We start from the raw sequence: 288,358 nt of genomic DNA on the forward strand, positions 1-288,358 counted from the left end.
TGCTCCTTTGTTACGTTCTCCATGTCCTGGACTGTCTCCTTGTTCCCCTCTTCTTCCTCCAGGATCTTGAAGCTGTTGTGTCTTGTATGTTTGTCCTCATTTACCTTCTTGTGTGGACGTTTCCCCCTTTCCCTTTGCTCCCGACCTTGGTGAAACCTTCGTGATCTCTCTCCACAATGGTCTTTGGTTACTTTCCCTATTGATTGTGGGGTAGTCTCTATATAAATGCCCATGTTCATGGCATTTGCGGCACCTAAATGGTATGTGCTCATAGTCCACAGTCTACACCCATTCTTCATCATATACTTCTAAAATTATCGCTTCCGAAAGGGCTCCAGATAGATCCATTTCCACACATATTCAGGCAAAGGAGGTATACCTTCCTTTCAGAGTTGCCTCTGAGATCTTTAGAAAATACCCCAGAATGTTACCTATGGTTTTCAAAAGTTCTGGTAACCAATAATCCAAAGGAAGGGAGTATAATCTGATCCAAACCGGTATTGATGTGAATGTTTCACGTTCCGAAACAAAGTTCACCATCCATGGCTGCATGTAGACTCCTGCCGCAACATAGAAATAGGGCTTCCCTTCAAACACTCTATCTTTGTCCTCTAGGCTTGTGAACACCATTGTGAAAAAGCCCTTAGAACCCAGATGTAAATGTATTTCTTCCTTTGGCTTCCAATGGCTCCTTATCCAGACGTGTAACGCCCTCTCTATCGGCCATAACCCCATGAACTTGCATATGATTGCATGTTCCGTCATATGATTCCTATGTGCTTGTATCGCTAGGTCACTCGATACGACCCGGGGGATAATGCCTGACTTGGGTTTGTAGACCCCAGTTGTCCTTATGGAAGCTGGTCTTTCACTGTTAACTCCATTCTCATTTGCTTTGCTTGTTTCTTGTTGATTCCCTTCCTGATCCTGTTGTCTGCTTCTTCCAGATATCCCCTAACTTCGTGCTTCTGAAATTTTCTCCAGAGGTTTTTAGAAATGCTTCTTTCCCACGTCCTTCCTTCCTTCTATGAATGTGTAACTGTAGGTGGGAGCAACACTCCCCCTGCGCTCCCCGCCATAGTATCCTGAATCCAAAACCCTATCTTCAGCTCCAACCCTAGCTTCCTCGAGCAATATCCTATGAGTATTCAAATTCAACTATAAAGTGCTATGAATGTTCAACTTCAACTATAAAGTTAACACGATAATTCAATGGGTAAATTCTTTGGCAAATTCAACTATAAAGTCAATGAAGGTGGATTGAATAAATTCTTTGGCAAATTCAACTATAAAGTTAACATTGAGATAATTCAATGAAGGTGGATTGAATCACAAGGGAGCTCCTACACGCGCTACCATTGAGAAATAGTTCGATATTTCCAATAAGTTGCTTTTGTTGAACTCGACGTGAAATGGCCTGGAAACTGGTGTGGTGGCACAAAACAAATTTTGATAAGAAACATTGAGATCAATGAAGGTGGATTGAATCAGAAGGGAGCTCTTACACGGGCTACCATCGAGAAATAGTTCGATATTTCCAATAAGTTGCTTTTGTTGAACTCGATGTGAAATAGCCTGGAAAATGGTGTGGTGGCACAAAATAAATTTTGATAAGAAATGCGGTGAGCGTGGATCGAACACGCGACCTTCAGATCTTCAGTCTGACGCTCTCCCAACTGAGCTATCCCCGCATGAATATTAACAAAACAGGTCAGGTTTAATAATTTCTGTTTGCTTTAAGTGGCTTTATAGTGGTCTCTTTTTGCTCCAATCTCATGCTTAACAGGCCTTTATTGTTATCTAATGAAGATAACCTTTTAACGAAAAATTTATCACCGTCGCCTTCAATCAGTGAACATTCAGCAATCCTGACAATAAAAATATTAGCTCCTCTAGTGTTGAAAGTGAGATTTGAACTCGCGTCATTTTGGATGGGCGCCTTTGTCCTTCTGCAAATGAAATTTCTTGAGTTTCTGTCATAAAATTAAATAAATTAATGAACTATATTGCTTGGTTTAAAATCCCTCAGCAATTAAAACATTTATGTCATAAATGCAGAAAATAAATCTCGTAAATATTACCGTTAATATGGGAAGAATGATCTACTTAACAGGGAATGCTCTTATCATAATGGTGTGAGACTGACCTAATTCCCAATCTTTCTTTCTCACCATTTTAAAATCTCTTCACTTCATTTCTGTTTCGGTTGGTATATGTGTTTTCTTTTAAATATCTATATCAAATTTATAAAGTGTATAATGAAATCAATGTTATATTTTGAAGCAAAGAAAAAATTATTTTAAATACTTGTTAGTGATTTTAGGTTGGCCTAGTTTATTTGTTATGTGGTAGTTTACCTAGTCTTTAAATTTGTCTGGGAAATTATGGAAATGTTGGCAAGATTTTGATAAAATCTGGCAAGAATTTTTGTAAATTTAAGTCACAATTGTCAAACTTCAAGATTTTTGGTGCCCAAGAGGTTTTTGATGGCATTGAATCTATTTCCACTATTAAAAACTCGATTCAAACATTTTTACTCTCAGATTTTTTTTGTCGGATTCCTAACCCTCCAGACAAATTTAAAAATTGGGTAGACGAGGTCATTTGTTATTAATTATATATTAGTGTAGATGTTTAAGTAATTTGTTTTTCCATTCAGCATTGAAATTAATTCCAACTCAAACTCAACTCAACATTGAAAAAAAAAAAAATTATTAAGATAAATCATAAAAGAAACATACAATCACAACCAATAATATAACACAAATAAAAACATATAAACATACAAAAATAAATAAATAAAGGATGTGAGAGAAGGCATGGAATAAATATGGAATCAAAATGTTAACCGTTCTGTGTTAAGATCCAATCTCGAGACTCTAGTTTATTTAGTTTAATAAATAAAATCAAATAAGTTAGTAGTTACATAATTAAATAACTTATTGAAATTGACTTAGTTAACAGACATAACTATTCAATTAGAATATTTTAGTTTTGAGTATTAAAATCCAATCTCGACACTCTAGTTTATTTAATTTAATAAGTAAAATCAAATAAGTTAGTAGTTACATAATTAAATAACTTATTTAAATTAAGTTAGTTAATAAACATAATTATTCAATTAGAATACTTTAGTTTTAATGTTTCATAATGAAATTCAGTATCAATATATCAACTCTAATGTAATTAATTAAAAACGGTTAAGATAAACCATAAAAAAAAATATACAATCACAACCAATAATATAACACAAATAAAAACATATAAACGTACAAAAATAAATAAAGGAGGTGAGAGAAGGCCTGTAATAAATATGGAATCCAAAGGTGAAGTCTTTTGTCTTAAGATCGGTTTTGTATTAAGATCCAATCTCGAGACTCTAATTTATTTAGTTTAATAAGTGAAATAAAATAAGTTAGTAGTTACATAATTAAATAATTTATTAAAGTTGGATTAGTCATTAAGTATAATTATTCAATTAGAATATTTATTTTTTATGTCTTATAATCAAATTGAGTAACTAAATATCAAGTCTAATGTAATTCACTTAACATGTATACAAAAATAAATTGATTACGATCTCAATATTTATTAAATAACAAATTTCACCAAAATGATCATTCATCAATATGGTTGCATATTATATCTATGCATCACATATTAGTTGCATTTCATGTCAAATCCATACACCACATATTACAATAGTTGGTTCATAACTAAAGGGCTTTCCATTTTAGTGGAGGAAGGTTTAATTGGGCCATTCCATTAAAAAAGTGTGTGAAGTTGACATGGGTTATTTGCTTGTGTCAACCGTGCCTTAACATGTAAGGCTTCATTACAATTGTGTGACATTGTATTAAGGTTTTTGTCATATACTTAATATAAAAAACCACAAAACATAAGCAATATTCATATAAATTTAAGTGCATAAAAGTAAATACAAATGACGATTAGATTAAATATAAAGAATATAACCATTGTATTAATGATTTAAAAAGAGAAAGCAACAATAGGCCTCTTTGCAGGTAACTTCCTTTGAGTAGAGCTCTAATATAATATTGACCATTGAAAAAACATTATATAGACTTATAACTCTATAATTAGTTTATTGCTAGCAAAACCATGACTACTTGTGGTCCAATCATTAATGAGTACCAACCACATAGTATGACCTATTTAACAAATATGACTCTTTTATATGAAATAATTACACACTATTATATAATAGGCCTTATTCTAAGAAGATGGCCTCTTGCAATAATTAACTAACTATTATGTACACCAAGATAGTGAGGTTAGGGTAGGATCCTAACATGTCACCCCCTACAAAAGTAGTCACATTGTCCTTAAGGTTGGATGCTAGAAATAGTTATAAATTTGATCTTGGTTCCCAAGTGGCATCTTCAATCTCATCTTTGAACCAAGTATCTTAGTGAACCACTTGCATTTCTCAGGGGATATAACCTTCGCTCTAGAAAATAATTAAAACTATAATAATGCGTCTTGCTCTGAGAGCACTACCCAATGAGATACAAGAACCAAGTATCAATTGTATGAAGGATGGCCATCATCTCTTTCTCATAGGTGGACTTGGCCAAATTTCTATCATATAATTGTTTATTGGCAAATGGAAAGAGACACCCTTCTTGCATTAGTAGAGCTCTAAGACCTCTACGAAAAGCACATTCCAAGACAAAAGTCTTAGTAAAATTAAGCACAAATAAGACAAGAGTAGTACAAATGGTGTCATTTAAATATGAAAAGGCTCATTGAATAACCTCATTCCAAGTAACGACATTTTTTTTAGCAGTCCTAATTAAGAGTGCTACAATTTGTCCATACTTTGCAAATGTCTCATAGTTGGTCATAAGTCCTAAGAAACCTTGTAAGATTTCCAAGGAATTGGGGTGTGGCAAATCTTGCATAGCTTCAATTTTATTAGATCCATGTGCACCTTGTCCTTACTAATAATGTGACCCAAGTATTCAACCTTTAAAGCATCAAAAGTGCAATGGAAACATTTAATTGGTTGTCCTAAAGGATTTGCAAGGCTTTCTCAACATGGTCCACACTTGGTTCCAAATTTTGCAACAAATCAAAATATCACTAAAGAATACAAGAACAAAATTACACAAGAAGGGAAAAAAAATCTTGTTCGTGGGGCTCTGAAAGAGGGATGAAGCATTGCAAGCCCAAAGGGAATCACTAAAAACTCATAATGGTCTTCATGTGTACAAAAATTAGTCTTGGGAATGTACACCTTCTTCATTTATATTTGGTGGTATCCTAAGCAAAGGTCTAATGTAGTGAAATGTGGCTCATCCAAAAGATCATAAAAAATTGATATGGGAAATTTGTCTTTCATGGTCAACTTACTGAAAGCATGGAAATCAGGTTATATGTGTGAATTTTCTTCTTTCTTCAATACCATGACCTTAGGTGATGAATTAGTATGCATTAAGAGAATAATATTTTCAATTTTAGCTTTTTGTGTAGAAGGGTGCCTATAAGGATGTGCATTACAACATTGACTACTTGGAAATAGGGAGATAAGATGATCATGCTCACCACATGAAGGGGTAAGCCATAAGGTGTTTCAAATTCCTGTTGATGTTTGGTTAGGACCAATTGCAAATAAGGGTGAATATCCTATGAGGTTCACCTATAACTTGGCATTGAGTTGGGAAATAATGCATGAGTGCCCTTTTTTCAAGAGCTTCTCCATATTATCAACATCAATAATTTTAGGGAAGATGGACATAAGCCCTATAGTGTATGTTGATGACAATTTTCCTTAATGAGGCTCACATATAATTCTTTGAGACCTATGGTACTATAGGAACTAAAGTGCATAACCATTATGCATTGATCACTACATTACAACCTCCCATGTCAATGGAAAGCATGTGAGATTTGTGTGGATATTATCCCATTTGAAGTTCCACATCCTCACACTTATCACCACATAGCATCATACCTCCATTAAATATCATCATTTGATTATGAATCACATTTACATAAAAATTGGTTTCTTTTGCAACTCTTCTATGAATAAAATTGTGGGTGTTGTTGTTATCTATCAAAACAATGTCATATTGGTGCTTAAAATATCCAATCAACTTTACGGTCTGTGGGGTTTAAATTTGAATAAATAATAGAGTCAAATTTAAGGTTCATCACAAGGAGAAATTATGGCATTTTCTTCATGAATAGGAGGGGTGGTTTCTACAAAATTTAGCTTTGGAGTGTCATTTTCCATAATATATTCAAGGTCTTAGTCGGATGCATCCATTTCAAACATTTTAAGTTTACATTTATTCCTTTTAGAATACCTCACATCATAGTTATAACAAAGATTGAGGAGTTTTTTTTCTAAAACTTATACTTGGTTCAACTTTTGGATTCAGAAGGGATAAGAGGTGGATGGGGTTTTTGTAGATATCATAAAGGGGTATGAGTGGGGAATAAACAAGGCTTTTTGGTTTGAGTATTGACCAACATTTAGGATTTTCTAGTGGATTAAGACACCTCCAACCAAGTCATTGGGTCAACCATTGAGAGTTGAGTTATAATTTCCTTCTTTAAACCAATGATAAAACATTCTTTAAAAAAAAAGTGCTGGTCATGTTGTTTTGTATATTTCCATTTGGTCAAAGGTTGCTATACAATTTTCCACAATGCTAATTTGGTGTAACTTGATCAAATCACCCAAAAAATGAGTGTTTGTTTTAAAGTATGCATATACAACTTTGACAAACTAGTTTCAGGCAATGCACACCCTATATGATTTCTTATGCTATTACTTCTATTGGAAATGCTTTCTATCCAAGTATAACACTCCCATTCTAAGTATCATCAAGTTATTAGCTATACATTAGAGGGAGAAGCAATGCTCCATTTGGGTAACACACATGGTTGGGTAAGAACCATCAAAGTTATTTAGATCTAATTTATGGTTTTTTGCCTCATCTAGTTATCCGAAAAATGTATATGATGTAATGCACATTAGAGACATTTTGAGGTTCAAAATGGGCCTCTTAAGGAATATTATAAAATAATAGTGGAAATAATAAAATAAGATTAGATTACCTCATCAAGTTTTGGAATGAAAAAGGAAAAAACTACTTTTTCAACTTATCTCCCTACAATTTTACTCAAAGTTCAAGTGGGAGCACCTACTGGATGAAGAATTTAATTTTGCATCCAAGGAGTACCCATGTTGCACACTTCCGAATGACCCTACTACACAAAAAATGCTAAATACATGAAAATTGTGATTGCAATCACATTTTTTCATGTATTTCACATTTTTCGTGTAGTAGGGTCCATTGAAAGTATGCAACATGGGTACTCCTTGGATGATAAATTAATTTATGCGTCCAATGGGTGCTCCCACTCGAATTTGAGTAAAATCGTAAGGAGATAAGTTGAAAATACGGGATGAAAAAAGTAGTTTTTTATTTTTTTTATCTTTTACGTTTTAACTCCAAAGATGGTGAATCATCCCACATGGATGACATCATCATATTGAATCTTATTAGTTCTTATAAAGTTTATTTTTATTGTACATTTTTATTTTGAGACCCATTTTTTACCTCAAAATTTCTCTAATGTGACATATTTAGAGGATTCCTTGCTAAATAAAGAGAATAGATTGTACCCATATCCATACTACCCAATTCTTTGGTATACAATCCTAATTTCCTTTATTAGTATTCTTGATGAATTATAGAAATAGGATGGCCAAGAGGCTCACATAATATTAGTTTCATGTGCACCTAAAGGACTTCCAATATACCCAAGGGCACAAGGATGATCAAATCCATAGGTAGGCTCTATTTGATGTGATAGTGACTCCAAAAGGTATTAATAGAGGTTACAACAATGTCCAACAAGGTGAATACACTTGTATTAATTATGTGTATTCTCCCCCAATGCAAATTTACCCACTAAATCATAGAGCTATAGGTTTAAATATGAAGGGACATGTCTCTAGCATATATATATATATATATATATATATATATATATATATATATATATATATATATATATATATATATATATATATATAATTTTCCTATGTAGTTCACGGACCTCGGAGATCGGTGACCACTATAGACTCTATGAAATATTTGTTCCAGGCATATCCACCCAAAGAGATCACTTACTGCCAGCTCAACCATGGAGCTTGACCCTGAGGGTGTCGAGAAAATTGAGCCCATGACCTCTCAATATCAAAGGTGCTTTAACAATGGGGACTAAACCAATGGAGCTAACCCTCAAGGATATGTGTGTGTGTGTGTGTGCATGTTGACTCCAGAAAGAGATTTAACCAATAAAAACAACAAAACATGAATAATATTAACATAAATATAAGTGAAAAAGAAAATACAAAGAGACAATAAGATTAAACTTATAGATATAACCTTTATAGTGTTAATTCTAAAAAAGAAGCAACGTTCATGATCCTCTTAGAGGAGGAAGCCTCCTTTCTACAGAGATCCAATACAATCGAAATCCTTAACAAAACATTACATAAATTTCTATCTCTATAAAGAGTTTCTTATTAAAAAAATCCTAAATATCTATAGCTTCGTCATTAATGAATACCAACCACCTAATGGACATTTTCTAATAAGGATGACCCTTAGTGAAGAAGTAGTTTTTGGAGAAAACTGTGTGATAAGGAGTTGAAACAACCAACATTTTGGGTGAACACTTCACCCATCATCAAGGACAAGAAGCAAAAATCGTAGGTGAAGAGGAAGATAGACCTACCAATTTATAAACAGAGTATTGAGAAAGAGACATTTGGTAGAAACACTGAGAAGGTGGAGGGTGTGAATTGATATCTCATGCAATGAGTATTTTCTCTTTTGTTTTACTATGTTAATGAGCAACTGAGTTAAGCATTGCGAGATAACTTATGTAGATTGTGAGCAATATATGAAGGCATATAAATATAAAGCATATCAATGGATCAACAAGCACATCATCACATATGAACACCAAATATTAGGTGGAAAACCCAACATGGAAAAACTATCATTGTTGTTGTCTTTGTCTTCTTCTTACTATCATATAGAAAATATTTTATTACATCTTGCACTAGCACAAACTCTTACCAGTGCACATGCTCCTACCTGTTGGAGGCTAACACCTCCTCTTGTTTCTCTAGCTACCACTGGAATGAAGCCACCACCCACGTGATCAAATTTATCGGCCACCACCAAGAGGAAGCTACCATTCCCTTACTAAAGACTTCAACCCTAAGACCCTTTAGATTCAAACACTATTTTTGTAGGCCATGTTTCATCAAATTTTCAAATTGGGCCCACATATATCATTCTTCTCAATCATTGAATATAAAGATATCAAAACCTCTCTATAATAAATCTTTGATGAACAAAAAATTATGCTCAATAGGTCATTAAACCCTAGCTCGTCAATAATGTCAAATGCCAAGCCATACTCTTTGCTAAAAAAAATAAATTAATCTCATCTATCATCAACATACTCTTTAAAGCATCCCCTGATGATCAACAACAAAGCAACTCTGAATAATTTAAAATGTCCTATGTAGCAAATACAATCTCTGTATGCAAAACATAACTACCATGCATATAAATTAGCATATCACAGATCTCTCATAACTCTTCCATTAGCTCAATACAATCATCATCACACTTATCTCAATCTCAGTCACAAAAACTCAAACATAATAACTCAATGCATCTCAACAAGACATGTAACCATACAAAATTGCCCCTGCGGTAAGCACCTTAGCATGCAAACCTTGCAACATCTCTTTCATGCACTCAAACATACATGAAAACCTCAAGCATAATTATACTCAACATGGAAACTTATCAAAGGTTATGCAACAACATTACATACATCAAATTCATTGGCAAACTCTATCCATATAAGACAACAATCTCTGGATGCAAAACTATGTCATATAGAACCTTTGCTCAAAGATTTGGTCTTTGCACACAATGATATCTACAAGACAACACTATGCATAAAAATTGATTCATAAAAAACCGTGGATATTCCACTAGATAGTTTGTCACAACAGATCTGATAATATCATATTTCTACACTATTACAGTTTTATTTAATTTCTAGATCTATAAACTTAATTGTAATTAGTGCATGCATGTAAAAGTAAATCAAGAAAAAAAGTAGAGAACGACAAAATAAGCTCATACACACATAATACACTAGATATTCTCTTTGGGAAATCCTTTCGAGAGAAAACCCAACTGGAAGATGAGGTTGTTTCACTCTCTTTCTCTGTCTGGAAATATGGCTGTAGATAGAAAGAAGTAATGTTGGTGGCCTGTGGACTGCTACAGTGCACATATCCTCTCTTTGTGCTCTACGTCATATCTCTCATGGCTATCTTTTCTCAACTATGTAACAAAATGGTCATGAAAGAATGGAATGCCTCTTCATCCTAGTGGCCCGATTATAACATAACCTGATAGCCTACTAGTGGTTAATTTTGACTACATCAACTTTTAACTAGAGTTACAAAATATACTCTTCTAGGGTATTTTACATCAAAACACATGGCTATCCCATTTTCCATGAATAATTGGGGATGACTATTGGGCCTTAGTTTTGGTCTTATTTTTGCTCTAAGAAACTTACTAATCCATCTATTTGCCATCCATTTTCCCTTCATTCATCCCATTTTGATGTATATTTGATATCCATTTAGGTATTTAATTTTAATTTTTCAATTTCTAAAGTTTTTATGAAAGTTTGGTTTTAAGTGCAAAATTGGCAGATTCAGAAATTCTCGTAATATCTCTATGGTTGATATGGTTGCAGGACACTTGGGCATGAATTGAATGTATGGATGGACAACTGGGGAATTAGGACTAAGCCAGCTATGCTTAGCTCAAACAGAACAAGCTTTATTAGGCCCATTTAGTGCTAGTCAATCATGACTAGTCATTCAGAAATCCCATAGAAATAGGACAGTTTTGAGATTCTTTGGGATTGGTCATATCTCTTGGGATGGGAGTAATGAATTCGACTTAGATAGATGGATAAGATTAGATGGGTTTGTTTGAGTGAATATAGATCAGTTTGTTTCATGAGACTTCTTATTTAAGAGCCAAGACTTTGATGGCTTATGTATTGACTTATTATACTTTTATGCTGAGACACTTTTGGATTGGAGAGTTAATTTGAAGACTTGTGTTATTATTATTTTGCTGATCAATGCTATGGATGTGTGACTGAATTTGAGCTTCTGATATCACTTCTCAAGTGTGCAAAGCAAGGGTGGAGGGCCCCCATTCCAAGCTAAGTACACTTCCTTGTTAACTAGTTTTATTTCTTGTAATCTGGTTATTGTAGAACTGGTTTTTCAAAGCTTTACTTCAGATTTCTTTATGGTTAATGTATGGTGATTGATTTCATTAGATCTTATATTATTCATCACTTTATTAAGTTGGAAAAACAAGTGTTCAAGTTGAGCACCCCTTCTACTAATATGATGAATTGAAACTAGTTTCCTTTGATTGCATGCAAGTAGTTTCTTTATGTGGTTTTGGTATTGAGATGAATGAATTATGATGAAACACATTATGTGTCTCTTAAGTTATGAGCCTTCTTTCATTTATAATTTGCCCATCTTAAGTTCTTGGTTTTAATCTCTGATTCATTAAGTGGTAATTGAGGCAAAAGTGGACTTCTTGAGTCAAGAACCATTTCAATATTTTTCCTCTTTTCAAACTAATTGAATTAGAGTTGTAGGATGTATTGCTTTAAGTTTTTGAATAACTTATCTTTCAAGGTTTGATTACATCTGATCTTCACATATAGTGAACTTGCCTCAAAGCATAAACAACCCGGATTGATAAGAAATATTTGTGTTAATTTCGGTAAACAAATTAGCTCAACATTTTGGCGTCATTGCTGGGGAGGCAAATATCGACATAGTCAATACAAAGATAAATTTCAAAGTTCTCTAAAAAAAAAACAAAAACATTAGTTACATTCCTTTTTAGTTATGTTTCTTTATGCCTAGATATAGAGATCCTCAAGGTAGATTTGTTAAAAACCCCCACAAATAGAGATAGGATCATCAAACACCCTAGTTACTGGTAATCCAATAATTGAGGAATTGGCAGAAAAACAAAGAACTGGACAAAGATTAACTTTGATTGAGAGGCAAACTTTGTTAGCTTGGGAAGCAAAACAAAAACAACCCTCAATTTCAGGAAAACAAAAAGAAATTATCAAAGAAAAACAACCTGTCTTTCCATCCATAAATCCACCTGTCTTTCAACAACCTGAATCTCCACTCAAAATTGAAACAACTAAACCAATGGCAGAAGAGGGACATGGATCTGCTATTTTCACTCCTGAACAATGAATTGAGTATGAAAGACAACAAAGAGAATGGAGAAGAAAGAGAGAGGAGGAGGCAAAACAAGAAAATGATAGGAAGATAGAAAATGATCGGAAAAGACAAGAAGATGGTCATGATCAAGAGGCTACCTTTGGCTTTCCAATAGTAGACACAAGTGCAATATTAGGAGAAGAGGTGAAAATGAAAAATATTCCACCTTATGTATTGCAAAATTTTTATGGAATGTCAACAGAAGATCCTGATGATTTTATGTTTGAATTTGATATTCTATGTAGAACATATGGATACACTGATGATATTCATAAACTTCGTCTTTTCCCTGCTACATTAAAAGCAGCGGCTTTAAAATGGTTCATGGGTTTAGGAGAACAAACAATAGCTTCTTGGGATGATATGAGATCGGTCTTCCTTAAAAAATATCAAGCTTATTGTAGATCTAGAGATTCAAAGGAAGATGTTTTCAGAATGACACAACAAGAAGATGAAAGTTTAGAAGAATATTTGGAAAGATTTGTATATAATCTACAAAAATCTAAACAGCACTCTCTAAATCAAGAAACCATTCGAACAATCTTTCTCAAGGGTGTAAGGGATGAATACCTTGACATTTTGAATGTGATGGGTAAAGGAGACATTTCAAACCTACCATTCGAAGAAATTTTTGAGTTATGTCAAAAATATTCTAGAGGAAGATCAAAAACCGGAAAGAGAGAAGCAAGTTCAAAAGTAGCAAAGTCAGCTGCAGGAGGGATAACAAGAGCAGAAATAGGAAGCTTATTGGAAAACTTCAAAACAGACCTCTTAAGTACATTAGGAACACAAGTAGATGTTCTAAAGGCAAATAAGAAGAAAGAAGAACAAGAACAAGCTCTAGCAATCTTTTGTTCCAAATGTAGAAAGAAACATCCATTGAGAGAATGTCCTTTGGATAGTATTCAGGTATGTGGTCTTTGTACAGAAAATCATTCCACAGAAAACTGTCTAAGATTAAAAGAATTACAAATGAACTCAATGGAAGAAGTGCCAGGCATAGAAGGTTTTTATTATGTAGCACCACAAAGGCCATGGCAACCTAGGATGCCTCAAAAAAATCAGCAACAATTCCCTCAACAAAATTACCTCTATCCACCTCAAAATATTTGGACCCCTCCAATGCCATGGCAAGCTTGGCCTCTACAAAAATATCCACAACAACCTGCACAAGGTTGGAGAGGATATGGTTATGGAAACCATCCACCTCAACAGTATCAACAACAATACCAGCAACAATACCAACAGCCATTTGCATATCCACAATATTCACAGTCCATACCATTTCAGCAACAAAATTCTGCATATCCACAATCCATCCCATTTCCACAGCATAATCCACCACCATTGTTGACTCAACCACAACAGTTACAGCTACCCACAAATCAACCCAGACCAACTCAATTACCAGCCCAACCAATGGCAAATCCGAATAATAAGGCGGACAAATCTGCATATACTATAGAGGAAGCAGCATGTTTTCCCACATATTCTATTCTTCCTCTTAATGATGTCCATCTAAGGTCTGGAAAAATGCTTAAAAAGGACTCTCCTCCAATCATAGAAGAACCAACTGAACAAGGAGAATCACCTAAAACATCACAAACTAAGATACAAATTCAAAAAGGAAAAACCATTACAACTCAAACACCACCTTATCCTGAAAGGTTAGTGGAACAACAAAGAGAAATGACCCTTCCTGAATTTGATATTTTAGATGTGTTAAAAAATGTTTATGTAAAAATTCCTTTGTTGAACACAATTAAAGAAATACCAATATATGCTAAAACAATAAAGGAATTGTGCATTAAGAAAACAGGGAAAAAGAAGAAGGATCCTACTACAATCCAAGTCATTGGTAAACTAGCAAGCCTCATGTCTACACAAACCATTGTAGAGAAATATATTGATCCTGGTATCCCTATGGTTACTATATCAATAAATAATTTCTCAGTACCAAACACATTAATAGATTTGGGAGCAGCTATAAATGTAATGACAATGGAGACAATGAAAACTCTGCATTTAAACAACATTAGATCAACTTCTACAATTTTAGAACTAGCAGACAGATCTAAAGTTGTTCCGGAAGGAATATTAGAAGATATCATAGTCTCTTTGGATTCATGGGAGTATCCTATTGACTTCCTTATCTTGCAACCAAAAACAAATTTGGGAGGACATCCTCTAATCTTAGGCAGACCATGGTTAGCTACCGCTGATGCCTTTATAGGATGCAGATCAGGAAGCATGATTATTTCACATGGAGATGAAAGGAAACACATTGCTCTTTATTCACCTGCACAATCAGCTTCTTTAGAATCAGTACTTGAAACTCAAGAAAAACAGCAAACTAAATAAGTTTTAAGTATAAATCAATTCTTTTACTTTAGAGAAGGAGAAGAGAATGAAGACTTAATGGATCTTTTCATTTCAAAACCAAGTATTTCAGAGCAGCTTAGAGAGGTTCAATACGAAGCTGCAAGTAATATTTTGAATCAATGCTTTCAGGAAACTTGTATTGTTCAAACTTTGCGGAATTCTTTTATAGACATCTTTCCTGTAAACACAATCTCCAATCCAACAATAAAAACAATTGAGGTATATCCTGGAAAACATTTGAACATTGGAAACCAGTTGCAATCAGCACAAGAACAAGAGGTAATTGCATTATTAGAGAAATATTCAAAAGCTTTTGCTTGGGATTATACTGACATGCAAGGAATCCATCCCAGCACATGTATCCACCACATCTATACAGATGATCAACTCAAACCTGTAAGGCAACCTCAAAGACGAATGAATCCCATGATGAAAGAAATAGTGAAAGAGGAACTGCAAAAATTGTTAAATGTTGGATTCATCTATCCTATTTCAGATAGTCAATGGGTTTCTCCATTGGTAATAGTACCAAAGAAAAATGGAAAGTGGAGGGTATGTGTGGACTATCGGGAACTAAACAAAGCCACATTAAAAGATCATTTTCCCCTACCATTCATTGACCAAGTGTTAGACTCATTAGCTGGAAAGAAATTTTTCTCCTTCTTGGATGGGTTTAGCGGGTACAACAAGATTAGAATAGAAATAGAAGACCAAGACAAGACAACATTCACTTGCCCATGGGGAACCTATGCATATAATGTTTTTCCATTTGGTTTATGCAATGCACCTGCAACCTTTCAACGAGCAGTGCTTGCAATATTTGCTGATCTAATTCACAAATGTGTAGAGGTTTATATCGATGACTTCACAGTTTATGGAAACACATATAATGATTGCCTCAACAACCTTGAGAAAGTCTTGAAACGATGCATTGAAACAAATTTGTCATTGAGCAATGAGAAATGCTATATGATGTTGACAGAAGGAATAGTTCTGGGACACCATATTTCCGCTTCAGGAATTAAGGTGGATCCAGCAAAAATCCAAGTCCTAGTTAACTTAATGCCTCCTACAACACAAAAAGAGGTAAGAAGTTTCTTGGGCTATGCAGGCTACTATAGACGATTCATTGAAAACTTTAGTAAAATAGCCCAACCTCTGTTCAAACTATTAGCAAAAGATATTGAATTTCACTGGACAAATGATTGTCAAAATGCATTTCAAATTCTAAAAGAAAAATTATCAGTTGCACCCATTCTCCGTGGGCCCAACTGGTCTTTGCCATTTCATATATTAACTGATGCATTTGATACCGCGATAGGTGCCTCTCTTGGGCAGGAATAGAACCTGTTCAATCATGCAATATACTTTATAAGCAAGAATTTAACACCTGCAGAATTGAACTATACAGTCACAGAAAAAGAAATGTTAGCCGTAATACATGCAGTAAACAAATTCAGGCACTATATAACAGGTGACCAAGTTTTTATTCATACAAATCATTAAGCAATCAAATACTTGATGAATAAACCCATCACCAATGGGAGAATAACAAGATGGTTATTGTTATTGCAATAATTTAATATTACAATACAAGACCGGCCAGGCAAAGAAAATCAAGTGGCTGACTTTTTGTCCTACATACATTCACCCAACGATCCAAATCCAGTTGTGGATAACTTTCCAGACGAACACTTGTTTGCAATAACAGTAAAAAAACCATGGTTTGCAGACATTGAAAATTATTTATCTTTTGGAAAGTTTCCAACACAACTCTCTAAAAAGCAGAAACGACAAATTGTTAGAGAAAGTTCTAGGTATAGTTGGGTAAATGGTGATTTATTTTATACTGGTTCAGATTTGATGATTAGAAAATGTGTGCGAGAAGATGAAATACTAGACATCCTGAAAGCATGTCATGATGAACCATGTGGTGGTCATTTTGCAGACAAACGAACATCATACAAGGTGCTGCAATTGGGCTATTACTGGCCATCCATCTTCAGAGACTCCAAGGCATATGTCAAGAAATGTGACAGTTGCCAAAGAACAGGGAGACCAATCATATCAGATGAGATGCCGCTCAAGCCACAGGTCCTCATAGAACCATTTGAGCAATGGCCGCTTGATTTTGTTGGACCTATTAATCCACCATCAAATGGAAAAAGGTACACCCTAGTATGTACAAATTATGTCACCAAATGGGTGGAGGCCAAAGCAGTAACCAGAGCAACAGAAGATACAGTGGTCACCTTTCTCTTTGAAGAAATCTTTGTAAGATACGGAGTACCCAGACAAATTGTAACAGATCAAGGAGCATAGTTTACATCAAAGCTGGTACGGGATCTAACAGAGAAATACAAGATCAAACACAGGAAGTCTACACCATATCACCCTCAAGCAAATGGGCAGGTTGAATCAACAAATAAAGTCCTAGAAAAGATCATGACTAAAACAGTACAACTGAACAGAAGAGATTGGTATGAAAAATTAAAAGATACACTATGGGCCTACAGAATCACATGGAAGAATACAACTGCTTTTAGTCCATACCAGTTGGTATATGGAAAAGAGGCCTTATTGCCTATAGAGTTTCAGATACACATATACAAACTGGCAGCTGAACTAGGACTAGACCTGTCTGAAGCACAACAATAGCGGATCATGGAATTGAATCGATTAGATGAGCATCGTCAGCAAGCCATAGAACATACCACATTGGTGCAACAACAAAGAATGAAGTGGCATGACAGATATATCAAAACTAAGACATTTCACAAGGGAGACTGGGCATTACTTTTTGACTCCAAATTCAAAGACTTCAAAGCAAAGTTCACAACACATTGGCTAGGCCCATATGAAATCGAAGAAATCTTTGACAATGGAGCAGTAAAGATCAGGACAATCGACCAGGACTCCACCTCATTTGTAGTAAATGGACATAGGCTCAAAGTTTATAACAGGCCTATCAGTAAGGAAGCATTTATGAAACAACTGGTAGAGGATACAGAACTGGAAATCATGGCACACCAGGCTCAGCCATCTTCCAGTCTTGTAGCAGAATAATATATATATATATATATATAGATATAGATATAATACAAATACAAATAAAAAAAAAAGAATAAAAATATATATATATATATATATATATATATATATATATAGATATAGATATATATATATATATATAAATAAATAAATAAATTGTTTTCTAGTGAAAACCAGGAAACTGGCACCAAGCAAACACAAATTCATAGGGGAAAACCAGGGCAACTTGGACTCTATGAATTCCTTATTCTTGTTCTACTGTTCTCACATAAATTCAATGCAGGAAATTCTCCACAGACAACTGACTTGAGGAAAAGTCAAATCTTAAGCAAGGGGGAGAATTGCACAAGTATAGATGGAACTTGTATTGTCAACAGAGGGACCTGAAAATATCAAAACAACATGTACATATTCCATAAGCATTGAAGAGGGACCTGAATCAAGAAAGCATTGCAGAGGGACCTGAATCAAGAAATCATTACAGAGGGACCTGAAGGACCTGAAAATGTCAAAACAACATGTACATATTCCATAAGCATTGCAGAGGGACCTGAATCAAGAAATCATTGCAGATGGACCTGAATCAAGAAATCATTACAGAGGGACCTGAACAACAATTCAAGAACCAAAGCATGAAGAACAAGGAGCAGCAATAAAGTTTACTTTTCAATCCATCTACAACATTTGATCAACTGATTTCATCCCACTTGTACAGACATCATCCAGGGGAGTATATGTATAGTCATTTTGTGCTTGAAAATTCAAATTTTTCTTAGAAATTTTTAGTCTTTGTTAAGTTGAAATTAGTACCTGAAGATATTCATTATCATTCCATACCCTATATTCCCTATACATACCCTATAACCCTTACACATCATATTCCATTTCATATCCATAAATATCTTTTACCCATTTCATGTTCATTAACCCGTAAGTATTTTTCTTTAGAAGCATAAAAAGACCAAACTAGGACAACTTTTCAACCTGCACATACAACTCAATGATTAGTAATGGTGATAATTTTAAATATGACCCAAGATGGTCATTTTAAAATTATAAAGATGTGCATATAACCAAATAAGTAATGCACTATATGTAAAGAACATGCACTATATGTAAATCTATATATGCCATATGAAAAACAAACAAATATGTAAATGCAATATATGCGCTATAGTCAAAATGGTTGAATGAAATAATATGCATATATAATAAACTTTGATATAAGGTAAGGAAATATGCATATAGCGCATAGCATAAGGAGAAGATCGCGTGCAATACAAAGTCAAATCTATGTCAAATACGTGGCAGCAGGGTATTGCATATTGGCTAAAGGTTAGTTGCACATCGCCCAAAATCATTGCATACGTGAATGAGTGCCAAGCAAGGTTATAAGCACACGACAGTTTATATGATGTGCGGAAATCATATAGCATGCAGCTAAGGTAGAGCATCCAAATCAACGACATCACACAATGAGTAAAACGACAATCCAAATCAGCACATCACACAACGCAGGCCAGCACACAGGTACGGGGTAAACACCGTGGCATGGCGACCATTTCCCATTGGACTGTGCGCTGTGTAGGGAGTTATGTGCATACGTTCAAACTGAAAACATAATTCGGCCATCCTCATGACACAGTCGGGCGACTGGTCAACAGGACAACCATATCAACCATACGTTGAAGCGCCAATAAAAATAGTGCACAGTACACCCATGAAACGGTCATGAACTGACCGATGGTTCTTGCACTGTTCAAAACTAATTCTTCATCGCCGAATAGCTCAGAACGATTGTGTTTGAGAGCTGCAAGCTAGTAAAAGGGAAACTGAAGCGGGTTTGTGAGGATATAAGAAGGAAATTGTCCCGAACATAACGCCGAGTGATCACTGAACTTTCGGGATCTATTCAGGTAACGGTATGGTTTGTTTAGTTCGGAAACTATGGGATGTGATTGTATACTACCTGTGATTAATGATCAATGCTCCTGCTCTTACCACCAGTCAGCTGAACGAAGCTACAGGGATTCGGAGCGCCATTTAACACTCCTCAGCGCTCGTTGACAGCCAGGTAAAACGTCGAAACCACGCATTAACTCCAGCAGTAACAACCTTAAGGTCGGTTGACAGCAGTTAATAAACATGAAGCTTGGCGATAAGATTCACCGCGTATATCATGGCATAAAACACTAGGAAACAGCGCAGCAATTTAGTTCAACCTTGTTGCATGTATAACACGTTAGTGGTATGGGCTCGCATGTGGAGTTTTGTAAAGCAAAACAGAGTGCATTTTTGCAAACCAAAACAAAGTCTATAAAACAAAGGAGACAGAGTCTAGTTGCTAGTGCCGAGGATGTGATCATTATTGTGATATGCTTGTTTTTGTTGCGCACTGTTGGTTGACTTCATTATTTATATGACTGATATATCACATGCCTTTGAATGGAAACGGCCTGTAAGGCGAACAAACATGAAGGATGTGTCTTTGTTCTGGAACCTTTTGCCAATATGTGTCTTTGTTTTGGTTAATAAAATGGGTTGAAATGTTATAGTGAAGTTTGAGTAGGCCGAGCCATTTAAAGTGCTGTGTAATGTTTAGTTTTTTTAGGAGGTCGAGCGCTGTTGATTGCCAGAGAGAGTAAAGGCCGAGCCATTTAAAATCCATTTTATTTAAATGTGCTATTTGGTTTTTCAATTTTTTTTTTTTTTAGGCCGAGCGCTGTTGATTTTCAAGATTTTAGATAAACAGGCCGAGAGCATTTTGGTGATTTTCAAGTTTTTATATTGGAGGCCGAGAGCCATTTGAGAATGCACTGTTAGTTTTTAAGAGCTTGTATATACACAGTAAATACACTGTTTGTTTTTAATGACTGTATATACATAGTAAACGTGCTACTTGATTTTGGTGATAGTATACACAGTGCAGAGTGATAGGCATACATGGAACAATATAAGAATAATGCCTAAACAAATACATTAGAAAACTAAGGACCCTTTATGGAAAAGTTGTTTTCATATGTATTTTGTTTACCAGAATAGAGTTTAGCATATTGACAAGGATATACAGGTGTTTGATTGCTTGAACAGGGATTTAAAACAGTGCTGCTGCAGAGAAAGGGTAAACAGAGGCTAAGGAAATCGAATTCAAATTGTTGTGAAGAAGCAGGTAAGCTTCTCTACTTTCAGAATTTCATTTTGGAAAGAACAATAGTCATAAATTATTATTGTCAAGATGAAATTAGTAACAGCAGAAGCATATATCAACTGGCTTTCAGAAACAATGTCAGCCAGAGTAGAGCCAAAATTTCAGATAGAGAGCTGGAGGAAGGAAACTATAGAAAAACTTTACCAAGCAGGACTGATAGGCTTTTTACAAAAATTCGATGGCCACTCTGAAGAAATAACCAGGGACTTCATAAACAATTACAATCAGGACCAGACATGGGTAGGAGATGTTATTATTCCTGTGACTCAGGAATACCTTTCCCAAGCTTTAAATCTACCAATGATAGGTGAAAAATATTACAAAGGCCTGCACTTCAAGGAGAAAGCATGGATTTTCTTTCTTGAGAAGAACCGGAAAGGGACTTTTGATAAAACAAAGGGGATACCAAGGGAATGGTTCAATGAACCATGGGGTGAGTTGGTTCTGGTCATCCAGAAGTTTTTGACTTGTGATAGAGGATATAGTGTTGCCCACCTATATCATGTCCGACTTCTACAACATATTAAGGGAGAGGATAGGATTAACTTGCCATATTTCCTATTTAGGAGCCTCTTGAGAATGATTGAAACAATGAGACATGAACACAGGCCCAAAGCAAGACAGATTTACCACCAGGGATTGATCAAAATCCTAGTTGAATATCAAGTGAGGTCACAAGGCATAGTATGGAGGGAGTTCATGTCTAAAAATCAGTTTACTGAACAGATTAATGAAGTACAGGATAAAATAGAGCAGGAAAACAGAGGATTGATGAGTTCACCCTTGTATCCCAGAACAAGAGCTAAACAGCAAAATAACATGGCCATGCAGGAAAATGAAACATCTGTTATGTCTATTCCTAGAAGATTTAGGAATAAAAGTCCCATTGACTTAGAAAAGGAAGTAGATACATATTCTCCAAGAAAACAGGAAGAAAATGACATTGCACAAGAAGTATTTGAGAGGGATTCTTCATATGATGATGCAGCAGCAGCATCACTAATCAAAACAACACAAGATTTTGAAAAAGAAATCAATTTGGGAAGAATCAGGGACTTAACTGACCAATTAGAAATTAGTAAAATCCTGGAAAAACAATTAAAAGAGGAAAACAAGGCAAGTAAGAAGGATAATACTAAGTTGGTCAAGGCAAATGAAAAGCTAAATGAAGAGCTAGGGAGACTAAAATGGAAAAATGATCTACTTTCTAAGCAAGCATTTAAATGGTTAAAGGAAAAGAATATGTGGCAGGCAAAGTATGAAAAACAGAAGGTAAAAGCAGCTTTGTTCAGGGAAAGACATGACTCAGGTTTGGATTGTTTGGTCAGGGCAGCACAACAGGAAGCATCTACAGGTACAACATCTACTACAGAGAGAAGAAGATCAAAGAGGAGTAAGCAAGCATGGGGACATGCTTGATGATAAGCAAGGGAGAGATGTTGGGCCTTAGTTTTGGTCTTATTTTTGCTCTAAGAAACTTACTAATCCATCTATTTGCCATCCATTTTCCCTTCATTCATCCCATTTTGATGTATATTTGATATCCATTTAGGTATTTAATTTTAATTTTTCAATTTCTAAAGTTTTTATGAAAGTTTGGTTTTAAGTGAAAAATTGGCAGATTCAGAAATTCTCGTAATAGCTCTATGGTTGATATGGTTGCAGGACACTTGGGCACGAATTGAATGTATGTATGGACAGCTTGGGAACTAGGACTAAGCCAGCTATGCTTAGCTCGAACAGAACAAGCTTTATTAGACCCATTTAGTGCTAGTCAATCATGACCAGTCATTCAAAAATCCCATAGAAATAGGGCAGTTTTGAGATTTTATGGGATTGATCATATCTCTTGGGATGGGAGTAATGAATTCAACTTAGATAGATGGATAAGAGTAGATGGGTTTGTTTGAGTGAATATAGATCAGTTTGTTTCATGAGACTTCTTATTTAAGAGCCAAGACTTTGATGGCTTATGTATTGACTTATTATACTTTTATGTTGAGACACTTTTGGATTGGAGAGTTAATTTGAAGACTTGTGTTATTATTATTTTGCTGATCAATGCTATGGATGTGTGACTAAATTTGAGCTTCTGATATCACTTCTCAAGTGTGCAAAGCAAGGGTGGAGGACCCCCATTCCAAGCTAAGTACACTTCCTTGTTAACTAGTTTTATTTCTTGTAATCTGGTTATTGTAGAACTGGTTTTTCAAAGCTTTACTTCAGGTTGCTTTATGGTTAATGTATGGTGATTGATTTCTTTAGATCTTATATTATTCATCACTTTATTAAGTTGGAAAAACAAGTGTTCAAGTTGAGCACCCCTTCTACTAATATGATGAATTGAAACTAGTTTCCTCTGATTGCATGCATGTAGTTTCTTTATGTGGTTTTGGTATTGAGATGAATGAATTATGATGAAACACATTATGTGTCTCTTAAGTTAGGAGCCTTCTTTCATTTATAATTTGTCCATATTAAGTTCTTGGTTTTAATCTCTGATTCATTAAGTGGTAATTGAGGCAAAAGTGGACTTCTTGAGTCAAGAACCATTTCAATATTTTTCCTCTTTTCAAACTAATTGAATTAGAGTTGTAGGATGTATTTCTTTAAGTTTTTGAATAACTTATCTTTCAAGGTTTGATTACATCTGATCTTCACATATAGTGAACTTGCCTCAAAGCATAAACAACCTGGATTGATAAGAAATATTTGTGTTAATTTCGGTAAACAAATTAGCTCAACAATGACGCGGCATCCTCCCGAACTATAGGTGTGAAAACAGGAAGGTTAACTTCTTGGTGGCATAACTTTTGCATACAAACTCTACTTGATGTGATTCTTGTGCCGTTGGAAAGCTCTCTGTGTGTATAATAGAATGAAAAGGTGTTGCACTTAAGAGACAAATTTTTACCCCAAAATTTCATTTGATGCCTCAAAACGCTCCCGGAAGGTTTTAGACCTTGTTTCTCCAAATTGGGTCTTGCCGGTAAAAATGGTCCCGTGAGCTGATTCCTCCACTTTTTCCATTCCAAATGCATCAATATGGATGAAAAAAAATGTACTGGTTGAATTCGGATCACACCTCCCCATTTTGGGAGGATTTTGGTCCCCAAAAGCTTTTAGTAAATGAGGTGAGGAATTTTTTCCTCCACCTTCTCTCTGGTGTACCATTTAGCTTTTCCTGGAAGTTGTCCCTTCAACCCAATCTACCAAAGGTCTTGTTACCCTTGTCTTGTAGTTTTGTACCTCTTTTGAAAAACGGTATCTTCTATCAACTCTACCTAAGCATTTGGTGCCAAATCCTCCACAAAAGGTAGGACCTGTTCCTCTTCCTAATATAGCATCTAAGGCTCATAGAGTTTCAAATTCTCCGCATTTACAACCGAGTAAATGCGCTTATATGGTGGTAAAATGAGTTGATAGGCATTATCACCGACCTTTTCCAATATCTCAAAGGGACCATACCTTAGAGACTTTATTTTCTTACCAGGCCCTTACAGCCTCTCTTCGTTCAACTGTAGCCATATTTTGTCTCCCATCTTGAATGATTTCTCTATTCTGTGTTGATCATGCCTAACCTTATACTTCACCTGTGACTTCTGTATTGTTTCGTGTACCTATATATGGATCTCCCTAATCTTCTCTATAAATTTCATATTTTGTCTCCCATCTTGAATGATTTCTCTATTCTGTGTTGATCATGCCTAACCTTATACTTCACCTGTGACTTCTGTAGTGTTTTGTGTACCTATATATGGATCTCCCTGATCTTCTCTATAAATTTTTCAGCCCTCAAAGAATCCCTTGTAATGTCTTGCTTCACTCCTCCTTGTTGCCCATATGCAATATCCAAAGGTGAAGGTGGAAAATATCCAAAACAAGTTTCAAATGGGGACTTTCTTATAGAGGTGTGGACCACTCTGTTACAAGAATGTTGTATATATATCAGGTTTTCATCCCAAGTCTTCGGATGCTTCTGGTTGTAACCCCTCAGAAGTTGCACCAAAGTCCTGTTGACTACTTCTGTTTGCCCATATGTCCATGGATGGAATGTTGTAGATCTCTTCAACTTCGTGTCCATCTTCTCCCACAATGTAGTCTAGAATGCACTAAGAAATATTATATCCCTGTCTAAAATGATGCTCTTTGGTATCCCAAAGTGTACACAGACTTGTCCAAAGAACAAGTTTGTGGAATCTTGTACGCTGATGGTATTTTTATAGGGCATCAGAACACACATCTTTCTAAACTTGTCAACTACCACGAATAGGTAGTCATGTCCCTTCCTGGTTGTCGGTAAACCTCTGACAAAGTCCATGGAAATGTTTTCCCAAGGACGAGTAGGTATAGGTAAGGGATTATACAAACCATGTTTCATATTTCCAGGCTTTTTGGTACAACAAGTCATGTATCCTCTTATGAACCTAGCTACTTGTTCTTGCATCTTGGGCCAATACACATACCTCTGCAAGTTATCCATGATCTCCCCTACACCAAAGTGCCCTGCAACCTTGGAGGTGTGAGCCTCTCTAATCAATTTCAAATGCTCACCTTTAGGAACACATAGCTTATCCAGCCTATAGAGTAACCCACCATGGAGATGATAGTCAACGATGTTGTCACCATCGTGCATATGACTCTGACTCTGCAACTATTGATAAACCTCCTTGAAGTCCTCATCTTCTGAATATTCCTCTATGTATGCATCATGGGTGAATGACTCCATGTGCATAAGAGTCCCCAAAGTTGTAATCTTTGATGTGGGTGGATTTGAAATCATATTGGCCAACTTGTTTGTGCTGCCCTTCTTATACTTGATCACCAAATCAAACTGCTGTAAAAAGCCCACCCACTTGTAGTGCTTGGTTTGATGTAGCTCATTCTGGGCCTGTAAGTACTATAATGGCTGGTGACCTATGTGGATTATTCTATCCTTTCCCATTAGATAGTTCTTCCACTTCTTCACAGCTTTCACCATGGCATAGAACTCCTTATTGTAGGTAGGGTAGTTAAGAACTACCCCATGAAATACTTCAGAATGGTAGCAAACATGCCTTCCTCCTTGCATCAAGACAACTACCATACCATACCAACTCACATTTGTCTCCACTTGAAAGGGTTGTTGCAAGTTTGGTAATGCCATAATTGGTGCTTCACTGATCTTCTTCTTTAACCCATTGAAAGCCTTCTACTGCCCTTTTCCCCATTGGAAACTCTTGCCACTTGATGTTATGGCGTGGAGCGGTGTTGCTATTGCTGAAAATGAGGCTATGAATTTCCTCAGGTATTGTGCTGCTCCAATGAAACTCCTAACATCAGTAAAATTAGTAGGCACTGGCCATTTCATGATGGCCTCCATCTTGGAAGGGTTTATCTTCAATTCTCCTCCCCCAATCACATATCCCAAATAAACCAAGGACTGCTTCATAAACTCGCACTTCTTGAGATTTGCTAGCAGCTAGTGCTTCTTCAATGTTTCCAGCACCTGTGTCAAATGTGAAATATGCTCCTCCAAGGTAGCACTATATACCAATATATCATCCATATAGACAATAACAAATGAATCTATAAAATGGTGTAGTACATCATTCATTAATCTCATAAATGTAGTTGGTGCATTACATAGGCGAAATGACATAACTAACCACATATACAAACCTTGCCTAGTTTTTAAGGTAGTCTTCCATGTATCTTCTTCTTTGAATCGAACTTGGTGATATCCAGACTTCAAGTCCAGCTTGGTGAAATACTTTGCTTGCTGCAACTGATCTAGAAAATCATTTATCCTGGGCAAGGGGTATCTGTTCTTGAGCGTGATTTTATTCAACGCCCTGTAATCTATACACATCCGCCAAGTCCCATCCTTATATGGCATAATGATGATGGGTGAACCACATGGTGATGTAATAGATTGAATGGCACCATGTTCCAACAGTTGCTGCAACTATTTCTTCACCTCCTTAGAAGCGTCTTGTTGCTCCTTTTTCTTCAATCCACTTTATTACGATCTTTTCAAGCCTATGTTCTCTAGTTATTGTGCTTATACACAAGCCTCATCCACCATTTTGGGCTTGAACACCATCACTTGCATATGCAGATGGCGGTGCAGACCCCCCAAATACTTGAGGAGTATGTCTACGTTCTTTGGAGAGATACCCAGCATTATATCCATCTTTCTGAATTCTCTGGTATAATCCTACACACTTTGGCCCGACTTTTGCCTGAAGTAATGCCACCGGATCCATTGGTATTCCACATACCCAATGGTATAAAATTGTAAGTTAATGAGGGTTTTGAAATCTTCCCACTTTGTAATTGGAGGTTCTTGTTCCAACCTCAGGGTTGTCGTGCATCTCTGTAATGTTCCTAAACAAGAATTTAAGTGATAAACCAATTAAACAAATAGTGCAACAATGGAAAATTAAAAACATTTAGCAAACATCCATGAAACACTGTAATACTATAACTGCTAAGCCATATATTACGAAATATGAGAGCATGAGTACAATATATAAATGGATTAGTTCACCTGGGCTTCTCTCAAGGACAAGCTGGACCAAACCCAGGTGGTAGAATAGCTGGAAAGATGGTTGTTCAGCTGCTGCTCTACTATGCTCTGAGTTGTCCTAGTAAATTGACGATCTGCTGATTTCGGCCTACTGGAAAGTGCCAAAAAACTACCTAGAAAAACCCAAAAGGTAATTTCTCTAATTTTGACTTTGGATTTTTGACCCCTTAGGAGCTGCTCTCTAGCTACATCTACTGACTTTCAGCCTGTAGGAAAGTGCCCAAAAAAATCTTCCCTTTTAGCCTTAGACCCCTTGGATAAAACCCAAAAGGGAATTTCTCTGATTTTGACTTTTGGATTTTTGGCCTTTTGGGCGCTGCTCTCCAACTACATCTACTGACTTTCGGCCTGTTGGAAATTGCCCAAATGTTGCCTATAAAATTATGGCCTTTTAGGATTAGAATCCTTGGACAAAACCCAGAAAGGAATTTCTCTGATTTTGACTTTGGATTTTCAGCCTTTTGGGAGCTGCCCTCCAACTACATCTGCTGACTTTCGGCCTGTTGAAAAGTGCCCAAAACCTGCCCAAAAAATTCTTCCCTTTTAGCCTTAGACTCCTTGGACAAAACCCAGAAAAAATCAGAAGGAAATTTCTTTGATTTTGACTTTGGATTTTCAGCCTCTTGGGTGGCTAAATCAACCTCCAAAAAACATGCATTCCCTTCCTCTGCGTGGTTGGTTGAGCTATGAATTACTGTTGGATACTCCTGCATTCTCTATGGAACAACCGCCCTAGGGCAAGCACAAATGGTCCCCCGAAGTAGAGGTTAAATCCTCCCTACGGAAGTGGTGGGCTCCAGTATTGTAGCAATAATGCTACAACTCCTGGAACTCCCTTCTTTAATTTTATCAACCCGATAGTTCGTAACAAACTTGGAAGCGGCGGTGTTGTATGCACAAGTACTAGCTCTTGCCGCAGCTGTCACTTGGTCAGCTGGCACAAGTCCACTGGGAGCTTAAGTCAACTTCTATGAGCTCTTAGAAGAAGCTTTTTAATTGATGGATGAAAGCTAACTCAAAGGAAGCTAATCTAATTGCAAAAAGAAACTGAAGGCCAAAAAGAAACGCAAACCCTAGCAAACCCTAATTCTACCAGCTGGTCCTACTGACACAAAGGAGAGCATGCAAACTTCTGAAAGAGATGCCATTACTTCTATGAAGGTAAAATGCATGTGTCTAAGTTATCACTATCTGAAGAAAACATCTTTTTGTATTTTTGTTTAAGTTATTAGAATTATCATGCATGTGCTTTTAACTGGCTTTTCACTGTGCAGGGATGGATCAAGGAGGAGGAATGCTTGGAAAAGGTTGGGATGGTACAGAGAGGGTCTAAGGGATCCCTAACATTCTTTCCGAGAGTTTCACAAAGTCTAGATGCTATGCAACCGAGGTTATGGACTTCTACAAGAAGTCTGCAGGGGTTTCTACAGGAAGTTCTGTAATTCTTCTACAGGATGTTTCGTGATTGGGTTTTTGACTGATAGGTGAGTGGGAGAGAATGCATGAATGGGTAGGGAGGTAGGGTAGTGGACTGGAATGAGCCAATGACTGAGGGATGAGGTGATGAGAGGGTGTGGAAGTCTAGCTTGCATCAAAGAAGGTTTAGGCAATGGAAAGGCAAGAAGGTAGGGTTACGTGGCAAAAGAGCAGATGGGAGATGAGGAAACAGACTTGGTGATGGAGGAGCTGATCTGGATGAGGCTCAGATGAATGAGGAGGTGATGAAGGTGCCCTGCATAGTGTTTACCTGATCAAACCAACTACGTCTTGCATACAATCTAAATATTAGATGATCTATCTAATAGTTTAATGAGATCAGTGAACAACAACCTTATTCATGACAAGAATCACGTACAGCATGTGAACAAAACATTATCAAAGAGATATAAACACATGACTAACCCCTACCAATCCATCCTAAACATAAAAAGCTACTTCAACCATCAAAAGAAACCTAAGTAACAAAGCACGAATTAAATCTAAAGAGCAGATTTTATTTTAAGAATGCAGCGAACACACATAAAGATAAACAAGGGAGGTACTGGGCGCTTGAGATGGGCCCAACCCCAAGAGCTACAGCCTCGCAAGAGAGATTTAGAGCTGGTGCAAAGCTGGATTCATCTTTATTAATCAAGAATGAAGAGTTACATCAAAACTGTCCACAAGGAGAGCTTGAGAATGAGCTGAGAGCAAAGCTAGTCTATTGCCTACAAATCGAATTACAAAATGACTACAACAAGGCTATGAAATGACTAACTACTAGCTACTATCTACTGGCTAACTAGCTAACATCCACTGGCTACACTGGCTAACCCCAAATGAGGCCCTAAGCCTTCTTATTTATACAATTTGAGGACCCAACAGTCCTCCTAAAATTTAGGGACTCGGCTGCCCAAAACTTGGAGTTAACAACAGTCCTACTTGACTTGCTTGGCTGCCCTTGTGTTGATTGATTCGGTGGCCCTTGAACTCCGAGCTAATGGTGGAGAATTCGAGGCAAGGGCCCATAAATGAAGGGGACACCTTCCTACAAATCCTCTAGCTTGTCTTCCCACGAATTTGGCTGCCAAGTGCTCATTAAGACCTTCAATTTTGTCTCCAAATTGACCAAAAAGGCTACACAAAGCACCCATTAGACTTGTTGGCATAATGACTAACCAAATTCACTCTATTAGCATAAAAATAATCAAAAACATGCAATAAACCAATGAGAATGGTGGATTAAGTCAAATTAGGAGGTTGAATGAGCCCAAATAATTGTACATTTTTGGGGCTCATCATCACCCCCCTACTGAAAGTGTTGCTCATCCTCTGAGCAACCAATCTCTCTCCTCGTCTTTGATGGCCCTGGTGGCTTCTTTGGCTAACATCTCGGCTGATTTCTCCTTTGGCTTCCCTCTTTTCAAACTTCCTGTAGAAACAGTTCTCTGTCTTCCTGTAGAAACAGTCTGCTAACTTCCTGTAGAAACAGTCTGCTAACAGTTCTCTGTCTTCCTGTAGAAACAGTCGGCACTGTCTTAGCCTGCTTGGCTGAGGGTGCTTTTCCTTTCAGCTTGGTTGTGGCAGCCTTCGTCTTCTCGCCCTTCTGCTCTTCTTCCTCACTGTCTGCTGCTTTTCTTAGTGAATCCTCAGCCTTGTTATGAGTGCACAAGTATATGCAATCATATGGAAGAAATGGTGCCCTTGGCATTCCCTAAAACCTGCAACGTGAGGGCACTCGTATGTCTTGTAACAAGAAAGTTGGTTAAATCCACAAGATAAGCCATGGTCATGTTTCCAAGCAACATGAATATGATAAAGGTGTTTCCTTTCCTTATGCTTTGGCTTTGATACAAACAATTGGCACTGGCTTCTTTAACTGTGCACAACTAATCAATTTTCCCCTATTTGCCTCATGTTGACTAGATTCTGCATAATCAGTTGTAGATCTCCACCACACCTCTTCCATATCTGATGGGTTATGTTTCATATGTTTCTTTTCATCCAGATCACTAAGCATATGAATGCCCGACAAGGAATCCTTCAATGCTGAAAAAAAATCAGAGATCCTTCCTCTCTTCTCTCATGTTCATTAGAAACACCAACTTCTTTAAATTCGTATTGAGCTACACTCTGGCCATCTGGCATACCTGATATATAATCTTCAACCCGTTTCGTGCCCTCTGTATTATCAAGTTCTGCATAAATGTTTGACATATGTTCCTTGAGTTGTGAAAGAGAAATTTGTTTCTCCTTACCTTTATCTTGTTTAAGAGGAAACCTTATGTCCAAGAGCTGGTACGTTTCCTTCTGGACCTCAGTCAAGTGTGTAGGAATGATTTCCTCATGCGTCACTTTAGGGAAACTTATCTCCATATGCTGCTGACTTTTCTTCTAAATAATAGTTGGATGTGAAGGGCTAGTTTCTTTACATACCACTTTTGGAATGGCGGAATTAAAATGCTGTTTCGGAAGCTGCATTTCTGATCCAGTATGGCTGACATTGTGAATTTCATTTTGATGAGCATGAATGCTCTCTTTACGCACTTTTTCGGTGTGTGCAAATTTTGTGTCCCTTTCAAAAGCACAGCTTTAATGGGCTCCTTTGCATCTTTCTCCTCTTGAGTATTTACAGTGGCATTTTCCTTTAAACACCCATCATCATTTCCAGGCCCACTCTGATCGGCACCAACATTGTTTGCCTTCCCTACATAATCTTCCAAAAGGCAGTAGTAGAAATTATTTTCCTCTGAGGTGCAGAAACAAGCTTCATTGGGTCACCAGGATGTCCGAGTCCTCTGCAGCAGTTATTGATGGGAGAGTTCCATGAGTAGTGAGCACTAATGCTCCGTGAATCAGAATCCCTGACCCTGTCGAGTTTATGATTACTATGGCTCCTTTGTTGGACAATACACTTTCTCTTATTTTCTCTGAACAATCAGGCTCTGCACACAGGTACCCACAAAAGCAGGATGCATTGCTCAAGAAACTCATAAGGGAAGCCTTTGACTGCTTGCTCCCAGTGTCTAGTGATTACCAAAAGAGCCGAAGATTTTCTGATTAGTTTCTGATTTTAAACCCTTTTATCTCTGCTCCATAAATATATATATTTACTGCACACAAGAAGACAACAATAACTGAACAGAATTCATCTGCGTGTGATGGAATTGACACACAAGGATTCCATTGCATTCATGGTCACTACCAGTAAGGGATGACATGAATATTACTCAGTTTTGACACTTTCATGAAAGAAAATGCAGGGCTTCATTCTCTTCTGGATAATGGGAATGATCAAATAACAATTTTCACGAGTACACCAGCAAGGAGATTTTGATCAGAAGCTGGAAAGGTAAAACTTGCATGGGCAGTATCAGGTTCCTCCCGCTCCAAATCATAAAGCTTTGGAATAGCATTTGCAGCACACCTTCTCACATAAGGAGAAGGATCTATAGCACATTTCTTAAGAGCCATTGAAACCAGAGGTGCCACACCATGAAAACGGATTCCAGACATTGCACGAAGAGTCCATGCACGCAACAACACGGATTCCAGACATTGCTATGGAGCTTGTTACAGCTGCAAGGATGATGATAAACTAGAAACAATAGCTGTGAGAGTTCGATTGGATGTTTATGAAGATTTTTGTTAATGAAGGGTGAGCTGGCCAACTACACGTTGGCCCCATGCAAACTGTTGTGCTATCATGAACTGCAGTGGTTAACTATTTGTTCTCTGCTTGAAATCTCATCCATCAGTTGCACTGGAGTTTAGACTACCCACACTGTCTGTGTTTTTTTTAAATTTCACGTGCATGACTATCCACGCATGCTGCGTGATTTGCTCGTGAGTGCTAGAGAACTGGACGTCAAGTTAACCTTCCTATATTCGTGGCTTAATTTCACCATTCCATTCGTTCATGCAATGCTTAGACTAGATTCATGCAATAGATGAACAAGGTTTAGTCACGTACCTAAAGTCAAACGACTGCTTGTGAAGCTTTTTGCTGCTGCATGCTCATGTTCTGCTGCTGCATGCTTGGATCCTTTGGTTGCATGAGGGCTTGGCTGCTGATTTTTGATTGCTTTTCCTTGTGCAGGTGTCCTCTGACCAGATCTAAGCTGCATGCATTTGTTTCCACGTTCAGATCTGCATGTTCAAGCTGCTGCTGCTGCAATGTCACAGAACCAGAACTTGTTTTCGCCATTTCTCCCAAACGGTAAAGCGGATTCATCTGAAACTTGTTGAGCATGTTTCTATCATCATGATGCATCTCCCATAGCAAAATCATGATCAATGGATGCACGGATTTCGAGAAAAATGGAAAATGGCTGAAGATTTCAGAGATCGATTTCTCGGAAACCATGCATCGGAACTGGCTGAAACTGCTTGGGTAGGCTACTATCACCCATGTGAATCTCCCCATGAAACAGGTTTTGAAACGGATGCACGGATATGGAGAAAATGCAAAAATGGCTGATGGTGATGGAGGCTGATTTCTTGGAAACCGTGCACCGGAATTGCATGGAACTGCTCAGGCATGTTTCCATAAACCTTGTACAATTCCCCATAAAAGGGTTTTTCAAATGGATGCATGGTTCTCAAGTTATGGCAAAAACAAATTTTGTTCTATGTCTTTTTGCTTCAAGGCTTTTTGCAAGTGGTTGCATGGAAGGAAAAACTGAGCTTGGGCTGTGATGCAGGTATGGAGATGATGGAGGAGGAGTTGGAAGATTGCAGGAGGACTTTTGAACCCTTGAGGAAGCTACCATGTTCGCCAAACCGCCTTTTTGAAATCCATGTCTAGTTTCCCACAATTTCTACAGGAACTTCCTGTAGAAGCATAATGAAGAAGCACAAGGAGGTGGAAAAGATGATGGAAAAGGGTGAGGAATGGGAACATGGATGCTTGCAGGCATAACCAATGGATTCCAAGCTTTAGATCCCCTTCCAACATCGAACCTGGCTCGCTTGAAGGTTCTACAGGATGTTTCCTGTAGAAATATAGAACCTCCTCTAGAAGGCACAAAAACTCCTTTGTCTTTGTTTTGAGTGATCCTCCTGACCTGCAATGTCATTGCTGCAACCTGAAATTATTCAATGGAAATTAGATTTATTTTTCTTTTTCTTTTTCTCTTTTTTTTTTGAAAAACAACTAGGGCGCCTCATGGAGGTTTTCACCCTAATTGCCTTCCCTGGGTGCCTCCAAGGGAGGTTTTCACCCAGAGATCTTATTCTCTTTTCTCTTCTTTTTTTCAACCCATTGACCGCCTCATTGAGGTTTTGAATCAATGAGCCAATCTAAGGCGCCTCCGAGGAGGTTTTCACCTTAGATTTCTATTTTCCTCTTTTTTCATTTTTTTCTTTTTTTTTTTTTCTCTTTTTTTTCTTTTTTTTTTTCTTTTTTCTACCCTACCCTACTTGAAAAACAAAATTGTTCTCAAGTATAAGAATACTTCCAATGGAGCCATGTGCACATCGAGATTAGAGACAAAATGATGTGGAGGCTCAAAATGCATGCTTGGACAAGTATCCAGATCTCAGAGACCAAATGATCTGGCGTTGAAGGGATCAAACAAAGCTGAGGAAGAAAGTACTGCTGCAACTTAGTGACCTTCTGAAACCATATCTCAATATAGCTTTGATATCCTTGGTTCTTTTGCTGATCTGGATCATTCTTCATGTCACCTTCTATCATGACCTTCTGATCTTCCTCTTTTTGTTGATCTTTCTCTTGAATACATGGAGGATTTGATGGTAACCATGAGGGAACTCTCTCGATCTCTGATTCCGATCTCTTCTCTTCATCAAGTGCAGCCCATGGTTCTTTGATCTCCTCTTTGGAATCTTCTTTTTCCTTTGGTCCTTCAATGTTGTCAATATAATCTCTGTTTTGCAACACTCTTCCTGAGCTTTGGTGAACATCATTGAGCTCAAAAGGAGTCATTTGCACATGTTGTGCCTCAGCTTTGCAATTGGGTTGAGCTACTCCATTGTATGGCTTTGGAAATGGTACGGGTAGTTGAGTGGAGGTGTGAAATTGAGATGGAGATGGATGGCATTGTGGTTGGGTAGGCATTTGGGGTTGCCTTGGTGGAGGAGGAGGCGATGGTTGTGGATGAGCAGGTGGTGGAGGAAAATAAGCAGGAGGAGTGTTGTATTGGGGCCTCCACCCCTGATGAGGTGCATTCCACTGAGGTTGTGGCTGAGCATAAGAGTGAAATGAATGAGCAGCTGGTTGGGCATAATATGGATCTGTGAAGGAACAAGGAGGAGGTGTGAACCAGGAAGGATGAGTAGGGGGACACCAAGAAGGCATGAAAGTGGCTTGATAGGGGTCATAATAGGTCTCAGATGTCCCTTGCAGTTCCTGCTGATAAGATCTAGGTTCATGTGGCCTCCTTTGGTTCATATAATGGAGTGGTTCAGTGGCTCCTTTGGCTCTCTGATATGCAACTTTAAGTCCAGGCAAGGAAGGGCACTGATTTGTAGGATGGTATTCTTCACAGATGAAACACACTTCTAGAGAGTGCATTGGACATTCGTTCCTAGGATGCTTTCTAGTGCACCTAGGACAAAAAATGGCCAAAGCCCTCTTGGCTTCTTCTTGCTTCTTTTGGATCCGCAAGGTATCCAGTTGCATGGCAAGAAACTGCTTCATATCACTCTTGAAATCTTCCAGCTGATTTGCAAATTCGTGTTGGGACAAGGTACTGCTCCCAACATTCTTGCTTGTAGCCATTTGCTCCAGAGGAATGGTTTCTTCTTCTTCTTCCCTAGAGGTTCTTTAAATATGTCTTGCTATCCACCTAAGGGTTCTTTAATCACAACCATCGAAGAAGAGAGAGAAGGTTGGCTGTGTGAAGCAGTGGGGGTGTTGTGCAATCATTTTCTAACTTATCTCTACTCCTACAAGGCATGAAATGAAATCTTTTTGGTTGATTTTTGTTTTTTTCTACTTCTACTTGCAAAACTGAAATAGACTGGACTGCAACTAACTATCTTGCTAAAATGAAAATGCGGAATTGAAATGAAAGCAGGAGAGGACTAATCTATTTTTCTCAAATGAAATGCTAGGCTACGCTTGCGAAATTGAAATGCTAATCTACGCTTGCAGAAATGAAATTACGGAATTGAAATGCTAATCTATGAAAGCAGGAAATGTCTATGCTACTTTTGCAGAATGGAAATGAAATAAACTACTTGGCAGAAGGCGAGAGTAGGAAAATAGAAGAAAAGCAACAATTACTAATACTCTGACGCTTCTCCGGCAACGGCGCAAAAAATATGGTGGGCTCCAGTATTGTAGCAATAATGCTACAACTCCTGGAACTCCCTTCTTTAATTTTATCAACCCGGTAGTTCGTAACAAACTTGGAAGCGGCGGTGTTGTATGCACAAGTACTAGCTCTTGCCGCAGCTGTCACTTGGTCAGCTGGCACAAGTCCACTGGGAGCTTAAGCCAACTTCTATGAGCTCTTAGAAGAAGCTTTTTAATTGATGGATGAAAGCTAACTTGAAGGAAGCTAATCTAATTGCAAAAAGAAACTGAAGGCAAAAAAGAAACGCAAACCCTAGCAAACCCTAATTCTACCAGCTGGTCCTACTGACGCAAAGGAGAGCATGCAAACTTCTGAAAGAGATGCCATTACTTCTATGAAGGTAAAATGCATGTGTCTAAGTTATCACTATCTGAAGAAAACATCTTTTTGTATTTTTGTTTAAGTTATTAGAATTATCATGCATGTGCTTTTAACTGGCTTTTCACTGTGCAGGGATGGATCAAGGAGGAGGAATGCTTGGAAAAGGTTGGGATGGTACAGAGAGGGTCTAAGAGATCCCTAACATTCTTTCTGAGAGTTTCACAAAGTCTGGATGCTATGCAACCGAGGTTATGGACTTCTACAGGAAGTCTGCAGGGGTTTCTACAGGAAGTTCTGTAATTCTTCTACAGGATGTTTCGTGATTGGGTTTTTGACTGATAGGTGAGTGGGAGAGAATGCATGAATGGGTAGGGAGGTAGGGTAGGGGCTTGAAATGACCCAATGACTGAGGGATGAGGTGATGAGAGGGTGTGGAAGTCTAGCTTGCATCAAAGAAGGTTTAGGCAATGGAAAGGCAAGAAGGTAGGGTTACGTGGAAAAAGAGCAGATGGGAGATGAGGAAACAGACTTGGTGATGGAGGAGCTGATCTGGATGAGGCTCAGATGAACGAGGAGGTGATGAAGGTGCCCTGCATAGTGTTTACCTGATCAAACGAACTACGTCTTGCATACAATCTAAATATTAGATGATCTATCTAACAGTTTAATGAGATCAGTGAACAACAACCTTATTCATGACAAGAATCACGTACAACATGTGAACAAAACATTATCAAAGAGATATAAACGCATGACTAACCCCTACCAATCCATCCTAAACATAAAAAGCTACTTCAACCATCAAAAGCAACCTAAGTAACAAAGCACGAATTAAATCTAAAGAGCAGATTTTATTTTAGGAATGCAGCGAACACACATAAAGATAAACAAGGGAGGTACTGGGCGCTTGAGATGGGCCCAACCCCAAGAGCTACAGCCTCCCAAGAGAGATTTAGAGCTGGTGCAAAGCTGGATTCATCTTTATTAATCAAGAATGAAGAGTTACATCAAAACTGTCCACAAGGAGAGCTTGAGAATGAGCTGAGAGAAAAGCTAGTCTATTGCCTACAAATCGAATTACAAAATGACTACAACAAGGCTATGAAATGACTAACTACTAGCTACTATCTACTGGCTAACTAGCTAACATCCACTGGCTACACTGGCTAACCCCAAATGAGGCCCTAAGCCTTCTTATTTATACAATTTGAGGACCCAATAGTCCTCCTAAAATTTAGGGTCTCGGCTGCCCAAAACTTGGAGTTAACAGCAGTCCTACTTGACTTGCTTGGCTGCCCTTGTGTTGATTGATTCGGTGGCCCTTGAACTCCGAGCTAATGGTGGAGAATTCGAGGCAAGGGCCCATAAATGAAGGGGACACCTTCCTACAAATCCTCTAGCTTGTCTTCCCACGAATTTGGCTGCCAAGTGCTCATTAAGACCTTCAATTTTGTCTCCAAATTGACCAAAAAGGCTACACAAAGCACCCATTAGACTTGTTGGCATAATGACTAACCAAATTCACTCTATTAGCATAAAAATAATCAAAAACATGCAATAAACCAATGAGAATGGTGGATTAAGTCAAATTAGGAGGTTGAATGAGCCCAAATAATTGTACATTTTTGGGGCTCATCAGGAAGAATCGTGGTTAAACAACCAGTAGACTCGTTAAGCAGCAAAGTGTACAAGAGTGAATTTGTTTGTCAAATATTCAGAATGAATACAAAATGAGAGCTGATCTCTCTTTATAACTCCTTGGCCCTCGTTAGTCTCATGTGGGCTCCTCCATCCACCCATTCAATTTTCCCTCCAAGCATATCGAAGGGATAATTTGAACTCCTATGTGGGTGGCCCCCACATTCCACTAGTAGCTAAATAAAGACAATTTGGCCCCTAAGTCCCTAAGTTGAAATTATGGGTCTCTCTTCCTTAGTAAAAAATGTGCAAAATTGTGTAGGAGAACCCTGTTACTAATGTGTTTGAGAGGGGACACGACAGTCCTCCTCTCCCAAATTTTGCTTGCCCTCAAGCAACCTCAAAGCTGGGTGCTCCAAAATATTCTCACCCTCCCAGGTGGCATCCTCATCTGGCAAGTTCTTCGAATGCACCAAACATCGCTTGTTCTCAAGCAATGCCTGGAAAAACACCCTCTCTCACTGTGGACCCCCACTATCACTGCAACTTCACCAGGGTCCCAAATGTGCCATTGGATCGTCCCTGATCATTTTACTATCCTATAATGAAGGAGTCCCTTAATACCAGGATGCCAAGCCAACCTGATCAACATGAAGCCCCCTTGCTCCACTCACTATCCTACCAAATATGGGAATTAGAACCCCTGTGTCTCACCAATAAGTAGAGCACCCCGACAATGTAAAACTATGCCCAAATCCTCATGAAGTTGCTCTACCAAATAGTCCATCTCATGCACTACAAGAGTAAACTCTTGAAGATGCAATCCAATCCTGGTGAAATTGAACCCTCGTCTACCTGAGCCTCCCCTGATCTCCTCCTGTCAATCACCTTGCCACACCGGTGAAGTTACCCACACCATCAATGAATCACTAAAACCAAATGGAAGATTTGCATGACCCTCCCCTGTAGAAACCAACTCACCTCTACGGGTAGTTGAACTGCTCAGCCCTATTATGCCAAAATCCCCTAGCCATCGCAAAAGGAACCTATCCTGCTGACATCGTGACACTTTGATCATGAATAACTGCCTAGCATGATCATACCAGAGCCTCCTCTCCCATAACTCTCAGCCATAATCTATGCTATGATCGAGGCTAGGTCAATCTTGCCAAAGTGACTCAATAGTGCGAGCCTCTATCATTCCATGGCTAGCCCAAAGCCTTAGCAACAATCTACCTTGTCCTATAGAGAGGAATTCAGTGATTGCTCATGTGTCAGCCTGTGAATGAATCAGTCTGCTTTTTACCCTGACCATGCTCACTGAGGAGTGGAATATCCCACCAATCCATTGGATCCCTGGATCCCATAACCATACTGGAGGTCCACAAACCCCAATCCTCTTTGTCTGTCGCTGTGATATGCTGCTAGTTGTTGGGATCCTTTTGTGCCCCGTCTTTGCCTCCTGCAGGTATCCGATAGGTAGGCAACGAGCATCAAAAAACTATGCCACAAATATCTGGTTGTTCTGTGCCTGCCAAATCACAAAGTGAGATTTGATATCCCGGCTCCTGATGATGTGCTAGGGTACTGCCAGAAGCCTAGGAATCATCTTGCCAACAAGGACTACTATCCTCTGCACCTCATGCTTCCCTAACGCCCCAAGCTATCCAACTGAAAAAGCACCATGTAACTCCCTCTTGGTCACCTCCCCAAGTGTGAACCTAGGGGTGGAACATATGCTACCTTGACAATCAACGATGCCATCCCTAAGTTTGTAACTGCCAACTTGTGCACCTACCAAGTGTCTCAACTCGAGAGTCTCCTCCAGGCCCATGACACGTGGTGTCTCATCCAAGTGCCTAGGGTGAGTCCCCCTTGCCCTACTACCTGAATGGAGAGTGTCAAAGTGAAACAACCAAACTCTCTGCGATTGTAAGCAACATTAGAGGATCATGGGTGGGTATGTCCCAAAGATTATGATCAAGAGTCTGTCGGAATGCTCAAGAGTAATCCTATGGACGACCCTCTCTCCGCCTCAGATCTGTTGATAACTCCCTTAAGGCACTACCTCCACTAAACATGGTGTCCCCGAATGCTCGACAATGTCCTCATCGATCCTAGATGAGTTGCGTCCAATGGTACACCTACTATCCTTGTCCATAAGTCTCCCTAGAGGCAAAGCTCCAAGAGCCCGTTGCACCGCATCATGTGTCACTGCATACCACCAAGTACCACTGCACTCCATGAAATGCCACTGTATACCTCAACCTATCCCTGTACACTACTGGATAACCCCGACTATGGTTATACCATCTTGTACCCTCCTATGTCCTGCTTGTGTCACTGCAACTCTCACTCCCTGCACGTCCTCAATGCGATGTGAGTCACTCCTCCTACCCCATAGTGTAAACCGTCATGCTATGGTATACCACCATGTATCTCCATGCTCCTCTGCAGACCACTACTCCTCACTACATAGCCCTGCACACCACTGGGTGCTATGGCCTAGAATTGGGTTTGTATGCATCAGGCCACATCCCTCTATATAACATTGAATGTTATGACCTCACTTTGTGTAGTCTTGTGTACCACTGCCTACTATCATACCACCCTATAACATATGGTATCATGCATGTGCCAAAGTGTCTGCCACTCTGATAGTGACCCCACCATGACATACGTCATGTCCCCTCGTCCATTCTGGTAGACCTGAGCACCCTAACTCCACTACTGCTAGGGGAATATCTATGTTGTGTTGATCATCTGTGACCCCTGAGTCCTAAACCTCAATGGGAGAACATCGTCTCCATACAATATTTGGTCTGGTGGCCTACCCATGCCACCTCCTCGAACCAACTCCTGCCAGAGAATGTTAATCATCCTACGCCCCCATGTGCAACCAACATGCCAAAACAACCAATGGATTCTTCTCACAAACCACCTGGCCACTAGCATCAAATGGAGCTCCCCTAAGGAATGCATGTGCTCAGGCATGGGGTTGACTACCTCATCAATGCCATAGCCATCCCACATGTCCGATATCGGATAGGAAGCCCTGCTTGGATCCCAATGCCAACTTGGGCCTCCAACACCCTCAATGTTTGAGAGCTCCCACTGAGCTTTGCTTCGAACTACGACCATCTCCATGAGTCTAGCCCACTCCACCGGGTACCAACTTAGAATCTCTCACCATCCAACCCCAAGAGAGGGATAAAATGCACAAACTCTAACGCATAGAACAAGTCTGACATATGAATGTTGCATCATGTGAAACTCTGACCATCTCCTCCCACTACCTAGGTCAACACATGAGATCTGACTAGGTATCTCTATCTCTCTCTCTCCAATGGGCAAAGGTGACTTAACAGTGCTGCTAACCTAGTCATCCCCTTTGGTATGTCTAGACAACTCCACCTCTCTCAATCCAATGCGTAAGGATGGGTTGATAATGCTGTAGATCTTGTCAATGTGCCTCTGAAATGAATTGTGCTGAAATCCCAACGTGTGGTCTCTATGCTGCCCCTCATCACTGGCTAGCCCAAAGGATGGTTGCACATCCTCCTCCATCACGGGCTTGACATGATCCTTTGAGTGTTCCTCCATAGACAAGCCAATATGCATCATATGCTCACCAGTTAGTTGTAGGTGATTGTCATCTGGAAACTCTGTCATAGATGTGGAGGCCTCTGTACCTATCGGCTCCTCAACAACGGTGGAGTTGTCTTCCGACACCTCACCAACCTATGGTGCATTGTTATCACCTGAGAACTCAGTCACAACCCTAAATACCTCATCAATGGATGTATGCTCAACTATCTCTTTGCCAACCATGGCCCCTTCAACGACTCTTTCATCTTTTTTCTTAATACTTCTCATCATCCCTGCAAAATCCCACTGAATCTCCATTGGTTTGTGCATACCCCTTAGTTCACATAATTCCCAAAAAGAGAGGGAAACTTGAATGTCATGACCCAATGATTGGTATGCCGTCTAGTTTTCCCCCAATAACTCCACATCTGTTGCAATCATGTCTAGATTCCCAACTAAGGAATGAATCATCATTTGTTGTATCCTCGCCACCTCATTCCAGGTGACTGCCATGTTGTTTGATTCTAATCTTTCCCACAGACTGAGCCAAGATTATGGCTTTGATACCATTGTAATGTTCCCAAATAGGAATTTAAGTGATAAACCAATTAAATAAATAGTGCAATAGTGGAAAATTAAAAACATTTTGCAAACACCCATGAAACACTATAATACTAGAACCGTTGAGCCATATATTATGAAATATGAGAGCATGAGTACAATATATAAATGGAGTAGTGCACCAGGGTTTGTCTCAATGACAAGATGGACCAAACCTAGGTGGTAGAATAGCTAGAAATATGGTTGTTAAGTTGCTGCTCTACTATGCTCTGTGCTGTCCTAGTAAACTGTTGATCTACTGACTTCAGCCTGCTAGAAAGTGCCCAAAAACTACCCAAAAAATTATGCCTTTTTAGCCTTAGACTCCTTGGACAAAACCCAGAAAAAACCAGAACGGAATTTGATCCAGGTGGATGTTGGTGACCACCTGCCTATCCCACTTGAACCCCCACAACTATTTCTTTCAGTTTTTCAGTTTCCTTATTTGTAGCACAATTTACTATTTTTGGCAGTTTTTTGGGTTCTGAACTTCCAGAGCTGTTTTGAGGCCCTAAATGATGTTTTTTGGGAAAACTAGGACCAACATGGTTTCATGAACCAATGTGGCTCATCCCAAAGTTGTAGTCCTCGAATAGATGTTTCTAACGAGGTATTGTGCGCGTCAAACGAAGATCGTATGCCAAAGTTACAATCCCGGGAAGTTGATGTACCAATTTACCCAAAACAAGGCCCATAGTTTGGCGCTTCATCTCCTAGGGTTAGGGTTTTGGATGTTTATGTTTTTACATTGTGTCTCAACAATAAATAGGCCTTCAAGCCTCATTGTAAGACAATTCAGAAGCATGTAGCCACCACATCTCTTCTCAGAGATAAACTACCATCACCCTAGCTGGTTTATTTCCATTTATGTTTATAAGCTTATTTTAGCATTTTAAATTAATGAAATGAAGTATTATTTCTATTGCATCTCTATATTTATGGTTATATTTGTAATTTGTTGCGTTCTTGTTTAAATACGGATCAGTGGTATCAAAGCGGTCTGCTCTTTCTTTGTTTTTCTTTGCATGTCCCCAACAAGGTCAGGGTATAAGGAGTTAGGGCTTGATCTAGTTGAACCTTTGCAAGATCAGCCTCGCAAACACCAATGACCTCCCATGGCGGATGAAAAGAAAGACGAGGGGGCAAGAGATCCTATCAAAATATTGCTCAAAGAAGCCCTTGAGCGACAAAGGAACACGATGATGAACAAATTTGCCCAAATCCTTCAGCGGTTGCCTAGGGGCAACACATCTACTTCCAGCAGCTACTCTGGAAGTGACACACCCTTTAAGGTACAAGTTAACTTTGACATTCCCATATTTGAGGGTTATATAGATGTAGATGCTATAGATAAATGGTTAAATCTGCTACAAGGGTATTTTTCTATTCATGATTTTTCCGGCTAGGAAAAGATTACTTTCGCTCTTCTCAAAGCCACCCCACACGTCAAGGACTGGTGGGAACACTAGTGCGAGCAGAGGGATGAAAGTACAGCCTCACTTTTTTCAGCCACACCCACTTGGAATTCATTCTAGAATGCCATCAAGGAGCAGTATTACCCTATTAGAAGCTATGAGGATAAATACATAAAGTGGACCATGCTGCGGCAAGGAAGGCACCAAGATTTGTCGGAGTTCACAAATATTTTTCATACCCTTTGCACAAAGTTGGGTATCAAGGATTCTGAGCTGCATTTGGTACTCAAATACCACGACTGCCTACACAGGTACATCCAGGACAATATGGAGTTCCTGAAGATCTCCTCGCTCAGCACGGCGTACCGATACCCTGTTAAGATCGAGCAAAAGTTTAAACAAAAGAAGCAAGACTTTGGATCAGCGAATCCAAAGAACAAAGCACAAAGCCAAGGTAGGGTGACCCAAGACAACCCGTCGAAGCCGCAAGAAAAGAACAACACCACGAAGTCAAAGAAGGACAAAGGGTTCCTCCATGCAACAGAATCAGGTGGATACGGTCATGAAAGAAGACAGGGACATCTTCTCCTCACCCACAGGGGTACCGTTGCACTGTCAAGTCAAGCATTCGTTCGATCTGACTTCCGGAGCACCTCTACCCAATGGGCCGATCTATCGCCACTCCATTGTGGAAAATGCCAAGTAGAAGCAGCGACATGATCAGCATCAAGTACCACACAAGTTTCGAGTGGGTGACGAAGTTTGGTTGAATCTGCAGAAAGAATGCGTTACAAGAGCCCATCAGAAGCTCAGACCACTCTGATATGATCCTTACATCATTACCAAGGTTGTGGAAACAATGCTTTGGAGCATGGTATTCCCCCATTCCTTCGCTTGCACCGAGTGTTCAATGTGGACCACCCTCGACCATGCTTCCCACCATTACTAGACATAGCAGAGGTTGCAGAACAACTCACTAGGGACCAAGTTCAGCAGAAGTTTCCTCATCTCATGGAGGAACTCAATGTAATGGGGACCATTTCTTCTTAAGGGGGGAGGAATGATCTAGTATATTTTGGTGGCCACCCACCTATCCCACCTATACCCCCACAATTGTTTCTTTCAGTTTTTCAGTTTCCTTATTTGTAGCACAATTTACTATTTTTGGCAGTTTTTCGTGTCCTAAACTTTTGGAGCCATTTTGAGGCCCTAAACGACATTTTTTGGAAAACTGAGAGCAACATGGGTCCATGGACCAATGTAGTTCATCCCAAAGTTGTAGTCCTCGGATAGATGTTTCTAACAAGGTATTGTGCGTGCCAAACGAAAATCATATGCCAAAGTTACGACCCCGGGAAGTTGATGTACCAATTTACCCAAAACGGGGCCCATAGTTTGGTGCTTCATCCTTAGGGTTAGGGTTTTGGATGTTTAGGGTTTTCCATTGTTTCTCAACAATAAATAGGCCTTCGAGCCTCATTGTAAGACAGTTCAGGGGCATGTAGCCGCCACATCTCTTCTCAGAGATAAGCTACCATCGCCCTAGCTGGTTTATTTCCATTTCTGTTTGTAAACTTATTTCAACATTTTATATTAATGAAATGAAGTATTATTTCTACTGCATCTCTGTATTTATGGTTATATCTGTAATTTGTTGCATTCTTGTTTAAATCTGGATCGGAATTTCTCTGATTTTGACTTTGGATTTTTAGCCTCTTGGGAGTTGCTCTCCAACTACATCTGCTGACTTTTGGCCTGCTATAAAGTGCCCAAAAACTACTCAGAAAATTCCATCTATTTAACCTTAGACTCCTTGGACAAAACCCAGGAAAACCCAGAGGGAATTTCTCTGATTTTGAATTTGGATTTTTGGCCTTTTGGGGGCTGCTCTCTAGCTACATCAGTTGAATTTCGGCATGCTGGAAAGTGCCCAAAAAATTCTTCCCTTTTAGCCTTAGATTCCTTGGAAAAAACCCAGAAGGGAATTTCTCTGATTTTGACTTTGGATTTGGGCCTGTTGGGTGGCTAAATCAACCTATGCGTGTTTCTGGCCGCCTAGAAAACACGCAGCCCCTTCCTCTGTGTGGTTGGCTGAGCTGTGAATCGCTGCTAGAAACTGCTACAATCTCTATGGAACAACCTCCCTAGGGCGGGCACGGATGGTCCCCCGAAGTGGAGGTTGAATCTTCCCTGTGGAAGACTCATGGCTAAACAACCAGTAGACTCACTAAGCAACAGAGCATACAAGAGTGAGTTTGTTTGTCAAATATTCAGAATGAATAGAAAATAAGAGTTGATCTCTCTTTATAACTCCTTGGCCCCCTTTAGCCTCATGTGGGCCCCTCCATCCACCCATTCGATTTTCCCTCCAAGCATATCAAATGGCTAATTCGAACTCCTATGTGGGTGGCCCCCACATTCCACTAGTAGCTAAATAAAGTTGATTTGGCCCCTAAGTCCCTAAGTAGAAATTGTGGGGCCTTCTTCCTTAGTAAAAAATGTGCAAAATTGTGTAGAAGCACCCTGTTACTAATGTGTTTGAAAAGGGACATGACAATCTCTCCCACCAAGTTAGTGCATGGCCCTCCAATTTCAGCCATGCGAATGAGATCTTCTGCCCTTCCTCGATTTGATGGACACTGAAATAAAATTCTAGTTGTTGCAACCAGTGTTTCAGCTTCAAAGCATCGATCTTGTCGTGGTATGGCTTTATATCAACTTTTTCTTCCACTTTAAATATGGATTGGTTCACGACACTCGAACTGGGTTGATCTTTTCTGGGTTCTTTCTTCGGCTGGTTATCTGTGTCTTCCTGATCTCCTAATCCCCCTTATGATTTTTCCTTTGCATTTGAACCCCCTTCTTCTCCAAATATCCCCAGCTTATTGCTTAGGGCTGCCATGAGGAGGTTTACATTGCGGTTTATATCTGCGACTTGTTCTTCTAGCCGCGAAAAACTCACCTTTGTAGGATCATGAGGTTCGTTTACGGATTCATCGCCCATTATTAGGGTTTTACGATTTTCATCTTCGCCGATCTAGATCCATGCAATCTCCACAAAATACCCAAAGAAACCTACTCTGTCTGTAAACTGCCGTGGATATTCCACTAGACAGTTTGTCACAACAGATCTGATAATATTATATTAAAAATCCTAGATTCTACACTATTACTATTTTATTTAATTTCTAGATCTGTAAAATTAACTGTAATTAGTGCATGCATGTAAAAGTAAATCAAACAGAAAATTAGAGAATGAAAAAATAAGCTCACACACACATAATACACTAGATATGCTCTCTTGGGAACTCTTTGAGGAGAAAACCCAGCTAGAAGGTGAGGTCACTTCACTCTCTTTCTCTGTCTGGAAATATGGTTGCAAATACAAAGAAGTAATGTTTGTGGCTCGTGGGAATCTATAGTGCATAGAATCTCTCTGTGTGCTCTACCTCCTATCTCTCTTGGCTACCTTTTCTCAACTATGGAAAAAAAATGCCCTCGAAAGAATGAAATGCCTCTACCTCCTAGTGGCCTCGTTATAACACAACCTAATAGCCTACTAGTGGTTAATTTTGACTACATCAACTCTTAACTAGAGTTACAAAATACACTACTATAGAATATTTTACATCAAAAACACATGGCTAGCCCCTTTTCCATGAATAATGGGGGCTGATGCGACATCCTCCTGAACTATCCGTGTGAAAACAAGAAGGTCAAGGTCTAAGTGGAATAACTTTTACATATAGACTCTGATTGACGTGATTCTTGTGCCATTGGAAAGCTCTCTGTGTGTAGAATATCATGAAAAGGTGTTGCACATAAGCTACAAATATTTACCTTAAAAAAACTTCATTTGATGCCTCAAAACATTCCTGGAAGGTTTCAAACCCCGTTTTGCCAAACTGGGTCCTACCGATAAAAAATAGTCCCGTGAGTTGATTCCTCCACTTTTCCACTTCAAATGCATCGAGATGGATGAAAAACAATATAATGATCCAATTCGAATAAAAAAACACTACCAAACCTCTCTCATAGATATTTTCATACATAATACTTTGTCAAATAAGCTGCTAGCAAAGCATTGATCTCAAATCATCATGCATAAAAATCTCAATCTTTGTCATCAATCCTGCATACAACCTATGAAAATACAAGAATAAACATCAATTCATTAGCAAACTTTGTCATGGAAGAACCTATGCCATTATTCCCGTGCACCACAATCTATGTTGTATCATCTAAACCTCTGCACTTAATGGGAACAATACCCTCTGCCCTTTTTCACTATGCATTTCAGCCTCAAAGAACAATCAACATTGTGAAGTCTATTCACAAAATGGCTTCAATCCTGCATATATTTCACATCAAATTCATTGACAAATTCTATTATAGAAAAACCTCTAGAATGATCTCTGTATTGTGCATTACAACCCTTGTAACAAGCATATCAATACACAATATTTATCAACCAAATACATATTCAATAGATCAAATATATAGTGAGAATCAATTAGATACAAGTCTCTGCAAAACCCTCCATCCACTGTGTAATACAAGTGCAAAAATTCAAAAATAAATTACTAGAGTGCACATATAGATCTAGGCATAGACAAGCAAGTGATCTCCTCTGCACAAGTGTCTGACAATGCTTGAATACAGTGATTACAAGTAAACTGAATTCATAGGAAAGCAAAAAACAAAACCTCTGTCTAAGTCCCTAATCTTTGTGAACAATCTCCAAGCATACTCTACATTATGCAATGAAACATTACTTTTTATGCGCAATTTTTCATCTATTGTCACTGGTCTTTAGATGTGCATTCTTTCCATGTGCACAATGAATCTAGATCAACCTTGTATCTCATTTCCTCAACATCCATTAGTCACTACAAAAAATATGTTAGAACAAAAATGTCTTGCATCGCTACATATATATTTACCATTGCATTGGATCTACAAACTAGCTCTCATTTCAAACTATATTGGAGTCAAATTATAACATACTGGAGGCAAGCAAGTCACTTTTATTTTTCCAATCACAATAGATCAATCAACATGCATCATGTTGGGTCAGAACATGAAAAAAATAGAGGCACGATAATTGTTAAGCAATTCTCCTCTAATCATAATCCAGATATTTCGATGGCACCCTTCATATTACATTTCCATCCCAGATCCATACTTTCAGATCCCTTGCACCCTGGTGCAATCACTCGTTCAGAAAACAACTAATAAAGAATGCACACATAGCTAATCGAACTCCTTGGGTATTTATAGATATTTTCCTTAAGATTACCATGGCAAAACACAAGGATATTTTTATGGTAATATTGACTGTATCAAATGAATGTTAGTCATCCTTGTGCACATGAATTCCTTAGGCAATTCAATGTTTTTTCCCATGGTTTTCTCAATCTATTCACGCTGTAACATGCCCTTTATTCTCAGGAACTATGCCATAACGTGCTTCTCAAACTCTACATCTTGCATTATAAAACACTATGTTTACTTAGATAACCATGTTACCAAGATCCTCTCCCAAAAACTCTATCAAACTACTTTAGCACTTCACCAGGCATCTAGAGAGCCTCTTCTATAGGCATCAAGCCATCATCATAATGCTCTAGCTTGCTAGATACATCTGCATCCTCCTGCGACTCTACTGCCAATCACCAAGAGTGTGATATGACCCAAGGTTACATAGTGTAACAAGATCACGATCCAAGTTGACATCAAGGCCAATACACTAGCCATAATGCTAACAACATTAGGAAATTATTTAATTAAACCAATAAATGGTCAATTGAATACATGAAGGGGAATATTAATTGAAACAGTCTTTATTGTTGAAAGAATAACTTCGGCGTAAATCACATGTAGATAGACATTTGTCGACGCGTTTCGAACCAACAAGTGTGGTTCATCGTCAGGACAAGTTGAAGAAACAGATCCAGCTTAGCATGTTAAATAGTCTGAGCAGAGACTCCAACGGCTAAATCAACCAACGACTAATTTTGACCTTAGGACCCAGGTCAAATTATTATTCATTAATTTAATATTATTATTATTTTTAATATTAATACATAAAATATTTTTAATGGTTAGTTTTAAAAATTAATTAATTAATTTATTAATAATTATATATATATATATATATATATATATATATATATATATATATCTATATATATATATATATATATGAGGTTGTTAAGATAAAAGTTAGGATTAAAAAATAAATAAAATACTTTTAGTGGTTAGTTTAAGAAGATAATTTACTTATTTATTAAAATAAATAAGTAAATTATCTTCTTAAACTAACCACTAAAAGTATTTTATTTATTTTTTAATCCTAACTTTTATCTTAAAAACCTAATATTATAACTTTTATATATATATAGATATATATATATATATATATATAGATATATATATATATATATATATATATATATATATATATATATATATATATATATTAATAAATTAATTAATTAAATTTTAAAACTAACCATTAAAAATATTTTATGTATTAATATTAAAAATAATAATAATATTAAATTAATGAATAATAATTTGACCTGGGTCCTAAGGTCAAAATTAGCCGTTGGTTGATTTAGCTGTTGGAGTCTCTGCTCAGACTATTTAACATGCTAAGCTGTATCTGTTTCTTCAACTTGTCCTGACGATGAACCACACTTGTTGGTTCGAAACGCGTCGACAGATGTCTGTCTACATATGATTTACGCCGAAGTTATTCTTTCAACTATTATGGATCACAGAAGCCTCAATTCAACTATAGTTTTTATTGTTCCAAAAAAAAAATTAATAATATTATTATTCCAAAAAATATTTAATAATAATAATAATAATCTTAAAATATTTAGAAAAAATATTAATTTTTGAAAATAATAATGATATTATTGTTAATAATAATAATAATAATGCTATAACACCACCATTATTATTATTATTATTATTATTGTAATTATTAATTAATTCTACTAACATTATTAATGCTAAGGTTATAGAGAAAGAACCAGAGGAATTAATAATTGTTATTCTAATTATATTATTATTCAAAATATTGATTAGTAATATTAAGTAATAAAATATTATTAAGACCATAGTTGAAAAGAGAAAAATAAAAAGAAAGAGGTAAGGGAACCATGTAAAGAAATAAGAAAGGGAAGAAAACAAGAAGGGAGAAGAAAATGAGGAGGGAAACCTTTAAAAGTGAAAAGGGAGGAGGAAAAGGAATAGGTCAAGGGTGAGTAGAGTGAGAGGAATTTTTATGAGAGAGATAGCAGATAAAGGGATGTTATGACTGACTAAGCTTAAATATATCTTTTCGGTTAAAATTGTTAGGGTTCTTTTCGATTTCGATGGCTTCTCTGATGACACAGGCAATGTGGAAGGGAACAAAGACAATAATTCTAGCTTTGTCAAAGCAAATGAGATGCTTGGTACTATGAGAGTGTTCGACAATAGTTGATTTTGAGACTTGGTTATGGATATTTTCAGCCATGTGCTCTTTGATACGAGCCTTAAAGGATCTTCTTGTTTGGCCTATGTAAGATTTTCCAAAAGAACAAGAGATTTCATAGACTCCAGGGGCAAGCCCGTCAGACAACTCTCCTGTCAGACTTGTCTTTAGCAATCCCAAAGAGTTGTCTGAGGATGGTCTGGGGTTTGAAAGAGGTTTGAATATTCTTTTTTCGTAGGATCTTGACAATATGGTTAGTAACACCTTAAGTGTAAGGAAGGATTATTTTTATTAAGGAGAAAGACGAAAGATAACCCTTTTACATGAAATAACTACCCACTATATAACATGCCTTATTCTAACAACATGACCTTATACATTGTTAACTAACTCATAAATATTCTAAAATAGAAAAATTAAAATAAAATCTTAATAATTTTTTTACTCTATTTATAAAAGATGGTGCAACAAATGATATATGCATGCCATCTAAAAATGATCTAAATGACAAATTAAAATTATCACTTTGAAAATATTAAAAAAAAAAAAACTAGATTTAACCATGGTTAACACACAATGTTAATTACATTTAACACAAGTATCACATGAGAGATTGGGTAGGGCAATCTAAAAATTGAACTCAATACCTTTTCACACCCTAAGCAAGCAATAATCATATCACTAAACCAAATCACCTTGTGGACATTACTCTTCGACCTTAACGATTGTGGAATATATGATCCAAATGAATGGAAAAATAAAATTACCTTAAACATGTTTAGAAGTGAGATTTGAATTGACATTCTGATTTAAAAATTGTAACGTAAAACAATGAGAAATGAAAAAATTGGGTACTACTAGTGGGAATTAAACTTTGTCTTTAATATACTATTTACACTTGAGTATAATTTCTTATAGCATATTAAACTAGCAGTTGCACAGAGAGGTGAAAAGGAACGTCGAAAGGAGAAGTGGGGAAAGTAGAAGGCAATAATGAAGAACAATATATGAACAATGAAATACAATAAAAAATTGTCTTTTTATGTATGTTCTAAGGAATGTAGAAAGAGGTTAAATTAAGAAGAAAGTTACACAAATATAAACGTCACAGAACAATGACAATCCTTGCAGGCACAAAGTATATAGCAATGAGATTACAATAGATTACAAAATTCAAAATACAAATTTAATTTTGGTCTAAGATACACTTCCTAGAAGTATTTATATTATAAGACACTTAGAACATCAACATGAGTTAACTACGCTAAGGCATTTGAATCTGAGACTACAATCTATATGTGTTCCTTTGAGCCTTCAGGAGTTGTTCCTGCCATAGGGGGTATGGTAAGGTGTTGCTCTATTATGTCAAATATGTGGTCCAAGTCTCTCAAATGGTGATGAAGTTGCTCTAAAGAAAGGACACCCTCTGGGTGTTGCTACCGATCCATTAGTGTGGGTCCCAATAAGAATTTCATGTGCCAATAAAGGTTGATAGTTTGCATGTATTGGTTGAAATGACCCATGGGCTTCCTTGTGTCTGGGATTCAATCACCCATTCTACCAATACCTTTGTATTTGAGAGAGGATTTCTATGCATGGAAGCTTCTCCCTTAGCTCGTGTAGTCTCTTCTTGGACAAGGCCTAGCATCAGGTCCCAATATCATCCAATGAAACCCTCCAAATGATAATGCATGCATGTGTGCCCCTTTTGGGCTCGTTCTTGATAATAAGTTGTCCCCCTCCAAACCTACGTCTGTTGGCGTGACATTGAGGCGAGATAAAGATGTTTGACAATTGATAATGTAGATAACCATTACTCATTATGAATTGATTTTTTATTATTTATTAAAACTATATCATTAGGTACCCTTTAGTAATCCATAATGAGTAGTGTTTTACTCCTACTATATATATATATATATATATATATATATAATTATGACCTATACTTAAGAGTATAGTGTTGAATTTGAAATGAATGATATATGTACATCTAAGCACATTTTTTTCCATTGTTTTTCCTAACATGTTAGGTAGGATATTTGAATCAAATTGTCATTTAATTTAATTTAATATAAATATTAGTGTATAAAAAAAATAGCTTATGATATCGTACAAAGTAGGTTAGTTAAAATATTCTCAGCAATTGGAATTCGAAATAATAACGCCATTCACTTCTATTAGAATCTATGGATTATTATATCAAAGTAATGAGTTGTATTTACAACAACATTAGATATGATTGTAATTCTAATGGATTATTAAATCAAACCTAAGAGTTTTATTCACAAAAACATTACATATGATTTTGATTATAGTAATAATTGTATCTTTGAGTTATATTTTTTATTAATTAACTAATTATATATAGAATGACAAAGTTAATGATATTCAAATAAACAACCAAATCCGAGACGAATTCAAATATGCAACACCTGAAAATCGCAAAAAATAAATTCCAGGTGAAAATGAACTTCATGTGTTGGATTGGGGTTCGCTCGGTGTTGATTACATGACTATGGGGAGGATGGATATGTGGCGAGATCATCAGGATTCTTCGTGTGACTAACAAGATTGAGCATGACAACCCTCACATCGCATATCTCTGTCAGGTCTATGCATTCGAAAAAACTCATAGACTAGACCCTACATCCAACTGCAAAGGTGTTCACCAGTTCAAGACAACTCTCTTGCAAAGAATCAAAAGGGATGTTGAGCCAACTTTTCAAGAAGGAAGCATAAAAGTGGTGCAAGAGAAATGTAGAACATTTATCGGCAATACCATGAGAACTATGTTAAGGCGCTTGATGATGTGGTTGATCAGGCTGATCGAGCTCAACTAGCAAAAGCATACCAAATTGTTGCAGTATTGTACTGAAGGCAGTCACCTAGACAAAGTCTACTGAAGTTGCTCTAGAGAGTATGTACTCTGGTAAAGATGTTGAGAAAAAAACAGAGTTGTATGTGCCCTATAATATTCTTCCTCTTGATCTCGCTGGTGCACATCAAGCCATCATGCAGCTTCTTGAGATTAAAGTTGCAGTAGCAGCTATACGTAACATTTGTGGCCTTCCATGGCCTGAACATCATCAGAAAACAGGTGCAAAGCAAGATCTGCTTGAAAGGCTCCAAGCTATGTTTGGATTTCAGAAAGGCAATGTGGCCAATCAAAGGGAGCACTTAATTTTGTTGTTTGCAAATGTTCACATAAGGCAAATTCCCAAGTCAGAGCCATTATCAAAGTTGGATGACAGAAACCAGAAACCTCATGCCCAAAGTTGCCATGGGGACCAACTAGTGACTTGTTCGTGATAGTTGTGCCAAGCTCCACAAAGAAAAGTATTGAAACCCATACACAAATGAAATCCATTTTTCATTCATAATTTTTCAATTCTGAATTTCTATTATTTAAAATATAGTATATTAAAAAATAGTTAATATAGAACTCACATTTCCTATTTTAAAAAATATTCATTAAAATTTAAATAAAATATAATAAAGAATAAAAAAAATTAAAAACATCAAATAATTAGTACACTTATTAGAAATACTATTCCTCATCTTAATTGAAAAAGACAATAATTATCACACTTAACACTAAATAAAAATAAATACAATTTTTAAATATGACAAAAGAAATATACGAGATAGACCAAACACATTACACTCTTTGAAATGTTGAAATCTCACTGCACCGCCTTAACCAACCAATTATTGGCTTTGAAAAAATTATTGTCCACATGTACTGGCATAGTGTACCAAATGCATATCCATACATTGGATGCACCAACTATTCAACCACTTCATTTTACACAACACCACATGTGTTTCTTGGTCTGTAGACAAAAGGTCTGTGAGCTTTCCAGAGTGTTGAAAACCATGGAAAGATAACTTTAATTCAACCAAACAAGATCTCACAAGCCTTTCATGCTTCGTTAAAAATTCTCAATAAGGAAATTATTGTTAGGGTTCCTGAATGAAATTTAAGCCCTTATGCTACCAATATCAAAGTTGGATGACAGAGCACTAAATTTGGTCATGAAAAAGTTGTTCACAAATTAGAAGCAGTGGTGCAAATATTTTTTGCTAAAGCAGTCTCTAGTTGCCTACTATACAACAGGAAGTGCAACAACGTAAACTTTTATATATGGGACTTTATCTTCTTATTTGGGGAGCAACTGCAAATCTATGGTTTATGCCTCTTTATCACACCTCTTTAAAAAAAATTACTCAACTATATCATTATTAAAAAAAATATCTCTAACTAATTTACTGAAAAATAACAATGACTATAACTAATCCATTACAAAACAATTAATACTATATTAAATTTAAATGTCTTTTACATTAAACCATATATATTTCATACTATATTAAATTTAAATGTATTTTACATTAAACCATATATATTTCATTTTGTTGCTGATGCATAATATTTACCATTTAAAAAAGTTTTATTATCAAAATAAAATTTTAAATAAAGGAATAATTCTAACCACTGAGGCATGTTCAACAACTTTTAACTTTTGGTAATATTTTAAAAAACAAGAACAACGTATTTAGATGTTCAACAACCTATAAAATTGAACTTTATAATAATCATACGGTGTCTGAAAGCCTTGTTCAATGGGATGAATATTTTAGAAAGGCTTAGTCTACTCATGCTACCTTTTGGCTTTCCTGGCAACCAATTTTTTTAAATTCTCAAGCAGTACGTTGACTAGCTCCCTAGCTGCCTTTTCCATCCACCGTCTCTGTTTAGCTCCATCCACTCTCCACACGCTCCAATAGTACTCAAACTCTAGCTCCCCCGTAATTCAAACTCCCTCCCCTGTCTTACAACATTATGGCGTGTTTGCATTCAGGGGAGATTGCATTTAGTGGAGAAACATTCAAACTTCATTGGCATTCTTAGCAGTTATGGGTTTTTCATGTACACAAGCTCTCTGAAACTTAGTTCTATAGCAAATGGTAACAATAGGAATACTACTACTCTTTCCCCTAAATTTTCTGCATGACCCGCTTCATATCATCTACAGAAGGAGTCGAGAAATGAAACATCCAGACATGATTTTGAAAGAGGAAATAAGAATTTTATTGTTCAAGGTTTGGAAATTGTGAAAAATGTCAGTGAGGTTGTGCAATTTGGGGACTGTGATTTTTCTATAGGCTCATGGGTGTGGGACTATTCCTATTCCCTATATCAGTCTCACAACTACCCTTTTCTTGATGGAGGATTTCAGTGCCAGAAGAATGGCATGCCAGATAGTGATTACTTGCAATGGAGATGGTAGCCTTCTTACTACGATCTCCCAATATATATAATGAATTTTCCTTTACATGTTAATTTCATTATGTTTGTAAAATTCAGAACTCTAGATGACATGTCTGCTTTAGTGCAAAGCTTTTGTTTTCCCTCAATCTAAAATCTGAGTGCCAAATCTTGAAGATGTTTTTCTATCACACTAAAGTGGTGGAGTGTATAGGTTATCAATCGTCCCTTTATAGAGATTGTTTCAACCAATTTTTAATAATTTAATTTTGGTGGATCATAACAACACTTTGTTTTCACCAATTTTATTAACTGCGAAGGAACACATGGATTTTATCAGATTTGACATGTTGGAGGACCCATTGAACCCATGTCTTCATTGCTCTCTAAGTGAGTTTCTGTTAGAAATTGTAATTTACTCCTGCATGCCAGAGTTGGCTAAATTTAGGAGAGTCAGTTAACTGAGCCAAGTCGAGTGAGTGTGAGTTAAGTTATAGTTAATTACGACTGTATGACTCAAAATAAATCAAACATGAATCAACATGACTCAACTATGCCTGCTAGGCTTACAATAGTAATTGACTCAATTATCATCAAACATGCTTGTTGGTCTATGTCTTAGCTAGGCTTAAAATGTCTCAAAACTTTGAAAGTTTTGCATTTTCTTTTTCTCTGCTTCCAGATTCTATATCCTTGAAACTACTTCATTATTAGTTTCACTTTCTTACTTTAGGATCCATATATCTTTACTTGTTGTTGCTACAATTTTTCTTTGACTTGTCTTGAATTTGATCTGACTTGGTCTTCTACAACTTCCTCTTCAAGGATTTGTCCAACTATGGATTGTTGCCACAACATTGCATCTTCAAACTATCTTTTTTGCTCTTCTTCTTACGCTTCATATTCCTAACTTTATTTCTGCCATAGTTCTTAATAACATAATCTTATCTCTTATTGACCCCATTGTTGAAAAATGGCTTTAATGCTTATTCATTGTCTTCATAAACATCCATGTCCTTTCCTGCATCATGTTCTTCATATTCTCTTTTCATTGGACTGTTATAATGTTTACCTGCACACTCAAAATCAACATAAACGATATCTTCTTTATGCTCTTCAGTGAGAGCTTCCTTCTCTACCTCTTCCTTCTCTGCTTCTTAACAAATCTGTGTTGCTGCAAACATGTTGACTTTCGCTTGGCCTCTTGAAACCAATGGGCTTCTCTCACAAAATAATAACATATCAATGAGAGATTTCAGTTGCATCATGTGCAACCACTCATTACCAGTTAATGGTTCTTCATCAAATTTAACATCAACATAATTTTCATCCATTCTATTATGGGATATTCGAGCATGCATGTACTCATTAACACTTTCAACTTCATAAACTTCATCAGCTGCAGCTGGATGCACCAATGCACATCTCACTTTGTATTCATCATCCACATGTGTTTTGTCACAGTGGGATTCACCATCATCTAGATCATCCACATTATAGTGGATTCTTTGAGCATTTATATGCTCTTGCTTTGCTTCGTACACAGAGGCTTCAACTTCTCTCTTTGCAATCCTTGTTGCATCTTCTTCATCCATATGCATTATGCATAATGGGTTTAACTTTTATAGTTTTCATGACCATCATCCACTTTTGAGTGAAATTCTCCAAGATTTTTTGTCCTCTCAGAGTCCTGCTTATCTACTCTCATATCTGCGACTGACTCAACAAATTGTGACACATCTTGTTGTTGCATGTCACTCCCCCTTGCACCAAATTCTTCTTCCAAGATCTTCCATGCTTCCTTGGAAGTTGTAGTTTTTGCTACCTTGCACATAATTGTTTCATCCATTGTTTGTTGAATGAAATTCAAAGCTAGGGCATCATTAAACATAGGAGGTGGTAGCAGATCCACGCTACACCAATCAACCTCGATTTATTCTTTGTCTTATGCTAGGCTTCTCAGTTCCTCAGTGGCGACCTGAACCTGTTTGAACACGTAAACAATCTCTGCCTCTTCTTTTCGATTCATTTTCTTATTCTTCTTTAGTCGCACTTTGCGACCCATGCTTGTTGTAATTCCTTTTCTTATAGTTTTTTTGCTGATTGCATGAGGCAACTTTCCATATCACCCACAAAAAAAAATATATATATGATATTTAATATGCACCTATAAAAAGCATAATCTTCACCCAAAAATTATCATACTTGACAAAACACCAAAAAAATTTATAATAAACCTTTACAAGCTCTCAAACTCTTGCTCAAATAAAAAAACCTTTAATTTTATATATATAATCCTTTTAAAAACCTCCTTTCAGAAATATTTATAAAGCCGTGACCTCAAAACACAAACTTTATTAAAAACACTTCTTAAAACACCTTTAATATACTTTCATGACATGAAGAAAGGCCCTTTTAATTTAAAAAGAAATACTCTCTCAAAATATTAAAGCCAAAGCCTTTTTAATAATCAAAACTCCTTTATATTAAATCCAAAGCCCTTTTAATATTCAAAACTCCTTTATATTAGCCTCACAATATATATAACCCATCTCAATGTATGAAATCATGAAAAACAAGCTTTAATGGAAACCTTTTCAACGGTTTGACTTGACTTATGGAGAGCCTCAGTACTAACGCTGTCAGCGACCGGGAATTATATCTAACGTTCCCAATGGAGGAGGGAACCCGCGTGCCTACAAACGACAGTAACTTTGCGACCTGTAACACTGCTCGTTGCTGAGACATGTGTTATAGAAATAGTAATTATTCTTGCATGTGGAGCTCGTTGCTGAGACATGTGTTATAGAAATAGTAATTATTCTTGCATGTGGCATGTGTTATAGAAATAGTAATTATTCTTGCATGTGGAGCTGCTTAAATATAGAGAGTCGGTTAATTAAGTGATTGAGCATTGAGTGTTTGAGTATTGAGTCAAGTTGAGTTAACTGATGGAATGTGTGATTGACAGGAAATTAGCTAGTCGAAAAATTTAAATATTCTTCACTGCGTTCATTGTAATTATCATGCTTTGTGATTAATAAAAAAGCAAAAACTCAAGTTTTGTGTGTAAATTTATATTTTGTTTCTTCTTCTTTTCCAATAAATTGATATCAGAACAAGGTTACACAGAGTGAAGAAAAACAGATTAACAGCAATCCGTGTGAGAAGAAAAATATATTTATTCTCATCGTGTTTGATCATTAACGCATCCTACTGTATATTGGGGCGTTCAGGCTCACGAGAGAGCCGCATTAATCGTGGTTGAATTACACTGATCTGCATGCACGCGCTTTCCGTGAAGCGTGGATCTCCGGATCTCCTGTTCGTATAGAGTGTTAATCACATGCAAGAGGCGAAAGCTTCTAAAATTGTGAAGTCAAGTTTTAAAGTCAAGATCATGTGGTTTATATACTCGAGGTTTTAAAGTCAAGATCACGTGGTTTATATACGGAGAGGTTTTATAAGATTCGAAAGTATTTTTTTTAAATGTTACGTGGAATTATTAAGTGGGATTTTTTATTTTATGGTGAAGCATAAAAGATTAATTTTAGATTGATTTTATAAAAGGTTTCATAATAAAGTTTTTTGTTTTTTTTGTTTTTTGTTTTTTTTGTAAGTTTTTTTGAAAAGGTTTTTGAAAAAGTGCGTTTTATTTTTTTTGTCCATGGTTTGCATTCTTTAAATGAAGAAGGTTGGAATGAAAACAATGCAAAATTTGAATTAACATTCAAATCATCATAAATATCTTTCAAATTTCTCATCTTTCTCTTACTATTGTTTGAGTCATCCTCAGATTGATTGTTGGGAGAATCTTGATCCGTTAATCTGCTTGAACATCCATGCTGCTTTGAAAATATTGGATTCCTTGTTGGTGTGTCTCTATTTGGTGTCTTCACCTGTGATTCTTGTTGCTCATTTTCTGCTACATCATCTTCTTCCATCAGTGGCGCTTGTGCATCAACTGTTTTGTCTACAGTTCCATTCCATGACTCTTGTTCCTTGAACACAACATCTCTGCTAATTATGGTCTTCTTTGTGATAGGGTTATACAATTTGTAAGCTTTTGATTGCTCACTATAACCAGTGAATATGCATTTTTCACTTTTATCATCCAATTTGCCTCTTCGCTCCTTAGGCACATGTGCATAAGCTACACATCCAAATACTCTGAGATGAGATACACTGCAAGACATACCTGACCATGCTTGTTCTGGTACTCTGTTCATCACACTCTTTGTAGGAGATCTGTTGATCACATAAATAGCACATGCAACTGCTTCTGCCCAATACTCATTAGACAAGTTTCTTCCTTTCAACATGCTTCTTACCATGTTCATAATTGTCTTGTTCTTTCTCTCTGCTACACCATTCTGTTGCGGTGTGTACCTAGTTGTAAATTGTCTTCTGATCCCATGTTGTTTGCAGTAATCATGGAATGCCTTTGAGTCATATTCTCCACCACGATCTAACCTCAATACCTTGATCTGTCGATCACTTTGGTTCTCTACTAAGGCTTTGAATTCTTTGAACTTTGCAAAAGTTTCAGACTTCTGCTTCAAGAAGTAAACCCAAGTCTTTTTGTTGTAGTCATCAATGAAAGTGAGGAAGTAACAACTTCCACCAATCAACTATGTCATCTTAGGTCCACACAAGTCTGTGTGCACTAGCTCAAGAGGTTGTTTTGCTTTTTATGCAACTCCCTTTGGAAAACTTTCACGGTGTTGCTTTCCCAAGATGCAACAATCACAAGTGCTAGCAAGTTCTTTGATGGGAGGTAATCCTCTGACCATCTGTTTTAAATGTTGCAACAATCTTAAACCAGAAAAGTGCAAGTGTCCAAATCAAAAGTGCCATAACCAATAATCATCAGAACATGCAACTGTAAAAGAAATCACCTGACCACTATAATTCAAAATTAGAGGAAAGCTTCTGTTCCTCGTCAGCTTCTTGCTTGGGGGCTTGTCATATATAACACATTCTTGACCTTGAAAGATAACTCAGTATCCTTTTTGTGTCAATTAACCAACACTTAACAAATTATTTTTAACACTAGGGACATAATATACCTCTGAGATTGTCTTCCGCTCCCCCTGCTTGGTCAGAATGTTGACCACTCCTTTGCCATCTACTTCCATAGTCTTGTCAGTCCCCAAATTTATGTCTGTTTTCTCAGATTGATCGAAATTTGCAACCAAATCCTTGTTGCTTGTCATGTGGTTACTATAACCACTGTCTAACAACCACACAATAGCAGAAGGTTCATGCATGGTATGACAAGCTAGGAACATGGATTTAGTACTCTCTATAGTGATATTAGCTCTATGGTTCCCTTGATCAGCTATCTTCTTCCTGCAATCACGAGTGTAGTGACCAAATTTATTACAATAATAACATCTCACCTTTGATTTGTCAACCCTTTGATTATTGTTGAAGCTTTTGTAGTTGCTTCCACTTTCATGTTCATGCTCTTCTTGGCCATCTCTCTGACCACCATATCTTCCACTTCGTCCTCTGCCTCTCGATTTACTTTTGCTTCGACCTTTGTCTCTTGAAATAGAAACCTGAATTTTGAAAAAACTTCGTGGATTGATTTCATAAAAAAAATTGAATTTTAGTCACCTTATAAACACTTTCATTTTTTTTTCCCATAGTCGGCTTTAAACTTGCACATCTTAACCATGAAACTTGCCGTCGGAAATTTTGGTTAACTTCTCGACCACCGATTAAACCTTTGACTTTTCACGCAAGTTTTCAATTGGTGATCGGTAACGCGGATGGTTTTCTCTAGACGTGATTCTTTGTCGATGGTGGCTGGACCTTTCTTACAGCTCGATGCTCGTGGTGGCTTTGTGCTCTCAGCGACTCTCCAACGTGATTTATCACTCATGCAGTGCAGTTATGAAGGATGAGGCTGCATATTTTTTGACCTCGGCTCTGAGAAAGAGCAAATAAATGCTCAAGGACTCCATTGTAACGTGGATGATACAGATGATGGTGAATCTCACTGTGATGAGACACATGTGGATGGTGAATGCAAAGTTATATGTGAATTGGTGAATCCAGCGGCAACTGATGTATTTGGTGAAGTTGAAATTGTTAATGAGCACATGCATGCTTGGATATCCCACCATAGTGTGGATGAACATTATGTTGATGATATGTGTGGTTTATTTTTTGAAACAGGGATTAATTGTGACAATATGGTAAACACCATGTTTGATGAAGCATTGAAGGGTGAAGTTGCTACTATAGCAGCAAGAAATGACACAGTTGGAACTTCTCATGGAGCAGTATGTCATCTAGCAGCAATTGATGATCAAGAACAGGATAAAGTGATTGAAGAGTTTTTTATTAAAATATCCACTAACATAAAAGTGGAAGACAACCTCCATGCAGTTGAAAATAAGGCAGATGTAGAGCAGGAATCTCTCACTAAAGAGAGTCATATTAAAGATGTTTTTAACATTGTTTTTGAAGTTACGGGTGTTTAGAATAGCATGGGCGAAGAAGTTGAAAGAAAGGTTGTTAATAAATTTGATGCATATGTGAAGCTCATTGAAGAATGGATTCAGAAACCAATTGAACAAATTGATGAGAGTGTTATAGAAGCGGTTGGAATAAAAGAATTGAATGAAATGGTGAATATTGATCTTGAGTGTGCAGATTACAGGAAAAAAGCAGCAGTAACTGATGATGAAAGTGGAAAGAATGATATGAAAGACAAAAATGAATGCATTGAAACCATTTTTGAATATGCAATGTTATGGCATCAGTCCATAGTTGAACGAATATTTGAAGAGGAAAGTGTAGAAGACATGATCCAATTGTTTTTCAGAACAAGTTCAAAACAGGTCAAAGAAAAATTGCAGCAACAGCAAGTAAAGAAATATGGAGCCTACAACAAGAAAGCTCAACAGAGAATGAAGCAATTTCAAGGATATAGAATCTGGAAACAAAGAAAAAAGAAAATGAAAAATTATAAAATTCTTGAGTCATTGTAAGCCTAGCTGAGACATAGACCAGCAGACATGTTTGAGTGATAGTTGAGTCATACGGTCGTAATTAAGGGGGAGTGTTAGAAATAGTAATTACTCCTGCATGTGGAGCTAGCTAAATATAGAGAGTCAATTAACTGAGTGATTGAGGATTAAGTGTTTAAGTGTTGAGTCAAGTCAGGTTAAGTGATAAACGACTTTGAGTGTGTGATTGCATGTGGTTGCATGTCAAGATATTTTAGGCAGTTAGCTAGTCGAAAAGGTTTAAATACCCTTCACCGGGTTCATTGTAATCGTCATGCTTTGTGATCAATGGAAGAGTAGCAACTCATGTTTTCTGTATGAATTTATGTTTTGTTTCCTCTTCCCTTCCAACAGCATGTTATAACACGCTCTATGCAAATCTCTTGGATACACAGGGTATTTTAATTTTCCAGCTAGCAGTGTCTAGCATTGCAACCCTCTCTCTATTCACATGATTTCGATAAGTTATATCTTCTCTGCTGCACAGTGGCAAAAAACAAACTTTCGACTCTCGTTATGACTTAACGCTCGCATGATGTGGCTCTACAAGTTGCATCGTTTCTTCTCTAAAAAAGCCAAAGGCCAAAAAGAAGTACATATCCTCTTATTGCATTTTCATAGTTCCGCCAGTGTATTGCATTACATCTCCATTATCTGAAAGATGTGAAAATCCATGGCATCGACTTTAAGCGTGGTTCGAACCTCAGGAGGAGCTCCTATAGGCGGGCGGTCCTAGAAAACCAAAAAATGTGACCTGTAATATTCTATTGTACAATTACGATCTTCAATTTCGAATGACATAAATTCCTTGTGCTTTGTGATGGGATTTCCATGGGCTTCTCAAGTCCAAGTCTTGTTTGGAATTGCTCTAGCTAGTATCCCCCATAAACACCACATGATCTTTTTGAATCCTCTCAAGAAAAGTGTTTGCATTGAACCTGAAGTTCAATTCAAACAAGATATTAAATATATTTGATGAATGTTGAGAAGAAAATGAGCTCAGAAATACATGCACAAACAAACCAGTGATTTCAAACTTACAAAGACACAACATTTATCAACATTATATATGGGTGTTCACCGTCTTTGCTCATTGAGAAATTTCAAAGGAGGTGGCAGCGCAACAGGAGCTCATTTCCTCTTTCAAAATCATGTCTGGATGTTTCATTTCTTGGCTCCTTCTGCAGATGATATGAAGTGGGTCATGAAAAAAATTTAGGGGAAAGAGTAGTGGTATTATTATTGTTACCATCTTCTATAGAACTGAGTTTCAGAGGGCTTATGTACATAAAAGCCCATCAAGAATTGTTGAGATGCCAAAATATAGAACCAACAGTTGAACCACTACAATGGCAGAGAGCCAAGATATTGTCGCATTTCGAAAAATACAACAGATTCTCATTGTGGATGCAACAAGAATCCTGGAGGGCTTCCTCTGGAATTCAAGTGAAAAAACTTAGAGTTTAACATGCCTTGTCCTACTCAACAGTTAGTCTGTTGTGCTTTCTTGTTCTCTTGGAATAATTGGGGATTGGGTACCTGTATTATGATGGTGTAGCTGAATCAAAATGCCAATGAAATTTGAATGTTTCTCCCTGAATGCAGTCTCCCCTGAATGCAAACACACCATAATGTTGCAAGTTGCAAGATAGTAGAGGGAGTTTGAATTGTACAGTGAGTTTGTTGGATTTAGTGTAGCTGGAGCACATGGAGGGTGGCATGCATTAACGAAACGAAGAGTTGAGGATAGAGCTAAACAGAGACGGAGACTTGGACTAGATGAAAACGGAGATGGAGGCCGGTAGAGGGCCAGGGATGTGGTTAACGTGCTGGACGAGAATTTTAAAAAATTTATTGTGGGGAAAGCCAAAATGTAGCATCAGTACATGAATGATGGAAAGATTTGGTCAATCAGAAGGTACACCAAGCCAGCAAGTGCACGAACCTCCACTCCACTTTGTCCACTAAACTTGTTCCATATGGTAGGTTTTTCCTCCACTCCACTTTGTCCACTAAACTTGTTCCACATGGCAGGTTTTTTATTTGACTAAATGACGAAAATAAAGGCTTCGGATTGGCTAAGGTGAATAGTGTTTACTCACCCCAAATCTGCAAAAAAACCACTTTTCGTCATATATATATATATATATATATATATATATATATATATATATATAGATATATATATATATATATATATAGATATATATATAGATATATATAATTTTGAAATAAAATTATATTGATGTTTTTATTTTTATATTTAAAAATATATATTTAAAAATTTTAATTATTTTTATTAGCATTATAAATATTATAGTAATTATTAGGATGGAAGATAGTAATTATTAATCAAAATACTAAATTATTTAAAGGAAAAGGAAAAATATAAAAAAATCATTCTTGTAAATATTTTTAATTTAATTTAATTAATTATTTTTTTATTTTTTTAATCTAAATGGATAAGTTTTTATATTAATATCAAATTGGTTATATTAATATCAAATTAGAAGTGAATATTGTTATGAGCTTTTTTATCAACATCAAATTGGTTATATTAACATCAAACTAGAAGTGGATATTGGATATTGTGACATTTCGTAAAGGAACCACTAAAATACAAAAATAAAAAATAAAAAATAAAAAAATATAACCAGGAGTGGATATTGTGATGTTTTGTAAAGGAATCACTAAAATATTTCATTTGAAACCAACATGAATTGAATACAAATCTTTCTTTTCTAGGGCATTGTCTAACCATTATACATTTTGGAGTTTTTGGTCAAAATCCACCAATTTTTTTGGTCAAATATTGATCTTTGTTATTTGAAATGGGTTTTTGATTGCATATATGGATTCAACACCCTAGAAAACCATTGGGGCACTCGAATTGTGGAGATTTTACAACTCAAACTTGTGATTCCAACAAATCTTTGTTGGATTTTTGGGAAAAATAGACTAGAAAATATGTTAGAAATCCTTCCAAAATGTATAATAGATAGACTACAACCTTTTTGGCATCAAAAGCACTACCGTTGTGAAATAAATACCTTCCTAGTTGTATGTTCCATGTGTCCATATCCTTTCTCCCACTTCGGCTTTACACTTTGTACTCACACATATATTTATTAGAGTTGTAAAGGACCACCCTGCAAACATGCAACATATAATAGAACAATTTTTTTGGGAATAAAGTAGTAGCATTAACAAAATACAAAGAGTAAATGCGGCTAACATAGTCGAATATATGATTTTCGAGCAAGGGTATGTTGCTTCTTATAACCAAAGTGATATAGTTCTGGAACCAAGACTAAAAACATAACCTTGATGTTTCTAATTATCAAGGTTGCTAGTCCAATAGAAATCCATGAAACCAATCAACAAAGGAGTCCCCACTAAACTATAATATCTCAAATTGCATTATAATCAAGATATAATGAAGTATACTCTTTTATACTTTCTAATGGATCTCTCAGGGTATTTGCATACATCAAACAACAAGACCAACATCAAAGGAAATATCAAGACTAACATGAGTCAAATAGAAAATACTACCAACTCTTTAACAACATATAACATACACTTCAATGTAGTATATGTGGTAGGAAGTTTGACTCCAAATTCGAAGAGAGATGAGGATGGTTTATAATATTCCATGTGACAATGGGGAACAAGGTCATATACAATGGTTGGGAAAGGGAAATTCCATCTTGGATTGCAAGACATGGAGCCCAATAAAATAATGCATTTCATTGTTTTCCTTTAAGGCTAAGTTTCACATAGATTAAAAATTTGGAGTCACTACCAATGAGGATAATATCATCAACATAGAGAACAAGTATTATGAAATAGTTACACACTTTCTTGGTATAGATATTGGGGTTAAATGACATCTAGAAAAGTTAGTGTCAATAAAAAAACTATCCATTTTAGGATACCAAGCATTCACAACTTGTATAAAGTCCATAGATTTCTCAAGGTGAGAAACAAGGATGGGGCCAATTTAAACATAGTTAGGAGGTTGTTTCATGATTTTTTTTTCCATAAGTCCCGATACACAAGTTGACTCCATTGATGTACCTCCCATTTATATAATGTGGCAAGGGTTACAAAAAGGCATGCAAGATTTATTTTGGTTACATGGGCAAAGGTTCCAGTATAGCCAATTTCTTTTACCTAAGAAAACTGTTGGTAGTTTCTAACTGTATGCCTCTCAACAATTCCATCTAAGCATACTTAATGTTATACACTGATGTATTACTTGTTTTCATCCTTTTGGAAGAGGGATAATATCTCAACTATCATTCACCATTAAGTATAATATTCTTCATTCATTGTTCCTTCATGAAATGAATGACTAGAGGATTTTGCAATTTCTTTGACCATGGAATCTTTGAAATTTAAGACAAAAGGAAGAGGCTTGTTGGAACTATGAATTTCTATAATATTAATTTGAGGGGTTATCACAAGATCATCAACTACGTCTCGTGTCGTACATACCCATTTAGGAAGTTGTGGTGATTGTTAATTAAAGGAGAGTAAGCAAGCATATGTGGACTTTTATCCTCACTATCACCATTCAATGAAAAAAATAGAATAGACATGCAAATAGAGAGATATCTATGTCAAACTTGACATCTCTCCTAATAACAAATTGATTTGAATGAGGTAGACGACATCTATAACCTTTTATATATTTAAACTATCCAACAAAAATGCACTTCTAACTCTTAGGTTATAATGCCTTCCTTTTCTCATCAGGAATGTGAGCCCATGCTTGATTACCAAACATACAAAAGTGGACTGCATTTAACTTAATGTTACTCCATGTTTTTTTCTTGTGTTATATTTCAAATTCTTTATGGGAGGACAATTACCTGTGTAATTTACATAATTAATGACTTCCACCCAAAGATGAGGACCTAATCAACTAGATTGAGACATAGAGTTTGTAATTTCTTTTAATGTGTAATTCTTTTTCTCAACAACACCATTTTTTATGGTGTATATTGAATGGTATGTTGTATCTAAATGACTTGTGCAATGTGGTAAGCTATACATTTGTTGTTAACATAGTCACCAACATTTTCCATTCTTAACTTCTAAAATTGATGTCTATATTGTTTTTCTACAAGAGCCTTGTAGGCCAAAAATATGTCAAAAGCTTCATTCTTAAGTTTTAAGAAATAGACCCAAGTTCATTTTGAGAAATTTTCAATGAAAGTTAAGAAGTATTTGAACCCATAGAATGAAGTAGAAGGAAGCAAAACACATAAATTTGTGAACAAGTTGCAAGGGGACTGAGGCATGCTAAGAAGCATGTTCGTCAAAATTGTATTCATAATGTTTGTCTAGAACACAATGAGAACAAACACCATTTTTTCAAGAAATAAGAGAAAACTAGGCACCATCTTTTAACATCACAAGAATTTTGATGTAAAAAATGAGCCTTAGAAAAAATATACCATCAAAATCAACTTTAAGAGAACCAATAAGATTTAAGATGATAATGCCAACCATACGGGTAAATATTTTTGGATGGAAAGTAAGAAAACTTATTCTTTTAATCATATTCAGAGTTATCTCCGTGTAGGCTTACTAAAATTTCAAGTGTAGGAATTCATTGGACGCAAAATTTAATAATGTAGCCAATGGGCACCCAGTGTGCATAGTTTTGATAGATCCATAGTGAGATAAACTAGATATACATGGCCACTATATTTTTTTATTTTACATCCAATGAGTACCTAGTTTACATACTTTTGATAGACCCACAATGAGATAAAATAGAAATACATAGAAAACATTTACTCAAATAAGCACAAATTTTCATGTATTTCCAATTTTTTTCACTATGGTTTATCAAAAATATGTATATTGGGTACTTGTTGGATGCAAAAATTAATTAGACAACCAACAAGTGCCTACCTTTAAAATTTGAGCAAACCCACAAGGACATAAGTCAAAAATACAACTAAAAAATAGTTTTTTTCTTTATTTGAAAATTCATCACTCTTATTTAATTATTTTAACTATTATTTTATTAATTTCCTTAAGAGGTCCATTTTACACCATAAATTTCCCCTAATGTTACGTAGTTGCTATAATAAACAATAGTTTAGATGACCAAATTGTTTATGCCAAAGTTTGTTCCTGTTGACACTAAGAGTAATAAAAGTTAATGGAAGAGATGATAACCAAAAGTTTTCAAATTTGTACAACTTTATAATATTGTCAATGAATCTTGTTGCTAGGGCATGCTTAAAATATTTTAAATCTTTGATTACTAATTGATGAAGTGAAAATTCCACTACTCTATCTTCTCCATAATGAGTTGTTTGATAACCAATAGCAAGTTGTATGTGTAGGTTTCAACCATGTATAATTAATTGTTGCAAATAGATTCTTTAATAAAATAGAAAAGATGCAATGGAAAACATGCACATTATTACAAAGATTTTACCCTGAAAACCCAAATTGGGAAACCAACAAAATTTCTCAATATTTTTTTGTAATATATATATATATATATATATATATATAATATCATGTGACATTCATAAACTTCCAATCCATTTACAATGTATTAGAATACAACAATAGTTACCTAACCGAAATTACAAACACATGGACAAAACCACAATATGCCATCAAACCACTAAATGTGAAAACCATTTGATGAAAACTTCCAAAAATGAATGCAAAAAAATGGCAAAAAAAAATGGGGGTGCTACCCCCGAACCCTATTGTAGGGGGTTTCCAGCCCCTTATGACACCCTTGTTGAGCTCAACGTAACATACGACGCATGAGGATATTTGTGCAAAGAATATAACACATACCTAACATTGTACCACTTCTTGTTCCATTTGTACATAGGGGTTTACAAGAGTACATGATAAATAATCCAGGGCAGTAAATGTTCATTGTATCTCTACAACAAAGGAACTTCTTAGTGCTCATAGATTTTATTAATGAATCTACAACATTCTTCGAAGTGTCTACTTCACCAACATCGCCTTCTTTTCTTCAACTATATCTCTCACAAAGCGATACTAAACATAAATATGCTTTGTCTTAAAATGATACATTAGGTTCTTCGCTAGAAATATTGCACTCTGACTATCACAATCTATCCTCACAACTTGTTGCACCAACCCAGTACTTGAAAACATTCTATGCAACCATGTTCGTTCCTTACTTGCATTAGTGGCTACCATGTATTCAACTTATGTATTGAGAGTGCCACTACAAGTTATCTCTTTCTCATCCAGCTGATTTCTCCTCTAAATAGGTTAAACACATGCCCACTTGTAGATATTCTACGATCCAAATCTCTAGCCTAGTCTGTTTCAACAAAGTTATGTATGTCCAACACTCTATCCATATTTGGTCATCCTTGGTAGCACAATTCGTAGCCGGTTGTGCGATCCAAATACCAAAAAAATCTCTTTATTGTTGTCCAATGCTCCTTCCCTGGTTTTGATATATGCCTACTCAACACTCTCACTACATGTGAAATGTTCGGTCTAGTTTAGATCATTGCAGAAATAAAACTTCTAATTGCATTAGCATGTGGAACATGAGACATGTCCTCTTCCTCTTCCCATGCCTTGGGACGTTGCATGAATGGAGGAGGGATCATAGAATAATCAAGGCTAAAATACAAGAACATCTCCTCACTAATTGGTTCATGAAGTCCCTTTTGCCAAGCATTTTAAAAAATGTAGCCTTGTCAACAACATGTATAAAAGGGAAAGTAATCTATAAGGCCCAACATCTAGACCTAATCTAAAATTAGTCATAGATGGTGTATCATATAAAACCCAATGTTCCTAGATTTGATTATGAGAAAGAGGATTCCAACACCCTATGTTTATGGTGTCATAACATTTGTTGGAAATATAGTAGTTTGTTAAGTTGCGAGTCAAATGGGATAGGTGTCCCTTTATAGTAACTATACAAATGTTGCATATTAAGTTCAAGCTACCTCAACCCAAATGACAACCAACAACTTAGGGCTAAAAATAAAGTTGACAAAAAATACTAATAAAAATTGAAAACAAGGAGTTGATCCAACAAATAATTGTATTAATAAAAATAATGTGGGAAAAAAGAACAAAAGGAAGATTAAGTTGCCTTCTGAGTTGTGCAACGATGATAATTAGAAGAACCAATGCCCCAAGATGGAGGAAGCTTAGAGATTACTCACTCAATGTGCTACCCAACTACAACAATGTGCAGTCCTCCAAAATCCATTTCCTCCCAAGTAGCAATAGTTGGTTGTCGATAACTCTGCTTCTTTGCAAGGGGACAATCAAGGTGACCCTCTGCAAGAAGGTAATTAATCAAATATTAATATTTGTGTGTAAACAATATGTCCATATTCAAATTTGAGCTCATATTTACAATGCTCCTTAGATTGGATTGAGTGAGAAGGAAGATCCTTAGGCTCTACCTTTTGGAACCAAAATTAGTTGAATCCGAACCAAAATTAATAAATATAGGTTAAAAACTTATATGAGAAACAAATCCTTAGGCACATCTAACTCAACTTCAATATAACATCACATTATGTTAAAAATTTCGCTTCACAAAATTCAAATGAATAATGCAACTCAATCATGTTAATAAACATAAAGAAGTAGTCTACAATTGCATCAAACTTTTCATATTTTTTAAGTAATTATATGACTTTCAAATGTTAAGTGTGAAGCCAAATTCACGCAGGATTCTAGATCCTTCTAGATCAGATCTTTCTAGATCTCCAGGATTCTAGATCTTTCTACACCGCCATTAATTTCTAGATCATTCTAGATCTCCATCTGAATCACATACAGGATTCTAGATCCTTCTTCTACCTCTATAAATTTGTAATTTCTATGGCCAAGGAAAGCAAGCCAAGTCCCAAGCCTGTTATGTAATGCAAAGTGATTTCTATTCTCCAGTGATTGTTTTATCTATTCTGCTATTTCTAATTGAGTAATCTTGTTGTTTCTCCATTTGTCTGTCTCTGAAATTATTCTTTGCTATTGCCGTTTAAGTCTCTGAGTATAGATCTGCTGTGTGTTATGTATGATTTGGTCTAACAACTGGTATCGGAGCTAGGGTCAATTATCCACTGTGCAAGCCACTTAGTGCCATTGCCTTACTCTGGCAGCGTTTGTTAAAACGTTGGTTGTTACCCCTGGAGCTGTTGAAGGATTTGTCCAGGAAATAGCTGAGGAACGCTGGAACTAAAAGACAGTTGCTGCAAGAAAAACAAGGTTGTGGATCTATGTTGAAACATGTTGTTGGAGTTTGAAATGTGGAGATCCATGGAGTTTGGAGTTGAAACGTGGTGTTCGTAAGTTTTTTTACATCAAGCTTGCACGTATACGTCAAGTTTTTTCTCAAACCAACATATGTATGTGTGAAATGTGAAAATGTTAAAACATTATATATGTTTTTATATTTATTATGAAACATATATAATTATATGTTGGAATTTTGAAAAGTATATTTTAAAAAGGAGCAGGAATTTTGAAAAGGGTATTTTAAAAGGAGGAAGGTCATTATTACTAAATTTTAAAGAGTAATAATTAAAGTTTTATTTTTAAGTGGAGTTTGTGTCTTTTGGGGCGTGAATTTGATTGAAAATGGAGACAACAGTTACAGATATGGAGAAGTTGAGCGGGGCTAATTTTGCCCTATGGAAATCACAGATGAGGATATACTAATTTTAAAGGACCAGTATTTGCCAATTGAGGGCACAACAAAGAAACCCTTATCGATGAAAAATGAAAAGTGGAATAAGCTAGATAGAAAGGTGATTGCAACAATCTGCCGATATTTAGCAAAGAATGTTTATTTCAATGTGTCTAGAGAAAAGATAGCAAAAGGATTATGGAAGTTTGTGTGGTTTGGGGCGTGAATTTGATTGAAAATGGAGACAACAGTTACAGATATGGAGAAGTTGAGCGGGGCTAATTTTGCCCTATGGAAATCACAGATGAGGATATACTAATTTTAAAGGACCAGTATTTGCCAATTGAGGGCACAACAAAGAAACCCTTATCGATGAAAAATGAAAAGTGGAATAAGCTAGATAGAAAGGTGATTGCAACAATCTGCCAATATTTAGCAAAGAATGTTTATTTCAATGTGTCTAGAGAAAAGATAGCAAAAGGATTATGGAAGAAGCTCCATGATCTATATGAGAAGAACACGACATCAAACAAAGTGTTCTTGATGAAAAAGCTTTATAATCTCAAAATGAAGGAGGGTGCTTCAGTGGCTGAGCACGTGAATGCATTTAATATTATTACTAATCAACTTGCCTCTGTTAAAATCATTTTAGATGATGAAATTAGAACTATTTTGCTAATGTGTTCTATGCCAGACAGCTGGGAAAATTTAATTGTAGCTATGAGCACTTCAACAATTACAGGGACCCTAAATTTTGATGATGTCAGCAACAATTTAATGAATGAGGAGCTGCTACGCAAGTCAACTGTGGAAAACCAGGGAGGAGAGGATCTAGCTCTAGTTGATCATGGTAGGAGAATGGATCGAGGCCGACAAGAGTGATCAAGATCGAGAGGCCGATCAAAATCAAGGAGAGGCAGGATCATCTACTTTCATTGTGGCAAACCCGGGCACATGAAGAAAGAATGTCAATTCTGGAAGAAAGGACAAAAGGATCAGAGACCATCTAGTACAAATCACAAGTCATCCAGCACAAATGAAGGTGAGACTACTACTGTAGCCACAGATGGTGATGTGTTGTTTACTGTTTCAGTAGAGGATGCATGTGTATATACATCTAGCAGTAGCTTTAATTGGATCCTTGACTCTGGGGCATCTCACCATGTAACCCCATGCAAAGATAGTTTTGTTTCATATAATCCTGGTGATTATGGTAGAGTGCATTTGGGGAATAATCATTTTTGCAGTATTGTTGGAGTGGGAGATGTCCAGATCAAGATGAAAGATGGACAAGATATATTGTTGAAACAGGTCAGGCATGTACCGGAAATGTGCATGAGTTTAATCTCTATGGGACGACTAGATGATGAAGGCTATTCGACAAGCTTTGGAAAAGGAGGCTGGAAAATTAGCAAAGAAGGCCTTGTTTGTAGGTTGAAGAAGAGTCTCTATGGCTTGAAACATGCACCTCGACAATGGTACAAGAAATTTGATTCATTCATGTTGGAACGTGGTTTTCAGAGGTTGGAAGCTGACCATTGTGTCTATATCAAGAGGTATGATCAAGGAAAGTATATCATATTATTGTTATATGTGGATGACATGTTGATTGTTGGGCATGATAAGAATAAGATCAATAGGTTGGAGAAAGATTTGGGTAGCAAATTTGCAATGAAGGATTTGGGACCAGCACAACAGATATTGGGCATGTGGATTATGCGTGATAGGAAAAACAAAAGGTTGTGGCTGTCACAAGAAAAATATATCACGAAGGTGCTTGACAGGTTTAATATGAAGAATGCCAAGCTAGTTGGTACACCCCTTGTAGCCCACTTCAAGCTGAGTACTGAATTATGTCCTAGTAATGACAAAGAGAAAGAAGAAATGAGCAAGATTCCTTATGCTTCAGTAGTTGGAAGTTTGATGTATGCCGTGGTATGCACACGACCAGACATTGCATATTCAGTGGGAGTAGTGAGTAGGTTCCTTGCCGATCCAGGAAAACAACATTGGCAAGCAGTAAAATGGATTTTGAAGTATCTCAAGGGTACTAGTCATTATTGTTTATGTTTTGGTCATGATGAGACTGTGCTTGAAGGATTTACAGATGTGGATATGGCTGGAGATATGGATACCAGAAAGTCCACTACAGGTTATTTGTATACATTTGCAGGTGCAGTAGTATCTTGGTTGTCAAGGCTACAAAGAATAGTAGCCCTCTCTACAACAGACGTAGAGTACATAGCTGCAACAAAATCTTGTAAAGAGATGTTGTGGATGCAGCGATTCCTAGGAGAGATAGGAATAAAGCAGGACAAGTATGTGTTATATTGTGATAGTCAGAGTGCCATTCACTTGGCAAAAACCCAACATTTCATTAAAAAACCAAGCACATTGACTTAAGGTACCATTGGATCTGGCATGTGTTGGAGGAAGAACAGTTGTCCTTGGAAAAGATCCATATAGATAGGAACCCTGCTAATATGCTCACTAAGATTCTACCACGAAATAAACATGAGTTATGTAGAGGCATGGTAGGACTCGGTGTGACTTGATTCATATTTGGCTTCAAGTGGGAGATTTTTTTTTTTTTAGTAAACAGACACATCGTTAGATTTAAGCACATGCCACGAAACACATGGGGAGCGTTGGATTATCCTTCTACACCGCCATTAACGAGGAGTGCAACATCAAAGAAATATAAGTTTATTTTCCCTCTTGTAAGAGGTTAAATTGCAACCAAAGATGATATACACTTTTATGCATGGGATTAAAATTTAAATGTTATTAGAGAGCACATGACTCTACTGGTGGTAACCTCAATGATGAACATAAGACATACTTGCATTCTTGTATATATTAGCTAGGCTGAAAGTACATTTTTGTCTTGAAGTAAGACTTAAAATTGGTGCAATTAACTAAGAGTTTATCTTTCTCCAATACAAAAAACAAGTTAATGTTCCAAGAGACATTTAGCAAAATTGAATCCATTCTCACTTGTGAACTCTCTCTTATGAACTCCCAACACGTCATTTCAAGAAACGTGATTTTCCTTAAATAACATTAAAACATTCATTACCAATAAAACATTAAAATAATATTTTTTTCTTATTTATTTATAAATTATAATTAGTAATCATTATCTTCCCAATAAGTAAAACAATAAAATGTAAAATGTTTTTCCCAGCACTAAAAATAAATAACATATATAACATAATTTTTTTTTCCCAGCACTAAAAATAAATAACATATATAACATAAATTTTTCCTTTCTGATATTTATAAATAAATAACCTATATTTGTCGTTTCTTAATTTTTCTAATAATCGTGAAATAACATCCTTTACCCTTTACACGGAATATTACATACCGTTCACCTTTAAATTAAATATTACAATACGAAAAAGTAACAGAAAATTCCATTAAATTGAATCCGACCAGACGCGCAACCAGTAGAAATAACATGTTTCCTTCAAACAATAAAGAAATAATAAATTATAATTATTTTCCAAATAACAAAAAATTAAAATACATCTCTCCAAATGAACCTGACGTGAATCGAACACGCAACCTTCTGATCTGGAGTCAGACGCGCTACCATTGCGCCACAAATCCACCCAGAAACAATATTAGTTTGGTACTTATTTTCTCTCTTTACGTAATCGACGCGCCAACACTCCTGCCGCACAACATTTAGTTTTGTAAACCACCCGTCGACCAAGCTGGAAAAACAAATTTTAAGAAAAATAAATTCGGTGAGCGTAGATCGAAAGCGCAACTTTCAAATCTTCACTAAATTCTAACCAATAATAATGGCAGCGGTAGTCCCTGCCGTATAGATATAGAAAACACTTACATAAGATATTGCTCGGTTGGAAATTTATAATAAAAATTAAATAAAAATATAACAAATTTAGATAGCTAGTGTTTTATGTAGTTTAGTTTAATTATTGAATTTTAAAAAATATGAATCAATCGACACATTTGAATAAGGATAAGGATTACATTGTAGATATTTTGGCCTAGTTTAAAATAAATTAAAAAATAAAACTTTTATAGGGGGTGATTGAGAAAGAGGTAATCATAATAATGGGCAATATAAAAATCTTAGTTTTAAATATTATGTGCGTAAGTTTGATTGTATTAATTTTTAGTTAATCATCATTTTTAAGTTTGTTGTTTTATAATTAATATTATTTTGACCAAGTTATTTTATAAAATCACAAAGTTTTCGAAGTAGAACAATCATAATGTAAAACTATGATGTTGTTAAATTGAAACATTTTATACTTGTATTTAATGTGGTAAAACCAAGTGTCTTGCATAGTCACACAAAGGTCTAAGTTGGATCATCTAGATGTTAGTTATAATGTACCAATACACTCATCATATTATTTTTAAATGTTATTATTAATAGTATATGTAATGAAAGGGATAGTCACTTATGTTAGGGCCTTATTCAATACATAGAAAATGATACTAGAGACTATTATGAAGATTTTGTTAAAACCGTTGTGTCTTCTCTTTTGAATATGACACGCTATGATTTATTTAAATGTTATTTTTTAATATAAAAAATTAAAATTTTAAATTTATTTGGTGAAAAAATTTAGTAAATAAAAATAATGTGATTTTTTTAACATGCTATATTATAATCATGGGAAATTTAGGTTTATACTTATTTTAAAATGTAAGAATATTAGTCTCTCAAATAATAAAAAAATATTGAATATCGACGCTCTAGGCATTTTATATTTGTTAACATATTAACTATTTTTAAGGAGACCCCGGATGCGGGTGTCGAGTCGAGAAGTACAGGCACGCCACATGCAGCGCATGGGCTGCCTCGTGTAATGGAGGCCGTCGTATGGCAATTAAGCCACCCAAGTTGACAATGCATTCAATGAAGAAGAGGCGGGGTAGATGGAGGAGCAGGGCGGCATTAATGTGCACCTGCAACGAGAATTTGGGGGAAAATATCACAGGTTTGATGGCTCGTTCAAGGCATATTGGCCTGAGGAAAGTTGGCGGTCGTGGAAGCATAGCAAGCTCCGGCCAAGCACCGTTTCATTCCCCTGCAGCCTGGAGAATTGTCTTGGTGGCCATTCTGGTTGCTGGGTTGGGAGGAGATGGCAATTTGATGCTTTGCAGCATCAAGTCTGGAAAAGAAAATGTTGGCTCTCAAGCGAAGGTAGCCAAGGGGAAAGCTGGACATCTGAGAGTGAATTGGAAGGAAACTGCTGCTGCTACCAATTCCAGGTTCACCATCGAGTATACAGAGGTAGCTTTAGACTTACAATGGCTAAACTTCGCGAACGACAGCCATGCAGAAGAGGCCCATCTAGAGGGTCCTCCTCAAGATCACCTGCAGCAGATGAGCACCACCACTGCTGCTGCTGCTACTGTCACAGGAGAGCTAGAGCAACCCCGCTTCCCATTCGACAATATGTGGAGGTTGGGGGTTCCTGTGAAAGGAAAACAGAGCTCCCGGCTTTCGGTTCCGTGGTTTTCACCTTGCCAAGCACCGAGGATAATGCAGGCGTTAACGCCCACATCTCCATCATGTTTACAAAAATTCCAGATGAAGAACATCTCCAGGACCCGCAGGAAAAACAACTGGAAGACTCGGGCAGAGAGATCAGTCTTGGAAAAGAACACTCGTCTGTGGAAAAGAACGCTGCTGAGGTGCTTCCAGCGTCTGTTGTTGGAAGCAAGGGGGAATCAAGTCTGCAAGACCGCTTCCCTCCGATGGGGCCACCTCCTCCAAGTGTGGAAGAAGATACATGGCGGAAAATGTGGGAAGGGCGCGCGGAAGGTGACGGGTGGGCTTATGTCGTGGAAGATCCGAGCCTGGCTGAGGCGGCAGATGCATACTTCGCGTCCATCCAGCCATCTTCAGTTCGTCCCCAAGATTGAAGCTGTGGCGGGTAACGCCTTGATTTTGTCTTTTGGTCCTCTGGCTTTTGCTTCCTCTGTCTCAGTCTTTTGGCATTCGCTTCTTACTTCTTGGTCCTGGTTAATTCTGAGTCTTTGGTCATGTCTATGGTCTTGCCTCATCATTGGGAAGTCGAATTGGATAGCTGACATCAGTAACACAGTCACGCTTACATTTGTCAGATATAGAGGTCAGACTATCTCTGCTGCTAGCCCCTGCGTGGGCAATCATGTGTCTAGTTTATTGTCTTGAGAGTTTGGTTCGTTGCTGCCCCTGTATGGGTTTTTTGTTTTCATGGATAATTCAGTTTGGTTTTGGAGAAGCTGCCCCTGCGAGGGAGCTATAAGGTTTACAGTCAGGAGTCCCAGGGCTACTCTTCAGGCTCTGGAAGGCATGTCATGCAGTTTGTAATCTTTTTGTACATATAATATTACTTAGATAGTTTTTACAGAGAAAAAAAAAACTATTTTTAAGGAGAAATAATATATTAATATGAAAAAAGAAACAATGTCCTCATAACATCAAATTTAGTCAATGTAATATTTAAAATTATGATTAAACAACATATAAATATGTGTACCATTATAATTTACCTCTTTTATTCATAATTAATTATTTTAATTAAAAAAACATTAAAATAATAAAAACTCTAAACAAATTAAATATAAATATTTAATAACATATTAATTATCATGTTAAAAAAATAAAAAATAAATGTAACACATCAATTCAAGTAAATGACTACAAACAGAAACATAAAATATCCTAGATTCCCTCGAAAGTTACATTAAGACAACATTTTATTTAAAATGATGCAAAATCGATTTAGTCAAGACTCATAGATGTGTTCATTGACTTGATTGGTTTGTTTCCCTGTTCATTAACTTGTGGACGTATCTCAACATGGTGGGCATTACTACATTATAACCTTTAGTGGGTTTGTTATGCAGTGCAGGGTGAAGTAGTTGGTCAACATGTTGGAGAACCAATTACACAGTGGATAATCTGTTATATTGTCTCAACACAATGAACACTTCATACAGGTGTTAGTATTCGTCCAGTTAGTATACATCGAATAGTTCATATGGGTGTTAGCCTTGCTAAGGCACATAGTGGGGCACATCTAATTGCATAGTCTAATGCGGTTGCTCGGAAAGTTATAGAAATTCTGGGTATATTTGGAGAAAATTTGGCAAAGATTTTTGTAAATCCAAGTTATAGTTGTTAAACTTTAAAATTTAAGTGTTCTAAACATTTTTGATGGTGCTGAATCCATTTCCACCATCAAAAACACGATTCAAACACTATCTCTACAAGATTTTTTGAATTTCCGGCCACTTTTGGTCGTCCGGCCAATTCCTCTGCCTCGTTAGAACATAATTACATAATAAGACTCCATGACAAAGAACCAATAAGAATTAAAAACATTATAATTAAAATATTAAAAAAATAAAGCTTTTTTGTTAGTAATAAAAACTTTGCATATTGTTGGTTTAATATTCAGTCAACCTTGGCTTAATAGCAGGGTCAACGCATTATCGAAAGCGTTATACCCTACTGCCGCAGGGATAATAAGTAAATCCAGCAGCAATTTATTGGAATCTCAAGTTTGATAGCTAGTTTCTGCACAATCAAAGCGTCCCAAAGGTTTTTCAGGGTGCTGAATCCAAATATGCAGTTAAAAAACCATTTTAACTCCAACAAATCAAGATTTAACCTCAATTTCTTCCGCTAGATTTAGTCATCAAAATCTCTAAAAAATCGTATTATAGACAACTCCATAAGTTACCATGTAAATTAATATTCAATTACTTTGTAATGGTCTCACAGATTTAATTACTTTGTAATAGTGTCAAACAAATTTAATTACTTTGTAATAGTGTCAAAGATATGATAGGCATCCATATTACATTTATGAGACATGGCGACATGCATGCATTACACGTGCAAGTATATTAGCCCGAGAGCAACTCAATATCGTTTGTGTATTCTGATTTGCAGAGAATATGACCTTTCATTTCACACTTGGAGTTGGTGTTAAATTTCAAAGTCATCGTAGTGTCGATCCCATGCATTTCAACTTCGATCGTTACATAGATTCACTCTCTGCTTATGCAGAAGATCTTCTGGCCATTTTAGATGAGCTTATAGTTGACAAGAATGTGCACATATGTCATTCAGTTTATGGAATGGTGGGTTGTCTTGCCTCCATCTTTAGAACATAATTGTTTGAAAGATTAATCTACAGAACATTAAATACCATACAATTTTCTCTACTGTTTCTGTATCTATGTCCTTACACGTTGTTGTTGTTTCTTCAGGTATTTAAATGATGAGTCGTATGACGGAGGATCTGAGCATGGAGACATCGATGGAATTTTTAGTGCAATAAAGTCCAACTATTCAACATGGGTTTCATGCTTCATTCCTCTGCTCATTGGCGTTGATAAGCCCGCTCTGGTGAAGGAGTTTAGTAGAAAAATGATGAATATGAAGCCTGAAATCACACTTGTAGTTGCCAAAAGCATTTTCTAGAGTGATGTGAGAAGCATCTTATGCGATGTGAAGATCCTGTGTAGCATCATCAAGACTAGGAAGGACATGGAAGTTCCATTGAGCGTCTCATATTACATGCAAAGAAAACTTGGGGGGAAGTGTTAGTTTTACTTTGTGGGTTTTCCTAATTACTTTAAACCCTAACCAAGATCTACTCCTTTGTAAGAAATTAAAATTAATGCACAGCGGAACTTACTTTCCATCTTCAAAGGCTCCTGGTCTTGACTTGAGTTATTGGCTCTTGAATCCTTCCAAGAACTTGCAATCCTTTTCTCTGGCTATCCTAAATGACAGAGTATCTAGTCTTCAATGGAGCAGACAATTTTTCTGAGTTGATTGCAAGCCTTGGAGACTCAGCCCCTTTATAGCAGTGCAAAACCCCAATCCTAGGGCAGCCGAAATTTAGCTGAAACAAGTCTGTCAAGAAATCCGAAATTTCGGATTTCATCAGATTTTGAAATCGGGAACTTTCCAGAAAAACTGAAATCAATCATAATAGATTCTGATTTCCTTATTCAGCTCAAATTTATTACTGCAATTATTTTAATCAACTATAATCGGTCCATTAACAATTATAATTGTTTAACATTATTCTATATGTATTTGTATCCAAATCCTTATTTAAATACGTATAATGCCATGACTTAATTAATCACATTATTTTGGCATATTTTAATCATTACAAAAATGTAATTTTGCTGACAGTATTTGATATCATAATCATAATGCACGTATGTCCAACTTAATTATTGTAATTAGACGTCTCTAAATCCAACAATCTCCCACATGGACAAGTGCAACCTTTTGATTATATATCCTTAACTTTATTGCATGCAACTTTTCTGTCTTTACTTATCGTATTTCTTAAACAATTCTGTCCATCAATTATGCTAACAAAGGACTTAAGCGGCATTTATCACATTTATTCGCAACTAAACTGACATAAATCACGCTGCCAACATAACTGAATGACATGAATCTGATTTGGACATATAGTTTAGAAATTACACGCAAGTGTGATTAGACGTGCCTATTTCTAATTGAGTCACCTTTACTTTACTGTATGAGGCCAAAAATTTAAACTTTAAAGAAAGAAATAATGAAACTGAAACTGAATGCAACTTGTATATATCATCAAAATTGTTTACAATTGCATTACATAGAACATCAAAAACAGAACTTAAAACATATTCAGACTCCCACATTTTCTAATTATCCTAAACAGATATTACACCCATACAAGCAACATGTTGGTGAAACTTCTTGGGTGGTAATCCTTTAGTAAGAGGATCCGCAATCATGGAGTCTGTACCTATGTGTTTTATACATAATTCATTATTCTGCACTCTCTCTTTTACAACCAAAAACTTAATGTCAATGTACTTCGACTTTGACGAACTTCGGTTGTTCGTTGCGTATAACACTGCTGAATTGTTGTCACATAATAATTTGAGTGGTTTCTGAATAGAATCCACAATTTTCAGACTTGTGACGAAGTTCTTCAGCCATACGCCATGATTAGATGCTTCAAAACATGCAACAAATTCAGCTGCCATAGTGGAGGAGGCTACCAATGACTGTTTAGCGCTCTTCCATGACACAGCACCACCTGCCATCATAAAGATGTATCCTGATGTTGACTTCATGCTGTCGACACATCCTCCAAAATCAGAATCGGTATATCCAATGACCTCGAGCTGTTCCGATCTCCGATACGTGAGCATATAGTCCCTTGTTCTCTTTAGGTATCTCAACACTCGCTTGGCTGCCTTCCAGTGTTCCATACCTGGGTTACTCAAATATCTCCCTAGCATTCCGGTAATGAACGCAATATCCGGACGCGTGCATACTTGTGCATACATGATGCTACCCACGGCTGAGGCATAGGGAATATTTTTCATGAGGTTTTTATCTAAGTCAGTTTGGGGACATTGTTTCAGACTAAAATTATCTCCTTTTGATATAGGGGTATCTCCTGGTTTGCTGTTTTGCATGCCAAATCTCGTTAGAATCTTATCGATATAGTTCCTCTGGGATAACCTCAGAATACCTTGAGATCTATCTCTAAGTATTTCAATCCCTAGAACAAATGATGCATCACCAAGATCTTTCATTTCAAAGTTCTTAAATAAAAAATTCTTAGTTTGATGCAACATGTCCTTATCGTTACTGGCAAGCAATATGTCATCTACATATAAAACCAAGAAAATAAATTTACTCCCACAGAACTTAAGGTATATACATTCATCTACTATGTTAGACTCAAAACCAAATGAGCTAATAACTTGGTGAAACTTATAATACCATTGTCGAGATGCTTGTTTTAGCCCATAGATAGATTTCTTAGGTCTGCAAACCATAGACCCTGCATCACCTGATACAAAGTTTTCTGGCTGCTTCATATAGATCGTTTCATCAATGTCACCATTGAGAAACGCCGTCTTTACATCCATCTGATGAAGTTCTAAATCATAATGTGCTACAAGCGCCAATATAATCCTTAAAGAGTCTTTCGATGAAACTGGAGAGAAAGTCTCTTTATAATCAATGCCTTCTTTCTGTGTGAAACCTTTCGCAACAAGACGTGCCTTGTATTTTTCAACATTGCCTTTAGAATCCCGCTTAGTCTTAAATATCCATTTGCAACCAACGGGTTTCTTGTCTTTAGGCAACGGAACGATATCCCAAACGTCATTGTCATACATAGATTTCATCTCTTCATTCATGGCATTAATCCACATTTGAGAGTTAGAGCTTTCCACAGCTTGTTTGATATTAACAGGATCATTTTCAAACATGTCAATGTCAAACTCATGTTCTTGAAGATATGCATAATCCTTTGATTGTGTAGATCTTTTCTCTCTAGTAGATCTCCTAATTGGCACAGGCTCTAGATTTTCTTGAGGTTCATTTACAACTTGATCTTCAACAGGAGGAAGAACATCATTACCAACTTCTGAATCTCCCACAGGCCCTAGGCCATCAACATTTGTCATGTCAATGTGAGGGTTTGGGTTGGGTTCAGGTCCATTTGTGTTCTCTATTCCATGTTGAGTTTCTAACTGAGTTGTTTGGGATGATGAAGTTTGCACATTGTCAAAAGATGTATTTCTAAACGCAATCGGAATTTGAACAAAACTAGGACTTTGGTCCATAGTCTCATTCGCATTCGTCTCTTCTTCTTCAAAAATACTATCTTTTGTCATATCTCCCCCCACAAACTCATTATCCTCAAAAATTTTTGCACTTCCTGACTCAAAAACTGTATGTTCTGTTGGATTATAGAATTTGAACCCCCTAGATCGTTCAGAATAGCCTATAAAGTAACAACTAACGGTTCTTTCGTCCAGTTTCTTTTTGCTTAGCTTATAAGGCCTAGCTTCACATGGACATCCCCAAACTCTCAAATGATTCAAGCTAGGCTTGCGCCCAACCCATAACTCGTAAGGGGTCTTGTTAGCTGCTTTAGTAGGCACTCTATTAAGTATGTATGCTGCAGTCTTTAAGGCTTCTCCCCACAAATTCTCAGGTAGAGTTGTACGAGCAATCATACTTCTCACCATGTCTTTAAGGGTGCGATTTCGTCGCTCAGCAACACCATTCATTGCAGGCGAACCTGGCAACGTATACTGAGGCACAATTCCGCATTCCTCTAAGTATTTTGCAAAGGGACCTTGACGCTGTTCTCCTGATCCATCATAACGATCGTAGTATTCACCACCACGATCAGAACAAATGGACTTTATACGTTTGTTAAGTTGTAACTCAACTTCCGTTTTGAACTTTATGAACACGTCTAATGCTTCCGCCTTTTCTTTTATTAAGTAAATATGACCATATCTTGAATAATCATCTATGAATGTGATAAAGTAATGGTCACCATTTCTTGTAGCCTTTGGAAAAGGACCACAGATATCCGTATGAATCAATTCTAAGACATCATTACACCTTTTTGCATCATACTTACGTTTATTAGTTTGTTTTCCCTTTATACAATTTACACAATCACTTAAGTTTGTAAAATCTAAAGGTTGGAGAATATCATTAGACACAAGACGTTCTATCCTTTTCATAGAGATATGTCATAATCGCTTGTGCCATAATGTTACAGATTTCTCGCAAGTTAATTTACGTTTTCTATTATCTATATGCAGTGCCTCTGAATGTGAAGTGTCTATATCTAGAAAATAAAGATTATCATAAGAAGACAGGATACCAGAAGCAAGAAGCTTAGAATCTTGACACAAACTGAAATTTCCATTACCAAATGAACATACATAACCATTTTTGTCCAAATAAGATACAGAAATTAGGTTCCTTCTGAAAGATGGAACCACTAAAGCATCAAAACTTAAATAAAATCCTGTCTTACATAATAATCTAAATTTTCCTATGCTTTCCACTTCTACTTTGTTGCCATTTCCTACGTAAACGTAGCGCTCTGCCTCACTTGGCTTGCGATGGCTTAGGCAACCCTGCATCGACATACTGATGTTAGTCGTTGCACCTGAATCTATCCACCAAGTATATCTAGATACAGAACTTAAATTAACTTCAGAACAAACTAAAGCAAGAGACATACCTTTCTTTGCCAACCATGCATGATAGTTGGTGCAGAATTTCTTTGTATGTCCTGGCGCTTTGCAGAAAAAGCAGTTCTTTTCTTCTGCTTTCGCAGAAGTATCTTCCTTCTTGCTTTTCTGCGCGGCATTGTTTGCAGTTACCTTGGTAGGTCCCTTTTCCTTGGCAGTAAACTTGCGCTTCTTGCCTTTACCCTTAGGATTAGATGTTACTACATGAGCACTTTCTCCCTTAGTCATTTTCTGTCTCTCTTCCTCCTGCACCAACTGAGCCTCAAACTCAGGTAGTGTCCACGTCTCTTTTTGACAATTATAAGTCATCTTGAATTGACTAAAGTTAGACGGGAGAGACAGAAAAATGAACTCAATGAGAACCTCATCAGAGATGTCATAATTATGCCCTTTCAAGGCACGTTGCAGTCTTGTCATCTCAATAACATGCTCTCTAACCCCTTCTTTTCCCTTGTATTTTATTGTTGCCAACTTCACAAAGAGTGTACTAACATCAGTCTTTTTACTCTTTGTGAATTTTTCTTCAAGGGCCTTAAGGTATTCAATAGCGCCTGTCTCTGTATCAGGTATGATGCCTCGAAAAGTCTCATGGATCGTTTGCTTCATCACCATTATGCACATGCGATCTGAATGCTCCCATCTAGCAATATCAACCTTCTCTTGAGGAGTTACCTCACTCTCTTTATTAGGCTTGGGGCGATCAAATCTCAGTGCTGTGTCCAATTGCATGATCCCTAAGACTAATTTCAGCTTTTCCTCCCACTGTTTGAAATTGTTCCCCATGAGGGGCTTAATCTGACTTAGACTTGACATTATGTTTGGATCTGAAAAATTCAAGAACAAGGAAATAATTTAGATACGATGCGTCACGATTTGATCCTTAATCATAATTCTAAAATCTATCTAAAGGCATGTGTAAAACTATTTGCTCAATTAAAACTTTAGCCAAAACACCATTCAGTAATGAAACACCTTTGGGTGCAATCATTACCTTCAGGCACTTTGGTGTAGTGAATAAAGTACAAACATGTCAATCTACCTTTGGGTCAGACTAACATATCCATGAACTAACGACCAGGCCAGTCAACGGGGGGAGGAGGATCACATACGGATCGCTTATGTTCCAAGCTCCCGATGCTTTTCTAGACATCGCTAGTCCATGTGTGTTGCAACTTATTTTTATACACTACCCTTATGCACCAAACAACTTAGCAGGCGCCAACCCTCCTTTGGGAAAGCTAACACCCACGTCCATTGCCAGCACGTTATTTCAACTTGTCATGAGTCATCCTTGCAATCGTCTTACAGAGAGCGGTTCGTTTGCGAACATCAATGCTTGACTCATGCGAAAACAACACATGTATACCAAAAAAAAAAACGTCTTTAGTTAGATTCCAAAATTATGTCTAAAACCTAATCTAGGACGTACCTATAGAATCTACTCGTCCTATATAGAATACAGTATCTTATAACACTTTTAAATTTAATATGTCAACTATATTCATCAAAATAATTATTAGGTTTTAGTAAAACTTTAGCAGTTTCTACAATGATTACCTTTTAGAAATGCTTCAATAATTTATTTAGAGAATACTAAATAATTTATTTAGAGAATACTAAATAATTTTATGGTTGCCATGATTAGCATCATTGTGATAAAATCCGAATTTAGTATTATATCAATAATTAACGTTAATACAAATTTTATGCCATAATTAGCATTATTGTGATAAAATCCGAATTTGGTATTATATCAGTAATTAACGTTAATACAAATTTTTATGCCATAATTAGCATTATTGCGATCAATTTAGAATTCAGTATTATACCCTTTAATTGGTGTTAATACCAATTTTAAATAATATCTAAATCCTAATAATTAGCCTAAATATACAACGTTTTGTTTTCAGTAATTGAAAAATGCGTAGTCAAACTATCAGACTATTCCAGTGGATTGAAAAATAGATAACAACTTATGCCGATTTTTTTTAACGATGACTATAACTTCTTGTATATTCAGGTTAATGGAAGATCTCACAATTACAGCGCCATATAATTACTTATTACAGTACTTTATGTTCATTAACTAAAAAAAAATAGAGAAATTTAAACCTGACGATCAACCGATTGTGAATTCGGATCATCGGCATGCTCAGCCTCAAAGCCGAGTAGTACAAACTTTCTCCAAAAACAATAGAGACTACCTCGCCCTTAGGTCCATCAGACCGGGTCAGATCTCGAATTGAGGAAAAAACAGAAATTTTAAGGATCGAAAAATATGACGGGAGAGACAGTTCTTACATAAGGGTGCTCTGATACCAATTGTTGGTTTTACTTTGTGGGTTTTCCTAATTACTTTAAACCCTAACCAAGATCTACTCCTTTGTAAGAAATTAAAATTAATGCACAGCGGAACTTACTTTCCATCTTCAAAGGCTCCTGGTCTTGACTTGAGTTATTGGCTCTTGAATCCTTCCAAGAACTTGCAATCCTTTTCTCTGGCTATCCTAAATGACAGAGTATCTAGTCTTCAATGGAGCAGACAATTTTTCTGAGTTGATTGCAAGCCTTGGAGACTCAGCCCCTTTATAGCAGTGCAAAACCCCAATCCTAGGGCAGCCGAAATTTAGCTGAAACAAGTCTGTCAAGAAATCCGAAATTTCGGATTTCATCAGATTTTGAAATCGGGAACTTTCCAGAAAAACTGAAATCAATCAGAATAGATTCTGATTTCCTTATTCAGCTCAAATTTATTACTGCAATTATTTTAATCAACTATAATCGGTCCATTAACAATTATAATTGTTTAACATTATTCTATATGTATTTGTATCCAAATCCTTATTTAAATACGTATAATGCCATGACTTAATTAATCACATTATTTTGGCATATTTTAATCATTACAAAAATGTAATCTTGCTGACAGTATTTGATATCATAATCATAATGCACGTATGTCCAACTTAATTATTGTAATTAGACGTCTCTAAATCCAACAAGAAGAAGAATTCAGTGCACATAGTTCAGACAGATGGCCATCTGCCACAGCTAACAACATCTAATGCGCTAGCAAATTTGTTTACATAGATTCTTGCAAGGTCCTGAATACACAAACGATATTGAATTAAATGAGGTTGCATTTCTATTGTCACTAAGATTTTGACCACCCTACAATTCATGTCAGCGAAGTATCCGTACATGTGCTAGGATCAAAACTTCAATTTGCATAGCCATTTAGGTGGAGTTCTACCATACTTCAGTCAGATTGTCGGAGTTTACAGTCCGAGTTCACAATTCTACCATATTTGTAAGTGCTCATATATCTTTCTATTCATAATCGTTGTTCATCTATTAGAATTTGTGTTATGTTTCAAGTTTTTGGCTTAAAAAATAATTATGGCAAACATTGAAATATGAGGTTATTGATGCTTGTGCTATTTACAGTTTTATCCTTCATCTGTAATTTAATTTAATATTACGAGTAAATGATATGGTTTCTCTGATTTTACTGAACTTGACAGAGGTATTGGAGGTATTAGAAGCATTAGCATAATTATTATATTATTCTGTGCAACATCGACACATTGGGTTTATGCTTTGTTTCTCATGGGTTTCTGTGGTATTTGTTTACATTTTATATCTCTGGAGTAAAGCTGAAAAATATCAGTTAGCTCAAGACAAAGATAATAGATCTTACATAAAGAACAACATAAGATAACAAAAAAAAATAGAGTTGGGTTCTAAACAAAACAATGATGAGGACTATGCAATTTAAAGTCCAGTGCAATTGGTAATATTACAACTATGCCAGGCATAACAACTCAGGTGATACACTATGTCAAGGATAAACATTTAGAGGTATTTTTTCCCTCTACTCTTTCGTAGTGAAAACCTAGGTATATATTTGCAATTGGTGTAAAATGAAATAAATAATAGAAGTATAGGAACATTTAGAACTTGCCGGAGAAAAAGGGAGAAAATGCACAAAAACAATACAAACAATTGAATACATTGAATTATATTTACAGAGAAACATTCAAAACACATAAATTTAGGGAGAAAGAAAATGTATAGATTAATCACAAAATTATATTTGTAGACAAACATTCAGAGCTCAAAAATTTATGGAGAAAATTAGGGAGAAAATGTATAGTTATTATTGAATAATAAAGCACAATCTTACCCACTGGTGTTTTCCATTTTTGATGCAGTTCGCAAATGAGTACCCAAAAAGAAGCAACACCTCCATGAACCATAGCACATTCGTAAGATTGTGAGATCTATAGGCAGAATTCCACAACCTAATTCAATGGACAAAGAAGCATCTTGGTTTTTTCAGGTTTGTTGTATAGATGCCCGACGCTCGTTGTTGCCCTTCACTATCTCAAACCTACCCATTTAAGAATGATAGGAAGCAATTTCACTTCCTTCAAATGAAGAAGAAGTTGAATGCAGCTTGCCACGAAGCTGTGGGTTGGCGGTGACTTTACATATGCGGTTTCTTGGATATGATATGTATTATGTGGCTTTATATATGTGGTTTCTTGGATATGATATGTATTATGCATTGCATGGGAGAGAGCAAAACATTAAATGTTTCCTAAGTAATGCTAAATTGAAACTAGCATTAAAATGCATTGAACTTAAGTTTAAAACTTATTATGCTAAGTTTTAATAAAATCATACACTTGTTTTCTCTGAAATAAGAAGTTGAATTTGAAACACTGGATAAAATATTGGTCGATCAGATATTTATGTTAAACCATTGCTTAAAACATTGAATAAGGTGGTTGGTCAAAGCACATTAATGTTGGGTCAAGGCCTATCGACCGCTATAGTCCCTACGCTATCAAAGGCAAGGACTAATAAGAGTGTTTCAAGAAGACAAGTCTTTGGCCATAAAAATTACTAACCCTGACCTTCGTTAAGGAACATTTAACAATTCTAACAATAACAATATGAGATACTATAATGTGGAAAGTGGCATTTCAACTCACGCCACTTCGAACAAGAACCTTAAAACTTGGCACCCTCACCATTGCCCTGCAAATGAAACTTGACATTTTATCAAAAAACAAAATAAATTAGCTAACAAGTATATCCGAAAATGATCAGATTGTCTGAATTTTGAGATTTTGAGTTTGTTATATCGAAAAAACTTACTAAATAATGCTATGCTATGGCTATAATGGTGTGATGTAAGATTGGTTGTTTTCACCATGATTGTGTGAGAGTTTTAAAATTTGAACTCAAAATTTAATAAAAATTTGTTGGAAACACAAATCCTTTAGGGTTACATGAATTTGGCACATTCACTTGAGGGGAAGGTGAAAACATCGAAACAATGGAATAACCCCGCAATGCACCAACTTCAATGTACTCTAAATAACGTTGTCCCAGAAGATCATGGAGGTATTTAATGTTGATACAGTCATCCTCTTTTAACTTATCAGCTATGGACTGCTATGCATCTAGCTCTCATATCCTACATTTTGTGGAGAAATTTTGCATTGCTCTAAAAACAAAGTAATCTATTAAACAAAATTGTATCAAGTTCTCATTTTTTTAGAGTTGCAATTTTGAAAAGTGTTGATTTTTTGGGGGCTTATCTTTGACACTTTAAATCTTTTTGATATATATCTATATATATATATATATATATATATATATATATTTTTTTTTTTTTTTTTTTTTTTTTTTTTTTTTTTCAATCGTTGGTGTTTTTCATGCGAATTTTGAAAATAACATCAACCATTTTTTTGGGCATATTTTTAACACTTTAAATTTTCTTATGTCCTAAGTATGCACAATTTTTTTTTAAATGTGGATTATTTAACCATTTTTCAAGTTGCCTTATTCCTCTTCTTATTTTTCACCCTAAGATTTTTGTTTTTAAGGGTTTTCCAAACTTGTGTTTTTTGTTTTTCTTGGAAATAGTTTTTTAAATGATTTTATTTTTTATTTTTATGCCAATTCTAAAAAAAATAATTTAATTAATATTTTCAAGTTAATTTTTTTACATATATTTATATATCGTTAAATAATACTCTAATGCACATAAAATAATTGTCACTAAAAAATAATAATTTTAAACACTCCACAAAAGATATACATTTTGCATATAGATGTAATTAAAAAATGAGTATTTCGGAGCATTTTCATTAAAAATGACATGTTAAATAAACGATTTTTATAAAAAATTGAATTAAAAATATTAGAAAAATAACAATTTTTTCTGAAATTTGAATGAATTTTATATCCAAAGATAATGGCATTTAAAGTTTTTTTGTTTTTTTTTTTTTTTTCAAACAAAAATTATTCATATTAAGACATACAATTAAAAAAAAACTAAAATTAAGAGAAAACATAAAAAAAAAATTAAATAAATAAAAATGAAATATATATATATATATATATATATATATATATATATATATATATATATATTAAAAGAACTAAAATTAAAAAAAACTCATAAAAAAAACCCTCCCTAGATGGTGGAGGGCCGATTCCCAACCTCTGCAGTCGAGAGTTAAGGGCGGTGATTTTTTTATTTTTTTATTTTTAAATTTTAATTTTTTATATAATGATGATGATGATGATGGTGGTTAACATCCACTGATGGTTAATGTTTTTTTATAATTATTTTAATTTAATTTTATATTATTTTAACAATTATTTTTAAAAATTTTAATTTGTTATAAGTGTTTTTGTTTATTTTGTTTTTATTTATTTTATTTTTAAATTATTTTTAATTCGTTTTAATGTTTTTTTAATATATATTTTTAGTCATTTTTTTTTTGGTAAGCTGTGGCAGGACTCTCCGATTTACATGTCCATTATGTACCCCTCTACGGGGGAGGGTAGCCCAAGATTTGAACCCAAGACTTCCGGTTCGGTGAGACTTCATTTCCACGGCCCTTGCCGCTTGAGCTACCCCATGTGGACATATTTTTAGTCATTTTTAACTTAATATTTATTACGATTTAAATAAATTTTTATTTTTTAAAATTGTTTTTAATTTGTTTGTTTTTTGATTTTTGATTTTTTTTAAATATCCATTTTGCTTTTATTTAATTGTTTTTAATTTTAAGTTTTACTTTTATGTTGAATTTTTAAATTTTTTCCCTAAATTGTGTTTTTGGGAAATAATTTTTATCTTTCCTCCTCCTCCTCCTCCTTCTTCCCTCTTTTCTTTTTTCTTCTAATTTTTATATTTTATTTAATGAATTAATATGGTTTTTTAAGACAATTTTTCTTTTTGATTTTTGTTTTGTGTGTTTTTTATATATTTTTTTGTGTTTGATTTCTTTTGGATAATTTTTTTATTTTTATTTTTTATGTTTTAATATAGTTTTTTATTTATTAGTTAAAGTTTTTAAAACTTTTTTTATTTTTTTTGTGTTTGTTTTATTTTGAATTTTTGTTTTGTTTTTTTATTTTTCATTTTTTTTTAATTTATTATTTTGTTTTATTTTATTTTATTTTCTGCAGAGTTTGTGTCGATTATTGACTAGCGACCTGATGTTATTATGTGTTATTTTGATAGTTGATTTTAAAGTTTTCATTATAATGGATCAAGTTTTTCCTTACAATGTATCAATTTCACTGTTGATTTTTAAGATTTCATTTCAATGAGCCCAGTTCGCCTACATTGCATGTCAATTTGATGGTTGATTTTTAACTTTTTGTTGCAATGTGTCAAGTTGTCTTAGGTTAATATTTTAAAATAACTATACTTTTAACATTTAAAAAAAAATACTTTTGGTATAATGACTCTTGCATTAAGTGTTCATTTTTAAAGTTTTTTTTAGTCATATCATTTTTCCATAATGCCATGGTTGAAATATATTGAAAACCTAAGACTTTTTATAGTCATGATATTTGGTTTTAATTCCATGGTTGAAAATTTGTCAAAATTTTAAGGTTTTTTTTTAGTCATGATGTTTTTATCTTTAATGCTATAGTTGAAAACAATTGTAAATATTTTATCTTCAACATTATGACTGAAAATTGTTGGAATTTTAAGACTTTTCAAAGACATAATCTTTTATCTTTAATGTCACGCCTACAAATTGTAGGAGTTTTAAGTTTTTCAGAGTCATGATATTTTGTCTTTAATGTCATTGATAAAAAATGTTGAAAATTTACCTCAAAAAAAAAAAAAACATTATTCCAACATCAACACTTATTTTGAGGTTACAGCGCCTATTTCATAAGTTACTTTGTTTGAATCATGAGTTTTGAGCATATCCACAAAAGATACTTAGTTGTATAAAAGTTTTAAGTGACTCTGAATGTTCTGGGGATTACAACCATGTGTCTGCGATTCTACATACCCTTGAATTATTTGGTGGTACCTTAGATGAACACCCTTGAACTTAACTCGATTGCGGATTCCTGAAATATTTCAGAATTCGACAGATATGGGCAAGGTCAATTGTTTAACCTCGCCTATGTCTGTTGGATCCATAATCGAGTTAAGGATGCCCAATTAACACACACATTTGTTTTTGCATGTGCTTGTTTGACTATTCAGATCAAAAAATTTATTTCATGTGATTGTGTTTTAATAACTTAACAACTACTTGGTGGAAGCTGTTGAAAATGCAACAAAAAAATCTTGATTTAATTTTGTCCTTGAATTAAATTAGGAATAAAATTGTAATTCCACATCACAAGACAACTTGTATGAGTTAACTAAGTTAATTTGACTTAGTTGGCTTAGTTAATTCGAGTTGAAGGTCTAACTTGAGTCATGTAGAGTGGATCCTACTTTATAGGATCCCTGGTTGAGTTTATTTTGGATTGTAATTAATTAATTCAATTTAACTGAGTTAAAGTCAGTTAAAATAGTTCCAACTGATGGAGGAACTAGCAGGAGGTCAGACAGTGAGGTCACTCATAAATAACTCATGCATGTTAGATCTGAGAGTTACTTAGTTGAGACTGGAGTTCAAGGACAATGTATTATCAATTGTATAATCATCCAAATTGTACAAGTGGTGCATGCAGTAAGAGGAAGGCCTATGAGGATTACGTAATTCATATTGAGGAATTTCCCTAAATAATAGGGGGCTAATTCCCAAGGAAACAACGCAAGGAAGTAGGGACTCGGGCAAGCCAAAATTTGGTTAAGTATTGGCCGGGGCTTGTCTAGGAAGGAGTGAGATAGATAGAGATAGTGTAGAGGTTGCTCGAGCTTGAGCAAAGCATTGTAATCTTCTAATATTTTTTGACTAATGCAATATACAGATAGCAGGGGTTTTTGGCTGTGAATTTCCCTAGGAAATCATTGTTTAATGTGTTGATTGAATTCTTTCTTTTGTATGCTTCATGATTTCATGATTGTTTAATTATTTCTCCTGATGAGTAGAGTAGATTCAATTCAATTGTTTTAGTAAATCAAAATTAGCAGTTTGAATCTACAAGGAATTTCTACAGAAGCCATGTTTTCCTCCCAAATTTTGCTCTACTGTCATAAGTGTATGTTCGACGCACGACATTTCTCTGTGGAGAAGAATTTTAGTAAATATTTGAGTGGTTATTTTGTTTATTTTTGTGATAATATAAGGCCTTCCCGCAAGGTCCTCAACTTAGTAAAATTCACACATAATTTCAAAACATAAAAAAATCGCATATTTACAACACAATATTTTTTTTTACAATAGCATATATAACAAACATGTAATAGAATTGGTTTACTACAATTTACATAATTTAAGCAATAACAAGTAGAATACCTGGTTATGGTGGCTCTGTTGTGGCACTACAATTGTGACCAACCGACTGAATATATGGCCTTGCCAACTAGAAAGTCTATCCAATTCCCTAACCTAGGGAACTTCCACAGGTTCCCTAACCCTCTAAGCCTAAGTCCAACTATAGGTGTAATGTGTCTGAAATCAATCTCCCACTCTCCATCTCACTCCAAAGCCTTTTCTCTAATTTATTTATCCAAAACCTTGATAAGAATTCTCCCCCAAAATGCAAATTCTCCACTTCGTCAAGTTCCCCATGAAAATGATAAGCCCCCCCTTTCCAAAACTCATCTCGCACTTATGCCTCCCCTCGAGTAAATTCCACCCACTCCCATTATGTCACCAAATCCACCTCCCCCCCTCCCGTCAATGTCCTCGAGCCCCTCCCACTTTTCTCTTATCCTCGAATTAATTCAAGGGTACCACCATGTTAGGTCCTCGAAAGGATAAATAATTAAATTATCTCTCTCTCTCTCTCTCTCTCTCTCTCTCTCTCTCTATATATATATATATATATATATATATGTATATATATATATATATGTATATGTATATGTATATGTATGTATATATGTGTATGTATATATATATATATATATATATATATATATATATATATATATATATATATATATCTATATATATATATATATATATATATATATATATATATATGGGTGAAATCATGGAGTTGTGTTACACTTTTTGGCGAGAGAAGGAGTTTGGGTGGAAAAAAAATGGCTCGATCGAGCCATGTTTTTCAAAGTTCCCACCAATAAAACCTAGCCATGGAATTAAAAAAGTGGCTCAATCGAACCTTAAAGCTATATCTAGCCTTAAAGATAGATATAACTATAAGCTAAAACTAGACTTAAAGCTAGATCAAGCTTTAAAGCTAGATAGATCCTTTATTTAACGACGGCAAGGGTTTGATCAAGGGTTTCTTAAACACTCGATCGAGGTATTTAAATTTTGAAATCAAGCACTCGATCGAGTGTTTTAAGCGCTTGATCGAGCCTCTTAAGTCCTAAAATCCATAATTTCAGCACCCCTTTTGCAAAATTTCCTGCAACACCATTTTGTACCCTAGCGGACTTAGGGATAAATTTTTCCTTAAGTGGTAGAGTTGATCACGTTGGATTCATGAAGGAATCCTCTATCCAATGGCATATGAATTTGACATTTTCGAATTCATATGATATTTTTCATCTAATTTCTTTTAAACATAATGCTTGAAATTTTTTTGAACTATTTTAAAGAGGTTGAATAAAAAATCAATATCATAAAATATACACAACGAAAAAATTTCAAAAAATACCACTATCTTCGTTTATGAGTCCTCTTCAAAAGGGTACTTTTGTTTTTTCAATTTATTTAAATAGTTGAAAAAAACCTTATGTGAACACATGTATCTGCAAAATGCAATTGAAATATTACTTCGCCAACTTCGAAAAATAATAAAAAATATATTTTTGCATAAAAAATATATTTTTAATATGAAAAACTTAGTTCTCTTTGTGTAGATCATATATATATATATATATATATATATATATATATATATATATGTATGTATGTATGTATTACACATTTTAGACTAAGTTATGCTACGTGAACACACACATACCTCTTAAGATGTGTGAAAATTTGCAAGGACAAGCATTTCATTTAATGGAAAATTGACATATTATATGACACTAAATATTTTTGCAAAAAATATCATTAGGACAAAAACATAATTCTCCACAATTTGTTTTTTTACTCCAAATCAAAATTCATAGTGCTTATATGAATTTTGAGGGCTTCAATTCAATAAAAGAGGAAAAACTTGAAATTTCATTGCCACATTTGGCCCAAAAGTGTAACCCATCTTCATGCTTTCACCCATATATATATAGATATAGATTGCGACTAAAAGAATCGACAACTAGGCCGGTTTCATACTAGTGTGACACGAGGTTGATTCTGACTAGTACCACTACAACCCCTAGGTGCCTATGTATGCCCCTTCTGCAGACATAATTGGATCATGGTGATTTGAACTTCGAACAACCTCGTACATAATACTTCATTTCCATGGCCATTGCTAATTAAGTTTCCCCCAAGGGGCTAATAAAAATAATAAAATATTTATATTTTGTTATGTCATACAACCTTATTTTTGACACGAACCTTATCTATTTAAATATTAAATAATCATGTTAAGACATAATTTATTAATTATAATTCAAGATTAATGGTGAAGTAAGCACTAATCAATCTTAAATGTTATTAATCATCTATAGGATACATGATACTAGTAGTATTCGTACAAGGTCTGGGTATGTACCTAGCATATAGATACTTTATACGTATACTAATAACACTTATAAGAGTCAGTCATTGAAGTCAATCATTTAGCAGGCAGGATAATAACTTAATCTAAGGTGATAAGATCATGATGCAGACACTACGAATAATTCTCATTGGTAGTCATTTTCTTGATATTTTGCACTAGCTTTAGGGGTTAATACTTTGAGGTGACCTCACAAATGTGCCACAAATTGTGGCCATTCTTCTTAGTGTTGGTACCATGTGCCTCAATCATGACCGCGACCTTCACAAAATGTGTTGGAGATGTTTGAGGAAATCGAAGGAAATCCTTCTTAAGTTTCACTCATTGGAAGATCCGTAAATAGTGTGTGTACCATATATTTGAATCAAACTCTCAATCTATCAACTTTTGGCATCATATTTGGTCTTTTAAAGGAAAGGTGAAAATTATAGAGCTTTTTCCTTGGATGAGTATATAAATATGAAAAAGTATATGGATATAATATGCTATATTTTGTCAACATTTGAAAAAATTGCTAAGTCATTGATGGTAGTATCCTTATCCCTTCTTGTAATCACAGTGGTATTGTTGACATTTTTTTGTCTAGAAGTTCCATATTCTATTTTTTAGTTCAAGGATTTTACTAAATCAATGTCACATTGATTTTGAAGATCAATTCAACTCGAGAAGGTTTATAACATTCATATTTTTTTTGTACTTTTTATTACAGGTGCATTTTTGGTGGAATATGACACCCTTCATTTGTTGAGCTTGAGTTGTTAAAATAACGGCCAAAATTGTTGATTTATTAGAGTTATGGAGCACTCTAATGTTTCCTATTGATGACAACACAGTCAAACCTAGTAAAGCCACTCACTAGTATTAAAATTTGTTTACAACATGCACATGAGAAGATTGAGTTTATGCTGCTTGAATCTCAACTCCAACAAGATGAACTACAACAAAAGAATCAACATTCTAAATTGGTTTTTTTTGGAAAAAACCTTCGTTTGAGATTGATTCCCATCAACAGCCAACACTTTATCAGATTAGTGAAGCCGCTTCAAGAGTAGATTCACATGAAGATCCAGAGGTTCCACTTTCACTTCTCAAGCCCATCATTAGACCTTGGGAAGAAATTATCAATAATAATCATAGAACTAGTCATGGATATGACAAGGGCATGACCTTTCACATTCCATACTACTCCAGAGAAATCTAGTTTTAACGTGTTGGATTTATTTAGGACAACTCATCTTATCTGACTCCTCTTCCACACCCACTTTAGATTGTTAAATGCTAACATTGTGATTAGGTCGTCCACATGAAATATTAATGTTTTTATCTTCACCCTTGTCAGCATTTTGGAAAAAAAACTCATCATTCAGATAGATGTTCTATACATAAGACTCCTGCAAGATCAAAGATTGACCTTGGTTGGATTGCTTCTTGGCAATGGTCTTCAACAACCAAGAAGATATATTAGTCATACCTTAAAGTTCATTCTCAAGTATTGACATGTCTTGCAGTGAATATATCTTCATATTATCACCTTGTATCTTATAGGGGGGAATTGATGGTAAACTACTCATTTCAAATTTATATCAACCTATCTCGAGCCATAACCTGAACCAAACCTATAGCCAAAGCCTAGAGCTAGAGTCAGGTAGTGCTAGAGTTAAAATTGTAGACAGAGTTAGAGTTGTAGCTAGAGTTAGAGTCATGTTCCATGAGTATGACTTAGTTAGTGGCTATCCTTGAACCACCACATGTAGAATACTTTGAATTATATTACACATATCATCAATTTGTCATCATATTTAAACTATCTTTAGGGAGAACTTATACTTTGTAGAAGACTTCAACTTCTAGCTAGATTTAGAATTGTTCTAGGATCTGCTTTAGGCTAAATTCCAGAGTTAGTAGAAGACTTCAAATTCTTCTATCTCATTGGTTTGTGGTCTTCCTTGAATCATCAAATTCAAATAACACATCAAACATTTGCTTCCATACAATTTTTTTTATTTTAGCTCTCTTCTTGAACTCATATACACCCCTTCAAATTAAATGGGAAATGCTGGAAACATAATCCTTTGGGGTTATGTGAATTTGACACATTCACTTGAGTGGAAGGAAAAAGCCTCAAGTGAAGGCCAATAATCATGAGAATCCCAAGAGACCTTTTGGAAGATGAAAACCAAGGGTCAGTGAAATTTTATTAATGTGTATCATATGAATGAGAATGCATCTCACTTTTTATCTAATTCTGGTTTATTATTTTTGTGTGAGTTCAACAAAACTAAATCCCATACAAATCAACCAATTAATCTACACTCCACTCCATTTACTTATACGTCCTCCATTTTTAATCCAACTACCCTCATTTGAAACTAAACTTTGTTATAGAGATTTGTCATACTACCAAGTGGTATAAGCAATCCATTTTTGGATGTTCTTAAGGAAAAATAATTTGGCTTAGATAATATAATAGAGTTTGTTTTGTCCAACATCATTTTCCAGATGAATTTCAATCTTACTTTCTCACAATTTTAAAATTTCTTTTCTTTAACACCATCCATGTGTTTTATTTATTTATTTATAATAATTAGTATTAAATTTGTGGAAAGTATAATAAAATCAATGTTACATTATAAAGATGATTACAATAAATTTTAAATATTTTTTAGTGGTTGCATGTTAATTTGGACCTTTTGTTAATAATTACATGTTACTTTGGATATGTGGATAAGTTTCTCTTCTATCCAATAATGGGATTGGCCTCAACCTAGGCTTAGCCTAACATTGAATTTATTTATTTATTTTTTTAATATGAACCATAAAAAATATGTAATCATAACCAATAGCATAACACAAATAAAAACAGATAAACATACAAATAACATAGAGAATGTGAGATAAGGAATGTAATAAGTATGGAATCAAAAGATCCACCATTTTGTATTAAGATCTAGTCTCCAAACTTTGTAATAATTTAAGAGACAACCCACTAGTTTATGTAGTGAAATCAAATAAGTTAGTAGTTACATGATTATATAACTTATTGAAGTTGAGTTAGTCAATAGGCATGACTGGTCAATTTGAATACCTTAGTTTTGATATCTCTTAATGAAATTAGCTAACCATATACCAATTTTCTAATGTAATTCACTTAACATGTACACAAGAGTATGTTGACTATAATCTCAATATCTATTACAATCTAACAAGTTCACCAAAAGCGATCATTCTATCAATGTGATAACATATTATGTTTTGGTATTGTTAGTGCCTAAATCTACCTCAAGCTGAGAAAGGTAGGATCTAGGGTAACATCAAACCACGCTTAACCTGGTAGCTAGCCCTACCAGGTCGGGAGAGGGCTCTCTCCTCGTCAATCTCAATGAAAATTTATCAAGGAAGGCTTGAGATGACTAATGTAAAGACTAATTTTAGGCTAGGTATATGTTCAGAAGAGTTTTGATTGAATTTGATGATGTTTTGTTGGCTCAAATGTGAAAGGCAGATTTGGGTCCGGGGAATGAGGCTCAGTTTTGCAGAGATCTCTATGGGGCGAGGTAGGCAAATGGTTTGGTACTTCAAATTGAGTGAGATGGAGAGCTTTTAGACTGGTGAGGAGTTGAAGAGGGCATGAAAGTCTCAGGGATCCTCTTCAAACAGCTGAAAACATAAATAACTAAATAAACCCTAGGTAGAGCACTACAAATCAATGAATCCTACCTTTATCCTTGTTTGATTTAGTTAAGATGAAGCAAAGAGAGATGATGGCATACATAAAACACATGTAAACTTACAATTACATAAGGAGACACAATACCAAAGCAAGATGCCACAAGAATCCCATAAAGTGCTGCAAACCCTGGTCTATTCCTTTGCCAAACTACTGAAATGAGTATACAATGAAGCTCCAAGCTTTCCCAAAAGTCCAACCCTTGCCAATGACTGAAAAATTACAAGATATAGGCAACCAAAAACTCATCCTAGCCTCTAGGGGTCGAGCTCATAAGTTTAGGAGCTGTTCCAACAAAATCTAAACTGAGAACTAAAAGGTAGGCAGTGGAACAACTTGCCTCTAAAAACTAGGGAACTGATTCATTCAGTTGCAAACTACCTTTTGATGGATGAATCTACCTCTATGAGTGAAAATTTAGCATAATTACATCAAAATCCATCAAGTCACATTAAATTACATCATGAGTTTGACTATTAGAAAGAGAAAATTCAAATTGTGAAGAAACTAGGCGAAAAACAGAGTTTTTTGGCCAAAATGAGCAAATTTCCTCCTATGTGTTGCGCTAATTTCCCTATGCGTAGTGCCGTTTTGCAGCTCATTTTAGAGGCCTTCCTAGTGTCTAAATTTGCTCCAAGTGGGCCTGTTGGAAAGATATTCCTATCTACTTTCTAGAACAAGTGGAATTTCTGAATTTGGCCTCCATTTTCCCCTCCAAAACTGAGTTCTCCCAACGTTGCTTCCTGTGTGTCCAAAAAGGGGCAGAAAGGTCATTTTTGAGGTGTTTTTGACCTTTTTGGAAGCTCAAAACCTGTCAAAATTTCTTGGCCATTTGTGGGCATTCATATTTTTCCATGAAAAATCCAGAAATGCTGAGTTTTCCTCAAAAGGAGGTCCCTAGCAAAAGCGCGCGCCAGGTGGCGCAGCGCATCAGGCAGAAAAACCTGTTTTTTAGGCCAAAAATTTCAAAATTGCAAAAAGTGTCCCAAATTTCTTGAAATTTGGGCTAAGTGTCCTTCATCAAGTGTTGTGTTGGGCCAAGGAAGCCTTAGCCAAGATCTAAAGTCTATCTTGCTCTTTTCGCTTCCTCGATGCCTTCTTCAACTTGGCCTTCAAAATCCTGATTCTTGCTTTGCACACCTTGTTTCTCACCAAGTAATGATGGGCCATGTGCCTCAACATAGTTTTCTCTCTGTTGGCCTTCTCTAGCATATTTTCCAAGTGGATATTTGCCCTCTCAAGCCAAGATTCATGATCAGCATTGATTTCTTGTTCAAGTGGTGTGAGCTTGACTTTCCTCCTCTTGGCAGCTTGCCAGTTTTCTCGTATGTTTTGTAGCTCCATAATGGTTTGCTGATCCTCTAGTTGTTTGTTTCTTTGCTCCAGATATTTGATTATCCACTTGGCTCTTTCTAGGTTGAGAGACAAATCATGAATGTCCACTTGTTGCTCCTGAATGATCTCCTTGAGCTTTGAGCTTTGTGAGCCCAAATCGATGTCATCATCTTGAATAAGAATGAAATCTGTCTCCTACCCTCCTGAAGGCCCCTCATCATGTAATGGCTGCTTTCCCTTGTCCTGTACCTGCTCTGCTGATGGAGGAAATGAGACCCCTTCCACCTTGGGTGGAGATAATACTCGTTTTGCCGCTGCAAACAACCTTCTAGTGCCCTTTTGATAGGTGACAAACACTGGCACACTAGTGGTTTATGTCTCATGAATCTCTTGCTGATGTGAAGGTCCTCCTATCTCATGAAAAACTGCTGGGGGTACTTGAGGACCTATGAAGACCTCATGTGAAATGAAATCCTCCCATGAGATGTTCTGTAAACCAAGCTGATGCAAGACCACAATTTTGATTAGTGCAAAATGATATATACTATTATACTGCTGCTGAGGAGGCTTCCTATGCACTAAGGTGGTCATCTTCTCAATGTTTTGGCAAATAAAATAGGGGAGATTCATCATTCTCACCCTAGTGAAGTGCATCAACAATCTGATGTGATAGGCATATAGGCGAGAAAACCGGCCCTCACAGCTGAAATATTTAATTATGAGTTTCATCAAGGGAGCATATGTGTCCTTCAGATATCTAAAGGGAAAAACTCTACTAAGATGCCTCTGATAACCAGCCTTGATGTAAGGCTCATAATTCTCTCTATCAATCTGCTACCTTTTATTCCACTGCTCACCAACATTTGGAATGCCAGTTGCTTGAGAAATAGTCTCGGGTGTCAAGGTGAATGTCACACCTGCCAAAGTGACTTGACCATTATGAAGATGGAGCACAAACAATCTGGCCAACTCATGATGGTACTGGACTCTCTCTGCCATCTCACAGAACTGATAACAAGATTGGTGTTGAAAGCATGTGACAGCAAGAGGACAGGCCAACATCTCGGCAAGTGAAGTAGGCTCTTCTCGTATATGTTTACCACCCTTGTGAGGTCTCCTTGGTGCATGCATTTCTCTAGAAGAATCACTGAGTGTCTCCTCATTTCGATCATAGGAAGGATCTGACTCCATGTTTGCCAATGTTTGAGTTTTCTTTGATGAGTATGAAGAGATTTATGGTGTCTTTAGGTTTTTGCTGTCAAGGATGAGAATGTATGAGGGACTGTGGAGGGAAAGTGTATGAGGGGTTTTGGGAATGTTGTTGACAGGATTTTTGGGAATAGAAGGGTTTAGGGAACAATATTTAAGCTTTGGGGCAGCAGTTAGGGTTTGGGAATTTTTAACTAGGGTTTGGGATAGTGGGATTAGGGATTTAGAATTAGTAAACTTAGGGATATGGGGATTGGGGGAATGGGTTGATGAAAATGTAATGAGAGGGAGAAAATGAATGAGGGAATGAAAGAGTGAGGGAGTGAGAAATTTTGTGGAGTTAGCAGCAAAAAACACAAGTTGTAAACCCTATGCAATTGTTTTTGACAAAAATTGCAAGGAGGTAGGGTTTCAAGTTTTTCTCATTAAATCACCATAAACACCAAGAGAAACTCATTCACTAATCATGGAGGAATGTTTGACTTACTTGAACAACTAAAGATTGAGCAAATTTGGCAGTTTGGGAGGTGGTTGTGAATGAAATCGGCTTCCAAACCCTGTGCGCCACGCCACAAACCCAGTGCACTGCGCCACTTCAATGCACCATGCCTGTGTAATTTTTACACTGAAGAGTGCGGCCCAATGCGCCGTGCCAGATGGATGCGCCGCGCCCACGACCCAATGCGTCGTGCCCCTGAAATTTGCCAAAGTTGCTGCGATTTTGCTCTTTGGCTTCAACACGACCTTTCTCTTGTTCACTCTTTCTCCTTTAGATGCAAATGAACTCTTTAAACATAACAAATGGTTTATATACAAAGGATTTTAATTTTTCACTTATAAAAACCCACTTTGTAATGTTTGCCTTTGACTTGCTTTTAAAACTCTGTTTTTGGGTAGTTTGCTTTATTTTTGCCTTTGATGAACTGAATGCTTTGACTTTTTGTTTGCCTTGCAGGTGATGGAGTTGCAGAGGCTTGGCAAGGTGACCAGGGTTGCCACTGAGGTTATTACATATGAAAAAAATGAAATTACATCAAATTTATACATGAAAACATAAAAAACTCTGTTTTTCCTCAAAACAGGGTTTTGAGGAAAAATCAATCACTGAGCATGTGATTATGGAAATTATTGTTGTTGAAACTTTATTTGACCTCCTCATGCACCTGTTGACCATTATTGAGAATTTTGAAGACCTTATTGACGAAACCCTAGACCTAATGAGACCTAAAACCCTAAAAATGACTTTTGCAGATTTAAAGACAAAAATTGACTGCAGATGATCTAGATGAATGAAAATGGGCCAACACATGAGGGAAAATGTATAATAAGCCACTACCATCAGATGATCCATGACCCTAATGGAATGCAGCTGATCGGGTGAGACACCTAACATGCAATGCAACAAGAGAATTTGATCACTGACGGAGGGATGAAGATACTGACACTAACAGGTATCATAGATTAGTTTCATTTCATGTCAAACCCATAAACCCTAGATTACCATTACTAGGCCATAACTAAAGGGCTTTCCATTTTAGTGGAGGAAGGTTTAATTGGGCCCTTCCATCAAATAAGTGTGTGGACTTGAGATGGGAATTTCCTTGTGTCAATAATGCCTTAGCGTGTAAGGCTTTATTACAATTGTGTGACACTATGGTAAGGTTTTTTCATGTACTTAACCAACAAAAACAATAGAACATGAATAATAATCATAAAAATATAGGTGCACAAAAGTAAATACAAGTGACAATTATATCAAACATAAAGAATATAACCCTTGTAATAATAATTTAAAAAGAGAGGGAATCAATGGGCCTCTTCGAGGGGGTGACTTCCTTTGAACATAGCTCTCATATAATATCGATCATTGGTGAAAATTTATATAGAGTTATAACTCTTTGACTAAGTAGGCATGCTATGAAACTTCTAATCTAATCCATGAAAACTCGAGTAACTAAGTAAGGCATATATGGATGTGATAAGGCACACAAGGGAGCATATTTGGAAAGGTGATCAACTAACACCATGATGACCAATTTGTTGCTAGATTTTAGAAGGCCCACTATGAAATATGAGGAAATGTTAGTCCAAATAGTGGTTGGTATTAACCATGGTTGTAATTCCCTTGGAGGTTGTACTATCTCACCACTATTACTCTAACAAGCATCAAATTCAACTACAAAATTATGTGTTCCTTTTTTCATGCCTTCCCAATAGAAAAAGTGCTAAGCTCATTCATAGCTTTTCTGAAAGCTAGAGTGACCTATAATAGGTGATGAATGCAACTCTTCTAACACCCTTTGTTTTAGAGAAACATTTAGTATTAGATAAATGCACATTTTATACTGCACAATATCCTACTAATAAGTATAGCGCTTGGGGGTATTGAGGTCCTCTTAAATTCCTTAAATGAGTTGAACCATGGTGCCATTTGATAAATATTTTTGTCAGGTCTCAACAATAAATTCTAGTAGAGGTAAGTGTAAAGAAAAGAGACATACGTCCTCCTCATATTTCCTTGACAAAGCATCAATTACCACATTCTCTTTACCTTTCTTATATACAATATCACATTCATGTCCAAGCATCTTAGTGAACCACTTGTGTTGCTTGGGGGATGACAACCTTTCTTCTAAAAAATACTTCAAACTATAATAATCCATCTTTATTTGAAATCACTACCCAATGAGATATAAGAACCAAGTATCAACTGCATGAAGGATGGCCATAATCTCTTTCTCATAAGTGGAATTGACCAAATTGATATCATACAAGCATTTACTGGAAAATGGTAAGGGGCACCCTTCTTGCATAGTAGATCTCCAAGACCTCTATCGGAAGTGCAACATTCCAACATAAAAATATCAGTGAAATTAGGCACAACTAAGACAAGAGTATTCCACATGGTATACTTTGAAGATGAAAAGGCTTGCTCAATAGCCACATTCCATACAAAGGCATTCTTTTTTAGGGTACTACAATTTTCCCATACTTTGTAAACTTCTTCTAGTGGGTCATGGGTCCTACGAAACCTTGTAAGATCTCAAGGACTTTGGATGTGGCTAATATTAAATAGTCTCAATTTTCTTGGGATCCATGTTCACCTTGTCCTTACTAACAATGTCACCCAAATATTAAACCTTTAAAACACCAAAAGTGTAATTGGAACATTTAAGGATTAATTGGTTGTCTTAAAGGAGTTGCAAAGCTTTCTCAACATGCTCCACACATGGTTCCCATTTTTTTCTACAAATCAAAATATAATTAAAGAATACAAGAGAATAATTGCAAAATAAGGGCCAAAAATTCTTGCTCGTGAGGCTTGAAAGATGAATGAAGCATTGCAAAACCAAAAGCGCATCACTGAAAACTCATAAGAGCCTTCATGTGTACAAAAAGTAGTCTTATAAATGTATAACTTCTTCATTCATATTTGGTGGTATCCTAAGCAAAGGTCCATTTGGTGAAATGAATCTCATCCAAAAGATCATCAATAATTGTGATGGGAAATTTGTCTTTCATGGTCAGCTTACTCAGAACATGGAAATGAGGTTACATGTGTGATTTTTTCTTTCTTTCTTCAAGACTGTGACCTTGGGTGATGCACTAGGTTGGTATGCAAAGAATAATCCTTTCAATTTTAGGTTTTTTTGTAAAATGGTGCCTACAAACATGTGCATTACATCATTGACTACTTGGAATCAAGGAGATATGATGATCATGCTCATCACATGGAGGTAAGCTATAATGTGTTTCAAATGATTGTTGATGGTTGGTCAGGACCAATTGCAAATTAAGTTAAATATCTAATGTGGGGGTTAACCATAACATGACATTTCGTTGGGAAATAATGCATGAGTGGCTTTTGTTCAAGAACTTTTACACATGATCAACATAGTTTTAGGGAAGCCAAACATAATCCCCTTGACTATATGTTGATGACAATTGTCTTAATGATTCTCATGTATAATTAATTGAAATCCATGCTAATAGGACCTAAAGTGAAAAACTATTATGCAACAATAACCTTTTTATGCTTAATGTATCCAATCAACAACTTTAGGGTCGAGGGAGCCGAAATTTTGGATAAATCATAAAGGAAAATTCAAGTTCCTTCACAAGAAGGATCTATGGAATTTTCTTCATAAGAAGAGGGGTTGGTTCTACAAGTTACCAACTTAATGAGAATTCTATTGAGTTCTTGATTTTTTAGAGGTCATATCAAATCACTATTTTCATGCCGATTTTGAAAAGTGTTGATGCAACATCAACATATTTTTGGAGAAACATATTTTTGACACTTTAAATTTTCTTATGTATTAAGTATGGATATTTTTTTCTAAATGTTGGTGATTTTCATGCCAATTTTGAAAAGTGTTGATGCAACATCAACCTTTTTTTTGGGGCGGGGGGGCATATTTTGGACACTATAATTTTTTTTATTTTTTTTTATTTTTATTTAATTATTTAATTATTTATTTATTTTTATGTATTAAGTATGAACATTTATTTTAAATCTTGGTGATTTTCATGCTGATTTTGAAAAACATTGATGTAGTGACAACCCTTTTTTTGGGACATATTTTTGACACTTTAAATTTTATTATGTCTTAAGTGTGCATTTTTCTTTTTAATGTTGGTTATTTAACCATTTTTCAAGTTGTCTTCCTCTTTTTCTTTTTTCTTGTTGAGATGTTTTTTTTTTAAGTGTTTTTCAAGTTTGTGTTTTTTGTAATAATTTTTTTTTGCAGAGTTAAAAATTTAATAAAGTTAAGATTTTGAAGTTATGATTTTTTTTTATATATTTATGTATCACTAATTAATACTCCAACACACATAAAATAATTGTCACTAAAAAAAATTAAACACTTGACAAAAAAATACACATTTTGCACATAGATATAATTTAAAAAATACACATTCTGTGACCTTTTTGCTAAAACAACATGCCAAATACAGGATTTTTATGGAAAGATGATAATAGCAAAAAACATTGAACATAAAAGTTGAAAAAATGACAAATTTTATGTAACTTTTAAGAACTTTATGTCCAAAGATGATAATATTTTCTGTGATTTTTCCAAAAATAATTATTCACATAAAATTTTATGTAAACTAACAAAAAGAAGTTTAAAAAAATAAAAAATGATATTACGAATTTCTGGAATATTGTGTGGTATCGTTAAGATGTCCAACATTTCGGGTGACTTCACCCATCTTTAGAGATAGAAAGCTCAAAACATGATACAAAGAGCATCAAACCAGAAATAATTATATAATTAGGTAAAAGAAATGACTGTTAGAAAAGTGAATGTTACAGAAAGATAAATAATTAAAATTAAAATTAAAATTAATAATAATAATTATTATTGAAAGGAACGTAAAAATTTAATATAATTAATCAAAGGAATTATAAAATAATTGTGGCAAGGGACACATTAATGAAATTAGACAAATTAATTTCACTACTAGAAGGTTAATGTATAAATTAATATTATTACTAGAGGGGGATTATAATAAATTAAATTAGAGTAATTTTTTTTATTAGATTAGAACAAGCGAAAAGATAGGGTAATTGGAAAATATATTAAAGAGAAAAGGGGGGAATATATATCTATATATATATATATATATATATATATATATATATATATATATATATATATATAGAATTTAGAATAAAGTAAATTAGGGGCAAGTTGGATCAAGAAAAATTAATAAAAAGAAGGAATTTAATGTTTAATAATTTACAACCTCCGATGTCAATGGAAATTACCTTTTGGTGCTTAATTTATCAAATCAACTTTAGGGTCTATTGAGCAGAAATTTTGGATAAATCATGGAGGAAGATTCAAGTTTCCTCACAAGGAGGATCTGTGGCATTTTCTTCATGAAGAGGAGGGGCGATTTGCACTAAATTTGGTTTAGGAGTGTTATATTCATTAATATCTTCATAGGTCTTGGTGGAATGCATCCATTTCAAACATTTTATGTTCTTTACATTTATTCCCTTTGAAATAGCTTGCATCATAGTTATAGAAAATATCAAGGCATTACTATTCTATAACTTATTCTTGGTTCAACTTTTGGATTCACAAGAGATAAGAGGTGGATGGGTTATTGTAGATGCCAAAGAAGGGTAGGAATAGGAATAAATTGGGGGTTTTGGTTTGGGTATGGGCCAATGCCTAGGCTTCTCTAGTGCATTAATACACCTTCGACCAATTTGTTAGGACAATCATCAAGATTTGAGTCCAAATCTCCTCCTTTAGACCAATAATAAAAAATTCTTGAAAAAACATGTTGGTCATGTTGTTTGTGTATATTTCAAATTGGTCAACATACCCAAATAACGAGTGCTTGTTTCAAAGCATGCATAATGGTGTTAACAAGCTAGGTCCGGGCATTGTACACTCAAAAGGATTTCTTATGTCATTACCACCATTTTCAATGCTTCCAATCCAAGTATAACACTCCCACTCTAAGTTTCATAAGGTTGTTAGCTACACATTGGAGGAAGAAGTAGAGCTCCATTTTGGTAACCCACTTGGTTGGTCAAAACCATAAAAGTTGTTTAGCTCTAACATAGGGTATCTATGACACATATGGTTATATGAAAAAGGTGATCAAATATGATGCATTCCATTGTTGGAGGATTCCTCATTAACTAAAGAGATAAGATTGTACCCTTATCCATGCTACTTAATTATTTTGTATGCAAGAGTAATATCCCGTATTGTTATTCTTGATGTATTACAACAATAAGATGGCTAAAAGGTTCATGTAAGCTTAGTTTCAAGTGCACCTAAAGGACTTCTAATAATTGAGAGCACGAGGAAGATCAAATCCATAGGTAGATTCCATCTTTTGTGACACTACTTGAAAAGGTACCAATAGAGGTTACAAAAATGTCCAACCATGTGACTCCACTCGTATTCACTATGTGTATTCTTTCCAAATGCCAATTTACCTTCTAAATAATTAGCCTGTAGGTTTAAAGATGACGAGACACGTCTCTAGCACTTTTTTTTTTAAATTCAAGTGCATGCTGGCTTATGAAATATCTCTAATACCACTTGTCATGTATTTTCCAACAAAAACACTAGCATATGAACAATATTCCTAATAGTATAGATGAAAAAAGAAAATGTAAGAGAAAATGAGATTAAATCCACAAATATAACCCTTATATTGCTAAGTGTAAAGGAGAGAGTGAAGTTCACAAGCCTCTTAAAGGAGGAAACCTCCTCTAAGAAGAGCTCCAATACAATAGAAATCCTTAACAAAACATGACACAACCTTCTAGCTCTATAAATATTTTTTTATTGGCAAAACCTTGACTATTTTTCATCTCATCATTAATGAGCACGAACCACCAAATAGGCATTATCTAATAAAGATGACCCTTTTACATGAAGTAACTACCCACTATCTAATAGACATTATTCAAAGAATATGGCCTTGTACAATATTGACTAACTCTTAAATACCTCAAAATGGAAAAAAAATAGGTAAAGTTCTAACATTTATTTTAACTATACTTGTAAAATATGATGCAATAACTATTACATGTGTTATATAGAAACGACTTCTAATTTAATTTAACCTTTATAATGACAAAATTTAAAATAAAATTTTTAATTATATAAAAAAATATTCTAAGATAAGAATTATTCTAACGCATGAGTTGAACTCAATACCTCTCACACCCCAAGAAAAAATAATACCTCTAATTCAAATACTCCAATGTAGACATTATTGTTTAGCCTAAATTGTTGTGGAATTTTTTTGGTGATTTAATAATTTTATATATAATGTGTATGGAAAAATGAAACTACTTCTAATACTTTAAAAAAAAGTATAATTATAATAAAGTATTAAGAAAATAAAGTTAATATTAGAAGTAAGATTTTATCCTCATTTAGCCTTGAGGGTTAGCTCAATTGGTCGAATCCTCATTGTTAAAGAACCTTTGCTATTGAAAGGTCACATGTTCAATTATCTCGACACTCTCAGGGTCATGCTCCATGGTTGATGATCCAAGTGGCTCTAGAAAGACTCAAAAATCAAGGTCTTCATATTTTGTTGAAACCAAGACCAAAATGTAGATCTCATCATCTTGATTTCATCGGCATAGATGACACTCAAATCCAACTTCATATGTGCATGATATTGGCAGTCAAGGTTCTAGTACTTTTGTCGCCAACTAAATTTGGAAGGCTCACTAAGTTTGTAAGACCAGATAAATCTGGTGGAACTTGCCAAAGTTGGCAACACTAACCAAGCAACAATTTGACACTACATGGTGGCTGAAACTGGTCAATTTGTCACCTGTTTAATTTGTCCAATAACCATTAAAACTTAGCTGACGATTTTTGAATTGTTTGGTTTAAAAAAAAAGTGAAAAAATGGGGTGCTGGGTTTCCACCCCCACCAACCCCTCCCACTATTATATATAAAAAAAATATTTAAAATTAGGGGGCACTAAAATGGTGGACCCACCACCTGAACCCCACCATATGTAATGGCTGACAAATTCGGGATTTGGGGGGATCAAATTTGCACGATCGTTTGGCCGACTCGCTAATTAGGTGGCCCCATAACCATAAATAACAACACCAACCCTTGGCACCCATATATAAAACATATTAAAATTGGGGGGTTGTTGGCTGCGTGGGGCTTGACCCAGGTTCAACGTTAGTTAGCCAAACAAATCCCTACACTATTGGCCCTTCGGCATTAGCCCGCGGAGTGCAAACTGAAGTCTCACCCGAAGCAGTATGGGGGGATGCTGGAACCAAGTTTTTGCACCCTGAGAGGGTCGTGATGTCGGCTTATTCCTTCTATTCTTGCTTTCACGTAGGTTGTTAAGTTCGAGGGCTCAGTTTGTCTAGCACTTTATTCCGCCCTTCAGTGCCTCCATGAAGGGGTACGATTGACCTTCATGCAGCCCTAACCTATGGTTCAGGTACTTTTGCATTACTATGACAATGTATTGTACGAGTTCCCAAGTTATCTTTAAGTGTTTTATTTATCTTACTAAACAATCATAGTTAGCACCGCATAAACATATATTCTTACTTGTGTTCCATTAACCAACGTAATTACATACATTCACGCATCACATAAGATTTGTAAATGAAATCCATACACAATATGACAACATGCATTAATAGGAAACAAAGACACATAATTTGTAGAATGATTTTCTTTATTGATATCTTTAGATGATTACAGAATCTATCTGCCCTATGCACACAGCTGCAGGGGTCTGCACACTCAGTTGTGGAGTTCCACCCTAGGCCTCTGCGCACTTAGCTACAGAGCCTCTACCTACGTTAAGACCCGAAACTTAGACTTCTCTAAAGACTTCCTTCTTATCCCTCAAGACTTATTACTTCTAAAGCTACTTAGATCTTACTTACTTAGCTATTTTTATACAATCCCATGGTTTGCGGACCATGGGTAGATCTTTACAGCTGACTTTACAATTTACAAAATAAGGGCAGAAAACCCTTTAGGACTCATGACACCTTCGTGCTCTGCGAACACAATATGCCGAGACTTTATAAAATTATTGCAAAACTTGACCCAAAACATGGGCTTTTAGCCCCAAAACTGTCCTTGGGGGATCCCATTCCTAGCAGGCCCCCAACACAAACATCGTGACTCACCCTTGAGTCACTCTATGTGCGCAGAGATCTTAGCACGAAGACCTCCCAGCTCGACCTATATGATCGCAACCTTAGCAGCACACTGTGTGGCCGCCTGCTTCATGTCTTCAACCATCTACTCGGTCACTACTCCTGAATAGTCGACCTGAAGCTTTTGCTGAGTTGCTTGCAGAGTCGCAAGCTTTCCTTCAATAGAGGCTATGACCATGTAAGCCTCATCCATCCAGGGCTTCAGTCGCTTCTTCAGCACTGCCTCCTTGTGCTGTGCTGCATCTACCTGCTCTTTTAGCTGCTTGGCCTCCTGCAACCTTGCCAGTCTCTGTGTGAGCGCGACTGTTCACGCTGTGCCTTTGACCTCATCATAGTTCTCGCGCTTCTGTCTCCAGTCGTTGTAGATTAGGGTCCTCCTGCAGGCTCATCAGGACCTCAAACAATTGCTCAAAAAGTTGGGTGCAGTCCACTACTACACTATTGATCACCGCTATCAGTTCTGTGACAGCGGTTACACGCTGCTCCTTTACTTTTGGCGAAGTTGAAGGCTGGGCCTTCAACTACAATTTGGTAATCTGAAGGTTCAACTCTAGCTGAACCCTAGCCATCTTTGTGCGAGAGACACGCACCACTGTAGCCAGCTTCCAGACGCACACCTCGACCGGTTGTTCCTTAGGAATGGCCAACTCTGGGACCATTTGGCATGCCTCCTCCACAACCTGAATTATACACTTGTTTTGGTTGGCCACCTCGGTCATGGCGGTGATGGCAGAGTCCCGCTGTAGTGCCATATTCTCATTTTTAATCTATTGCTCGCCAATCACCTGTAGGGCGTGGTGCTCACGGGCCCTCAGCTCCACAATTAGTCCATCCTGTAATAGGTGCAGTGCCTCACTAGGGAGCGCTTCTAGATTCAACCCTACTCCCTTGAGGGTGTTGACAGTGGGCCTATCAACTTCATTCTCCATGGTTAGTGCTCCATCAGGAAGCAATATTACGCTGGAGACCTTTGCGTTCAGCATCTCGGCAACTTCTGAAGTATCGATAGCAAGGCTAGTGGACATTGTGACAACCTGTGATGCGCGGGTCTGTAGCTCCGATAGACTTGTTTGGATAGCCCCCAATACTAGTTGCTGCTACTGCTCAAACTGTTGTAGGACCTCCGCGGTGACATCTCGCACCGTGTCCCTAATGTCGTGCAAGTTGCCCCCTATGAGGGTGATTGGGTCCAACGATGTCTTAATGGCCTTGGAATTCTTCCTTGACCCTCCTTTCTCTTATTCCCTGGGATGCTTGATGTAGGCAGACGTCACCTGTGGGTCTGTGTCATGCTACCCTGTCTGCTCGTCCATCTCTTCCTCTGTCTCAAGTGAAGGTGACCTCATGCCTTTGTCAAAGCCCCACTCTGTTCCACCTGTTTACTTCTCTGTCTGTTCAGCGGCATTGCGCTCTGTTTGGGCCTTGTCAGCAGCCTCCTTCTTTCTCTTTTCAGCTAGCCACGTCATCTTGAGCTTGGCCTCCTCCTTCTTGCGTTGCGGGGCGGACTTGCTCCCTCCCACCGCCAATTCTGCTATAGTGCACCATTCTGCCGACCAGCGACCAAGACTACATCGATGGCATCATCCATTGCCAGGTAATGCAAGTCATACCATGTCTGTGCAGGGTCCTTCTGCGCCCTGATGGAAACATGGTGAAAATTTTCCTTAAACTCCGCGTAGCCCTGCAAGTTGGCAAACACCGTAGGTGACAACCACGGTTTCCAATTGATGGCCATGTAGATGTTCATCTCCATCAAGATCAAGAAGATCTTGTTGTCCTTAATACGATGCGCATATTTGGTCACCCACAGTGAAGTGTGCTTCGCTGCTTCTAGTAGGTCTGATGCGACCGAAGGGAATTAACTATCCTCTGGCAGCTCCCATGCTACCAGCATAATAGATAGCAAGAGCCACATGTAGTGGAACGTCTTGCTGAGCTCCTATGCCTCACGACAATTCGCAAGGAACTCACTGCAAAGATAGTCCTCCCAATTGAACTAGACTCCTTCAAGGCACTGGGCTGCTAGCGGGATGACAGGCGTCGGCACCTCATTGGCGCGACACTTCCTCATCACCTTCCTTGCCAAAATCTATGTAGCCACCTTTACAACAGGGTCACTGATGCTTGATATGGCATATCCACACGGATTCTTCACCAGGTTAAACTTCTCCTTCATGGCCTCCGCAAGGGCCTTCTCACCACCTTTTCCGCCAAACATCGTCGCTGAATTTTCTCTTGTGTAGGGAAACCGCGTGATTCTATGGATCAATCTGTCAGTGATGGGTATTGGCTCCTCTAGCCACAGACACCCATCATGCACCAAGCATAGCACCTGCTTGATGACCAATACTGTAATCACAGTGTGCGGTTGTAGTGCGACACCCATAGCAGGTTGAGCAGACCTGCCTTGTCTACTCCTCTGAGCCACCTTCATAGCTCTAATGCGATCATATCGGTGGTTGTATCGATAATGTGGCACATCAGTTGCTCGGTTGCCAAGTGTGGGAAATTCTCATGGTCAGCCAAGTCCCAGTCTTTGAGTTTTAACAGAGGAAACTGCGCTAAGCGCGGTCCTTCAAAAATAATCTCATCCGGCAATAGAGGGGTTTGCAAGGGGACCTTGCTCTCACCGATATCTTTCGGTACCTTGGTCTTGCCTTTGCGTGGAGGGACATACTTAGGAAACCAAGTGATAGGGTCAGCACCCTGGAGTTCAACTTCCTCCACGTCTATTCCCACGTCCTCATCATCCATCGGGATGTCTTCGATTTCTTCATCCTTCGATTCCAGATTGATGGCTTTTCCATTTTCCTGTGCGGCGGGCTTGTCCTTTTGTGGGTTTCTTCTTGGTGATGCACGCACCGGTATTGTAGGCTACTTTCCCTTCTTATCCTTCGTGTTATCCTTGGTTGGGGTGGGATTTGGTCTCGGCATCCTTGGTGATTTGGGGACTTCTGCTAATACTTCAGGAAACTTTGGAGCAACTTCTTCTTCCTCCCTAACCACTTCTGACATATCCTCCTTGGCAGTCACTGCTTCAGTGTCCATAGTTATTGCAGGTGTTGACATAATGCTATTCAACAGTGCTTATGTCGTCTCCAGTAATTTCTCAAACGTTGAACTCACTATCAGAGCCTCGAAGAATTCATGGTTCATGTGCGCCTGAGAGCTCAACAACTCAATTCTCAAAATGCCAAGTGTTCTTGGTTGGGAAGCCACCCATAATTTATAGCGAATTTTGAATTCAAATCCGACCGTTCCCCCCACATTCGGTTCATTAATGCCAAATTGGTGGCAGATTTTCAAGGATCTGACCCATAAATTTCATCTTAAATGTCGACTGCCCGGTCCATTTGGACACATTTCTACCGTCAAATCATGAACAATGACTTTAATGGTCACTTTCTAGCTGACTTGCATGATTTCTCCCTGGGTAGTGCAGTCCCGTTCGTGCTGTCACAAACCCTGTGACACTTCCTTACTTCACACAATCCCCCAATTGCACAGCTCCCAAACCTGGGCAGTGTAGTTTATAGTCCCGCGCCTCCTTTTAGCTGCCTAGAGTGCTAAGATTATGCTACCTTCATATAGTCACATGGCTGGACCACCAGTGTATGGCTTCAATCGACTACCATTCACCTTTCCTGGGAAGGGATCTCCATTCAATTTGACCAACTAAACTGCTCCTCCGTCAGTAATCTCCTTAATGACATAGGGCCCTAACCAGTGCATTTTGAATTTCCCTGGAAATTTATCAAACTTGCTGTCATATAAAAAAACCAGGTCATTTAACTTAAATGTGCACATCTTAATGTGCCAATCATGCCATGCTTTTTCGTGCTACTTTTGGACCTGTTGGTGAAATGCAACTAGAAATATTTCTTCCTCAAGCTCAGCCAGCTACGCGAGCCTTTCTTCCAGGGCTCAACGATCCGTCACACTTGTAAGTGCCGTTATGAATAGACTAGGCACAATGTTTTCCATGGGCATCACTGCTTCAACACCATAGATAGGTCTAAAGGGTGTTTGTCCCATCAACTTTTTGCATGTCGTCCGATAGGCCCATAGTATTGCGGGTATGCACAGGTCCCAATCACTTTGTTGAGCGTTGCAAACCTTGGTCAGCACGTTCTCCAACACTTTATTGAATGCTTCCACTATTCTGTTAGCGTGTGGGTGATAAGGCGTGCTCTTCTGGTGATATACCTGAAATTCCTTCGTCAGCGTGCTGACAGTCTCATTCAAAAAGTGTGTACTGTGATCACTCATCAAAATATTTGGACACCCAAATCGCATCAGTACATACTCAAAGAGGAACTTTGCAATAGTCACACCTGTGCAATTCTTCATAGGTTGTGCCTTCGCCCATAGATTCAAATACTCCGTCATAGTGATAATGTACTTCGCTCCCGTCTTCTTCCCTTGGGGCTGAATGGGTCCTAAAAAATCTATCACCCATTTGTCAAAGGGTTGTAACTTCATATGTGGATTCAGAGGCAGCTCATCCCTCCGTGATGGCCTGCTAGTCCTTTGACAAACATCACATACTTTGTAGTACGTTTTTGAATCCTGATGGAGGGTTGGCCATCACAACCCTGTGCATAGAATCTTTTGCGGGGTTGCTCTCCCTGCATAATGTCCTCCTGCAATGCCCCCATGAGCATCCACGAGGATTCTACTTTCAAACTCTGGTACATATCGTTGCAATATTTCATCGGACCTCATTTTGTACATATGTCTGGCCATGACAGAAAAATCTGTCGCGCTCATCACTAACTCCTTCTTCTGCTAGATGGTGTAACCTTCCGGGGCATTTCCTGTCGTTAGGAAGTGTATGATATCTTCAAGATGACCATCCGCGACGTGCACTGCAAATAGCTGCATGTCAGGAAATCCCTCCTCCAAATTAGTGGGCTCTTCCCCTTTTTCAATGCGCAAGCGATGGTCTGGTCCCGTGTTCACTCATCCAGGTTTCACAATAACTTCAAAATCATACTCTTGGAACAATAACAACCACTTGCAGATTCTCCCCCACACCCCCCCAACACAGGCTTATTGACCAGGTATTTTAACGTGAAATGATCCGTATACATATTAAAGTGGCCACCCAGCAAATAGTGTCTAAACTTCTGGAGCGCATATACCATGGCTAACCCTTCGCGCTCGGTGGTGGAATAGTTCTTCTCCACCTTGGATAACCTTCTACTTGCAAATGTTATAGGATGGTCCAAGTCTCCTCCACCAGCCTGTGTCAGTACTGCTCCCAGCGCTATACATGACGCGTCGACATGTACATGAAACTCCTTCTTCCAATCCGGGAAGACTAAAATCGGCGTGGTGACCATCTTTTCTTTCAATACATCCAAGCTTTTCTTATAGTCCTTGTTCCAGAAAAATGTGACATCCTTTTTCAACAACTTCTCCATAGGCGCGGTGATCTGGGAATAGCCTTTGATAAACTTTTTGTAATATCCAGTATGTCCTAGGGTAGTGCACAATTGTTTCACACTCCTCAGCACTTCTAAGTTAAGTATCACCGTGATCTTCGCGGGATCTACCATCAGTCCCTATCTACAAACCACATGACCCAACAGAGTCCCAAAAGGAACACAAAACAGGCATTTCTTTAGATTGAGCGTGATTTGGTATCTTCGACAGGTATCTAGCATCAGGCGAAAACTTTCTATGTGGCGTTTCACCAGCCCAAACACAGTCCAATCATCAAAGTACACCTCAAGGAACTTATGAATAAATTCCTTGAACTCCGTAATGACTATGTGCGAAAAAATCGCAGGTGCATTCTTCAATTCGAAAGACATTATAGTGTACTAAAAGTACACCCACTCAGTTGTGAAGGTCGTCTTGCTCTTATCCTCCGACATGATTTTTATCTCATGGTACCCAAAGAACCCATCAGTGAAGGAATATGCTTCCTGGCCACCTACATTGTCCAACACTTCATCAATGAACGGAGTCGGGAAAGGATCATGTACACAAGCGTCATTCAACTTCCTGAGATCTACGCATATCCTTATTTCATCCTTCTACTTCTTTTCCTGTACCACCATTGGGATTACCCAATCAGATTCTTCTACGGGCTCAATGATGCCTGCCGTGAGCATCTTGTCTAGCTCTAAGTGAACCTTCTCCTTATACTTTGGATTGAGACGGTAAGGTCTTTGCTTAACTGGCTTCACATCGGGCTTCAATGTGATCTTGATAACACCCAGGTCTCCTATTATCCCTTTTAGATCTGTAAACATGGTGGGGAACAAATCTTGGTATTCACGGAGAAATTCAGCGACCTTATCCATCGTCACGTTATCCCAGTAATCTCCAATCTTCGCAAATTTGGGCTATGCCTCCGTACCAATATTTCCATGTTTCATTTTTTGTGGCACGGTTATATCGGGATTCTCAATCTGCAGCACCTCAACCTCATGGTGACCTTTTGTTTTAGGGATGTTAATCTTTCGCGGATCCTCATATTCTTCTTCAACGGTTACGTTATAGCATTCCAGCGTGTGGGTCAACTGAGTAGTCCAATCAGGTTGAATCAGGTCCAAAGGATCCTGCGGTATCCTAAATATTACTGCTTTCACTTCTTCTAGCACCTCGTCAATACAGTAAAACCCATCTTCAAAGTTGAATGTCATTATGAATCCTTTGCGCAGAATATCCCATTCACCTATGGCATGGTGGAGCTCTGTTTCTAAGTACTAGTTCATCGTGATAACATCAAAGGTGTAATAGAACAAGTGCACCCATTTAGGTTGGGGCTTCGCTCCATAAGCCTCGGCCCATTTGGCTAAGTGTGCACATGGATCGTCCTTCCTGACATATTTGTCTGTCATTCATACCTTTAGCTTCCCAAAGCATGTTCTCATCATCCTGCTACACTCGTGCCAATCATCAAAGCTACCCTTGCGCGTACCCCACCACCTTGCGGGCGTAGTGCATAGTACCCAGTCCAAAGTCTAGAAGCGCTGCTTCTTTAGTACCTCCCTCTCAAATGCATCAAAAAATATATCTACATCATTCAGGCCATCATAAGTGGGAGGATTTCTTACCTCTGACGACACACAACGCAGTGACTGGGTCATCATGTTACACCTTAGCGTGGTTACTTCATGTAACTAATTCTGCCAGTGCTCCAATTCTTCATCAAATTCCAAGGTGCATGAACTCTCGCGATCCCATGTAATTCGTCCATTCATTGTTGTTTTCACCCAATCTTGGTCTCGTATTGTTATCTTATATATACAACCCAAATTGTGATCGCTCTCATAATCACGGACTAGTTCATTATAGTGTGATCCTTCAACAGGATCTAAGGGTACTATTATGCAAAGTGATTTCTTTCCAAATATCATCTTTCACTTCTTTAGGCTGACCACCCCGTTCATATCAGTAGCCCGATCAATGCCAAGGAGTGCGGGGTAGGGGTTGCTGTCAGCCAAAATTTCTATTACTTCAAAGTCAGCCAACGTGCTTGTGCCTTCAATATCCATAGTCACCCCTTGTAGCCGCCCTATGGGGATGATCGTTTGCTAATTTTCCATCCTTAACTGAATCGTAGACCACTGCAGCGTGGGTCTTCCCATCTGTTCCCAAGTCTGCTTTGGTAGGAGGTTCACAACTGACCCCAGATCCAAAATAAGCTGATCCATTTCATACTCTCCTATCTTCTTGGTTAGTCTCATCTCTCAGCCTGTCCTTGTTTTATGCTTACCAATCTTTCGTACCACATGCAGTTCACCTGGAGTGTTTCTGGTGCATCTATTTATAAGCTCTTGTAAGCTCTTCATGGCCTTGCTATCGCATAGCAGCTTCATGCAGGTCTCTAGAAAGGTTTTAAGCATAGAAGGGTCCATCTCCTGATCTAGCTTATCCTTGCTCCCTGAGGTGGAGGCCTCAGCAAAGCTCTTCTTTGCTTCCATGAATGTTTCACATGCACGCACCAAATCAAAGTCAGCCTCATTTGTCGGGGCTTTGCGAACCCATGCGCTATCTTCAGGCTGTTTCCCCTTATCATCCCCTATTGCAATTCCACTTCGGAGCACTATATTCACATTTGGATCCTCTTTGCGAGGATCAGACCTCATCATCTATAGGTTCTAAGTTGATTGTGGTGGTAGTGCCCCTTTGTCACGTATCCTTTCTATCAACATAGGATAGTTCTCTGTTTCATGATCAAACATAGTGCAATATTTGCACTGCAGATGCGTTGGGTTAGTGAAATCATGGGCGTAGTGTCCTAGTCCTCCGCAATTGTAGCAGATTAGTTGTCCCCAACCTCTGCTAGGTCCCCCTTCGCCTCGGCCTCGTCCGCACCCTTGAAAGCCTGTTCGCGCCATCCCCGCACTCTAGTTAGGGGGCCGCGTTTCTGCCTGGACCCTATAGGCAGGTGTTCTATCCATCATCAATTCATAACTTCTACAGTTGTGCTCATCATGCCCTACCGACCTACAAAAGTTGTAGAATAGTTGTTGTAGTGTTTGTACAAACTTCTGTAGCAAATGATAGTTATCTGTTGTATGTTTTCCTTCTACTTAACATACAGCACACCACAACGCAGGCCCCGTGCTCGGTCCTGCTTGAGCTTCTGGCCTCAAAGCCATCTATCCTCCTCCTGCAATATAGTTCGCAAAGACTAGGCAATGGTCTTTTTCATGCCCATGACCTTTACATTTCAGGCACCATACCTCTTCGCGCACCTCCGGTCGAACTGTTCTATCCTGCTTCAAACTTTGCATTTCAAGGCAAAGATTTTGAAGCTGCGCATGGATCTGCTGAACCCCCAAATTCAAATCATGCATCGGTGTTTTATTCAGTCTCATTGCAATCTCCAAGGCTTCTGCCCGAGTCGTTATCTTTTGTTATGACAGTGCAACCCTTAGGTGTGGCGGGAGTGAAGCCACAAACCACTCATGGTGCTATCCATCTGTTAAGTTCATATTAGATTTGAGGATTTTACATTTCAACCTCTTATCTAATTCGCAAGGTGTCTTTCCTAGTTTCATCATGATTTCCTTGAACCCCACAATCGATTGTGCCTCGGATTTAGGCCTACTGAATTCTTTATTCAGCACGGTCTGGATGTCCACCATCCCAACGTTTGGGTTATCGTTAGAGTACTTGATGTACTAGGTTAGCGCACAATCCTGTAAAGCACTAACTAGTGTTTCCTTCTTCATGTGATCATCTGTAACGCCTTGAGCTTCCCATACAGCTTTCATAACAAACCAAAACTAGTCCGGATCCTCATTTCCCAAGCCTTTAAACAGAGGTAGCTTCACTGAATTTGCCATGTTGAAATGCGATGGAGGTGGTGGTGGTATGGGTGAAGTTGCAGGTGATTGTGGTGATGTTGGAGGTGGTGTGGGTGGAGATGGAAGTCACGAGAATCCTTGTCTTATTAACTGAATTTCACTTCACGGAGAAGCCTGCGCTACTCCCTCTTCATCACCTAGTGAAGGTGAAATCAATGGACTATATTCAGGACCCTTTCTCCCTCTGTTCCTGTAAGTCCTTCCACTTCACGTAGCTTTGAACTTCAAGGTAGTTGCATAACTAGTTTTTCGCACAATAACATCTTAATCCAGGTATTCAAAGACATCAAGTACGTACCTCGCGAATCGTTGAAAAAGCGTCACTCCGCCTTGCTGTAGCTAACTGAGGTATCGACTGTGAATTTAGTCACAAATTCTCCTATGATGTGATCGATCCAATGATTGACAATAGGGGCGATCTTATCCTCCAAGACTTCCAGTCTCTGTACTAACTCCGGGGTCCAAACAATAGGACCGTCAAGTCTCCACCTTCCTTGGCTATCTGCTAACTTCACGATCCATTCGTATAGCTTAACCAGAAAGGAACAGAAAAAGATATCAGGGATTTCTGTATATAGGTACCTGTCCAACCACTGTTCCTTTGTTAGTCATGGATTTTTGTTCTCCTACACCGCGAATTCATGGATCTTCCTATCGAACCAGTCTCCGATCTCTTTCTTAGTTAGATTCCAGTGATATGACATCACACATCTCTTATGAAGATTCCAGTCCTAGCAACGGAACCATTTTTTAGGTGCATGGGGCCTGACCTAGGTTCAACACTAGTTAGCCAAAAAAATCCCTACACTACTGGCCCTTTTTGCATCATCTCACGGAGCGCAGACTGAAGTCTCACACGAAGCAATATGGGGGGATGCTGGAACCAAGTTTCCACACCCTAAGATGGTCGTGATGTTGGCTTATTCCTTCTATTCTGACTTTTGCACAAGTCGTTACATTCGAGGGCTCAATCTGTCTAGCCCTTTATTCCGCCCTTCTGTACCTCCACGAAGGGGTATGATCGACCTTCACGCAGCCCTAACTTGCGGTTTAGGTACTTTCGCATTGCTATGACATCATATTGTACGAGTTCCCAAGTTATCTTTAAGTGTTTTATTTATCTTACTAAATAGCCACAGTTAGCACCGTGTAAACAAATATTATTACTTGCATTCCATTAACCAACGTAATTACATACATTCACACATCACATAAGCATTATAAATGAAATCTGTACACAATATGACAAGATGCATTAACAGGAAATAAAGACATAGAATTTGTAGAATTCTTTTCTTTATTGATATCTTCAGATGATTACAGACTCTATCTGCCCTGCGCACATAGCTGCAGGGTTCTGTGCACTTAGTTGTGGACTTCCACCCTAGGCCTATGTGCACTCAGCTGCAGAGCCTCTACTTACACTAAGACCCAAAACTTAGACTTCTTTAAAGACTTCCTTCTTATCCCTCAAGACTTCTTACTTCTAAAGCTAGTTAGAGATTACTTATTTAGCTCTTTTTATACAATCCCATGGTCCGCGAACCATGGGTATATCTTTACAGTTGACTTTACACTTTACAAAATAAGGGTGGATAACCCTTTATGACTCATGACACCTTTGCACTCCGCAACCACAAAATGTAGAGACTTTACAACGTTATTACAAAACTTGACCCAAAACATGGGCTTTTAGCCCCAAAACTGTCCTTGGGGGATCCTGTTCCCAATAGGGGTTCTGCCATTGGCAGACCTTTCGAGCCAAAGGCCATATATTAATAGTGGACCAATGAGGTTTGAACCTGTTAGCACTCCTTAGTTTTCCCAAGGCTGAGAAAGGAAACCAAAGAGGTAACCTCAGACCAACTTTGGACTTGGCTGCTAGCCCTACCAAATCAGAGAGGGCTCTCTCTAAATCAACCTCACAGCCAATGGAAGTCATTGGATAACACTAGGGTTTTAGGCTAGTTATCAGCTCAGTAGTGTTTTGATTAGGGTTTTGTTGGATATGATGCAATAGGTTTAGGAACCAAGCCAAATAGATCAAAATATTAGTTGAAGTCATTTAAATGAAGTAAGATAGATGTAATCAAGAACATAAATGGATATGTCATAGTAGTATCATGATGAGGAAATCAAATAGAAGGAACTAAGTGAGCATACATGCATGAATTCACTTGTTTGGAAGATAAAAACACTTAAATGATAATCTCAAACAAAATAGAGCATTTCTGGCACTGAATTCTGTTTAAAACTTAAGAGATTAACATGAGCATAAATATGGATATAGAAACATCTAGCAATAAAATACATAAGTATAACTGAAGAAAACAATGTCACTAACCACAACACATGAATCACAGAAAAATAGTTGCAACAATATATTAATTCTGCCAAAAAACCAAGTACACCTATTCCAAAATGCCAAAGACTCAAGTATCCAACCTTTTGCACTCTGAAATTCATGAAATATATATTATTATCTCATCTTTGGACTAAGGGATTTGATCTCAACCATCTCCCTAAATATAGAAACAATTGCATTAAATTTGACACTCCTTGCTAGGAATAGGGACCGAATTTCTGAAAATAGGGGTCAAATATTAACTCGTATCTCTTGAATCATGACATCTATTACAAAACTGAAGGCGGTTTTTGTATATTAGTTTGTGGTTGAGAGAAACCTCTCTCCTTTGTTTCAGATTAATCTCCATATCCTCGGAATATGTGCCACAAAAGCACGACTAAAACAGGAAATCATTAATATTTAAATATGTAAAACTAGGCTGTAAAGTTCTAGTCAAATATTCCAATCCATGATACTTGTGAAGAAATGGAAAGAGGTTTTTTATATTTGGCTCATTCTTGACAAAAACCTCCTTTGGTTTCTCAAAATTACTTTCCATATATTATAAAAGCGCGTAAAAAATTAATGACTAAAATAGTATAACAAATTCAAAATTTGATTTCTTGAACATAAGCGAATAAATTAAAGGTGGTTTTTGTTCCTTCATCTGTGATTGACAAAAACCTCTTTCAATTTTGTAAAATTCATGTCCATTACTTCTGAGACGGATTTTGAAGTAAAACTATCCATGTGTGCAACAAATGACCTCAAAAGACCCATGAGATTTTCTGATGATACTTTTGATGATGACCATGACCTTAGGCTTGTGATGAGAGTAGAATATACATTATACATTTAGAAATTGACTCAAGACCCTTTTCCAACCAAGAGAGATGTCAAATTTAATTTGAAAATATTATAATTTGACCTAAGACTATAACCAATAGTGAAAAGAGTAATTTTGATCACTGTGACTATAAGACTCTAACATTGGCTCCAATGGGGATGACAACTCCCTAGGAGGTGTCAAGAACACCGTAGACCAAGTAGCCTTGTTCATTGGGCAATGGAGTCACTATAGCTACAATCTTCAAACTGACTCAAATTAAACTAAAAACTGAACTATACCATCAACTGCAAACCCTACTGGAAATTGACACTGAAAAAGATGCTCAGAATTTTGAGCTTATTCATCACACCTTACCTACTCTAACTGATCCATAAGCGATCTGATCAAGTGAATTTGAATATCTAGTGTAACCAATCAAGTACGTGGCTACTTGAATGATGCTTGTATTCAACTCCACAAGACATAAAGAAAGATTTAGAATATGACAACTCAAAATGATACCTGAGTCCAAAACCTGTGTTGGTGAATAAAACAAACTCCACTTTTTCTCATGATTGAAAAGGACAACCCATGGGATCTTGAAAATCATGAAACATTACCTCTTGTTGATCAGAAAAAAGAAGGGAGATGCTTTCAAATATAATGGTTGATTGTTCTTCTTCATTTGGTTGATCCTTCTTAAATGGAAATGCAACAATGTGATCTTCCATACCATCCAGATCAGAGACAAGATTTGTATGTTCTTGCAGATCTTCAATTGAGGTAGCCAAATCAGCGTCAACACAAATATCTACAAGTTGATTTTCATGTATATCAAAAAAGAATTGTCTAGGATTTGAAAAAATTCTATATCTTGATCATTTGAAGGTTGCTGAACATGTTCATCAAACTCATGACAACAAACCTGTTGTACATTGTTTTGACCTCAATGGATAAATCTTGACTCTCTAGAGTTTCTATACAAGCAAAATTCTGATCTGCACATATTTCCTCCTGAATTAAAAACTCAGAAGAGGAAAGGAATGAAGGGTAGCTAGAAAGAACATCTTTATATATATCTTGATCGCTTGAATATTGGCAACACTGCTACAAATTATTATCAACTTCATATGATGGAAGATCACTATCATCTTTTGAATAATTTTTCTCAAGTTCGTTGTCATCCAGGGTAGAATCCATGATCTTCTCATGGTGGTGAAAAGGGTTTTCATTCAAAGCATCCAAGAGTTCATCATCCATAAACTCTTCATCGCCATAAGCACTTTCCAAATCTTGAATAAAATTCTCAAAGTGATCACAAAAATCCTCAATCAAAAGCAAAGAAGGATAAGCTTCTCTATACTTCTCAAAAAATACTGAGTGAAAATATTTGAGAGAATAAATACAAGCAGGAGGCAATATTTCATACCAAAACCATGCTATTTCTTCTAATGTGATCATGAACATCTTCATTAAACAATCTTCATGAAAATTAATCCTCAGCTTACGCACATGCATATGAAATCTTATTAAATGAAGTGTAGCATCATCACCTTTTCCATCTCTGAATTTTGGCAAGTATGTTTGCCAATCTACCTGAGGCATACGATTTGGAAAGCCTGGAACATGATCTCGATGCATAGGAGCATACCTTCTGGATTGAGAACTCATTTCGATTTCTGGATCCTGCTGCCAGTGGAGTCTTTGAATCAAGTTGGAGTCGCCAGGTGAATGTTTCAACCTTCATATGTGTCTGACCACTGTCCACCATTAGCAAATCAGATCTAAAATTTGATGATATTTCCCGCGATATATGAAACTGTTCGCTCCCTGGAAATGATGCCAAAATGTTAGCACTCCTTAGTTTTCCCAAGGCTGAGAAATGAAACCAAAGAGGTAACCTCAGAACAGCTTTGGACTTGGCAGCTAACCCTTCCAAATCAGAGAGGGCTCTCTCTAAATCAATGTCACAACCAATGGAAGTGATTGGAGAATACTAGGGTTTTAGGCTAGTTATCAACTCAGTAGGGTTTTGATTAGGGTTTTGTTGGATATGAAGCAATAAGTTTAGGAACCAGGCCAAATAGATCAAAAGATAAGTTGCAGTCATTTAAATGAAGCAATATAGATATAATCAAGGACATAAATGGATATGTTGTAGTAGTATCGTGATGAGGAAATCCGATATAAGGAACTAAGTGAGCATACATGCATGAATTCACTTGTTTGGAAGATAAAAACACTTAAATGATAATCTCAAACAAAATAGAGCATTTCTGGCACTGAATTCTGTTTAAAACTTAAGAGATTAACATGAGAAGAAATATGGATAGCTGCTAGAAACATCTAAAAATAAAATGCATAAGAATAACTGAAGAAAACAATGTCACTGACCACAACACATGAATCCCAGAAAAATAGCTGCAACAATATATTAATTCTGCCAAAAAATCAAGTACACCAGTTCCAAAATGTCAGAGCTTCAAGTATCCAACCTTTTGCACTCTGAAATTCATGAAATATATACAATTAGCTCATCCCTGGACTAAGGGAGTCGAGCTCAACCATCTCCCTAAAGATAGAAACAATTGCATTAAATTTGGCACTCCTTGCTAGGAATAAGGACCAAATTTCTGAAAATAGGGGTCAAATATTAACTCGTATCTCTTGAATCATGAAATCTATTACAAAACTGAAGGAGGTTTTTGTAGATTATCTTTTTTTAAGAGAAACCTCTCTCAGATTTCAGGATTCATCTTCATATCTTCAAAATATGTGCCTCAAAATCATGACTAAAATAGGAAATCATTAAATGTTTAAATCTGTAAAACTAAGTTGTAAAGATCCAATCAAATATTCCGATTCATGACACCTGTGAAGAAAATGAAAGATTTTTTTGATATTTGGCTCGTTCTTGACAAAAACCTCCTTGGGTTTCTCAAAATTCCTTTCTAGCCATTAGAAAAGTGTGCCAAAAAACAATGACAAAAACAGTAAAACAAATTAAAAATTTGGTTTTTTGAACATAAGCCTCAAATCGCGCTGCATATCTCCCAAATCATAACACCTTTTCATAAACTGAAGGAGGTTTTTGTTCTATGGTCTGTGATTGACAAAATTGTCTTTCACATTTTTAAAATTCATGTCCATCACTTCAGAAACGAATTTTGAAAAAAACTTGTCCCTCTGTGCAGCAAATGACCTCAAAAGACCCATGAGATTTTCTGATGATACTTTTGATGATGACCATGACCTTAGGTTTGTGATGAGAGTAGCATATACATTATACATTTAGACATTGACTCAAGACCCTTTTCCAACCAAGAGAGATGTCAAATTTAATTTGAAAATATTATAATTTGACCTAAGACTATAACCAATAATGAAAAGAGTAATTTTGATCATTGTGACTATAAGACTCTAACAGAACCTGTGCCGGTCGGGTTGCCGGCCCACCCGCCGACATTCCATTCAAACAGGACCCCCAAAATAATATGATTGCCAAATGATACACTATAACAAATAAAAATGCACCCAACGGAGGGAGTCACAGGCTTTAACCTCGGGTGGGCCTTGTAAGAATCGAGTCTATAATCAACGACTCAACAGACCTATGTTTGAAAACTCCATAGGTGGTGTTGTATACAAATCAAAATTTCCATTTGACTAGACTTAATGGAGCATGTGCATAACCAAGAGAAGAGGAGGAACCATGCACAGAGGGGGCATGACTTTCGAGAGAATATTAGAGGGAAAGTTTCGTCAGTGAATATTCCAAGGAATATTCTTTATGGAGAATTTTTTAGGAATCTAAAAGATTCCCTAGGGGTGAATTTTAATGGTGTCAGAAATATGTTGATTTTATACTCATTTGAACTGGTTTTTCACCAGGAATCTGATGAGGCAGTCCATTCTTCGTCTGAGCAACAAATTTTTTGCTTATGTCCAAAGGAGAATCTTATGAGGAATCTAAAAGATTCCCATGGAGCCCATATTTGACCGTGACAGAAAGGGGTCATTTTCATACTTAAATTTCATGGTTTTTCATAAGAAACACGATGGAACATGTCTTTTATTCATCCAAGTAGCTAATTTTTAGGCCATCCCCAGACTTGGAGGTATAAGGTTTATCTTTTCCATGTGTTCATTTGATTTTGCTGAGATCATGATCTAAATTTGAGATCCATGTATGCCACATTACGTGAGAGATTTTTTCTTGTTATGCTAAAGATAACATCTTATGAGTGAGAGTTATTTGTAGAAGAATGTCTCTTGTGAGAGGCATGCTACTCTATATAAAGAGTTTCATCCTTGTATTGACAAAGATTGCATCATGTACTCATCATTCATTTGTAGAGACTAATGAAGCGACCTCCCCACTCTTGACACCAGGCCTAGAGAAGTAGTCCACACTAGATGAAAATTGTTATCATTTGTGTGTTTATGATTGCTTCTTATTTGTTACTTGTTTCATGTTGATGGTTTGATGAAGAGTTGTTTAAACATTCACACTGCTCATGATTTCACATGCAAATATGCATAAGTAAAAGGTCTTGTATAATGGATATTTTTATTCAAAATCATTCACGAAAATTTCCGGGTCAAGGGTTATTAGAGTGGTTTGACCTTTTTTCCAGGGATTGTGAATGTTATCATGGGCGAGATTGAACATGTAACAATAAGGGAAATGGAGAAGAACCAAGATCTATATAAGGAATTCTATTGGATGTTAAACATGGTAGATATATTGTTTGTAGATTATGAGGAGAAAGTGGCAAAATGGGAAAAAGAAAAAGAGAGAGTAGAGGATGATGCTCCATCCCCATCCTTGGGTGAATATTCTTCTTCTTTGTCTTCTTCTCATCATTCAAATGAAGAGATTGTTAGGTCCCTATAATACTAGTGATTCCCCCATTACTATTGTCATTATAGCCCTTATTGTTATTATTGTGCCCCTATTGTCCCCATATTGTTATTAGTGTGCGCCATAGAAACCCACTATTGTTATTGTTGTGCCCTTATGTTATTACTGTTATGTCAGCTTGATTATATTGTGACCCCTTAGACTCCTATATATAGAAGGGAGGTTTAGTCATTTGTATCATCCAAGAATTGTTCATTTGTGTAATGTAAAGGAGGTTACCCCCTCAAGACGCTTAATTATAAGGTGTTGATCTATCTTTTCTATCTTTTTGTGAGCTGGTTTCATAACATTGGTATCAGAGCTTTGGATTCTAGGGTTTCGCTGCTCCAAACAGACTCCCGAATTACATTCCAAATAGGTGACCTGGGGAAAATCGTCATAAATTTTGTTAAGAGCATCAGATTGAAATTTCATAAGAAGTTTCAGCAAGAGGACGACCTGTAGTTTTATGTATATCAGTTTCAGGTAATAAGGTCAAAACAGTGACACGTGGAACTTCGTACAAGTTTTCTCTACTAAACTAGTTTATAATCAGGTCACCGTGGGAGATTTGGCATAACTCTTCCTTAGAGAATCCTATATTGATAAGACTTGTGGGGTTAGAAAGAGGACTCGAAGGGCTACTACGGGATGAAATTTTAGATATTCAAGATCCACAGTTACAGAGATACAACTGATTCAATATCGAGCTCTTACAAAGTGAAAAAAAGGTGTGTAGTTTTTTTTTTTAATTTTACATAAGATTGGTTTGAAAAATTAGTCTGAAGGAATTCTAAGGGAATAGTGAATAATTATTAGAAATAATTGATGCCTCGAAGAAAGAAAATGGAAACACCTAGTAAGCAACTTGAAAGCTCTAGCATGACTGTGAAGAAGAGGAAGAAATGCAACATGATATATCAAAATTACATGACCAAGTACAACAAATTTCACTCTCACAAAAGGTAATTGAAGCCAAGATGAATGGCGTGGAAGCTAATATGAATGGCGTGCAAGTTAAGATGGATGGCATGGAAGCTAAGATGGATGGCATGGAAGTTAAGATGAATGGCATGGATGCTAAGATGAATGGCATGGACGCTAAGATGGAAGAATTGAAGATAAATTTGAATAAGTTGCTACAAGAAATGGCTAATAATGGTGAAAGGGTAGTAAAGAAAACTCATGATGAGAACAAAAGAAATGTTAATCATGATTTCATAGACTCTAATGTTGGATTGAAGACCCATCATGTTCCAAAAATCGATATGAGGAAGTTTTATGGCAAGGATCCCGGAACATGGATACTACAGATGGAGCAATTTTTCGATCTCCATAATGTGCAAAACACACAAAAGGTATGTATTGCAACTTTATATTTGGAACCAAATCATTTTGTATGGTATTGGTGGCTTTTCTCTCGTAAACAAATTGTCACTTGGGCAATTTTTATGGAGGAAATGATAGCAGATTATGAGGATACAAAAAGCAACACCTTTTTTAGCCAATTGATTAATCTCAAACAAAAGGGTTCAATGATGGAGAACATTGAGGACTTCCAAAAATTGAACATAAGGGTGAAAGATATTCTAGAGGAGCATAGGTTTGATTTTTTCATAGGGAATTTAAAGGATAATATCCAATATGAGGTTCACCTTTGGGAACCTGATTCATTGGAGAAGGCATTTAGGTTAGCAAGAAAAATGGAAAGCAAAATTATGGCAACCAGGAAGCCTACCAATCACAACTATAAACCAGGAAGCCTACCAATCACAACTATAAAGATGGAAGTGTTTTTGCCCCTAGCCTTCCACAACTTACAAGGTTGACACCACAATAATTGGAAGAAAAAATAGCAAAAGGGATTTGTTACAGTTGTGATAGAAAATACACTAAAGGTCATAAGTGTCCTGAGAAGAAATTATTCTACATAGATTGTGAAGAGGAGGAAGAAAAGGAATAAGAAATGTCAAAAGAAGAGGATATACTATAGGAACAAACCCTAGATAAAGAAGAAATGAATCTGACCACATCTTGTAATGCGTTGGATGGAATTACCACTCCTCAAACTATCAATATAGAAGGACATATCAAGAAGAAAAAGGTAATAGTGTTGATTGATTCGGGAAGTACCCATAATTTTATTCATTGTAAGATAGCCAAGGAATTGAATTGCTTCCTATATCTAGCACTAGAGTGTCAAGTGATGGTTGCGAGTGGAGGAACCATAAATTTCTTTGGAAAGTTCCATAATATCAAGCTATCCATGGGAGAATATGTATAGAATAGCCCAAGGCTTTCCACTCCAATGGGTGGTGCTGATGTTGTACTAGGAGCCCAATGGCTACAATCCTTGGGTACAATAGCTTTTTATTTTCAAGAACTTTTCATGAAATTTTGTGCGGAAGGAAAGGAAGTTGAATTAAGGGGTATTGCAGGGAAACCAGGAAAGCTAATCAGCTCTAACAATATGACAAAGCTTCTAAATAAGGAACAATGAGGCATAATTTCACAATTATGTTCGCTAGAGGTTCCCACATTGAAATCATCTATTTTTCTAGATCTTCAAAAAGTCTTGGACAATAATTCTAAGGTATTGGAGACTCCCAAAGGCCTCCCACCTATTCGTGATCATGATCATGATATTCATTTGATTCTAGGAATTGTTCCTCCAAACATCAGGTCGTACAGATATCCCTATGCCCAAAAGAGTGAAATTGAACGTATGGTTGTAGAAATGCTAGAGGCTGGTATAATTAAACATAGTCAAAGTTCTTTCTCTGCTCCAGTAGTATTGGTGTACAAGAAGGATGGATCATGGAGCATGTGTCCGAATTATAGGGAGCTCAACAAGCTCACTATTAAATATAAATTTCCCATTCCTGTCATTGATGAATTATTGGATGAATTGCATGGATCAATTTACTTCACCATGTTCGATATTCGTTCAGGATATCATCAAATCAGAATGAAGACTGAAGACATTTCAGAAACAACATTTAGAACTCATGAGGGTCATTATGAATTTTTGATCATGCCTTTTGGCCTTACTAATGCACCTTCTACATTTCAAGGTTTGGTGAATTCCATTTTCAAACCCTTCCTTAGAAAATTTGTGTTATTATTTCTTGATGATATACTAATCTACAACAAGTCTTGGAAGGATCATGTTCAACATGTTGACAGGGTGCTCAAACTATTGGAGGAGAAACAATTATATGCAAAAAACTCCAAATGTTTCTTTGGAGTACAAGAGGTGGAATATCTGGGTCATATTGTATCTTATGAAGGTGTTAAGGTAGACCCTAGCAAAATTAAATCCATTAAGGAAAGGAAAATCCCAACATCCATAAAGCATTTGCAAAGATTTATTGGGTTGACAGGGTATTATCGCAAGTTTGTTAAGAATTATGGGAGAATAGCAGCACCTCTAACAACATTATTGAAGAAAGATGCATTTTCATGGAATCCAGAAGCAACAGAGGCCTTTGAACATATTAAAGAGGAAATGTGCCAAGCACTGGTCTTAGCTACACCGAACTTCACAAAAACCTTTATTGTGGAATGTGATGCTTCAAGAAATGGAATTGGTGTTGTTTTAATGCAAGATGAAAGATCCATTGCTTTTGAAAGTCATCCAATCAAAGTAAAGTATTTACACAAAGCTATTTATGAGAAGGAAATGTTGGAAATACTACATGCACTTAAGAAATGGCGACCCTACCTAATGGGAAGACACTTCAAGGTAAAAACGGATCATGATAGTCTTAAATGCTTTTTAGAACAAATATTATCCTCTGAAGAGCAACAAAAATGGGTCACAAAGATGTTGGGTTATGACTTTTAAATCATCTACAGAAAAGGGAAGCAAAATGTTGTGGCAGATGCACTCTCAAGAAAGGATCAGGATGTGGAAGCATTGTTGTGCACCATTTCTATTATCCAACCAGATTGGATAAACGAAGCAAGGCATGAATGGAAGAATGACGAAGAAGTGTGGGCACTCATTCAAAAGTTACAACAAGATCCCAGTACATATGATACATTTAGTTGGAAAAGTGATTCGTTATGGTACAAAGATCCCTTATACCTATGTAAGAATTCCCAACTCAAACAAAATATTCTTATGGAATTGCACACTTCTCCCTTAGGAGGTCACTCAGGATTTTTAAAAACTTACCACAGGGTTAAGAATGATCTTTTTTGGGATGGCCTTAAATCAGATATTCAAAATTTTGTGGCAGAATGTTTGGTTTGCTAACAAAATAAAGTTGAAACAATTAATGCCCCAGGCCTATTACAATCTTTATCCATTCCAAGCCAACGTTGGGAGGAGGTTTCAATGGATTTTATCACAGGTTTACCCAAGTCTGAAGGAGAGAGTGTCATCATGGTGGTAGTTGACAGACAAACCAAGTATGCACACTTTTGTGCATTATCGCATCCATTTAAAGCCAATATAGTTTCTACTACATTTATGGAAACAATTCAAAAGCTACATGGAAACCCAAAGATTATTGTAAGCGACAAAGATCCCATTTTCACTAGAAATTTTTGGACATAATTATTTTCTTGTCTCGGTACTCAGTTAGCTCATAGTTCATCTTATCATCCTTAATCTGATGGGCAAACTGAGATAGTAAACAAATGTTTGGAAGGATATCTTCGTTGCTTTGTATCTGATAAACAGACACAATGGGTTAAATGGTTGCCTCTGGTTGAATGGTGGTATAACACTTCCTTCCATACTACAGCAAAAATGACCCCATTTATGGCACTTTATGGATATCATCCACCATCCATCACATCATATTTAAGAGAAAATTCAAAGGTTCAAGCAGTGGAACATCACATCGGGAATCGACAACAAGTTCTCCAACTCTTAAAGGATAACCTCATGTTGGCGCAGAATAGAATGAAACAATAGGCAGATCAACATTGTAGGGAAAGAAGTTTTGATGTAGGTGACTGGGTATTCCTACGGCTACAACCATATAAATAAATGTCCCTCAAGAAAGCTAAGAAGGATAATAAATTATCACCAAAGTATTATGGTCCGTACAAGGTGTTGCAAAAGATTGGTACTATGACATACAAATTGGAGCTTCATGTAGCTTCCTGAGTGCACCCAGTTTTCCATGTTTCATGTTTAAATAAGGTTATAGGTGACAATCTCCCAATGCAAACAATATTTCCATAACTTGACGAGGAAGGAACAATCATATTGGAACTAGAAGCAGTCATAGAAACAAGAACTCGACAACTACGAAATCGATCAATTTCTGAGTATATCATCAAGCGGAAGAACTTATCTGCTAAAGAATCCACATGGGAGGATGAGAATTTTATACAGAAGCATCCAAAACTACTCAATCATTGAGGACAATGCTTTTTGGAAGGAGAGGGGCATGTTAGGTCCCTATAATACTAGTGATTCCCCCATTACTATTGTCATTGTAGCCCTTATTGTTATTATTGTGCTCCTATTGTCCCCATATTGTTATTAGTGTGCCCCATAGAAACCCACTATTGCTATTGTTGTGCCCTTATGCTATTACTGTTATGTTGGCTTGATTATATTGTGACCCCTCAGACTACTATATATAAAAGGGAGGTTTAGTCATTTGTATCATCCAAGAATTGTTCATTTGTGTAATGTAAAGGAGGTTGCCTCCTCGAAGAGGCTGAATTCTAAGGCGTTTATATATCTTTTCTATCTTTTTGTGAGCTGGTTTCATAACAAGGATCAACAAGATCCTTCAAGCAGAGAATGATGAATTGAGGATAATTCTACAACAAGAAGAAGAGGACAAGCAGAGATTGTAGTGTCAATTATGAGCCATGGAAGAGGCATTAGAAAAGTTGAAGTGCAATGAAGGCTTATCAAAGGCATCATCACCTGCTTCAAAATCAACATTTGACGTAAAAAATGTTGGTAGTACATCAATTTCATTTTCACATAATGATGATGATTTGGGTTTTTTTGAAAATCAAACTATAGGCATCGGTTCGATATTGATGAAGAAGATGGGATATCAAGGAAAGGTCCTAGGTGTTAAAGTAATAGGCATTGTGAATCCCATCCAAGTGAAGGAATTGCCTCGATTTCCAGGATTGGGGTACATTGAAGGAGAGTGCTCGAAGGTAGTAGAAGCAAGGGGTTCTGCAGATAAAGAATCCAAGCCAATGTCAAAACCAACAAGGAAAGAGGATGTTGAGAGCACACCAAAATCTTCCTATGATAGTGAGCATTGTAGAGGAGGAGCAAAGGCAAGTACTTCATGTCAAAGCTACACTAGAGACAACCAAGCAAGGTATAAAAGGTCTCTATATTTTAATGTTCCTTTTGATTACAAGCAAATTGATAATGATGAGAAAAACTTATGGCATAAAAAACCATGTACTTTTTGTGGCTTGTATAACCATGTTGTTTCCAAGTGTTGGAAAAGAATGACAGTGAGGAAGAGGACAAGACATGAAGACTCTTCTCCACATCAGGGTAGGAAAAAGTTCAGGAAAGTCTGGAGGAAGAAGAATTTTTGCAGCCATTGTAACAAGAGTGGACAAAAAAGATCCACATATTGGGAGCTCCATCCAAACCAACAACCAAAGGGGAACAAAAAAGAACTTGTGATGAAACTAGTCAATGAAGTTGATCAACAAGAGAAGCAACTATGGGAACAAGACCTATTAACCTGGTTGGGTAATAAATGGGGATTTATAAGTAGTTAACCTTGGCCACATTTTGTAAATCACATGTTGAGATATATTTGTAAAAGTGGTGAAGTGTTTGCCACCACATATGAAAACAACATAGTGAAATGGTTTCCGATGTAAAATTGGCCAAAGAGTGTGTTAAAAAGTCTTGGCATATATGGGGTTTTCTTGGGTCATGTCTTTTCTTGTAAAAGAACATGTATTTTGCAAGTTGTACTATAGGTTTGCATAGAATATAGGTGTTGTTTCATCACTTATGGCTCTGAAGTACAAAGGTGAAAGAGAAGAAAGTGTGGCCTGTTAGGGCACTTGTTGTGCATATGAGGGAGTACAACATATTACATATTTTTTTTTTATGTTTTTGGAGGAACAAAAGCTCCTCGGTGGGGAGGAATGATCTAGGTGGCTCCAAAAAGGCTCAAAAATAAAAATATTCGGATTTTGTCAAAATTAGGACCAAAACATAGAGCTCATTATCCTTATTCCAACGATGAATAAAAACTCAAATCTGACTTCATAAGTCCATGATATTGGTAGTCAATTGTTACCTGTTTAATTTGTCCAGTAACCCTTAAAAATTTGTCAATGGTTTTTGAATTGTTTGGTTAAAACAATAAAATTAAAAAAATTAAAAATGGGGTGGCACGTTTTGTAGAAATTTTGAATAATATGACACTTATTCATATAGATTATCCCGATTATACACTATTGCGGAACACATGCACAATACATAATATCCTATACGTTGATCATCAATTTAGCAGCATCAAAAACAATGAAACATCAATCACATGCACACATTAACACAATATGTAACTCGGGGAAAGCTTACAACTGAAAACCCCACACTATCTATATATTAATGATTGAGAACATGTAACAATACATAGTACAATACTCCTCTCAAGTATCCAACACTATCTCCACCTGTTACACACAAAACTAGCTCAGATCCGAACAAGTCACAGGTTCAAATCTCCTCCGCTGCTTTGCCTGCCTCTATTGCACAATACCAAGTGAAAATAACCCACACTGAAAATCACGTGAGCACAGGCTATATCACTGGGCATATACTGGGCAATCCTCATGGGCATACTCAATCCATTGATTGTGCAAGATCTCATGCACAACTATAGTCACAACTAATAGCAATCTCAACCTCTAACACCTGTCTCCACTAAACTGTACATGCACTGAGTTAACTGATGTATTCTTCAGTTGCTTTATGAGTTAATAATTAGTGAATTAATTTAATCAATTAATTCACATCACTCATCACTAGTCTATTTTCAGTTAGACTAATTACAACTAGTTTAACCAAGTCAAACTGAACACAACTCCATCAACTCCACAATCAACTCCACCAAACTCAACTGCTTGAGTTCTAACTGAAGTCCTACATGCAATAGCTCAACTGACCCACAAGAATAGCGTATTTCCTTCTGACAACTTAATGTGCCACATCTATAGCTCAAACTGAAGTGCTCCAAGAGGATAAGATAATGTTTATAGTCTAAATATTATTATGAGACAATAATATTTGACTTTTCTATTTTTAGCCTGGCAGTCTAAAAATGGACTTTGATCACACCGCTGTGAACCAGAAATAGAAGTCCATCTATTTTTCCCAACATGACAAATCATCCATAAACAACATACTGCAACTCATAGACCATGATCCATATGTCTAAAAATAGACATAGTCTAAAAATAGACTTTGCGCCATAATTTGCCCGCGGGCCCACTTAGTGAAGGCGACTCCTTTCCACTAAGCTCCATCATCTTGTTGCATTCTCAACACTCCCTCTCAACAAGATATGGATTATCAGAAACCCCTATCCTGCCTCGGTGGTATTCGAATTTGCTCCTGGTGAGCACCTTCGTCAAGATATCAGCGTCCCGATCCTCCGTTGGAATGTATGAAAGTAACATGATTCTCTGGTGCACACAATCTCTGATATGATGGTACCTGATGTCAATGTGCTTAGATCTATCATGAAATACAGGATTAGCCGAGAGTTTAATGCAACTCTGGTTATCGCAATAAATCACAGTAGGCTCCAAGTAAGAACCGAACAAACCGACCAGGATCTTCCTCATCCATATAGCCTCGCATGCAGCCAAACTTGCTGCCATATACTCGGCCTCTACTGAAATGAGTGCCATAGATCTCTGCTTCCTGCTGTACCAAGAAACTGCTATCGACATGACACTGAAGACCCCTCCTGATGTGCTCTTTCTGTCTATTGGGCTCCCTGCCCAATCTGCATCTGTGAAGCCACATAGCTTCACCTCATCCTCCTGTCTGTACCACAATCCATATCCCGATGTGCCTCTCAAATAACGCAATACATGCTTGCCTGCCTTCTAGAAGAGCTTGGTTGGCTTAACCATAGCTTGTGAAAGCTGGTTAACAGCATAGCATATATCGAGTCGTGTATTGACCAGATACATAAGCGACCCCACCAACTGTCGATAAATAGTGGCATCCACTTCTTCTACCAAAGTGTCATCCTCCTTCCTCCAACCTCCAGGAAGAGGAGTATCAACCGGCTTGCAGCCATGCATGGTTGAACTTCTCCAGTATCTCCCGAGCATACTTACCCTGAGAAACAAATAGTCCATCACTACGCTGCCAAATTTCCAATCCCAGGAAATAATGAAGGAGGCCCAAGTCCTTCATCTCAAACTCCTTAGCAAGATCATCCTTGCATGAAAGTATCAATAGCACATCACCTGTTAGAATCAAATCATCTACATAAAGTACAATGATAAGCAACTTACCCTCCACCACAATCTGGTATAGGTTAGGATCCACCTCACTCTTGGAGAATCCAAGTCCGGTGAAATAGCTGTCTATCCGTGTGTACCAAGCACGTGGTGCTTGTTTCAACCCTTACAGCGCTCTCTTGAGCCTGCACACATGCGACTCGCTGCTGAAGATCTCAAAACCTTCAGGCTGCTCAATTTACACCTCCTCCTCAATGACTCCGTTGAGGAACGCAGTCTTCACATCCATCTGATGAATGTGCCATCCCATCAACGCTGAGAGAGCAAGAATCGTCCGTATGGAAGAATACATTGCGACAGGTGCAAAGGTCTCCTCATAATCGATCCCCTCTATCTGTGAAAAGCCTCGGGCAACAAATCTTGCCTTGTACTTCTCCACACTCCCACAGCTGCCTGCTTAACTTTGTAGATCCATCTCGAACCCACCACTGATTTCCCTTCCGGTCTAGGAACAATCTCCCATGCACTGTTTCTGACAATCGAATCATACTCTTCCACCATGGCGTCTACCCATGCAGGATCCTCCACAACTTCCTCGAAAGAGGATGGCTCAGTCAAACACATTTGCTCATAAGAGCCATGTATCCAGTGTACCGATCAGGTGACTGTCTCTGCATGCATTGGGTTGTAGGTGGTCCTACAACTTTCTATGCATAATGAGCCAGTCGCTCAGCTTCTGTCAAGCTCTTTCTCCCTCTGATGGTTGGCACTGCATGAATGGTCTCTTCCACTCCATGAACCTCGTCCTGTGGCTGATCCATGTCTTGAAGCTCATCCTTAGGAACTAATAGCTCCTCATCTGCATGCAAGTGTGGCTCCCTCTCAAGCGAACACTTCATGGCTTTCTCCTCCTGAAATTTTATATCCCGTCGCACAACAGTCTTACCACTGTCTGGAAAATACACACGATAGTTGTGGGGCGTACCAGTGTACCCAAAAAATATCCCAACCTCTGCGGTCAGCTCCAACTTCTTCCTGGCATCCTTCGTCACATGCATGTAAACGTTAGCACCAAAAATCCTCAAATGAGAAAGATTAGGCTTCTTTCCAGAATAAGCTTCCTCGGGTGTACTCATGCCAAGTATCATGTGAGGACAACGGTTCTGCACATATGCTTCAGTATTGCATGCTTCTGCCCACAAGTGAATGGGTAGGCCCTGATCATGCAACATCGCCCGTGCAGCACCCACGATCGTTCTGTTCTTCCGCTCAACAACCCCGTTCTACTGTGGGTTATGGGGAGCTATGAGCTCTCTTCAAATCCCTTCTGCACTGCAGAAATCCTTGAACTCACCAGAGATGTATTCACCACCATTATCGCTCCTAAGAGCCTTCACCTTCTTCCCCGACTCCTTCTCGACCAGTGCTTTGAACTCACAGAACTTTGAGTATGTCTCGCTCTTCTTCTGCATGAAGAAGATCCAACACTTACGAGAGAAATCATCAACAAAGATCACATAATACTAAGAATCCGTTAAAGAAGGTTGCTAAGAAGGCAGTGCTTGCCGTTAAATCCATTAGCTCATTGAGTTACCTACACCATAAACTCATTGAAAGCAACCCTATCACGCCTAGAATATATGGTCTCCCCAAGATTCACAAGGATGGCGCTCCCTTGAGGCCTATTGTCAACACCATTGGTGGTCCCACCTACCTTCTTGCTAAGTTCCTTGCGTTAAAGCTTAAGCCCTTGGTTGGTCGTTCGGAGTCCTTCATAAAGGACTCGGCTTCCTACATTAAGGATCTCAAGGGAATTAAGCTTGACCCTGGGGACATTCTTGTCAGTTTTGATGTTGTTTCCCTCTTCACTTGCATCCCTATTAGTGAGGCCATGGAGGTGATCAACCGCCTAACAGATCCTGACACTGCCAAGTTAGTTGAGATCTGTCTCACCTCTACGTTTTTCTGTTTTGAGGGAGAGTTCTTTGAGCAAACATGCGGGGTTGCCATGGGCTCACCCCTTTCCCCTGTTGTTGCTAATATTTTCATGGAAGATTTTGAGTCCAAGGCTCTAAACTCTTCCAGGCTCCTGCCGAAGCTTTGGAAAAGATATGTGGATGACACCAATGTTATCTGGCCTCACGGCCAAGAGGAATTAAATCTCTTCTTCATTCATCTCAATAATCAATCCTCTACCATTAAGTTCACCATGGAGCAAGAGGTCGATGGTTGCCTTCCGTTCCTCGATATTCTTATTTCTAAGTGTTGACACCTAATCCGAAACGGATGAGGTGAAGTCGGACAGTCATCTAGAAGATGAACTGATCCGTTTTATATTTGTATAAATAAAGTGCTGGCTAATGAATATAACAATCAATCCTTCTTGTTTTCTCTCGTTCAATTGCTGGAGTTACCCTGGCCTGACATGGTATCAGAGCACAGGTCCCAAAATTGGTTGTAACTCCTGGTCTGTTCTGTCCTGAACGCCTCAGGACTGACACTGCCCTCTCATGAGACTGCGCCCTCTGTCCTGACATGGAGACTGCGTCCTCTGTCCGTGGAAATGGTATACGTTGATGCGTTTTCGCTGTTAGGTAAAACCTATCTCACTGTTAGGTAAATGGTATCGCTGGTGTCTGCCTTTGTTATGACTGTGTTACGCTGCGTCATTGCTCTTTTGAAGTCTGCGCTGCTTTTTTCATGGAACTATGGTATCGGTTTTTAATGGTGCGGAAGGTTATCATTTTTAATGGTGCGGAAGGTGTATTGAATGTTGCATACAGTTCTGAATGGTGGTATTGAAGATTGAGACTGAGTTTTTTATATAGACTGCATTGTATGCGCATTTTTAAAATGACTGTGGACTGCGTTCGATACCTTTGTGCTAGCTATTATATGCGCATTTTTAAATGACAGTGGACTGCGTTTTTTGTAAAGATTTTTGGTGGCTGCATTCTTAGTTTAATGGAGACTGCGTGTTTATGAAGACTGAAGAAATCATTGTGCATAAGGCTGTGACAGCAGTAAACGATCCAGCTAAGTTTCGATACGATATGAAGTCATCCGCTTAATGCATAAATAATGTTTCCGAAGGAAATAGGTATAATGATCTTGTTTTGGTTCTTGGTGTGCTATTTCTGAGGATAAATCGGAGCCTGAAACAGCAGATATTGTTCAAAGTAAGGTGCCAAACTGTTAAAAGAAAAAAAAAACCAGCATGCTCTTGTTTCCTCTGCTGTTTGTTGATGCTTTTCGATTTTGATATAATCCAGGAGAGGTGATTTTGATTAGGATCACTAAATCAATGCCATGCAAATGTTGTTTCTTCCTACGTTGGTCATGGCTTTCAAAATGGTCAAAATGGGGATGTTTGAGCATATTGTAGAACGGATTTAGAAAGGCATCTACAACCCTTGAAAGATCAGTTGTACCAGCACCATATTTCAGATTCAATTTTCCTTTTCTTTTCTTTGGCCGTGGTTTATGATAATGAAACGCCAGAGTTATTTATATTGAAAGCAAACTAAGTCGAGGCTGTGGTGTGGTGCCTGAATAACCCGTTTGTAATGTGCTAGCAGCAGAGTTTATAGTATACCTGGAGCAGAGTTTTTTGTTAAACAAATACAAATGCCTTGAACAGTTTTTGCATTAATATATATATTGAGCAGTGATATATATTTGAGCGCCCTCTTTTTGAACAGTGATATATGTTGAGCAGTGGTATGTGATATATGTTGAGCAGTTTTTTTTCTTAAAAACATAATATTATGGAAGTGATGGTGATATAAGAAATGCACATAATATTATGGAAGTGATGGTGATATAAGAAATGCTCATGATATGCTGATGATAAGTTAGAAGAAAATAATGCATAAGGCTATCATATAAGGATTTTTTTTTCTCTCAACAGAAGTGTTTTTTGGCAGAGATAATTTTTTTTTACAGAATGCATTCAATCATTTCAATGGTCGGAATAGTTCTCACTGGCAAGGAGAATTATTCTGAATGGTCTCGGATGGTAAAACACACCCTTATCTACAATGAGCTGTGGAAAGGTGTGTGTGTCGGAGAAGAAGACAGAGACCCTGTGCAGCCCACATCAGACAAAGAACTCGCCATTTGGGAAAACAAGAACAGCAAAGCCTTTGCATTGATCGCAGCATCTGTCAATGAGGAAGTAAGTCGTCATATTTCCTGCTATTCCACTGCTTTTGAAGCTATACAAAAGCTGAAAGAACTCTATGATACACATTTTGCACTTGAAGTTGTGCAGCTCATGATTAAACTCTTCACTCTTGAACTGAAAAATAATGATCCTCTTGCTCTTGCATCTGAAATAAAGTCTATAATGCATGATATAAAATCCACTAAGGTTGAGCTGGATATCTCTCTTATTGCCTTTCTCAAAGCACTCTATCCTACCTACTCCAATTATCTTGAGTCTTTACAAGCAAATGGAAACCTTAAAGATATAACCTTTGACTCTCTTGTGAAAAAGTTTGCTGAAAGAGAGAAAGCCTTTGGAAAGAAAACAGTCCCTGAATCTTCTGAAGAGACTGTTTGCCTTGCTCACAAAGAAAAGCATCCTGCTCAAGATTCTGCAAGAGGAAGAGGTGGACGAAGAGGAAGAGGAAGATACTTCAGAGGCAGGGGGGGCAGACATTCTCAAGCAGAAAAGGCAGACCTGCATTGCATTCGCTGCAAACGAAATGGATCACATGATGCTTCTACATGCAAGCTACCATGGGACAAGGTTGAGCAGAGAAGAAATCAGCAGAAAGGTAAAACTGATGACTCAGACAAAGGTAAAGCACCCGAAACTGCACACTATATTGAGGCACAATGTAATATTGGAGTAAATGAAGATTTGTTTAATGCTTCACTTGCTTCTTCGAAAAATGACTGGTTGCTTGATTCAGGAGCAACCTGTCATATGACTCATAGGAGAGATTTCTTTGAAGATTTCACTAACAATGTTGATGGAGCAGTATACTTTGCAGATCAGTCAAAAATCAAGCCATCAGGGCTTGGCACAATCAGGCTTAAACTGCCTGGTCTTCCAGACTTTCTTCTGGATCATGTTCTATATCTCCCACAGCTGAAGAGAAACTTGTTGTCCCTGGTCCACATCCGCCAGCAAGGTCACTCCATTCACATGTTTGATGGCAAGCTTGAGGTAAGAAAGGCATCTGACCACTCACTTGTCGTGAGGGGTATAGAAGAAGAAAGACTCCTTAAACTGCAAGGAACCTCTGCTCATGCACAGCATTTCTCATATATTTCTCATCATGAAGAATGTACACTTCCATCAAGTTTATTATGGCATGCTAGATTTGGGCATTTAAACTATGATAGTCTCCGCTTGTTGAAGAAAAATGGTGTTGCTGGTTTGCCTACAATTCCTAGAAAACATAAACAATGTGATGCTTGCATTCTAGGAAAGCATAGCAAACAGTCTTTTCATGATTCACATTCAAGAGCACATAGGAAGCTTGAACTTATTCATTCAGATTTATGTGGTCCAATGCCTGTTCCTTCTGCAAATGGAAATAAATATATCATGACATTTATTGATGATTACACCAGAATGTGTTGGGTTTACTTATTGAAGAACAAATCTGATGCTTTTCAAACATTTAAGAATTTTCATAAGTGGATTGAAAATGATGCACAATCTCATATTGGGTCTATTCGCACTGATAATGGAAAAGAATATACATCAAATGAATTTGAACACTATCTTCGCCAACATGGGATTAAACATCAAACAACTGTGCCTTATAATCCTCAACATAATGGTGTAGCTGAAAGAATGAACAGAACAATTTTGAATATGGTACGATCTATGCTTTTCTTCAAGAATGTAAAGACAATGTTTTGGGCTGATGCTGTTCTATGTGCTGCATATATAAAGAATAGATGTCCATCTAGTACTATAAGAAACAAGACTCCTTATGAATTGTGGTATGGACATGTTCCTTCGGTAAAACATCTCAGGATATTTGGTTCCACTTGCTATGCTTTAATACCAAAGGTACATAGAAACAAACTTGGTGCAAGAAGTCGTAAGTGTATCTTCCTGGGGTATTCAAACACATCTAAAGCATACCGCCTTTATGATGAAGTAAATAAAAAGTTTGTTTTATCTAGAGATGTCATTTTTCTTGAATCATCCAAATCTGACAATGTTGTTGAGCGGCAACTTGATCGCTTGGATAGATTCACAAAACCGAAATCATTTCAAGAGTTTGATAATCAGATTCCACATCTTGAAGGGGGGATTCCTATACTAGATCAACATGTGGAATCTTCTTCTGAAGAACAATCTCCCCTGCATGACACTCCAACAACGGATGATGCTTTAAGTGATGTAATTGATAGAATTGGGAGACTCAATCTTGATTCAGACCCAACTCAATCAACAGAACAGCCTGGACCATCTCAGAAAGGTCCCCCAAAGTGGCTGACAAAGACACTTGAAAGTGTTCATCCTGATGAAATTGGAAAAACAGGAACCCGAAATTCAAACCGACAAGATGGAGGTGATGTAGATAACTCTAATTCACCTGTTGATATGGATGTTACTTATGATTGTGAATTGAACTTGTCTACAGATTTTGAACCAACTTCCTTCAAAGAAGCTGCTTCTCATGATGAATGGAAAGAAGCAATGCGGAAGGAGTATGATGCCCTCATAAAGAATGGCACTTGGAAGCTGGTTGATCCTCCATTTGGAACCAAACCAATTGGCTGCAAGTGGGTCTACAAGAACAAGTACAAAGCTGATGGCTCACTTGACAAACACAAAGCCAGGCTTGTGGCAAAAGGTTTTGCACAGAAGGAAGGGGTCGATTATGAGGAAACTTTTGCTCCCACAGCAAAATGGGCCACCATCCGGACACTCTTTGCACTAGCTGCTCAGAACGGTTGGAAAGTCCATCAAATGGATGTAAAAACTGCATTCTTGAATGGAGATCTAAAAGAGAATGTTTTTATGTCCCAGCCTGAAGGATTTGCTGTGAAAGGAAATGAACACAAAGTATGCAAACTTGTGAAGTCCTTGTATGGCCTCAAACAAGCACCACGAGCCTGGTATGAAAAACTAACTGAGCATCTTCTGAAACTCAACTTCAATCATTTTGATCTTGATGATGCAACTTTATTTGTCAAGAAAGTTGGCAAAACAGTTGTATATCTTGTGGTATATGTAGATGATCTTTTAATGACAGGGAACAATGAAAGCTATATTGCATCCATAAAGAAAGAATTAGGAAAAATCTTTGAAATGACTGATTTGGGCTATGTTCATTACTATCTTGGCATTGAAGTAACCCAACATCCAAAGTCCATATTTCTTTCTCAAAAGAAATACATTGGAGATTTGTTATACAGATTTGGCATGACAGAGTGCAATCCCCTCTCTACTCCAATGGAACAAAACTTGAAGCTCACATCTACTGAAGGAAAGGAATTTGAGGATGCAACAAAGTATAGACAGCTTGTAGGAAGTCTCATCTACCTCACTACTACCAGACCAGACATTTCATTTGCTATTGGAATCCTCTCCAGGTTTATGCAAAGGCCTTGTGAGGGACATTGGTCTGCTGCAAAAAGAGTTCTAAGGTACTTGAAGGGAACTCAAGACCTTGGAATCAAGTATACACAGGTGGACGACTTCAACTTGATTGGATACTCTGATTCAGACTTCGATGGAGACAAAGAAACTGGGGTATCTACTTCAGGATATGCTATGAGTCTTGGATCAGGAGCTGTCTCCTGGAGATCACGCAAACAATCAGTACCAGCAGATTCCACAACAGAAGCAGAATACGTGGCAGCAGCTGAAGCAACGAAAGAAATTGTGTGGCTCAGGAAAATTCTTGAAGATTTGCAGGTAAAACAAATACAATCAACTCCACTCATGATTGATAACACATCTGCAATAAAGTTGGCCAAGAACCCAAAGTTCCATGATCGTACTAAGCACATCAATACTAAATATCATCTGATCCGACATCATGTTGAGGCCAAAACAATCCATCTTCGTCATTGTTCCACAAACGAGCAAATTGCAGACATCTTCACCAAAGCGCTTGGAAGAGAAAAGCTTGAAAGATTCAGAATGATGCTTGGACTCACCAACATCCCTTCAGATTAAGGGGGGGAATGTTGACACCTAATCCGAAACGGATGAGGTGAAGTCGGACAGTCATCTAGAAGATGAACTGATCCGTTTTATATTTGTATAAATAAAGTGCTGGCTAATGAATATAACAATCAATCCTTCTTGTTTTCTCTCGTTCAATTGCTGGAGTTACCCTGGCCTGACACTAAGAATAGTGATGGTTCCCTCGGCCACAGAGTTTTTCGGAAGAAAACGCATACTAAGCAGTATCTTCATGCCAGTTCCCATCATTTCCTGGCTCAAAAGTTGGGTGTTCTCAATACCCTGGCTACTCGGGCCCTAAGGATCTCGGATAAGGAGAGTTTAGAGAATGAAAAATCCCATCTCCTTGATGTCTTTGTTGAGAACGGTTATAGTAGATTCTTGGGTCAGAGGGCTTTCGTTAAAGCTTCGAAGAATTCGCTTTCTCATCGAGAACCGAAGGAGCGAGTTCCTGGTGTCCTTCTTCCTTATGTTCAGGGGACTACTGATAAGATTGGTAGGATTCTCAGGTCGCATGATGTTCCTGTGACCTTTAGGCCCCTGAACACCATTCGCATGTCCCTCAGATCAGCAAAGGATCCTATCGACCCTAAAGATATGAAAGGTGTGTACTTGATCCCCTGTTCTTGTGGGACCCCCTACATTGGGGAAACTGGTCGCTCCATTAACCAGAGGATTAGTGAGCATGTTGCTGATCTTAAGCATAGGCGTACTAAGTCTTCCGCTTTGGTTGAGCACGCCAAGAAAACCAATCATCATGTTTGTATTGAGGAAGCTAGTGTTATTGCTAAAGTTTCGCACTTCCATCATCGGAAATTTAGGGAGGCGCTTGAAATTGAAAAGAGGCCGTGTAATCTCAATAGAGATGATGGCTGGAAAATCAGTCGATGTTGGGTCCCAACACTCTCGTCTTAATCCTCGTTTTTTTTTTAATAATAATAATAATAAATTAAATTAAATAACAATATAAATAATTAAGTAATTAAAATAAAAATAAAAATAAAAATAAAAATAATATCTTTATTTATTTATTTTTAATTATTATTATTTATTTATTTTATTTTATTGTTATTTCTTTTATTATTATTATTATTATTATTATTATTATTATTATTTATTTTTATTATTTTTATTATTATTATTATTATTATTATTATTTTTATTATTATTATTATTATTATTATTATTATTATTATTTATTTTTATTTTTATTTTTATTTATTTATTTTATTTTATTTTATTTTATTTTATTTTATTTTTATTTCTATTATTATTATTATTATTATTATTATTATTATTATTATTATTATTATTATTATTTTTATTTTTATTATTATTATTTATTTTTATTTTTATTTTATTTTTATTTATTTATTTATTTACTTATAAAGATATATATTTTAACTTGTATTCACAATTAATTTATTCATAGGCGAGGTCCTTTACAACTAATTTCCTTTTAAATAATAATTAACCTATAATTTTTAACTATTTTTAATAACTTTTAACTAACTATTATCACTAATTTAAATTATTTTATTTATTTATTAAGGGATTGGTCCCCTGTATAACTTATCTCTTTTTTTATTATTAAAAAAGTTTTGATCCCGGTCCAATAGTCAATATTAGCGGTTGGTCAAATTAGCCGTTGGAGGCTCTGCTCGGTCTATTTAACATGCTAAGCTAGATCTGTTTCTTCAACTTGTCCTGACGATGAACCACACTGGTTGGTTCGAAACGCGTCGACAAATGATGTCTCATGTGATCTTCGCCGAAAAATATTTTTTGTAAACTCTATGAAATCCTTCAGCCCATTATCATCCAACATTGCCTCCATCTTGTCCTTCCATGCAATATAGTTCAAGCTTCCCTCGAGAGCATACTCCAATCGCAATCCGTTGAAAGACATTGCCATGTTGATACCAAGAAAACACTGCTGCAAATTCGAATTCCACCAGCTCCAAACTCAACTGCTTCTGATCTAAAATTCGTGAGAACAAGGTATTTCTCGTACAGAGATTGACTGTATGGGATTTTACCGGATATCTCACCTTCCAAAGGAAGGATGAATCTAGAGGCTACCTGGCCCGATTACAGACTCTGCCTGAAGAAATAGAATGTAAACACTTTCTGAATAGTAGATCTGATGATCAACAGCTCTGATACCATGTAGAAATTTTGAATAATATGACACTTATTCATAGAGATTATCCCGATTATACACTATTGCGGAATACATGCACAATACATAATCTCCTCTACGTTGATCATCAATTTAGCAGCATCAAAAACAATGAAACATCAATCGCATGCACACATTAACACAGTATGTAACCCGGGGAAAGCTTACAGCTGAAAACCCCACACTATCTGTATATTAATGATTGAGAACATGTAACAATACATAGTAAAATATTCCTCTCAAGTATCCAACACTATCTCCACCTATTACACACAAAACTAGCTCAGATCCGAACAAGTCACAGGTTCAAATCTCCTCCGCTGCTTTGCCTGCCTCTATTGCACAATACCAAGTGAAAATCACCCACACTAAAAATCACGTGAGCACAGGCTATATCACTGGGCATATACTGGGCAATCCTCATGGGCATACTCAATCCATTGATTGTGCAAGATCTCATGCACAACTATAGTCACAACTGATAGCAATCTCAACCTCTAACACCTATCTCCACTGAACTGTACATGCACTGAGTTAACTGATGTATTCTTCAGTTGCTTTATGAGTTAATAATTAGTGAATTAATTTAATCAATTAATTCATATCACTCATCACTAGTCTATTTGCAGTTAGACTAATTACAACTAGTTTAACCAAGTCAAACTGAATACAACTCCATCAACTCCACAATCAACTCCACCAAACTCAACTGCTTGAGTTCTAACTAAAGTCTTGCATGCAATAGCTCAACTGACCCACAAGAAAATCGTATTTCCTTCTGACAGCTGCATGTGCCACATCTGTAGCTCAAATTGAAGTGCTCCAAGAGGATAAGATAATGTTTATAGTCTAAATATTATTATGAGACAATAATATTTGACTTTTCTATTTTTAGCCTGGCAGTCTAAAAATAGACTTTGATCACACTGCGTGAACTAGAAATAGAAGTCCATCTATTTTTCCCAACATGACCAATCATCCATAAAACGCATACTACAACTCATAGACCATGATCCATATGTCTAAAAATAGACATAGTCTAAAAATAGACTTTGCGCCATAATTTGCCTGTGGGCCCACTTAGTGAAGGTGACTCCTTTCCACTAAGCTCCATCATCTTGTTACATTCTCAACACATTTACACCCCCGCCAACCTCTCTCGCTGTTATATATAACACAATATTTAAAATGGGGGTGAGTCACCAAAATGGCATACCTGCCACCCGAAGCCCACTATATGTAATAGTCGATGAATTGGGGGCCAGCGGGGATCGAACCTGCCCAACCTTTTGGTTGGTACGCCAATCAGGCGACCCCATATCCATAAATAACATCGCCAAACCCTGCCACCCATATATAAAATCATATTAAAATTAGGGTGGGCCTCCATTGGCGAGCTCACCGAGCCAACAACCATATATTAATAGTGGACCGACAAGGTTTGATGTAACAACCCCTGGTTGATATTCTATGTAAATAATATAAGACCAAGGTCATGGGATAGGTATTCCAAGCTAAATGTTGGGAAAAACATAGTGATGGGTATCACTGATGATTAATTTATGGCTATGGAAATTGGCAAAGACAAACTGGCATTAATTGGCATTTACTTATGAAAATAATGGAAAATAGGATAAAGGGGAGATGAAAGGTCACATATTTGCACGAGGAGGAAATTTGAGGAAAAATGAAGTAAAATGAAGAAAATAAAGACCTCAATTATAAAAAGGCCTCTTAGGATTAGTTTACAACATTATTTTAGTTTTAAATTTGAGTTCTCTTCTATTCTCTCACTCCCTTATACTCTTGCACATTTAGAGAAATCTTGGAGCATTCTTGGAGGATGCTTGGAGCACTCTAGTTTCATTAGATTGGAGAAAGAAGGCAAAGGAAAGGGAACAGGTGGATCAACAGCTACAATGAGGTTGCTTTGCGGGTAACTGGATGCATGGTATATACATGTGATTATCTTATTATTTTCAGTCATTGACATGGATATTTCTTGGATTGACAATGGTTTTAACCTTGCCTTGCCAATTCCTGGATAACCATGGTGTTGTGGGTTTTTTGCACTTGATTGTTTTTTAGTTGGTGCTCATAATTCCTCATGGTCATGGGTTGGAACAAATGCTTTGGAATCCCTAGAACACCTTGGGTGTAGTTACTAGTTCCTGGAGCTGGGTTGGACAAATGCTCTGGAGCCCTGGAAGGTTGTGGGTTGAGTTACTAGTTCCTGGAGCATTGGACAACTTGGCTAGAGACCGATCTGGTTAATGTAGTGACGTCCGACTATGAGGTGGAATCATTGGTTGAGGGTTGAGGTGGTTTGGCCTCTTGAAGCCCTAGTTTGATTTTGTTTGGTTTATTCCATGAGATCCCACATTCATGCTTGAAATATGGTGTGAGGGTGATTAACTGAAAGAGAGATTTGGTTCAACCCAATCTATGGTTGAGTGATACGTGGAAGTCCCTGACTTGGTTGGTGTTTTAATATGTTAATAAGAGATATTCTTTTCTTGTGATTCATGTATATATGTTAGCAATATGTTGATGGTATTATGGTTGAGTTGCCATGGTTTATATGTTGGTTATTTTCTAATTATATGTTATTCATATGATGTGTATCTTCTATGGATATTGTCATGAATCATTTAGCTATTTATTGGTTGATGATTGTATGGAATAATGAGTGTTGTTGCATCTATGTTGTGAGGAAATGAGGCCTTCTTGGTGATTCTTATATGAATCTCAGACGTTTATGATAAGATATATGCATTCATGAACTGTAGCTTACATGTTTGCCATGTGTTTAACGAGATGTATGTTATGTTCTAGGTATTCTAGGTCAAGTTATGCCTTCAAGTTTGTATGCTTAGCAATTTTGTCATGAAATTGACGATTCTGAGAAGTCTCGGGAAGTTTTGGGTAGTGGCTTGGAGGCTGACCTGGAATTTAGTCTAAGATCTCGAGACCACACCCTCTTAACTAGACAAGTTCGGTCACAACCGCACCTAGACAAGCTTGTGCATGTAGTTAGAGGCCTTGTCATGCATGCAGTTGGGGGTTAAAGTGTGTGAAAAGGAGCCCCAATTCAGGGTTTGGTCACCTGGGGTGGTTCTTTGGCCCTTGAGTGTCCTTGTAGTCCTAAGGAACATTGTAAGTTGTTAGTCAGTGGTTAGTTGTAGGCCGCACTTCCTTAACTGGAGCTAATAGGTCGGGTCATGTCACATTAATTATTCGTCTCATGTTTACCTTGGAAGGCTAGTGAAGTTGGTTAAATGTGGGAGGGGTGGTTAGATATATGGTATTAGATCTCTTGGGTTGAAGCACTTCGATTGGATGGGTGGAATGTGTTCTTCATGCATGCATGTCAGTTATCTATGTGTTCGCTATGCATGGATTGTGATGGTCATTGTTGCAGTAGTGTCGTCATGTAGAGGTTGATGATGCCGATTTTTAGATGATTGATATGTTGATTTCATTATATATACATATGTTGTGCTAATCCACATTCATTTTGCAAACGAGATATCCTCCCATGAACTTCACTGAAGTATGTTTGATTATGTTTATATTTGGTTTATCTGACATGATATGTTGCATGAAGTAGAAGATCAATATGAAAAGAAAAATGGTGGACTAAAATTCATGTGACTCTCCCTATAGATCAGATGAACAACATGGTGATGATTACTCCCTTGGCATAGCATATACATAGAGAGATTTAAAGCAAAGATCAGAAGTTCTAAGGTGGATAATGCAGTATCATTCAGTCACAAGAAAGACTTGCCTGGGCATAGGAAAAGTAAGTGGAAGTTAATGCAATCATCCTTAAAAGTATATCAAATTTATAAAGACAGGGACCACTTAGGATCAGTCATGGACAAGAGTAAAGGACTAATAGTGCATATGGAAATAGGTCTCAATCAGGATATAGGTTTGATAGGCAAGACAAAATCAGAGATGGTAGGTTCTTGGATACACCTACCAGGAGGGGTAATGATCGTGGGCTCTCTTCTAGTTCTGGTTCAGAGAGACAACATCACCATCACCACCACTATCCATATAGGAGTGACTAATAATACTTTCCAGAGAAGTTCAAGAAATAAAAGCCTCCTACAGTTTATGGAGAAATGAAGAAGTGATAATATGTAGAAGCTTGGTTGCTTGGGATTAGTAAGTTTTTTAGAATGCATGATTACTTAAAAAATATGAAAGCCAAGATAACTACTTTCAGTCTTAAAGGAAAATCAAACATTTGGTTGGAAGATGTAGAGAATGTCAAAGGCATTCGAGAAGAGGAGCTAACTTGGAGTGAGTTTTAGAGACCTTTTAGGAAGAAGTATCTATCTAAAAGATACTATGATGATAGGGCAAAGGCGTTCTGTGAGTTGAAGATGGTTTATATGACTGATGAGGTGTATACTAGCAGATTCATGGAGTTGTTGTGATATGTGCCTTATCTTAAGGAGGATAAAGAAAGATTCAGAGATTGGTCAATGGGTTTCCAGTATCATTCAAAGTTTGATAAACCTAGATTGCTAGAGGAAGCCATTAGAAAGTTGAAGAATTGTTATGAGAAATCAAAGCATAAGAATGAGTCTGAGTAGGGTTGGAAAGGAAATGAGAAGAATAAAGGAAAGTGGGCTAAGAAGAGAGGAAAACCTCAGGATATAGATGACAAGGAGAATGCAATACTTTATAATAAATTCAATGCATATGACAAAGGATAGGGATTTCAGCCTGAGGAGAAAAACAAGGGTGAGGGAATGAAGCCTTTGTAGTGTTGTACATGTGGCAAGGATCATCGCAAGAGATATTTTCCATGACATCAAGGTGGAAAACCACATATTTACAGTGCTCGGGAGGCACAAACAGTTGGGGATGTTGGATAGAGTATTCCTTAGATTTCTGCAACATTGGATGATAGGTATGTTGATCATCTAACATCTATTATTGAGATGGAAGGTAAGCTTTGTGATCAAGTTGTTTCTATTTGATTGAACGTGGATCTAATTATAGTTATATTAATCTTGACTTGGTGGATAAGTGTTGCTTGAATAAAAAAGTACAAGCAGAGTCTTGGTTGGTGTAGTTGGCTATAGGTACTAAGAAATATTTCATCATTATGTAAGATCTTGTGCATTTGGGTTGAACGACATGTCTACATCATCACATTTAAATGTGCTTCCTTCGGGAACATACAATATGTTATTGGGTATGGATTGGTTGTACATCCACAAGACTAAGGTGGATAACTTTGATAAGTTTTACATAAGTATTTTTTCATGTCTCCTGTTCACTTCCCATGCCATATCTCGAAGTGCCAAAAAATTGAATACTGTTTAGAATATCCATCATGATATACAACCCAAAACCTACTTGAAGAATCAAGGGAAAGCTGCCCTAAAATCATTCTAGAGAAAGTTTACTTAAAACCTAATTTTTGGCATCAGCGCGTTTTTCTCCACTGCCTACCCGTGCTGATGGTAGGTTGCTCAATTATACACTCGCGCTTCTAGCACGGGTTTCCATAGGAAAACTTGCACTGGACTCCTTTTGGCATGTTTTCCCAAACTAGAGGAGAAGCTTCGCTCACTAGAACCTTCGAGAACAAGGAGTTGGATATTGGTTTTTGTTGACATAGTCGAGCTCTCTCATTTGGGCCTCTTGATATTATCATCATGGGCTTTCCCCTTGAGATGTGGACCTTCCTCCCTCTACCCCCTTCCATTCCCAATGGTTGGTCATTGATTGCTGCATTCCTATGCTGAGATTATTCTTACATGCTTCCCATTTCTAACTTGGAGAAGGAGTGCTTGAAGAGTCTTTGCTTGGACTTGGACATCCACCCAAAGGAAGGCCTCAATATAAAGGAATAGGTTGTATGCTTCCCTTTTCATTTGCTTAATATATACCTCTGATGTTCAATTTCCATAATTGTATAAATATTTATGTGATTAGCTTAATGTTCCTTGATCTGTTAAGTAGTTAATGCTTGATACATGTTATATATGCTCTCGTGTCTTGTATAGTACTTTGATCTTCCTTGCAAGTTTCCGGACATGAAGAATGACTTAGGAGCGAGGCCTAGAGTGAAATATTCAAAGCCATCTCTAGAGAATGAGTGATTAGCATTAGAACGAGGTAGGTTCCTCTTTCTCATTGCATTTGTCAAGCATAAGCTAGGAAAGTGAGTATTAGATTGTTCAGTTTGTTGCTAGACCCACTCATTGGGCTAGAGGGACCACCTCTGTCTGCAAAGGGGATTTCCTTCACAACAAAATGGCGACTCCACTAGGGAAGCTATAGCTTGTTCATCCTCCTTTCTCAATTGATCTCTTGATCAGTTTGACTGACCATCATGTTCTCAGGTAGTTTGGGTTGATTTAGGTTTGCACAATCATTGGATATTGTCTTGGAGTGCTAAGTTTGGAAACATTTGTGAAATTATTTTTATTTTTTTTCTTGTTTCCTTGAACAACACATTTTTGGATCTGATAGTCGTGCTTCTAGTTCACTTTTTCTTAAAACAATCACGATTATCCCCTATTCAGTGCTTGTTTGGCCTTGAAAGCCTCGCTGATCCCTGAGATTGGCAAATTTAGGGTTTCTCTGTCAAACCCTAGTGTGTTTAAGCACTTGAGATCTTGTTCCATCATGTATTCCTACTTTTGGTTGATGTTTTGATTGGTTACCTTGTTGTATTAGCAAATATTTGCTTCTTTGTACTTTCAAGTATATGAGTGAAATTTTATTGATTTTAGGGTTTGTAGGTCGATTGGTTGCCTCTTGTTGCTTGTAGGTGTCTTTGAGTGTCTAGTTTACTGATGAGTAGGTCTGTTCACTTGGTAAAATTAGTTGAAACATTGACTTGCATTGATTTTGGTTTATCTTGTTCAAAGTTGTTTTTCATGTGTTTTAGGTCATCTTGCATTTGAAATCCATCTTTGTCACTTATCAAGCATAGATTACATTTTTTGTTTTGCAAACTAAAATGAACATATTTGATTGTCTATTTGAAAGAGAAAGTGAAAGACATTTCGTTGAAGTGCTTTGAATTTGGTGTTATTTTGACTGATGCCTTGTTGGATTTAGGAGCATTTTGGAATAAAATCTTCATTTTTTCTTTAGTTAAGGCTTAATTGCATATGGACATTTACAAATCAAAGAGCATAATATAAGTAAAAGTGCATTTTAGTGAAATGAATATCATTTTTTTCTTTCAATAGATTACATTCTCATTAGTGAAAAGTGGAAATCATTTTTACTTTTGGCATTGCATTTGGAAGATGAAAGTGAAATTTAGTGGAAAGCATGTTGTTTGATGCATTATTTATTGAAATTTCTTCCCTTGATTAGTCTAGCTTTCATTGAAATGAAAAGTTTTCCTTTTCTCATATAGTTGCATCTTAGGCATTCAGATGACATCGTTTTGATCCTTAAAACCAAAACTTAATTCAAGAAAAAATTTAAAATTTACTGAATTAACCTACGGAGCATTTGGAACTTAACACAAACAATTAGAGGTCTAGGCTAGATATGTGTTCTGATGTCTAAACCTAGCAGTTGTCATTAATTTCCTGCATTATATCCCTGGGGTGAAATCCTGTTCCAGTACAGAAGTATATTGGATGTTCTCTAGTACTCTGGGGTATATTGGAGGCACTCTAGTATGGCAAGCATATCAGAATTGTCTCACTGAACGGTTAGGCATTAGACAATTCTAACTAGGTTGTTATCTTTTAGCCACAAGTAACCGAGTCAGCCACCTTGTAAACGTGATACACCGAACACAACATTCAGGGATATTGGCCATCGTACATTAAGTCCTTGGTTTCAGCTAAGGTATATATTGCGGTTCACGGATACTTGGTAAACCCTCTTTCCTAGATTACCCCTCTTTTATTTTGTTTTGTTAATTTCTAAAATCGATTAATTGACCGCAAAACAACATCCTTCCTGTGGAAATACTCCTTAGTAGATCTTAGGTTGATACTGATGGCAACATTTCTTGAGTTTACCAGTCAAGGAAACCCCTTTAATGGAAATCCTAGTAATTTTCCTTATTTTGGAAATACTGGTGCTCATATGGAAATGTTTCCCCTTCCCGGATTGACCAATGGTATGCCAACTTGGTTATTTTCGGCCTCAGTGATTCCAAGTGTCCAAAATTCTTTTCAACAGAATTCTCCTCCACCTGAACAATATCAACCTCATGTTGATCCTAAAATTGACCCCACACCTTTTTCACCTATTTCTTCACCTCGTTCTTCCTCTTCGCCTGGTGAAAGTTTGGATTTTAGTAACCAAGAAGCTAAGAATAAAAAGAAGAGGACAAAGAAGAAGAAGGAAAATAAGCAAGGGGGTAACCAAGAAACCATTGCTACGGATGCCACTAATGTAGAAAAGTCTTCCAATTAGCCTCGGAAAGTGAAATTCCCTTGCATGTTATGTAAGGGTGACCACCTTCTTCAGAATTGTCCCGATATTCCAAAGGTCTTAGAAGTGTGGTCCATGGGTTCACGTCAACCTTTGTCATTAGCCTCTGGAGATCATGCTCGTGATAAACCTTCAACTAGTAAAGCCCATGGGAAAAATGGAAAAGTTAAATTTCCCTATAAGTTGTGTGAAGGTGATAATCCCATTCACCTTTTTCCTCTTATGGATGAAGCTCCCAAAGAGTTGGAATACCTTACAGATTCTCAACCTCGTCTTTCAGCCGGGTATCGAAAACTTTCCCCTGATACTTCACTAGTTGATCTAGTGATTGAACCAAAGTCATCTTTGGTCAACCCCACTCTCTTTGAAAGTGAGTCTCGAGAGTCCGTTCTTGACCAACCATTGGTTGAGAAAATGGTAGACCTGGATCCACCTTCAGTTAACCGTACCTTTTTGATAGAGATTAAAACTCATACTACTTGGGTTCTTTTGGTTTCCTTAGTTTCGAATGAACTAGAGGGAAATCCTCCTATTCCTGAGGTGCATGAGAGTAGTTCTCTTGTTCCCATGGAGCAAGAGGGAAGCTCTCTTGTTCCTAAGACACCCTTGCCAAGTAGTTTGGTCAATTCTTTTGATTGGAGTCGACTGGCAGGATATCACCTTCCATCTTATGTGCCTTTCCAGATTACAGTACAGTCTTACCATATGGCCGTACCTAGCACAATCATAGATGAGGGCACATCTGTTAGAATTTTGTCCTCAAATGCTTGGAAATATTTAGGTTCTCCTCAACTTGTCCTTGTCACCAAGAATCTGTTAGCTTTTAATAGAGGAACTAGTCAACTGTTAGGGAGCCTTCCTAAGTTTCCTATTACTTTGGGAGGAAAGAATGTCTATGTAGACATGATGGTTGTCCAAGGCTCGTTGGATTTTAATCTACTCCTTGGTCGTGACTATGTTTATGTCATGGGAGCTCTTGTCTCTTCTCTCTTTCATGTGATGTGTTTCCCACATGAAGGAAGCATTGTGATAATTTATCAACTTACATTCATTGGTCCTGAATCAACTCCCAATCAACCATCATCCCTAAATGGTTCTTATATGCAAGCGGTATCACCCCTGCCACAGGTTAATTATGTGGCCACTTGTTCCATGCCCACTTCTACTGATTATCTAGTAGGTGATGTAGTACATTATGTACTGGGGGCATTGCAGACCGATTTTTCATTTGGATCCCTAAACATGTATCCCTTCCAAGTGTTGTTCTCCCTTCCGATGAGAACCTATTGGAAGCCATGGCCTCTTTTTGTATGTGATCAAGTTCTTTGGAGCAGAGTTCTTTGTCTCATGTCAAGCTCGTTAAAAAATGAAACAAGGGCCATGAGGATAGTTCTTTTACTATGTCAAATTCGTTAAAAAATGAAATAGGCTCCCATGAGTATAGTTATTTTACTATGTCAACCTCATTAAAAAATGAAATCGGTCCCTATGAGCATGGTTCCTTTACTTGTGTCAAGATCGGTAAAAAAATGAAACAAAGTATCATGAGAATGGTTTTCTTTCCTGTGTCAAGCTTGTTAAAAAATGAAACAAATCCCCTTCCAATTCGAATCTTTGATTAAATCTCATAAAATCCTAGTCGAGTCTTTCACTTGATCTCGTAAGCAAACCTTCATTCCATCCACCTGTTAGTAAGCAATAGTCTACTTAGGTGAATGAAATGAAGATTGGGGGGCATGTACCTCGAATAGATTCATTATGCTGGGGGCATGCATACTTATCTCAAGCATAGTTTATCCTTGTGTCAAGCTTGTGTAAAAATGATACCAAATCCAAGCATATTTTGTTTCCGTTTCAAGCTTGTTTAAAGATGAAACCAAAATCCAAGCATAGTTTTTTCTCATGTTTCAAGCTTGTGAAAAAATGAAACCATCTTCAAGTATACTCAAGCATAGTTTCTCAATATTGTTTCAAAATGAAACCATTTCCCTTTTTACCTCTCGTGATTGCCTTTTTATCAGCTTATTTTTGCTAGATGAGCCTTGGTTTTTTCCTTTCCGTCATCACCATCTCTTTGGCCAATCATACACTTTCACTTGGTTGTTTTACTCTTGCCAGGGGAACATTTATAATGAGTGGTCCTATTAGCCAGTCTCTTGACCTTTACATGCTTTGAGCAGTTCCATCATCATCGGAACTTGTTGCTATCCTTTTATACCACTCGTTCCTCCGGGAGGAGTCATCTTTAATCTCTTTTCTGACTCTCAAAAAATGAAAAGATTGTCAAGTACTTGTCATTTCTAACTCGTTAAAGAAAATGAAATGAGGCCTACTCAGTATAAGTTTAACCCTTTTCTAGACTGAGATAGACTATTGTACGAAAAAGGAAAACCTTAGTCAAACTTGGCTAGGAGGTTCTCTTGGATATTGTTTTCTACCTTTTCAGGTTCAAGAGATGATTTACAAAAAGGGACTTTTGGAGTTTTATTTTCCGATTCTTTATAAAACTCTCTATTTTGAAAATGCAACAAGATGATGGAGCTTAGTGAAAAGAAGTCACCTTCACTAAGTGGGCCCGCAGGCTATTTTTGACGTAAAGTCTATTTTTAGACTATGTCTATTTTTAGACATATGGATCATGGTCTATGAGTTGCAGGATGCTATTTATGGATGATTGGTAATGTTGGTAAAAATAGATGGACCTCTATTTTTAGACATATGGGCGGAGTCTATTTTTAGACTGCCAGTCAAAAAATAGAACAGTCGAATATTATTAGCTCTTAATAATATTTAGACTATAAACATTATCTTATCCTCTTGCAGCACTTCAGTTCGAGCTACGGATGTGGCACATGCAACTGCCAGAAGGAAATACGCTTTTCCTATAGGTTAGTTGAGCTATTGCATGATGGACTTCAGTTAGAACTCAAGTGATTGAGTTTGGTGGAGTTGATTGAGGAGTTGATGGAGTTGTGTTCAGTTTGACTTAGTTGAACTAGTTGTATTTAGTCTAACTGCCAAATACACTAGTGGTGAGTGATGTGAATTAATTATTAATTAATTCAATAATTATTAACTCATATATCAACTAAAGAATACATCAGTTAACTCAGTGCATGGACAGTTTAGTGGAGACAAGTGTTAGAGGTGGGTGAAAGGGTGAGACTACTATCAGTTGTGACTATAGCTGTGCATGAGATTTGCACAATCATTGATTGAGATTGCCAATGAGGATTGCACAGTACAAGCCAAGGGAATTCGAACTTGGATTAGATATATTCTCAACTTGGATTGTGCAGTAGAGGCAGGCAAACAGCGGAGGAGATTTGAACCCGTGACTTGTTCAGATCTGAGCTAGTTTGTGTGTAGCAGGTGGAGATAGTATTGAGTACTTGTGAGGAGTATTGTACTATGTATTGTTACATGTTCTCTATCATTATAATATATAGATAGTTGGGGGTTTTCAGCTGTATGCTTTCCCCATTACATACTGTGTTGATATGTGTGATTGATGTTTAAATGTGTACATGCGATTGTTTCTTAATTCCGCAAAATGATGATCAATGGTAGAGGAGGTTATGTATTATGCATGCATTCTGCAAATAGTGTATAATCAGGATAATCTCTATGAATAAGTGTTACATTATTCAAAATTTCTACACTTTAAACATGAAAAATATGTCGAGTTTCACCTCCATTGGACTCATAAAACTTAATTGATGCAGGACTTGTCACCATGGCGAGGTCGAGTTCCTCCTTCCTAGGACTCGTAAAACTTACTAGCATGGATTCATCCAAAGGATGAACTTATATTTAAATCATATGCTATCCCCTTCAATATTGCGATAAAAAATTATATGGGGTAATCACCAGAAATGGTGGGGGAAAAAGTGAAAGTAATCATCTCTTATATTTTGTAAAGACAACATGTCGCTCTTCAACATGACACTCATTTGTTACTCATGTCAGGTTTGGGACATCCTCACTTCGTCATTTTCCTTCCTGGGTTTGTGAAATCCATTTTACCTCTCATCTGATCATACCATTCCATCATCATGACCTCTGATCCTATGTTGAGTCAAATGCTACCAAACTCTGGAATCATGTTGTTGATATGTTCAAGAGAAGTCATATCTGAAATTCTTTACCACCTATACACTATTTGACTTTTTGTTCCAGTCCCGAGTCATACTTACACTACATCCTTTGTTTCGTGTCAATGATGTGGGATTCATTATGGCCCTCCTTCGATGGATCACTTCCCATTGACTTCAGCTCATTATCTAGGAAGATGATCTAGAAACTCCCTTCCAGTACCTTAGAGCTTTCATGCCTCAATGGAAAGTTCTTCACATTCGATGACAGGTTTACATCATTGACCTTCGATTGAATGAATTCACGGGTGTTCGACTTCAGTTCCATTATTCACATTTGTGGATTGTACAGATTGTACCTTGAGAGCCATTGTCATTATTAGTAGTTTCTCTCGTTCCTGTTAAAAATTTACATCATTGACCGATAATCAAGTGGTTTTCTGTCATGTTTGACTTCGACACATCTATTCACATGTTAGAATTCATACATTGATCGGGTCGAGACGGAGTGAAAGACACTATATTTTGTCTGATAGAATCCAAGTTGCGTGGAGTTATGAGTCATTCATGATTGTACACATGTTTCCTCTGGATGGATGGGTGCGACCATACCATGAGTCCATATTCATGATCCTTTGTATTCAGATGACTGCGATCATACCAAGGATATTTGAACATGATCCCTTTTATTTGGATGGCTGCATCCATACCAGGGATTCATGTATCATTAGATGCCTATTCCTGTATTGTTAGGAATGATCATCAGAGATTTCATATATGCATATGTATATGCTTGATTTTGCAAGTCTCCTGACGGTGTTGTTATCGTCCTTGCACTAACTTGTAAAGCATCTTAGCCATCACTCCATATTCTTCCTTCATGCTTTAGGGGGCATCTGTTACACAGTATTTTTTCATGTATCATGTTCATTTCCCATGCCATATCTGAGAGTTCCAAAACATTGACTACTGTGTAGAATATCCATCATGATATACAAACAAAAACCTCCCTGGAAAATCAAAGGATAATGGGACCAGTTTCCCAATATAAATTATGATTGTGCTGATGGGGTGATATATGATAGTTCGAAGGAATGTTTAAGATAAAATAACCTAATCTAAACTAATAATCACATGCATATATCCTAGTTTAAACACTATCTAAATATGACTATACCCGGGAATAAAATTGAAATATGCGATCTACAATAATGTCCTAGAGAAATTGGTAATAAAAATCATTCAACTGCAATAAGAAGTGAAATCATTTTAACAATAATCGTTTCGGATAAATAGTTAACTGAAATGATTTTGAAAGATATATCGCATAATAAATTATTCACATATTCAGCATAAAATTATGCCATCAACATACAAAAGTGCAATAATGGTAACCAAGCTTTAAACTTTCATACATAAACAATTTGAAGAATGTTGGGTGTGGAGCCTAATTATCTTCCTTATTTAGAGGTTTTCCCGCATTGGACCCCATTTCATAATGTGGTGGCAACGCCGCCCATAAAATGTACGCCACTAGGGGGATCCAAGGGGAGTGACGACGATTATTTGGAGGCCCCCCCTAGCGGGGGGATCGGGGGCAGTGCCCCGGAAGCTAAAAATAGATGTAAAATTGCCTTGTAAAATGTTGTAATTTTGTAGTCAATCTGGGTCGTTCATTAGGTGGAGATATGACAGTAGAAGTTATGTTTAATTTAGGGTTTTTTGCCCTAGAAGGCAATCCCTCACTATATGAGGGAATTGTATTGCGTCTATGTAGATCTACATTCTGAGTGAGAAAGAGGGAGGAGATTATGTGAGAGCGAAGAGGGAATTACAATAGATCTACTGTAGGTTGTATCTCTTCAGTTTGTTGGATAATATAAAAGGAAAGACTGGCTGTTTCTCCATGGACGTAGCCCAAATTGGGTGAACCACATATATCTATGTCTCTCTTTTTTTATGTGTTTTCTATGTTTGTATTTCTAAAATATATTTTATGTGTTTCATTTCTCTGTAATATATAATTTTCTAACAAAGAAAAAGTTATTGCTTTATATATAATTAAAACAAAATCACAAGATAAAAGTACCATTTGTAATAAGTTCTACTCATGTGTTTCAGCAATATCGACCTACTTCCAATCACTCCAACACCATCTAAGAGTACAGAAGTGCAATTTCAGTAGAATATGCTAGATAAAATGAAAATAAATCATGCTCCATTCATTTCACTAGAACTTCCTCGAAGGGACAGAAGTGTATGTTTTGAAGATTGTTTCTGATAAAATTTTTGGAGCTCTCTGTAAATGCATGAGGGGTTTAAATACTAAATTATAAATCCTAAGAATAGATTATTACAAAAATAGTTGAGGAGGTTTAAACGACCTTCCTCAAATTATGCGAAACAAAACTAAAATAGAAATAAAACATGGTGACTAACTCCTTTGCGTTTTATCCTTGAGATCGCAGATGTCCGTCATTAGTTTGAGCTGTGTCGGTAGGATGATTACAAATTTCAACTGCCCAGTGAACACGACATCGGTCAATGCTGGCACCATTTTCTGCATGGAAGTGGTTAGCCATCACAGGGTCATCCACTCACTGTAAGGTTTAACTAAACATTGCCAGTATGCTTCTGAGTTTAACCTAGTCATTTGCCTAATTGTTTCCTCTTTTTCTTGTGTTGCCTGCCTCCACTATTGTTCGAGCTCTTTGACATTTGGAAGAAAACCTGGCACAATCTCTTCCACCGGGTTCGCATTGCGTAAATTCTCATTGATGTTTTCAATAATACAGTTTGTTGCTGCTGATGTGACCGTTGTTGTATTTTCTGCTTGTCTAAGCTGAGAATCCCATTCTGCAAATAAAATTTCTTTATGTGACTCTTCCAATTTAGGTAAATCGGCCTTTCTCCCATCCTCTAAATTATTCTAGGTGATGAAGTCGGAAACTCTTTTCAAGACTTCATCATATTCAAGTCTTATGTCAACGACTTAACTCATTAACTTGTCACTAGTCTCGCAATAAGGACTCAACTGCGAGATATTCTGGCATAGAATTTCTTTTTGGTGCTTTAGCTGGGAGTTAAGGATGAGTGCTTCATGTTAGGTTCCTATAACAATAGGAGTCATAATTTTTAAATGACTGAGATTAAATATGTAATATGTACATACCTTTGCTTTCTGCAAATGTTTTCCATATTCAAAAAATTAAAAAATGTAAAGAGGGTATGTCCTAAAAGAAAAATCAAAGGACAAAAAGAATAAAAAAAAGTCAAAAAATATGAAAAGATGAACCCCAAGAAAAAAGACCATGAAAGTGTGCAAGTCAAAATGCCACTACTATTTACTTTTGATGCACTATAAAAGATTGTGTGCAGCTTGTCATCCTTGCCACAATCCATGGTAGTCAAAATGTTTAAACTTGGTTATTTCATGCTTTGAATTTCATATTTATAGATAGAGAATAAAATCTGACCAAACTGTTTAATCATGGCAGATAATTAGATTAGGTAGAGTAAATAAAAGGAGCTCAATTATTTAATCTGAGCCCTTGGATGTAATAAGGTTAGACTTAGATAGATTACTCATGTAAAAGAAAAGAAAATGTTTTGATAAGGGTTTGCCAGCTTAAGTGCACCCTAATAAAGAGAAGTAAAAATGGTAGGATGAGTAGGTGGGTAAGTAGAGGAATGGTTGCAGAATTATGATGATTGTTAGATAAAAGCATATTATTCACCTTCATCATCAAAGTTCCAAAGTATGAATGAAAATTGAGCATGTATCAAAGTTCACAAAGTCAAATTGATTAACCTCCCTTACTCATTACATTTTTTTCACTTAACTAATTTCCAAGAAAAGTCCTAAGTACCTAAAATCTTAAGTCAAAGGGGCTCAGAGCATTTCTCTGACTTCTGGAGGGACCGGACCCTCGGCCCAATGACTTATAGATCCGAAAGTACTAAAACTCCCTTCATAAACATTTTCCCCCCTTTAATTCACTCATTTTCCCCTAATAAACCCCTTTCTCTAAGGGTAAAACCTTAGAAAAATGATCATCCCCCATGGAAAAACCCCTTTTCTCAAAAAACCCAAAAACTCTTCAAGCCTAAGTATAATATGTTATGACGATAATAAAATAAAAAACATTACACTTGGCGCTTTCATTTCTCATATTAACTTCTAACTTTATGTATATTAAATCCCAAAAAGAAATAAAACCTTCCCATATAGTTATATAATAAAAACCCTTATATTAATATCCCGCCCTGAAAAGTTTGAAATATAAACTTTATATAAATCCTATCCAAATAAAGGAGATTAATTAACTGATCTGTGGTTAATTAATAATCAAGCCCCGCCAATAAAATCACCCCTGATGCCCTAACCACACCATAATCCTTGATTAAATTAATCCCACGCTCTTAAACCTTCACCGGGCCCATCCATTAACCTCCATTCAAAACTCCCACCCCAACTACCGTGCAATCTCCCCTCCTTAATCTGATGGCTATCAATCATATCGGGTGGCCTCCGAAGGTTGAACTTTACCCGCCTGATATGGGCGATTATACTTTTTCCCCGATGCTACGTGGCTCCCAATGAATGGCATCAAGCGATCTCCCCCCGAAACCACCCTAGCCCAAACGAGGTGTGATTAAAACCCGTTTACCGCCTTCCGCTAGATGACAAAACATCCCATCCCCCATTAACTGCCAAACGTACCTTTCCCCATGTACCCGCCAAATTGGTTGACTTTATGAATAAAACGAAAAAACTCATTGTTTTTGGTTTTATCGTGAAAAAGAGGCTCAGACTCCCATGCAAGCTACAGACTACGTACAACTTCCAACCCATGTTCAACTGCCAACTTTTAGAAGCCGCTGAACTTCCAGTCCACTCTTCGGTCACGTACGCCTCCTGCAAACTGTGCATAGTTGCCCATCAACCCGTTCAGCGCCAAAACCAGGTTTTTACCCAAAATCACTGAGAAGCCCTATTTTGTTCCTGGAACCTGTTACTCAATTGCTTGAATTCTTAATTAATTAGGTGGAAAAATTGCCCAGAAACCCCAAACCTCTCTAAATTGAACCAATTTTCCCCTAATTTACCAGAAAACCCTTTTCCCCATTCTTGAATCCACAAGAACCAAGGATGGTTGCTCCAGTTGCAATCAATGTCCGACCAATTACAACTCCTCATCGGGACTTAGACCATCTCCCTTTGGCAGACAAAGATTTCCAAATTCAAGACACCTCTGTCCATGAATCCCCATTGAAGTTACATTGTAGGTACAGAGACCAGTACTTAAACCACACAGACAAAATAGGTCTTTGGGAATCAAATTTTCCCAAGTACCAATTCCCTAGAGTCCATATCTTCCCTAAAATTGTCCACTATTGCCATATGAACTACAGTCCCAGCCAAAGAGCAGTGATGACCCCTGACCATACTGTATTATTCACCATCACTGCTGAATCCATCAATGAAATGTTGCAGTTACAACCAGGGCAAAACCTAACCCCCATTTCTATTGGAGACCTACTTGACAGATTCCCTAGAATTACCCCCATCAAACTTGCTCAACTATTGCAGACCTTCATTATGGAAGAAAATAACATTCCAAAGGACCCTCCCCCATACATGTGGACCATATTTTCTGAACTTCGTCGAGGCATTATATCAATGATATCTAGTGTTCTAGGTTACACTACCAGTGAGTACATTGATGAAATTATCATAGCCTTCATGTCCATTTACACTCCTGGGAAGCCCCTTGCCATCATGTTTGATTATGCCAAATTCATTGCAGATAAAATGCATGATCAATTCATGAGAATGGACAATGAAAGAATAATTAAGTACTCCTCAGTTTTATATCAGCTTTTCCTATATTATCAAACTGACTAATTCCCATTCACACTTCAAAATATTGATCCCAGAGGTAACCGTAGATCAATAATCCTCTGGACCCCATTGATCCACCAATATGGCTCTCCATATACTTATATAGATTTCATAGATCTTTTGTGCACCCAGTGGCAACCATGTTGTTAGGAAGTCCTCCCCCCAAGATCAGTGCATATATCAGGATAGTCCTACAGTTATCTAAACAACACAAAGTGGGAGATTGGTATTTATACCAAAATCACACTGAAATCAAGGTATATGGTTGTGAATTGGCACCCTACAAACTACGAAGATACCTCCCCATGATATTGTTTGCTCTGGAGTACTACAGGCAAATAATTAATTCAAATGAGGCACATTTTGTAAAGGCCAAGAAGAAAGCTCAACTCAAAATAAAAGACCAACTAGGCCCCTTTATATGAAATAGTAGGGAAGCTGGAAAGGAAGCAGATGAAATTCTTCAAAGGCTTAGACTAAAACAAAGTTTCATATGGAGATATGACCCCTTTGACTTCATTTGCAATAGAAGACAGAAGAACAAATTGTCTCCCTACATCCACTACATAATTCTTGAGATTGAACAATACGCAAACCAAGTAGAATGGGTGGAGAAGACTTTAGTAGATAGGGATAGCACAGAAGTTGTTTTTGATAATGTGTTGATTGATCTAGAAAGGAAACTTGATGAAGATTCCTTTGTACAGGTACCAGGAGAATCCCTATCCCAGAGGGAAACACAAGAACACAATGAGCAACAAACAGAAGAAGGACCTCAAGAGCAAGAAGAGTCAGAGTAGCCAGACATATCAAAAGAGCTGACTCAAACCAGACAACCAGAAACCATTATGAGTACTCCTCCTATAATACAGACTCCTCTAAATGAGGAGAAGAATCCCAAAAGAGATAGGGAGGAGATCTCTCTTTCTGGCAGACTAGTTGCACAAACCTATGTCAAGAGACAAAGGTTGAACCCTTTTTCAGAGCAAGAATTCACAGAGGAAATAGCTAGGGCCACAGGTTCAGAAAGGGCAGAGAGCAGACAGGCCACTCCCTCTGGAGGGACACAAGAACCTTCCACCACACAAATGCTAGAAAGACAATAGAGTGTGGAAGTATCCTCCTTAAGGGCTCCAACTGGACAAGATCAAGACATCATGGAATAATACAAAGAGATAAAGGCCATAAATAAAAGGCTGAAGGCCCAGAGCTATGCACAATACCTTAAAATGGCTCCCACCAATCAGACAAGGCTAATGTCGGCCTTTGATGTAAAAGAAGGTAAGATGCAAATGACTTTCATGAAGCCTACCACACAACAACATAGGTCTATAAAAAATTATTTGAGGACAAATTTTGAGGTGCTGACGAAGGATATACATCCTATCAACCAAAAAAAAATTCACAAGCAGACCGAAGAAATGGCCTATTCCACATTAACCAGCAAGGCCATTGCAGCACATCAACTACAAAATTCGCTGAATAATATATCAGCACAATTCCAGCTAGAAAAGGCCTCTTCACAGGCCAAAGATACCAGGATATGGTCCTTAGAGGACTTAATCATAGAGTTTGGGGATGATCCCAAGGATTTCAAACCTGCAGAAAGGCTAATCAAAAAGAAAAATGATGATATAGTTGCCTTGAAAAAGCATCTTCAAATCCCTCATTTACATCATCCACAAACAGCTGAAGTATTGGAAACCCATAAGGGATAGGAGGAGCTTATGGACTTAGTCCTTAAGTTAAATGAACAATTGAAGGAAATAGAGAAAGAGCTAGACAACTTGATTCAGTCTAAATAGAGTGAGTTGGCCACCACTCCACAGACTGTCATCCCTACAGTCTCTACAATCGTGCCCTCTACATTGGCTACTTCCTTAGCACCAACAGTTCCATTAGCTACAACCATGCCAGTCACAGGTACATCTACAGATAAAACAACTGAATTAGTGAAAGCCATAGAAGAAATGACTATCCAGGCTACAAAGCTTAAAAGGCTTAAAGAAAAAGTGTCAAGCTTAGAAACAGACTGCAAGCTTGCACAAATACAATAAAAGGAAGAAGCTCAGAAGAGTCAAAGAATGGGAGAAAGGATAAAACTCCTTGAAAAAGACTTGACCTTACAACAACAACTAGGACAAATAAAGGAGATGCTTTGGTCCAACATCATTGACTTTTTCAATGATGTTTGGCCATCAATTCAAGTACTTTTTGAGCAAACTGAACTGGTGAAAGTGGCCACCGAAGCAATAGAAAAGACCAAAAGAGATCTGGGAGACCAGCCTGAGCAGGCCAGCCAACTAACAAAATTCTTGAACAATAAGAACACATATCAGTTGGATGAACTAGGCATAGAATATAGAACAGATACCATCTTAGAAATCAAGAAGGTTCTTAGTAAAAGGAACCTTATGCTCAATCTTGAGAAGAAGTGCCAAAGCAGGCAAGCCGATATTGATAGGTTCATGAGAAAGTTTGGAATTTTGAGGGAAAAGGGCCTCCCCAGTCCTATGGTTATTCATGACAAGCTTATGACCCAAGAGGACTACGTTGAAAGACTAAACAAGTTGGCCAATGATCAAGCTAGTACTTCAGGGGTAAAATCTCTGCCCACAGGAAAAGTATTATATGACAATCTGGAAAATATGTTCTTCCTAGAGCACGAAGTAAAGCACCTGTTTTTAAACAGGCCAAATTTTAGAAAGTACACTAAAGCTTATGAGACATATAGAAGGATGCTTAAAGCAAAATTACCTAAAAATGAATGGTGGGTAATGATCTGAATTTGAAACTACTTGTAAATTGTTTGCAAGGTATTCAATTCAGAAATATACATGTTTAAAAGATTTCCATGTCTTACAGAAAGAAAACAAATGAAATCTTCAGCTGTTCATGATCCATTTAAGCATAACAGATTTATTTCCTTTTACTGTTTAACACACTAAAACGAATTTTTTCTGCAAAATAATTCAACCACAGATGCAAAAGAAGTTGATAAAGCAGTTCACCCCTCCTGGGCTACGTCTGCTGGGTCCAAAGCTCCCAAATGGGCTTGTCCTTGTTTTCATTAAATGCTCAAATTTAATATACAACTGAATAGAAGCATCTATAGGTGAAATAGATGGTAAAAATGGATTCATAACACTTGAATCCTTCAGGATTGACTATTGGATCACCTCCAATGGATACCTACAACCCTATACAGTCTTCACAATACTGGGCCCTGGTGGCTCCTAGAACTTTCACGGCTCCAAAACCACTGCAAATGACCTTAGATGGCTGTAAGACCTGCACCAATGGCTTCAAAAGGTCGAAAATACCCAAAAAAAAAAAAAAATCGTCCAAAACTGCCTTTCCTAGCCAAAGTTATGGCCATTTAATGATCCCCTCCAGTTTAGCCTAAAAGAACTCCAGCTAACTTTAGTTAACTCCAGATAGGCCCGCCAAATATGGCGGGTCCGCCAATTTTGGCGCTCCGCCAATTCCTCCGCCAGTCTGACTGCATGTTACGAGTGGTAGTTAGTGCATGTGACCGAGTTCATTATCTGGCAGTTGACCTTGGATTCCGCGCTGGTGGTTAGGGGTTTAGCCCACGGTTCTGGGCCCGAGGTCGCATGGCATGGGGGCTGGCCCCCTTCGGGCCCCACCCAAAGTCATTTTAAACCTTAAATGATGTTTTTTCCGCCATTCTAATAACAACTGTTTCCGTGGCCTAACGGTAAGTCGTTGCATTCTCCTGTGTGATCCGGATTTAAGCAGGAACGCAATAGATTACAGAGATAACCATAAATACAGAGATGTGATAACAATAAAAACAGAGATGCAGCGGAAATAATACTTCATTTCATTAATGGAGAATACTGAAATATGCTTACAAATAGAAATAACCCAGCTAGGGCGATGGTAGCTTATCTCTGAGAAGAGATGTGTCGGCTACATGCCTCTGAACTGTTTCGAACTGTGTTACAATGAGGCTTGAGGGCCTATTTATTGTTGAGAAACAATGGAAAACCCTTCACATTCCAAAACCTAACCCTAGAAGATGAAACGCCAAATTGTGGGCCCCGTTTTTGGGTAAGTTGGTACATCAACTTCCCGAGGTCGTGAATTTGTCGTACTATCTCCGTTTGACGCGCATGATAGCCCGTTGGAAAGATCTCTCCTAGGACTACGACGCAAAAGACAATTTTTAGACAAAAAATTTGATGGCGGTGGATTTCCCAAAAAACGTCGTTTAGGGCCTCAAAACGGCTCCGGAAGTTTAGGACCCGAAAAACTGCTAAAAATAGTAAACTGTGCTATAATTAAGGAAACTGAAAAAACTGAAAGAGACAATTGTGGGGGTCCAAATGGGATAGGTGGGTGGCCACCAACATCCACCTGGATCATTCCTCCCCCCTTAGGAAGCAATGGTCTCCATTGCGTTGAGTTCCTCCCTGAGATGAGGAAACTTCTGCAGAGCTGGGTCTCTGGTGAGCTGTTCTGCAATCTCTGATGTGTCCAGAAATGGTGGGGAGTGTCTAGTCAATTTAACGTCTTAAATTGCTCTACATAAATTATCAATCCGGGTATCGTAAACTGATGAAGTGTGGTGCACCATATGTGCTTAGTTAACCTTTCTCTTACTTCGTTGTTTTATAGTTTATGTTGTTTTTGGGGTTTTGTTCTTGTTGGTTTTCTAAAGTGTTTAATGCAAATGGAAATCCTATTCTAAGGTCTTAAGAATACTTTTAAAGGACAAGTATAGATAAAGATTTCAAGACAAGGCTTATGTCCCTAATGGTAACTTCCAAAACTTAGCACTTCAAAAGAACTTAAAACATGTTATTGATGGAGTTAGTATTTAAACAAAAGTGTAAATATACAACTAGTTCAATCAAAATAAAATGCAATAACCAAACAATGAGCTAGTGACTATGAGACCCAGTATCCTTGCTGCTTCAGCAAAAGGACAAGATGATTCTATCATGTCATTAGTTCAATCAAAATAAAATGCAATAACCAAACAATGAGCTAGTGACTATGAGACCCAGTATCCTTGCTGCTTCAACAAAAGGACAAGATGATTCTATCATGTCATTAGTTCAATCAAAATAAAATGCAATAACCAAACAATGAGCTAGTGACCATGAGACCCAGTATCCTTGCTGCTTCAGCAAAAGGACAAGATGATTCTATCATGTCATTAGTCATTAAAAGGCTATGTGCATCACTAATCTACAATCAACTTGAAAGCAATTTATGTACAGCTAATATACATAAGCACAACAAAATTAAATGCAAAATTAAATGACAACTATACAAGGCAGGGGCCCTCTGCCACCTATGAAATCAAAGCAAAATTGAACACACTTGCATGAATTAAAATTGCATGAATGAAAAATCTAATCTATCAAACTTGAAAGCAATCAAATCAAATCAAAGCAATATTTACAAAATGAAATCTACTCTACCTTACATCCTAATATGCTCCATGACATCTACTTCACATCTCCTTCCATGTTGAGAACATCAAAGCTTTATTCAATTTCTTCAAAAGTACAAAGTACAACAAAGTTCTCCAAAGCTTTCAAAAGCCATCAAGGAAGAACTACAAACTTAAGAACTAGGGACTAAAGACTAACAAATGAAGGAGAGAGATCTCCTATTTATACAAAAAGATGAGAGTCATCTCATTAATGATAGTCCATGAATCTCTCCCTCTACCTCTAGATTCCTAATCAAAATAGGAACTGATAAGACACATGTCTTTTTAGAGTTACAATACAATTAGGAGATGTGACACATATCCTCATGATCCCATGATTCTTTCCAACCAAATTCGAATTTGGCCTTAGAGTGCCACATAAGAGTCTTCTAGAAGTCTCCTTTCAACCTACACATGTCAACAACCTCAACCCATTTGTTAGGTATAAGCATATGCACATTATTTTCTAATGTTTAACCACAAATTCACTTAAAAGGCTTAGAAATAATAAAGATTGGAAAAACATAAAGGTGGCCCAATGATAATGAAAGTGGGATGAATGTGGTGACATAGTAGTGAAAGGGAGGTGATATAATGGACATAATAGTGAAAGTGTAATGGAAATGAATGACATTTTCAAGACTCAACATACCCCCCAACTGAAGCTATTTCATGTCCTCATGCAATATATATTACATTAACTCTTTTGATCCTTGAGCTTTGGCTTAACTTTGCATGATATCATTTGATAACTTCATATTTCTGCAAAGTGTTTCACTTGAATTGCAAAATGGTTGGTTCTTGTGTTACAACCATTTTTTTTTTTTGTTGCCTTCTATTTTGATCTTTGAACTTTGCATAATGATATTTTGATTATTGTTGCAAAGTATATCTTTATTGGATTGCATGATGGTTGGTTCTTGTGTGACAACCATGATTTTGTTTGTATCCAATTTATCCTTTAATCACTTTTTCAAAAGCCATTGTATGCTCATAATAGCAATGTAATAATTAATATATGTTGGAAGTATGTGAGCTCTTGAATATGATATGGACATGGCAAGATATGAATATGAATGTATTCCCCCCCCCCCAACTGATGGTATTGGCAATTTTATGAAATGAGGAAGAGAATTGTTTTTCCAACAATTATTATTCTAGCTTTTTATGGAATTTTATGGTCAAAAGTTAGAAAATGACGTACCTTCACTTACCCTTTGGAATGGATGAGTTGTATGTGTGGTGGCTGAAAAATTCTGATCATATTCTTCTTCAAGTGGCTGAACAAGAGGAGTCATGGATAAAGAGATAAGATGACTTTTTATTGCTTCTACTAAAACTTGATGAATCTGCTCCAAAATGCTGAAAATAATAGCCTTCATATCTTCAAAACTCATTGGCACAATTCCTACTATGTGAAAAAATGTTCTGATGTCGAACATAGTAGGAAATTGTTGGCTTAGTAGCCATTAATGGATGCCACTAGTCAACACGAGAACTCTCACCATTGATGACAATGAGAGTCAAGATGCCCAAACACATCTTGCTAGGTACGAATAAATTTGCTGATGTCGAGTCACCTAGAAGATCTAACAAACAAGGGACATTAATGTATTCCCATTGTTTGTCAGCATGAGAACTTGCCATTAAAACATGCAAGCCTCAAGGTGTTTTTACAAATAATTTAGACTCAAAGGACTATGGACTCAATAATTTGCATTGAAGCAGGGCTTATTTGCAGAATGAAAATGACAAGAAATAGAAGATGAAAATGGAAGACGGCAATGGAGAGTAGAAATGGCAATGGGCAATAAGCATATGAATGAGCCTCTTGCTTTTATTTGTGGGTTATGAATGGACAAAAAGAGATGGAAAGTGTATGTGAATGTAAATGGAAAGTATGGAGTGGAATGAGGTGAATGGTTTATTATGAAGTATGGATGTGATGGATGGATGTGATGGAGACAATAGTATCTGAAAGTTTTTTTTTTTCAAGTGTTTGGATCTGATTTTGTATCAACATATTTCCTCTTTGTTGCTGATCATCCTCTTATGAAACAAATTGGTCTCTTAGAGAGACACCATTCTCTTGTAGTCATTTGTCCTTCCTCCTGGAACCTGCAAAAAAAGCTAATACTTCTTCTGCAATGGAATGTAAGACTATCAAAGGAGAGAGATGGCCAATCTCTCTAGTTATGATATTTACACAAAAAACTAAGAATTTGTATTAGTGAAACAAGTTCTCAAAGGAAAAATCAAAAGAATTTATACCTGATTTGGAATTAGTGCCTCAAGTTGATGTTGCTTCTTTTCAGCAATTTATTTCATTATTTGCCATTTCAAACTCAAATGATGGATTTCTCATTGTGTAGATCTTGTTGAGATCTTTCCAATGGTACTTAAATCATCAAAATCTGATTTTGTATGAAAAAGTTAGGCTGATTTGAACAATGAGGTTTTTCTGGCTGCGGAATTGGAGAACAACTGCGGAATGTGCACAGTTTCTGTAGCTAAAAATCTTGAATAAAAAGTTAGCCATTCATCTTTCATCATCAATCCAAAATTAATCAATACCTTCAGAAAAGTGAGCAAATAACTTATTCATTTTATTGATTCAAAATTATTATTTTTTCTTGGCATGCAGCAACTTAGTGTGGCGACTTTGTGATAACACACAATTTGACTTCCCTTTGATGGGGTCTTTTTCATCAAATTTGATCGAATGAATAGGACACCATCCATGTACTAACATTCCCCCAGCTACCCATGTGACTTGTTTTGCTTGATGACACCTGCAACCTAGAGTTTAACAAAACAGCTGCAGAAAGTTGGGCTAGCTGCGGAAAGTGGCTAAAATAGTCGATCATCAATTTTGAAAAAAAAAAATCATTGTCTGTATGTAGGAACACTGCGAATGGAGCAAAACAGTTTTATTGATGAATTTATAGTTGATGAACAGCCTATAACCATGATCATAACTATTTGGCCCTTTCATAGACTTAAGCCCTTCCGGTTCTGCCCTTAACAACCGACCCATCCTTTACTCTGTTTAAAATTTGTCTGCCTGTGAGGGTTTAACAGAGGTAAGACAGCTGGGTTATGGGGTTTACGAAAAAGACAACAGTGACTGAAAATGTAAACTGGACAATAGGTAGCGGGGGTGAACAAGATTCAGAGACTGTCAGCGGAAAACAGAAGACAGGCAGCCGTGGTGGATTCACGAAATGGGAAGGAGACTAATATGGACAAAGTGGAGATGCAACCGTGCTTCAATAGAATAGTCGAGATATGGAATGAACCCAACAAAACTTTAAAATAAACTGTTGCGGAGGAGGTGTAAACACGTTTATAAAATGGTTGCAGAAATTATGCGGTGGAGAGGAGCCGTAATGAAACTGGTCACTTATCATGATTACGTGGAGTGTAAAAGTGCAGTCAAACATGAGTTAAACCCGAGGATTAATCATGAGGCCGTTATACATCAAGATTGAATGCTAGAAAGGTTCACGCCACGTCTATCAATCGGCTGTGAAGAGCCGTATCCAACCAGTTCATGTAATGGAGAGCCGTCTTGGATTGAAACTGCTGTTTAACGGGTTTTAATGAATTGCAACGGGTGGCATATGGGCAGAGGACGTCGTGGCAAAGGGTGGAAGACGTGGTAGAGGTGGAGTAGGTTCCAGCACATAACCAAATTTGAATTCTCCTTCTTCAGGCATGCGGAATACATCAAACTGTCAGTTAATTAACTCAAATTCCGTTTTTCTTCACGCGGCAGCAAAAAAGAGGCTCCAAAGAACTGAAGATTTATCCCAGACCGCCACAAATTCCTTCAAACGGTTTCTGGGTTATCTAATTGACCCACCTGGAAAAAAAACCCATGTTTTAGTTTTTCTAAATTCGTCTCTGTTTGGTCAAATCGAACGTTTTAAATTTGACATTTTTCAGGTTTTGCGTTTTTCTGAGTTAACATTTTTTTTACTGTTCTGCATTCGGCCCGTGAAATTTTGGAATTAGTGGTAAGACAGTACGCCTTTGTTTGACAGTGGTTGTTTTCACACTGTTGATCCTTATCAGATATCTATGTGGGAGACCGTTTGATGAGTCAGAAGGAGAAGGTCAGGAGGAGCAGGAGCAGACTTTATCTCTGCAACAGTCTCACAGGTTACCCGATCACTTGCCCTCACAATTGGTATATGAATAATGAAATCCTTCTGAGATGAATGTAGTTGCTGATTTGAAGGCATTCATTGAAGACGGAGGGCATCTACAGAAATTTCCAACCCGACCACAGGAAAGGCACACTAATGAAGAATGCACAATTCGAAGAATCGTGAAACTGTTGTGGAGTGTGGGAGTGTAATCATCTATAAGTTGAACCCAAAAAAATAATCATGAGACCGTTTAGGGAGTAAATGTATGATTTATGGAGTAAGGTCGTGGAATGCTAGTTGAGCTATCGAAATAACCATTGCACATAGTGAGCTTTAATGGTTTAATAACTATGCAAAATTGTGCCAGTTATTTGAAAGAATTTCTGCCCATACCTTTAGAATCCTTGTCTTTGTTTGTCCATTAGCCCTTACTCAATTGCTCCTTATTGATGTCTGTAGATGCTCCATGTACATGTCTTCATAGCATATGCTTAGTCATACCTGCATTTTCATTTTATTGCACTAACATCTTGACTGTAAATTTGAAAAACAGAGTGGTGGCTGCGGAAACTGTTTCTGGCTGCGGAAACTGATTCCAGCTGCGGAAACTTGGTACAACAACCACTTAGCTAAATAGAGATAGTTAGGCAATCTGAATGGAAATGATCATGGGGGGAAAAAATCTTTTATTGATGAAATGGATGGCATGGAGTGAAAATGGAAATGAAATGAAGTTTATTTTTTCTCTTTTTTTTTTTTTCTTTTTTTTTTTGAATCAATTGAAGTGATGAAGTTTATTTTGTCTCCTATTTTTTTCTTAACAATTCTTTTTCTGATCCTCCAGATCACACAAAGTGCAGGAGGAGAGCATACTCAAGAATTATTATTTTTCTTTTTTTACTTAACAATCCTTTTTCTGATCCTCTAGATCACACAAAGTGCAAAAGAAGAGCATACTCAAGAATTATTAACTTTTTTTTTTTTTTTTTTTTTTTTTTTTTTTTTTTTTTTTTTTTCAGATGTAAGAAATAAGGTCTCCTAATTACACTTCCCCAGCAACAGCGCCAAAATGTCTAGTCAATTTAACATCTTAAATTGCTTTACATAAATTATCAATCCGGGTATCGTAAACTGATGAAGTGTGGTGCACCATATGTGCTTAGTTAACCTTTCTCTTACTTCGTTGTTTTATAGTTTATGTTGTTTTTGGGGTTTTGTTCTTGTTTGTTTTCTAAAATGTTTAATGCAAATGGAAATCTTATTCTAAGGTCTTAAGAATACTTTTAAAGGACAAGTATAGATAAAGATTTCAAGACAAGGCTTATGTCCCTAATGGTAACTTCCAAAACTTAGCACTTCAAAAGAACTTAAAACATGTTATTGATGGAGTTAGTATTTAAACAAAAGTGTAAATATACAACTAGTTCAATCAAAATAAAATGCAATAACCAAACAATGAGCTAGTGACTATGAGACCCAGTATCCTTGCTGCTTCAGCAAAAGGACAAGATGATTCTATCATGTCATTAGTTCAATCAAAATAAAATGCAATAACCAAACAATGAGCTAGTGACTATGAGACCCAGTATCCTTGCTGCTTCAGCAAAAGGACAAGATGATTCTATCATGTCATTAGTTCAATCAAAATAAAATGCAATAACCGAGCAATGAGCTAGTGACTATGAGACCCAGTATCCTTGCTGCTTCAGCAAAAGGACAAGATGATTATATCATGTCATTAGTCATTAAAAGGCTATGTGCATCACTAATCTACAATCAACTTGAAAGCAATTTATGTACAGCTAATATACATAAGCACAACAAAATTAAATGCAAAATTAAATGACAACTATACAAGGCAGGGGCCCTCTGCCACCTATGAAATCAAAGCAAAATTGAACACACTTGCATGAATTAAAATTGCATGAATGAAAAATATAATCTATCAAACTTGAAAGCAATCAAATCAAATCAAAGCAATATTTACAAAATGAAATCTACTCTACCTTACATTCTACAAAGCAATATTTACAAAATGAAATCTACTCTACCTTACATCCTAATATGCTCCATGACATCTACTTCACATCTCCTTCCATGTTGAGAACATCAAAGCTTTATTCAATTTCTTCAAAAGTACAAAGTACAACAAAGTTCTCCAAAGCTTTCAAAAGCCATCAAGGAAGAACTACAAACTTAAGAACTAGTGACTAAAGACTAACAAATGAAGGAGAGAGATCTCCTATTTATACAAAAATATGAGAGACATCTCATTAATGATAGTCCATGAATCTCTCCCTCTACCTCTAGAGTCCTAATCAAAATAGGAACTGATAAGACACATGTCTTTTTAGAGTTACAATACAATTAGGAGATGTGACACATATCCTCATGATCCCATGATTCTTTCCAACCAAATTCGAATTTGGCCTTAGAGTGCCACATAAGGGTCTTCTAGAAGTCTCCTTTCAACCTACACATGTCAACAACCTCAACCCATTTGTTAGGTATAAGCATATGCACATTATTTTCTAATGTTTAACCACAAATTCACTTAAAAGGCTTAGAAATAATAAAGATTGGAAAAACATAAAGGTGGCCCAATGATAATGAAAGTGGGATGAATGTGGTGACATAGTAGTGAAAGGGAGGTGATATAATGGACATAATAGTGAAAGTGTAATGGAAATGAATGACATTTTCAAGACTCAACAGGGAGCATGGTCGGCGATGGTCTACATTGAACACTCGGTGCAAGCGAAGGAATGGAGGAATGCTGTGCTTCAAAGCATTGTTTCCCGTAGCCTTGTTACTGGTGTAAGGACCATGTCGAAGTGGTCTGAGTTTCTGATGGGTTCTGGTAAGGCGCTCCCTCTGCAAATGTAACCAAACTTTGTCGCCCCCCTGAAACTTGTGTGGTACCCCTCCGGGTAAGGAGAAGTTGTTCCTGTGTTCTGTCACGACTGTATCCCTCTGTTGCTGCTGCTGTGTGGAGGAACCCTTCGCGGGAGTCATGGATGTAGCAACAATCTTCCCCTTACTTTGGGATCGAACCAGGCAGAAAATAAATTTCCTAGTCTGTGAGATGAGCTTGCTGCCTTTCTTAGCAGTGATCAAAGAGGTGGCGGTAGGTGGGGCTACCTCCGGTATCCTGTATAATGAATTATCCAAAGAAATGATGACAGCGCGAGGCCTTGACTCATACACAGCATGTCGCCTCCACAAGTATGGCTGGCCTAATAGTACATCGCAAACATCTAGACGTGTAACATCACACAATACCTCGTCTGTGAAGGGCTTGATGCTGTAGGGAAGGCGGCACTGCTGGCGAACTTTGAGATCTCGTCCTTCGTGAAGCCAACCAATGTTGTACGGCTGTGGGTGTGGTGTAGTTGGTAGGCCCAACTGCTTCACAACCTCTGCTGAAATGAGGTTCTTTTGGCTGCCACTGTCAACAATGAATTGCAGTGGCGAACCCTTCACCCACATCTGTGAGTGGAAAAGACGTTCCCCCTCCTCTGGATCTTCGGACTCATTTTTCTGGATCTTGGCAGTAGCAACAGTGGCGCTTGGATCCGCATCAATGATTTGCTTCCCTTTGTCATTCCCCTTGTCGGGTTCCGACTCAGAGTCTGAACATGCATCTGATTCGGAAGCCTTCAACTCTGCCACCAGCGACTGCTTGGTCCGACACTCACTTGTGTTATGAGTGGGACTCTTGTGGAACTCACACCACTTTCCTGTGTCCTTCTTCGGGTTCGTGGTGTTGTTCTTTTCTTGCGGCTTCGACGGGTTGTCTTGGGTCACCCCGCCTTGGCTTTGTCCTTTGGGCTTTGGATTTGCAGATCCAAAGTCTCGCTTCTTCTGTTTGAACTTTTGCTCGATTTTGACAGCATATCGGTATGCTGTGCCGAGTGAGGAGATGTTCAAGAACTCCATCTCTTCCTGGATGTATCTGTGTAGGCAGCCACGGTATTTGAGTACCAGATGCAGCTCAGAATCTTTGATACCCAATTGTGTGCGAAGGGTATGAAAAATGTTTGTGAACTCCGGCACATCTTGGTCTCGTCCCTGCCGCAGTGTGGTCTATTTGATGTATTTGTCCTCATAGCTTTTGACAGGGTAGTACTGCTCCTTTATGGCATCCCGGAAGTCATTCCAAGTGGTTGCAGCTGAAAACAGTGAGCCTCTACTTTAATACTTCTGTTCGCAGTATGTTTCCCACCAGTCCTTGACGTGGGGGGCTGCTTTGAGAAGAGCGAAAACAATCTTTTCCTGACTTGAAAATTCATGAATAGAAAAATACCCATCTAGCATATTTAACCATTTATCTACGACATCTGCGTCTATTTGACCCTCGAAGATGGGGATTCCAAAATTAACTTGTACCTTAAACGGTGTGGCGTTTCCAGAGTAGCTGTTGGAAGCCGATGCATCGCCTCTGGGTAGCCGCTGAAGGATCTGCGCAAAACTATCCATCATCGCGTTCCTTTGCCGCTCGAGGGCTTCTTCGAGCAAGATTCTGATAGGATCTCCTGCCCCCTCGTCTTTCTTCTCATCCGCCATGGGAGGTCGTCGAGATTTGCGAGGCGGGTCTTGCAAAGGTTCGACCAATTCAAGCCCTAACTCCTTATATCCCGACCTCGTTGGGGACATGCAAAGAAAAACAGAGAAAAAGCAGACCACTCTGATACCACTGATCCGGATTTAAGCAGGAACGCAATATATTACAGAGATAACCATAAATACAGAGATGCAATAACCATAAAAACAGAGATGCAGCGGAAATAATACTTCATTTCATTAATGGAGAATACTGAAATATGCTTACAAATAGAAATAACCCAGCTAGGGCAATGGTAGCTTATCTCTGAGAAGAGATGTGTCGGCTACATGCCTCTGAACTGTTTCGAACTGTGTTACAATGAGGCTCGAGGGCCTATTTATTGTTGAGAAACAATGGAAAACCCTTCACATTCCAAAACCTAACCCTAGAAGATGAAACGCCAAATTGTGGGCCCCGTTTTTGGGTAAGTTGGTACATCAACTTCCCGGGGTCGCGAATTGGTCGTACTATCTCCGTTTGACGCGCATGATAGCCCGTTGGAAAGATCTCTCCGAGGACTACGACGGAAAAGACGATTTTTAAACAGAAAAATCGTTGGCAGTGGATTTCCCAAAAAACGTCGTTTAGGGCCTCAAAACGGCTCCGGAAGTTTAGGACCCGAAAAACTGCTAAAAATAGTAAATTGTGCTATAATTAAGGAAACTGAAAAAATTGAAAGAGACAGTTGTGGGGGTCTAAATGGGATAGGTGGGTGGCGAATTGGTCGTACTATCTCCGTTTGACGCGCATGATAGCCCTTTGGAAAGATCTCTCCGAGGACTACGACGGAAAAGACGATTTTTAAACAGAAAAATCGCTAGCAGTGGATTTCCCAAAAAACGTCGTTTAGGGCCTCAAAACAGCTCCGGAAGTTTAGGACCCGAAAAACTGCTAAAAATAGTAAACTGTGCTATAATTAAGGAAACTGAAAAAATTGAAAGAGACAGTTGTGGGGGTCCAAATGGGATAGGTGGGTGGCCACCAACATCCACCTGGATCACTGTGGGAGGTCATGGGTTCAAACCACGCTTCAACCAAAAATTTTGATAATGCACACATACCTTACTGACGTCATCCTGGGGGCCACGTGGCGGCCTCCGGGCCTACCACATGGCATATTTCTATTGGCTGAGCGAAGGGAATATTCCTTTTTATTTTTATTTTTGAAAAATTAAAATTTCCAATGTTATTGACAAATTCTTCTTTTTGCCATAACTTCCTCATACGGCGACCGTTTTTCAAACTGTTCATGGTGCCAGAATCAGGAAGACGAGCACTTTCCAGTCGTTCCACTTTGAACCAGTTCCGATCACTTTTAATTTTGAGAATTCTACGACACTTAGGACATGAGCACCTGATCACGCCTCCCCATTGGGAAGCTTTTGGACCCCAAAAGCCTTCAACTACCTGTTAAAGAGGTGAGGGTACAGTTCCCTCACTCTGTCCACCTCCATCCACTTTGCCTTGTTCGGTTTGCTGCCTTTGAAACCAACCCAAACATAATCTACACTGCCCCTCCTTAAAGTGCGTGTCCTTTTGTCAAGGATTGTATCTTCTTTCAACTCATCTAAGAATTCTGGTGAGAAATCTTCTATAGATGGCAGCTGAACAACACTTTCATGATCAACAATCAAAGGAGGTTCATACAAACGTAAGTTCTCCACATTGACAACAGAATACATTTGCATGTAGGAAGGCAAATCTAATTGAAAAGCATTATTTCCAACCTTCTTGAGGATTTTGAATGGACCATAACGAATAGGCTTCAGCTTTTTACCTTCTCCTTGCATCCTTTCCTTACTAATGTACAGCCATACCTCGTCCCCTTCTTGAAACTTGTGATCGACTCTATGCTTGTCGTGTCTTTCCTTGTACTTGCCTTGACTCTTCTCAAGCTGTTCTTGAATTTGCTGAATTCTTTCAATGAATGAACGAGCTTTGTCAATGTCACTATGTCCCTCAATGGCGACATCTTTCTCAAGAATGAAATCAAGAGGTGATTTTGGCAAGTAACTAAAACAAGCTTCAAACGGTGAGGTGTTTGTGGAAGAGTGCTTGGACAGTTGTAAGCATGTTGTATGTAGTACAAATGTTCATCCCACAGCTTGGGATGCTTGCTGCAATAACCTCTCAAGAGGTGCACAATGGTTCTGTTCACAACTTCGGTTTGTCCATCTGTTTGCGGATGGAAAGCAGTACTTTTCTTCAACTTTGTGTCCATCATCTCCCATAGGTTGGACCAAAAATTCCCCACAAATCTGGAATCCCTGTCACTAATAATGGAAGTAGGCAAACCAAAGTGAATCCATACATGATGAAAACATAATTCAGCAGTTTGTTCAGTAGTTATAGTTTTCTTACAAGGCATAAGTATACACATTTTGCTGAAACGATCAACTACTACATATAAATAATCATGTTGCTTTCTAGATTTTGGCAAACCTCCTACAAAATCCATAGAGATGCTCTCCCATGGTCTAGAAGGTACCGGCAAAGGAGTATACAAACCAAGCTTCCTATTGCTAGGCTTTCTTATAGCACATAATGAACATCCTCTTATGAACCTTGAAACAGAATCTACCATGCGAGGCCAATAGTAATACCTCTGTAGATGTGCAACTGTTTTGCTTACACCAAAATGGCCAGCAATAAGAGAAGAATGAGCTTCTCTTATGACATTTATCCTCTCCCCCTGTGGTATACACGACTTTCCCAAATGAAACAGAAAATTTTTATGCATGTGATAGTCATTTTCCTCTACATGATTCCCTTTACTCAAGTTAGCATACACATCTTTAAAGTCATCATCAGATGCATATTGTTCTATGTAGCTATCATGTACAATGGAATCATTCTTAAGTAAAGTAACAACACCAATAATAGGCCTTGAAAGCATATCAGCAACCTTATTCAAAGTACCTTTCTTGTACCTTATTACCAAATGGAACTGTTGCAAGAAGCCCATCCATCTGAAGTGTCGTGACTGTTGTAACTTACTTTGTGATTGCAAGTACTGTAAGGGCTGATGGTCAGTATGTATAACAGTTTCTTTGCCCATCAAATAGTGTTTCCACTTTTTGACGCTTTTTACCAACGCATACAACTCCTTATCATATGTAGGATAATTTACAACAGCACCATTAAAAGTTTCAGAATGAAAAGCAATAGGCTTACCATGTTGTAGAAGAACTGCACCCATAGCATAATCACTAGCATCAGTTTGTATCTCAAATGGCTGTCTCAAATCCGGTAATGCAAGGACTGGAGCTGAACTAATCTTCTCTTTCAAAGATTCGAAAGATTTTTGCTGCTTGCCTCCCCATTGGAAAGCATGCTTCACACTTGTCACTGCATGCATAGGAGTTGCTATAGAAGAGAAGTTAGAGATAAACTTCCTCCAATATTGAGCTGCACCCAAAAAACTTCTTACCTCTGTTATGGATTTGGGAGTAGGCCACTTCACAATAGCCTCAATCTTAGCAGGATCAATTCTCAAAGCACCTCCTCCTACTATGTGTCCCAAATAAACCAAAGAAGTCTTTCTAAATTCACACTTTGACATTTTAAGAAATAACTGATTCTTCTTCAAAACATCAAGCACTTTCCTAACATGCATGACATGATCTTCTCTAGACTTGCTGAAAATTAAGATGTCATCTAAGTAGACAATAACGAAATCATCAAGAAAATGACGCAAGACATCATCCATTACCCGCATGAAAGTTGCAGGTGCATTGCACAAACTAAACGACATCACAAACCACTCAAAGAGTCCTTGTTTGGTTTTAAAGGCTGTCTTCCAAATGTCACTTTCTTCAATTCTTACTTGATGATATCCACTGCGCAAGTCTAGCTTAGTGAAATATCGAGCATCTTTCAGCTGGTCTAGCAAATCATCTATCCTTGGGAGTGGGTAACGATTCTTTACCGTTATCTTGTTCAAGGCCCTGAAATCAACACACATACGCCAAGTGCCATCTTTCTTTGGAATCAATACAATCGGTGACCCACATGGCGAAGTACTTGGCCTTATGAAACCCTTGTCCAACAAGTCCTTGATTTGCTTCTTTATTTCAGCATTCTCCATAATAGACATGCGGTACATGCCTATGTTTGGAAGAGGACAATCTGGATGCAAATGGATTTCATGTTGAATCTCCCTCTTAGGAGGCAAACCTGTTGGCTCCTGAAACATCTCATGATATGCATCAACTACATCATATAGATCTGATTTAAGTTTTGGATCACAATTGTCAAATGACTCATGATTCACATCAACCTTGGGCTTAATCATAAGAAGAACAAAATTCTTACTTGAATTGACCAGCCTTTTTACCTGTCCTACATTCACCATCGCTATATTTGTCTTCTTGTGATGAGCTCTAACAATGAACTCCTTGCCATCTTTGAAAAGATGATATTTGTTTTCATGGCGATGAAAGATAACTTTCCTGTCAAACAAGTAAGGACTTCCCAAAACAATTCCTGCTATATCAAAAGGTACCACATCAAGTTCAACTGTGTCAATAAAATGTGCAGTAATTGCAAAGCGCATGTGCACTTTCTTGAAACTTGTAAATTTGCATCCTTGCAAATCCATCCAAGTGGATATGGCTTCGGATGTGGAACGGTCTCAAGTTTAAGCTGCTTGACCAAGTCCTCTGATATAAGGTTTGCTTGTGACCCACTATCAAAAAGTGTGTCAATTTTAGTATGTTTTGAAATCACCCTCACATGAAACAGTTCAATTCTTTCTTCCTCATTAGGAGCTTGTACATGGCAGTTTGAGGTACTAGTGCTGGCTTGAGTTTCAATTTCTTTTCCCTTCAAGTTTTTCAAACCCATGGCTGCAATTTTGGTTTCATCACCTGAATCTTCCCCTAAATCCTGTGTTGTAGATGTAGTAGCAGCAATTTTCTGTTTCCCTTTGGATTTGTTAGATTGAGGTCTTTTTTCAGGATGTAATTTCCAACAGTTTTTCTCCTCATGGCCTGGTTTAGAACAGTGTTTACAGATCACTTTCTCACTCTCCTGTTTGACAAATGCATTCTTTTTGCTCTTTCCCTTGGAGGTTTTCTCTTTGTTTTTCCCCTTGGTGGGCTTGTTTCTACCCTCTTCAAATGTGTTTTTTCCCCTTGCCTCTAAATGGGTAGCTTGGACACAAACCTCGTCCAGGCTAGTAGGGTTAAACATCAAGATGGTGTGCCTAAGGTAGCTATGCAAGCCACCAATGTATTTCAGCAAGGTTTCCTGGGTCTCTAAATCTACCCCTAACAAGAGAGCTCTTCTCCTGAATTCTTGGGTGTAGTCTTGGACACTCTGACCCTTAAGTTGTTTGAAATTTTGCCAATTCATAATGGCTTTCTGCATGTGAGCAAGAGGATAAAACTGTTTTTTAATGGCTAACAGAAATTCAGGCCATGTTAAGGTAACCTTACCAAATTTCTTGATCTCCTCTTTAGTCTTGGCCTCCCACCAGACCAATGCTGCTCCATCCATTCTCAAAGAAGCCAACTGAATCTTTGTGGCATCATCACGCATATTCTGGATCCTCAAGTAAACTTCCAACTGCCTAATCCAGTTGTCAAGCTTTTCTGCATTCACTTCACCATTAAACATAGGTAATTTGAATTTTACATCAAGCTTCAAAAAAGGACTTTTTCCAGAGGATCTATGCTTATGCACAGAAGAAGAAGATGAGGATGAAGAGGAAGAAGGTGACGATGGGGGTGGTGGATCACCATTTCCTCCATGTCCTTTCTTGGAATGATCATCATCCTTCTTACCTCCTGAAGAGTCCTCTCCTTCATGTGGATGTTTGGACCCTTCTCCAGCCAATTTCTCATTTCTTTCTTGGTACAATATCCTCACCATTCCAATGAGGTCCAAGAAAGCCTTTCTGAAGGCTCTTTCTTCTTCTTTTGGATCCATGTCTGCAGGAATTTCTCCTTCATGTGCAGACATTCTTGAAGCTTCTGCTGAGACTCTTGAGGGTGAAATTGAAGGTGGAGGTGATGGCTCTTTGGCCTTCCTTGATTGAGGATTCTCTCATTCTCTAGTCAACTGTCCTTCCCCTCTTTTAAGTTTCAACCTGGTAAGCATCAATACTTGCAAGACAGTTAGAAGATCTTTGCACAAAACCCTGAGCTCTGATACCAACTTGATCTGAATTTGAAACTACTTGTAAATTGTTTGCAAGGTATTCAATTCAGAAATATACATGTTTAAAAGATTTCCATGTCTTACAGAAAGAAAACAAATGAAATCTTCAGCTGTTCATGATCCATTTAAGCATAGCAGATTTATTTCCTTTTACTGTTTAACACACTAAAACGAATTTGTTCTGCAAAATAATTCAACCACAGATGCAAAAGAAGTTGATAAAGCAGTTCACCCCTCCTGGGCTATGTCTGTTGGGTCCAAAGCTCCCAAATGGGCTTGTCCTTGTTTTCATTAAATGCTCAAATTGAATATACAGCTGAATAGAAGCATCTACAGGTGAAATAGATGGTAAAAATGGATTCAAAACACTTGAATCCTTCAGGATTGACTATTGGATCACCTCCAATGGATACCTACAACCCTATACAATCTTCACAATACTGGGCCCTGGTGGCTCCTAGAACTTTCACGGCTCCAAAACCTCTGCAAATGACCTCAGATGGCTGTAAGACCTGCACCAATGGCTTCAGAAGGTTGAAAATACCCAAAATCAAAAAACAATTCGTCCAAAACCGCCTTTCCTAGCCAAAGTTATGGCCATTTAATGATCCCCTCCAGTTTAGCCTAAAAGAACTCCAGCTAACTTTACTTAACTCCAGATAGGCCCGCCAAATATGGCGGGTCCGCCAATTTTGGCACTCTGCCAATTCCTCCGCCAGTCTGACCGCATGTTACGGGTGGCAGTTAGTGCATGTGACCGAGTTCATTATCTGGCAGTTGACCTTGGATTCCGCGCTGGTGGTTAGGGGTTTAGCCCACGGTTCTGGGCCCGAGGTCGCATGGCATGGGGGCTGGCCCCCTTCGGGCCCCGCCCAAAGTCATTTTAAACCTTAAATGATGTTTTTTCCGCCATTCTAATAACAACTGTTTTCGTGGCCTAACGGTAAGTCGTTGCATTCTCCTGTGGGAGGTTGTGGGTTCAAACCACGCTTCAACCAAAAATTTTGATAATGCGCACATACCTTGCTGACGTCATCCTGGGGGCCACGTGGTGGCCTCTGGGCCTGCCACGTTGCAGATTTCTATTGGCTGAGTGAAGGGAATATTCCCTGGAATATTCCTTTTTTAATTTATTTTTTTTGAAAAATTAAAATTTCCAATGTTATTGACAAATTCTTCTTTTTGCCATAACTTCCTCATACGGCGACCGTTTTTCGAACCGTTCACGACGCCAGAATCAGGAGAACGAGAACTTTCTAGTCATTCCACTTTGAACCAGTTCTGAGCACTTTTAATTTTGAGCATTTTACGACACTTAGCACATGAGCACCTGATCACGTAAAATTAACAGATTAACAATAAAGTTACTGCAGTATATCTATATGGAAGCTAGGTAAAACAGGGTCAAAGTGTAGCAGGTAAAGAGTATCAGTAGGTTGAAGACAAAGTAATTCCAACACATAGATATCAGTCAACTGAAAAAGCCAAATTCGAACTACAACAACCAACACAATCACTATAAAAGGGACAACAAGAAGGCAATTTTCCATCTGTCTCTATCTTCATGCTTGAAGATATTTTTAATTTCCTAGAATAAGTCTCAAACTATTATGAGATATTTTGTAATATTTTTTTGTATAGATACTTCATATTTCGAAGTACTTAGGGTGGATTCAGAGACATTTTCATAGACATTTCTTATCAAGTTAAGGAGCTATTGTAATCAATATTGGATTGACTTGCTGGGTTATGGAATAAAGTTAAAGACATTTCACAGGATTCTTGTGCACAGTGGAAATCAAATAAGTATTATCTCTTCATGTTTATTATTGTTTTCTCTTCATGTTTATAAATATTCACATGTGTCTCTACAAAATCTGAATAGTGAACAAGGAATGATATCTCAGAATTAGCTTTAATGCTCTCTGTCTTGACTATTTACTTTCTCATTGTTTTCTGCTAAACTATCTTGGTCTGGGAATTCTTAATTGCTCCCTTACTTCCGTAGTTGCCCCCCACTTTGGTCCATAGTAAAGGATTCTTAGTTTCCCTTTGCTACTGATCATCCTTTTGTTCTTCATCTTGATCCCGGTTTAAGGATTCTTAATTTCCCTTTCACCTTGGTTAGGATTACCTCATCCATTTGAACCTATAGATTTTCCTTTTGTTGTGCTAGCCTACCCTGTGAAATCCTCCTTTAATGATTGATTTGATCCAGTTAAGCCACTCTTAGATTGACTCCATTGCCCAATGGCTTGAAGGTCTTACTCTGTCCATCTTTTCCCAGAATTCCACCACCCAATCAAAATCAAAACCTTCTGAGCATTAAGAGCTAGCCCAATATCCTATCAAAACAAAGTTAAATTACAAAGAGAGAGCCCTCTCTGGACTTTGGTTGGCTAGAACCTGAGTCTAAAAGATTAGGTTTGTGGTTACCTCAGACTATTCCTTCTTTTTATAACTTCTAGGGAAAACCTCTGAGTGATAACATAGTGGCGACTCCGCTGGGGATTTAAACCCTCAGTGTTAATAAACCTTTGAGAAATTTCAAATTTTTATTTCAAGCCTCTTAAAGGGTTTATTATAATTTATTTATAAAATTTCATAAAAAAGCAAATAATTAGAAAAAACTTGAAATCTGGCTTCAAGGAGAACTCATTATACAAGGGCCACCCCTGATCCAAATCCTCACCCTGTGTCTGACAATCCCAACCTTATTTTGAGAATAGCCAGAAGACAAGAAAGTTCAGTAAGCCCAAAATCTTTGATCAAAGTAGATTCCTATCTTGATGAGTGGCTCTTTTAGAAGACCTCCCTTTTGATGAGTCATTTTACCTCTCTATTCAGAACCAAGTCTAAAAGTGCACTTGACGACGTAGTTCTAGATCCATAATTCATTAGAGAGCTTTAGGTCCAAAAAGAAAACTAGTCAATCGATCAGTACCTTCTAAATCTCCCTCAATCATCCCTTACTACTGTTAGGATCCCTGAACTTTCTGAAATAGCTTCAACTTCCTTTAGTTCACCATTATTCCCTCACATTTCTGAAGTTCATTCAACACCTCCATTCATACCTTCACTTCTCCATTAGCCTATCACTACCCATCAAACCCCTGTTACCCCAAATCCCCCTGTTACCTCAACTCCTATTCTCAGTCCTGCCCAACTTAGAGCCATGGCAAATAGATATGCCACTCTTTTGATGCCTAATCCTCAAGGTGTCATGCCACAATACTACCAGAGTAAAATTGTCACATTTGATGGCACTGGATCTTACACAGCACAATAGCACATAAGAAAAATGACAGATTATTTCGAACTGCATGAAATTGACATAGGAGATGTCCAAATGAGAATTTTTTCCCAAACTCTAGCTGGAGAAGTGAGAACATGGTTTAGATCTCTGCCTAATAATAGTATACATAGTTTAGAAGTTTTTTACCATCAATTTTTAAAAAGGTGGGAGAATAAAAAGAACCCTCTTCAAATTTTATCTGAATATGAAAACATCAAGAGGGGACCAAACGAAACCATCCAAGACTACTATACTAGGTTTAACAATGTATATAACGCAATACCTCTTGACCTTAAACCTCCACCTGGCTTAGCTCTGATAAAGTTTCCAGATGGGTTTGACACTAATATGGATTTCCAACTGAGAGAAAGGAATCCCCCAACACTAGAGGAGATGCAGAGTGCAGCAGTAAGTGTAGAAGCTAATCTGCTTGCCAAAAGAGCTAGGGTTAGAAACAAAAGGAGAGTACCCTTAAAAGAGGAAGCTTCACCCTTTGACCAAAAAATGGATGCTTTAGCCAAGGGAATGGAAAAATTGATGGATAGGATGGAAAACTTTGAAAGGAATCCTCACTGGGACAACCAATAGGCACCTACAGTGAGAAATCCAAACTTTAGGAAAAACCAGAACCAAAACATTGGTAATAATGTGCTTGATCATAATATTAGGCCACCTTTCTAAGAAAATTATGCTGAGACTTCCCATCCAGAAAACCCTGAGCAAGACACTCAAATCAATTTAATGGGATTAGATGATGAGGAAACTGTCTTTCTGACTCAAGATGATCAGGAATTACATATGCTTCAGCAATTCCAGACCCGAACAGGAGAATCATTCGATTACAAGAAAGGGTATGATTCTGCTATTTTTGAGGTGCATAAACAGTACAATTTGAGGAGCAGAAAGAATAATGATGTTCTGGACCAAAACAAGAAAGCAACACCTAATTAGCCTAAGAAAATTAAAGCAGCTCTAGTAACAAAAACTCTTCAAATTCTCTCTAGAACAAGTCAGAACCCTCCCAATCCCACCACTGAAGATGTAACCAATGACCAACCTTCTAATGAGCAACCTTCCACTTTAGTTCCCTCCAAGGAAACAGTGGAACAACCTCTAGCAATTGTATTAGAAAATCCATTAAAAAAGACTCCAAACACTGAAAAAGAATAAGAAACTGCTCCAAACTCTGCTGTTAAGATTCCAAATGTTCAAACAGAGAAATCCCCTTTGCCATTCAATTGGGAGCAGAGGTGGCCAAACTAAAGATCTTAGTTCCTTTAACAGAACTGATTAAAAATGAAACCTACAAATCTCAAATAAGCAAATCTTTAAACTTCCTTGAAAATGAAAGCTTTGTTAACTTATTCGATGATCAACTTGAGTTAATTTCCGGTCCTGATGTTAATGGAAAACCAGTGGAAGGAGGGACACCACCCTTCTACATTAGCCTTAACATCCACGATAAAATCCTACATAATGCCATGCTAGACTCTGGGGCTTCACACAATCTTATGCCTAAATCTGTTATGGAAAAGCTAAAGTTGGATATCACTAGGCCTTACAAGGACCTGTTTTCATTTGATTCAAGTCAAGTTAAGTGCCTAGGACTTATAAAAGACCTGTGTGTTTCCCTAGTGCAGTACCCTGCTAAGACTATTCTTATGGACATAGTTGTTACCGATATACCACCTAAATATGGCATGCTATTGTCTAGATCATGGGGTGCTAAACTCCAAGGATCTCTGCAACGCGACATGTCATATGCTACCATATCAGTCTTTGGACATCCTAAAAAACTATATAGAGAGACTCTGATGAAGTATGTAGTGAGTAGCCAGGAGAGACCTCAAAACTTTCCTATATATTCAGTGCATTCTGACATCGATTCTTTCATTCTTTATAATGTTGAAACAAATCAAGAAAATACTTCAAATTGCATTATTTTAGAACCAAAAGAAATTGCAGTAACAAAAGAAAATCAAATTGTCCAAATTCAAGAAATTTCAGATAATAAGATGACCTAGATACCTTAATCAAAGAAGATTTTGTTCCCCCAGATAGTAAGAATTATGAACATGAAATTCTATGGAATCTTGAATTCGATGGGTCAGTGAACAAACTAGGTGCAAGAGCAGGAGTATGGATTTACAACTTAGAAAATGATCATTCAGAGGGTCATGCGTATAGATTGAACTTTAAATTACAAACAACATGGCTGAGTACGAAGCACTTCTTTTAGGCCTCAAATTGGTCAAAAGGTTAGGATCCATAAGAGTCTCTATTATGGGAGATTCTAAGTTGGTAATAAAACAAATCAATGTTGTTTATATGACTAGCAATCCTAGGTTAGGATTTTATAGAGGAACAGTTGGAGAAATACTAAATACCTTTTTAGAAACCAAGCTTGTTGTTATTCCAAGAAAACACAATATGCAAGCTCATAGTTTAGCTATGTTTGCTAGTACTTGTAAGTTACCTTTTAAACCTAACCATCAGTACACTGCTGAGGTTAGGCACAGACCTGCTATTCCTAATAACTTAAATAACTGGCAAGTATTCACAAATGATCAACAAATAAACAATTTTTTAACTTTAGAGGAAGAATTTGTAAATAGCAACATTGATACTGACATGAAATTAGATCCTGATTTTGCAAATAAAATAGAAATTAATAGGTTAGAAGATGAAAAGATAGATAGATTTCATCCCACAAAGTTTACAAAATTAGATATTCAAAACCTAAAGCAAATTGAAATTGATGAGACAATCGACGAAGAAGCTGAAGTCATCAATCTGAAAGACATTTTTTTTCCCAAAGGATTAACTCCTTTAGAGGACTTGTTTGATTCAAACGATGTCCCTTAAAAGCAGAAAATGGAACCCTTAAAATCAAACATTGAGGAATGTAACATAGGCTCTGAAGAAGATCCTAAACTGGTAAAACTTTCAAAATCTTTACCTCCTCATGAAAAGTGAAATACATAGAAATGCTGAAGGAATTCCAAGATGTTTTTACTTGGACTTATGAGGACCTTAAGTCCTATGACACCAGCATAATACAACACATTATTCCCTTAAAATAAAACCAGAAGCCTTTTAGACAAAAGCTTAGAAGGATTAACCCCATTTTATTGCCTTCTATTGAAAATGAAATCAAAGGAATGTACGAAGCCAAGATCATTGCACCAATTATATTCTCTGGTTGGGTTTCTAATTTGGTACCTACAAGAAAGAAAACTGGTGAAATTAGATTGTGTGTTGACCTTCAGAATCTAAATAAAGCTTCACTCAAGGATAACTACCCTCTTCCTAAAATGGATCACATATTATAGAGGGTATTAGGTTATAACCAGATTTTAGTCCACCCAGATGATCAAGGAAAAACTGCATTCGCTACTCCTTGGGGCACTTTCATGTATGTGAGAATGCCTTGTTACACTAAAAAATGTCACCATGACTATTTGCAGTTAGTATGGCTCCATCCACTGTCATACTATCCTCCTTGGCAAGTCTCATGCCTCTTCTCTTCATGTCAAACTTCAAGAAAGAGAGAAAAGTCATTTAAAGTCAATTATCTCTGGTATGCAGTTTCTCTTAGCCTTACCTGTGTGTACGCAACCCAAGTTCACAATACCTGCGTACTTGTACGCTCTGTATGTAAAGGGGTGGGTGCGTACTCCTGTAAAGGTCAAAAGGTGCAAGTTTCACTCCAAAAAAGTTACTTGTGATCATTTCTAGAGCATTCTAGAAGCTTGTTTGACGTGTATGAAGCGCCTCCAGATGGTTCATGTATCCCTACCAAAGAGGAACTTATCCCATCAAGAGGGGAGCTATCCCATCCAAAGAGGGGCTTATCCCATTGATGGTGGACCTGAATAACTTCCTCTAGAGCACTATAAATACAGGCATTGGGCCAAAGGGAGGGGAGGTTGAAAGCTGAACATTCCTAAGGGTAGATGCTGCTGGAATTAGGACTTCCTTGTAGAAGCTTGTGAGGAGAGATTACCATCTTTGCTTGTTTCATTTGGAAGTGGGTGAGCTGATCAGAGTAAAGGAGAACTCTTGTGGACCCTGGGAAGGACCTGCACAACACCAAGGCTCAGGTTGTAATGGTTCCTTTTGTTACCTTTTAATACAAATTAGTCCATTCTTCTCAACAATTTGTTATTTATGAGTTGTTTCATATACTCCTTGGTCTATATGTTAAATATGTTTGATTTTATGTGATATTCAGGTGCTATTTAATCGTTTGATTGTTAGTGAATGCAGGTTTTGAAGGGAAGGAGGAGCTCATCCGGATCAACGAAGCTGGACTACTACAACAGCGTTGGGTTACAGGTAGGATCTAAACACTTGATTTCTCATATTGTAAAGGCATATTTAGTGAAGGATTGCTCTTATTTGTCTTGTTTGTCACTAGAAAGTCTTAGGCTTCTAGGGAGGTCGGTTGTGTCCGCACTAACGATTCTTTCCGTATGACAAAATGGCGACTCCACTGGGGAATCCATGAATGTGTTTGAGTTCTTTTTGATTTGATATTTTGGTCTGAGAAAAATCGCTTGTTTTCTGATTTTTGGCTGTCTAACTGTGTATTTGGGTGGGTTAGCTTAGAGTCAAATTAGATTTTTATTTTTCTTAGCTTTGCCAGAAGTACGCAGCCTCTGAGTTAGGCACAATGCGTACTTGTACGCACTGCGTCTTTGTGCACAGGGCGTACCCGTGCCTGTGTCAACAGATCACCTGCGTACCCCTGTCAAATTTGAGAAAATTTCATTTTTCCTCTTTCTGCTCTTTAGATTTTGTTTTTAATTTGTTTTTACTGCCCAGATCGATTGGTTTACTGTCAGAGATCTTCACCTGAACTTGTCCCGTTAGTGTCGAGGGTTTTGGTGGAATTCATAGGGATTTTGCCTTAGGGTTTGATTTTTAACTGGTCCTGTAGTGACTTTGGCGTTAGAGGTTGTCAAACTTTGGATCTCCTTGGTTTTGATCAATCCTCTTAGGAGTCGGGCCTGTCATAGAAGTCACCCTTGTGAGAGACCTACCTTTGTGTCTTCTCTTTGCGAATCTCGAAAAGTTTGTTTGTTAAAGCCTTGAATTTCATTCTTGAGAAAAAAGAACAAAAAGATTTCGATTTTGTTTTTTGATTAGTTTATGATTCTACATGAACTGATCCTTAGTTGCATTTTGACTGAGTAAAACATTCGGGAATTATCCTTGTAGGCTTTTGTCCTCATTATTTTTTGCTTTTAGGTAAATTTCCTTTTAATTTGCTTTTGAGTGAATTTGATTTGATTGTCTTAGATTTGTTAAATTTGATTTGATAAATAGTTTTACATGCTTTATTAATATAGAAAAAACACAAAAAATTCTTTTGGAAAAAGTTTGCTTTGGTAGCATTTGTAGTCTTTTGGGAGAAAAAGGAAATTTCGTGAAGTAATTAGTGGTCATGAGTTGTATGTTTTGAAAAGATAAAGAGATTGTTTCTTTGATTGTCTTTGCCAAGAAAGTTGTTTTCTATAAAATTTGCATTTTCCAACTCTCTTAGCTAGGAGATTCATTGAAAAAGAAAAGTAGTGTAAATCATCTTAGGTGCATCTTTGTAGTGGTTGCGAGTCGAGTCTACACACCACCAGTTTCATCTCCACTACCTTTTTGTCTTTAAGAAAAACCATAAAATTAACGCTTAAAGTAAAATCAACTTAGTAACTTTTATTTACTAGGGCTCTGAAACACCAATATAGATCAGGCTAGTGTCTTGGAGTAGGAGAGTAATTAACTCTCCAAGACAACAAAACCAAACAAGTAGCTTATCTTGTGATAGAATAAATCCAATTGTTTCATTTGTACTCTGGGAAAGCTCCTCTTAAAGGAGAAGCACGAGCTCGTGTCCGAACCAGTGAGGGGATCAATCCTCCCTCGTTGGGAACGACGCCAGACACGCACGTATTACAAACGGTAAACCTCGGATTAACCATTGTCGAGGAGCCAGGGGTCACTTGTCGGTAAACCTTGGCTTATTGTCAAGGAGCCGGCAAGGGGATTGAGCTTGATACTCTGCCCTTGCATGCTGTTAGAGTGTAGACTGTTCCCCTAGGTGCATTTGTTGCTGGTAACCTTAGTGACCATTATCTTTAGGATTCTACCGAGGCGATGGTGGAGGGAAGATCCCACTGTACCTGGAGCAGACGTCGGCTAGACTCACTTGGATTTTCCGGGGGGTTCACTTCACTCGAGACGGTTAAAGTGGAGGAACTTGTGCCAGTCTATTCATTAAGCAGGTTGCCAGGGTAACTGTTCCACCCGCCACTTCTGTACTGAATCCGGCGATGTTGGGTTTCATCTCCAACTAGCGTTTTTGGTCCGGAAGGCTACTGTTTGTGCTTGGTTTGACGCCCTAGATTCTTTAGGCGTGTGATTCAAATTTGTTTGGTTCTTTAGAGACTTTAGGTGGTTTGCTTTGAGATTTTACTTTGTTTGCATGTGCAGTAGTTAAAAGTCTTTAACTGTGGCTGAATTACCGAGACAGTCCCCTGGATCTCGGGGCAAGTCTCCTGAAGTTGTCACCGTGGCCGATTTGTTGAGGAGGTCTCGTAGACTTCGAGGCCAACCTCCCGAAGAGGTTCCGAGTCATTACGAAGGTTTAAAGGTCCTTGTAACTCCTAGTGGCAGTAAAGTAGGTTCACCTGAAGAAGGAGAATCGTCCTTGGTAGTCCATCCGGTTTACCAAAGTCTAGAAACAGGTTATAATCCCGAAGTTGTTGCAGTTTCTGAGCTTGCTGGTAGTTTTTCATCTACTAGTGATATAGGCGAAGAACCTGAAGTATCTGAACCTGTTACTCCAACTTCTAGTGCACCTGATTCACCTAGGGTAGAAAGAGTCATCACCGAAAATCTTCCTGCTGGTTTGATAGCTATTGAAGAACTTGCTCCAGAGGAAGAATTAGGCGTATCTATCCTTGAAGATCAACCTACTATTGATCTAAGAGAGCGTGAATCTATCTTTTACAGTCCTCCTAGAAGTACTACTTGGTACCTTTCGTTAACCAATTATTTAGACAACTCAGGGATAAGTTTTTCTCCACCTCGAACTCCTTTTCCACCTGGAGGTATTTATACTCCTGTAAATATGTCTGGTCAGTCGTTCGTGTTCACTCAATCTCCTGAATCTTACTTGTACAGCGGTCCTTCTGTTCCCTCCGGGTATCAGTCACTTTCTAGTACTTTTGCGGGAGCATCTCCTCAACCCATTGAACATGGGTTATTAGCTGGAAACAATGGTAATAAATCGTTGGGCGTAGGGGACATTTACATGATGTCAGGTTCAGTTCCCGGTTCTCCACCTCAAGGTGGCCAATTACCGCCTAGGGGGCAGCCTCAATTAACGCCTGGGGGACAACCTCAAGGTACACAAATTGTGTCTGGGGGGCAACCTCAAGGACAGTATGTACCCATAGTACAATACATTCCTCAAGGTCAACCCCAGCCTCAATATGTACCCCAAGGTCAACCTCAGTATCAATATTTACCTCAAGGGTATCAACCTCAAGGTCAAGGTCAACCCCAGTATCAGTATTTACCTCAAGGTTATCAACCTCAAGGTCAATACTCGAGTCAAGGTTATCTACCACCTCAAGGTCAAGCTTATGTTCAAAGTATAGGAAATGTACCTGTCAATTATCAATCTTACCCTCAACCTGGTTACGGATCTCAGTATCCTCAACCTGTTACGGGTCAATACCCCGGAATGATAGTGTGGGATCCATCACAAGGTCAACGTGTGTTGCAGCCAAGTATACAGTTGTTACCTCACACTGGACAACCCGTAGTTTCTGGTTCACCCCAGCAACCGCAACCTGTCCAGTCAAATATTCAAACTTCTGTAACTTCGGTAGTTACTCAGCCGCCAATTGCACCTAGTACTCCATCTCAAACGACTGCTGCAACTACCGCAACATCTACCGCACTTACTTCTGGAGTATCGACAGCTTTGGTTTCTACTGTCTCTGCAACCACTCCTCATACATCTTTACCGTTGTCCAGATCTACGATTCAAACCACGGTCCAGATGCCTGTAGGGAAGCCTGGTTTAAGTACTGTTGTAACAAGTCAACCTCAATTTACCTATCAACAGTACCAGGGACAGTACCAATTCAGCCCTGCTGTCCAACAACCGGTTTACCAGTATCAACCGTATCCTAGGTACACTTATCAACAACCCAGTACGGTCCGGTTAATCCTAGTTTTCCAGGAGGATACAATATCCTGAACGCGATTCCTATTCCTAGTTATCCTGGATATCCTCCTCCTGGAACTGGTATTGTGACCCAGAGTTTTAGAGATCCTAACCGGCAATTACCGTTTATCGCAACTTTGGATTTACCCGACTTGACGCGCCTAATGAACGATCCAACCAATTATCTTCCGTTTTGGCCGCCAATGCCAAATAAGTTGCCCAGTGACATACCCAAGTTCGAAGGTAAGTCTGGAGAGGATCCGTCAAATCATGTGATGACTTACCACCTCTGGTGTGCCTCAAATTCCGTCTCAGATGATTCGATCCGGTTACGTCTTTTCCAGCGTACGCTCATTGGTCTCGCGGCCAAGTGGTACATTGAGTTACCACGGGCCTCTTTTTACAATTTTAGTCAGTTAGCTACCTCGTTCCTAACTCATTTTCAGTTGCCGGTCAGATACGATAACGGTACTGAGTTATTAACTTCATTAAAACAATCGACGTCCACTTATATTTCCGATCATATCCATGAATGGAGACGTCGAAGACGTTTAGTGAAAGCTTTTATCCCGGACCAAATCTTAGCTGAATGGTTTGTAAAATCATTATTATCGAAGATTACTGAAGACGTAGCTAAGGCCAGAGTAGTTACTAAGGAGCAAGTCATTGCTCAAGCCCAGTACCTTGACTTAGTTTACACTTAGTCGGGTACGTTGCACGATAAGATCCCAGATCTTCCTAAGTCGAATCAAATCGTTGCTGCTCCTTCGGGGTCTCATGCTGCTGATGGCATGATTGGTACGGTGAATAATAAAAGTAAGAAGAAATCCTCAAAGAATTCTTCTCCAATAATAACCTTACCAGACTCCCCGATAGGAGAGTCTTCTCCTGAAATTACCGCCGACATTCACGTTGTAGAGTCATCTACGGCTAAATCTAAAAACGGTGGTAAGAAGAAAGGCAAGAAGAAGGATAAAGCAGACAAGGCTCCAAAGGATAAAAAAGAGAAGTCAGAATCTAACGACGAAAAGCGCAAACCTCACTATCCTTGTTTAATTTGTGAAGAAGATCATTTCACAAGAGATTGCCCTCATCGGACAGAGGTTGTGAAAATCGTTAAAGGTTCCCCAACTCCTGCTGTTTTGAAAGATCCATTTCCAAAGCAGGAGAGTAAAATGATATGTTCTTCCTCGAGTGCCAGTGAAGAACCCATATTGATGATGTCTCATGTACGGATTGCGACTCGATCGCAAGATTATGGTAGTAAGAGTCCTGTTGATGGCAAAGAAGCAGAATCTTCTCATTCTAATCCATCAACCTCAGCTCCCGGTTCCGATCCACTACAGATCGAGAAACCTAACCCGAACTTGGTAATCAAACCGCCCGCCAAGGGTATACCTCAAAAGTCTGCTTTCAATCCACATGCGAGAGCAGCTCAGAATTATAACATTGTTGAGGATTTAGCTGTTTCACCCTCAGCAATGTCGGCTTTGGAAGTGCTGCAATCATGCCCAGCACAACAAAAATTACTCTTGTCGGCTATAGGAGTTGTTGATATTCAGGACCCGAATCTGATAATATTTGATCTAGAAAATAGTACACTGCGTCTCCCTCATCAGATGGCTTTCCAGATCCCAGTGATAGTAAAAAACAGGCCAATTCATCGGACTGTAATTGATGAAGGAGCTTCTACGTGTATTATGTCGATTCAGTGTTGGAGATCGTTTGGTTCTCCTTCACTGAACCAATCCCCGACGATTCTTAAGGCCTTTGATGGCCATGGGTTCCATCCGTTTGGCATTCTACAGGATTTGCCTATAGGGGTTGAAGGAAAAACCGTTAGTCTGGATGTGGAGGTGGTTGATGCCCCTCTAGATTACAACCTTCTTTTGGGTCGCAGTTGGTCTTACGCTATGACAGCGGTCGTGTCATCAGTCTTCAGAGTTATAAAGTTTCCACACAAAGGTAAAATCGTGACGATAGACTAGCTGGCTTACTTTTCATCCAACCCAGCCTCTTCAGAGAGTATCCAGCATGTCGGTAAAACGACTATCCCTTACAAGGATGTTGGTGTAGGATTAGTTAAAGATTCCTGTTTACTGGGAACTTTTCCTTTCCCTCCAATCAACGCAGGCCCTTCATTTGCTTTCATTCATATGATTACTTCAGACACTATTATTTACGATGATCCTTGGGTTGTCCCATCCGAATCTGAGATAGACTCATTCGGTGATGCTATGCCTTTGAGTCCATATGAAATTGCTTATGAAGCCGTGCAGTCTTTTACCGACTCGCGTTCAACCCAAATCGACCAAATGAATGTGGTCCGTGAGGAATCACTTTTCACATCGACCTCAGAACGGATAATGTTTCCTAAAGTTGTGTCATCTGACGAACAACTTCGTGAAATCCTAAGTGTAGACGATCTACCATGGGAAGATCTTCATCACAGATCTTCGTTTTTACCTGAGGGTGATGACTTTGAAAATGATTTTTCATCAATTTTTACAGCTGAATATGTCAAGGACGCTCAGAATCCCATGAAACATCCTGATTCAGAGTTGAATTTGGGAAACATTTCCCAAACTATTGCCATTGACATTTCAGTCAAAACCGGAATTATTGAGAACATTCATATAGGTGCCTCGTGTACAGATGACGAAATTCCAACATACAAGGTCCTATTTCAAGAATTTCGCAACGTGTTTGCCTGGTCCTATGAGGAAATGCCAGGAATTGATCCCTCCATTGTTGTTCATGAAATCAAGACCTACCCGGACGCTAAACCCGTTCGGCAACGTCTGCGTCAGATACACCCTAGGAAAGCGGCTGCGATTAAGGCAGAAGTCGAGAAGCTGTTGAAAGCAGGTTTCATTTATCCGATCCTGTTAACAAGGAACAATAAGAATATGCATCGACTATAGGGATATAAATTGTGCTTGTCCAAAAGACAACTATCCTATGCCCTATATCGATCAAATAATTGATGATTGTGCCGGCAGTGAAATATTTTCCTTTATGGACGGTTTTTTCGGTTACAACCAAATCAATATTCTACCTGCCGACCAACCAAAAACGGCTTTCATTTGTCCCTGGGGGACATTTTCTTACTGCAAATTACCTTTTGGACTTAAGAATGCCGGAGCCACTTTCCAACGGGCAATGTCTTACGCGTTTCACGACATCAAGCACATTGTGCAACCGTATCTCGATGATTTGCCTGCTCATTCTTTACATCGAGCTGATCACCTTGTTCACTTACGCGCTATTTTTATGAGGTGTCGGCATTATCGAATTCGGTTGAACCCACACAAATGTGTCTTCTGCATAGAAGTGGGACGATTGCTAGGATTTGTCGTTTCAAAAGCCAGCATCCGCGTCGATCCCTCGAAGGTCGAAGCTATCATCAAATTGCCTCCTCCTTCGAGTTTGCGCCAACTCCAAAGTTTGCAGGGGAAAGCAAACTTTTTACGTCGATTCATTCCTAACTACGCCGAGGTTACAAAGGGTTTCACCTGGTTGTTGAAACAAAACGCTCAATTCTCTTGGGATGAGATAGCTCAGAAATCTTTTGATGCACTTAAGCACGCGTTGACCCATGCACCGTTGCTGCATCCTCCCAACTACAACCAGGACTATTTTTTGTATCTCGCCGCCTCCCACTCCACCATTGGAATGGTCTTAGTTCAGGAAGACGAATTCGGAATGGAACATGTGATATATTATCTTAGTAGGACGTTAAATCCCACTGAGCTAAAATATTCGCATGTGGAGAAATTGGCCCTGGCAGCTGTTCAGGCTGTCCAACGTTTTCGTCATTACATTCTTCTCCGTAAAACTACAGTGATTTCGGATTGCAACCCTATGATCTATATTCTGACTAAACAATTGCTAGGGGGCAAGTACTCCAAATGGATTGTTATCCTGCAGGAGTTCGATTTGGAGTTCGAGAAGTCCAAGTCTAAGAAATCCTTAGTTTTTGCCGAGTTAATGTGTGATTTCCCGCGTGCTGACACAGAAACAGTGGCAGAAGAGCCCATTGCGGACGAATCTTTGTTTCTTATCAGCACTTTAGATCCGTGGTATGGGGATATAATCGTCTATCTCCAAACCCAATCCTTTCGGCCCGAAGCTTCAAAGTCGGAACGTCGGAAAATTCGATTCCAGTCCCAACAGTACAAAATTATTGGAGATACTCTTTATCGTCGTGGGGCGGACTTGGTTTTTCGTCGTTGCTTAAATCATGAAGAGGCAGAAAGGGTTCTGAATGACTGTCATTCTGGAGCATGTGGCGGTCATATGTCTGGGTATGCCACAGCTCAGAAGGTGTTGCGTGCTGGCTATTTCTGGCCGTCCATGTTTAAAGATTGTATCATTGCGGTCCGAAAATGCCACAACTGTCAAGTGTTTGATCGCAAGATGCGTGCACCACCTGCTCCTCTCCACCCTATAATTGTCGTTGGTCCTTTTGCTAAATGGGGTATCGATTTTATTACATGTAACCCTCACTCGGCCGGGGGGCATGCGTATATCATCCTTGCGGTTGATTATTTTACTAAGTGGGCCGAGGCGATGCCTACATTCGAGGCAGATGGCAAGACAGCTGTGATTTTCGTATTCAATCATATTATTGCTAGGTTTGGTGTCCCACAAGCGATAATCACTGACCATGGGCGCCATTTTCGAAACATTATGATGACAGAACTTACAAGCCAGCTCGGTTTGCGTCATGATAGTCCTTATTATCCCCAAGCAAACGGTTTGGTTGAGTCCATTAACAAAGTTCTAGTTATCATGATCCGACGAATCATTGGCATTCATCTGTCGAATTGGCACAACATGTTATTTTCAGCGCTTTGGGCATACCGAACCTCAGTGAAAACATCAACAGGGTTCACTCCTTTCCAACTAGTTTATGTTTTGGAAGCAGTGTTGCCCATTGAATGCGAAATCCCATCACTTCAAATGGCTATTGAATTACTCCCAGCCACTTCCGAATAGGAGAAGCATCTGTTATACTTAGCTAAATTAGATGAGACTCGACGTGATGCTGCTTTGGCAATCGAGACTCACGCAAAAAGGATGAAAGCTCAGTATGATCATAACGTGACCCCTCGTAATTTTTCGGAAGGAGACCTAGTGCTATTATATGATCAAGCTAACGATAAATTAGGTGCTGGAAAATTCGTTCCCATGTGGCATGGGCCCTACATTGTCAAGCGAAAGCTAGCAAAAGGGGCCTATGAGCTGGTAGATTTTGATGGGGACTCTTTGGGTAAGCCCAGAAATGGACTTTACCTAAAGAGGTATTATGCTTAAATGGTGGGTATGGAGATTCAGTTAGGTTATTTAGGTTAATTTTTCTTTCTAGCTGGTGTGTTTTGTTAGTTTAGACAGTGTGCTTAGCTTAGATAGTTTGTTTTTCGTCGTTATTCTGGCTTATCTTGGTTTTACTCTTGATATTGCAGATGTCGATGCCTCTCCAAACGTACATTGGATTTGCTGATGGTGCTTGTCGTAGTACACGGAATATCTCTTCCGCAGCTTGGGTTATCTATTCGCCCTCTGACGAGTTAGTTTCTATGCATGGGGTGAGCCTCGGTGAAACAACAAACAACATTGCAGAATACAGTGCAGTGATTGAATTATTATCTGAATCTATTTCATTTGGGATTCGGAGTTTGATAGTGAGGTTAGATTCTGAACTCGTTGTACTACAGCTTAATAGAGTCTATGCCATTAGAAATCCAGTGTTATTAAGATTGTTTTTGAGGGTGCGTCTCTTGGAACATGAATTTGATTACATTGAATATCAGCATATTCCAAGGTCTTTAAATACATTAGCAGATGCAATGGCATCTCGAATGTTAAATAGACATTTGTAACAATCATAAATGTAAATTTATAAACATTTCATCACACATGTTTAACAAAATAAGCCGGTAATAATGATATATATAGATAGGAGTGTGTCAAAAATATACATCGTCTTCGATCATAGGTTGAAAAACACCTTATGATCGACAAAAATGATAAGTACAAAAAACCAAAAATGTCACATGTGTCTACAAAAAGTGACTAGCCAATCACTGGTGGTGCTCTCTATATGAGACCACTGCCCGTGCTACCCTACACAGGAACCTCTTGAAAGGTCCTGGGACTGCGACCACATAGCGCTGAAGTCGGATAGGAATATCGTCTATAGTCGTCTCTGGTATGTCCGTTGTGAGACGCTCTAGGTCCTGTTCCAGCTCGGCTAAGGTCTCTGCGGCTGCATCCTGTGGGGCTGGTGCTGGTGCAACTGGTACTCTTCTCTCAAAAGCTCGGAGATTGGCCGGACGCCGTGGGCCTACGTCTGCATTTTGAAAAAATTTTGCTGTCAGTTTTGAGACGATATATAAAAAACAAAAAAATAGATAATTTAAAAACTTGTGAAAAATGAAGTACCTCTGTCGTCCCATTGTTCTCCCTGTGGAAGAACCATGTCCGGATCATTGCGAAAATCTACTCCGGCATAAGGAAAATCCTAAATCGCAAAGACCTGGTCCTCCAACCAGTGAAAGTAACCCGCAGGAAATCGGACAACTCCCGCTCCCTCATCAGGATGTCGGGCCATTACCGAAACCCACCGCGTCAACTTAGGCTCCCGAGGAGGCCCAACTAGAACAGTTAGATGCTGGGGGATCAGCATTGGAACTCTCTCTAGGGCAAAGCTCACAACTAAAGGCCCATATCCAAAGGTCTTCAATTGTCCGTTCTTTTCCCTAGTCAGTTGGCCCTTCATATTGGCCAACACAGCATCGCACCAGTTGAAAATGGTGCCTCGGAAGCAATCTATAGCCATCCGCATTTGGGAACCAGTGGCTATGTGCAAAGCGGCAACACCGCAAAGTCTGGTAACTGTAAAGGCAATTACCATAAGTTCAGGTCGGGATATGTATTTGATTTCTATCCCCTTCTCCTGGTTTTGATTGTTGCACCACTCTAGCCGGAGACTAGCAAGGGATTGGCCACCCGGCCTAGTCCCGAATAGAGACAGTTGCTCGCCCCTGTTAGGCAAGCCAGTGAGAAAATATATGTCGGAGGGCTCTATCTCGAGCTGGTGTTCTCAGATGTAAAAACATTGATCCTGAATATTCCACCTTTCAACCAACCACTCTAAGAAGGGCACCTGGGCCCTCATGCCAGGTATGGCCCAGTACTTGTAGAGACCGCATGCCTTTAAAGCATCAATGGAAGGTTGATGACCTATTGCGGTCAAATCGACATCTTTGTGTTCTCTTTCACGCCAATCTAGCATGGTGGGCAATCTACACACCAAAAAACATTGATTAGAATTCATTAAATCAAATTTTGATGGTTAGGTTTTGAGTTTGGGTTTTGAAAATCCGCTTTGCGTGGAGTACGCACCCCGCGTTCAGAAAACAGAGCGTGGGTACGCAGCTGTTCTGAAGGTGGGTTGCGTACTCCGACCATTTTCCCATATACGAAAATGTCGGGGTACGCAGGTCACCCATGGGGCACCTGCGTCCCCCGAAAAGCGGACCCTAAAACCCCAAACCCTCCAAAAAATCAAACTAAAATTTAAAATGGAATTCTAAACGGACGAAATTGAAGAGGAGGATGTTGTGAAATACCTGAAAGAGACGGCGCTCGATTCCGATGGTCGGATTCTCCGCAAAGTCCACAGGAAGTTTCTTGTCAAAAGCCCTTTTCTCACCCTCAACAGTAAAATGGTAAAAATGACATGGTAAAAAGTCTTTTTATAGGTTTTTTGGATAAATGAATGCTAAGTTTGTTTATTTTTCACCATGAAAAGATATTTTTCAATGTATTTTTTGCCCATCTTAAACAGGTATGAGTAATGTGTTGTTTTTGTGCAGGACAAAAGGACTTTAGGGTAAAATCATCATTTTTCACGAACCAAGACATCAGAGTCATCTTTTAAGCCCTTTTCTGACTCCTAAAACATGAAAAGATTGCCGAGCGTTTCTTTTACACTCGTTAAAATGGAATTAAAAGACGGTCCTCTTATAGCCCTTTTCTGACCGTAAAAACAAGAAAAGATTGCCGGATTTTTGTCGTTTCAAATTCGATACTGGAAATAAAACGACATGCCTCTGATCGCTTTTTACTTTTCAGGTCAAAGGCATTAATCATGAAAGTACTCCTTGGTCGCAAGATCAAGCGGTTCTCTCAGGTATTATTTTATACTTTTTCGGGCTTGGGAGACATAAATTTACGAAAAAGTTCACCTTGGAGTCTTCTTTAGTTTTTTCAGACTCTCTAAAATTGAAAAACGCCGAGTTTCTCCTATACTGGACTCGTTAAAATTTCACAGTAAAGGACCTGTTCGATTACAAACAGGAACAGACCACTCCTTCTTAGGGTCCGAATCTAAACTAAGTTGGACTCGTTCGAAGGATGAGCTTATAATCAAGCATATGTTATCCTCCTCAAGCTTGTAAAAAATAAAGAGGTACTTGCCAGAAATGGTGGGGGAAAAGAGAGAAGAATGAACCTATTTGTTATCCTTTGTTACAGAAGAACCTTATCACCACTCTTGAACACGACACATTTCATTCACCTGGGTTGGGAAATCCTTTGCCTTAAAGCTGATAAAACCACTTTGAAAGTCTTCAACCGTTTCTGGGTATTAACTTTGGGTCAATCGTCACCAAGCCATCTGTCGTGTCGTTATGTGTTCAAGAGGTCTCTGCAAATAAACCATTCATATGAAAAATACTTGTCATCCATTTGACCATCCCTGAGTCAGTCCTTACAGCAACATTTCTTCAACTTGAACAATGATTTCGTGTTGTGGGCTTGCCTGCAACGGGTCGCTTTCTATCGACATCAGCACATTATCTAGAAAGATGACTTAGAAATCGTCAGTACCTTGAAGTCTGCATGCATCAATGGCAGGTTTCTCGCCTTTGACGACAGTTTACATCATTGACTTTCGATCAAAGGATTCTGTGACGTGTTCGACATCAACCCATTCATTTACATTTCATGGATTGTACTGGGTACTTTGAGAACCATTGACATCACTGGTGGCCTCTCTCACACTTGTTAACAGTTTACTTCGTCGACTGGTAATCAAGTGGTTTCTACCATGTTCGACATCAACTCATTTATTCGCATGGATAGAATCGTACCAATTCAGGAAGTAGAGATGAAGACCCTGGATCTAGTTTCCACCATCCAGGCTGCGAGGAGTTTTGTATTCATTATATAGTAGACTAAACATAAACAGATGGTTGCGTCCATACTGTGTCTACAAAAGTCTACGATTGTGATGTACTACAAAATCATTCTTGTATCAGAGCAGTAGTTAGATTGTTAGTTAAAGTTTTCAATCTGAGTATGGGAATGCCTACCTCAGCGATGATATCATCTTATATATGTATTTTGTGTTGAATATTTGCAGGTTCTGACCGGGCCCTCCGCAAGATACTCCTTGAAATGATAAAGTACTTCACCCTTCCTAGATCATATAAAACCCTAATCTACTACAGGCTTCGCACTTTAGGGGGCAATCTGTTACACTAAAAAATGTCACCATGACTATTTGCAGTTAGTATGGCTCCATCCACTGTCATACTATCCTCCTTGGCAAGTCTCATGCCTCTGCTCTTCATGTCAAACTTCAAGAAAGAGAGAAAAGTAATTTAAAGTCAATTATCTCTGGTACGCAGTTTCTCTTAGCCTTACCTGTGTGTACGCAACCCAAGTTCACAATACCTGCGTACTTGTACGCTCTGTATGTAAATGGGTGGGTGCGTACTCCTGTAAAGGTCAAAAGGCGCAAGTTTCACTCCAAAAAAGTTACTTGTGGTCATTTCTAGAGCATTCTAGAAGCTTGTTTGACATGTATGAAGCGCCTCCAGATGGTTCATGTATCCCTACCAAAGAGGAACTTATCCCATCAAGAGGGGAGCTATCCCATCCAAAGAGGGGCTTATCCCATTGATGGTGGACCTGAATAACTTCCTCTAGAGCACTATAAATACAGGCATTGGGCCAAAGGGAGGGGAGGTTGAAAGCTGAACATTCCTAAGGGTAGATGTTGCTGGAATTAGAACTTCCTTGTAGAAGCTTGTGAGGAGAGATTACCATCTTTGCTTGTTTCATTTGGAAGTGGGTGAGCTGATCAGAGTAAAGGAGAACTCTTGTGGACCCTGGGAAGGACCTGCACAACACCAAGGCTCAGGTTGTAATGGTTCCTTTTGTTACCTTTTAATACAAATTAGTCCATTCTTCTCAACAATTTTTTATTTATGAGTTGTTTCATATACTCCTTGGTCTATATGTTAAATATGTTTTATTTTATGTGATATTCAGGTGCTATTTAATCGTTTGATTGTTAGTGAATGCAAGTTTCGAAGGGAAGGAGGAGCTCATCCGGATCAACGAAGCTGGACTACTACAACAGCGTTGGGTTACAGGTAGGATCTAAACACTTGATTTCTCATATTGTAAAGGCATATTTAGTGAAGGATTGCTCTTATTTGTCTTGTTTGTCACTAGAAAGTCTTAGGCTTCTAGGGAGGTCGGTTGTGTCCGCACTAACGACTCTTTCCGTATGACATGCCTTTTAGATTAATGAATGCAGGAGCCACCTTTCAGAGAGCTATGGATATAGCTTTTGCAAAGGAAATCCATGACTTCCTGGTCATATACTTAGATGATATCACTGTGTTCTCTAAATCTGATCAACAACACGTAGATCATCTAAGGCAGGTCTTCACCAAGTGTAGGAAGTATGGAATTTCTCTGAATCCTAAAAAATCTCTATTTGGGTTGGAAGAGGGAAAATTACTAGGCCACATAATCTCCAAAGATGGTATCTGGATAGATCTTGCAAGGATTGAAGCCATTTTACAGATACCACATCCAAGGAGCATCAGAGAACTACAAGCCTTTTTAGGTAAAATAAACTTTCTGAGAAGATTTATCTCTAACTTAGCTAAATTAATTAGATTATTAAATAACATGCTGAGGAAAGATTAACTATTAAATGGACACTTGAGGCTAAAAGGTTTTTTGAAGATATAAAGCTAGCCTTAACACAAACACTAGTCCTAATCAGTCCAATGTTTGATAGGGATTTCATCATATTTTCCTTCGCATCAGAACACACCATTGTTGCAGTCTTACTGCAGAAGATTGATTAGGGTTTTGAACAACCAATAGCCTTCTTTAGCAAAGCCCTGAGAGATGCACCTCTAAAGTATTATATAATGGAAAAACAAGCTTTTTCTCTAATCAAATCCATTAAAGATTTCAGAGTTTATATCCTACATTCTCATATAATAGCTTATGTTCCCAATGTTGTAGTCAAAGACATCCTAACACAGGATGGTCCAGATGGGAAAAGAGGGAAATGGATAGCTACTATGTTAGAGTATGACTTAGAAATTAAACCTACAAAATTTATCAAAGGCTAAGGTTTAGCCAAGCTCATGGCTGAATCGAACTGTCAGGCCCTAGACATAAATTTCATTGTAGAATTGGATAATGAAGAGGAGATGGCGACTCCACAGATCAGCCAGGCCCTTACTGACTCACCATGGTATGCTGACATTATATACGTTCTACAAAATCTTCAAGCTCCTCCTGAGTTATCCAGGACTAAAAGTAGCGTTTTAAAAATGAAATCTTTGAAGTTTCGCATAATTGGCAATGCTTTATTTTCGAAAAATCATGAAGGTATCCTGCTTAATTGTTTGTTAAAGGAAGAATCTGATAAAATATTACAAGAGTTTCATGTAGGTGACTATGGGCGACATCTTTACTAGAAAACCACAGTTGACAAAATCTTAAGAGCCGGTTTTTACTGGCCCACTCTATTTTCTAATGTAGAGAAATTTGTAACCTCATGTCACAAATGTCATATTTTTTAAGGAAGGAAAAAACTATTACCATTACCCTTGAAACCAATATCTATTGAAGCACCATTTCAACAGTGGGGTCTTGACTTCATTGATGAAATCCACCCCCCTTCATCTGCCCAACATAAATGGATCTTGACTACTACAGATTATTTTACAAAATGGATAGAAGCTATACCCTCGAGACAAGCCACTAATACTGTCATAATAGGTTTCCTTGAGGACAACATTCTGTCCAGATTCGGTTATCCAACAAAAATCATCACAGACAATGTAGCAGCCTTCAAATCCAAGAGAATGATTGACTTCTATAGCAAATACCATATAACCTTGGGTCACCTCACAGCCTACTATCCTCGAGGAAATGGACTAGCAGAGTCTTCCAACAAGAGCTTAGTAAACATCATCAAAAAATTGTTGGAAGATAACAAGAAAACTTGGAACAAGAAGCTAGTAAGTGCCTTGTGGGCAGATAGACTGACCACAAAGAAATCCATTGGTACCAGCCCTTATCAGCTAGTCTATGGAATGGAGGTTGTTTTCCCATCTTCCTTGGGAACACCAGTGATGAAATTACTCCAAGAAGTGCAGGTTGAGCCAAATAATATTCAAAGGAGAATTAATCAAACAATTCATTTGCAGCAGACCAGGGAGGAAGTTTATATCAGATCCCAAATAGTGTAGGAAAGAATCAAGAAAGCTTTTGACAAAAGGACTAAGGCAGAAGATTTCTATCTAGGAGATAAAGTTTTGAAATGGGACTCAAGAAGGGAAGATAAAGGTAAACATGGGAAGTTTGACTTTCTATGGAAGGGCCCTTATATCATTTATGCTTTTAGGGGTAATAATGCTTTTTTCCTCAAAGAATTGGATGGTGCAGAAGTAGAAGGAGGACCAGTTAATGGTCGAATGCTTAAGCACTACATAGACCCTAGTCACTGATTTCACTAATCACTTATACATCTTCTATATTTCAAAGTTTAAGTGTTAATTGGATGCTAATCTTTGAAGTCGAAGCCCGAAGAGAAGGGCATAAGCTTCAAAAGATTCACCGTCATAAATATCAATAATGCAGTAAGTGAAAGGGAAAAGTCACAGAGTAAAATCACAGTAATTCAGAAGGCCATTGATCTACTAGTTCTTGACATTTCACCAGGAAATTCCATCCCCAAGTGGAGCCATTGTTAGGTTCCTATACCAATACGCATCATAATTTTTGGATGACTGAGATTAAATCTGTAATATGTACATACCTTTGTTTTTTGCAAATGTTTTCCATATTCAAAAAATTAAAAAATGTAAAAAGGGTATGTCCTAAAAGAAAAATCAAAGGACAAAAAGAATAAAAAAGGTCAAAAAAGATGAAAAAATGAACCCCAAGAAAAAAGACCATGAAAGTATGCAAGTCAAAATGCCACTGCTATTTACTTTTGATGTGGTATAAAAGGTTGTGTGCAGCTTGTTATCCTTTCCACAATCCATGGTAGTCAAAATGTTTAAACTTGGCTATTTCATGCTTTCAATTTCATACTTATAGATAGAGAATAAAATCTTACCAAACTGTTTAATCGTGGCAGATAATTAAATTAGGTAGAGTAAATAAAAGGAGCTCAATTATTTAATCTGGGCCCTTGGATGTAATAAGGTTAGACTTAGATAGATTAATCATGTAAAAGAAAAGGAAATGTTTTGATAAGGGTTTGCCATCTTAAGTGCACCCTAATAAAGAGAAGTAAAAATGGTAGGATGAGTAGGTGGGTAAGTAGAGGAATGGTTGCAGAATCATGATGATTGTTAGATAAAAGCATATTATTCACATTTATCATCAAAGTTCCAAAGTATGAATGAAAATCGGCATGTATCAAAGTTCACAAAGTCAAATTGAATAACCTCCCTTACTCATTACATTTTTTTCACTTAACTAATTTCCAAGAAAAGTCCTAAGTACCTCAAATCTTAAAGTCAAAGGGGCTCAGAGAATTTCTCTGACTTCTGGAGGGACCGGACCCTCGGCCCAATGACTCATAGATCTGAAAGTACTAAAACTCCCTTCATAAACATTTTCCCCCCTTCAATTCACTCATTTTCCCCTAATAAACCCCCTTCTCTTAGGGCAAAACCTTAGAAAAATGATCATCCCCCATGGAAAAACCCTTCTTCTCAAAAAAACCAAAAACACTTCAAGCCTAAGTATAATATGTTATGACGATAATAAAATAAAAAACATTACACTTGGCACTTTATTTCTCATATTAACTTCTAACTTTATGTATATTAAATCCCAAAAAGAAATAAAACCTTCTTGTATAGTTATATAATAAAAACCATTATATTAATATTCTGCCCCGAAAAGTTTGAAATATAAACTTTATATAAACTCTATCCAAATAAAGGAGATTAATTAACCGATCTGCGGTTAATTAATAATCAAGCCTCGCAATAAAATCACCCCCGATGCCCTAACCACACCATAATCCTTGATTAAATTAATCATGTGCTCTTAAACCTTTGCCAGGCCCCTCCATTAACCTTCATTCAAAACTCCCACCCCAACTGTCGTGCAATCTCCCCTCTTTAATCTGATGGATATCAATCGTATTAGGCGGCCTCTGAAGGTCGAACTTTACCTGCCTGATATGGGCGGTTTTACTTTTTGCCCCGATGCTACGTGGCACCGGATTAATGGCATTGGGAAACCTCCCCCCAAAACCACCCCAGCCCAAAAGTGGTGCGATTAAAACCCGTTTACTGCCTCCCGCTAGACGAAAAAACATCCCATCCCCCATTAACTGCCAAACGTACCTTTCCCCATGTACCCGCCAAATCGGTTGACTTTACGAATAAAACGAAAAAACTCATTTTTTTTGTTTTATCTTGAAAAAGAGGCTCAGAATCCCATGCAAGCTACAGACTACGTGCAACTGCCAACCCACGTTCAACCACCAACTTTCAGAAGCTGCTGAAATTCCAGTCCACTCTTCAGTCACGTACACCTCCTGCAAACCGTGCATAGTCGCCCATCAACCCGTTCAGTGGCAAAACCAGGTATTTACCCAAAATCACTGAGAAGCCATGTTTCGTTCCTGGAATCTATTACTCAATTGCTTGAATTATTAAGTAATTAGGTGGAAAAATTGCCCAGCAACCCCAAACCTCTCTAAATTGAACCAATTTGCCCCTAATTTACCAGAAAACCCTTTTTCCCCATTCTTGAATCCACAAGAACCAAGGATGGCTGCTCCAGTTGCAATCAATGTCCGACCAATTACAACTCCTCATCAAGACTTAGACCATCTCCCTTTGGCAGACAAAGATTTCCAAATCCAAGACACCTCTGTCCATGAATCCCCATTGAAGTTACATTGTAGGTATAGAGACTAGTACTTAAACCATGTAGACAAAATAGGTCTTTGGGAATCAAATTTTCCCAAGTACCAATTCCCTAGAGTCCATATCTTCCCTGAAATTGTCCACTATTATTATATGAACTATAGTCCCAGCCAAAGAGCAGTGATGACCCCTAACCATACTGTATTATTCACCATCACTGCTAAATCCATCAATGAAATGCTGCAGTTACAACCAGGGCAAAACCTGACCCCCATTTCTATTGGAGACCTACTTGACAGATTCCCTAGAATTACCTCCATCAAACTTGCTCAATTATTCCAAACCTTCATTATGGAAGAAAAATACATTCCAAAGGACCCTCCCCCATACATGTGGACCATATTTTTTGAACTTGGCCGAGGCATTGTATCAATGATATTTAGCGTTCTAGGTTACACTACCAGTGACTATGTTGATGAAATTATCACAGCCTTCATGTCCATTCACACTCCTGGGAAGCCCCCTGCTATCATGTTTGATTATGCCAAATTCATTGCAGATAAAATGCATGATCAATTCATGAGAATGGACAATGAAAGAGTATTTAAGTACTCCTCAGTTTTATATCACCTTTTCCTATATTATCAAGCTGACAAATTCCCATTCACACTTCAAAAGCTTGATACCAGAGGTAACCCTAGATCAGTAATCTTCTGGACCCCATTGATCCACCAATATGGCTCTCCATATACTTATACAGATTTCATAGATCTTTTTGTGCACCCAGTGGCAACCATGTTGTTAGGAAGTCCTCCCCCCAGGATCAGTGCAGATATCAGGAGAGTCCTACAGTTATCTAAACAACACAAAGTGGGAGATTGGTATTTATACCAAAATCACACTGAAATCAGGATATATGGTTGTGAATTGGCACCCTACAAACTACCAAGATACCTCCCCATGAGATTGTTTTCTTTGGAGTACTACAGGAAAATAATTAATTCAGATGAGGTACATTTTGTAAAGGCCAAGAAGAAAGCTCAACTCAGAATAAAAGACCAGCTAGGCCCCTTTATATGCAACAATAGGGAAGCTGGAAAGGAAGCAGATGAAATTCTTCAAAGGCTCAGACTAAAACAAAGTTTCATATGGAGATATGACCCCTTTGACTTCATTTGCAATAGAAGGAAGAAGAACAAATTGTCTCCCTACATCCACCACAGAATTCCTAAGATTGAACAATATGCAAACCAACTGGAATGGGTGGAGAACACTTTAGTAGACAGGGATAGCAACAAACAGAAGAAGGACCTCAAGAGCAAGAAGAGTCAGAGCAGCCAGACATATCAGAAGATCTAACTCAAACCAGACAACCAAAAACCATTATGAGTACTCCTCCTACAATACAGACTCCTCTAAATAAGGAGAAGAATCCCAAAATAGATACGAAGGAGATGTCTCTTTCTGGTAGACCAGTTGCACAAACCTGTGTCAAGAGACAAATGTTGAACCCTTTTTCAGAGCAAGAATTCATAGAGGAAACATCTAGGGCCACAGATTTAGAAAGGGCAGAGAGCAGATAGGCCACTCCATCTGGAGGGACATAAGAACCTTCCACCACACAAATGCTAGAAAGACAACAGAGTGTGGAAGTATCCTTCTTCAGGGCTCCAACTGGCCAAGATCAAGACATCAGGGAAAAATACAAAGAGATAAAGGCTAGAAATGAAAGGCTAAAGGCTCAGAGCTATGCACAATAACTTAAAATGGATCCCACAAATCAGACAAGGCTAATGTCAGCCTTTGATGTAAAAGAAGGTAATACGCAAATGACTTTCATGAAGCCTAACACACAACAGCCTAGTTCTAGGGCAGATTATTTGAATATAGATTTTTGAGGTGCTGGCGAAGGATATACATCCTACCTACCAAATAGAATTACACAAGCAGACCAGAGAAATGGTCTATTCCACATTAACCAGCAAGGCCATTGTAGCACATCAACTACAAAATTCGCTGAATAATATATCAGCACAATTCCAGCTAGAAAAGGCCTCTTCATAGGCCAAAGGTACCAGGATAAACTCCTTAGAGGACTTAATCATAGAGTTGGGGCATGATCCCAAGGATGTCAAAGCTGCAGAAAGGCTAATGAAAAAGAAAAAAGATGATATAGCTCCCTTGAAAAAGCAGCTTAAAATCCCTCATTTACATCATCCCCAAATAGCTGAAGTATTGGAAACCCAGAAGGGACAGGAGGAGCTTATGGACTTAGTCCTTAAGCTAAATGAACAATTAAAGGAAACAGAGAAAGAGCTAGACAACTTGATTCAGTCTAAACAGAGTGAGTTGCCCACCACTCCATAGACTATCATCCCTACTGTCTCTACAACAGTGCCCTTTACATTGGCTGCTTCCTTAGCACCAAAAGTTCCATCAGCTACAACCATGCCTGTCACAGGTACATCTACAAGTGCATGTACATCTACAGACAAAACAATTGAATTAGTGAAAGCCATGGAAGAAATGACTATCCAAGCTAGAGAGCTTAAAAGGCTTAAAGAAAAAGTGTCAATCTTAGAAACAGACTGCAAGCTTGAACAAATACAACAAAAGGAAGAAGCTCAGAAGAGTCAAAGAATGGGAGAAAGGATAAAATTCCTTGAAAAAGAATTGACCTTACAACAACCACTAGGACAAATAACGGAGATGCTCTGGTCCAACATCATTGGCTATGTCAATGCCATCAATTCAAGTAATTTTTTAGCAAACTAAACTGGTGAAAGTGGCCACCGAAGCAATAGAAAAGACCAAAAGAGATCTGGGAGACCAGCCTGAGGAGGCCAACCAACTAATAAAATTATTGAACAACAAGAACAGGTATTAGCTGAATGAACTGGGCATAGAAGATAGAACAAATACCATCTTAGAAATTAAGACGGTTCTTACTAAAAGTAACCTTATGCTCAATCTTGAAAAGAAGTTCCAAAGCATGCAAGCTGATGTTGATAGGTTCATGAGAAAGTTTGGAATTTTGAGGGAAAAGGGCCTCCCCAGTCCTATGGTTATTCATGACAAGTTTATGACCCAAGAAAACTACGTTGAAAGACTTAACAAGTTGGCCAACGATCAAGCTAGTACTTCAGGGGTAAAATCTCTACCCACAGGAAAAGTATTATATGACAATCTAGAAAATTTGTTCTTCCTAGAGGACGAAGTAAAGCACCTATTTGTCAATAGGCCAAATTTTTCCAAGTACACCTAAGCTTTTGAGACATATAGAAGGATGCTTAAAGCAAAATTACCTGAAAATGAATGGTGGGTAAAATTAACAGATTTACTATAAAGTTACTGTAGTAAATCTATATGGCAGCCAGGTAAAACAGGTGAAATAGGGTCAAAGTGTAGCAGGTAAAGAGTATCAGTAGGTTGAAGACATAAAGTAATTCCAGCACATAGATATCAGTCAACTGAAAGAGCCAAATTCAAACTACAACAGCCAGCACAATCTTAATAAAAGGGACAACAAGAAGGCAATTTTCCATCTGTCTCTATCTTCATGCTTGAAGATATTTTTAATTTCCTAGAATAATTCTCAAACTGTTATGAGATATTTTGTAATATTTTTTGTATAAATACTTCATATTTCGAAGTACTTAGTGTGGATTCAAAGAAATTTTTATAGACATTTCTTATCAAGTTAAGGAGTTATTGTAATCAATATTGGATTGACTTGCTAGGTTATGGAATAAAGTTAAAGACATTTCACATGATTCTTTTGCACAGTGGAAATCAAATAAGTATTATCTCTTTATGTTTATTACTGTTATCTATTCATGTTTATAAATATTCACGTGTCTCTATGAAATTTGAATAGTGAATGAGGAATGATATCTTAGAATTAGATTTAATTCTCTCTGTCTTGACTATTTACTTTCTCACTGTTTTCTGCTAAACTATCTTGGTCTGGGAATTCTTAATTGCTCCCTCAATTATGTAGTTCCTCCCCCCCCTTGGTCCATAGTGAAGGATTCTTAGTTGCCCTTTACTACTGATCATCCTTCTGTTATTCATCTTGATCCCGGTTTAAGGATTCTTCATTGCCCTTTGACCCTGGTTAGGATTACCTCATCCATTTGAACCTGTAGATTTGCCTTTTGCTGTGCTAGCTTGCCCTGTGAACTCCTCCTTTAGTGATTGATTTGATCTAGTTAAGCCACTCTTAGATTGACTCCATTGCCCAATGGCTTGAAGGTCTTGCTCTGTCCATCTGTTCCCAAAATTCCACCACCCAATCAAAATCAAAACCTTCTGAGCATTAAGAACTAGCCCAATATCTTATCAAAACAAAGTTAAATTACAAAGAGAGAGCCCTCTATAGACTTCGGTTGGCTAGAACCTGAGTGTAAAAGATTCGGCTTGTGTTTACCTCAGACTATTCATTATTTTTATAACTTCTAGGGAAAACCTCTGAGTGATAACACTTCAATTATAAACTGATCAATTTTTGGACTATCCTTATACTTTATCTGTTATTTCTTGTATTTGTGCTTCCTTTTTAGCTAAGTTGGCTTGATGTTTTATTTACATTTGCTCAAATTCTTGTTGGAGCTTGGCTATTCGCAATTCTTCTTGTTGGTTCGATTTTTCTTTCTCTAACTGTTGTTCCAACAACAGCATTTTATTTTCCTTTTCTCTGAGCAACATTTGTACCTTTGTAGTTTTATCAATAGTCGTTGTAGCATAGGCTCCTGCAAACTGCGATAGTTTAGTAAGGTTCTCAGATGGGTCAATGGGTGAATCTTTCCAGACAATATCCATTGATTCATTATTGGGAGTAGTAGCAACTGTAGCATCCAACTTCCTCTTCTTTCTTTGCCTTTTGACGACAACTTTGTGGGTTGGGCTATAGAACACATCTAAAGGAGGAATCTCCTCAATTCTCAAAACAATTTCAGAGGTAGGAGTGGCAGGAATGTGCTCTACCTCTTGAGTACTTACAGTTTTCTGTACTGTAATTTCTTGAGTTTCTTTGTGTTGTGGAGTCTATAGCTCAGGTGCTTGTCCCTCTGTATGGAGCTTTTTATTAAAATGCTCCCATTCTTTCTCTAAATCAATCACTAGGGATTTTTTTGACTGGGTGGAGGTGGAGTGAATTTCAGCTTGTTTCTTAGCTGAGGTTTTCTCAACTGCTTTTTCTGTAGATCTGGCTGTATCCTTTTCTGACTCCTTACCTTTACTTCCCCCATTCTGTGACTATTGTTCTGAGTGTTCTGATTCCCTGGTAGACTTCTCTTGGGACTCTGCTTCGGAATCATCTTTAGAAGTTTCTTTGGAGCTCTCTTCTAGGCTTACGCTGGGAGTTGGCTCCCTTATTAGTGTAATTGGTCCAATGGGACCTTTAACAATCTCCTTTCTTTGTATTCATGAAAGGATTCAAGCTCTTTTGGGTCAAAAAGTAGTGATGCCATGTGCTTCACATCTGTGAATGTCTCTTTCTGTAGGAAGACATCATCAAATGCATCTTCCTCATGAGTGAATGCCTTCACTTTCACCAGGGTAGTGAAGGCATTGGCAGTGCCATTTGGGTCGTACTGCCTTCCTGGGAATTTAGGTAATTTTAGAGATTTCATGATCTCCACTTCTTTGCATGCATGCCCAAAATCGTGCAGCGCAAATGCTCCACACTGCAATGGAAATGTAGGCCAAATGGCCTTTTTCTGCTCCTTTAATCCTTTGCTCAGCCCACCCTCACTCGCTGTTTGGTAGGCTATCTCTCTAGCCATCAATTTTTCGGGGACATAGTATGGGAGGACATGCGGTGAGGAAATGCTCCCAAATACTCTGATATATGTGAATGTTTCCTCCCCAAACCATCTAGCCATTGGGAGGATATCTACCTCGGCTTCCTTAGAAAACCTAGGGGCATTTTGGTTGTAAACCTGTTTATGGATAGGTAGCATGACTCCATCACAAATTTTGTAAAAATGGGGGTGAAACAGAGACTCCAACATGTCCTTATGATATATATGAATGGGAAGTGGATCCTTCACAGTCCACTTCCATCCCATGATAGTAAATTTTGAATCAAAACAAATTGCATCCATCACATAGGCTCTCATAAAAAAATGGAGGGTAAACACTCGAAGAGATACTCCTTTTCCTCCTATAATCAATTATCGCCTTTGCTAAATTATCATACAAAATTTGGGCCCAAATCATTATGGTTGCATTTATGGCTACATCTATTAATGGCAGCCATTCTGGGGAAAATTTAGTGCTATCGGGCTTGCCAAACATCCTACATAGCATAGTTGTTGCAAAACTATGAGGGGGAGAAATAGATGCAGTAGAGTACATACCCGCTTTGTCCTTTTTGATCTTGCCCTCATTTTTTGACCAGGTCCTCGTGACATCTATTGGGTCCTCATTCTCTTTGGAAAACTTCTCGAGGAACTGTTTGTTGTAGATCGTTTGTGGCTCTGGTAGGTGGTACATAAGCCGTAGGTTGTCTGGCGAAAAATATCCCATAACTTCTTGGCTGCTATTCTTAAATTCTCTGTCTGAGATATCGACCTGATCAATTATCCACTTGACCATATCTGTATAAGGGATTATCTTTGGTCGCGCGGCTATGCGATGCAAAAATGAGCATGTCGTCTCAAAAATGGAGGCATCTGAGGAAACATTACCATCAGTTGTGACCTTTGTTTCCAGAGGTCTTGGTTCCTCTTCTTCTAACAAATCATACATGGTTTCCCATGTAGAGGTTCCTCCTTCTCTGCTGCATGTAGTATTTGTGAATAAAGGAGTCATTTCTGATTTCTCAAACACAATTGCCTTGCCCTTCTTTGCCATTGATCTCAAAGACTCCTTCTGTGGATTTTTCCTGAAAATGGAGAAAACAACAGTTATCGGATATACAGAGATAAGAATGAATGTAAGATGGAATAATACAGATAACTTGAAAAGGTGATAAGAAAGGAGTTTTATTTGAACGCAAGTGAGAAGATATCGTATCACGTTGAACGGATTTTCACACATAAATGCCATTAACCTTTATTAAATTTCCACTAATGGTTCGTTATCTCTTAGCTTTATTGCTCATTAATGTCCGCATCGTAAGTCGGGAAGAAAGCTTCTAGGGTGGTGAGCCTTTAAATTGCAAAAATGTTGATTTTGCGATTTGCGAAGCAATATCGCAGATCACATTATCACATTATGTTTGTATGCTTTCCTTATCATTTCTTTTGTTTGTACGAGATGCAAAATGCAACCCACTTACTATCATCTCCAAAAAATAGCTCATTTTCCAGGTTTTCTCTTGTCAAGCCCTTTTTATTAAGTAACAAACCTAAATACTCGTTTGTGATGTATCTCGAGAGTGGTTTTGGATCTCAATCACATTTCACAATCTCGCCGGATGGTATGTTTGCAGTGTTATTTTTAATGTCTGAAATGTGATGCGATAAGGGAAATTCTGTCATTGCGATTTTGCATCTCACACGTTTTAAGGTAACTCATTAAGGTGTGCCTTCTAAAAATAGCAATATGCGATGCGAGCCTTAGTTTTAATAAGAAATGCCTTAAGACTTAGTTTATATAAGAAACGTACTAGTTTCAAAGTGTTTTAGCGCGGAGTCCTCTTTTTATCGCTTTTCGCTAGATTTGGTGGATTAGCAAGGCTTTCAATTACGCTTGATCGTGAGATATGTGGGAAAGGCAGACATTTACTAGTTTTTTTGAAAAGGTGTTTGATTGATATCTTGTTTTATTCCAAAATTTAATGAGGAAAATGCCTAAACACTAAACTTATTTTTGGAAGTATTTTTTTAAAGTGTTCCCATTTATTAATGTAATATTGACTACTACTATTAAAAAATGGGGGGTTGTTGAATAGCACAACAGGGAGTTAGCATCTTAGGAGGGATATGAAATAAAGGTAAAGGTAGTACTTCAACTTAGAAAATTATTACTGCAAAACACATCACTTTGGTTTCAAAATGGAGGATGATGTCATGGCATGACATATACAAAAGGTGAAATTTACTCTTATAAAGGCCATACACGAATTTATATTTCTCATTCCATTGGCATTGAGAGCTAACACATCAACAAAGATCATCCAATCATGTTCAACACTGAATTGCAACTTCAAAAGGCGTTTTCTACAGTTTGCTATATTTTCACTCCCAGAAGAAGGGATTTCATCTGCAAAGGTTTTCTGGGGCTAGTAAAGGTTTCATCAGCTGATTGATAGGTTAGTTGAAGCTGTTTTCATATTCTTCCATTAGTTGTTTTTCATCGTTTCAGTGGTCCAATCCTCCCACAGTCTCCACGTTGTGTCTTGGTGGATGAAGCTCCATATTTCAAAATTGCAAACAATTACTTAGTTCCTTACCTATCCTACCCTTACTCATACCCAAATACACTCCCCACAACCTTCATTACCCTTCCTCACTCATTTCCCTAACCCCTAGGCCTAATCCTAGTCTCCACGCTGCATTTTTGGCAGTTTTAGGGTTAGGACTGTGTTTAAATTCCCTATAGCAATCCCTTCACTATTTTCATCATTTTTCACCTCGCTAAACTTCCTAACACATCTCTCTACCTCCCCAGTTTTTCTTACCGACATATCTCTTCCCTAACCCCTTCATTCCCTCACCTAAATATACTAATCCCAATCCCCTGCTCCCTCTAAAAAACTTTGTTTTTCCATCTCCATGGTTGGGGTTTTTTCTTTGCAATTCGAACAATGCTCAGGGAGGAAATAAGCCATACAAAAAAGGAGGTCCTTAAAAGGGAAATAAGGCCACCAACTTGCAAAGGTGCATGGCTAGACATTATTAAACTAGAAACAAGGTTTCCCAAATCAGAATTCAAAACTTGAAGCGAAAACTAAGGGAAACCCTAATTCAACAAAACAAGGGGTACACATTTGACTTGTTGGTTGAGGCTTCACTCATTGCTTGAAGAATCATTACCTAGCTCCAAGGAACAAATTTCAAACACTTTGAACAAATTTTGGAATTTTTTGAAGATTTTCGGCATTTTGGAAATTTGACACAGTTTTTGGGCATAAAAGATAGCATGTTCCACGCTATGTTTTTTCTGGAGGCCTCCAAATCACAAAAATTTTTCATTTTTGGATTCCTTATGACCTGAACATTAAAGTTATGTAATTGGATATCCATTTCAACAGCTTTTTCTAGGTCAAAAAGTTAAAAAGGTACCAAAAACACCTTTCTACCATGTTTTTCAGAGGCACTCTATGTTTTTGGAGTAGTTGTGGATGAAATGGTTTTTGGATGTCTAGAAGCAATATTTTGTTATTGAAGATTCTATGGTGTAGTATACATGCATATATTGTTGGCATTATGTTTTCTGGTATGAATGTATGTTACAGATGTTGTACTTGATGGCAACTCCAGTGATAAGGCTCTCAGTTTGTTAAAAATTAAGAAGGACGCAGACTATCGGTTCAGAAAGTGCATCCCCGCAGGTATACCATGCAGAACCCGCATCCAGGGACGCCGACCAGCCGTTCAGGGGGTGCGTCTACCCATTGCACACATTTCAAGGCAGAGAAAAGCACGTGGGGGTTTCTTGTGTGGTATCTAGCCGACGGTTTTGTGTTTCTATGGTGTCGGCTCGTGGTATTGTTCCATGTTTTGGGGAGGAGCTTGCCTATATAAAGCAAAGGTGTTCATTTGGATTGAGTAAGAGTCTTGGGTTGAATATCTTATTTGGTGAGATCTAGTCCAGATCTAAGAGGGCGAATCTTCTAATGGACTGTGATCTCTATGGCGCATGATCAGATCTGTAGATCTGACTGTTTGGGTCTGTTCTAAAGTCTTCATATCATTTACATCTGAAGGGTCGCAGGTTCAGTGAAGGGAAAGTGCGCCGGGACGCTGATACTGTAAAGGGCAAGTGCGCCGGGACGCTGATACTGTAAAGGGTAAGTGCGCCGAGACGCAGTACAGTAGAAAGAGACCTGCGTGGGGACGCAGGGCGATCAAGGTTCAGGTGCGTCTCTGAAGCAGAAGGACGCGGCGCGATAATGTTTTCAGGTGCGTCTCTGTAGCGAAAGACGCGGCGCGATAGTATCTTTGGGTGCGTCCCTGAAGCAACAGAACGCAGAGCAGTCACAGGAACAGTGCATGGGCACGCAGCGGAGCAGAAGGATATCTGCGTGTGGACGCAGAGTAGCAGAAAGTTAACGGCGTCTGGTCGCAGGCCATAGAAAGAAAAACTGCGTCTTTGTTTTAAGATGTTCTGTTGACTGAATTTCTCTGTTGATAAGGTGTTCTGGGTTGTTTCTGTTATTGCTGATCTGATATCTGTAGTGGTCTATATCTGTTATGTACTTGTTGATCATCTGATGCTTTATGAAAAGAAGTAGGGGGTTGTAGCTCCCTTCCAGGAGTAGACTGGAAAACGAGAAAGAGAGAGAGTTGTAGCTCTCTGCAGGTTGCAGCCTGCGTACTGGTAAAGGACTGCACCAGTACAAAGTCATTGTAAAATAAGTTTCTAAATTGAAAGAAGATAGAGACATATTGCAGCAGGTGGTTTTCACCCACATTGGGTTTCCACCTTACATCTTGTGTTCTTTGGTGTGATTATCTGTTTTTCATGCTCATTATTTTATGGTACTGACATGCAAAAATAATTCAAAGATCAAATAAGGAAGATTTATTAAATTGCTTGATAATACTGATTCACCCCCCCTCTCAGTATTATTTTCAACAATTGGTATCAGAGCAGGTCCTTCAGAGAAGCTTGATCGCTTGAAGGTAGATCGTTCATCATGAGCAACTACGAGAAAGAAGCATCAATCAGGCCACCTATTTTTGATGGGACAAATTTCAATTATTGGAAGGTAAGAGTTACTGCATATCTTCAATCTCTTGGTACAGAAGTTTGGAACATTGTAGAAACAGGCTATGCTTTTCCTTCAGCTACTCCTACAGATCCAGCTGAGAAAAAGCAGTATGAAACAAATGCAAAAGCAGTCAGTACTCTATTAGGAAGTATATCCCAAACAGAATTCATGAAGGTCATGCACTTCAAATCAGCAAAAGAGATATGGGACAAAATGATCACTAGCTATGAAGGAGATGAACAGGTAAAACAAGCTAAACTTCAAACTCTCAGGATTCAATATGAGACTCTCAAGATGTATAATGATGAAAGTGTGGCTAATTATTTTCTTCAGGTAGATGAGATTGTTAATTGTATGAAAAATTTGGGTGAAGAAATAAAAGAGACTATAGTAGTTCAAAAGATTCTAAGATCATTATCCCCCAAGTTTGAATCTAAAGTATCTGCAATAGAAGAAAAGGAAAATCTCCGTGTTCTCACTATGTCTCAGCTACATGGAATTCTAACTGCTTATGAAATGAGAAAGGGAGGTCCATCAGACAGAAGGGAAGTTGCTTTTAAGGCATCAGGCAAAGAAGATTACTATGAAGCAAGCCATGTTCCAGAAGAAGAGGAAGAAGAATCAAATTTTGTCAGAAATCTTCAAAGGGGTTCTGGAAGGTTCAGAGGTAAGCTACCTTTCAAATGCTTTGCTTGTGGAAGAGTAGGTCATTATGCTGCAAAATGTCCTTATAAGGATAAAGGAAAAGAACCTGCTAAATGGAACAAGAAACAAAGTGCAAATAAAAAAAGCTACTATACCCATGAAGATAGTGATGGCTTATCAAACAGTGATGAAGATGAACAAGGTAATAAATATAAGCTGTTAATGGCATTTGAAGATGATGATTATGAGGATGCTGTAGATGTGGATAATCTCTATGATGAAATTACTAGACTCAAGAGATGCATAGAAGAAAAGAATGTGATCATTGATACTTTGCAATTTCAAATTGATGAAAAGGAAAAACATCTTGAAAAACTAGAAGGTGAAATTGTTGGTCTCAGAAAAGAAATTGAGAAAACAAAAGCTATTAATCTTAAGTTTGTCAAAGGATCTGAAACTTTGGATGAGATTATCAATGTGAAGCGGTCTCCTCTAAACAAGACAGGTTTGGGCTATAATGGAGAAACTTCTCAAGCATCCACCTCAAAAATTTATCTTGATGCAGCAAGAAGAAATGAGCAAAAGAACAATGAAGATAATCAGGTAAAGCAGGGACGAATTACAAACAGAAACTATCAGGGACAATCCATCTTAAGGGTGAACAAAAGCTACAACCAGCCACAGGTAAAATCTTCTCAGTTTGGTTCAAGAATAGATGAAAATAGAAATTACAATCAGTTGGCTGGTAGATTCAATAACCGCAGAAGCTTCTTCAATGGACAATGCTTTTCTTGCCATAACTTTGGTCACAAAGCAGCTCAATGTGTTGCATATAAAACAATCATGACTAGGGAAGCTCAAAAACAAAGAAGTATGACAGGGATTACAAAAAGGACCTATAACAACTTTTCGGTTCTTGAAAATGAAGTTGAATGTTCTATCTGCAATAATTTTGGTCATGAAGACTCTGAATGCAGGAGCAGGTTTCAGGAGAAAAAGGAACAAGCCACAAGCACCAAAACATGGAAAATAAAGGAACCTCAAACAGAAAGATGTGGGATAGCATTTTATGCAGAAGGACAGGAAAATCTATGGTACATTGACAGTGGATGTTCGAAACATATGACAGGTGATAAAGAAAAACTTGAATCTTATTCTACTTTAGAAAAGGGAAAGAAAGTTTCTTTTGGAAATGATACTCCTGCAACTATAAAAGGAAAAGGTATTGCTCCTTTGAAAGAAAAGGTCAAGGCTGGAAATGTTTTGTATGTTGATGGATTGAAGCATAATCTTCTAAGTGTCAGCCAGATGTGTGATCAAAAAACCGAGGTTATTTTGAGATCGAATGGATGTCTTGTTCGTGATCTTGATACAGGTAAAACAGTACTCAAAGGCAAAAGAACTCCAAATAATCTGTACATATTTGAAGAAGGAGAACAACAATGCTATCTTAGCAAGGATGAAGAGCACTGGTTATGGCATCGAAGGTTGGGACATCTAAGCTTCTCACAAATAAGGAAAGCATGCAAATATCAGGCAGTTCGCGATCTTCCAGATATCAAAATTCCTGACAACACCATATGCAGATCATGTCAGTTTGGAAAACAAACCAGGACTAACTTTCCAGAGAAAGAGGGATCAGCTAGCATGCCTCTTGAGCTAGTACATACAGATACATGTGGCCCATTCAGGAAAAGAACACCTAGAGGAGAGGAATACTTGATATTATTTATTGACGATTTCTCCAGGTTTGTCTGGTTAGGACTTATGAAGCACAAAGATGAAGCATTCGAAAAATTCAAGACCTTCAAAGCCTTGGTTGAAAATGAATCAGGTCACAAAATTAAGTGCCTCAGATCCGACAGAGGTGGGGAATTTACTTCAAATGAATTTTTCGATTTCTGTGATGAACATGGGATAAGGAGAGAATTCTCTACAGCTAGAACTCCTCAGCAAAATGGAGTTGTTGAAAGAATGAACAGAACAATCCAACAAATGGCTCGTGCTATGCTTGATGAATCAGGAACTCCCGCAACTTTCTGGGGTGAAGCTGCACATGCTGCGGTTATTATTCTCAACAAGACAAATGTCCGGGTGAACAGCACTCAAACTCCTCATGAGCTCTGGAGTGGTAAAACTCCTTCGGTAAAGCACTTCAAAATCTTTGGGAGAAAATGCTATATCAAGAACACTGATGAGCAGCTTGGCAAACTTGAACCTAGAGCAGATGAAGGCATTCTTCTTGGCTATTCTCCACATAGCAAAGCATACAAATGCTACAATAAAAGACTTGGCAGAATTGTTGACAGCATTGATGTAGTGGTTGATGAGAAGGGATATATTCCTAGGCAAGTACATCATGAAGATATAGAAGAAGATGAAGGCTACCCTCAAAGACAGAATGATGAAGAAGAAGAACCCCAAGGAGAACCTCAAGAAGAACCAGAGGAGCAGACAAGAATAGAAGAGAAAACTCCATCCAGATATGTTCAGAAGAATCATCCAGAATCTCAGATTGTGGGGCAGAAAGAAGCAGGTGTACAAACAAGAAGAACAGTTGCAGAAACCTCAAGCTATTTGGCATTACTCTCCTCTACTGAACCACAAAATGTGAAAGAAGCATGCAAAGATGAATGTTGGGTGAAAGCAATGGATGAAGAACTTGAGCAAATCGAAAAGAACAACACTTGGGAGCTGGTTCCTAGACCAAAGGATAAGAATGTTATCGGAACAAAATGGGTCTTCAAAAATAAATTGAATGAAAATGGAGAAGTAATTAGAAACAAAGCCAGACTTGTTTGTAAAGGGTATGCGCAGCAAGAAGGAATAGACTTTGAAGAAACTTTTGCTCCTGTTGCAAGACTTGAGGCCATCCGAATGTTCCTTGCTCTCTCAAGTTTTCAAAACTTCAAAGTATTTCAAATGGACGTGAAATCAGCCTTTCTGAATGGAGACTTGGAAGAAGAAGTGTACATTGAACAGCCAGATGGGTTCATTCTTGGAAATGATCCAAATCTTGTATGCCGATTGAAAAAGGCTCTCTATGGTCTCAAACAAGCTCCAAGGGCTTGGTACTACCGGTTGGACAAATATCTTCATCAACAAGGCTTCTCAAAAGGTTCAGCAGATAGCAATCTGTATATAAAAATTGAAAATGACAAATTACTAATACTTGTTGTGTATGTAGATGACATTATTTTTGGCAGCAATGAAGAAGCTATGAGTCAAAGCTTTGCCTCGGTCATGCAGAAAGAATTTGAAATGTCCTTGCTAGGAGAACTGACATATTTCCTTGGTTTGCAAATCCAACAAAAGGAAGGAGGAATCTTTTTATCTCAAACCAAGTATCTCAAGCAGATTTTGAAGAAATATGGCATGGAAGATGCAAAACCAGTATGTACACCCATGGTCACAGGATGTAGTCTTAGTGCAAATGATGAATCTGCAGCAGTACATCAACCAACCTACAGATCTATGATTGGAAGTTTACTATATTTGACAGGTACCCGACCGGACATCATGCATGCAGTTGGAATAGTTGGAAGATTTCAGGCAAATCCGAAGGAGACTCATCTTCAGGCAGTAAAGAGAATTTTCAAATATCTTCAAGGGACTCAAAATTATGGCTTATGGTATCCTAGAGATACAGATCTTACTCTTCATGCTTATACAGATGCAGATTGGGCCGGAAGCGTGGATGACAGGAAAAGCACAAGTGGTGGTGCGTTCTTTATGGGTTCCAGACTGGTATCTTGGTTCAGCAAGAAACAGAGTTCAATTGCCTTGTCTACAGCTGAAGCAGAATATGTTGCTGCTGCATCTTGTTGCACTCAACTCCTTTGGATGATGCATACTTTGCAGGATTTTCAAATCACTTGTACACCACCTATCCCCATCTTATGTGATAACACAAGTGCAATCAGCATCTCAAAGAATCCGGTTATGCATTCAAAAACCAAGCACATACCAATCAAGTACCATTTTCTCCGGGAACAAGTGCTTGAACAGAAAGTCAAGTTGGAGTATGTTCCTTCCAAGGAACAAGTTGCTAATATTCTTACCAAACCATTGCCCAGGGACACGTTTGAATACCTCAGGCAAAAGCTGGGGGTTGTTGATGCATCATCTTGTTGAACTTTTTCTTATTGGTGGTACAGGCTCAGGGGGAGCACATAATGCATTGTTGGCATTATGGAGAAGGAGATCTTGGAAATAGCTGCAATATGTCTCTATCTCTTTCATGGTGGTGCGTTGCTATAGATCTGGGTCATATTCAGGGGGAGCATGAGCTTAGGGGGAGCATACCCTTTGCCCTTGATGTCAAAGGGGGAGAATGAAGCTGAAGTTTGTGAGGTTGCCATCAAGTCCAAAGGGGGAGATTGTTGGCATTATGTTTTCTGGTATGAATGTATGTTACAGATGTTGTACTTGATGGCAACTCCAGTGATAAGGCTCTCAGTTTGTTAAAAATTAAGAAGGACGCAGACTATCGGTTCAGAAAGTGCGTCCCCGCAGGTATACCATGCAGAAACCGCGTCCAGGGACGCCGGCCAGCCGTTCAGGGGGTGCGTCTACCCAGTGCACACATTTCAAGGCAGAGAAAAGCACGTGGGGGTTTCTTGTGTGGTATCTAGCCGACGGTTTTGTGTTTCTATGGTGTCGGCTCATGGTATTGTTCCATGTTTTGGGGAGGAGCTTGCCTATATAAAGCAAAGGTGTTCATTTGGATTGAGTAAGAGTCTTGGGTTGAATATCTTATTTGGTGAGATCTAGTCCAGATCTAAGAGGGCGAATCTTCTAATGGACTGTGATCTCTATGGCGCATGATCAGATCTGTAGATCTGACTGTTTGGGTCTGTTCTAAAGTCTTCATATCATTTACATCTGAAGGGTCGCAGGTTCAGTGAAGGGAAAGTGCGCCGGGACGCTGATACTGTAAAGGGCAAGTGCGCCGGGACGCTGATACTGTAAAGGGTAAGTGCGCCGAGACGCAGTACAGTAGAAAGAGACCTGCGTGGAGACGCAGGGCGATCAAGGTTCAGGTGCGTCTCTCAAGCAGAAGGACGCGGCGCGATAATGTTTTCAGGTGCGTCTCTGTAGCGAAAGACGCGGCGCGATAGTATCTTTGGGTGCGTCCCTGAAGCAACAGAACGCAGAGCAGTCACAGGAATAGTGCGTGGGCACGCAGTGGAGCAGAAGGATATCTGCGTGTGGACGCAGAGTAGCAGAAAGTTAACGGCGTCTGGTCGCAGGCCACAGAAAGAAAAACTGCGTCTTTGTTTTAAGATGTTCTGTTGACTGAATTTCTCTGTTGATAAGGTGTTCTGGGTTGTTTCTGTTATTGCTGATCTGATATCTGTAGTGGTCTATATCTGTTATGTACTTGTTGATCATCTGATGCTTTATGAAAAGAAGTAGGGGGTTGTAGCTCCCTTCCAGGAGTAGATTGGAAAACGAGAAAGAGAGAGAGTTGTAGCTCTCTGCAGGTTGCAGCCTGCGTACTGGTAAAGGACTGCACCAGTACAAAGTCATTGTAAAAGAAGTTTCTAAATTGAAAGAAGATAGAGACATATTGCAGTAGGTGGTTTTCACCCACATTGGGTTTCCACCTTACATCTTGTGTTCTTTGGTGTGATTATCTGTTTTTCATGCTCATTATTTTATGGTACTGACATGCAAAAATAATTCAAAGATCAAATAAGGAAGATTTATTAAATTGCTTGATAATACTGATTCACCCCCCCTCTCAGTATTATTTTCAACATATATTTCTTTTCATATATTAATTTGGAGCTCGGCAACCCCTCCAAAAGACACTTACAAGAAACACGCTACGTTTTCTCCAGGCACGGTAAGTTTTCAAGAAATTTGCTATGCTTTTGCCTGGAACTCATTTTTATCAGTTTGCTCAGTCCATTTCGAATTTTTCTAATGTAATTTTTCATTGTAGGGGTTGTGATGATGCATTGAGGTGTAATTATGTTTTTCAAAGTAAAACTTAAGTATATTCATCCTTGTATAGGTTCTTATGGTCAAATGAATAAGTTTTGCACCAAATTGGGAGTTAGTTTCTAACTTCCCTAGTCTTAGGTATGGTTGGAGATATTCTTGTAAGCAGTTCCTTGAATATTGGATTCGACCCTTGAGGGGGGGAACCAATATTTCAATCTATATGTAACCCAATCTAAGTTAGAGAAAGGGTTGGACATTAGTGAGTAGAACTCTTGGAGCTTGTATTCAATTATCATTTTTACAGGAAATCAAAGGACAGTTGCAGCTATTATTCAGGAATTCTTACGTTGTGAGTTTGTGATAATGTTTTCTCTCTATTATAGTTTTATATGAAAGATAATTTCATATTTTTTCCATATCTATGATTTTCAGTGATTTTCCTAAGAGGTTTTGAACATAATTCTTAAGTTTAAGCTCTCTTTTGTTAGGAATTTCATGTTTATGTTAACTATCTTCTGATAAATGAATTCATGCTTGCCATGTTCATTTTGAATATTTTATTTTTCACCCTACACTACATCGACTAAACCCCAAATTATCACAAAAGCGTATCTACCCTGCTCCTCTATATCTCTTGCAACTGAAACCTTTGATCTTTTGACCTAGTTCCCTGATTTTCACTCCTGATCCAGCAAAACCCTAAATTTAAAAACCCCAGAGCTAAACATACCTAGCCTAATATATTTTTCCCACTCCAGTAAAATCCTTGGATGTGACCATAGAGAGAGCCCTCTCTACTTTAGCAGGGCTAGCTACTAAATCCTAAGTGGGTTGAGGTTACCTCCATTGATCTAATTTCTCAGCCTTGGTATTTGTGGAGGATAACATTTTGGCATCATTGCCGGGTATGCATGATCCGGATTTAAACAGGAACGCAACAAATTACAGAGATAACCATATACACAAAGATGCAGCGGAAATAATACTTCATTTCATTAATGGAAAATACTGAAATATGCTTACAACCAGAAATGGAAATAAACGAGTTAGGGCGATGGTAGCTTATCTCTGAGAAGAGATGTGGTGGCTACATGCCTCTGAACTGTGTTACAATGAGGCTCGAAGGCCTATTTATTGTTGAGAAACAACGGAAAACCCTTAACATTCCAAAACCTAACCCTAGGAGATGAAACGCCAAACTGTGGGCCCCGTTTGGGGGTAAATTGGTACACCAACTTCCCGTGGTCGTAACTTTGGCACATGATCTCCGTTTGACGCGTACAATAGCTCATTAGAAAGATCTATCCGAGCACTATCATTGTTGGAATGGGCAACATCAGTCCATTCCATGGACCCATGTTGCCCCTGGATTCCCCAAAAAACGTCGTTTAGGGCCTCAAAACGGCTCCGAAAGTTCAGGACCCGAAAAACTGCTAAAAATAGTAAGTGGTGCTACAATTAAGGAAACTGAAAATGCTGAGAAAGACAATGGTGGGGGTCCAGGTGGGCTTGGCAGGTGGCCACCAATATCCACCTGGATCATTCCTCCCCCCTTAGGAAGCAATGGTCCCCATTGCGTTGAGCTCCTCCATGAGATGAGGAAACTTCTGCTGAACTTGTTCCCTGGTGAGCCACTTGCCCTGCTGAAGGAGTTGGCCTGCTTTGACAACTCGATACAGTTGGATATTCTGTTGGCGAGTGTTCTTGATCTGTGTGTCCATGATCCGATCAGTTGCAGCTTGTTCCATGCAATCTGGATTTAATTCTGTGGGTTTGAGCTGTTCTGCAATGTCGGATGTGTCTAGCAATGGTGGAAAGTATGGCCGAAGGCGGTCCACATTGAACACTGGGTGCAGGCCAAGGAATGGGGGAATGCTGAGCTCAAATGCATTGTCTCCCATAGCCTTAGTAATGGTGTAAGGACCATATCAGAGTGGTCTCAATTTCCGATAGGCTCCAGTAAGGCGTTCCTTTTGCAAATGCAACCAGACTTTGTCGCCCACCTGAAACTTGTGTGGCACCTGGTGTTGATCATGTCGCTGCTTGTACTTGGCATTTGATTTCTCAAGAATGTCATGGACCTGCTGGCGAATATGTTGGATGCGCTCAATGAAGCTGGTGGCCTTATCTGTTTCGGACTGGACATGAGCTGAATTCATGTGAGTAGCTGCAAGGGGCATGGCCACATCAATGGCGCATAGTGGCTGGAATCCCAAACCCACCTGAAAAGGGCTATGGCCAGTGGAGCTGTGAAGAGCTCGGTTGTAGCTGTGCTGAACATAGGGGAGGCTCTCGTCCCATGTGCGTGGATGCTTTGAGTTATACATGCGCAGAATGTGCACAATCATCCTGTTGACAACCTCTGTCTGGCCATCAGTTTGAGGATGGAAGGCTGTGGACTTCGTGAGTTTGGTGTCCAGCATTGACCAGAGACTGGACCAAAATGTGCTGAGAAACCGACTGTCCCGATCTAAGATGATAGACTGTGGGATCCCAAAGTGCACCCACACTCGTTCAAAGAAGAGTTTAGCAGTGGCTTCTGCTGTGATATTCTTCTTGCAGGCCATCATAATGGCCATCTTCGAGAACCTGTCGACGACCACAAAAACACAGTCATTTCCATGCTTAGTGGAAGGAAGGCCTGACATGTAATCCATGGAGATGGATTCCCAAGGTCGACTAGGGGTAGGCAACGGGGTATAGAGGCCGTGCTTCTTAATGGTCGATTTGGCAATGGCACAGGCAGTACATGATCGGATGTACTTCCCAACATCCTGTCGAAGATTTGGCCAATAGAAATAATTTTGCAGTACTGCCACTGTTTTCTCGACCCCGAAATGCCCAGCAGCCCGACTGTAGTGTGTTTCCCAAATCATCTTGGCACGCTCGCTTGAAGGAACACAAAGGTGACCGAGGTGGCATAATAGGGCGTCTTGGAGGTGAAAATCTGCAACATGCCGACCCTCCAAGAGTGTCTGGTATGTGTGGCCGAATTCTGGGTCGCTTTTGTAGAGAAGTGGCCAATCAGAAGTCTCGTGCCCACAAGAGTTGAGCACGGTGGTTAGCGCCATGATCGGTGGCCGACTGAGGCAATCTGCAACATTATTGGTGCTGCCCTTTTTATACTTGATATTCAAGTGAAACTGTTGCAGGTATGTAGACCACTTCTGATGGCGATCATTCTGCAATTTCCCTTGGGTCTGTATGAACTGCAGAGGTCGGTGGTCTGTGTGGATGACCGTTTCCTTCCCCAAAATGTAATGCTTCCATTGTCGGCAGGCCTGTACAATGGAATACATCTCTTTATCATAAGTGGGGTACTTCCGGACTGTGTCTGAAAGTGTTTCACTGTGATATGCCACTGGATGTCCATGTTGAGTAAGGACTGCCCCAATAGCATAGTCAGAGGCATCTGTCTCGACCTCAAATGGTTGTTGTAAATCTGGTAACGCGAGCACTGGTGCTGTGCAGAGGCGATCCTTCAATTCCCTGAATGCCTTCTGTTGAGATTCAGACCAAAATAATTTTGCTTTCACCCCGCCCTTGGTGACTTGACTCAAGGGCCAAGAAATATGAGAAAACCCCAACACAAACCTGCGGTAGAAGTTGGCAAGACCTAGAAAGCTGCGGAGCTCTGTTAGAGTGGTTGGAGAGGGCCAATCCCGAATGACTTGGATCTTGGCCGGATCGACATGCACCCCCTATTCATTAATGATGTATCCCAGATACTGAACCTGGGTCATGCCAAAAGTGCATTTCTCCAAATTGGCACATAGCTTGTGTTGTCGCAGTGTTTGGAGAACCTGTCGGATGTGGTGGAGGTGCTCTTCCCAACTCTGGCTGAAGATCAGAATGTCATCCAAGTATAATACTACAAAGGAGTTGGTGAATGGCCGCAAGATGTCATCCATTAGCCTCATAAAGGTTGCAGGAGCATTCGTCAATCCGAAAGGCATGACCAACCATTCGAAGAGGCCCTCCTTGGATTTCAAGGTAGTCTTCCACACATCGGAGGGTTCGATTGGTACCTGGTGATATCCTAACTTCAGATCGATCTTTCTGAAATATTTCGCCCCCTTTAGTTGGTCTAGGAGGTCATCAATCCGCGGGATCGGGTACCTATTACGGACAGTGATCTTGTTCAGCGCCCGATAGTCAATACAGAGTCTCCACGTCCCATCCTTCTTCTGTACCAACACGATCGAGCTCCCACAGGGCGATGAACTCGAACGGATGTGACCTTTCTGCAGGAGCTCCTGAATCTGCCTCTTGATTTCATCGTTCTCCAGAACGGAGCGCCGATAAATTGGTCCATTGGGTAGCGGCGCACCTGGGGTCAGATCGATGGAGTGCTTGACTTGACAGTGCAGAGGAACCCCTGCCGGGGAGGTGAAGATGTCCTCGTACTCCTCCACAACCTTGTCCATCTGTAATTGTCGTGCAGAGGGACCCCGTTTGGAGGCCACGGCCACTGTCTTCTTCTTTCCTTGAGGGCGTATCATCAGGAAAACAAATTTCCTGGTTTTGGAAATGATCTTACTGCATTGTTTTGCAGTAATCAAAGAGAGGGCGGCAGGTGGTGCTACCTCTGGTATCCTGAACAACTTATTTCCCAATGTAATAATAACAGCACGGGGCCTTGATTCATACACAGCATGTCGCTTCCTCAAGTATGGTTGTCCTAGTAAGACATCACAAACTTCAAGGGGAGCAATGTCACACAATACCTCATCCGTGAAGGGCTTGATGTTGTATGGAAGGCGACACTGCTGGCTCACGCGAAGATCTCGTCCTTGGTGAAGCCACCCAATGGTGTATGGTTGTGGATGTGCTGTGGTCGGTAAGCCCAACCGCTTCACAACCTCTGCCGAAATGAGGTTCTTTTGACTCCCGCTATCAACAATGAACTGTATCGGGGAGCCCTTTACCCACATCTGGGAGTGGAAGAGACGCTCCTCCTCCTCTAGATCTTTGGGTTCATTTTTCTGGATCTTTGCGGTAGCAACAGTGGCGCTGGGATCCGCATCAATGATCTGCTTCCCTTTTTCATACCCCTTATCGGGTTCTGACTCAGAGTCGGAACATGCATCTAATTCTGAAACCTTTAGCTCAGCCACCAGTGACTGCTTGGCCCGACACTCACTTGTGTTGTGAGTGGATCTCTTATGGAACTCGCACCATTTTCCAGTGTCCTTTTTCGGCTTCACGGCGCTGTTCTTTTCTTGCAGCTTCGGCTGGTTGCCTTGGGCTGTCCCGCCTTGGCTTTGTCCTTTGTTTTGTGGTTTAGGGGCACCTTTCCCCTGCTTCGGATTCGCAGATCCAAAGTCTCGCTTCTTTTGTTTAAACTTCTGCTCGACCTTGACGGCATATCGGTATGCTGCGCCGAGCGAGGGGATGTTTAGGAATTGTATTTCTTCCTGGATGTACTTGTGTAGGCAGCCACGGCATTTGAGTATCAAATGTTGCTCCGAGTCCTTGATACCCAACTTTGTGCGAAGGGTATGGAAAAGATTGGTGAACTCCGGCACGTCTTGGTCCCTTCCCTGCCGCAGCGTGGCCCACTTTATGTATTCATCCTCATAGCTTCCGACAGGGTAGTACTGCTCCTTGATGGCATCCCGGAATGAATCCCAGGTGGGTGCGGCTGAAAATAGTGAGCCAGTACTTTCATCCTTCTGCTCGCAGTAGGTTTCCCACCAGCCCTTGACGTGGGGGGCTGCTTTGAGAAGAGCAAAAACAATCTTTTCCCGACTCGAAAATTCATGAACAGAAAAATAACCCTCTAGCAGATTTAACCATTTATCTATGGCATCTGCGTCTATCTGACCCTCGAATATGGGGATTTCAAAATTAACTTGTACCTTAAAGGGTGTGGCGTTTCCAAAGTTGCTGCTGGAAGCCGATGTGTTGCTTCTGGGTAGCCGCTGAAGGATCTGGGCAAAGCTGTCCATCATCGCGTTCCGTTGTCGCTCGAGGGCTTCTTCGAGCAAGATTTTGATGGGATCTCCTGCCCCCTCGTCTTTCTTCTCGTCCGCCATGGGAGGCCGTCGGGATTTGCGAGGCTGGTCTTGCAAAGGTTCAACCAGTTCAAGCCCTAACTCCTTATATCCCGACCTTGTTGGGGACATGCAAAGAAAAACAGAGAAAAAGTAGACCGCTCTGATACCACTGATCCGGATTTAAACATGAATGCAACAAATTACAGAGATAACCATATACACAAAGATGCAGCGGAAATAATACTTCATTTCATTAATGGAAAATACTGAAATATGCTTACAACCAAAAATGGAAATAAACCAGCTAGGGCGATGATAGCTTATCTCTGAGAAGAGATGTGGTGGCTACATGCCTCTGAACTGTGTTACAATGAGGCTCGAAGGCCTATTTATTGTTGAGAAACAACGGAAAACCCTTAACATTCCAAAACCTAACCCTAGGAGATGAAACGCCAAACTGTGGGCCCCGTTTGGGGGTAAATTGGTACACCAACTTCTCGGGGTCGTAACTTTGGCATATGATCTCCGTTTGACACGTACAATAGCTCATTAGAAAGATCTATCCGAGCACTATCATTGTTGGAACGGGCAAAAAACGTCGTTTAGGGCCTCAAAACGGCTCCGGAAGTTCAGGACCCGAAAAACTGCTAAAAATAGTAAGTGGTGCTACAATTAATGAAACTGAAAATGCTGAGAAAGACAATGGTGGGGGTCCAGGTGGACTTGGCAGGTGGCCACCAATATCCACCTGGATCAATGCAAGATCATATTTCCCTGGGAAAGAATGACCAAGATTAGATCTGATTATTGATGGTGGACAGTGGTCAGACACAGGAAGGTTGAAGTCATTCACCTGGCGCCTCCAAATCAGTTTCAAATTTAATTCGAAGACTCCACTGGAGGATGCACCTTACCAACAGAAAAATGAAAGGACAATATGGGAAGATCAGGTATTCAAGTTGGACTTTCATCAAATGCTTCATGTTATTTATTGTAAATTATTTCTTCCCTTTTCCTAAGAATGTCAAGAAGGTTTTCCAGAGTATACTGTATTTGAGAAAATATCCCAGACCCTCATTTGATTCCTTTCCGTTGAAGATTGTGAATACAAATTTTGATTTTGATCAAGACCCTTCTTCTAAATCTTATTTTGATCATCTTCAACTTGATGAGCCTCAAGAGATCAAGAATATTCCTACAACTTCTATACATACTCTTACACCTTGTAAAATTCTAGATAAATACAAGTCACTCCTCTTACCTCCTATAGTCCATGATTTCCCTGACAATTATTACAAATATCTTCCTAGTTTTGATGGAGAATATGCTAACATCACTACTGAAAAACACATTCAAAATTTTGAAAAATTTCTTGACCCTTTTGAGGTTGAAGAAGATGATGTTAGTATTAGGATTTTTGCTTTATCTTTGCAAGGCGAAGCCAAGTAATGGTTCAAAAACTTGCCAGCTGCAAGAATTCTCGATTTCCATCAGTTTGTGAAAGTTTTCTTTAATAAATGGGTGATCAAGAGGAATCCTTTTATGATTTTAGAAGGGTATAATCATTTGAAAAGACAGCCAAGAGAAACAGTGCAACACTTTTCAGCCAGGTTCAATCAAGTATACCATTCAATCCCTGTTGATATCAAACCACCACCCGGTTTAGCTCTCTTACACTACCTGAATGTCTTTGATCTTTAAATGGCATTTCAATTGAGAGAAAGGAACACTACCATGCTTAAATAAATGCAGGACAGTGCAATAGTTGTGGAAGATAATTTTTTGGTCAAAAGGTCAGAATTGAAAGAAGTAGAAGAGAGGGAGAACATAGAGAAGGAACACCTGACATCTTTAGAAGTGAAACTTGACATTTTGGTAAGTACAATGGAAGAAATGATGAAAAAGATCATCATGAGAGATGAAATTTTTGTTGAAAAACACCATGTCTCAGTTATTGCAAAAGAAGAAGAGATTGCTGACCCTAACCATTATCCTACTCATTCCAATCACCATAGATCAGAAAATGATTGTTTTATGTATTCATTTGTGCACATTCATGAAAATGGATTTGTAGATCAACCCATAGAGAATCAATCTACTGATGTAATGTGTATGCTTGATGTCATTCCTTATAATGATGAGTTACCCAAGTATGATTAGTATGATGATAATTATGTTGTTGAGATAGAGGTTGATTCTTCAAGGCAATCAACAAGAATTTTTTGAGAGGAATAAGTTTAGTTACAACAACTCAAATATAGCACTCAACCTATACATATTAGCTATTACAACAATGAAGAAAGTGCAGAAAATTTCATAGTAGTTGAAAGGCATTTGCTTTTATGTTTTACTTCATTTCAATTACTGAGAGAAAAAATTCCTAAGATTAGAAATCAATGGTCTTTTAGTTTTGATGTTGACCACGAAGAAGACAATGAACTTCCTGATCAGGACTCCATACCCTTGTGTTTCTCCTCATTTGAAAAAATAAGAGAAAACTATAAGAAAGTAGATAAGAGAGTTGTCAACAACATAAATTTACAACCTTCTCATGATCAATTGAGGATGTCACTTTTTATATGGAATATTCTTTCACTCTAGAATTGCAGCTACTGAGTTACATTGAGTTTCAAATCACAGATGAAAGTTTAGAATCTAAAACATATTGTGAATTGATGCAGGATAATTTTGTACCATTAAGTTTTGATTCATTTCAGTTTTTGAAGAAATTTTTTGATAATATCTCTGAAGAAAAGAACGAGAAGCCTATAGAAAATCATATAGTTTCATTGGAACCAATGTATAATAGGTTGCAACAACCTTCTCAGGTTCTCCATGATCCAATAGTTGATGTTTTGAATGATATCTGTTGTCAAAGTCCTTCTTCATTAGCTAACTATGACCTTAAAAATAGAGATAAAAAAAACTTGATCAGACAATCGGCTTCATTGTCTTCTTTAGCAGGAGTCTCATTACAAAGCTCATCCAAACATTTGAAGTCTACATATATTTCTCTTGAGAATGACAAACTTCATTTTATAAAACAACGAATGTCTAAAAAGGAAGAAGATTCTTGTCTCATTGTTGATCATCAAGAAACGGTGGTCATTCGCGAGTTTCAGGATCCTTTTGTCAAGTTGCTGCAGTCATCAAGGGTGATAAATTTTATTGTATTTATACATGTGTTCAGTGGACACTTGGAGTGACCTTTTTTTTTTCTTTTTCTTTTTTATGTTTTTCATTCCCGCTCAAGGAAGGTGTGAACAGTATTCAAGTAAGTAGCCATTTGCTGGATTGGTTACATTGGAGGGATCATTTCACATGATTGTATATATATCTTCAGCGGGTGGGCGATTATCATCAGGATTTGAAGTCCGTGGTGAAGGCCCTAAGATCTTGACGGTGTGTTTCCATAAGTAAGTTCAGTAAGTAGTCAATTTTAGAGTTATGTTAGTTCAGTTTGTTGGTCAGTTTTTAGTTTTGAGTTTGGTCTTTTTGTTTTTGACTCCATTCCCAATGGATCATGCTACTTGGTCTATGGTGTTCTTGACACCTCCTAAAGGAGCTTCCATCCCTAACTGGAGCCAATGTTAGTGTCTGTTAGTCCTGCCAGTCACCAGTGATCAAATGTGCTCTTTCAAATTTTTTGTTAGGGTCCTAGGTCAAGTTTTTTATGGTTTCAAAAGGTCTTCAAATAAAAAAAATTAATCGTTGGCTGGTGTGTCTAGGTTAGTGATACTCCCTTCAACATTCATGGTTATCATTATTCATCATGGTCATGTCATGTTTCAAGTGTTATAGGTCATGGATCAGTCAAATAATCATATCAGTCTTGGTCTAGGTCATCACTTGTAATTGTCATCATTATGTCAGTTTTAAGCTTAAAAAAGCCATGTTTATGGTATTGAGTCCACACATAATGGATTTATCATCTTAGGAGGCATATGAAATAAAGGTAAAGGTACTACTTCCACTTATAAAATTATTACCAGAAAACACATCACTTTGGTTTCAAAATGGAGGATGATGTCATGCCATGACATATACAAAAGGTGAATTTACTCTTATAAAGACCATGCAAGCATTTATATTGCTCATTCCATTAGAATTCAGCACCAAAACATCAACGAAGATAATCCAATCATGTTCAACACCGAATTGCAACTTCAAAAGGTGTTTTCTACAGTCTGCTACATTTTCACTCCCAGAAGCAAGGATTTCATCTGCAGGGGTTTTCTAGGGCTAGTAAAGGTTTCATCAGCTGATTGACAGGTTATTTGAAGCTATTTCCATCTTCTTTCATCAGTTTTTTTTCATCGTTTCAGTGGTCCAAACCTCCCACAATCTCCACGCTGTGTTTTGGTGGGTGAAGCTCCATATTTTGAAATTGCAAACAATTACTTAGTTCCTTACCTATCCTACCCTTCCTCATACCCAAATACACTCCCCACAACCTTCATTACCCTTCCTCACTCATTTCCCTAACCCCTAGGCCTAACCCTAGTCTCCACGCTGCATTTTTGGCAGTTTTAGGGTTAGGATTGTGTTTAAATTCCCTACAACAATCCCTTCACTATTTTCATCATTTTTCACCTCCCTAAACTTCCTAACACATCTCCCTACCTCCCCAATTTTTCTTACCCACATATCTCTTCCCTAACCCCTTCATTCCCTCACCTAAATATACTAATCCCAATCCCCTACTCCCTCTAAAAAACTTTGTTTTCCCATCTCTGTGGTTGGGGTTTTTGCTTTGCAATTGTGAACAGTGGAGGAAGTAAAGAAGACATACAAAAAAGGAGGTCCTTAAAAGGACCAACAGGGCCACATGGCTAGACATTATTACATCAGAAACAGGGTTTCCCAAATTAGAATTCAAAACTTGAAGAGAAAACTAAGGGAAACCTTAATTCAACAAAACAAGGTGTACAAGCTTGAGTTGTTGGCTGAGTGTTCACTCATAGCTTGAAGAATAGTTACCTAAATCCAAGGAAAAAATTTCAAACACTTTGAACAATTTTTGGAATTTTTTTCAATATTTTGGGCATTTTGGAAATTTTACATGGTATTTGGGTAGAAAAGGTAGCGTGTCCCACGTTACGTTTTTGCTGGAGGCATCCAAATCACGATACTTTTACATTTTTCGATTCCTTATGACCTGCACATTAAATTTATGTAACCATAGATCCATGTCAGCAACTTTTTCTAGGTCAAAAAGTAAAAAAAGTACCAAAAAAACACCTTTCTGCCATGTTTTTCAGAGGCACGCTACATTTTTGGAGTAGTTGTGGGAGAAATGGTTTTTGGAGGTCTAGAAGTAGTATTTTTCAGTGCTTGAAGATTCTATGGTGTAGTAGACAGGTAGAGATTTCTCCAAAAAAATTTAGATCTTGATTTGGAGCTCGAGAACCTCTCCAAAAGTCACTTAGAAGAAGCACGCTTCGTTTTCTCCAAGAACGCTACGTTTTCAGGCAATTACATATGTTTTTGCCTAGAACTAATTTTTCTTAGTTTGCTTAGTCCAGTTCAAATTTTTGTGATGTAATTTGTCATTTTAGTGGTTGTGATGATGCATTGAGGTGTAATAATGTTTTTAAAAGTAAAAATTAAGTAGATTCATCCTTGTATAGGTTCTTATGGTCAAATGAATCAGTTTTGCACCAAATTGCGAGTTGGTTTCTAACCTCCCTAGTCTTAGGTATGGTTGGAGATATTCTTGTAAGAAGTTCCTAAAATGTTGGATTTGACCCCTAAGAGGGGCAAACCAATATTTTGATCTATCTGTTATGCAATCTAAGTTAGAGAAAGGGTTGGACATCAGTGAGTAGAACTCTTGGAGCTTGTATTCAATTATCTTTTTTACATGAAATCAAAGGACAATTGCAGCCATTATTCAGGAATTCTTGTGTTTTTGATTTTGTGATAATGCTTTCTCTTTTTTATAGTTTTATATGAATGATAATTTCATATTCTTTCCATATCTATGCTTTTCAGTGATTTTCCTAAGAGGGTTTAAACATAATTCTTGATTTTAAGCTCTCTTTTGTTAGGAATCTCATGTTTATGTTACCTATCTTTTGATAAATGAATTCATACTTTCCATGTTCATTTTGAATATTTTATTTTTCACCCTACACTACATCAAATAAAACCCAAATTATCACAAAAGAATACCTACCCTGCTCCTCTATATCTCTTGCAACTGAAACCTTTGATCTTTTGATATAGTTCCCTTATTTTCACTCTTGATCCAACAAAACCCTAAATTTCAAAACCCTAGAGCTGAACATACCTAGCCTAATATATTTTTACCACTCCAGTTGAATCCTTGGCTATGACCATAGAGAGAGCCCTCTCTGGTTTAGCAGGGCTAGCTGTTGAACCCTAAGTGGTTTGAGGTTACCTCCGTCGATCTCCTTTCTCAGCCTTGAGATATTGTGGAGGATAACATTGAAGAGAGAGGTGGCTGATTTTGTTGTGAGATATTTGGATTGTAAATAGGTAAAAGTATAGTGTAAGCATCTAGGTGGTTTATTGCAGCTAATTTCGATTCTAGAGTGGAAATAGGAAGTCATTTCCATGGATTTCATTACAGGTTTTCCAAAGACATCTAGATATCATGATTCTATTATGGTTGTGGTGGACAAGTTGACTAAAGTATCTCACTTCAATCTAGTGAATTATATGAATTCATCTAGTGAGGTAGCTTAGGTCTTCATTAGGGAGATAATGAGCTTACATGGTATTCCTAGGAATATTGTGTCAGCCAGAGATGTCAAGTTTACTTCTAGGTTTTGGAAAGAGTTGTTTGTATGTTTGGGTATAGAGTTGGATTTTAGTACAAATTATCATCTACATACATATGGGCAAACAAATAGGGTCAACAAGATTCTTGAGGACATGTTGAGAATGTATGTCATCCATCAACAACGAAATTGGGAAGAATATCTTCCACTGATGGAGTTTGCATACAATAATGGGTATCAGGAATCTTTGAAGATGAGTTTGTTTGAGGCACTTTACGAGTGGAGTTGTAATACTCCTATCCATTGGAGTGATCCAATAAATAGGGTATTTATTGGATCGGATATGTTGGCAGAGATAGAACACGAAATGTAGGTTACTAAGAAGAACCTAAAGGCAACGTAGGACATGCAAAAGAGTTATGCAGATCAATGCAAGGTATTTAAGGAGTTCCATGTTAGGGAACATGTGTGCTTGTGCATCAAGCCCAAGAAAAAATCCTTGAGGATTAGATCATGTGCCAAGTTGGCACTCAGTATTGCGGGCCTTTCAAGATCCTTAAGAGCATTGGAACAGTGGTATACCGACTTGCACTACCTCTGAAAATGAAATTCCATGATGTTTTCCATGTGTCATTGCTTAAAAAGTATGTGAAAGATGTTGATCATGTGATTGACTAGTCTGAATTCCAAGTCAAGCTAGAAGAAAAATTCCAGCCGAAACCCTAGTGCATTTTGCAACGTAAGATGCTCATGCTCAAAAAACGAGCAATTAAGCAAGTTAAGGTGCAGTGGAAGCACTTTGTGCCCAATGAAGCTACATGAGAGATGATTGATCAAATGCGAGCTATGTATCCTTATCTATTCATCGGTTGAGCAGATGTGTCCTGATATATGTGTTTTGATGTTGTGTTTTGGTTATGCCTATGTATATGCATATCTATGTAAATACCACATCAAGTTTTGTTATAAAGCTCCAATAAGCGGTATGGTGTTCATGTTATAATGATCATGGTCTGAATAATATGATATGATGTAAATATTGCATCAAGCTATGTTATAAAGCTCCATGGGAAACACTTTTTTTTCTAGTTTATAAGTGTCATTGAACACCGAGGACAGTGTTCCCCCAAGGGGGAATGGTTTGTAACAACCCCTGGTTGATTTTCTCTGTAAATAAAATAATACCAAGGTCATGGGACACATATTCCAAGCTGGATGTTGGGAAAAACATAGCGATGTGTATCAATGGTGATTAATTTATGGCTATGGAAATTGGAGAAGGCATTGGCAAAGGAAAAGCGGCATTAATTGGCATTTATTTATGAAAATAATGGAAAATAGGAGAAAAGGGAGATGAAAGGTCACAAATTTGCACGAGGAGGAAATTGGAGGAAAAATGAAGAAAATAGAGGCCTAAATGATAAAAGGTTTTTTGAGGATCAATTCACAACCTTTTGTCAGTTTTGGCTTGGAGCGCTCTTCTATTCTCTCAATCCCTCATACTCTTGCACACTTAGAGAAATATTAGAGCATGCTTGGAGAACTCTAGTTTCATTTGATTGGATAAATAAGGCAAAGGAAAGTAGGAAAGCACAAGGGAACAAGTGGATCAACAACTAAAACATGATTTCTTTGCAGGTACTAGGTTGCAAGTGTGGTTCCCTTGTTGATCTATGGATGCATGGTATATGCATGTGATTATCTGATTATGTTTTGTCATTGGCATGGTGATTTCCTGGATTGATAGTGGTTTTAGCCTTGCCTTTCCATTTCCTAGATAACCATGGTGTTATGTGCTTTTTCCACTTGATTTTTTTAGTTTTGTGTTCATAATTCCTCAGGGCTATGGGTTGGAAAAAATGCTCTGGAAGCCCTAGAACGACTTGGGTTGAGTTAATATTCTCTGGAACTAGGTTGGACAAACACTCTGGAGCCCTAGAAGGTTGTGGGTTGTGTTAGTGTCAGTCTTTCCAGCCTTCCTCCAGTGATCAAACATGCTCTTACAAAGTGATTTTAAGGTGTCAAGGTAAAATTTGGTCACTAGGTATTAGGTCTAGGGTTTGCTTTCACTCCTTTCAAAGTTGTCCAAATGTCGGTCCATGTCACCATTCAGCTGAGTCTACCATCATTCAGAGGGTTTTCATCATCATGTCAGGTTCCAATGGGTCATTTTACACCTTGTTCATGCTTCAGTTGCGCCTAGGTAAGGTCATTTCCCTCTCCTAGGGTTTTGAAGGTAATTTCTCTTGGACGGTCAAATCATCAGCAAAACTTGTATCCCGATGTTCATACACCTTCCCCTATCCTTAATGTACCTTATTAAACACTTCCCATCACTGAGATCCCCCAAATTCCTCATTTTCGTACAAACCCTAGTTTCTTGCTACAAACCCTATTTTCAAGGCTAGGCCTGTGTTTTGCCCTTTTGAACCCCTTCCCCTCACTCAATTTCTGAGATTACACTTTCCCCTACTTCCTAAAATCCCCCCCTACTTCCCAAAATTTCCTCAAGAATTTAGAAGCTCCCTATCCCCTTCATTTCGCTTCATTTCGACAAATTTCTTGTTCCACACATCGGGGTAGGTTTTACTCAAATGATGTTTCTAAGAAATAAAAGATGAATTTGGGAAAACTGAGAGAGGTTTTTGTCAAAAATAGGCCAAGGAAGAAAAAAATCCTTCAATTTTTACACAGGTGTCATGGTTTTGGATAAATGTCAAAAATACAATCGCCTCGGGAGAATTGATTCACCTCTGAAGTGACCTTGGGAAAATCAAGCTTTCTCCTAGCTTGGTTAGCCAAATGACTTTCTTGATGAGTAAAAAGATAACTATACACAAAGATATTTCCAATGAGCTATCATGAGCTCAATTTGGAGTTGAGGAAGGCATTCATAAGTTGACTGTAACAGCACTCTGCCTTTAGGCAACCTCATTTGGAACATTTTGACCAGTCTTGGGAGATTTCCTTTTTGACAGGGAAAATGAACTCCAAATTGCAAAAATTCTAGTTGTTTTGGAAAGTAGACTCAAATACCTTTCTAACGAGCTATCTTGCACCCAATTTTGACACCAAGAAGGCCTCCAAAAGGCTCCTGCAAAAAGGCATAGCGCACTGGGGAGGCGCGGCACACTAGGAGAAATTTTCCAGTGTAAATTTACACTGGCGTGACACACTGGGAAGGCGCGGCGCACTGGGCTAAAAGGCCTGAAATTCATTGAAATATTCCTCCAAATTGCAAATTCTTCTTTCCACAAGTAGGTAGAGCCTCCATTTGTGTGTTTCATCCAAGTTTATGCTAAGGTAGGGTGGTTGATGTATGGTAATGGTTAAAACAAAAACATCAAACCCTATCTTTTAAAATACCTCAAGGAAACTTGTTGCTAGGATTTCAAATCACTGTTTTGTCACCAAGTTCACTCCCTCATCTCATTTGTCTTTTGATTTCATCATTCCCTAAGTTCCCCTATCTCCCTAAGTTCATCAATTCCTTCTCCTATATTCCCTTTCCCAAATTCTCAAACCCCACACCTCATACCCTACACAACAATTCCTAACCCTATTCATCAAATCCCTCAAAACCCTCCTACATTTCCCTAATTCCTATAGTCCCAATAGTCCCTAATCCCTCACTACTTTTCCCTCCCCTTCCTTATTTCACTATTTTTCCTTGGTGGAAGAGGTTGCACAATCATTAAGACAGTCCAACACAGTTTGACACATCAATGCCACAGGTCCAGGATAAAGACAAAAAAGGAAAAAATAGCATGATCGACTCTAGATATTGGCCAAAGAATCCTTGGCCCACCATTTCCCTTGATGAAGAAGCTCCAGCCAAAATTTCAAGAAATTTGGAGCAAATTTTGCATTTTGAGAAATTTTTGCACTAAAAAATAGGGTTTTTCTCCCTGTGCGCCGCGCCACGTGGCGCGCGCTTTTGCTAGGGAGCTCCAAACTACAAAACGTTTATATTTTTGGATTTTTCATGAAAAATCATGACTGTTGGTGCATGGCCAAGAAGTTTGGGCAAGTTTTGAGTCCTCAGGAGGTCAAAAACACTCAAAAAATGACCTCACTGCCCCTATTTCGACACACAGGAAGCAGTCTTGGGAGATTGAGGTTTTGGAGGGGAAAATGGGCACCCAATTCAGAAATTCCACTTGGGTTGGAAAGTAGACAGGCAGGGATTTCCAACAAGAACACTTGGGCTCAATTTAGACTTTATCAAGTGCCTCAAAATCAGCATCAAAGTGGTGCAACGCATACAGAAATTGGCGCGGCGCACAGAGGTTTTTTGCTAAGTTTTTTACCTTCCAGCTCAGAAATTCAGCCAGTTTGACTAGTTTTGCTTTGTGATGTAATTTTTGATCTCTCTTGATGTAATTGTATAAAAATGCTATAATTTTGGAACTTATTTACTTTTTCTAGAAGATTCATTCACCAAAAGGTGAAATGTGTGTGAATGAATTAGTTTCCTAGCATATAGGGGTAAGTTGTTTGACTACCTAGTTTTTAGTTCCTTGTTTAGAATTAGTTCAAACAGCTCCTAGAATGATGAGCTCAACCCCTAGAGGCAAGGGAATAGGTTTGGCTTGTCTATATTATGTAATTTCTAAGTCATTTTCATGGTTGGACACTTGGGATTGCTTTGGCATATCATTATACATTCTATCTCTACATTTTTGGCTAAGGAAAGACCAGGGTTTTGCAGCACTGTTTGGGATCCATGTGGCTTTATGTTTTGATGGTGTGCTTCTCTAAGTAATTGTAAGTTCATTAGTGTTATGTGTATCATTTTCCTCTCTTTTCTTCTAAATTTGAACAAATGAGTGATTAAGGTAGAATCCATTAACTGTTATGCTCTACCTTTGAATTTGTTTAAATTTCCATGTTTTCATTTGTTTAAGGAGAATTCTTGAGACTCTCTTGCTCTCCTTAGGTCCTCACCAGTCTGATCTATCCATTCACTTACTTTAAAGCATCAAAACAATTGCCTTCCTTGCCCCAATGAGAACTCTGCAGAAATTGTGCCTCATCCCCGAGCCCAATTTTCCTTTCCCTGTTTCTAAAACAAAACCCCCAAAAACTTAAATCAAACCCTTGTACTTAATACCTAGCCTAAGATTAGCTTTTATTACAGTCATCTCAAGCCTCATCGATTATCTTTTGCCGAGATCGACCCGGAGAGAGCCCTCTCCTGTCCTCATAGGGCTAGCTACGAGACTGAGCATGGTTTGATGTGGACCTAGAACCTTATCTTTTCAGCCTGAGACAATTCTAGGCTCTAACATAGTGGCGACCATACTGGGGAAGAAACTTTATTTTCATTGTTTGGCTTTGTAGACTACAGACGGAGCCTCAAGATTAGCCAGGTAGCCTTCGAAACGCTTTTGCTTTGCATTAGCGCAAGTACATAAAAGCTACTTCATTCAATCTCCAGTCTAGTTTATAAACTGAACATCTGATCTAAACGATCACCCCAGTACATGTATCAAGATCAGATCTGATGGTTGATGGTGGACAACGATCAGACATAAGAAGGCTGAAATCATTCACCTGGCGACTCTAAAGTAGTTTTGAGATCAGATCTAAAGACTCCACTGGAGGATGATCCTGACCAGTAGAAACATAAAAGGACAATATGGATAGATCAGGTATTCAAGTTGGAATTTCATCCAAGACATTTTGTTCTTTATTATAAATTATTTCTTCTCTTTTCTCGAGAATGTCAAGAATGCTTTGCAAAGTATATTGTATTTGAGAAGAGATCCTCGGCCTACAGTTGATTCTTTCCCTTTGAAGATTGTGAATACCAAAGATTTGCATACCTTTGAGCTTGATCAAGACCTTTCTTCTGAATCTTGTGATGACTGTCTTCAAACTGATGAGCCTCAAGAGACCAAAACTGATCCTGTAGCACTTGTATATACTCCTACACCTTTTATAGTCCCAGATAGGTATAAATCTCTTGTTTTACCTTCTGTTCTTCATGCTTTCCCCAAAAACTATGATCTATACTTGCCGAGGTTTGATGATGAAAGTAAGAATGTCAATGTTGAGCAACATGTGCTGAATGTTGAGAATTTTCTAGATCTTTTTGAGGTTGATGAAGAAGATGTCAGTATAAGGCTTTTTGCTCTTTCTTTGCGAGGCAAAGTGAAGAGTTGGTTCAAAGCCCTACCTGATGCGAGCATCTCAGATCTCCAGCAGTTCATCAAAGTTTTTCTCGACAGGTGGATGATCGGACAGAACCTTTTCCTTATTATAGAAGAGTATAACCATCTGAAAAGATTGCCAGGGGAGACAGTACAACAATTTTCTGCCAGATTTAACCAAGTTTATTATTCGATGCTAGTTGATATAAGACCTCCTCCTATATCTACTCTCTTGCACTATCCGGGTGCCTTTGATCCAGAAATGGAGTTTCAGATGAGAGAAAGGAACCTTGCAACACTTGAAGCGATGCAGAACAATGTAGTAAATGTAGAGGCTCACTTGCTGATCCGAAGGGCAAGGTTGAAAGAATAAGAAATAGAAAACGTAGATCCAGAGGAATCGACATCTCTAGAGGTAAAGCTTGACATTTTGGTAAGTGCAGTAGAAGAGATGATGCAAAAGATCACCACAAGGAATGATAATAATGTTCAAGCCCATGGCTTGCTGATTGAAGAAGAACAAGTTGCTGATCCAAAACATTTTCTTTCTTATCCCAGTTGTCATAGATTTGATAATGATTGTCTTATAGATCATCTTGGAGAAGAGAGATCTGTTGATATGACATGTATGCTTGATGATGTGTTTTATACTGACAATTTGCCTCAGTTTGATCAGTATGATGATGATGATTATGTTCTCCAAAAAGAAGCTAATCTTGCAGACATATCAGCAACTAGTTTGTGGGAGGAAGAAGTTCACTTTCAGCGGCTTGAGTACAGTGATCAACCGATGCATATCAGCTATGACGGTGACGAGGAAAGTACAACAAATTGGGAAGTAAGTGAAGGATCTTTACCTTTTTGCTTTGATTCATTTTAGTTCATCAGAGACAACTTCCATCAATTAGAAATCAGCTGTCAACAAGTCTTGATTTGGACCCTCTTGAGGGCGATGAAAACTTTATTCCAGACTTCTCATATTTAGATTTGCAGTCCCCGAAAGCCATTGCTTGTCGAGTTGCAGATGAGGACATGGAAGCTGGCACATATGATCAAATGATTCAAGAAGATTCCCTAACTTTCTGTTTGAATCATTTCATTTTTTGAAGGGTAAATTGCATAGTAAATCTTCAAATGAGAAGCCTATAGGAAATCACGTAATCACATTGGAACCAATAGAAAATGGGTTGCAGCAGTCTTTTCAAGTTTTACATGATCCACTAGCTGATATTTTGGATGATGTCTGCAGTCCAAGTCCTTCTCCATTTAATACATGTGAGCCTGAAACGTGTACTAATATGAACTTGACTCGGCAGCTGGTTTCTTTGTCATTTTCAGCAGGAGTCTCATTATAAAGCTCATATCAAAGTTTGCATTCATGGTATGAAGAGAAGAGAAGTAATCCATTGGATGAGCTAAGTCCCAGTGTGCATGAATTTCAAGATCCTTATGCAGTGTTTTTGGAGGTGGATAGAGAATCCATATTATTCAGCGGATCTGTTCACAAGTTTTCATGGGAGTTTCCTTTCAGTAGTTCTCTCTTGTTGTTCATAAGCAAGCACTTTCGGAGAATTCAAACAGCAGTCGGAATACTTACTTGGTTGCATTGGTTGTTTCATTTCACTTGATCAGGTGATGAATGAAACTGTTAGAGTAGGGTTTGATGAATAAGCTCAACCTTGAGCATATTTTCCAATTTGTCAGTTGTGTTTAAGTATCGAGTCAGTTTTTAGTTGAGTGAGAGGTAGTTTGTGTCGTCAAGTCATCAGTTTTCAATCATGCATTTCAGCTTGAGTTTTTGACTCCATTGCCCAATGGATGAAGGCACTGTCTGCTCTCCCAAAGATCTGTCATTCTTGGAACCTCCAAGGAGCTACCATCCCCATTGGAGCCAATGTTAGTGTCAGTCTTTCCAGCCTTCCTCCAGTGATCAAATATGCTCTTACAAAGTGATTTTAAGGTGTCAATGTAAAATTTGGTAACTAGGTATTAGGTATAGGGTTTGCTTTCACTCCTTTCAAAGTTGTCCAAATGTCGGTCCATGTGACCATTCAGCTGAGTCTACCATCATTCAGAGGGTTTTTATCATCATGTCAGGTTCCAATGGGTCATTTTACACCTTGTTCATGCTTCAATTGCGCCTAGGTAAAATCATTTCCCTCTCCTAGGGTTTTGAAGGCAATTTCTCTTGGACGATCAAATCATCAGCAAAACTTGTATCCCGATGTTCATACACCTTCCCCTATCCTTAATGTACCTTATTAAACACTTCCCATCACTGAGATCCCCCAAATTCCTCATTTTCGCACAAACCCTAGTTTCTTGCTACAAACCCTATTTTCAAGGCTAGGCTTGTGTTTTGCCCTTTTGCACCCCTTCTCCTCACTCAATTTCTAAGATTACACTTTCCCCTACTTCCTAATATCCCTCCCTACTTCCCAAAATTTCCTCAAGAATTTAGAAGCTCCCTAGCCCCTTCATTTCGCTTCATTTCGAAAAATCTCTTGTTCCACACATCGGGGTAGGTTTTACTCAAATGATGTTTCTGAGCAATAAAAGATGAATTTGGGAAAACTGAGAGCGGTTTTTGTCCAAAATAGGCCAAGGAAGAAAAACCTCATTCACGTTTTACACATGTGTCATGGATTTAGAGAAATGTCAAAAATACAATCGAATCAGGAGAATTGATGCACCTCTGAAGTGACCTTGGGAAAATCAAGTTTTCTCCTAGCTTGGTTGGCAAAATGACTTTATTTATGAGTCAAATAATAACTAGACACAAATATATTTCCAATGCGCTATCATGAGCTCAATTTGGAGTTGAGGAAGGCATTCAGAAGTTGACTATAACAGCACTCTACCTTTAGGCAGCCTCATTTGGCACATTTTGACCAGTCTTGGGAGCTTTGATTTTTAACAGGGAAAATGAACTCCAAATTGAGAAATGATAGTTGGTTTGGAAAGTAGACTCAAATAATTTCCAACGAGCTATCCTACACCCAATTTGGACACCAGGAAGGCCTCCAAAAGGCTCCTGCAAAAAGGCACGGCACACTGGGGAGGCGCGGCGCACTGGGAGAAATTTTCCGGTGTAAATTTACACTGGCGCGACGCACTGGGAAGGCGCGGCACACTGGGCTAAAAGGCCTGAATTCATTGAAATCTTCCTCCAAATTTCAAATTCTTCTTTCCACAAGTAGGTAGAGCCTCCATTTGTGTGTTTCATCCAAGTTTATGCTAAGGTAGGTTGGTTGATGGATGGTAATGGTTAAAACAAAAACATCAAACCCTATCTTTTAAAATACCTCAAGGAAACTGGTTGCTAGGATTTAAAATCACTGTTTTGTCACCAAGTTCACTCCCTCATCTCATTTTTCTTTTGATTTCATCATTCCCTAAGTTCCCCTATCTCCCTAAGTTCATCAATTCCTTCTCCTATATTCCCTTTCCCAAATTCTCAAACCCCACACCTCATACCCTACACAACAATTCCTAACCCTATTCATCAAATCCCTCAAAACCCTCCTACATTTCCCTAATTCCTATAGTCCCAATAGTCCCTAATCCCTCACTACTTTTCCCTCCCCTTCCTTATTTCACTATTTTTCCTTGGTGGCAGAGGTTGCACAATCATTAAGACAGTCCAACATAGTTTGACACATCAACGCCACAGGTCCAGGATAAAGACAAAAGAGGAAAAAAGAGCATGATCAACTCCAGATATTAGCTGAAGCATCCTTAGCCCACCATTGCCCTTGATGAAGAAGCTCCAGCCCAAATTTCAAGAAATTTGGAGCAAATTTTGCATTTTGAGAAATTTTTGCACTAAAAAACAGGGCTTTTCTCCCTGTGCGCCGCGCCACGTGGCGCGCGCTTTTGCTATGGAGCTCAAAACTGCAAAAATTTTATATTTTTGGATTTTTCATGAAAAATCATGACTTCTGGTGCATGGCCAAGAAGTTTGGGCAAGTTTTGAGTCCTCAGGAGGTCAAAAACACTCAAAAATGACCTCACTGCCCCTATTTTGACACACAGGAAGCAGAGTTGGGAGATTGAGGTTTTGGAGGAGCAAATGGGAACCAAATTCAGAAATTCCACTTGGGTTGGAAACTAAACAAGAAGGGATTTCCAACAAGCACACTTGGGCTCAATTTGGACTTCAGAAAGTGCCTCAAAATCAGTATCAAAGTGGCGCGACGTATACAGAAATTGGCGCGACGCACAGAGGTTTTTTGCTCAATTTTTCACCTTCCAGCTCAGAAATTCAGCCAGTTTGAATAGTTTTGCTTTGTGATGTAATTTTTTATCTCTCTTGATGTAATTGGATAAACATGATGTAATTTTGGCACTTATTTACTTGTTCTAGAAGATTCATTCACCAAAAGGTGAAATTTGTGTGAATGAATCAGTTTCCTAGCATATAGGGGTAAGTTGTTTGACTACCTAGTTTTCAGTTCCTTGTTTAGAATTAGTTCAAACAGCTCCTAGAATGATGAGCTCGATCCCTAGAGGCAAGGGAATAGGTTTTTCTTGTCTATATTATGTAATTTCTAAGTCATTTTCATGGTTGGAAACTTGGGATTGCTTTGGCATATCATTATACATTCTATCTCTACATTTTTGGCTAAGGAAAGACCAGGGTTTTGCAGCACTGTTTGGGATCCATGTGGCTTTATGTTTTGATGGTGTGCTTATCTAAGTAATTGTAAGTTCATTAGTGTTATGTGTATCATTTTCCTCTCTTTTCTTCTAAATTTGAACAAATGAGTGATTAACGTAGAATCCATTAACTGATATGCTCTACCTTTGAATTTGTTTAAATTTCCATGTTTTCATCTGTTTAAGGAGAATTCTTGAGACTCTCTTGATCTCCGTAGCTCCTCACTAGTCTGATCTATCCATTCACTTACTTTAAAGCATCAAAACGATTGCCTTCCTTGCCCCAATGAGAACTCTGCAGAAACTGTGCCTCATCCCCGAGCCCAATTTGCCTTTCCTTGTTTCCAACGTAAAACCCCCAAAAACTTAAATCAAACCCTTGTACTTAATACCTAGCCTAATATTAGCTTTTATTACAGTCATCTTGAGCCTCATCGATTATCTTTTGCCGAGATCGACCCAGAGAGAGCCCTCTCCTGTACTCATAGGGCTAGCTACGAGGTTGAGCGTGGTTTGATGTGGACCTAGAACCTTGTCTTTTCAGCCTGAGACAAGTCTAGGCTCTAACAGGTTGAGTTACTAGTTCTTGGAGCCCTCGACAACTTGGGTAGAGATCGATTTGGTTCTTGTGGTGATGTTCGACCATGAGGTGGAATCACTAGTTGAGGGTTGAAGTAGTTTGGCCTCTGGAAGCCCTGGTTTGGTTTTTTTTGGTTTATTGCATGAGATCTCACATTCACATTTGGAATATGGTGCGGGGGCGATTGGTTAAAGGTGAGATTTGGTTTATCCCAATCTATGGTTGGGTGGTACAAGGAAGTCCCTAACTTGGCTGGTATTTTCATATGTTCATAAGAGTTATTCTTCTGTTGTGATTCATGTATATATGTTGAAAATATCATGATGATATTATGACTAAGTTTCCATGGTTTATATGCTGGTTATTTTCTAATTATATGATGTTCATATGATGTGTATCTTCTCTGGCTCTTGTCATGAATCGTTTAGCTATTGATCGGTTGATGAATGTATGGACTAATAAGTGTTGCTACAACTATGTGGAGAGGACATAGGGCCTTTTTAGTGATTCTCATATGAAACTCAAAATTTTAATTAGATATGCATTCATGACCTGTATATTACATGTTTTCCATTTGTTTGACGAAATGTATGTTATGTTCTAGGAAATCTAGGTCAAGTTTTTCCTTCAAGTTTGTATGCTTAGCCCTATTGTCATGAAATTGATGATTTTGAGAATTCTCAGGAAGTTTTGGGCAGTGGTTTAGAGGCTGACCTAGAATTTAGGCTTTGATCTTGGGACCACACTAGTTGAACTGGACTATTTGTGTCACAACAGCACCCAAGGAGGCTTGTGCATGCAGTCGGACGCCTATAACTGCATGGAAGCTTTGTCATGCATGCAGTTGGGGGTTGAAGTGTGTGAAAATGATCCCCAGCTCAGGTTTTGGTCACTTGGGGTGGTTCATTGGCCCTTGAGTGTCCCTGTAGTCCTGAGGAATGTTGTGAGTTGTTATTCATTGGTGAGTTGTAGGCCCCACTTCCTTAACTAGAGCTAGGAGCTCAGGTAATGTCATAGTAACTCTTTGTCTCATGTTTACCTTGGCAGGTTAGTGAAATTAGGTAAATGTGGGAGGGGTGGTTACATTTGAATGGAACCCCCAAAATAATACGACCGCCCAATGATACACCATAGAAAATAACAAATGCGACCAATGGAGGGAGTTGTGAGGTTTGACCCTGGGCAAGCCCTGTCACAGTCAGGGCTATAACCAAAGGCATGGCAGGGCTATGTTTGAAAACTTCGTAGATGGTGTTGTATAAAACCCCAATTTTTCTATTCGACCAGAAAGAACAGAGTGCATGTGGAAACAAGATCAGAGGAGGAACTATGCCTAGGTGGGGCATGCATTTTGAGAGAATCATAGAGGGAATAATTTTCTATGGAATATTCTAAATAATATTATTGATGGAGAATCTTTGAGGAATCTAAAAGATTCCATAGGGCCCAAATTTTGATGTTGCCAGAGATATGCCAAGTTTATACTCATTTGAACTAGTTTTTTGCCAAGAGTCTAATGGTGCAGTCCATTTCTTAATCTAAGTAGTGTATTTTTCGCCTCAGTCTAGAAGAGAATCTTATGAGGAATGTAAAAGATTCTCAGGGAGCCCAGATTTGACTTTAACAGAAAGGGGTCGTGTTTATACTCAGATTTTGAAGTTTTTCACAAGGAACGCAATGGCACATGCCATTTATTCATCCAAGTAGATGATTTTCATGCCATCCCCAGAGTTGGAGGTATAAGGTGTATTTTTCCATGTGTTCATTTTATTTTATTGAGATGGATGTATGCCACTTTGTGAGAGGATCCTTGTATGCCACTTTATGTGAGAGATTGTTCCTTGTCATGATGAAGGAGAACATCTTATGAGTGAGAGTTCTTTGCAGATAACATCCCTTGGGAGAGACATGCCACTTTAGATAAAGAGTTTCATCCTTGTATTGACAAAGATTGCATCATGTACTCATCATTCATTTGTAGAGACTAACGAAGTGGCTTCCCCACTCTTTTCACCAAGCCTAGAGATGTAGTCCACACTAGATGAACTCCATTATCATATTGTGTGTTTACGATTTCTTCTTATTTTTTCCTTGTTTCATGTTGATGCTTTATTGAAGTTTTGTTTAAGAATTCACATTGCTCATGATTTCACATGAAAATATGCGTCAGTAAAGGGTCTTGTATAATGGCGACTTTTGTTTGAAAGCATTCACATAAATTTCTATATTAAGTGGTATTAGAGTGGTCTGAACTTTTTGCCAAGTATTATGAATGTCTTCATGGGCGAGATTGCATGTGCAACAAGGGAACTAGTGAAGAACCAATATCTACGAGGCCTTCTACAAGATGGAAAACATGATAGATATATTGTATTCATATTATGAGGAGAAAGTGGAAAAAGAGGAAAAGGAGAAAGAGAGAGAAGAGGACAATGCTCCTTCCCCATCCTCAGGTGAATATTCCTCTTATTCATCTTCTTATCATCATTCAAATCAAGAGATCAAAGAGAGCCTTCAAGTGGAGAATGTTTAATTGAGGAGACTTCTATAGGAAGAAGAAGAGGATAAGAAGAGACTGCATCTTCAATTATGAGCCAAGGAATAAGCCTTGGAAAAGTTGAAGTGCAACGAAAGCTTATTGAAGCCATCATCACCTACTTCAGAATCAGTAGCTAAGGTAAACAACGTTGGTAGTTATTCAGTTTCATTTCACATGATGATGATGATTTGGGTGGTTTTGAAAATCACAGTACAAGCATTGGTTCAAGATTGATGAAGAAGATGAGATATTGATCAGGTGCTCAAGTTTATTGATGAGCCCCAGAAATGGGTAATTATATGGGCTCATTTTGCCTCTTAATTCGACTTAATCCACCATTATCATTAGTTTATTGCATTTTTTTTATTATATTTATGCTAATAGAGTGAATTGGGTTAGTCATTATGCCAAAAAGTCTAATGTGTGCTTTATGCAGATTTTTGGTCAATTTTGAGACAAAATCAAAGGTTTAATGAGCATTTGGCAGCCAAATTCAAGGAAGAACAAGGGAGAGGATTTGTAGGAGGGTGTCCCCTTCATTTATGAACCCTTACCTCAAATTCTCCATCAAAAACTTGGAGCACAAAGGTCCACTTTCCAAGGGGAAACCGAGCAAGTAAAGAAGGACTGTTGTTTATCTCCAGTTCTGGGAAGCCGAGCTCCTTGATTTTAGGAAAGATGTTGGGGGACTCCATTTGTATAAATATGGTGGCTTAGGGCCTCAGTTTTTTTTAGTTAGATGTTAGCGTGTTATTAGTAGATTTTCGCACTTTTGTGCAACATTGTGTTCAACTCATTTTCGAGTTCCTTTTTGAGAACAGTTTATGTAATGTGACTACTACTTTTGATAATGAAGATGAAACAGTTTTTGAGCCAGCACTGATCTCTTTCAAAGGGCTGAAGCTCTTGGGTTAGGGCCCAACCCAAACTTCCCAGCACCTCCTACTCTGTACTTATATGTTTTTGCTTCAGTTCATGAGTTAATTTCTGTTGCATAGATTCATTTTACTTTGTTAGATTAGGTTGCTTTTGATGGTTAGCATAGTTGTTTTTTTTTAGTTGCTCAATTAGGTTACTGCAGTGAAAGAATAAGATTCAAAAATGCCAACAGCAAGCCCTGATCTCCTTTCTCCCTTCCTGGGACTAAGATTTGAGGTCAAGGCACTACTGCTGCCACCAAAAACACAGTTTTTGCTCTTCCATGCAACTGCTAGTGTGATACTTTTATTTGGAAAGATTGATATTGGTTTAAATTCAATTGCCTAGATCATTTCCTATTCTTTTACCATAGATCTCTCTGTATGTTTTTCTGTTCACGGGTTACTGTTCAGCATTTTTTGTTTTTCGGTCAAAAATTAGGTCAAGCTAGAGAAATTTCAGATTTTAGTCCTTTCTTTGAACATTTTTTGTAAGTAAATGTGCAGATCTCTTGTAGGACACCTCATCTCACAATAATTTTCCCAAGTCATTCGCAAAATTTCGCCAATCTGCCCTAATTTCTGCGTTTTTCTCCATAAAGCTGCTAAGTTTAATGCCATTTGAACAAATCCAACCATCACGTTCATTCTTGATCTTCCTTGACAAGTTCTAGACACCTCAACACCTTCATCTAGCCTTCAGTTACCCTTTCCCATCATTTTTCCACCTTCAAAACTCCAAAAATAGCTCTCGGCCTCCTCCTGTAGATCCTCCTGTAGATCCCCTGCAGCCTCTTGTAGAATTTCCTGTGAGTGATTTTTCGAAGTCCGATTGCTATGGAAGTCTTCAGAAGGGTACTAGGGGCTTCTTAGGACCTCTCCACACCTCCCTCACCCTCTGCCAAAGCCAAATCCATCTTCCTTTTCCACCAAACCTCTGCACAGTCACAACCAGATAAATCACAAGCATAATAATTTCACATAAAAACACTCAAAAACACAAAAAGATGTTTTCTTCTCATTTCTTTTCAGAAGTAGCTTGAATAAATGCAATTTACCTTTTCAGTAGTCAATGGCACTCATTTCATTAATTTCCATCTCTTTTCTTGCAAAAGTAGGGTTAATAGGTAAATTAGGGTTTGCTAGGGTTTGCGTTACATTTTAGTTTTCCTTCTCTTTCTGCAAGTAGAATAGTCCCTGTAGAGTTAGCTTTCTTTCATCATAGTTAAAAGATTCTTCTGAGAACTCATAGAAGTTGGCTTGAGCTCCTAGCAAACTTGTGCCAGCTGACCAAGTGATAGCTTGCAGTAAGAGCTAGTACTTGTGCATACAGAACCGTCGCTTCCAAGTTTGTTACGAACTACCGGGTTGATAAAAGTAAAGAAGGAAGCCCGAGGAGTTGCAGCATTATTGTTGCAATACTAGTGCTCATCATTTATGCTAAAACCTCAAAGTTCATAGAATGGAATGGAAACTGTATGGTTGGATAGATCTCGGTGATCTAAATCCAATGCAACTTGTTTCATCAAAAATGGAGTTTGTATGCTCCCAAAAATGAGTTCTAATCGGTTTGCTAAATGGGCAAAAATAAGTGCACAATCAGCAAGTTCAAGTCTCTTTTGCCAATCAGGAGGCACCAAGTGTCACTCTATCGCTAGTCCCGTAAATCAGCCTATGACATCGCCTCAGCATAATTTTTTTGTTAAAAATTTGCCCTTAGTTCCGCCAAGATGAGATATACGATATCACATGAATCGTATCGCAACAGGAAGTCTTGTTAAGAATCACCCTTCCCGCATTGATAGAGAAACACTGATAGAACTAAATGTGAAAAGAGAATAGGTTGCAATGTATGGAATGTTCGGGTTTGACAATTCATCGCAGTTCACACTTCGCAGTGGAAAACAACAAGTTGTTAAGGAATTCCCCCGTCCTGTGCCGATTGCGACAAGGTGATATATAACAGACACGAAATTGTTATAAATTGTGCTGCATAAATCATTAAGTTTGACATCGCAAATTGCTCATTGCAATTTCAAAAGTGTGGCGTATTATGTGGACCCATTTCTTCGATGACACCCCATTGCGATGTGTTCCACCGCTAATCGCTAATCGTCGATCGCAGTTTTTTTGAAAGGAGTTGTTTCGTTCATCTCTCGGCCAATGCCATTTGTGATTGTGATTTTCAAAACCGCCAGGAAGTATGGCTCTGGTGGCCGAAATGTCGAAAATTTGGCAAATCTTAGGCTGAATTTGATGGTTAGTGGCTGGAAAAGGGGAATTTATTGAGAAAATTGTGGGAGAACTAGGAGAGGTCATAAATTCTTCAGCTATTATCCAAATTAGGTGCAAAAAAGAGTCAATTCTAGCAGTTTTGACTATTCTGAACTCATTGAGATAGGTTTCAAAGGCATTTTAAGCATTGTAAACACACTTTTGTTGTAATTTGGAGCATAATAGATAGGCCCAAGCATTGGAGGCTGGACCAAGGATACATAGCCTAGGAGGGCTGAAATCCTCATCAAATCTCTTTGTTGTGTGTTGTATTTTGATGTTCTTTGTTGTTATTTTGTTGTTGTTCAGCATATGTTTTATGTTAAATTGTTTATAACATTTACATAAGAAACTCTCATGGGAATAAGTTAATTAATAAAAAATGGTTAATCCTTAAGCACTTGATAAGAAAATGACAAGCATCTTGGGTTTTATTCTGAATAGGGAATTAGCACAACATTACTAATATTCTCTATTTCAAATCAAGTTCATATCACAACACTGGTTTTTTCTTACTATATTCACTTGTGCAAAGAAGGAGTGTTGTTTGCTAGTTTTGTGTCATGTAAGCAAGGTTAAAACTGAAAAGAGGAGAAGGGAATCTGGTTGAAAGCCTTGTAGTTGGCTCAAGTGGAAGAAGAGCAATGTTGCCAAAGTCTTCTACACCTATGCATCCTCAAGTTGCAGAAGTTACAGTTGAGTCTTCAAAGACCCTGTTTCATGAAGGAGAACCTACCATAACTGATGATGAAAGAGTGTTCAGAAAGGATTTTTTCAATATCACTGAGATGGTTAAGATCCTCTATGAAGAGAGGAATAGAAGATTGCAAGGAGAATGTTCCAAACCTCCCAGTGGAGAAGGTAATGGAAAAAGAGGTAATGGGAATGGAGACAGACCTCCACCCTCTCCACCATCTTCTTCATCTTCTTCTTCACAAGCATCTTCACACTCTTCCACTAATACAACCCTTACTTATACTCATCATCATTCTTCAAAAGGAACTAGTAAATCACCTTTTCTAAAACTTGATGTTAAATTCGAGTTTCCCATGTATAATGGTGAAGTGAATGCAGAGAAGCTTAATAATTGGATTCATTAGTTGGAGGTCTATTGTAGGAGAACCTTCAAGAGGATGATATCAAAATTTAGTTGGCTTCATTGAGAATGGAGGGTGCAACACTCATTTGGTGGGAAGCAAGGACTTAAGGCGAGATCAAAAAACATGGTAAGATCTCTATTACTTGGTCTGATTTCATTGCTGCTATAACCATACAATTATATCCTTTAGCTCATATGCAAAAAGATATCATGAATTGGAAAATTTTCAGACAGTTAAAAGGTCAAAATGTGCAAGAGTATACTCAGGAGTTTAGGAGAAGAGCTCTTATGCTAGGAGTAGGCTTGCAATCACAAGATACTTTGCTAAAATACTTAGGAGGTTTTCCTAGCTATCTTCGACACACCATTCTTATGTTTAATCCCATGAATCTTGATGAGTTTTGTGTTCAAGACACACACCTCGAAGAAAGAGGGAAAAATGGACAAGAAGAAGGTAAGAAGAATTCATTCCAGAGTGGTGAAAAAGAAAAGAAATCTAAAGGAAAGAAAAAGAAAAATGCTTCTGTTAAGAAAGAAGGGGAGAAACCTGTGTGCAAGAATTGTTCCAAAGAGGGCCATGATGAAGCGCATTGTTGGAAGCTTCATCCTGAATTAAGACTGAAGAAATTTAACAATAAAGGGAAACATAAGACAAACGTTGTTGTACAACAAGACTTGGGTTTCGACTCAGGTGATGAAACAAAGATTACAGCCATAGTCACTAAAGAAAAAGTCATGGAAAAAACAAGCAAAGAGGAAGTCGTGGCAAGCACCAATGCGGAAAAAAACTCCACCAACGCTTCAAATGAATAAAATAGAATTGAGTTATTCCATATCAGAGTTATTTCCAAACACACCAAGATTGATATGTTGTTTGACAGTGGATCCCAGGGAAATTTGATTTCTATAGACTTGGTCAAGAAGTTGAATCTGGAAACTGTGCCTCATCATAAGTTGTATCCATTGGGTTGGATAACAAAGGAAGCAAATCTTCAGGTCACAAGGAAATACGTTTATAGGTTTACTATTACTACCAATATCATTGGTGAAGTCAAATTAGATGTAGTGTGCTAGATATTTCTGGAATTGTGTTGGGGAGCCCATGTTTGTATGACCGGAAAGCCATTTTCCATAGATTTGAGAAAAAAATGTCATTTTTTCAAAGATGGGGTGGAGTATATTATGAGAGCCCATCGTAGAAAGATTAATCTGTCTTTAGCAAACACAGGGAAAATGAAGTGACTATTCAATTCCAACAAGAATCTCGTGCTCCTTATGATCAAGCAAAAGAATGACATGGAGCATGAATCCTTTGTAGGCTGTGACGTGAAGCTAAAAGCTGAATTGGTTGATGTGGTGAATCACTATGGATATGTGTTTCAAGAACCAAAGTGATTGCCACCAAAAAGGGGAATTTAGCACGAAATTCATCTACATCAAGACTATCCACTCCCAAATATTGGTATGTATCGAATGTCAATTATAGAAAGTTTAGAAATTAAGAAACAAGTCCAGGAATTGCTAGATAAATGTGTAATTTGTTCCTCTACTTCGCCATGTGGTTCACCAATTTTTTTGGTACCCAAGAAAGATGGAACCTGGCACATGTGTGTAGATTATCGAGCATTGAATAAAATTACCATAAAGAATCGATACCCACTGCCCATAATAGATGATTTGCTAGATCCGTTGAAGAATGAAAAATATTTCACTAAATTAGACTTGAGAAGGGGATATCATCAAGTTATAATAGCTGAGGAGGATATTTGGAAGACTACTTTTAAAACCAAACAGGGATTGCTTGAGTGGCTGGTTATGCCTTTCAGTCTTTGCAATGCTCCAACTACATTCATGAGAGTTATGAATGATGTTTTAAGATCCTTTCTTGATGAATTTGTAATTGTCTATTTAGTGTGGGTTTTAACCCTGTACAGAAGTTACTTGCATATGATTTCTAAAAACATAAAATAAACAAAGGCGAGAGCATAACACATAAAACAAATATACACAGAGATTTTCCCCTGGATCCCAAAACCAGGACTGCCAGCTTGATTTTTCATTATGTTCCTTTCAATATTACAATACATATATATACATGCCGAAGCATCCAATACCATGGACCAAAAACCATCATGCCCAAAACCATGTGCAAAAACCATGCACAAAAGCATAGGTAGGTTCGCCCCACCTAATATAGGGTCTAAAAAAAAATCCCCTGGGGAGCTATCCTAGACCCCATAGAGGGGGGCTACCCGCCCCCCTGTGACCCCCTTGCTGCGCAATCGGTGCAACGAAGGGGGGGATATGCCCCCCATCTAACCCCCTTGTTAACTAGGGGAGCTAGTCATGGAAAGAATATAACACAACCCAACATTTAGATGATATTTTGATATTTAGAAAATCACGAGAAGAGCATGTCAAGCATGTGAGGAAAGTGTTGGATGTCTTCAAAAAAGAAATGTTATATCTGAAGATATCTAAATGTGAATTCAGGAAAACTTCCTTAGTTTATTTGGGCCACATAGTTGGAGGAGGTGAGCTGAATATTGGCCACTCTAAAGTTTCTGTCATTGTGAATTGGCCAATACCCAAATCAGTCACAGAAGTAAGGAGTTTCTGGGAGTATCATAGTACTGGAGGAAGTTCATTGCCAATTTCTCTTCCATAGCAGCTCCACTACGTGCTTTAACCAATGTGAAGGTTGTCTTCCAGTGGGGAGGAAAAAAACAAAAAACATTCGATGCTTTAAAACAAAAGATCAGTTCAGCCCCAGTTTTAGCATTGCCAGATTTGAAACAACCATTTGAAATACAAACAGATGCAAGTGACTATGCCATGGGTGCAGTTCTTTTACAGCATGGTAAGCCCATTTCATTTCATTCTGAGATTTTTAATGGTGCTATTATTAACTATCCTACATATGATAAAGAGCTTTACACATTGGTGCAAAGTGTGAAGAAATGGAAGCATTACTTAATGGGAAAAGAAACCATTATTCACACCAATCATCAACCTTTGCAATATCTGCAATCTCAAACAAAATTGCAGCAATCAAGGCACTTTCGTTGGATGGGATTCTTATAGCAATTCCACTTGGTAATCAAGTACAAGAAAGGTATTTATAACAGAGTTGTTGATATGCTTTCTAGACCAATTGTTAATGTAGCCATTTTACTCAAGAATCATTCTGTTTTGCCTGAAATTTATGTTGCACAATGTGCACATGATGTTGACTTTCAAGAGGTATATTCAAACTTGAGTCAAGGCCACCAATTTGAGGAATTAGACTACCATGTACATGATAATTTGTTGTATCATTTGGGAAAAATTTGTGTTCCATAGGGAGAGAGAATAAATGTCACAAGGGAAGTGCACACTTCTCTTATTTCTGTAAATTTCGGTGTAAGTAAAATAGTGGCAAATCTTCAGAGGTATTTTTACGCCGTAAGGCGTTCCCTCTGAAATAAACTTCCCTAAAATCTACCTGTCATCCGTCTGTGCCGTTAGATCATGTGTTAGACGATTATACTATTGTCAATCGTTGGATTAAAAAAGAGAGTTGAATGGTTATAACCGTTCATTGGGAAGCTGAAGCGAAGGTCCCCCCACTTGCTTCACATGATCTGCAGACTTTGTCTCTCTGTGTATCATTGGAAACGCATTCTGCTCTTCCGACTTCAACTTCTACTTGTTCCGTAGAACATCCCCGAATCGAATACCCTGAGTTGTAGAAATCGTAATAGACGGTAGCATTACATTTCCAGAGCCGCCCTCCTGTGGAATCGAATGCATCTTGAAAAGGGTCCGGTTCTTGGAATCGAATGCACTTGTACACATCTAGGGTCCGGTTCTCTTTACCCGAAATGTAGCAGGAGGCGTTTCCATGTTCTGATAAGTGTATCTGAAGATTATTAAAGGGACGATTGAAAAAATTGCAGTTCTCTCCCCTGACAATAAGGAACACGAGAGCAGAGTACCTCCTCAGTATTGTGTAACTCCGGCCATGAATTTCGATAACTGGAGTTGCGTTCTGCATACAGTTGATTTGAAAGGCAGGGTGACCGCATCCACGCTTTCCTGCGCCAAAAGGATACGTTATATTCATGATCCCACAATTCCTAGCATTTAAGCAATACTCATATTGCGCGTCGAAGCATAACGAGCAGCGAATTAGAGAGGCCCAGCAGGCAGCCAGGATAAGGAAGAAGAGGGGTTGACGAGGGGAAAGAAGATAGCGAGGAGCATATACTTCCATGGCGAGAGACAGAGATAGGGTTTGATCTTGGGGAGTAAAAAAATGATCAACGTAACAGAGTGGGGCGCAGAGGTGTCGTTGTTGGGAATTTCAGAAATAAAAATGATGATGAAGAGGCTGGGTCAAGTATTAATCACGTGGACAGATAAGTTTAGGGTTCTTGGAATTCTCAAATTTTAATCTTATAATTGTCAACCATATCAATTTTCGTGGAAGGACGGGCAACGTGACTCTCCACACAATGGATGACCCACTCATCCACGCACCTCATTTTTTTCTATAAATCAAATGATTTAGGACTAAAACGTCCTTCCAGAAATCATGTCTACCATGAAAGTAGTTGTGATTTAGGACTAAAACGTCCTTCCAGAAATGATGTCTACCATGAAAGTAGTTGTGGTGGCAGGAAGCATAAGAGAAAGTGCCACTGAGGAAATATGAAATAAAATATAAGCGTAATTTGGGGTTTTGCAATTAAAGTAACTGATGTTTTTTTAATGTAAAAAATAATTGAAAGTTAATTTGGGGTTTTGCAAATGTTTTTTTAATGTAAAAAGTAATTGAAAGTTAAGGGAGATTTTTTTTGTTTGTGGGACAAGGGACTCACTTTTATTGGTGCTAAGTTTAAGAAGGCATACATACTCTACTTTTTCTAGTTTTGATCTTCTAATCTCTCAAGAGGAAACACATGCTTTTAACCATAAGCTCACTTAAACTGTATAATATAATATCATATATATCATGAGAGTAAATTATTATTAATATTTGGTTTAATGGTGATTTAGTGGCAACAGTTGATTGAAACTACTTTGATTGGACACTTCACTCATTTATATTGAACTTAACAACACCTGGAAAGTACTTTGAATATCTCATCAAGCATTCTATGTTTATTTTTCATCAAATACTTTAAATAAAAACTTCCAAAAACTTTTTCATAAGTAAAAATAAAATATTCATAATCATTGAGGTTATTCATAATTATTGAGATTTGAATTATTGAAATTTGATAAATGTAAGTATGGGGGATTTACGCAGTGCATTATATTAGATATCATTTTTGGGATTCAACTGCGTTAAGTAAGTCATTCAAACGTATGACCATTTCCATGAGAGGTAGTCGTAACTGACTAATTTCTCATGATTTTTGAATAGTTCACTTAGCACTCATTGAAGAAGTGGGATTGAAACTAATGAAATGTGGAGAACGAATCACATAGCATCAATCATCACTTCCGGGGCTTGCACCCGGTAACCAGGACTTCCCAGGAGGTCACCCATCCCAGAACTCCTCTGGCTCAAGCGCGCTTAACTGTGGAGTTTTTCCCCACAATCAAGGCCACTTAGCTTGCTACCCCATTTGCAAAACCTTAGCAAGTATTGTGCCTCATGAACCATTCAAGTAGAGATCCCTTGACTCTTTTTGAATTTAAGTATGGGGGATTTACGCAGTGCATTATATTAGATATCATTTTTGGGATTCAACTGCGTTAAGTAAGTCATTCAAACGTATGACCATTTCCATGAGAGGTAGTCGTAACTGACTAATTTCTCATGATTTTTGAATAGTTCACTTAGCACTCATTCAATCCCAAAAATGATATCTAATATAATGCACTGCGTAAATCCCCCATACTTAAATTCAAAAAGAGTCAAGGGATCTCTACTTGAATGGTTCATGAGGCACAATACTTGCTAAGGTTTTGCAAATGGGGTAGCAAGCTAAGTGGGCTTGATTGTGGGGAACAACTCCACAGTTAAGCGCGCTTGAGCCAGAGGAGTTCTGGGATGGGTGACCTCCTGGGAAGTCCTGGTTACCGGGTGCAAGCCCCGGAAGTGATGATTGATGCTATGTGATTCGTTCTCCACATTTCATTAGTTTCAATCCCACTTCTTCACCCCTGTGAGCATCACCCGATGCAATGAGTGCTAAGTGAACTATTCAAAAATCATGAGAAATTAGTCAGTTACGACTACCTCTCATGGAAATGGTCATACGTTTGAATGACTTACTTAACGCAGTTGAATCCCAAAAATGATATCTAATATAATGCACTGCGTAAATCCCCCATACTTAAATTCAAAAAGAGTCAAGGGATCTCTACTTGAATGGTTCATGAGGCACAATACTTGCTAAGGTTTTGCAAATGGGGTAGCAAGCTAAGTGGCCTTGATTGTGGGGAAAAACTCCACAATTAAGCGCGCTTGAGCCAGAGGAGTTCTGGGATGGGTGACCTCCTGGGAAGTCCTGGTTACCGGGTGCAAGCCCCGGAAGTGATGATTGATGCTATGTGATTCGTTCTCCACATTTCATTAGTTTCAATCCCACTTCTTCACCCCTGTGAGCATCACCCGATGCAATGAGTGCTAAGTGAACTATTCAAAAATCATGACGGGTGCAAGCCCCGGAAGTGATGATTGATGCTATGTGATTCGTTCTCCACATTTCATTAGTTTCAATCCCACTTCTTCACCCCTGTGAGCATCACCCGATGCAATGAGTGCTAAGTGAACTATTCAAAAATCATGAGAAATTAGTCAGTTACGACTACCTCTCATGGAAATGGTCATACGTTTGAATGACTTACTTAACGCAGTTGAATCCCAAAAATGATATCTATTGAATGAGGAGATCACATTTAGCACATTAAATAGACAGGAATCCATGACTCAACGGCTAAAATATAACAGCTAGAAATGACATGAAAGTAAATATCGATATTAATATGTGTATTATAATAGAAATAGGTTATATATATATATATATATATATATATATATATATATATATATATATATATATATATATATATATATATATATATATATATATAGATATATATAACAATTATTATTTATAATTTTATAAAATTAATCACTTTATACGAATCAATAGGAAAAAAAAAATTATATTTAAAAATTTTCAAAATCTATTTTTAATTTTTAAAATATTAAATTTAATATATGATTAGGCTTTATAAAAACTATTTAAAATTCTTATAATTAATTAAAAGTTAATTATTTTTTACTAAAAACAAAAATAATGTAATTACGCTGTAAGGCGTTCCCCTCTGAAATAAACTTCCCTAAAATCTACCTATCATCTGTCTGTGCTGTTAGATCATGTGTTAGACGATTATAGTATTGTCAATCGTTGGATTAAAAGAAGGGAGTTGAATGGTTATAACCGTTCACTAGCAAGCTGAAGCGAAGGTCCAGATTGATATTTGGTTTAATGGTGATTTAGTGGCAACAGTTGATTGAAACTACTTTGATTGGACACTTCACTCATTTATATTGAACTTAACAACACCTGGAAAGTACTTTGAATATCTCATCAAGCATTCTATGTTTATTTTTCATCAAATACTTTAAATAAAAACTTCCAAAAACTTTTTCATAAGTAAAAATAAAATATTCATAATCATTGAGGTTATTCATAATTATTGAGATTTGAATTATTGAAATTTGATAAATAGTAAATATTGATTATTGAACTGAGACTTCTGTGATCCATATCAATTTTTTTGTGAAGAATCTTCGGCGAAAATCACATAGAAAAACTTATGTCGACGCATTTCATCGTCAGGACAAGTTGAATGAGCAGATCACATTTAGCACATTAAATAGACAGGAATCCATGACTCAACAGCTAAAATATAACAGCTAGAAATGACATGAAAGTAAATATCGATATTAATATGTGTATTATAATAGAAATAGGTTATATATATATATGTATATATATATATATATGTATATATATATATATATGTATATGTGTATATGTATATTATATATATATATATATATATATATATATATATATATATATATATATATATATAACAATTATTATTTATAATTTTATAAAAAAATTTCAAAATCTATTTTTAATTTTTAAAATATTAAATTTAATATATGATTAGGCTTTATAAAAACTATTTAAAATTCTTATAATTAATTAAAAGTTAATTATTTTTGACTAAAAACAAAAATAATGTAATTACGCCGTAAGGCGTTCCCCTCTGAAATAAACTTCCCTAAAATCTACCTGTCATCCGTCTGTGCCGTTAGATCATGTGTTAGACGATTATAGTATTGTCAATCGTTGGATTAAAAGAAGGGAGTTGAATGGTTATAACCGTTCACTGGGAAGCTGAAGCGAAGGTCCAGATCGATGTACGCATCGGATATTGCAGCTCCAACCAAACTTATTACAGCAATCGAAAACCAGTGGATTTTCCCAAGACGAATTCCTGGATCTCCCCACCTACGTCTCCTTGCTTCGCTACAATGGCCGCATAGCCCTCATCGACTCTGCCACTGGGGAAACCACCACATTTCCCCAACTATGGTAGAGCGTAAAGTCACTTGCCGCTGGTTAACCGGCCTTGGCATCAAAAAATCCAACATTGTACTCATCCTCCCGCCGAATTCAATCTATTTCTTCATTATCTACGTGGCTGTCTTGTCCATTGTCATCTGTTTGGTATGTTTTTTTTCTGTGAGAGGTGGAGACTATCGGGCAACAGATTCTGAGACCTTCTTTACTCAGGACTTGGAGCTGTTTACTGGGTTCCAGCAACAACCCTTCTTTAAGCACTACTAGTGACAAACAGAGATTTAGTAGATCCAGTGGCATGGCTAATTTCATTAAGACAGGCAGTGACAGAGGATGCAGCAGGGCTAATGGCAGAGGCAGGGGCAAGAGTTTCAGTTGACCTAGTGGGCAATTTCAGAATCAATAGAAGTGCTAAGGTTTCGTAACCCTCCATCATGATGCTATTAAATTTCAAGTAAGCGGTATCTCCCATTTCGGTTGCTAGGATTTGAGTATCACTAACTCTGAATAACCCTATCTGTTTACATAGAGGGAGAAATAAGAGCAATGGGGTTGTTGGATAAGTAGTGTAACGGTACTCTCACAGGTCCTCGCCCTGAGAATGGCCTCGGTAAACTCAACAGGGAAGGGAAGGTCTGTTTCATCACATATCTTCATTCATCCCTTCATTTGCATTCTACTCAGTTCCTTACTTTACTTTGGGACTTTGAAGGCCAAGGCTGGAAGTAGCTATTGTTTGTTTTAACTGTATTTTCAGGGATTACTGTGGATGGAGGTAATGCAGATGTAGTTGTTGATCAATACCGTCATTACAAGGTATTATTATCTGCAAATCTAAGAACAGTAAATGTCACTAGGACAACCTATATGCAGTGGCTACTTGTAAGCCATCCTCAAGCTTTATGTGCATGTCCAACCCCATTATTGTTGTTTTCATACTAATGTATCAATAGTTAAACTCCTAGATGATTTGGGTATCAACCTGATGCAAAATTTCATGTGGGTTTTGAAGGAGGATATTGATCTAATGTCTGTGATGGGAGTAGATGCCTATAGATTTTCAATCTCATGGCCCAGGCTTATTCCTGGTATATTTCTGTTTGAGCTCTGACCACATGTTTAATCCTGAGAATTTAGTAAACACTCCCTTGAAGGCAAGATGCCCTGATCTTCATTGTAATCTTTACTTCTTTTGGTTAACTGTGTCATATATGGTTTCTTTTCTGAACATGTCGAAATTACTTGGTCTTTTGTTTTGTTAATGGCACACCTACATTATTCGCTTTACTCTAATATAGTCTGTGAGCTATCATATCAAGGATTTTTCTTATCAATGATGCTATGCTATCTCATTTATCTTAGTGGTACCAATAATTGCGAGTTCTAATTACCGATTTCCCAAATACCTTGAAAATACCTTCGGTAGGATCAATATTTACTAGTAATTGACCTTCGGTTCTGAATTTCACCGAGCGATTATTCACTGAAGTGTAGTTGAAAGTGAAACAACAAACTTCAGTCTAAAACTTACCAAAAAGTCTCTTTCTATTCGACCAGATTGCTCCTTTGAGTTTCCAAACATTTGGCAAGTAATGCGAGTCCAAGTAAAACTACTGTGATAATTAGATTTTTGCAGTCATCTCTATTCCAAGTCCAACTACATTAGTAATTAGATAGCCTGAGTTTCCAAACATTTGGCAAGTAATGCCAGTCCAAGTCAAACTACAGTGATAATTAGATTTTAGCAGTCATCTCTATTCCAAGTCCAACTACATTAGTAATTAGATAGCCCAGAAATGTGGGCTTCATATACTGCAAAATCAGGGCTAATGGGTCTTTCTGTCTGCCCATATAATATAATTGTAGAATTGAATTCCTTGGTATTAGTTTAAACTAACACAGAAAATAAAAAGCATAAGGCCCCAACCTTGCCGAATGACTGGATTGGCTGCATTATTAAGTTTTGTTTTTGAACTGATATTGCGCCTGCCCAAAGGCAAGACGAAGGCATATAAACTAATATACAAACCATGAAAAGAGTAGATGCAACCCATATCTATAGAAATATGTTATCAAAACACATTCATAGAATGATAATGAATGTTTAGGTAGCGAATTTGTGAGCAACTTTGTCTAAATGTAATGCCCTAACATTGCATTTTTTTTTAAATCTAAATTACTTGTGTATTAATATTGTAAAAAAAGTTACAAACAGTATTAGGTGTGGTCTTCCATAATAAAAAACCAGGTCATACCTTGCTGCCAGCTAGCATAGGAGTAGGACCATTCTGAGTGAGCATAGGACCACATGCTTAATCCTGAGAATTTAGTAAACACTCCCTTGAAGGCAAGATGCCCTGATCTTCATTGTAATCTTTACTTCTTTTGGTTAACTGTGTCATATATGGTTTCTTTTCTAAACATGTCGAAATTACTTGGTCTTTTGTTTTATTAATGGCACACCTACATTATTCGCTTTACTCTAATATAGTCTGTGAGTTATCATATCAAGGATTTTTCTTATCAACGATGCTATGCTATCTCAGTTATCTTAGTGGTACCAATAATTGCGAGTTCTAATTACCGATTTACCAAATACCTTGAAAATACCTTCGGTAGGATCAATATTTACTGGTAATTGACCTTCGGTTCTGAATTTCGCCGAGCGATTATTCACTAAAATGTAGTTGAAAGTGAAACAACAAACTTCAGTCTAAAACTTTCCAAAAAGTCTCTTGCTATTCGACCAGATTCCTCCTTTGAGTTTCCAAACATTTGGCAAGTAATGCCAGTCCAAGTCAAACTACTGTGATAATTAGATTTTGGTAGTCATCTCTATTCCAAGTCCAACTACATTAGTAATTAGATAGCCTAAGTTTCCAAACATTTGGCAAGTAATGCCAGTCCAAGTCAAACTACAGTGATAATTAGATTTTAGCAGTCATCTCTATTCCAAGTCCACCTACATTAGTAATTAGATAGCCCAGAAATGTGGGCTTCATATACTGCAAAATCAGGGCTAATGGGTCTTTCTGTCTGCCCATATAATATAATTGTAGAATTGAATTCCTTGGTATTAGTTTAAACTAACACAGAAAACTAAAAAGCATAAGGCCCCAACCTTGCCGAATGACTGGATTGGCTGCATTATTAAGCTGTGTTTTTGAACTGATATTGTGCCTGTTGCGCCTGCCCAAAGGTAAGACGAAGGCATATAAACTAATATACAAACCGTGAAAAGAGTAGATGCAACCCATATCTATAGAAATATGTTATCAGAACACATTCATAGAATGATAATGAATGTTTAGGTAGCGAATTTGTGAGCAACTTTGTCTAAGAAAAGTATGCTTCAGACAATAGTATATATTTAAGACATCATATTGGACAGAAGAATATATTTAAGAGTTCATATTGCTTGTAGAGTGAAGAAGTTATTGGTGTTGGGCTAAGAGTTTTCTTCCATCTCTAATACATAGAATTTGGTTTTTCCTCTTCCACTCTTTCTCCCTTTGTATCTTCATCTATACTTCTATTGTAGTTTCCATTGCATAAATTCTCCTAGAATTGTTATGCTTGTGGTTTCATTTTCTGCCTGCATAATAATATAAGGTCTTGTTTAACATTTTTGCAATATATTATTCCTCTTTCTTCTTTGTATCTATATCCAAGCACTATGCCATATCTTCAACCTAGGCCAACACTATTTCAATTCCATGCCATCGACGAACAATTTCATTTTCCATTTTTCCATGAGGATACAACTATATTGTAGTGACCCTTGAGCCATCTTGAAATCGATGAACAATTCGATTTTCCATTTTACCACAAGGATACAACTATATTGTAGTGACCCCTGAGCCATCTTGAAATTGCCATAGTAGACTTTTAAGGTTTTAGTTTTTATGGTTATTAATCGATACTACAAAAGGATTATTGTGTTTGATAAGTTTATTAAGCTGTCTGGTAAAGGCACCTCTTGTAGCTCAATTTTTTTTACCAATTGGTTGGCACATTAAAAATTCAGTCGAATTAGTTTATTGTGTGAAGGTGGTTTGTTTCCAAAGTGGATTGCTAGTGGTTGAGTTCTGTCTGTAAACTGATTGCTCCATTGAACCTATTGCCATTCCATGTTTGCTATTTCAATTCACTTCAGATTGGAATTTTTTCCGTTTATATAAACTATGAATTGTTTTTGAAGCATGTTAAATAAATCAGCAATAAAAATTTGGACTCTACCATATATCTCCCTTTTCAGATTATCCACGCCTTCCATTAAGAGATGAAGTTTATATTTATGTCTGCAGCTCCTCTTGTAGGCTACAAAAATATGTTTACAATAAGATCTCAAATGAAATACTTGAAGGGCCTTACTGTCTTGTTTACATTCATACCTCTGTTCAAAGGAGTGAAAACTGCCCTGGTGTGTCTACTTTGTGGTTGATCTAGGAATAACTTCCTCTGGCTTTTAAGGAAAGGCTTCAGGTGGTGTATTTCCTACATTCAGGGCTTCAATCAAGACTGTTTTTTGCAACCCTTGGCTATTTCTTCTTGAGTTCAGGGTGAGTATTAAGTTGAGTTTTCATTTTGATTCAAATAATTCATTAGATCTATTGTTGCAGATGTGCTCATACAGTTTTTGATGTGTTATGTTGTTTATACTGGAAACTGAAGTATGTAAATCGTCTAGAATTTATCTGGGATTACATTAGGAAGGGATAGATTGAGATTCCTGATTTTGTGTATGACCATGATGATCAACTGGAAGACAGAACTTTGATGGAATATGGTGTTGAAACAGATCCCTTTCAAGTTTATGACATGGCTGCCATTGGATCATTTGATTCTTGATAGTCCTTGAGATGGGCCTCCTAGGCACTGTGCAAAATTTATCCATCAATTATGGCCATTTGTTGTATAGAATTTTATTTTCATGCTTTTCCTTCTGTATGCAAATGTGAGTGATCCCTTTCCAAGTGACTTCCCTTGACAGGAGACTGTGTTCTTGAGAGAAGGCACTTTCTTGGTTTTCTATTGCAGTTTAGTTATCCAAAATTCTTGTGCTATAAAATTATGCCCTTCCGCATTGGGTGTACATATATGTAAATAGTCAAACCTGAAAACATGGCAGCATGCAGTTATTATGCTTTAGTAGTTCATCTTGCCGAAGGTGTTGATGGCAAAAAGGGTGTGTAGTGCAGAAGCATGGTGAAGATTATTTTCATTGGAAAGAAAATCTACCTTTTGTGTTAAAACTTGGCTTTCAAAAGTTTCAAAAGCATGCCTAGCACACATTGTCTACACGGTTTTTGCCTCAAAGCTAGCCAATTTCCACTACTTGACTGAAGAACTACCCTTATAGTCAAATTTGTATTTTGACTGTTGAATTAACTTTTGATGTGCCTTCTATGTATAGAATAATATATCCTGTCATGAAGAAAAACTTCATAACTCTTCCTATTTGCTAAAATTTCAAAAATGTGCAGTGTTTATAATATGTCTGGTCTTCTTCTGCATCTTGGATATCACTGCAGAAGCTCTTACATGGTTTGTTTGTGTTTGTGTGATCAAAAAAAAAAAGAGATGATTAACCAGCTGTTCTGGACAGACATATTTATAATGGCTTGAAAACGAATTACTTGTTTTGCAGCGCTTTCCCTTCTCTGAAAAAATCTTCTTGAATGATAATGATAAGTTTACTTGGACAATGTTCAGTCATCTGAATAAAAATCCTTTTTGAATGATAGATAAATTACTTGGACTATGTGGATTTTGGTCCCATCAAATCATGAAGTTTGCTCTTATGTTCATGGATCTTTTCTCAACGATCATCAACTTTACAACATTGGATCAGTAAATTTTGCCCAATTCAGATTCTAGAGCATGAATAATTGGGCTTGAGAGGCAAACAAACCTCTGAGCTCACCAAATTTAGCTGAAACAATATTTCCAGTTTGTTCTTATTGTATCACACTTGGGCTATATCATTATGCATGTATGGTCGATCTTCTCGTCTTGCAGGGCAACTGGATGATGCACATGCCATTCTTAAAAATATTCCCTTGAAAATTGATTTTCGGGTGTGGGGAGCCTTGCTTAGTGCATACAGGATTCAGAGATGGTAGCAAGGAGGATTGTATAGTAAAATTTATATCTTCCATCACCAGAATATGGCTAAGCTTAAATGGTGGGGTGTGGGGAGCCTTGCTAAGTACTTGCAGGATTTAGAGATGGTAGCAGGGAGGATTGTACAGTAAAATTTATATGTTCCATCACCAGAATATGGCTGAGCTTAAATGGTGCAATTTTCAAATGAAAAGAATTAAAGAGGCAGTAGCAGTTGCATGAGTTGTAAAACAATTTTATCAAAGACTATGGTCCAATACACTGTGAACAATGATCATGTGTAGCATTTTGGAGTCACTTCAAAATAAGGCAAATCATCAAAATTCTAATAAATGTTAATATTATTGGATGTTTTAGTAAAGTCTCAATGATGTGTAATTCAATCAAACATGACACAGCCATTTCCCAAACAGAAATGTCTTTATTCCTAAAATAACCTACAATCTACAATTCATGAAAACTTCCCTTGCCTCATTATTCAAAGCTAGAAAACCCAATTCCACATACAGAGTTGAGAAGGAAAAATAACCTAATCATGCATCAATCTCATCTCCATACAAGCTTTTCAAGGAAGTAGAAGTACAATGACTAAATTCACCTTTTGATTTGGTGTCATAAGTTAACTAGGGGAACCTCCCCTCATTGGCTATTATATTAAACTTGTCAATTACATATCTTTCGTTCTCTTACATGATGTGGCCTCGGCATTGAATTCAAGCTTCAAGCTCCCTGCAAATCTTTTCTCCGCATTGTAAATCCATTTTGATAATTCTCTGGATCCCATATACCATAACGAACTAGTCCCCTGTCCCACTTGTGACTTGTAAGACATTCAAAATAATCTTTTAGCCTACTATTAAAAGGTCTCTTGCCAAAGTTCAAAATCAGATGAGGACTGAAGGTTGGAAAAATTCATAGCGGCATCAATTTTGTTCATTATGCTTTGGGGTTTGCTTTGGTAACTTGAAATGTGGCTTAGAGTTCACAATCAGAGGACTAAAGGTTGGAAAAATTCATAGCTGCATCAATTTTGTTCATTATGCTTTAGGGTTTGCGTTAAAATCTCCATAGTATTCATGGGATGTATAGCTATAACAATCATCAAATTAGAATGTTTACAAGAGATCAGGAGACCCATATCTACAATTATATTCCAAGGAGGTAGTAGTAGATTCTAAATAAATTAGCAATGCAACAACATAAATGTTCACAACAAATTAACAAATTTAGAGATATCCACCTTCTTCAATAATGCACACACTACATGGATAATGGATTTCTGCATTTTATGCCTTACGGCGTTTCCTTTGCAACATCTGGTGCAAATGCTAGTTACTTGCCTCCTATACTTGAAAGTGTGTCACATTTTATCAAAGGTTGTTCATTGTGTGCAGTCAGTAAGCCTAGCAATAGGAAACTAGGATTATCAACACCACTTCCTATGCCTTCACATCCATGGGAGAGTGTTTCTATGGATTTTGTAGGAGGTATTCCTTTATCAAGAAAAGGTCATGATTTTTTTCACGTAGTTGTGGATAGGTTCAACAATATGTGCATATTAATGCCTTGTAAAAAACAAATTACAGTTGAACAAACAGCTAAATTTTTCTTTCAAAATGTATGGGTTCATTTTGGATTACCTACTTCTATTGTAAGTGATCATGATTCCTGATTTGTTGGGAATTTTTGGTCAAATTTATGGAACTTTATGGACACCAAGTTGAAGAAAAGTACATCCTTCCATCCGCAAATAGATGGTCAAATTAAAGTGGTTAACATGACAATTATGCATTTGCTAAGAGGATATTGTAGCAAATATCCTAAGTTATGGGATGAATAGTAGAATTATATTCAGCATGCTTACAACCAAGCAAAACACTCTTCTACTCTAACTTCGCCTTTTGAGGCATGTATTGGTTATTCATCTAAATCACCTTTGGATTTCATCTTTGAGAAAGATGTTGTAGATGGACATAGACAAAGCAAAGAAATTCATTGAACACATTCTATTGATTCACCAAATAGTTCAAGAGCAACTAGAAAAGAGTCAAGGAAAGTATAAGGCAAGGCATGATAAGCATCATGTGGATCATCAATTTCAAGTAGGTGATGAAGTTTGGCTTTACATTAGCAAGGAAAGGCTTTGAGGGGAAGGTAAAAAGATGAAACCAATCCATTATGGTCCATTTAAAATTCTGGAAAAGATTGGTAATAATGTTTTCAAGCTTGATTTGCCTTCATATATTAAAATTTATTCCATTGTTAATATTTAAAATTTGAGATTGTATGAGCCTCCTTTGATTGAATATCAAGGAGAAAGTGTACATATTCCATCAATTGAATATTTTTCTCCATAATTTCTTGATGAGCTTCAGCAAGACACCATACTTGACAGAAGAACGAGGTCATCAAAGAGGGGAAATGTTGATTATCTTCGAGTGGGTCTCAAAGGTACAAATCCATCAAAGGCCAAATGGATTGAAGAGGGGAAGGTGAGGGAAAAATACCCTCATCTATTCAATAACTGAATATAATATTTTGGGGTCTAAAAGTTTCCAATGGGTAGGAGTGATCAAGTGCTCAAGTTTATGCTCAAAAATCAAAGTTCATAGAACAGAATGGAAACTATATGGTTGGGTAGATCTCAGTGATCTGAATCCAACCAACAGGGTTTAGATGCTCCCGGAAATGAATTCGGATCATTTTGCTAAACATGCAAAAATAAGTGAAAAGTCAAAAAGTACAAGTCTCTTCAGCCAATTAGGAGGCACCAAGTGTCACTCTGCTGTTGGTCCTGCAAATCAGCCCATTACACTGCATCAGAATAAGATTTCTACTTAAAATTGACCCCTGGTCTCGCCGAGATGCAATATGTGATATTGCATGGAACACATCACGACAGGAATTCTTATTAAGAATCAGCCTTCCCACGTTGATAGCGAAACACCGATTGAACTAGATGTGAAAAGAGAATAGGTTTCAATGTATGGAATGTTTGAGTCTGACAATTCATTGTAGTTCACACTTCACAGCGACAAATGTCAAGTTGTTAAGGAATTCCCCGGTCTCGTGCTGATTACGACAGGCCAATATATAATGGACATGAAATTGTTATGAACTGTGGTGCATAAATCATTAAGTCCACCATCACAAATTTCTCATCGCAATTTCAAAATTGTGGCGTATTATGGCGCCCATTTCTTCGCTGATAGCCGATTGCGATGTGTTCTGTCATCGATCAGCGATTGACGATCGTAGTTTTTTTTAAAGGATTTGTTACATTCGTCTCTCTGCCAACGCTGATTGCGATTGTAATTTCCAAATCTTCCAGGAAGTATGGCTCCGGTGGCCGAAATATGGCAAATTTGGCAGATTTCAAGCCGAATTTGATGGTTAGTGGCCAGAAAAAGGGGAATTTGTTGAGCAAATTGTGGGAGAACTGGGAGAGGTCATAACTTCCTCAGTTCTTATCCAAAGTAGGTGCAAAAAGAGTCAATTCTAGCAGCTTTGGCTATTCTTAACTCATTGAGATAGGTTTTAGAGGCATTTTGAGCATTGTAAACACATTTTTGTTGTAATTTGTAGCATAATAGAGAGGCCCAAGCATTGGAAGTTGAACCAAGGAGACGTAGCCCAGGAGGGGTAAACTCCTCATCAAAGCTCTATGTTGTGTGTTGTATTTTGACGTTCTTTTCAACATATTTTTTATGTTAAATTGTTTATAACATTTACATAATAAACTCTCATGGGAATCAATTAATTAAGCAAAAATGGTGAATCCTTAAGCACTTGATAATCAAATGATAAGCTTCTTGGGTTTCATTCTGAATGGGGAATTAGCGTAGCATTGCTAATCTGCTCCATTTCAGATCAGATATCAAGGAAAGGGCCTAGGTATTAATGGCCAAGGCATTGTGAATCCCATCCAAGTGGAGGAATTGCCTCGACTTCTAGGATTGAAGTACATTTAAGGAGAGTGCTCAAAGGCAATAGAAGCAAGGGGTTCTTCAGATAAATAATCCAAGCTAATTCCAAAACCAATGAGGAAATAGGATGTTGAGAGCACATCTCAAGATTCTCATGATAGTGAGCATTGCATAGGAAGAGCTCAGGCAAGTACTTCTTGTCAAAGCCACACTAGAGACAACCAAGCAAGGTATAAAAGGTCATGATATTCCAATTTTTCTTTTGATTACAAGAAAATTGATAATGATGAGAAAAACTTATGGCATTGAAAACCATGTACTTTTTGTGGTGTGTATAACCATGTTGTTACCAAGGTTGGAAATGAATGGTGGCGAGGAAGAGGACAAGACAAGAAGACCCTTCTACACATTAGGGTAGGAAGAATGTCAGGAAAGTTTGGAGGAAGAATATTTTTTGTAGTCATTGGAACAAGAGTGGACATCAAAGAGCCACAAGTTGGGAGTTCCATCTAGATCAGTGACCGAAGGGGGTCCATAAAGAACTTGTGATGGAAATAGTCAATGAAGTTCATCAATAAGAGAAGTGACTACGGGAAGAATACCCATTATCCTAGTTGGGTAAGAAATGCAGATTTATAAGTAGTTGAGTGTGGCCACATTTTGTAAATCACATGTGGCAATATAGTTGTAAAAGTGGTGAAATGTTTTCCACCACATATGAAAACAAGACAGTGATATTTTTGGGCCTTTTAGTTGATAGCTTGGGAAATGATTTATGATGTAAACTTAACAATGAGTGTGTTATAAACTCTTGGCATGTATGGGGTTTTCTTAGGTTATGTTTGGTCTTGTAAAATAACATGTATTTTGCAAGTTGTACTACAAGTTTTCATAGAATACAAGTGTCAGTTCATCACTTATGGCTTTGAAGTACAAAGGTGAAGGAAAAGGAAGTGTGGCTTGTTAGGGAACTTGTTGTGCTTATGAGGGAGTAAAATGTATTTCAAATTGTGTTCATGCTTTTGGAGGACCAAAAGCTCCTCAGTGGGGAGGAATGATCTAGGTGGCTCCAGAAAGGCTCAAAAATCAAAGTCTTTGAATTTTGTTGAAACCAAGACTAGAAGGTAGAGCTCGTCATCCTCATTCCAACGGTGTAAAAAACACTCAAATAATACTTTGTATGTGCATGATATTGGTAGTCAAAGTTCTAGTACTTTTGTCACCATCTAAATTTGGAATTCTCACTAAGTTTGGCAACCTGGCTAAATCAGGCGAAACCCGCTAAATTTGGCGATCACTAACTAAGTGACAATTTAGCAATGTTCGATGGTCAGAACAAGTCAATTTGTTGCATGTTTAATTTTTCCAATGAGCCTTAAAAATTGGCTGACGATTTTTGAATTGTTTGGTTAAAAAAAAAAAAAATGGGGTGGCATGCCACCATCCCCGCCAACCCCTCCCACTATTATATATAACAAAATATTTAAAATGGGGGTGCGCCACCAAAATGTGGACTTTCCACCCAAACCCCACCATATGTAATGACTTACGAATTGGGGGCCATTGGGGATTGAATGCATCTAGTCGTTTGGTTAGTCTACCAATCAGACAACCCCATAACCATAAATAACAATGCCAACCCTTGACACCCACATATAAACATATTAAAATTGGGGTGGGCCACCATTGGTGGAGCAACCGAACCAACGACCATATATTAATAGTGGATTGGCGGAGTTTGAACCCCAAAATAATATGACCGCCCAATGACACACCATAAAATATAACAAACATGCGCAACAAAGGGAGCAATGGGGTTTGACCATAGGCGGACTCCGTAACAGTTGGGGCTATAACCAACGACCCAATAGTCCTACATTTGAAAACTCTGCCAATGGTGTTGTATAAAAAACCATTTTTTCCATTCGACCATAATAATGGAGCATGTGTGGAACCAAGGGCAGAGGAGGAATTGTGCCTAGGTGGGGCACAAATTTTGAGAGAATCTCAGATGGAATATCTCATCATGGAATATTCCAGGGAATTTTCTTTATAGAGAATCTTTGAGGATTCTAAAAGATTCCTTAGGGGCGGAATTTTGATTGTGTCAGAAATATGTTGAGTTTATACTCATTTGAATTTGTTTTTTTACCAGGAGTTTAATGATACAGTTCATTTCTTCATTCAAGTAGCAAACGTTTCGCCTATGTCCAGAAGAGAATCTTGTGAGGAATCTAAAAGATTCCCGAGGAGCCCAGATTTGATTGTGACAAAAATGGGTCGTGTTCTTACTCAAACTTCACGGTTTTTTGCAAGGAACACGATGACACATGCCGTTTATTCATCCGAGTAGCTGATTTTAATGCCATCCCCAGACTTGGAGGTGTATGGTGTATTTTTTCCATGTGTTCTTTTGATTTTGTTGAGATCATGATTTGAATTTAAGATCCATGTATGCCACTTTGTGAGAGGATCATTGTATGCCACTTTATGTGAGAGATTGTTCATTATCATGTGAAAGGAGAGAATCATATGAGTGAGAGTTCTTTGCAGAAGAACGTCTATTGGGAGAGACATGACACTCTAGATAAAGAGTTTCATCCTTGTATTGACAAAGATTACATCATGTAATCATCATTAATTTGTAGAGACTGATGAAGCAACCTCCCCACTCTTGACACCGGGCCCAAAGACGTAGTCCACATTGGACAAAGTCCATTATCATATTGTGTGTTTATGATCGCTTCTTATTTGTTCCTTGTTTCATCTTGATGGTTTGCTGAAGTGTAGTTTAAGCATTCACATTTCTCATGATTTCACATGTAAATATGTGTCAGTAAAAGGTCTTGTATAATGGATATTTTTATTCGAAAGCATTCACGAAAATTTCCAGATCAATTGAGCCGGCATGAAGTGATCCCTTTGATGGATTTTCCTAGTACAAATATTCAGTGGATGTAGCGGTCATCGATCTCCAGATTTCTTGAAACACATTGAAAAAAAATATTTTATCCTCATTCAAAAACTAAAATGAAAAAAATAAAAATAAAAAATTGGTACTAAATGTGGGAATTGAACCTTTTCATTTATGATACAATCTAATGTTGAGTATAATGCCTTATACCACTCAACCATATAGCACCAAAGACAACACTAAATAATCCATGTGACATTTCCTTGTTGAGAGTGGAATTTGTCCCACACAAGATATATGTTAACAAACAATAACTAGCATACCCTTAAAGCAAGGGAAAGGAAAAACCAAAGATAGTATAATGAAATATTTTTATATGAACATAATATTCCATAAATAAAATTATAATAACATATTGTTTTGTTAATTATTATTGGGAATTGTGTAAAAGACTTTGAAAATGACACATAATTTTCTACTTTACAAAGTTTTGAAGTCTAAGAGGGCTTCAAATATGTAGTTGTTACTAGAACCATTACCATGAATACATGATCATGTTTGTGTTTGTTCTTTACCAAATAATAATGTTTGTCAAATTCTAGTCATAAAATAATCACTATCAAACATCCAAAACATCATGCACCATCACATAACAACATATAGGATTCCTTAAATTTCAAGATAAATATACAACCTATTTATCACCACTTAATAAATAAATAAAATAAAAAATGTTATTGATTTTATATGATTAAAATACTATTGTCCTTTAAACAAGGAAATAAACAATTTTAAAGATCCTTTTTAACAGCTTATGCTCTGAATTATTCAATCACAACTTTTGAGCAAAATATATGTCATTTTCATGATAATAAAATAAATATCATACCAAGTTAGATACACCAATTTGAAATTAT

The 288,358-nt window shown here is 37.8% G+C and overlaps 2 non-coding genes across 2 annotated transcripts; both read right to left on the reverse strand.

The window, feature by feature from the left end:
• Positions 1–1,618: 1,618 nt before the first annotated feature.
• On the reverse strand, positions 1,619–1,691 carry TRNAF-GAA (transfer RNA phenylalanine (anticodon GAA)). Its single transcript has one exon. It is a non-coding gene; the product is annotated as a tRNA-Phe (tRNA).
• Positions 1,692–77,013: 75,322 nt separating this feature from the next.
• Positions 77,014–77,085, reverse strand: TRNAW-CCA (transfer RNA tryptophan (anticodon CCA)). The gene has a single exon. It is a non-coding gene; the product is annotated as a tRNA-Trp (tRNA).
• Between the last annotated feature and the right edge of the window lie 211,273 nt (positions 77,086–288,358).

Source organism: Pinus tabuliformis, chromosome 6 (genome assembly GCF_031772625.1).
Source record: "Pinus tabuliformis cultivar Carrire ecotype Pingquan chromosome 6, CPIR1, whole genome shotgun sequence".
In the NCBI taxonomy this organism is placed as follows: domain Eukaryota; kingdom Viridiplantae; phylum Streptophyta; class Pinopsida; order Pinales; family Pinaceae; genus Pinus; species Pinus tabuliformis.